Genomic DNA, 288,358 nt, shown 5'->3' on the forward strand with positions numbered 1-288,358 from the left:
AATTATTGTCGGATGTCAGTGCCGTCGTTGTAACGCAACATCCGAAGTTGCTCCTTTGACGACTGTGAGCAGGAAGCTCAATGACGTGGCCTCTAGTTTTTGGCATCAGCCTTCTTCGGAGGCCGTGTTCCAGAGACGTCGATTGGGCGAACGTCATTACTGTTCTGTGAGCTCCAGCGTTTTGGATCCCCGTCATTATGTCTCTGTCCAATTCCGTCATGCGGCCTCTATAGGCGGTGGCTGATTGTTTACCTTTGGTGACGACGGAGCTACATGGTTTTGATGCCACTGGTTCCCGTAGTTTTATTGCCAGTGGCTGCTGGGGTTCCCATTCTGGTTTGGGGCAGTAACCCAGATTATATTATTATTATTATTATTATTATTATTATTATTATCATCATCTTCTTTCCTTTCTCAGACGTTATGTCTGGTTAAAAATGGAAAGTGACGCGGACCTTGATGAAGCGTGACTTGCTTTTAACTGTACGGTATATGTTACATTGCACTTAGGAACTTTCGGGAAACTGAACATGTATCAATAATTACAGATTTCTGTAGTTGTATATATACGTTTGGATGTAGCTGTATTGCGTTGATGTACTGGTGGATATTGTCTGGTATGACTCCTGTAGTTGATACTAAAATTGGTATAATGTCAACTTCATCCTGATGCCACATGTCCTTGACTTCCTCAGCCAGTTGGATGTATTTTTCAATTTTTTCTCCTGTTTTCTTCTGTATATTTGTTGTATTGGGTATGGATGTTTCGATTAGTTGTGTTAATTTCTTCTTTTTATTGGTGAGTATCATGTCAGGTTTGTTATGTGGTGTTGTTTTATCTGTTATAATGGTTCTGTTCCAGTATAATTTGTATTCATCATTCTCCAGTACATTTTTTGGTGCATACTTGTATGTGGGAACATGTTCTTTTATTAGTTTGTTGTATGGAAAGTTGTTGATGTATCATTTTTGCTGCATTGTCATGTCTTCTGGTGTATTCTGTATTTGTTAGTATTGTACATCCGCTTGTGATATGATCTACTGTTTCTATTTGTTGTTTGCAAAGTCTGCATTTATCTGTTGTGGTATTGGGATCTTTAATAATATGCTTGCTGTAATATCTGGTGTTTATTGTTTGATCCTGTATTGTAATCATGAATCCTTCCATCTCACTTTATATATTGCCTTTTCTTAGCCATATGTTGGATGCGTCTTGATCGACGTGTGGCTGTGTTACATGATACAGGTGCTTGCCATGTAGTGTTTTCTTTTTCCAATTTACTTTCTTCGTATCTGTTGATGTTACGTGATCTAAAGGGTTGCAGAAGTGGTTATGAAATTGCAATGGTGTAGCCGATGTATTTATATGAGTGATTGCTTTGTGTATTTTGCTAGTTTCTGCTCGTTCTAGAAAGAACTTTCTTAAATTGTCTACCTGTCCATAATGTAGGTTTTTTATGTCGATAAATCCCCTTCCTCCTTCCTTTCTGCTTAATGTGAATCTTTCTGTTGCTGAATGAATGTGATGTATTCTATATTTGTGGCATTGTGATCGTGTAAGTGTATTGAATGCTTCTAGGTCTGTGTTACTCCATTTCACTACTCCAAATGAGTAGGTCAATATTGATACAGCATAAGTATTTATAGCTTTTGTCTTGTTTCTTGCTGTCAATTCTGTTTTCAGTATTTGTGTCAGTCTTTGTCTATATTTTTCTTTTAGTTCTTCTTTAATATTTGGATGATCTATTCCTATTTTTTGTCTGTATCCTAGATATTTCTAGGCATCTGTTTTTTCCCATCGCTTCTATGCAGTCGCTGTGGTTATCCAATATGTAATCTTCTTGTTTAGTGTGTTTTCCATTGACTATGCTATTTTTCTTACATCTATCTGTTCCAAAACCCATACTTATATCATTGCTGAATACTTCTGTTATCTTTAGTAATTGGTTGAGTTGTTGATTTGTTGCTGCCAGTAGTTTTAGATCATCCATGTATAGCAAATGTGTGATTTTGTGTTGGTATGTTCCAGTAATATTGTATACATAATTTGTATCGTTTAGCATGTTGGATAGTGGGTTCAGAGCAAGGCAGAACCAGAAAGGACTTAATGAGTCTTCTTGGTATATTCCACGCTTAATCTGTATTGGCTGTGATGTGATATTATTTGAATTTGTTTGGATTGTAAGTGTGGTTTTCCAATTTTTCATTACTATGTTTAGGAACTGTATCAATTTAGGATCTAATTTGTATATTTCCAATATTTGTAGTAACCATGAGTGGGGTACACTATCAAAAGCTTTTCGGTAATCAATTTATGCGTAGTGTAGCGAACTTTGTTTAGTTTTAGCTTGATGTGTCACCTCTGCATCTATTATTAGTTGCTCTTTACATCCTCGTGCTCCTTTGCAACAGCCTTTTTTGTTCTTCATTTATAATTTTGTTCTGTGTTGTATGTGTCAATTTCTGTGAAATGACTGAAGTCAGTATTTTGTATATTGTTGATAGGCATGATATGGGGCGATATTTAGCTGGGTTTGCTGTGTCTGCTTGATCCTTGGGTTTCAGATAAGTTATTCCTTGTGTAAGTGTATCTGGGAATGTGTATGGGTCTGCAATGTAACTGTTAAATAATTTAGTTGGATGTAAATGTGTTGAGGTGAACTTCTTTAGCCAGAAATTTACTATTTTATATTTTCCAGAGGCTTTCCAATTGTGCGTAGAATTAATTGCTCGGGTGACTTCATGTTGCAAAATTATCACTTCAGGCATTTGTGGTATCATGTTGTATGTGTCTGTTTCTGCTTGTATCCACCGTGCATGTCTGTTATGTTGTACCGGGTTTGCCATGCTGGTTTTGTGGGTTTTTTCTGAGTGTTGGTTGGTTCTGATCTCTGCCTAGTGTGTATATTTAGTGTAGTGAGTGCTCCTATATAAACCAGTAGTTGTAACTCTTCCATAGTTGTATTTTCATTTATTTTGTTGTGTATGATTGTATTGATAGTTGTTGTTGTTGTTTCGACTTGTGGGTTATTTGGTGGTCTATGCAAGAATGGTCTAATGTCTGTATTTGTGTATTTGTATTGTCCGCAGCTCGTGGTCGTGCGGTAGCGTTCTCGCTTCCCGCGCCCAAGTTCCCGGGTTCGATTCCCGGCGGGGTCAGGGATTTTCTCTGCCTCGTGATGACTGGGTGTTGTGTGCTGTCCTTAGGTTAGTTAGGTTTAAGTAGTTCTAAGTTCTAGGGGACTGATGACCATAGATGTTAAGTCCCATAGTGCTCAGAGCCATTTGAACCATTTGTATTTGTATTCTATATACACTCCTGGAAATTGAAATAAGAACACCGTGAATTCATTGTCCCAGAAAGGGGAAACTTTATTGACACATTCCTGGGGTCAGATACATCACAAGATCACACTGACAGAACCACAGGCACATAGACACAGGCAACAGAGTATGCACAATGTCGGCACTAGTACAGTGTATATCCACCTTTCGCAGCCATGCAGGCTGCTATTCTCCCATGGAGACGATCGTAGAGATGCTGGGTGTAGTCCTGTGGAACGGCTTGCCATGCCATTTCCACCTGGCGCCTCAGTTGGACCAGCGTTCGTGCTGGACGTGCAGACCGCGTGAGACGACGCTTCATCCAGTTCCAAACATGCTCAATGGGGGACAGATCCGGAGATCTTGCTGGCCAGGGTAGTTGACTTACACCTTCTAGAGCACGTTGGGTGGCACGGGATACATGCGGACGTGCATTGTCCTGTTGGAACAGCAAGTTCCCTTGCCGGTCTAGGAATGGTAGAACGATGGGTTCGATGACGGTTTGGATGTACCGTGCACTATTCAGTGTCCCCTCGACGATCACCAGTGGTGTATGGCCAGTGTAGGAGATCGCTCCCCACACCATGATGCCGGGTGTTGGCCCTGTGTGCCTCAGTCGTATGCAGTCCTGATTGTGGCGCTCACGTGCACGGCGCCAAACACGCATACGACCATCATTGGCACCAAGGCAGAAGCGACTCTCATCGCTGAAGACGACACGTCTCCATTCGTCCCTCCATTCACGTCTGTCGCGACACCACTGGAGGCGGGCTGCACGATGTTGGGGCGTGAGCGGAAGACGGCCTAACGGTGTGCGGGACCGTAGCCCAGCTTCATGGAGACGGTTGCGAATGGTCCTCGCCGATACCCCAGGAGCAACAGTGTCCCTAATTTGCTGGGAAGTGGCGGTGCGGTCCCCTACGGCACTGCGTAGGATCCTACGGTCTTGGCGTGCATCCGTGCGTCGCTGCGGTCCGGTCCCAGGTCGACGGGCACGTGCACCTTCCGCCGACCACTGGCGACAACATCGATGTACTGTGGAGACCTCACGCCCCACGTGTTGAGCAATTCGGCGGTACGTCCACCCGGCCTCCCGCATGCCCGCTATACGCCCTCGCTCAAAGTCCGTCAACTGCACATACGGTTCACGTCCACGCTGTCGCAGCATGCTACCAGTGTTAAAGACTGCGATGGAGCTCCGTATGCCACGGCAAACTGGCTGACACTGGCGGCGGCGGTGCACAAATGCTGCGCAGCTAGCGCCATTCGACGGCCAACACCGCGGTTCCTGGTGTGTCCGCTGTGCCGTGCGTGTGATCATTGCTTGTACAGCCCTCTCGCAGTGTCCGGAGCAAGTATGGTGGGTCTGACACACCGGTGTCAATGTGTTCTTTTTTCCATTTCCAGGAGTGTATGTCAGTTGAAATTTTTCTTCTAGATCTAACATGTGTGCCACTTCGTGTTCTATTTGTGCTTGTTCTGGTGGCTGTCTTAAGATTTCGTTTTCCTCTGATTGTTTAATTGATGCCTGTTGTTCTTGGTTTGTTTGCTCTGGGATGTTTGAGTCTATTACTGTATTCTTCTTCTGATTTATTATTATTATTAGTATTTTGCGACGGCCGAAAAGATTGCGGTTCGTCCCGACTGTTAACAATTGCATTTTGATTTGCTTGTCCAGTAGGCCCGTACCGCGTACTGCTGTTATCACGAAGCCCGGCCTTACGCGCATTACCCTTTCTGAAGTGGCAGCCCACCATTGCCGGAACTTCTCTTAGCGCCCTCCTACATCAGATCTATTTCCCTTCCTTCTTCCCACCTCAATTTACATAATAGACTGAAGAGCTAAGCAATCTCGCACACCTGCCTAATATCGTGTAGGGCCTCCGCGGGCATGCACAAGTGCCGCAACACGACGTGGCATGGACTCGACTAATGTCTGAAGTAATGCTGGAATAAACTGACACCATGAATCCTGCAGGGCTGCCCATAAATCTCTAAGAGTACTAGGAGGTAGAGAACAGCACGTTGTAAGGATTCCTAGATACGCTCAATAACGTTCATGTCTGAGGGGTTTGGTGGCCAGCTGAAGTGATTAAAATCAGAAAGGGTGTCCCTGGAGCCACTCTGTAGCAATTCCGGACGTGTGGGGTGTCGTATCGTCCTGCTGGAACTGGCCAAGCCCGTTGGAATGCACAAAGGACAAGAATGGATGCAGGCGCTGAGACAGGAAGGTTACGTACGTGTCACATGTCAAAATCGTGTCTAGGCGTATCAGAGGTCCCATATCACTGCAACTGCACACGCCGCACGCCATTACAGAGCCTCCACCAGCTTGAAGAGTCCCCTGCTGACATGCAGGGTCCATCGATTCGTGTGGTTGCCTCCATACCCTACACGCCCATCCGCTCGATACAATTCTAAACGACTCGTCCGACCAGGCGACATGTTTCCAGTCAACAGTCCAATGTCTACATCTACATCTACATTTATACTCCGCAAGGCACCCAACGGTGCGTGGCGGAGGGCACTTAACGTGCCCTTTGTCATTACCTCCCTTTCCTGCTCCAGTCGCGTATGGTTCGCGGGAAGAACTACTGCCGGAAAGCCTCCGTGCGCGCTCGAATCCCTCTCATTTTACATTCGTGATCTCCTCGGGAGGTGCAAGTAGGGGGAAGCAATATATTCGATACCTCATCCAGAAACGCACCCTCTCGAAACCTGGACAGCAAGCTACACCGCGATGCAGAGCGCCTCTGCCACATGAGTTTGATAAATATCTCCGTTTACCAAATAATGCTGTGACGAAACGCGCCGCTCTTCTACGGATCTTCTCCATCTCCTCTGTCAACCCGACCTGGAACTGATCCCACACTGATGAGCAATACTCAAGTATACGTCGAACGAGTGTTTTGTAAGCCACCTCCTTTGTTGATGGATTACATTTTCTGAGGACACTCCCAATGATTCTCAACCTGGCACCCGCCTTACCAACAATTAATTTTATATGATCATTCTACTTTAAATCGTTCCGCACGCATATTCCCAGATATTTTACAGAAGTAACTGCTACCAGTGTTTGTTCCGCTATCATATAATCATACAATAAAGGATCCTTCTTTCTATGTATTCTCAATACATTACATTTGTCTATGTTAAGGGTCAGTTGCCACTCCCTGCATCAAGTGCCTATCCGCTGCAGATCTTCCTGCATTTCGCTGCAATTTCCTAATGCTGCAACTTCTCTGTATACTACAGCATCATCCGCGAAAAGCCGCATGGAACTTCCGACATTATCTACTAGGTCATTTATATGCATTGTGAAAAGCAATGGTCCCATAACACTCCCCTGTGGCACGCCAGAGGTTACTTTGTCTGTGGACGTCTCTCCATTGAGAACAACACGCTGTGTTCTGTTTGCTAAAAACTCTTCTATCCAGCCACACAGCTGGACAGTGTGGAACTGTATCGAACGCCTTCCGGAAGTCAAGGAAAATGGCATCCACCTGGGAGCCCGTATCTAATATTTTCTGGGTCTCATGAACAAATAAAGCGAGTTGGGTCTCACACGATCGCTGTTTCCGGAATCCATGTTGATTCCTACAGAGTAGATTCTGGGTTTCCGGGAATGACATGATACGCAAGCAAAAAAATGTTCACAACAGATCGATTTCAGAGATATAGGCCTACAGTTTTGCACATCTGCTCGACGACACCTCTTGAAAACTGGAACTACCTGTGCTCTTTTCCAATCATTTGGAACCTTCCGTTCCTCTAGAGACTTGCGGTACACGGCTATAGCAGGGGGACAAGTTCTTTCGCGTACTCTGTGTAGAATCGAATTGGTGTTGACAGGTCAAGGAGAGGCATCAGCCTTCTTGTTGTGCAGTCATCAAGGGTATACGAGTGGCCTTTCGGTACCGAAAGCCAATATCGATGATGTTTCGTTGAATGGTTCGCACCCTGAAACTTGTTTATGGCCCAGCATTGAAATCTGCAGCAATTTCTGGAAGGGTTGCACTATTGTCACGTTCAACGAATCTCTTCAGTTGTCGTTGGTCCCGTCCTTGCAGGATCTTTTTCCTACCACAGCAATGTCGGAGACTTGATGTTTTATCGGATTCATGATATTCACGTTACAGTCCTGAAACGATCGTACGGGGAAATCCCTTCATCGCTACCTCGGAGACGCTGTGTCCCGTCTCTCGTACGCCGACTATAACACTACGTTCAAACTCACTCACATCTTGACAACCTGCCTTTATAGCAGCGGTAACCGATCTAACTGCGCCAGACACTTGTCTTATATAGCAGTTGCCGACGGCAGCGCCGTATTCTGCCTGTTTACATATCTCTCTGTTTAAATACGCATGGTTGTATCAGTTTCTCCGGCGCTTCAGAGACAGAGTGTGTGTGTGTGTGTGTGTGTGTGTGTGTGTGTGTGTGTAGCCGGCCGAGTGGCTGAGCGGTTCTAGGCCCTTCAGTCTGGAAACGCGCGACCGCTACGGTCGCAGGTTAGAATCCTGCCTCGGGCATGGACGTGTGTGATGTCCATAGGTTGGTTAGGTTACAGTAGTTCTAAGTTCTAGGGGACTGATGACCTCAGATGTTAAGTCCCGTTGTGCTCAGAGCCAGTGTGTGTGTGTGTGTGTGTGTGTGTGTGTGTGTGTGTGTGCGCGCGCACGCGCGCACACATATACGTATATGCAGATTATGGTGAAATGGCTAGCCAAATACCGGAAGAAAGTACTATCCGGCGCCGTAAGTTTTTTCTGTTTCACGGTGGTCGTAACGCAACAGCTGCTACCAAAAATATTCGCGTTGTTTATACAAGTGCATTAGACGTTTGTAAATGCCAAAGTTCAAATCTGGTAATTTTGATGCTTCCGACTGGTATCGATCAGGACGACCAAAAAGCCGGCCGCGGTGGTCTCGCGGTTCTAGGCGCGCAGACCGGAACCGTGCGACTGCTACGGTCGCAGGTTCGAATCCTGCCTCGGGCATGGATGTGTGTGATGTCCTTAGGTTAGTTAGGTTTAACTAGTTCTAAGTTCTAGGGGACTAATGACCACAGCAGTTGAGTCCCATAGTGCTCAGAGCCATTTGAACCATTTTTGACGAACAAAAACATTAGACATTGACATACTGATGGCCAAAGTGGAAGCAAATCCGTATCAGATAGGAGAGGAACTGTCAACCGCTCTTAACAATCTCTGGTCGACCATCGAATAATATTTATAGCAGATTGCTGAAGACAAACAAAGCCAATCGATTCACCACACGCAATGCACTACGTCAGCAACACGCTGCGGAAGCGTCAATGAAGATGACAGATGTATCCCTCATGATAATCCAAACGCCATGAGGCACAGCTAAGCCAGCCCGAAAAAAGCGCTTTTGCAGGAAGTGTGGTTTAAGATTCCCCTGTAAGCCATACAGGAACTGTATTTATCCGTGCCGAAACGACTGGAAGCTGTTTAGAATGTCAGCGGGTTTTCTACACCGTATTAGTTATGGCAGTTCAAAAATGGTTCAAATGACTCTGAGCACTATGGGACTTAACTTCTGAGGTCATCAGTCCCCTAGAACTACTTAAACCTAACTAACCTAAGAACATCACACACATCCATGCCCGAGGCAGGATTCGAACCTGCGACCGTAGCGGTCGCGTGGTTTCAGACTGTAGCGCCTAGAACTGCTCGGCCACCACGGCCGGCAGTTATGGTAGTGTTTAGTGCTTCCGTGTTTCCATATTTTTACTACCCCCTATTGCCCAAGACAACAAAACGAGTAATGTGCATGGCTGTGTGCGCCGCCATATTGGCGGGTGACCTTGAACGAGCTTCGCTTGGCAGCCGCAGCGCCGCCGCGGATCGCGCTCTAGTTTTAACAGAGCGCGATCCGCTGGAAAATTCAGCTTCCGGCGCCGTCATGTTGAAAGTAAGTCGAAAATAGTCATATGGCACATACTTTCATAAATTCAGGGCAACGGAAAGAAATGAGGGCCTGCATATCTAAATATTGCGTGTGGTGTTGGTGGTGGTGGTAGTAGTAGTAGTAGTAGTAGTAGTAGTAGTAGTAAGTTCCTATGGGACCAATCTGCTGAGGTCATCAGTCCCTAGGCTCACACGCTACTTTAAGTTACGTTAAGGACAACACACATATCCATGCGCGAGGGAGGACTTAAACCTCCGATGGGGAGAGCTGCGCGAACCGTGCAAGGTGCCTCAAACCACGCGGCTACCCCGCGCTGTTTCAATATTGCATGTACAAATGTATTACTGTGTAAGTGGAATAGAGTACCTTAACCATGTGTTGGACAATGGACTATAGCGTTCAACTGTGGAGAGGGTTAGTCTCACCGTTTGTATGGACATAAAAACAGAAGTTAGAAAATAGTTACTTACCAGAAACAGCATCAAAAGTCCTACTTCCCTTCGCGTATGACATTGCACTGGTTAACTGAGGCGATGTAACACGGCATCTTCTAGCACACTACGACCTACCTTTTGTCAGCACATGAAACCTGCTAAGCAAAACGAGAAATCCTTTTTTATTCTTTTTTATGACTCCCAGCACCAGTTCTGCAATCCAGTGGCCTTTCTTCAGAGTGACTTTAGCTCTCGTAATTAACTTATGTAAGTCAGCAAGATGTCGAACAGACAGCGTGGCTCTTTTAAGTAGATTAAGTGCAAGAAATGATACGGTTTTCGATAAAGGCAGTTTGGCCGGCCGAAGTGGCCGAGCGGTTAAAGGCGCTACAGTCTGGAACCGCACGACCGCGACGGTCGCAGGTTCGAATCCTGCCTCGGGCATGGATGTGTGTGATGTCCTTAGGTTAGTTAGGTTTAAGTAGTTCTAAGTTCTAGGGGACTTATGACCACAGCAGTTGAGTCCCATAGTGCTCAGAGCCATTTGAACCATTTTTGATAAAGGCAGTTTGTACTAAATGAGTTTACTAATCAATATGTTCACTTTAAGTACAAGAGAATACCTTTACAGCCCCATAGGGATAATTTAATTAGAATTTGAAGATGAAACTTTTTGAGCGATACCAACAGCATAAGAAGTATACTATGTGATCAAAAGTATCCGGACTCCGCCAGAAACATACATTTTTCATATTAGGTGCATTGTGCTGCCACCTACTGCCAGGAACTCCATATCAGCGACCTCAGTAGTCATTAGACATCGTGAGAGAGCAGAATGGGGCGCTCCACGCAACTCACGGAATTCGAACGTGGTCAGGTGATTTGGCGTCGCTTGTGTCATACGTCTGTAGGCGACATTTCCACACGCCTAAACGTCCCTAGGTCCACTGTTTCTAATATGATAGTGGAGTGGAAACGTGAAGGGACACGTACAGCACAAAAGCTTACACGCCGACCTCGTCTGTTGACTAACAGAGATCGCCGACGGTTGAAGAGGGTCGTAATGCGTAATAGGCAGACATCTATCCATACCACTACACAGGAATTCCAAAATGCTTCAGGATCCACTGCAAGTACTATGACAGTTAGGCGGGAGGTGAGAAAACTTGGATTTCATGGTCGAGCGGCTGCTCATAAGCCACACATCACGCCGGTAAATGCCAAACGACTGCGTCGCTCGGTGTAAGGAGCGTAAACATTGGCCGAGTGAACAGTGAAAAAACGTTCTGTGGAGTGTCGAATCACGGTACACAATGTGGCGATCCAATGGCAGGCTGTGGGCATGGCGAATGCCCGGTGAACGTCATCTGCCAGCGTGGAGTAGTGGTGTTATGGTGTAGTCGTGTTTTTCATGGGGCGGGCTTACACCCTTTTGTTGCTCTGCGTGGCACTATCACAGCACAGGACTACATTGATTCCCACTGTTGAAGAGCAATTCGGGGATGGCGGTTGCATCTTTCAACGCAATCGAGCACCTGTTGATAATGCACAGCCTGTGGGGGAGTAGTTGCACGACAATAACATCCCTGTAATGTACTGGCCCGCACAGAGACCTGACCTGAACCCTACAGAACACCTTTGGGATGTTTTGGAACGCCGACTTCGTGCCAGGCCTCACCGACCGACATCGATACCTCTCCTCCGTGCAGCACTCCGTGAAGAATGGGCTGCCATTCCCCAAAAAACCTTCCAGCCTGCGAGATTGGAAGCTGTCATCAAGGCTAAGGGTGAGCCAACACCATACTGAATTCCTGCATTACTGATGGAAGGCGCCACGAACTTGTTAAGTCATTTTCAACCAGGTGTCGGGATACTTTTGATCACATAGTGTACGAAGTCCTGATTCCTTGAAAAATTAATGTTACACTTCAGGAGCGGTTAACGCTTTTGAATTTATAACAGCACGGAGTTAGGTAAAGCAATATGGGATGCAATCACCAGCTTCCAAACGGTTCGTGATAGCAACGTACGAGCACCTATTACACTTTGCGGAAACACATGATACCTTCTTGTAGAGTAATAGAAGTAAACATTCCTTAACTGACCTCGCCACGTGAAATTAACACCTATCACAGTAAATAAACTGAGTTCATCTCACCCTCTTCCTGATTCATTGCAATGTCTGCTAAGCAGCGTGGACCTCCGACATACAGAAGCAGCTTCCCTCTCAACATCAGAACGCAGTACGAAATGCCTCTTCGAATTTAACAATCTAAATTGGGGCAAGAATTGACCGAGAATAATGGTTAATCACTTTCAAATGAGTCCCACACCCGCGAACGTATACTGTTGGTCGAGAGCAAACTCGCCAGAGACTTAAGTTTGTCACTGTAATCAGCCAAAGAGTTTGCTAAAGATCCTGCATCACTATGTCGAAACTAGTCTGAGCAAGACCTCACAGATAATAACAAACATAAGTGTCACGATACACAAAAAGCGACCGTATGGTTCTCTTGACTTATCTTATTTTTGAAGAAGCTAGACTCCTAGGTGTCCTACTATTCGTCCTCGTTTTCTTTAAAATTGTTTAAGCCATAGAACTTACGTTAGAAAACCAGACAACAGTTTATATGGACTCTTCTCTGTGTTGAAAGGAATACTACCCTTAGTCTTGTCCTGTATGCCTTATTTGTAGCATATCTGGAAAACGTATTTTGCCGGTGTATTCATGTACTAAGATTTGCAGATGATGACTGCATATGCAGGGTCTTCCAAAAAACCACCGACAAACTTTAGGGACAAGTTCATTAGACAGAACTAAGTGAAAGAGATCTAGTAAATGTTGTTGTTGTTATTGTTGTTGTCTTCAGTCCAGATACTGGTTTGATGCAGCTCTCCATGCTACTCTATCCTGTGCAAGCTTTGTCATCTCCCAGTACTTACTGCAACCTACATCCTCCTGAATCTGTTTAGTGTATTCATCTCTTGTTCTCCCTCTACGATTTTTACCCTCCACGCTGCCCTCCAATGCAAAATTTGTGATCCCTTGATGCCTAAAAACATGTCCTACCAACCGATCCCTTCTTCTAGTCAAGTTGTGCCACAAACTTCTCTTCTCCCCAATCCTATTCAATACCTCCTCATTAGTTACGTGATCTACCCACCTTATCTTCAGCATTCTTCTATAGCACCACATTTCGAAAGCTTCTATTCTCTTCTTGTCCAAACTGGTTATCGTCCATGTTTCACGTCCATACATGGCTACACTCCATACAAATACTTTCAGAAACGACTTCCTGACACTTAAATCTATACTCGATGTTAACAAATTTCTCTTCTTCAGAAACGATTTCCTTGCCATTGCCAGTCTACATTTTATATCCTCTCTACTTCGACCATCCTCAGTTATTTTGCTCCCTAAATAGCAAAACTCCTTTACTATTTTAAGTGTCCCATTTCCTAATCTAATCCCCTCAGCATCACCCGATTTAATTTGAGTACATTCCATTATCTTCGTTTTGCTTTTGTTGATTTTCATCTTATATCCTCCTTTCAAGACACTGTCCATTCCGTTCAACTGCTCTTCCAAGTCCTTTGCTGTCTCTGACAGAATTACAATGTCATCGGCGAACCTCAAAGTTTTTACTTCTTCTCCATGAATTTTAATACGTACTCCGAATTTTTCTTTTGTTTCCTTTACTGCTTGCTCAATATACAGATTGAATAACATCGGGGAGAGGCTACAACCCTGTCTCACTCCCTTCCCAACCACTGCTTCCCTTTCATGCCCCTCGCCTCTTATAACTGCCATCTGGTTTCTGTACAAATTGTAAATAGCCTTTCGCTCCCTGTATTTTACCCCTGCCACCTTCAAAATTTGAAAGAGAGTATTCCAGTTAACGTTGTCAAAAGCTTTCTCTAAGTCTACAAATGCTAGAAACGTAGGTTTGCCTTTTCTTAATCTTTCTTCTAAGATAAGTCGTAAGGTTAGTATTTCCTCACGTGTTCCAACATTTCTACGGAATCCAAACTGATCTTCACTGAGGTGCGCTTCTACCAGTTTTTCCATTCGTCTGTAAAGAATTCGCGTTAGTATTTTGCAGCTGTGACTTATTAAACTGATAGCTCGGTAATTTTCGCATCTGTCAACACCTGCTTTCTTTGGGATTGGAATTATTATATTCTTCTTGAAGTCTGTGGGTATTTCGCCTGTCTCATACATCTTGCTCACCAGATGGTAGAGTTTGGTCATGACTGGCTCTCCCAAGGCCATCAGTAGTTCTAATGGAATGTTGTCTACTCCCGGGGCCTTGTTTCGACTCAGGTCTTTCAGTACTCTGTCAAACTCTTCACGCAGTATCTTATCTCCCATTTCATCTTCATCTACATCCTCTTCCATTTCCATAATATTGTCCTCAAGTACATCGCCCTTGTATAAACCCTCTATATACTCCTTCCACCTTTCTGCCTTCCCTTTTTTGCTTAGAACTGGGTTGCCATCTGAGCTCTTGATATTCATACAAGTGGTTCTCTTCTCTCCAAAGGTCTGTTTAATTTTCCTGTAGGCAGTATCTATCTTACCCCTAGTGAGACAACCCTCTACATCCTTACATTTGTCCTCTAGCCATCCCTGCTTAGCCATTTTGCACTTCCTGTCGATCTCATTTTTGAGACGTTTGTATTCCTTTTTGCATGCTTCACTTACTGCATTCTTATATTTTCTCCTTTCATCAATTAAATTCAATATTTCTTCTGTTACCCAAGGATTTCTATTAGCCGTCGTCTTTTTACCTACTTGATCCTCTGCTGCCTTCACTACTTCATCCCTCAGAGCTACCCATTCTTCTTCTACTGTATTTCTTTCCCCCATTCCTGTCAATTGTTCCCTTATGCTCTCCCTGAAACTCTCTACAACCTCTGGTTCTTTCAGTTTATCTAGGTCCCATCTCCTTAAATTCCCACCTTTTTGCAGTTTCTTCAGTTTCAATCTGCAGTTCATAACCAATAGATTGTGGTCAGAATCCACATCTGCCCCTGGAAATGTCTTACAATTTAAAACCTGGTTCCTAAATCTCTGTCTTACCATTACATAATCTATCTGATACCTTTTAGTATCTCCAGGATTCTTCCAGGTATACAACCTTCTTTCATGATTCTTGAACCAAGTGTTAGCTATGATTAAGTTATGCTCTGTGCAAAATTCTACAAGGCGGCTTCCTCTTTCATTTCTTCCCCCCAATCCATATTCACCTACTATGTTTCCTTCTCTCCCTTTTCCTACTGACGAATTACAGTCACCCATGACTATTAAATTTTCGTCTCCCTTCACTACCTGAATAATTTCTTTTATCTCGTCATACATTTCATCAATTTCTTCATCATCTGCAGAGCTAGTTGGCATATAAACTTGTACTACTGTAGTAGGCATGGGCTTTGTGTCTATCTTGGCCACAATAATGCGTTCACTTTGCTGTTTGTAGTAGGTGACCCGCTCTCCTATTTTTTTATTCATTATTAAACCTACTCCTGCATTACCCCTATTTGATTTTGTATTTATAACCCTGTAATCACCTGACCAAAAGTCTTGTTCCTCCTGCCACCGAACTTCACTAATTCCCACTATATCTAACTTTAACCTATCCATTTCCCTTTTTAAATTTTCTAACCTACCTGCCAGATTAAGGGATCTGACATTCCACGCTCCGATCCGTAGAATGCCAGTTTTCTTTCTCCTGATAACGACGTCCTCTTGAGTAGTCCCCGCCCGGAGATCCGAATGGGGGACTATTTTACCTCCGGAATATTTTACCCAGGAGGACGCCATCATCATTTAATCATAAAGTAAAGCTGCATGTCCTCGGGAAAAATTACGGCTGTAGTTTCCCCTTGCTTTCAGCCGTTCGCAGTACCAGCACAGCAAGGCCGTTTTGGTTAATGTTACAAGGCCAGATCAGTCAATCATCCAGACTGTTGCCCCTGCAACCACTGAAAAGGCTGCTGCCCCTCTTCAGGAACCACATGTTTGTCTGGCCTCTCAACAGATACCCCTCCGTTGTGGTTGCACCTACGGTACGGCCATCTGTATCGCTGAGGCACGCAAGCCTCCCCACCAACGGCAAGGTCCATGGTTCATGGTTCCTGTGCAAGCTTTTTCATCTCCCAGTACCTACTGCAACCTACATCCTCCTGAATCTGCTTAGTGTATTCATCTCTTGTTCTCCCTGTACGATTTTTACCCTCCACGCTGCCCTCCAATGCTAAATTGGTGATCCCTTGATGGCTCAGAATATGTCCTACCAACCGTTCCCTTCTTCTAGTCAAGTTGTGGCACAATTTTCTCTTCTCCCCAATTTTGTTCAGTACCTCCGCATTAGATATCTACCCATGTAATCTACAGCATTCTTCTGTAGCACCAAATTTCGAAAGCTTCTATTCTCTTCTTGTCTAAACTATTTATCGTCCACGTTTCACTTCCATACATGGCTACACTCCATACAAATACTATCAGAAACGACTTCCTAACACTTAAATCTATACTCGATGTGATATATATAATCTGCAAACCACTTCGAGGTGCATGGGTGAGGGTACGTCCCACTGTATCAGTTATTGGGTTTTCTGCCTGTTCCATTCACGTATACAGCACGGGAAGAATGTTTGAATGTCTCTGTGCGTGCAGTAATTATTCTAATCTTGTCTTCACAGTCCCTATGCTACCGCTATGTAGGTGGCTGCAGTATATTGTTAAGGTGATCATTTAATGCTGGTCCTTTATACTTTAATAATAGACTTTCTCGAGATAGTTTACATCTATCGTCAAGAATCTTCCAATTCAGTGCCTTCAGTATCTCTGTGACACAGTCCCACAAACCTGTGACCATTCGTGCTCCCCTTCTCTGTATACATTCAATATCCACTGTTAGTCCTGTTAGGTATGGGTCCCACACACTCTAGCAGTAGTCTAGAGCCGGTCACAAGACTGATTTACATGCAATCTCTTTAGTAAATTGATTGCACTTGCCCAGTATTCTGCCAAAAAACCGAACTCTACCATCTGCTGCACCACGACTGAACCTATGAGATCTGACTGAATATTTGTGCAGCTTCTTTCAGATAGTACTTCATTACAGATAATTGCATCATCTGCAAAAAGCCTGATCTAACTATTAATATTGTAATATTGTCTGCAAGGTCATTACTGTACAATATGAACAGCAAGGGTCCCAACACACTTCCCTGAGGCACAACCAAAGCTGCATCAACATCTGACGATGACTCGCCATCCAAGATAACATCCTGCGTCGTCCCTGCCAAAAAGTCTTCAATCCAGCCACATATTTCACTTGATACCCCATGTGATCGTACTCTTAACAATAAGCGTAGGTGTGATACCGAGTTAAATGCTCTTCAGGAAACAAGAAATACAGCACCTACCTGATTGCCTTGGTCCATAGCTTTCAGTATGTCATGCGAGAATAGTGCGAGTTGGGTTTTTTCAGACGATGGATGTTAACGAAATCCATGCTGGTTGGCATAGAGGAGGTCATTCTGTTCAAGATACCTCAGAATATGTTATAATATTCTACAACAAATGCTATCTGAATTGGCATCTTCCAACACGATAACTGTCTATGACACTATGCCAGAATCGTGTTGATTTGAGGAGCATGACAGCTGACCTATGCGAGACCTTCCCCTGCGATCACGGCTACCCGCATCACCGACCTGCTCTGCAAGTTGCCCGGGCCCTGGCTACGCAGGAGACACGCTCTTGGCAGACCCAGATTACATTATAGGCAACGTCACCATTTTCTCTTTGTCACTTTCCTACAAGCGAACCACTACGACTGCCGGAAAACTAAGATTGTTTAAGGTATATTTACCATAAATAAACCTATGTTGATACTTCCCTTATAACAGTAATTTTCTTTGCCACGTAAAGAAAAAGCTAGATGAAAATTACAACAAAACCAATTCTGTCCTCAGGCGATCTGTTCCTTAACAGACAGAACTCGTATCTTACAGTGTGGGTTCAGAAAGCACGTTGGTCACCCTGGTCTCACTGAATGTTGAGTAGCAAATTAGGTGCAGGTTTAGCAGTCGTACAAATTAGAAACCGGTACACATAGACAACTCACCCGTAGTTGGAGAGGGTGAGAGAGGGGGAGGGGAGGGGCGTTGGGGGGGGGGGGAGGGAGTGAGGAAGAAGAGATAATCAACGAAACCAGACTAGCCAGTGGTTTTCAAACTCACCATGCTCTGAAGCCCCCCAACTTGTACCTGTTTGCTACAATGGAGAACTGAAATTGGCTGTGAAGAAAGGGATTCTACAGGATACACTAGAGTATTATCTTTTTAAAACAGCATTCGAAAGCTGCATTGAGAGATGAAGCAAATGTATCACTTTTAATGAACACTGTGTTAAGTGACAGGTACATGTATGAGGAAATGTTTACATCAATTAATTGGGAAATAATGACAACTTCAGCGCAGCGTTCGTGAACGAAATATTTTATACGACACACTCGTGTTAAACTGGTATACATTCAAAGATGTTGAGTTAACTTCGAATGCAAATCATACTGTACTTCAGAACTTTCTACCTCCTACGACAATTCAGAAGATGAGGCAGTTACAGTAACGTCAAAGGAAAAAATAAACATCTCGTATCATTCGGAGCCTGAACATACAACTTAAAAGTTTGAAATGACGTCTTTGGAGATAGTACAGATACGGTATTACTAACACTTACGAATTTCACGAGAAGAGAAGTAAGTTGAAGAAGAAGAAGAAGAAGAAGAAGAAGAAGAAGAAGGAAAAAAAAGGGGCACCACACGAGAATTATCGGAATGGGGCGGAAATCGTTAAGTGTGGTATACATGTGCAGACAGATAAATGATAACGCTTTCAGAAAAATTGGACGATTTGTTCAAGAGCAAACTGAGCACGTCAAAAACGCGCTGGTCCACCTTTGGCCCTATACAAGCAGTTATTCGGCTTGATATTAATTCGCAGAGTTGTTGGATGTCTCCCGAGCGATGTTGTGATAAATTCTGTCCAATTGGTGCATTATATGGTCAAAATCACGAACTGCTGTGAGGGCCCTGCCCCTAGCGGTGCAAACTTTCTCAACTGGGGAGGAATTCGCCGGCTTTGTTTGCCAAGGTAGCGTTAGGCAAGCAATAAGAAAAGCTGTAGAAACACTCTTTGTTTGCGAGCGGACATTATCGTGCTGAAATGTAAGCCTAGGATGGCTTACCATGAGGGGCTTCAGAACGGGGCCTAGAATATCGTCTACAAATCACCCGTGCTGTAATAGTGCAACGTATGACAGCCAAATAGGTACTACTATGAAAAAAAATGCCACCCAGACCATAACTCCTGCTTATCGGGGCTGATAGGGGGCGACAGTGAGGTTCGTATCCCACCACTGTCTGCGGCGCCTCCAGACACGTTTTCGGCCTGGAATCTCATTGGCTGGAGCAGGACTGTCCTTGGTGATGAGTCCCGCTTCCAACTGAGCCGCGTTCACCAGGGAAGACGTGAATGGAGACAAGTCTTCAGGTCCAGATTGCATACCGATAAGGTTCCTTTCAGATTACGCTGATACTATAGCTCCCTACTTAGCTCGCCGATAAATCTGTACCTATAGATTCGAAAATTGCGCAGGTCGCACCAGTGTTTAAGAATGGTAGTAGGAGTAATCCATCGAATTACAGACCTATATCATTGACGTCGGTTTGTAGTAGGGTTTTAGAGCATATACTGTATTCAAACATTATTAATCACCTCGAAGGAAACGATCTATTGATACGTAATCAGCATGGTTTCAGAATACATCGTTCTTGTGCAACGCAGCTCGCTCTTTATTCGCACGAAGTAATGGCCGCTATCGACAGAGGATCTCAATTTGATTCCGTATTTCTAGATTTCCGGAAAGCTTTTGACACCGTTCCTCACAAGCGACTTCTAATCAAGCTGCGGGCCTACAGGGTATCGTCTCAGTTGTGCGACTGGATTCGTGATTTCCTGTCAGGAAGGTCGCAGTTCGTAGTAATAGACGGCGAATCATCGAGTAAAACTGAAGTGATATCAGGTGTTCCCCAGGGAAGCGTCCTGGGACCTCTGCTGTTCCTGATCTATATAAATGACCTGGGTGACAATCTGAGCAGTTCTCTTAGGTTGTTCGCAGATGATGCTGTAATTTACCGTCTAGTAAGGTCATCCGAAGACCGGTATCAGTTGCAAAGCGATTTAGAAAAGATTGCTGTATGGTGTGGCAGGTGGCAGTTGACGCTAAATAACGAAAAGTGTGAGGTGATCCACACGAGTTCCAAAAGAAATCTGTTGGAATTCGATTACTCGATAAATAGTACAATTCTCAAGGCTGTCAATTCAACTAAGTACCTGGGTGTTAAAATTACGAACAATTTCAGTTGGAAAGACCACATAGATAATATTGTGGGGAAGGCGAGCCAAATGTTGCCTTTCATTGGCAGGACACTTAGAAGATGCAACAAGTTCACTAGACAGCTTACACTACACTCGTTCCTCCTCTGTTAGAATATTGCTGCGCGGTGTGGGATCCTTACCAGGTGGGAGTGACGGAGGACATCGAAAGGGTGCAAAAAAGGGCAGCTCGTTTTGTATTATCACGTAGTAGGGGAGAGAGTGTGGCAGATATGATACGCGAGTTGGAATGGAAGCCATTAAAGCAAAGACGTTTTTCGTCGCGGCGAGATCTATTTACGAAATTTCAGTCACCAACTTACTCTTCCGAATGCGAACATATTTTGTTGAGCCCAACCTACATAGGTAGGTGTGATCATCAAAATAAAATAAGAGAAATCAGAGCTCGAACAGAAAGGTTTAGGTGTTTGTTTTTCCCACGCGCTGTTCGGAAGTGGAATGGTAGGGAGACAGTATGATTGTGGTTCGATGAACCCTCTGCCAAGCACTTATATGTGAATTGCAGAGTAATCATGTAGATTTAGATGTAGATCCCTTGCAGCGGTAGGGTACAAACGTGACTGCCCACTCACGGCGAGAGTTTCCACAGCTTATCTGTGTGCTTGCCCAGAAAAATAGCCGAATCTCTCTCCAAATGAGAACGTTTGGGCCATCAACGACAGGACCCGTCAACTACACCGGAAGTTTGACAATCTAACGCTCCAGTTTGACATAATTTGGCGCGATATCCTTCAGGAGGACATCGAACAGCTCTGCCAATCAGTGCCAACCGGAATAACTGCTTGCATAATGGCCAGAGATTGGACTATTCCGTTGTAGACCTGCTCAATTTGCAAAGCTCTTTGCCTGAAACTGTAACAATGTATTTGTCACTTTATGTGCAGACATCTCCCCATTTCCGGGTAAGTGCTTCATGATGTGTAGGTTTTTGTTGTCTTAGAGCGAATTATAATATGTTCTTAGCTCTCCGCTCGTGAAATTTGAAAGTGTATGTAATCCCATAACTTTACTGTCTCCAAAGATCTAATTTCCAACTTAAAGTTCTACGTTCAAGCTTCGACTGGTCTGTGTTTTTTCCTTTTTTTATAATTTCATTATTTTTCTTAGAGTGTATATAACTGTTGAAGTTGAGTTAAAAGCTACCATATATACTGACGAATAGAAGTCCTCCAAAAAGGTCGCCTTGTTGCAAGAGTGGCAAAATTTAGAACGTATTTAACATGCACCATAAACATCAAAGGACTGACGTTCGTGATCAATTCTGCCACTGCCAAAAAAATCTGTGGCCATACACACATTTCACTCACAATTAGCACATCAGCAGTTTCACACCACAGGTAAGCAAACGTACACTTCAAGCTTCAAAGTGCAAGTTACGAGGAAGCTGCGTGATGTTGCCAACCTGGGGAAAACGTTTTTCCTCTCATCTCATTTCATAGGTAAGCATCTGAAATAAACATGTGATACTTCCTGTAACCATAACGCATTATTTTTCAAATCGTCTATTTGCCGAAGAAAAGTGAATCTGAGTGAAAGTCTTCAAAATGGCCAATTTGCCCTATAGATTGAGCAAAGTGACCAGGGACAGAGAAAATAGAAAAATCAGGCTCAGATGAAGATTTTGGGAAAGTGTGACGAAGAAGAGATTGTAGAACGAATAAGAAACGTAGTTGTAGAATTAAATATATTTAAATTTGAGAAAAATATTTCAATATATTAATAATTCACCACATTACGCAAAATGTTGATATACTTTCAGTTTCCTAGTTACACAGTATTACTTGCCATATATTCAATGTCAAATTAAGTTCTAAAGTATTAATACAATTTTCACACACAAACATGTCATCATGTGCGTCATAACCAGCACATTGTTCATGGGCTCACTGCTTGTAATTAGAGCATCTAATCAAACTTTCACTGCCCTTAGAGAAACTGTCGTTTCAATACGAATATTCTGTGTCCTTGTCTTCTTCACTTTAATCCCCATAACGCTCCTTCTTGCACTCACCGGATCATTTCCTTATTGCGCCTGCGATTTCTTATTATTTATTTCAGCAGGTCTGGATCTTTTAGTCCTTTCTTTCGTCACCATTGACTTCCTTTTTCCCTTGTTGATGTGCTTATCTTTCTTCAGCTTAACTTCCAACAGTTCCGTTCTGTAATGGCTCCTCGTTATCACGTGTCTTTCACTTTCTTTGGGTTTTCTTTACTTTTTGTTGTTCATTCTGTTGCTGACGTAATTTTAATTTTGACGAAGCTATGATGAGTGTTGAACTTATTGCAGAACACGTTGGCTATGTTGTTGTCTCATCTTCGACAGTCACGAATGGGAGTACGGTATTGTCATGCCTCTCGCTTCTCCTTTATGCAGAACTACACTTTAATCAACAATTTTTCTTTTGTTACAGAATTCAGTGACTGCTGCATAGGTTGAGAATCCCACTATTTTTGTAGTGATTTTCCTAAATAATTTGACAGAATCTTAACATACACTGCTTATAAGAGAACAACCAGCACATTCTTCATGAGCCCAGTGCTTGTAATTAGAGCATCTAATCAAATCTTCACCGTCCTTAGAGAAACCCATGTTTCAATAGGAATACGTACACTTATTTTATGAAATAACATTGCCTCATCATCCATTATTCAGTTGCCATGAAAAACGATATATACATTAAGAAATATGTTCAGAACAAGTGCCCAACTAAATGTCATTACGCTAAATGTTTCTGAATATGAAATTAAATTACCATCGCAGTTCATAAATACATGGTTTTGAAGGCTAAAATATAGCGTTTCACCAGAATTAAAGCACTTAACTGCTGCAGTCGGTATATTTTTAAATACACGCAAATGAATTTGTCACTTGCGTTACATCATAGATACAGAAAAAAAACATTTATCTGCAAACGTGTGCTCTGCTTCCGGCACGAAACTCACTGACAACACCCAGGCAGTGCTTCGCAACAGTGCTACGTGTTCGCCGCTAGTCTATAACAGTCTCCAGCATAGTAATGGGAAATTGCGAGCACGCGTTCGCTCGCTTCATTGCAAATCGGAGATATACACTCATAATCGGTTACTTAACGGTGAACACCACTGACTGTTGCCCTCTACGGTTGCGGCCGTCGCTAGTGTAGTGTGGTTTAGTTCAGTGTAGTGTAGTGCAGCCGTGCAGCGGTTCAGTCCTCGCTGTCGACGTTGCTCTCTTCAAGCAGCTGCACTTCGTACTGGTGCCGCCCGTCGCCTCCGAAGGCGGGATTCGTGTAGCTGTCCTCTCCTGCAACACCAGCGTAAGCGGAGTCTTTTGTTATCCACAACACAGACACACAACCAAAAAACACGAACGAGGAGGACACTGAACGACCCGAAATCCAAGAAACCACAAAAACAATTAAAAAAACCACAACACAAAATCAGCGGTATACAGGGTGACCCAAAACTCTGTTAACGTTTGAAAATTCAATACGTCGCAGAATAATGTAGTAAGAGAGGCAAAACCTGACAGTCACGCTTGAAATGACGTGGATGTTATTGAAACCAAAAAGAAAGTGCAAAAAAATAGTTCAAATGGTTCTAAGCACTACGGGACTTAACATCTGAGGTCATCAGTCCCCTAGACTTACAAATACTTAAATCTAACCAACCTAAGGACATCACACACATCAATGCCCGAGGCAAGATTCGAACCTGCGACCGTAGCAACCGCGTGGTTCCGGACTGAAGCGCCTAGAACCGCTCGGCCACAGCGGCCGGCTAAAGAAAGTGCACAAAATGGCCAACAAATGGCATGTTGTATGATGAAAAAGTAATAATTAGCGTAACAATCGATTTCTAGCAAATGTGATGTTGTTTATAACAAATGGCCAACATGTCGCCGTCATTCATCACCACCACCTCTGGTCGAGGGACGATGTTGTGAAGAACACTGCACAGCATATCAGTGGGTATGGTGAGAAAAGTGTGAAGCTGTCTTTCAGCATCCCTAACGAAGGTTGGACAATTACATTAGAGTTGTGACTTTAGGAATCCCACAACCGGTAATCACAGTGATTGAGACCGGGGAACTGGGAGGCCATGAATGACGGAAGTGGCGGCTCAGCACGTGATCCTCACCAAACTGAGTGCGCAAGTGATCTTTCATGCATGTAGAAAGACGGGGTGGGGCGCCATCCTGCATCAAAGTCGTTCTCTCCAGCAAGTGCTTATCAGCCAGGCTAGGCATGATGTGACTCCTCCTGTTTTTTTCTTTATTGTTATTTCATACCTTTACAAAGGTAGGCCAGCAACGGCCTAACCACGCCGCTCTTCGGCCACAGAAAAAACATACAAGAAACTGGAAGCCATAAAAACAGATGTACACGTAGGATAAAAACAGGAGACATACAAATGAAAAAGAAACGAAGTCGTTCACGGAAGGCACTGGTCGCACAGGGAAGGTCAGCTCAGTGTACAAACGTAGACAGACGGTTGAATACAAGAACGTAGGGGCACTGAAGAAGAAAGACTGTTGCACTAAGATGAAGAGAACACTAACACAATGATGGCGATCTTCGGCGCACTATCAACAGACCGTTATACGAAAAAAAAGGTGGGAGTTGCCACAGGGGAATACAGGAGGGTCGGAAGGGTGCCAGGTGGAGAAAAGAAAGGAGGGGGAGGGGAGAGGGTATGGGGGGGGTGGAAGCCTGGGAAGGGGGGAGGAGAGGGAGGGAGGAAGTGAGAAGGGAAGGAGGGTGCCCATAGGAACAAGACACAGGGGGATCAAAGTTGGTAGGAGGGGTAGATGGAGGGGAGGAGGGCATCATCCGGGAGGGGGAGTTGGCGGAAGCCACCTTGGGCAAGGGTATCGAGTGTGGTAAGATGGAGAGTGGGTGGGATGCAGGTGTACAGGTGCGGCAGCAGATGGGGGTGGGAAAGGCTGGCAGAGACAAGCGGGTGAGGGGAATCAAGTTTATGGGAGGCGTAAAGGATCTGTACCCGCTTAAGGAAGAGGAGGTGGTGTGTGAAAGGATCCGCATGGGATATGGGAGGCGGATACGATAGGCGAGGCGGAGTGCATGGCGTTCCAGGATTTGAAGGGATTTGTAGAAGGTAGGAGGGGCGGCGATCCAGGTGGGATGGGCATAACAGAGGATGGGGCGGATGAGGGATTTATAGGTGTGGAGGATGGTGGAGGGGTCCAGACCCCATGTGCAGCCAGAAGACTCCTCCTGTCATTGTAGCTCGTTTTATACACGATTCTCGTGTGACGTCACTGACGTGTTGCTGCCCAGTGCCATCTGTTGACCAGTTTTTGGGCTTGTTCTTTGTTTCAATAAACCCAGCTGCATTATTCCGTGAATTTGTGCATTTCCAAATGTTAACGAACTTTTTAGGTCACCCTGTACAACACAAAAGCAAGAAAGCAATACACAAACTATAAAGCAATAGAACAACAACGAAGCAACACAAAAAAACAACACACAAGCGAAAAACACACCACAAAAGCAACTCAAAAGAAGAAAAAGCGGTGGTCTAGCGGTTCAAGGGGCTCAGTCCGGAACCGCGCGACTGCTACCGTCGCAGGTTCGAATCCTGCCTCGGGCATGGATGTGTGTGATGTCCTTAGGTTAGTTAGGTTTAAGTAGTTCTAAGTTCTAGGGGACTGATGACCACAGCTGTTAAGTCCCATAGTGCTCAGAGCCATTTGAACCACACAAGTAAAAAGAGCACAAACAATACATAAACAAAAAATGAAAAATATAGAAATCAGAAAATCTAAATGAACAACAAAGAAAAACGACAGAAACATACATAACAAAATAACTGCAAGAAACAAAAAATAAATAACAAAAACATAAAAGGACAAATGAACATCTGGAAGAAGTACACAAGGGTGTAACAACAAGAAAAATAAAACGGAGAAGAGACAAAAGATCAATAAAGGAATAAAAATAAAGAAAACTAACAAAATGGAGGAAAATAAACGACAAATATCTTAACCCACCAACAAACCAACCAATTGAATCAGCGACCTCTCAAGATTTAAAGCATGTCACTTCACGCTGATACAACACTGGGTGGCCAATTTGTTTTAATGACTAGCAGTTTCGTCCGCACACAGCGTCGAAACAGTCATAAAATTTCAAGGCAACATACTTAATATCGATAATGTCATGCCAACACTTACAAATTATCTCTTGTTGGGATCCTGTTTGCGTAGTTATAATCGCTGATGAAAAGGCCATATGGTATCGCAGATGTGTGTGGCTGTATTTCTACTAGGCGTGCTTATTAGCGACTTTTGTTAACTGTGCATCCAGTTCCGACACAAAGACAGCACCCGACTGCGAGATCAGTGGTAACACGAAGACGTAACACTAAGAAATGATACAGACACGTGAGTTCAGTAGTAGAGAAGTGTAAAGGAAAAGTTACATTCGACAGAAAAGTTGAATGCTTCTGTTATGATGCAAGCGTCGACTTTACTATGGATTACTGCTAAAGCATTTGGCGTCATCATTAATCAAGCACGGGGACGAACAATGAATGGATTCAGACACGCACAGCTATTTTCGTAACTGATCACTAAACGCCTTACGGAAGTGCAATGGAAATGCTCGGGGTAAAATTAAAGGAAAATGCACAGCTAGACGAAAATAAGGAAACACGACAAACACAGCCCATTACCATGTCTAATACGGTGTAAGAAACCCGTTGGCATTCAAACCAGCTTCCAGTCGTCTCGGAATGGATAAAAACAGGAACTGTATGGTTTTCAGTGGAATCTTCTACCATTCTTCCTCCAAGAAAGTGGCAAGGGTCGGCTAACGAAGATCGAGGTAATAAATAGCGACGGCGCACAGTTCTGTCCAAAATTGGCAACAAAGGCTCAATAACGTTAACATTTGGTGACTGTCGTGACCAGGGGAGATGCTAAAATTCATCCTCGTACTCACAATAAAAGTTCTCGACGGTGAGAGCTGTGGGAACAGAGCACTGTCGTGTATGAGTGCTAAAAGGAATTCGTTAAACTGCGGTTACATGATGAATTGATCAAATCTAAAGGCTGTAAATCCAACTAAATACCTAGGTATTGCAATTACGAACAACTTAAATTGGAAAGAACACACAGAAAATGTTGTGGGGAAGGCTAACCAAAGACTGCGTTTTATTGGCAGGACACTTAGAAAATGTAACAGATCTACTAAGGAGACTGCCTACACTACGCTTGTCCGTCGTCTTTTAGAATACTGCTGCGCGGTGTGGGATCCTTACCAGATAGGACTGACGGAGTACATCGAAAAAGGTCAAAGAAGGGCAGCACGTTTTGTATTATCGCGAAATATGGGAAAGAGTGTCACAGAAAAGATACAGGATTTGGCCTGGACATCATTAAAAGAAAGGCGTTTTTCGTTGCGACGGAATCTTCTCACGAAATTCCAATCACGAACTTTCTCCTCCGAACGCCAAAATATTTTGTTGACACCGACTTACATAGGGAGAAACGATCACCAAGATAAAATAAGGGAAATCAGCGCTCGTACGGAAAGATATAGGTGTTCGTTCTTTCCGTGCGCTATACCGGATTGGAATAACAGAGAAATGTGAAGGTGGTTCGATGAATCCTCTGCCAGGCTCTTAAATGTGATTTGCTGAGTATGTAGATGTAGACGTAAATGTAGAACGCTCCAACACCATTGGAAAACAAACACTGAACAGTGGGATGGACTTGATCAGCCAAAAATGGTCACATAACCCTCTGTAGCAATGCGACGTTGCAGAGTACCCACTGGGCCCATGGGAAACCACGATACGACTACCCAAATCATCACCGAACCGCCGCCATGATTTAGTCTTGGGACATAAACTCGACCAGAAGTTGTGAACAATGTAAAACAAGACTCATCCGAACGTATAAGATTCTTCCATTACTTCACAGTCCACGTTTTATGGATAGCTTCGGTATCACGTTTTCCTGTTATGAGCATTTGCATTACTGAAGTGTGGTTTTGTAATTCCTGCACACCCTGTAATTCCCAGCTTACGGAGTTCCCTCCGTCTTTTGATGCTCACACGATTGGCGAGTGCGACATTCAGTTCCCCAGTGACTTTCAGCTGTCGGCCTCTCGATCACTCAACACACTATTTGGTCCGCGTTGTGACCTAGGGGATGATGTTTCTCCGTTTTTCCTTTATGCAGTATAAATCGAAACGATGCCTCTTGGATCGCCTCAACACTTCGGATACCTTGCCCCACCACCAGTTCCCTTACGTCAGAATTTACTTATCTCCGACGTAACGCACTCACAACCTCACAGAATACTGTTGTGAAACTTGCAGCGTACTGAGGACACCGCACAGCTGACATTCTTGGTCAGCTACAACAGCGCAATCTACAGCCTTGGCTAGCATCTAGCTAGCATTCAAGCAGGTGTTTCTCGCCGTGTTTCCACATGTTTTTTCAACCCTTGTATTCGAGGCAAACTGCTCGGTCATTGTTGCCAGCACCATATTCTTTCCCGTAGGGACCACGAAGATAAGATGAGATTCCAGGGCGTTTACAGAAGTACACAACTGGCCATTAAAATGACTACACCAAGAAGAAATGCAGATGATATAAGGGTATTCATTGGACAAATATATTATACTAGAACTGACATGTGATTACATTTTCACCCAATTTGGGTGAACAACCACCTCTGGCCGTAATAACAGCCTTGATACTCCTGGGCATTGAGTCAAACAGAGCTTGCATGGAGCTTACAGGTACAGCTGCCCATGCAGCTTCAACACGGTACCACAGTTCATCAAGAGTAGTGAATGGCGTATTGTGACGAGCCAGTTGCTCGGCCACCATTGACCAGACGCTTTCAATCGGTGAGAGATCTGGAGAACGTGCTGGCCAGGGCAGCAGTCGAACATTTTTTGTGTCCAGAAAGGCCCGTACAGGACCTGCAACATGCGCTCGTGCATTATCCTGCTGAAATGTAGGGTTTCGCCGGGATCGAATGAAGGGTAGAGCCTCGGGTCATAACACATCTGAAATGTAACGTCCACTGTTCGAAGTGCCGACAATGCGAACATAAGGTGACCGAGATGTGTTAGCAATGGCACCCCAAACCATCATGCTGGGTGATACGCTAGTATGGCGATGACGAATATACACTTCCAATGTGCGTTCACTGTGATGTCGTAAAACACGGATGCGACCATCATGATGCTGTAAACAGAACCTGGGTTCATCCGAGAAAATGACGTTTTGCCATTCGTGCACCCAGGTTCGTCGTTGAGTACACCATCGCAGCCGCTCCTGTCTGTGATGCAGAGTCAAGGGTAACCGCAGCCACGCTCTCCGAGCTGATAGTGCATGCTGCTGCAAACTGTTCGTGCAGATGGTTGTTGTCTTGCGAACGTCCCCATCTGTTGACTCGGCTCGAGACGTGGCTGCACGATCCGTTACAGCCGTGCAGATAAAATGCCTGTCATCTCGACTGCTAGAGATACGAGGCCGTTGGGATCCAGTACGGCGTTCCGTATTACCCTCATGAACCCACCGATTCCATGTTCTGTTAACAGTCATTGGATCTCGACCAACGCGAGCAACAATGTCGCGATACGATAAACTGCAATCGCAATAAGCTACAATCCGACCTTTATCAAAGTTGCAAACGTGATGGTACGCATTTCTCCTCCTTACACGAGGCATCACAACAACGTTTCACCAGGCAACGCCGGTCAACTGCTGTTTGTGTATGAGAAATAGGTTGGAAACTTTCGTAACGTCAGCACGTTGTAGGTGTCGCCACCGGCGCCAACCTTGTGTGAATGCTCTGAAAAGCTAATCATATGCATATCACAGCATCTTCTTCCTGTCGGTTAATTTTTGCATCTGTAGCACGTCATCTTCGTAGCGTAGCAATTTTAATGGCCAGAAGTGAATATAGGCAGTATCTCTCTCAATAAAAATTTAAAAAATATTGTGTATGGCCTGCGTGGCTGGAGTCCCTTAAAAGGGATGGTCTGCCGCCTGGTGAAAGTTTTCCAAAAGGAAAGCACATTGGCGAATTGTGTGTGTCTAACACACGCCAGTTAGCATACAGCTACAAAGGACAGGGGACCTACTGTTTATCGCATAATTCTAAAGACGACTCATTCCTGGCATATCGTGACATTACTGAGAGTTAAAAGCTACGTAAAGGGAGAACAAAAAGTTTAGTTTACAGTTTGACGGGGATTTGAAGCCGTGATCTTTCGTTTTCCAGAAATGAACTGTACCAGCTGGAGGGATCCCGATTCCTGTTGGAGCCCATCCCGTCTCCCTACAAAAATACTTCTACGGTTATCACCTCGCGTTATGTTCCTCGACGTTTCGTTCAGCCGTGAGATGTAATGTACCTCTTCGATGTGCACTATGTGATCAAGTGTACCCGTACACCTGGCTGAAAATGACTTACAAGTTAGTGGCGCCCTCCATCGGTGTTGGCTCACATTTAGCCTTGATGACAGCTTCCACTCTCTCAGGTATACGTTCAATCAGGTGCTGGAAGGTTTCTTCGGGAATGGCAGACCATTCTTCACGGAGTGCTGCACTGAGGAGAGGTATCGACGTCGGTCGGTGAGGCCTGGCACGAAGTTCCATAACATCCCAAAGGTGTTCTGTAGGATTTCAGGGCAGGACTCTGTGCAGGCCAGTCCATTACAGGGATGTTATTATCGTGTAACCACCCCACCACAGGCCGTGCATTATGAACAGGTGCTGGATCGTGACGAAGGATGCAATCGCCATCCCCGAATTGCTCTTCAACAGTGGGAAGCAAGAAGGTGCTTAAAACATCAATGTAGGCCTGTGCTGTGATAGTGGCACGCAAAACAACGTGGAGTGCAAGCCCCCTCCATGAGAAATACGACCACACCATACACCACCGTCTCCAAATTTTACTGTTGGCACTACACACGCTGGCAGATGACGTTCACCGGACGTTCGCCATACCCACACCATGACATCAGATCGTCACATTGTGTACCGTAATTCGTTACTCCACACAACATTTTTCCAATGGCAGCACAATGCACCTAATATCATAAACGTATGTTTCTGGGGGTGTCCGGATACTTTTGATCTGCCGCGCGGTCCAGGGCGTCTTCTAACAGTCCACGCGGCTGCCCCCGTCGGGGGTTAGAGTCCTCCTTCGTACATAGGTGTGTGTGTGTGTGTGTGTGTGTGTGTGTGTGTGTGTGTGTGTGTGTCGTCCTTAGCGTAAGTTAGTTTAAGTTAGATTAATTAGTGTGTAAGCTTAGGGAGCGATGACCTAAGCAGTTTGGTCCCATAAGCCGTTACCACAAATTTCCAATACTTTTGATCACATAGTGTATATGACTCACTGTTATCATCAGTGATCTACAGGACAAAGCACAACATGTATGTTTACTGGGAGGACAATGTGACGAACCTGTAACCTTCATCGCATTAATGCTACTAACTGAGCAAAAGTAAGCCGACCGCTGTGGCCGAGCGGTTCTAGGCGCTTCAGTCTGGAACCGCGCGACCGCTACGGTCACAGGTTCGAATCCTGCCTCGGGCATGGATGTGTGTGTTGTCCTTAGGTTAGTCAGGTTTAATTAGTTCTAAGTTTTAGGCGACTGATGACCTCAGAAGTTAAGTCGCATAGTGCTCACAGCCATTTGAGAAAAAGTAATTATTGATAACTTACGTAATCAATATTTGTCTTACAGAATTCTGGTTATAGTAATGATCTTTTAAAAATAATTTAGTTTCGTGACTGAAACGGAATCGAATTGTTCAGTTTTTACCCCTCAGAAAATGTCATTTTACCCCACAGGGGGTAATTACCCCAGTTTGGCAACCACTGGTCTAAACGTACTTGACAATGGCGGCAAATGCCGAAACAGTCTTTCATAAATAAAGATTTCTTATTATAAGCAGTCATTCTGGAGCATCTGTTCTAGTAATAAGATAGTGGGAGGAAAGGTTGTGGGGTGGGGGTGGTTGTAGGAGGGCGAGGGACGGAGGTAAGTAAGATACTAGCTAATACCTGATTGCACTTAGGGTAACGGTCTCAGAAGGGTTGGGAACCACTGCGATAGAATGCGTCTGAGAAGCGATGGTCAGACATATTCTTCGACGTCGGCTTCCAGCCAGTAGTTGTCATGTACTGACACAGTGTGGTTTTCAGGCATGGCAAGAAATTCCCGAAAATGACATTCCCAGTCCGTGTCGCTTCCTGCTGCAAAGAATGCAGGAGTTTATGCGTGCCCATTGAGGGGGGGTGGGAGTCTAAGCTATAGGGGGGGGGGGGGGGTAGGGTCAGAGTCGGCTGAGCTGTGGAGGGTAATATGTCATACTGACTTCGGTGATGGACGTCAGTTCCGAATGCAATGAAAGATTATCGTGTAATTGCCGGGTAAAGTGATGAAAATCTGCAGGAAGTTTGATCTACATCTACGTAGATACTCCGCAAGCCACCGTACGGTGTGTGGCGGAGGATATCATGTACCACTACTAGTCATTCCCTCCCCTGTTCCACTTGCCAAATAGAGCGAGCGAAAAACGACTGTCTACATGCCTCGGAATGAGCTCAATTTCTCGTATCTTATCTTCTCGCTCCTTAAGCGCAATGTACACTACCGGCCATTAAAATTGCTACACCAAGAAGAAATACAGATGATAAACGGGTATTCATTCGACAAATATATTATACTAGAACTGACTCGTGATTACATTTTCACGCAATTTATGTGTATAGATCCTAAGAAATCAGTACCCAGAACAACCACCTCTGGCCGTAATAACGGCCTTGATACGCCTGGGCATTGAGTCAAACAGCTTGGATGGCGTGTACAGGTACAGCTGCCCGTGCAGGTTGAACACGATACCACAATTTATCAAGAGTAGTGACTGGAGTATTGTGACGAGCCAGGTGCTCGGCCACCATTGACCACACGTTTTCAATTGGAGAGATATCTGGAGAATGTGCTGGCCAGGTCAGCAGTCGAACATTTTCTGTACCCAGGCCCGTGCAGGACCTGCTACATGCGGTCGTGCATTATCCTGCTGAAATGTAGGGTTTCGCAGGGATCGAATGAAGGGTAGAGCCACGGGTCGTAACACATCTGAAATGTATCGTCCACTGTTCAAAGCGGCGTCAATGCGAACAAGAGGTGACCAAGACGTGTAACCAATCGCCCCCCATACCATCACGTCGGGTGATGAGCCAGTATGGCTATGCCGAATACACGCTTCCAATGTGCGTTCACCGCGATGTCGCCAAACACGTATGCGACCATCATGATACCGTAAAGAGAACCTGGATCCATCCGAAAAAATGACGTTTTGCCGTTTGTGCACCCAGGTTCGTCATCGAGTACACCATCGCAGGCGCTGCTGTCTGTGATGCAGCGTCAAGGGTAAACGCAGCCATCGCCTCCGAGCTGATAGTTTGTGCTGCTGCAAACGTCGTCCAACTTCGGGCAGATGGTAGTTGTCTTGAAAACGTCCCCACCTGTTGACTCAGGGATCGAGACGTGGCTGCACGATCCGTTACAGCCGTGCGGATAAGATGCCTGTCATCTCGACTGCTAGTGATACGAGGCCGTTGGGATGCAGCACGGCGTTCCGTATTACCGTCCTGAACCCACCGATTCCATATTCAGTCATTGGATCTCGACCAACGAGAGCAGCAATGTCGCGATACGATAAACCGTAATCGCGATAGACTACAATCCGACCTTTATCAAAGTCGGGAAGGTGATGGTACGCATTTCTCCTCCTTACACGAGGCATCACAACAACGTTTACCAGGCAACGCCGGTCAACTGCTGTTTGTGTATGAGAAATCGGTTGGAAACTTTCCTCGTGTCACCACGTTGTGGGTGTCGCCAGCGGCGCCACCCTTGTGTGAATGCTCTAAAAAGCTAATCATTTGCATATCACAGCACCTTCTTCCTGTCGGTTAAAGTTCGCGTCTGTAGCACGTCATCTTCGTGGTGTAGCAATTTTAATGGCCCGTATATGTTGACGGCAATAGCATGATTGGGCACTCACCTTCAAATGCCGGTTCTCTAAACTTTCTCACATTGCTCTTCGAAAAGAACGTAGCCTTCTTCCAGGGATTCCCATTTGAGTTCGCGGATCATCTCCGTAAGAGCTACGTGTTGCTGCAAACTACTGATAACAAATCCAGCAGCGTGCCCCTGAATTGGTTCAATGCCTTCCTTCAGTCCGACCTGGTACGGATCCCAAAAACTCGAGCAGTACTCAAGAATAGGTTGCACCAGCGACCTATATCCAGTCTCCTTTACAGGTGAACAACTATTTTCTGAAATTCTCCTAATTAATCGAAGTTGACCAATCCGCCTTGCCTACCACAGCTCTCACACGCTCATTCCATTTCACATCTCTTTGCAACGTTAAGCCCAGATAGTTAAGGGGACATTGTATGTCCCATGCTGCTAATGCTAAATTATCGAATTTTGTGACACATTATCTTGGAAACTTTTTAAGACACCAACTTACAATTTTCCATAATTACTTAATGGTTCAAATGGTTCAAATAGCTCTGAGCACTATGAGACTTAACATCTCAGGTCATCAGTCCCCTAGAACTTATAACTACTTAAACGTAACTAACTTAAGGACTTCACACACATCCATGCCCGAGGCAGGATTCGAACCTGCGACCGTAGCGGTCACGCGGTTCCAGACTGAAGCGCCTAGAACCGCTAGACCACACCGGCCGGCATTACTAAATGCACCTATCTATATACACCGAACTAGAATTATTACTAAAATTGTATTGTGCGGCATGTTATCTTTTTTTTTTCAAACACTCAATTTTTGACAGAATTTTGTAAATAAATGAACATAAAAAACAACAACTTAGGATATTTTAATTATTCTAGTTCCATATGTGTCGAATCTCACACTTCGCATGCTGTCAAAATTTCATGTCTCTACCATTAGTACGCTATTCAATACAACTTCAAACGCACGCGAGCTATGTGTCGGACATCCATCATGTTGGAAGTACATCGCCATTCTGTCATGCAGTGAAACATCTTGTAACAACATCGGTAGAACATTACGTAGGAAATCGGCGTACATTGCACCATTTAGATTGCCATCGATAAAATGGGGGCCAATTATCCTTCCTTCCATAATGCCGCACCATACATTAACCCGCCAAGGTCGCTGATGTTCCACTTGTCGCACCCATCGTGGATTATCCGTTGCCCAATAGTGCATATTATGCCGGTTTACGTTACCACTGTTGGTGAATGACGTTTCGTCGCTAAATAGAACGCGTGCAAAAAATCTGTCATAGTCACGTAATTTCTCTTGTACCCAGTTGCAGAATTGTACACAACGTTCAAAGTCGTCGCCATGCAATTCCTGGTGCATAGAGATATGGTACGGATGCTATCGATGTTGACGTAGCATTGCAACACCGACGTTTTTGAGGTTCCCGATTCTCGCGCAATTTGTCTGCTACTGATGTGCGGATTAGCCGCGACAGCCGCTAAAACACCTACTTGGGTATCATCATTTATTGCAGGTCGTGGTTGACGTTTCACATGTGGCTTAACACTTCCTGTTTCCTTAAATAACGTAACTATCCTGAGAACGGTCCGGACACTTGGATGATGTCGTCCAGGATACCGAGCAGCATACCTAGCACACGCCCGTTGGGCATTTTAATCACAATAGCCATACATCAACACGACATCGACCTTTCCGCAATCGGTGAACGGTCCATTTTAGCACGGGTAATGTACCACGTAGCAAATACCGTCCGCACTGGCGGAATGTTACGTGATTGCAAACAATGTAGTTCAGAGATGTTGAGGTTTAAAACATTTTTTTATTACAAATTCTTACACAGACTTACATTTCTGCGTTTTTTATGCACTAGAATTGCCCTGGCGCATAGTCTGTATCTTCTTCAGTGTCGTAACAGCCCAGAGCTTTTCTTTCTTGCTTCTTTTGCCATTTGCTGAGCAGCTAATTCTGCATCACGTACACGAAGCTCATCCAGTTTCCGCAGTCCTTTAGCTATGTTCTGTCCAAATCCTACCCCTAACTTTTCCAGAACATTAAGTCTTTCATAGTTTCCACCATTAAAAGTTATTACAGCATCAGACACTGCTAACTTTAGAGTCGTAAGGCCAACAAATACATTTTTAGCCACACGGCGCCACACAACGTTATTGAAGGACTCAGTCACATTCTGGGTCTTACCATGTAAACACTTCTGCAGCAGCTCAGGATTGGCCAAATCTCTGTAATCAGTTTTCACTGCCTACATTACTGCCAAAGGAAGAGAATGTTTATGTGTAAATTCATGCGGGGTGCCAGAAAATTCAGCTTGCCTATATTTACACCATGTATTTGGTGGAGGTGGACACAAAGCATGACATGACTTTTCATCGGTTGATATTCGGATGAAAGAAAATTCTCTACACAGTTCTTTTAATCTTCTCTAAATTTTCGTTTTCTTGAAGTTACTTTTACGGTTAGTCATTTTATTTGCGTATAAAAACCAACAGACGTTAGCTTATTACAAAAATAGCCGATAATCACACGAGTTTCTTCGAAACCTAACATCAGGAACAAAGGACTGATTTGTTTATTCGTAATGCCAACTTCTGAGACGTAGCAGTAGGCACAAAACAAAGCAATTCACAGCTTTCTAGACTGTGTAGTTCCCAAGATATGGCTGCTCAACTGTGTCAGTATATGCGTAGCCGCGAAATTTGACAGTCACACGTCAACATTCAAAATATTATTTGAAGGGCTCACAACTGTCTGATTTTAATGTATTATATACGAAAATATTCAGGAAAGTCCAAAGTACATTATGGAGTAAAAAACAGAAAATGTCAAATTTCAACGAATTTCACGTACAGTGTCCCCTTAAGCGACTTGACTGTGTCAAGCACGACCTTAGTAATATTGTATCCGAACAAAAATGGTTCAAATGGCTCTGAGCACTATGGGACTTAACATCTATGGTCATCAGTCCCCTAGAACTTAGAACTACTTAAACCTAACTAACCTAAGGACATCATACAACACCCAGTCATCACGAGGCAGAGAAAATCCCTGACCCCGCCGGGAATCGAACCCGGGCGCGGGAAGCTAGAACGCTACCGCACGACCACGAGCTGCGGACGTATCCGAACATTACAGGTTTGTTCTTCCTTCTCATTAGCATTAACTTACATTATTACACATTTAGAGCTAGCTCCCATTCATCACACCAACTAGATGTTCTGTGTAAGCCGTCTTGTATCTTCCTACAGCCATTCAACTCACTGTACACCACAGCATCATCAGCAGACAAACCCAAATTGCTGCCCACCCTGTCCACCAAATCATTTATGTATACAGGGTGGTCCATTGATCGTGACCTGGCTAAATATCTCACTAAATAAGCGTCAAACGAAAAAACTACAAAGAACGAAGATTGTCTAGCTTGAAAGGGAAACCAGATGGCGCTATGGTTGGCCCGCTAGATGGCGCTGCCATAGGTCAAACGGATATCAGCTGCGTTTTTTTTAAATAGGAACCCCCATTTTTATTACATATTCGCTTAGTACGTAAAGAAATATGAATGTTTTAGTTGGACCACTTTTTTCGCTTTGTGATAGAGGCGCTGTAATAGTCACAAACGTGCAAGTACGTGGTATCACGTAACATCCCGCCAGTGCGGACTGCATTTGCTTCGTGACACATTACCCGTGTTAAAATGGACCGTTTACCACTTGCGGAAAAGGTCGATATCGTGTTGATGTATGGCTATTGTGATCAAAATTCCCAACGGGCGTGTGCTATGTATGCTGCTCGGTATCCTGGACGACATCATCCAAGTGTCCGGACCGTTCTCAGGATAGTTACGTTATTTAAGTAAACAGGAAGTGTTCAGCCACATGTGACACGTCAACCACGACCTGCAATAAATGATGATACCCAAGTAGGTGTTTTAGCAGCTGTCGCGGCTAATCCGCACATCAGTAGCAGACAAATTGCGCGAGAATCGGGAACCTCAAAAACGTCGGTGTTGCAATGCTACGTCAACATCGATAGCATCCGTACCATATCTCTATGCACCAGGAATTGCATGGCGACGACTTTGAACGTTGTGTACAATTCTGCAACTGGGCACAAGAGAAATTAGGGGACTACGACAGATTTTTTGCACGCGTTCTATTTTGCGACGAAGCGTCATTCACCAACAGCGATAACGTAAACCGCATAATATGCACTATTGCGCAACGGATAATCCACGATGGCTGCGACAAGTGGAACATCAGCGACCTTGGCGGGTTAATGTATGGTGCGGCATTATGGGAGGAAGGATAATTGCCCCCATTTTATCGATGGCAATCTAAATGGTGCAATGTACGCAGATTTCCTACGTAATGTTCTACCGATGTTGCTACAAGATGTTTCAGTGCATGATAGAATGACGATGTACTTCCAACATGATAGATGTCCGGCACATAGCTCGCGTGCGTATTTCATGACAGGTGGATTGGTCGTCGAAGCACCATACCGTGACCCGCACGTTCACCGGATCTGACGTCCCCGGATTTCTTTTGTGGGGAAAGTTGAAGGATGTTTGCTATCGTGATCCACCGACAACGCCTGACAGCATGCGCCAGCGCATTGTCACTGCATGTGCGAACGTTACGGAAGGCGAACTACTCGCTGTTGAGAGGAATGTCGTTACATGTATTGCCATTGCGCTGAGGTTGACGGACATCATTTTGAGCATTGATTGCATTAATGTGGTATTTACAGGTAATCACGCTGTAACTGCATGCGATCTCAGAAGTGATAAGTTCACAAAGGCCGGCCGAAGTGGCCGTGCGGTTAAAGGCGCTGCAGTCTGGAACCGCAAGACCGCTACGGTCGCAGGTTCGAATCCTGCCTCGGGCATGGATGTATGTGATGTCCTTAGGTTAGTTAGGTTTAACTAGTTCTAAGTTCTAGGGGACTAATGACCTCAGCAGTTGAGTCCCATAGTGCTCAGAGCCATTTTTTTTTAGTTCACAAAGGTACAAGTATCACGCTGGAACAACCGAAATAAAATGTTCAATCGTACCTACGTTCTGTATTTTAATTTAAAAAACCTACCTGTTACCAACTGTTCGTCTAAAATTGTGAGCCATATGTTTGTGACTATCACTGCGCCATCTATCACAAAGCGAAAAAAGTGGTCCAAATGAAACATTCATATTTATTTACTTACTATGCGAATTGTAATAAAAAATGGGGGTTCCTATTTAAAAAACAACGCAGTTGATATCCGTTTGACCTATGGCAGCGCCATCTACCGGGCCAACCATAGCGCCAACCGGTTTCCCCCTTCAAGCTAGATAAGTTTCGTTCTTTGTAGTTTTTTTCGTTTGACGCTTATTTCGTGAGATATTTGACCCGGTCACGATGAATGGACCACCCTGTATACAGTACAACAGCGGTGTAAGACATGTCCCTGGGGCACTCCTGACGATACTCTTGTCTCTTACGAACATTGACCGTCGGGGACAACATACCGGCTTCTGTTACTAAAGAAAATGCTCGTATCTTCGTTAACAGCCTGCGACGGGTCACCGTGTTAAATGCCTTGCGCAAATCTAGAAATCAAATCTAGAAATATCGAATCAGCCTATTCTCTTTGATTGGTTGGGCGGAGGCACACCTGGGCCTGCTCGTCCCCAAGACCTCAATCCCCTAGACTTTTTGTTCTGGGGACACTAGAAACAACTGGTCTACGCTACGCCAATCAACGATGCACAGACCCTATAGGGTCGCGTCTTCAGTGCTTGCCAGAAGGAAAGAGAGCCGCGCAACGTCATGAATGGACGCCACGCTCTACACCTCCTGTAAACACGTGTTTATCGCAGAGTGTATTCATTTATGTACCCATGTTTATTGGACTTATTTTTCTTGTTTCGGTGAGCTACCACCTCTTAAAGTGTTAGACACCTTTTTTGAACACAATCTGGGAAGCAAAGTGGGTGAAGATGATAGGTACGTGCAAGGCATAGAAACGAGAATAAGGCCAAGCCACGAAGCAATAGCAGCTGTTTTCCAAGAATGCAGAAATCCTGCCTACTTTTGAGTACATTAAAGTGAGTCTGAAATCCGCGAAGAAACTCACGAAAGGGACTAAAGCCGGCGCAAAGCATCAAAAAGTACGTGAGAAGAACATGGATATTCTCGTCATCAGTTCTTTTTGAGCTTAAATGCATCAGATCACAATTCATTTCTCGACGATATGATTTTATACGTGGTGTCAGTATTCAGGGATATGACATGGACGATTATTCGATACAAACAGGTTTTTCAGACGTGGACTATAAAATGCATAGCTTAAGATCTGTAAGCACTTGACCATCTTCGCTACTGTGAAAATATATCTCTTCTACTGAACAAATTCCCATAGCTTTTAAACAATGCACTTTGACGTCCACGTTTACTAGACTTTTTTTTCCTTATTGTGGTCCATAATACCTCCTCCGAAAAATGTGGATAGGAAAGACATTGCAGTAGGAGAGATTTGTTACACAACATCCACTATAAGATGCTCATAGGTCTTAAGGTACGGGTCTTAGAGCTCATGTTTACCCGAGTTTCGTGTTTTCAATGACCGTTCCTGTCCTATTCCTCAATATTGACCATTACTGTTGTAACACTCGGTATATTACATTGTACAAAATTTTTATTCTTGTAGGTTGATATTAACAAGAGACAGGATATTACTGTCATTATTCACTGACTGAAAAAAACCCCAACAACAAAAAATAATTTCATAATTTTTAACATTTTTATGCAGCGACAGCAAATGATATTGTTTATATAAGAATATACAGCCTACAGTTGCAGGTTTACTTTATCGTTTACTTATGTTTCAACATTAGTAATAACGTCTTCTTCAGAACCTGCTAAAAGTTAATATTATAATGTGCTAGTAGATTACATTAGATATGGTCATCCTAGGATGACCTAGATTACATTAGATATGGTCATCCTAGGATAACCATACCTAATATAATTTACTAGCACATCATAATATTTACTTTTTGCAGGTTCTGAGGACGACGTTATTGCTAACGTTGAAACATGTTGTTGTTGTGGTCTTCAGTCCTGAGACTGGTTTGATGCAGCTCTCCATGCTACTCTATCCTGTGCAAGCTTCTTCATCTCCCAGTACTTACTGCAACCTACATCCTTCTGAATCTGCTTAGTGTGTTCATCTCTTGGTCTCCCTCTACGATTTTTACCCTCCACGCTGCCCTCCAATGCTAAATTTGTGATCCCTTGATGCCTCAAAACATGTCCTACCAACCGATCCCTTCTTCTAGTCAAGTTGTGCCACAAACTTCTCTTCTCCGCAATCCTATTCAATACCTCCTCATTAGTTACGTGATCTACCCACCTTATCTTCAGCATTCTTCTGTAGCACCACATTTCGAAAGCTTCTATTCTCTTCTTGTCCAAACTAGTTATCGTCCATGTTTCACTTCCATACATGGCTACACTCCATACAAATACTTTCAGATACGACTTCCTGACACTTAAATCTATACTCGATGTTATCAAATTTCTCTTCTTCAGAAACGATTTCCTTGCCATTGCCAGTCTACATTTTATATCCTCTCTACTTCGACCATCATCAGTTATTTTACTCCCTAAATAGCAAAACTCCTTTACTACTTTAAGTGTCTCATTTCCTAATCTAATTCCCTCAGCATCACCCGATTTAATTTGACTACATTCCATTATCCTCGTTTTGCTTTTGTTGATGTTCATCTTATATCCTCCTTTCAAGACACTGTCCAGTCCGTTCAACTGCTCTTGCAAGTCCTTTGCTGTCTCTGACAGAATTACAATGTCATCGGCGAACCTGTAAGTTTTTACTTCTTCTCCATGAATTTTAATACCTACTCCGAATTTTTCTTTTGTTTCCTTTACTGCTTGCTCAATATACAGATTGAATAACATCGGGGATAGGCTACAACCCTGTCTCACTCCCTTCCCAACCACTGCTTCCCTTTCATGCCCCTCGACTCTTATAACTGCCATCTGGTTTCTGTAAAAATTGTAAATAGCCTTTCGCTCCCTGTATTTTACCCCCGCCACCTTCAGAATTTGAAAGAGAGTATTCCAGTTAACATTGTCAAAAGCTTTCTCTAAGTCTACAAATGCTAGAAACGTAAGTTTGCCTTTTCTTAATCTTTCTTCTAAGATAAATCGTAAGGTTAGTATTGCCTCACGTGTTCCAACATTTCTACGGAATCCAAACTGATCTTCCCCGAGGTCGGCTTCTACCAGTTTTTCCATTCGTCTGTAAAGAATTCGCGTTAGTATTTTGCAGCTGTGACTTATTAAACTGATAGTTCGGTAATTTTCACATCTGTCAACACCTGCTTTCTTTGGGATTGGAATTATTATATTCTTCTTGAAGCCTGAGGGTATTTCGCCTGTCTCATGCATCTTGCTCACCAGATGGTAGAGTTTTGTCAGGACTGGCTCTCCCAAGGCTGTTGGTAGTTCTAATGGAATGTTGTCTGCTCCCGGTGCCTTGTTTCGACTCAGGTCTTTCAGTGCCCTGTCAAACTCTTCACGCAGTATCTTATCTCCTATTTCGTCTTCATCCACATCCTCTTCCATTTCCATAATATTGTCCTCAAGTACATCGCCCTTGTATAAACCCTCTATATACTCCTTCCACCTTTCTGCCTTCCCTTCTTTGCTTAGAACTGGGTTGCCATCTGAGCTCTTGATATTCATACAAGTGGCTCTCTTCTCTCCAAAGGTCTTTTTAATTTTCCTGTAGGCAGTATCTATCTTACCCCTAGTGAGATAAGCCTCTACATCCTTATATTTGTCCTCTAGCCATCCCTGCTTAGCCATTTTGCACTTCCTGTCGATCTCATTTTTGTGACGTTTGTATTCCTTTTTGCCTGCTTCATTTACTGCATTTTTATATTTTCTCCTTTCATCAATTAAATTCAATATTTCTTCTGTTACCCAAGGATTTCTATTAGCCGTCGTCTTTTTACCTACTTGATCCTCTGCTGCCTTCACTACTTCATCCCTCAGAGCTACCCATTCTTCTTCTACTGTATTTCCTTCCCTCATTCCTGTCAATTGTTCCCTTATGCTCTCCCTGAAACTCTCTACAACCTCTGGTTCTTTCAGTTTATCCAGGTCCCATCTCCTTAAATTCCCACCTTTTTGCAGTTTCTTCAGTTTCAATGTGCAGTTCATAACCAATGGTTTGTGGTCAGAATCCACATCTGCCCCTGGAAATGTCTTACAATTTAAAACTTGGTTCCTAAATCTCTGTCTTACCATTATATAATCTATCTGATACCTTTTAGTATTTCCAGGATTCTTCCAGGTATACAACCTTCTTTTATGATTCTTGAAGCAAGTGTTAGCTATGATTAAGTTATGCTCTGTGCAAAATTCTACAAGGCGGCTTCCTCTTTCATTTCTTCCCCCCAATCCATATTGACCTACTATGTTTCCTTCTCTCCCTTTTCCTACTGATGAATTCCAGTCACCCATGACTATTAAATTTTCGTCTCCCTTCACTACCTCAATAATTTCTTTTATCTCGTCATACATTTCATCTATTTCTTCATCATCTGCAGAGCTAGTTGGCATATAAACTTGTACTACTGTAGTAGGCATGGGCTTTGTGTCTATCTTGGCCACAATAATGCGTTCACTATGCTGTTTGTAGTAGCTAACCCGCATTTCTATTTTTTTATTCATTATTAAACCTACTCCTGCATTACCCCTATTTGATTTTGTATTTATAACCCTGTAATCACCTGTCAAAAAGTCTTGTTCCTCCTGCCACCGAACTTCACTAATTCCCACTATATCTAAATTTAACCTATCCATTTCCCTTTTTAAGTTTTCTAACCTACCTGCCCGATTAAGGGATCTGACATTCCACGCTCCGATCCGTAGAACGCCAGTTTTCTTTCTCCTGATAACGACGTCCTCTTGAGTAGTCCCCGCCCGGAGATCCGAATGGGGGACTATTTTACCTCCGGAATATTTTACCCAAGAGGACGCCATCATGATTTAATCATACAGTAAAGCTGCATGTCCTCGGGAAAAATTACGGCTGTAGTTTCCCCTTGCTTTCAGCCGTTCGCAGTACCAGCACAGCAAGGCCGTTTTGGTTAATGTTACAAGGCCAGATCAGTCAATCATCCAGACTGTTGCCCCTGCAACTACTGAAAAGGCTGCTGCCCCTCTTCAGGAACCACACGTTTGTCTGGCCTCTCAACAGATACCCCTCCGTTTTGGTTGCACCTACGGTACGGCCATCTGTATCGCTGAGGCACGCAAGCCTCCCCACCAACGGCAAGGTCCATGGTTCATGGGGAAACATAGGTAAACGATAAAGTTAACCTGCAACTGTAGGCTGTATATTCTTATATAAAAAATAATTAATGTTTTGTAATGAAATTTCGGAAATACATTAGTCTAGGTAACATACGAGGTTTGGAACTTAGTGGGAACTACACAAATGAGTTATGTGTTTGCACATGTTACTGTCATTCGAAGTGGTCACCAGCGTTGTGTAGAACCCGTTGCCAGCGATGTGGAAGGCGTAGTATACCGTTAGCAGAGCCTGTTCTGTTGATGGTGCGAATGGAGCGGTCTAAAGTTATGGTGATTCCCGTGTACGACTGTGATGGTGTTATCCTAACGCATTACGTTCCTCCACGGCAGACCGTCAGTGCACAGTATTACTGTTCGTTTTTGGAGCATCACCTGCGACCAGCTTTGTGAAAGAAGCGGCGATACTTTTGCGGAACACACACATCATCTTGCACGACAGAGCGTGGGCGCATACAGAGCAAGCATGGCTAAGCCATGTCTCCGCAATATCCTTTCTTTCAGGAGTGCTAGTTCTGCAAGGTTCGCAGGAGAGCTTCTGTAAAGTTTGGAAGGTAGGAGACGAGGTACTGGCAGAAGTAGAGTTGTGAGGGCGGGGCGTGAGTCGTGCTTCGGTAGCTCAGATGGTAGAGCACTTGCCCGCGTAAGGCAAAGGTCCCGAGTTCGAGTCTCGGTCCGGCACACAGTTTTAATCTGCCAGGAAGTTTCATATCAGCGCACACTCCGCTGCAGAGTGAAAAACTCATTCTGTGGCTGCTCTGTTCGGTCGATGGGACTGGGAAGTACCGTAGCATCCACCATACTCCCCAGACTTTGATTTGATTCCGAAGATGAAGGAACCACTTTATGGCGTTCGCTTCGGAACTGTTCCAGAGATTCGACAGGCAGTAGACCGCTTCATTTGCACCATCAACAGAACAGGTTCTGCTAACGGTATACTACGCCTTCCTCATCGCTGGCAACGGGTTCTACACAACGCTGGTGACCACTTTGAAGGACAGTAAAAGGTGCAAACATGTAACTCTTTTGTATAGGTTGTGAATAAATAGTTGCCACTAAGTACCAACTGTGGTGTCACCGCCAGACACCACACTTGCTAGGTGGTAGCCTTTAAATCGGCCGGGGTCCGTTAGTATACGTCGGACCCGCGTGTCGCCACTGTCAGTAATTGCAGACCGAGCGCCGCCACACGGCAGGTCTAGAGAGACGTCCTGGCACTCGCCCCAGTTGTACAGCCGACGTTGATAGCCATGGTTCACTGGCAATTACGCTCTCATTTGCCGAGACGATAGTTAGCATAGCCTTCAGCTACGTCATTTGCTACGACCTAGCAAGGCGCCATAGCATTTGATAATTAATATTGTGAAGCATGTACCGTAACGAGAGATGTACACCGATTATGAACTAAAGTTAAGTATTACAAGCTTTTCGTACTTTATTGCAATTCTCAAGACATTGTCCTGTTCCAGACCTCACGCCGATCTGCGTGTATTTAAACGCGTGCATTTCGGCCTCCTCTAGCAACACAGTGTTGGCTCTTCTGCCAACACTACACCAACCCTCGTATTTAAGTGATTAACACTGCAAGGTCACAGGTTAACGAAAGCGCGATATAAGCCATTGCAAATGCGAAATGCTGGAACATTAATAATCGCTGTAACCGCCACAATATTGAATGGAACCACGCAAACGTGCATGCATTGTGTGGTACAGGTGGCGTATGTCAGCTTGTGGGATGAAGTCCCATGCTTGTTGCACTTGGTCGGTCAGTGCAGGGACGGCTAATGCCGTTTGTGGATGGCGCTGGAGTTAAGGTCAGGTGATGTCCCATATGTGCTCGACTGGACACAGATCTGTTGATAGAGCAGGTCAAGGCAAGATGTCGACACTCTGCAGAGAATGTTACGTTACAACAGCGGTATGTGGACGAGCGTTATCGTGTTGGAAAACGCCCCCTGGAATGCTGTTCATGAATGGCAGGACAATCGAATCACCAGACGGACGTACAATTTTGCAGTCAGAGGGCATGCGATGACCACGAGGTTGCTCCTCCTGTCATACGAAATCGCAACCCGAGTCCAGAACTCCAGGTTTAGATCCAATGCTTGTTGCACGTGGTCGGTCAATATAGGGACGCTTAATGGTATTTGTGGGTGGCGCTGGGCATGTCGTCCGATGACGTCGCATGCGTGCTCCATTGAAGGCATGACGTCGACACTCCGCAGAGCGTGTTGGGTTACGACTGCGGTATGTGGACGAGCATTATGCTGTTGGAAAACACCTCCCAGAATGTAGCACAACTGGTGCGTGGAATAACGAGGAGAGTGCTCCTCTTGTCATACAAAATCGCACCGCAGACCAGAACTCCATAGCACACTAGACTCGCATTTGGAGGACAACGGTTCAAACCCGCATCTGGCCACCCTGATTTAGGTTTTCCATGATTTCCCTAAACCGCTTCAGGCAAGTGCCAGGATGGTTCCCCATCCTTCCCTATTCCAGTGGGACCGATGACCTCGCTGTTTAGTCACCTCCCACCAACTAACCAACCAACCAAAACTCCAGTTGTAGGTCCAGTGTGTCTAGCACGCAGACATGTTGATTCCAGGCCCTCAACTGGTCTCCTCCTAACGAAAATGAACTCTCGATTGACATCATTGAAGTCGCAAATGGAGGTGGTTTGGGATCAGTGGAATTCACGCTACAGAACGTCTGGCTGCGAGCTGTCCTCCAAGTGACACACAAGTAACAACTGTTGTGTCAGTATGGTGCCAACTGCTGCTCAGACTGCTACTGCAGATGAAGTACGATGCACCACAACCATACGCAGAACACGATGCTCTTCCCTCTCGGTAGTGCCGTGTGATCGTCTGGAACCTTCCTACGAGCGCGCGAACGCGCTGCCACTAATCATGTACAGTAGCTACATTCCTGCCAAGTCTTTCTGCAGTATCACAGGAGAAAGATCCAGCTTCTCATACCCCTATAACACGACCTCGTTAAAATTCAGTGGGGCGTTGATAATGACGTCTTTGTCTCCTTAAAGGCATTCCACACTGACATCGAAACACCTCGTCCAGTATCAAAGGTAACTAACGTTCACGGCCGTTACAGCGTGTAGAGGTGCTACAAGCTCCACTCTTATGTGACTGGTGCGAAATTTGAATAGACATCTTCCAGATATACATTGAAGAGCCAAAGAAACTGGTACACCTGCCTAATATCGTGTAGGGCCCCCGCGAGCACGCAGAAGTGCCGCAACACGACGTGGCATGGACACGACTAGCGTCTGAAGTAGTGCTGGAGGGAACGGACACCATGAATCCTGCAGGGCTGCTCGTAAAGCCGTAAGAGTACGAGGGGGTGGAGATCCCTTCTGAACAGCACGTTGCAAGGCATCCCAGATATGATCAATAATGTTAATGTCTGGGGAGTTTGCGGGCCAGCGGAAGTGTTTAGACTCATAAGAGTCTTCCTGGAGCCACTCTGTAGCAATTCTGGACGTGTGAGGTGTCGCATTGTCCTGCTGGAAATTGCCCAAATCCGTCGGAATGCACAATAGACATGAATGGATGCAGGTGATCAAGCAGGATGCTTACGTACTTGTCGCCTGCCACAGTCTATCTAGACGTATCAGGGGTCGCATAACACTCCAACTGCACACGCCCCAACCATTACAGAGCCTCCACCAGCTTGAACAGTTCCCTGCTGACATGCAGCGTCCATGGATTCATGAGATTGTCTCCATACCCGTACACGTTCATCCACTTGATACAATTTCAAATGACTCGTCCGACCAGGCAACATACACTCCTGGAAATTGAAATAAGAACACCGTGAATTCATTGTCCCAGGAAGGGGAAACTTTATTGACACATTCCTGGGGTCAGATACATCACATGATCACACTGACAGAATCACAGGCACATAGACACAGGCAACAGAGCATGCACAATGTCGGCACTAGTACAGTGTATATCCACCTTTTGCAGCAATGCAGGCTGCTATTCTCCCATGGAGACGATCGTAGAGATGCTGGATGTAATCCTGTGGAACGGCTTGCCATGCCATTTCCACCTGGCGCCTCAGTTGGACCAGCGTTCGTGCTGGACGTGCAGACCGCGTGAGACGACGCTTCATCCAGTCCCAAACATGCTCAATGGGGGACAGATCCGGAGATCTTGCTGGCCAGAGTAGTTGACTTACACCTTCTAGAGCACGTTGGGTGGCATGGGATACATGCGGACGTGCATTGTCCTGTTGGAACAGCAAGTTCCCTTGCCGGTCTAGGAATGGTAGAACGATGGGTTCGATGACGGTTTGGATGTACCGTGCACTATTCAGTGTCCCCTCGACGATCACCAGTGGTGTACGGCCAGTGTAGGAGATCGCTCCCCACACCATGATGCCGGGTGTTGGCCCTGTGTGCCTCGGTCGTATGCAGTCCTGATTGTGGCGCTCACCTGCACGGCGCCAAACACGCATACGACCATCATTGGCACCATGGCAGAAGCGACTCTCATCGCTGAAGACGACACGTCTCCATTCGTCCCTCCATTCACGCCTGTCGCGACACCACTGGAGGCGGGCTGCACGATGTTGGGGCGTGAGCGGAAGACGGCCTAACGGTGTGCGGGACCGTAGCCCAGCTTCACGGAGACGGTTGCGAATGGTCCTCGCCGATACCCCAGGAGCAACAGTGTCCCTAATTTGCTGGGAAGTGGCGGTGCGGTCCCCTACGGCACTGCGTAGGATCCTACGGTCTTGGCGTGCATCCGTGCGTCGCTGCGGTCCGGTCCCAGGTCGACGGGCACGAGCACCTTCCGCCGACCACTGGCGACAACATCGATGTACTGTGGAGACCTCACGCCCCACGTGTTGAGCAATTCGGCGGTACGTCCACCCGGCCTCCCGCATGCCCACTATACGCCCTCGCTCAAAGTCCGTCAACTGCACATACGGTTCACGTCCACGCTGTCGCGGCATGCTACCAGTGTTAAAGACTGCGATGGAGCTCCGTATGCCACGGCAAACTGGCTGACACTGACGACGGCGGTGCACAAATGCTGCGCAGCTAGCGCCATTCGACGGCCAACACCGCGGTTCCTGGTGTGTCCGCTGTGCCGTGCGTGTGATCATTGCTTGTACAGCCCTCTCGCAGTGTCCGGAGCAAGTATGGTGGGTCTGACACACCGGTGTCAATGTGTTCTTTTTTCCATTTCCAGGAGTGTATTTAGTGTCGTCATCAGGCCATTGTCGGTGTTCATCGGCCCACGCGAGGCGTAAAGCTTTGTATCATGCAGTAATCAAGAGTACACGAGTGGTCCTTCGGCTCCAAAAGCTCGTACCAATTATGTTTCGTGGAATGGTTCGCACGCTAACACTTGTCGATGGCCCAGTACTGACATCTGCAGCAATTTGCAGAAGGATTGCACTTGTGTCACGCTGAACGATTCTCTTCAGTCGTCGTTGGTCCCTTTGTTGCAGGATCTTTTTCCGGCCGCAGCGATGTCGGAGATTTGATGTTTTACCAGATTCCTGATATTGGCGGTACACTCGTGAAATGGTCGTACGGGAAAATCTCCACTTCATCGCTACTTTGGTGATGCTGTGTCCCTTCGTTCTTGTTAACACCACGTTAAAACTGCCATTGTAGCAGGCGTAACAGAACCAACAACTGCGCCAGACACTTGTTGTCTTATATACGCGTTGCCGATCGCAGCGCCGTATTCCTCCTGTGTACATCTCTCTGTACTTGAATACGCACGCCTACACCAGTTTCTTTAGCACTTCAGTGTAGAAACACGCCTACCAACTTTCGTTTATGTCGCATCACTTCTTCTCGGCGTTGCGATTTTTTTTTTCGTCCAATACGTATTGGACAAATCACCGCCACGTTTAGTGAGTGAGAAATTTTGAAGTATCAGCATTCAAGCTACCAAGTTGTCAGCTTATATCACACGCTTCTTCTATAACTGCTAGGCCTGCCAGATATCTGGGATTAACCCAGACAGTCCTCATTTTTAGTGCTGTCCCGGGTAATGGCTGGGGTTGCCAAAATGTCTAGGTTTGAGAATTTTATGATTGGTGTGCATTTTTTAAATTTTAAATTTGTATGCTGGACATCGCGTTTTAAACATTGTCTTACAGTCGTGCCTCTGTTAGCTGACCTTTTGAGCAAATACTTGACATGGATTGGGGCCTTCTAGATTCCGCCACAGCTTTTCACTCTACTTTTAGTCATTTGGCAACACATTACGAGTTGTATTCGTGTTCTTTTCATCCGTCAACTAACTCATCTCCACGTTTTAAATCATTTTATATCTGTTCGCATTTTTGTGTGATCGCTTAGCAATGGACAAAAGGAAGCGTGTGTTTAATGTTATGCTGCAATAGGGATACAAATGTTTAGAACTCTCTAATGGCAGTAACGACGAATTTGTTTGTTGCGTACTATGCAATGGAGAACTTCTGTCGCGCATAAAGGAAAGGGTGATACTAGAGACAATATGAAAACATTTAAACATCAGAGTGTTATTAATGTTGCTGGTTCACCAAGCATAGCACTTTTTCTTAAAGCCAAAGATGCATGGAGGCATCATCATGTGAAGATGGGAATAGCCCTGATCTGGAGCGTGCCGCTAAAGTTGTTACATTTTCACACCACAATACTAGACACGAAATGGATGTCAGAACATCAGACTGGACGTCTTAACTGCTAAAACAGTTACATGACCCCAAAAGTTTCGTCTGCTAATCAAAACTGGGGCGATTATTGTTAATGTTATTTCTCCATTTATATTTGATAATAGGTTGCATTCGTTGGAAAACATTAATTACATAACTGCAATGATGAATAGCTCAGGCAGAAGTGAAGCAAAACTTGTTCTGATTGTTGTGAGATATATGTCTGGGGAAGGGAATTAAAGTTAAACTTGAGAAACGGTCTAATTTCGATTTAGTACCTTCTGCAGTGTGTGAAAAAGTACAAACGTGAAGAAAAGTTGGGTTGTTATACTGCTGTTTAGTGAAAAATACAAATGAGTAAATTAAGTTAGTCTGTTACGTATATGAAGCTGAGTGTATGTCTGGAACCTCCATGCAATACACTGGATCAATTTCAGCTGAATTTGGTACAGGAACAGCAGATATTACAAGTATCTGCACTATGGGGTTTAGAAACTCCTAGGTCCAATAGGAATGGAGATGTGGGCAAAAACGCGTTTTTTCAGCCTCTGGGATATAAATTGTCCTGCACAAAAGGCGTTTTGTCTTGGAACAGTATCAGGTTGCCACAGCAACTTGCTTTGCAAGGCAGCCTAATGGTGGGGTAAAAATCATTTTTCCAGCCCCTGGCATGTAGGTTGCCCTGCATGACAGGTGTGTTGTCAGTGTAGCATCAGCCTGCATTACTGAACTGTATTGCAGGGGGTTACACATGCCGATCACCATGGCTGTGGATAGGCTGAGGTGGATATAGGAGAGGACAGACCAAGTGAGGGGGAGGAGGAAATGACCAGCAAGAGGAGGGAGGGAGAGACAGAGATAGACAGAGAGAGGCAGAGACAGAGAGAGATACATTATGCAGGTGGAAGATTTAGAGGAGTAGTGGGCAGGTGGAGAAGGGCAGTTAGAAAGAGAGATTTGGAGGAGCATGTGGTCAGAGAGATGGAGGATGAAGATGTGGCCAGGGAGGGGTGGAGGAAATGGACAAAAAGAGGGGGAAGGAAGATGAGACAGTGAGATTGGGAAGTGGAGACAGACAGACAGATAGAGATGAGAGGCTGAGGTGGACATAAAGAGAGAAAGGAGGAGGTGTGTTCAGTATATGTGTCAAACATATTCGTGGATGAATCTGTGGAGAAAATTCTAGTGTTTCAATAGACTTATAAGACTTTTCAGTAATTTCAGAAACAGATCCGAGGTTGACTCGAGAAACTGTAGTAATGTATCCTGAGTTGTGTCCAAAAAATACTCCTTCATTTGTCAACAAATTGCAATTTTTTTTTGCATAGTGTTTGTCATTGACTGTGAGCCTACCTTGTTCGAGAAGGCCCTTGCCACTCCGCCTCTTCTTCCACCACACGACCACAACCACAGTCGACGTCAGCGCCAGTAGGGCCACTACCCCGAGCCCAGCAGCGGCTGCCACTGGTAGAGATGTCCCTGCTGTCGGCAACAAAAAATTATGTACATTGCTGCCAACTGAAATTGCAACGGTAGGAATGGTAAAAAGTAACGAATTTTACTTTTTATTCGAATACAGTGCAGTAGGACAAATACATTAAAATTTGTAGGTCATCTACAGAGTACAGAGGATGCGAAATTCAATACACAGAATGGCTACCCATGGCAGCAGCAGGGGCTCCAATTATGGATGGCGGTTGTTCCTGAAAGAATTGGTTTTGGTCATATCGTTTTTTTTTCATCTCCAGTTTAAAATTACTGTTATAACCGCTCAAAATAACAGGTTTTTTATTTCTGTTATATCCAGAAACAAACATAGCATCAAATGAAGATTGAAAAATTCTGAGAGTCCCTAGGGCTTTTGCATCATATGTTTCAAGATATATATAATGAAACTATCAATTGAAACAGATGAATAAAAGAAAACTTTGTGCATAACTGTTCGCTGCTTTTTTTGGGAAGTATCCTACAAAAAAATCACAAGTATTATCCTATTTATTCTAGTTTTTTTAAACTCCTCTAAAAAATTATGCTATAATCGGAGATAATACAACTATTTGGACAACACGAACAGTCAGTGTTAAAGGATGAAAACTGAGGTTGGAGAAAACTATTTTTCTTGCTATGTTGCCTGTGTTCAAGGACCACAAACACGTAAAGGCGTACTTTGTAGACCGTCTACTTTCTATTTTCATTACATATAATTAATGAATTTTTAAGTTTTCAGTTTATTATCATTGCCCTAATTTCCTTTTTTACTTCATTATTTCGCAGAAATGTCAGATAAATGATAAGCTTCCGTGTAAAATTTGTAGCGTTCTTCTTTAACTATTTCGAATGAAAACCCGTTTCATAACCAAATAATTTTATTTACCGTTTAACAGGAATGTGAATGTAATTGAGTCTTTGAAGATTAAACTAAAAACACTCTTTAAAAAATACAAATGAACAGTTGACAAAATAGGTTTAACAACAACAAATGCTTGACAATAGTTAAAATGTCAATACTTACTGTCCAATCTGTCCATAAATACTCTATGATGAACTGATCTGTTGGTCGACTCCTTTCATCAGAAACGGTATTATTCAAAGATAATACCAGTAAATCAGAAGCCACCAATGTTCCCGCCAACAATGAATGTTTTGCAGCTGGAAATGACAGGTCTACCATACACCTTCAACTATGCTCCCAAAAACCGAAGGTGTAGTGAATGACAACAGGTGCATTATTGACACAGCAATGCTATGCTTTTGTCACTCATTGTTAATAACTATCAGTGTTGTTATTAAAATAGCTCTGACTGCTTTTTCCATAGTCTATAATAACGCAATATTGATCTGAAAGCAATGGAAATTTTATGAACAAACATGAGTCGCTTAAAAAAAGTTATTTAAAAATCAAAAATGTTAACATCACTGCAATGACAAAATGATACATCAGTTTTACTCATACATCCGGTTATTAGTAAAGAAAATACCGAAAGCTAGCGGTTATTCGGAATGAAAAAAGCAGTTTCTGTTTTAACCGGTTGGTTTTTCCCATCCTTAGTGTTGAGTCGAACTGACCCTGGAAGACAGATATGGGTCCATCAGTTAATGCTTATTCAACTCTGCCAATACCTCGACAAACCATGGGCAATTGAACAAGAGACCCCGTGATCTAGTCAGTAATAAGTATTTGTTTATTTTGCATGGCACAGTATGAAGATTCATTACATCATGACACAAATGGTACGATACTACATTGCTAACACGTGAAAAATCTTACAGTAACAGTAAGCAGTTCTTTGCATGTTATGTACAAATGCTCACGTATTATGTGGGCAGTACTCGTGTGTTTTCAGTTGCAGTAAGCAGATCACTACAGTCACCTCATATCTTTCACATGTGTTCATAATTAGAAGTAAGGTTAAAAAATGAAACATTACCTTCTTTCTGGTGAAATCTATGGCTCTTCCGCCATGTTTTGATGAAATAAACTTCTCATCTTTTTAAGACAAAGATTCTTAATTTCTTTTAATTAGCTTGGAGGAGAAATTGTCACAAATTCTCATATTTCACAAAAGTGCTTCTAAAATATTTCTGTTTGCTGATGACACTAGCTTCGTAGTAATGGATACTGAGTGCAACATTGGCACTCTTTCAAATAACACATTCCATGAGATAAGTTCATGGCTTGTAGAAAATAAATTAACGCTAAATCACAGTAAGACTCAGTTTTTATATTTTATAAACACAGTTCAACAAAATCTGAAGTTTTAATTTCACATAATGGGCATACGATTAGTGAAATTTAACAGTTCAAATTTCTTGGTGTTCAGATTGATAGTAAACTGCCGTGGAAAGCCCACTTTCAGGATCCTGTTCAGAGATTTCATGCTGCCATTTTTACTATTCGACCAGCATCTGAAGTAAGTGATAGTTAGACACGAAAAATAGTTTGCTTAGCTAACCTAAGGACATCACACACAGCCATTCCCGACGCAGGATTCGAACCTGCGACCGTAGCGGTCGTGCGGTTGCAGACTAAAACGCCCAGAACCGCTCGGCCACGCCGGCCGGCAGTGACTATTCCCTGAGACGAAAAATGACAGTTGCTCATCGGTAATTGTACCTACTGCATTCTAACAACAGAATGCCTGTCACTACAAGAATATAACTGTGTTTCAGAATGACATTTTAAAATTTTGGGGACGGGTTCCTTACGCCAAAACAAGGAAGAAGGACTAGTAAATATGGGCTTCAAAATGCATACATTAAGATCTACGAGCACTTTTTCATCGTCTATACTGTGAAGGAAGTCCTTATTTTACACGTCTAGTTCTGCAGGACCAAATTGAGGAGCAAATCTCGAAGGTCATGGAGCGTGTAAGTACATGAAATTACAATATAAAAGTAATAACACACACAATAAAATATTTATGAATCAAAAAAAAAAGAGAAGCTATAAGTTTATGTAAATACAAACAACGATGTAACAAAGGAATCAGCCAAACTCCTCGACAGAACAGAAGGAATGACCCACAAGGAAACTCTACAAATTCGATTTGAAAGCCCGTCGATTACTGCTAAGATTTTTGACTTCTTGTGGTAGGTTATTGAAAATGGATCCAGCAGTGTACCGCAGACCTTGCTGCACAATAGTCAAGGAAGTGCGATCCAAATGCAGGTTGGATATTTGCCTAGTATTAACTGAGTTAAAGCTGCTAATTCTTGGTTGGTTTAAACAGGGGGGGAGGGAAGGGACCAAACTGCGAGGTCATTGGTCCCTTCTTCTCAGTGGAACAATTACCTAAGGGAAAGAAGAAAACAAAGACCTACGGCGCAATAACAGGAGAAAGAAGGAACCAGAAGAACGATAGAAGGACAACAAATCCTACAATGGACAAAACAGTACAAGAAAACGACAGAGAGACCCGAGAAACAGGGAGAAGAGGTTAAAAACAAGAAAGCAGATTATCATGGCTGGCTGACCATGAGAATAAAAAAAGGAGAAGCCAGCCACTCTGGAACACATTAAAACCTCCACGCTAAAAGCCCTAGGGTGGAGTACAGAAAGGGACAAAGACCATGCACTAAAACTCAGATCAAATGATAAAACCAACCCACAGGAGTAAAACGTAAAACTAAAGCTGCTGTTGAGGCATTGTCACCCAACACCGAAGATAGGGTGCTGGGGAAGTTAGATATCCACTGCAAAGTGGCTAAAAGTGGGCAGTCCAGCAAGAGGTGGCTGACTCTCATTTGGGAGTCACAGCGACACTGGAGTGGGTCCTCGTGACAGAGAAGGTAACCATGTGTCAGCCACATGCGGCCACTGCAGAGGTGGCAAGGGACAACTGATTCCCTGCGAGAAGCCCACAGGGAAGACTTCCACACATTCGCAGTCTCCTTAATGATACATAGTTTGTTATGCATACTGTTATGCCACTCCGAATCCCAAAGTCGAAAAACCTTGCGGCGTAAGACGGAACACAGGTCAGTTCCAGAGATGCCCAGGAGCAGTTTCCGCATAGCCTGTTTGCCAAGCCTGTCAGCAAGTTCGTTGCCTGGGATTCCGACGTATCTTGGGGTCCACACAACCACCACTGAAGGACTGGAATGTTCCAGGGCATAAATGGACTCCTGGATGTTCGCTACCAAAGGATGGCGTGGATAGTGTTGGTCGATAACTTTTAAGCTGGTCAGGGAAAAAACGACTCACCAGAACAGGAACGGATGTACTGGAGTGCACGAGATATGGCCACAAGCTCTGCAGTGAATACACTGCAGCTACTGGGCAAGGAATTCTGTTCAATGTGGTCTCTGTGGACATAGGCGAAGCCAACATCGAGCCGTCGGTGTAAACTACTTCAGAGCCCTGGAACACGTCAAGCATCGAGAGGAAGTGACAGTGGAGAGCAGCAGGGTTAGCAGGGTCCTTAGGGCCATGCAAAAGACGAAGCTTCGGCCGACATGTACACCATGGAGCTGTACGTGAATGGACCTCAAGCAGGGGTGGTAAAGTGATAGACTCCAGTTCAAAGAGAAGGGATCACATGCAAACCACAATCATGAACCCTAACCTGGACCACCGATGCAGGTTCAAATGGTTCTGAGCACTCTGGGACTTAACATCTGTCGTCATCAGTCCCCTAGAACCTAGAACTACTTAAACCTAACTAACCTAAGGACATCACACACATCCATGCCCGAGGCAGGGTTCGAACCTGCGACCGTAGCAGTCGCGCGGTTCCGGACTGCGCGCCTAGAACCGCTAGACCACCGCGGCCGGCACCGATGCAGAAGATGAACTGCTGCGGGTGGGAAAAGACTGTAATTGGGATGCTCAGGAGAACTACGAATGTGTACATCATAACTGGCGAGCAGTTGTACACGTCGGATCTGCAATGGAGGGACTCCAGCTTCCACCAGGACACTGGTCACCGGACTCGTTCTAAAAGTTCTGTCACTAGGCGAACGCTACAGTGGTGCACTGGGTCGAGTAAAGGCAACGCTGAGGGTGCCGCCGAACCGTAAACCAGACTCTCATAGTCAAGGTGGGATTGAAAAAGGGCTATGTAGAGCTGCAGCAGCGTAGAGCGATCTGGACCCCAGTTGGTGTTGCTCAGGTAGCGGAGAGCATTGAGGCATTTTCAGCACTCTCGCTTAAGCTCACGAAGGTGACATAGCCAAGTCAAAGGTTCAAAGGCTCTGAGCACTATGGGACTTAACATTGGTGGTCATCAGTCCCCTAGAACTTAGAACTACTTAAACCTAACTAAACTAAGGACTTCACAAACGTCCATGCCCGAAGCAGGATTCGAACCTGCGACCATAGCGGTCACGCGGTTCCAGACTGAAGCGCCTAGAACTGCACGGCCACACTGGCCGGCATAACCAAGTCAATCGGAAGTTGAAAACCAGTCCTAATAATCGATATGTCTGAACTACAGTGAGCGAATCGTCATTAAAGCTCAGGTTCTGGATGAATGGTACAACGCCGACAGAAGTGCATGACATGTGACATTGTGGTTGAGAACTGGAAGCTGTGGGCTAGAGCCCATGACTGCGCCTTGTGAATGGCTCCCTGTAGGCACCGCTAAACAACACCAGTACTGGAGGAGCGATACAGAATGCAGAAATCCACATACAGAGAAGGGAGACCGACGGCCCTACAGCTGCTGCTAGGCCATTAATAGCCACTTAAAATAGAGATACACTCAATACAGAGCCCCACAGAAAGCCATTCTCCTGAATACGGGGGCAACTATGGATAGCTCCAACTCGTACATGGAAAGTATGGAACAGCAGGAAGTTTTGGATAAAAATCGGGAGCAGTCCCCAGAGACCCCACTCCTACAATGTGGCAAGGATATCAGTGGTAGAGCAAACCTGGCCAGAAGCTGTCCAGACATGGAGCCAGTAGGCCACGTGACTCCAGGAGCCAGCCCAACCACTGACACACCATACATTTCAGCAGTTTACAGAGAAAGTTGTTGTGGCTGATGGTCCGATAGCTATCCACATCAAGCGGATTTTTACCATGTTTTAGCACCAGAATGATGGTGCTCTCCTGCCATTGCGATGGAAAGACGCCATCACACCAGATCCAGTTGATGAAGACAAGGACATATCACCTGTAGTCAGACGAGAGATGTTTAATCATCTGAGTGTGGATCGGATCTTGCCTAGAAGCTGTGTTAGGGCAGTGTGCAATTGCACTGAGGGTCTCCCACTCTGTAAATGGGGCGTTATAGAGTTGACTGCGGTGTATAATGAACGAGAGGACATTCCTCTCCATCCGCCATTTGAGGGTGCGAAAGCCTGGGGGGTAGTTCTTCGACACAGAGGCTAGATCATAGTGCTCAGCAAAGTGCTCAGCAATCGCGTTTGCCTCGGTGGAGAGATGCCATTGATGTTAGCGCCAGGGACACCTGTTGGGGTCTGGTACCCAAAAATATGTCTGATCTTCGTCCAGATTTGGGAAGGTGGCGTATGGCACCCAATGGTCGACTCATACCTCTCCCAACACTCCTGCTTCCGTCGTTTTATAAGCAGGCGAACTCAGGCACGGAGCTGCTTAAAGGTTATTAGGTGCTCTAGGGAACGGTGCCTCTTATGTCGCTGTAGAGCTCGCCCACGCTCTTTAATTGCCTCAGCGACTTCCAGCGACCACCAAGGGACTGTCTTTCGCCGGGGCCAGCCTAGAGAACGAGGGATCGCATTTTCCGCCGCAGAAATTATCGTAGTGACCTGCTCAATCACAACATCGAGGCACCACGTGGGGGAGATTCAACGGTGACAGCAGAGGTGAAGGCTACCCAGTCTGCCTTGTTTAAAGCCTATCTGGGTAGGCGTCCGACGTCATGATGCCAAAGGAGTGAAAGGAAGATGGGGAAGTGGTCACTGCCACATAGGTCGTCATGTTCTCTCCAACAAATTGATAAATCGATGGCCGAGTAACTACCATGAGCCACACTAAAATGTGTGGCAGCCCCAGTATTTAAGAGGCAGAGGTGGAGGTGGAATTGGGACAGTAAATTTTCGACATCTCTGCCACGGCTAGTAAGCGTGGTGCTACCCCACAAGGGGTTATGGGCGTTAAAATCTCCCAAAAGTAGGAAAGATTTAGGGAGTTGATCAGTCAGTGCAGCCAATATGTTCAGGGGTACCGTACCATATGGAGAGAGGTATACATCGCAGACAGTCATTTCCTTCGTCGTCCATATCTTGACAGCCACAGTTTCAAGAGGAGTTTGAAGGGGCACAGGTTCAGGACATAAACGCAAACTCCATCTGACACTCTATTATATTCGCTACAGTTCTTATAATATCCCCTATAGCCGCGAAGGGCAGGGGTTCGCATTGCTAGGAACCAGGTTTTCTGGAGGGCACCGCAGAAAGCAGGTGTAAAGCTTAACAGTTGCCGTAGCTCAGACAGGCGGTGGAAAAAAACGTGCAATTCCACTGGAGCATGACTTGATCATGAGACTGGGAAGGCATGAAACATTCAATGAGGCAGTTTACGCCTCTGGACCACCTGCTGCCACCGACTTATTTCCTGAACAGGCTATATCCAATGTGTGCGAGGGTCTGGCGAGATTTAAGTCCTAAGCAGATGCCAGAATCTTCACCTCATCCTCAGACACAGAGCTTGTAGGCAGTGGTGGTGTGGGTGCCACTGCAATTCCCTTGGCCTTGGGGGTCTTCTTTCTGGATTTCTCTCTCTGATCCTTGGGTTTTTCTGGCTGAGAGGGCTTGAGTGATTCAGTCTCTGGGACTGCAGATGATCATGAAGCCCTATGACCATCTGTTTTTGGGCACTTCAGCCACCGGCAGGTGTCATATTTCCCACTAGCAGAGATCTGGGAAGGCAGTGACCCAAGGGACCCCTTCCTAGCGAGAGGAGCTGAAGAAGACTTACGATTCTCTGATTCTCCTGAGGTAGGTGGTGTGAGAGCAACAGGGAGCGAAGTGCCCCCCACCATCAAGGGGGCAGGTGTAGTCTTCTGGCTCTGAGAGCTGGCTGGAATTCATGGAACTGATGGGGTTACAACTGTTCTTGTAGTGCCGGCCGAAGTGGCCGCGCGGTTCTGGCGCTGCCGTCTGGAACCGCGAGACCGCTACGGTCGCAGGTTCGAATCCTGCCTCGGGCATGGATGTGTGTGATGTCCTTAGGTTAGTTAGGTTTAACTAGTTCTAAGTTCTAGGGGACTAATGACCTCAGCAGTTGAGTCCCATAGTGCTCAGAGCCATTTGAACCATTTGTTCTTGTAGTGGTGGCATAAGATGGTTCAAATGGCGCTGAGCACTATGGGACTTGACACCTGGTGTCATCAGTCCCCTAGAACTTAGAACTACTTAAACCTAACTAACCTAAGGACATCACACACATCCATGCCCGAGGCAGGATTCGAACCTGCGACTGTAGCAGTCATGCGGTTCTGGACTGAAGCGCCTAGAACCTCTCGGCCACCACGGCCAGCACGGTGGCGTAAGAGGTGGTAATAGCCACAGGATTTAGGTGCTCAAATTTCCTCTTAGCTTCAGTGTAAGTCAGTCGGTCCAGGGTCTTGTATTCCATGATTTTCCTTTCTCACTGTAAAATCCTGCCATCTGGTGAGGCACCAGTAGCAACCCGATTATCCCTTGGACCCCGATGGACGCACCAGACGAAATGAACTCCTTGTCACTCTGAACAGCTTGTTGTTGTCAGACTGCAAAAGTAAGTCCCTGTGGAATATAATACTGTAGACCATATTCAAACTCTAATGAGGTGTGATGGTAATGGAAACATTCCACAGCTTGTCACAGGCAAGTAATGCCCTTGACTTGGCAGAAGACGCCGTTTTTAACAATACTGACCCTGACCGCATTTTGGACAATCCCTTCACCTCCCAAAACTTGTCCTCTAAATGCTCTACAATAAGCTAAGGCTTCATCAAAGAAGTCCCCATCAGCTCTTGTACATACAAGGTACCAGGGCGAATAAAGTTTGCTGCCATCCTTAGCCTGGCATTCCTCCCATGATGTGGCCGGGGAGGGGAACGATTTAGGATCATACTTCCTTGCATTGCACTGAGACTTGGAACGCTTAAAGACTGTTGGTGTTTGATCACCAGCAATTGATGGCGTGGTACACTTCATTGCGTGTCATCTGCTCTGATGCCACCAACTCCGACTAGGGGCCCTCACCACGGGCGCCACCCAGCCGCAGCATAGGCCACCTGGCAGGATGGCCATTGCCGGGAGGTCTGATGCCCCAGGATGACAGGCATCTACCCCTTGGCTTACGTGGGGAGTTAATGGCGCAGGATCCAGCAAAGCGATCCCTGTGTAGTCACAGGGCGACAACCAACAGAACACATGGCGGCCCCACCACAAAGGACTGGCTACCGTGCTGGATATGAGGCGCAAAGAATTCCATGGTCATCGTTGGCCCAGAAAATGACACTGCATAGTGGATGGAGGAAAACGCAACCACGAAAGTTTTCTCGCTCAACAAAAGAGTGATGCATTTGAAATATTTGTTGTATATAATAGTACACATGGTGTATGACATGAATACATCTCTAATGTTACAACAGAAGCTCTAAGTTTGTACCACAGGACAACTTGTATGCCTGACACCAACGGATAATTGACTACCAGACATGCTCAAACCTTCCAGGAGTTTCTTTGATTGGAGCTGCTGTGCTGATGATTCTTGCATTGAGATATACATGCCGGCTGGAGTGGCTAAGCGGTTCTAGGAGCTACGGTCTGGAACCACACAACCGCTACGATCGCAGATTCGAATCTGGCCTCAGGCATGGATGTGTGTGATGTCCTTAGGTTAGTTAGGTTTAAGTAGTTCTAAGTTCTAGTGGACTGATGACCTCAGAAGTTGAGCCCCATAGTGCTCAGAGCCATTTGAACCATTTTTTGAGATATACATCTCAGTCCCACCAGGTTTGTGATACATACCATTTTGGACTCTCTTTCACAAGCATTTGAACAGGTTATTCCTGTATCGGTGGATTAGTTGTGGTGGACTAGTTCCCTGCCACCCACCCCCACTCACTGGATTTATGCAGCCTCAGCTTCTTTCTGTGAGGAACCATGAAATCTATCATGTATCTTGATCTGGTGGCATGTAAAATGGATTTCTCACAAGAATCGTCTGCCCAGCTGCTACAAGCAAAAAAACTCCCAGTGTGTTTGAGCATGTCCAGCAGTCAGTGCCCTATTGGTGTCAGGTATGCATAGTATCCGATTGTGCAGACATTGAGCATCTGTTGTAACATTTGACCTGTTTTCATGCTGAACACCAAGCATACTCATTATGTCCAATAAAAGTTTCTAACACATCACTATTTTCCTTTTCGATCTTCAACGTCTGCTACCACTTAACTCTGACATTTGTGGCCATGGGTTGCTGTGCAATGCTCAAACTTTGGTGTTCCCCACCTCCCTTAGAAGTTGGCTGCAACATTTCTGGGACACCCTTATAACAGATAACACTCCCTTGCAGTACACCTGAAGTCCTTTCCATGTCTGAAAATTTCTTTCCATTAATAACGACATACTGTGTTCTATCTGCTACTACTAACTCTCCAATCCAGTCACATAAGTGCTCTGCTATTCCCTAAGTATTCATGTCATTTCAGCGAATCTAATTCACTTGTCAAATATAAGAAGCAATAACTGTAGTACTTTACCAGAACTGTGGCATGTTTCCCCTGAACAGAGCGCTAGCGACTGGCTGAGGGGTCTGCAGGTACTGTTGGACGGGTCGTTAGGGTCCATCTGGAACCCCTCCAGGCAGGAGCATGTGTTGGTCGCTGTGCAGTTGGCGTTGACACAAGTGGCCTCGCACATTGGACGACACGTGGAGTTGGTGGCGTCTTCAGGGTCCAGCTCATAGCCATCCAGGCACTCACATGTGTCAGGCAGCACACACGTGGCATTGAGACATTCAGAGTTGCAGATGGGCAGGCAGGTGTTGTTGAAGGCTTCCCCACTGGCTTCTGGGCTGATGGAGGTATTGCTGTAAAGATATCTGAAGTGGTGGGATATGTCGCTCAATGACCTACAGGCTACTAGGTAATTGCCTAGAGTTGTCTAGTGACTTATTTACAGAAACCATACATTTGTTTCAAATAGGAATGAGATATATCCTTTCCTCTCCATCCCTGTGTACACTACCATCACTGAAACATTATAACTGCAACCTGGCAACCAAACAGTGCAAAAAACGATGGATTCCACAGTATCAATATTATTTTAAGGAAACTATGGATTACAGCCAATCAATATTTTTGAAAATCATGATTTTCATAATAGTTGTACCTCAGTATCTTAAAAACAGTCAATCTGTCAAACAGCAGATCACCACCAGGTAAAAAAAAGACATTAATTGCAGGACATGCATCAAGTCATGATAATTTGTGTCAAGATCAACATTATACCTTAACTGCTAGATTGTGGAATATAGAAAAGTACCTAATTCATACACATGGTAAAATGTAAACAGCGTGAAGCACATGACCTAATTCTTACATGCTACTAACTTTGCACAATCCCTCTGCTCTTAACAGTGCTGTAAAACTAATGCATTCCCCACGAGTATTCTTTTCCACATTAGAGATTATGTGTTTAGTTGAATTCTTCGAAACATTATGGAGCCATCATGGAACACTCTCTCTCTCTCTCTCTCTCTCTCTCTCTCTCTCTCTCTCTCTCTATATATATATATATATATATATATATATATATATATATATATATATATATACTCTTATATGTAATCATACAAGTGTTGTTCAGGCATGAATACAGGCATATGATATAAATGTGATTTTGTATGGGTAATTCCGTATGTAGAAGCTAAAACAGAATTGAATCTTGTTTAGATCTTGTATTTAAGGCAGATGGATAAACTGTTGATACTATGCATTTGTTCTGGTAAACATTAAAAGTCAATCCCCCAGCACTATTCGAAAATATCCTTAGTAACAGCTTGAACAGGATTCCTGACAAAAACAAAACTTTAAATATTTTTCTACACTCAAGTCCTAGTCACATGATACACATGTCAGTATCCAGCAGAGGTGCCGATGACCATGTTGTTGCATGCCCTCAAATCCAACATCATCATCATTGGTATCCTCTTTGTTGAAAGATAGGGCTGTTAATTGCCTGGTGTCAAAGGAAAGACAGGTAAATCATATTTGAGGAGAATGGTTATGCCATTGTTTATCCCTGATCTAGGAGATGAGTCAAACTCAGAGCTCATGTTGGCATGCACATTAACTTAGAATTAAATGGTTCAGTTAAAGAATCAAAAAACTATATTATAATGTCATTCCATAATACTTTAAGCAACCAGAAATATCACCAACACGCTTCATTGAAATTAATAGAATTCTGAAGGTTCCAAGAAACAAAAGCTGATGTGCCGGTTGGTGTACTTTCAAACAGAATTCTGAACTTTCCAACCTAATAGGTACTGTCCTGACTGATATATGTAATGCATCACTGGCACAAGGAATTTTCCCAGAAAGCTTAAAATATGCAACTGTTAGACCTATTCATAAGAAAGATGACAATACAAACTTAAGTAATTATTTCCAATTTCCTTATTGATTTGTTTTTCGGAAATATCCGAAAAAGTAATGTATTCAACAGTAGTCTCACTCTTACGTGGAAACAATTTACTTAGCATATCACAGTTTGAATTCCAGATAGGTCGCTCAACTGAGAATACTATTTGTACATTCACTTGTTAAATAGTACAAGCTTTAAATAGTAAAATATTGCCTGTTGCTATTTTTCTGATCCTTCCAAGGTGTTTGATTATGAAGATCAAGTTACTCAGCAAACTCCAGTTTTATGGAACTGACGGTTTTATACACAGTTGTGTCGAATCACATTTAACAAACAGACTACAAAAAAGTTGTTCTGAATAATTCACACAATGCAGAGAATTTTTTGGGTTGTATGGCTGTGGTCCTTGGAACTCTTCAATCCTCGACGTTTCGTCCAAAGCAAGTTGGACATATTTGGAGGTGCTCCTGGATGTGCTGAGTCTTCCCGACTGACAATTCAAACAATGTCGGAAGGGTAGAAAATTTCAATGCCTCGGAAGAAACCACAAAGAGGGTCTCATAAGGTTCAATTTGGGTCCTCTATTTCTTATATATGTGAATGACCTTCATCATAACATTCAACAAGCTTCATCAGAACTTTATGCAGATGATGCTAGTGTTATAATTAATCTCATTGGAGAGAAAGAAACAGAAGATATTGTAAATGCCAAAGAATTATTAAAAGGTTCTCCAACTAGTTAGAAAGAAACTGTTGATTGCACGAAAGTCAGCAGTAAGTAAGAATAATATGTGGTGTTCATCTACAGGGTGTTACAAAAAGGTACAGCCAAACTTTCAGGAAACATTCCTCACACACAAGGAAAGAAAATATGTTATGTGGACATGTGTCCGGAAACGCTCACTTTCCATGTTAGAGCTCATTTTATTGCTTGTCTTCAAATCACATTACTCATGGAATGGAAACACACAGCAACAGAACGTACCAGCGTGACTTCAAGCACTTTGTTACAGGAAATGTTCAAAATGTCCTCCGTTAGCGAGGATACATGCATCCACCCTCCGTCGCATGGAATCCCTGATGCGCTGATGCAACCCTGGAGAATGGCGTATTGTATCACAGCCGTCCACAATACGAGCACGAAGAGTCTCTACATTTGGTACCGGGGTTGCGTAGACAAGAGCTTTCAAATGCGCCCATAAATGAAAGTCAAGAGGGTTGAGGTCAGGAGAGCGTGGAGGCCATGGAATTGGTCCGTCTCTACCAATCCATCGGTCACCGAATCTGTTGTTGAGAAGCGTAAGAACACTTCGACTGAAATGTGCAGGACCTCCATTGTGCATGAACCACATGTTGTGTCGTACTTGTAAAGGCACATGTTCTAGCAGCACAGGTAGAATATCCCGTATGAAATCGTGATAACGTGCTCCATTGAGCGTAGGTGGAAGAACATGGGGCCCAATCAAGACATCACCAACAATGCCTGCCCAAACGTTCACAGAAAATCTGTGTCGATGACGCGATTGCACAATTGCGTGCGGATTCTCGTCAGCCCACACACGTTGATTGTGAAAATTTACAATTTGATCACGTTGGAATGAAGCCTCATCCATAAAGAGAACATTTCCACTGAAATGAGGATTGACACATTGTTGCATGAACCATTCGCAGAAGTGTACCGTGGAGGCCAATCAGCTGCTGATGGTGTCTGCTCACGCTGTACATGGTACGGAAACAACTGGTTCTCCCGTAGCACTCTCCATACAGTGACGTGGTCAACGTTACCTTGTACAGCAGCAACTTCTCTGACGCTGACATTAGGGTTATTGTCAACTGCACGAAGAATTGCCTCGTCCATTGCAGGTCTTCCCCAGTCGCGAGTCATAGGCTGGAATGTTCCGTGCTCCCTAAGACGCCGATCAATTGCTTCAAACATCTTCCTGTCGGGACACCTTCGTTCTGGAAATCTGTCTCGATACAAACCTACCGCTCCACGGCTATTGCCCCGTGCTAATCCATATATCAAATGGGCATCTGCTATCTCCGCATTTGTAAACACGTCCGTGATGAACACTAACCTGTTAATGCTACGTACTGATGTGCTTGATGCTAGTACTGTAGAGCAATGAGTCGCATGTCAACACAAGCACCGAAGTCAACATTAGCTTCCTTCAATTGGGCCAACTGGCGGTGAATCGAGGAAGTACAGTACGTACTGACGAAACTAAAATGAGCTCTAACATGGAAGTTAAGCGTTTCCGGACACATGTCCACATAACATCTTTTCTTTATTAGTGTATGAGGAATGTTTCCTGAAAGTTTGGCCGTACCTTTTTGTAACACCCTGTAAAGACGTCACTTAGGCACCTCTTCAAGGCGCGTGCGTCACAGTACATACAGGTATATTTGCTTATGAAACTCGTCATAAATAATAATAATTTGAGAACAACGGTGATGTCCAGACCAACAACGCTAGAGAGGAAAAGTGAGAATTATTACCCATTACTCAAGCTGTCAGTGGCTCACGAAGGCATTACATACAAAGGAACAAAAATCATTGATCATTTGTCCAATAAAATAAAGTGCCTGACAGGTAACAAAGCAAATTTTAAATCTAACCTAAAATCATTTCTATTCCAGGGACCGATTTCTAAAGAAATTGGTAAACTGTAAAAAAAACTTTGTTTTTAAGTACAGCTAAAAGAGGAGGATTAAAAACTAATGTTCTCATTAAAGTTAACACCAATCATGTGTACATATCCTGTGAAGTGATTCGTTACACATTTCCACAAAAGAATCGTTCAAATGATCTATGGAACAAGTAAATAATTTTCTGAAGTAGGATTATCTTTTACTGGGACTGTCGACCTCCAACCCAACCCAATGAAATATATTTACATATGATGATGTTACCTGCTAGACTCCAGGCTACTGTTGGATGGCATGGGACCCACATAGCCATCAAAGCAGCTGCATGTGTCCGGAGCTGTGCAATGGCCATTGATGCAGGCCAACCGGCACATGGGCACACACGTAGAGTTGGTCGCGTCCTGAAGGTCCAGCTGGTAGCCCGGGTGACAGCGGCACATGTCCGGCGCCACACAGTCGCCATGTGAGCACACGTGCTGGCAGATGGGGCTGCAGGTGGTGCTGGTGGTCAACTCGTAGCCCTCGAGGCAGGCGCACGTGTTGGGTGCCACACACTTCCCATTCTTACACTCGACTTTGCATGTCGGACGGCAGATGTACTCGGTCTCCGTCTGCTTGTCGAACACATACCTGTGCAGGAAAATTGGGATGGTCAAGTGTTTTTAATTCTGGGTCACTAATGCACCAGCGTCTGAACACTGTGCATTTTATCTTTAAATAGCTCAGACAGGTTCTCCCTTTCTGACCTAATAACCCATGTTGATTTTTACCCATATTAGCATTTATAGCCCTAGCCCACTATATTAAAGATGGGTTAAGGGTTCATTATCTCACATCCTTCCTAAATTCAGACGCCAAATTACTTTCAGCACCCAGACATTTCTGTTATATCCTACCCATGCACTTCCCACAATTCTACAGGAAATTGTCCCCACAGTCACTGTCTCTGTATCTTTTCCATTTCACCATCCTTCCATAATAAACTAACATGGAACTGGTTATACCAACTAAATTTATTACATAATTACTACCACCAACTTTCTCACGATATCATAACACCTATGGTATCAACGTCAGAGTCTTTCATATTTACATCAGTTTTAACTTGAAGACCAAACCCGAATTTTTCCCTCAATTCTTTCCAACCTTGGGTCACTGTCATGTTTATCAACATCTCTATTCTCCCACAACCACCAAATCCTATCCCGAGAAGAGTTCCTGTCCCTGAACCAGAACTTTGTGCTACCATTTACATAGTCTTACCAACTACAGTCGTAGACCTCATTCCCTCTTTCTATCTACATACAGGGTTATTACAAATGATTAAAGCGATTTCACAGCTCTACAATAACTTTATTATTTGAGATATTTTCACAATGCTTTGCACACACATACAAAAACTCAAAAGGTTTTTTTAGGCATTCACAAATGTTCGATATGTGCCCCTTTAGTGATTCGGCAGACATCAAGTCGATAATCAAGTTCCTCCCACACTCGGCACAGCATGTCCCCATCAATGAGTTCAAAGGCATTGTTGATGCGAGCTCGCAGTTCTGGCACGTTTCTTGGTAGAGGAGGTTTAAACACTGAATCTTTCACATAACCCCACAGAAAGAAATCGCATGGGGCTAAGTCGGGAGAGCGTTGAGGCCATGACATGAATTGCTGATCATGATCTCCACCACGACCGATCCATCGGTTTTCCAATCTCCTGTTGGTGAATTGCGAATTTGCTGCATGAATGCGTGAGGATTCTCTACCGCCGAAATTCGCACGTTGTGTCTGTTCACTTCACCATCAAGAAAAAATGTTGCTTCATCACTGAAAACAAGTTTCGCACTGAACGCATCCTCTTCCATGAGCTGTTGCAACCGCGACGAAAATTCAAAGCGTTTGACTTTGTCATCGGGTGTCAGGGCTTGTAGCAATTGTAAACGGTAAGGCTTCTGCTTTAGCCTTTTCCGTAAGATTTTCCAAACCGTCGGCTCTGGTACGTTTAGCTCCCTGCTTGCTTTATTCGTCGACTTCCGCGGGCTACGCGTGAAACTTGCCCGCACGCGTTCAACCGTTTCTTCGCTCACTGCAGGCCGACCCGTTGATTTCCCCTTACAGAGGCATCCAGAAGCTTTAAACTGCGCATACCATCGCCGAATGGAGTTAGCAGTTGGTGGATCTTTGTTGAACTTCGCCCTGAAGAGTCGTTGCACTGTTATGACTGACTGATGTGAGTGCATTGCAAGCACGACATACGCTTTCTCGGCTCCTGTCGCCATTTTGTCTCACTGCGCTCTCGAGCGCTCTGGCGGCAGAAACCTGAAGTGCGGCTTCAGCCGAACAAAACTTTACGAGTTTTTCTACGTATCTGTAGTGTGTCGTGACCATATGTCAATGAATGGAGCTACAGTGAATTTATGAAATCGCTTCAATCATTTGTAATAGCCCTGTATAATATTTTTTTTATCATCAGCCTTCTGATTGGTTTGACAAATTTCTCTCTTGTGCAAACTCGTAATCTCACAGTAACACTTACAGAACATATCAGTTGTCTGTTCAATATACATTGATCAGCCAGAACATTGTGACCACCGTACCAATAGCCAGTATGTCCACATCTGGCACAGGTAACAGTGGCGACGCATCATGGCATGGAAGCAATGAGTACTTGGTAGGTCGCTGAAGGGAGTTGGAATCACATCTGCACACGCAAGACACCTAATTCTGGCAAATTCCTGGAAGGCACTGCAATGAGTTCTCACACCACGTTCAATCACATCCCAGATGTGATCGATCAGGTTCAGATCTGGACAGTTGGGGGGGCCAGCACACAAAGTGGAACTTGTCGCTGTGTTCCTCAGACCTGTCCACAACACCCCTGGCCTTGTAATATTGCGCATTATTTTGTTGAAAAATGCCACTGATTGTCATGAAGGGGTGTACATTGTATGCAGACAATGTACAATACTCCTTGGCCATCACGGTGCCTTGTACGGGCTCCACTGGACTCGTGGATGCCCGTGTGAATGTTCGCCAGAGCACTGGAGCCACTGCCAGCTTGTCTCAGCCTTACAGTACAGGTGTCAAGGAGTTGTTCCCCTGGAAGACGACAGATTCGTACCCTCCCATCAGCATGATGAAGAAGGTATTGGGGTTCATCTGACTGTGCAATGATCTGCCACTGCATCACCTTCCAGTGCCAATGGTCATGTGCCCATTTCAGTTGCAGTTGCCGATGTCTTTGTGTTGACATTGGCATATGCATGGGTCATAGGCTGCGCAGGCCCATTGTTTGGAGTGCAATGTGTCTTCAGACACAGTTTCACTCATGCTTAGCATGAAAGTCTGATACTAGTTCTGCCACAATTTGCTGTCTGTCCTGTTTTACCAGTCTGCCCAGCCTATGATGTCAGACATCTGTAATGAGGGATGGCCAGCCAACCCCGTGATGTCTGGATGGGGTTTCAGCATCACTTCACCACATGTCGAAGACACTCATCACAGCACTCCTCAAATACCCGACAAATCTTCCATTCTCCAAAATGCTCATGCCAGGCCATCACAATCTGCCCTCTGTCAGATAAATTGCATGCCTTCCCCAGTCTACACAAGGACAGCACACTCATTGATACTAGATGCACCGTACATGTGTCTGACTAGCAGTCATTCCTCACCAGGTGACGCTGCTATTGCCTGGATAGGTTTATATCGATAGTCATATTGTGGCCTACGAGTGTATACCAACATCTGTCTTCTCATTTACACTGCTTGACACAAGAAGTGCCTGGAAAGGGAGGAGGAAACGACACGAAATTTTACGGGTTGAGAGAGTATGTGATATTGTTTCACTGATTACAAATTCTGAAATTTGCAAAGAACTCGTCAGTATGACATTGCATCCCCACTAGCCTGGTGTATGCGTGCACTCATGTGGTAAAGTAGTGTGTCATAAAGCCACTGTATCCTCTTCTGAAGCAAACTGGTCCATAGGTGTTGTAAATGGTCCTTGATGTTCTGGATATTGGTACTGGGCCCGATGAACATGCAAGACAGCCCAGTACAAGCTCTATCACAGAGAGTTCTGAACATCTCGCTGGTCACAGAAGTACCTCAACATCACATGGACCATTCACAGAAACATGTGCCATCTGTGGGGAAGTATGGCCTTGTTCACAGACAACACCACAATACTGTCATTTCACAGTAATATATGGGGTCAAAGGATGCCTATAGCGTGCCATTACACTATCAGAGTTCCCTCAGTCAGAATCATACCCAGTGGCTCACCAGACCATGACGCATGGAGTAACACCACTGAGTCTCTCCAAAACACTAGAAAAATGAGACCTCCCCAGATCACTGCCATACTTGCCGACGATTGTCACCTGGGATAATTCAGATCCACAATTCATTGCTGAACATGCCGGTCATCAGCACACCATGCTTCCTGGTCATAGCACTGCTCCAGACATAGTCGTATGTGTTATGATGTTGACAGAAGCATACACATGGAACAGTAATTCCCCAGTCCGACTGCTAGTCTCCAACCAATGGTATGGGCTGGTACAGAATGTCACAAGGAATCCATTACTTATCCTTGGATGTGCAGATGCAAAGGTTTTGCAATGTGTTTCGTGCACAATATGACAATCGTCCCTTGTGGTAATCTGGTGTGGTCGTCCAGAACTTTGACGACAAGTATGCCTACCCTAACACTCCCATGCAGTCCAACATTGGGGCACCATCACATAGGAATGACTCACAACTTTGGATATTGCATGATTAGAGCAGCTAGGCAAGTGGAGTCCCACAACTAGGCCTCCTCCATCTGTGTTGGGTGCTGATAACACAATTTCCGAATGTGTACACAGCATATCAGTGTTTATCACAGTGATCACTCAACATTTGACCCTGTTCATATCCCTTGTGTATCCTAACAGGCCTAATTACAGCTCTAAATAACAGAGAATTGCATAACCGCCAATGGTGTGTAAATGGTGTATAAAGGTAAATGGTGTATAAAGGTACAGTAACAACTGACCATGTCTTATGGGTGCTTCAACTATTTTTTGTCAGGCAGTGTAATTTTTGTCCTCTACCACAATTTCTTGTGCCATGAAAGTTATTCCCTGATGCCTCAACAGATATCCTATACTTCTGTCCCCTTTTCAAGTCAATATTTTCTGTGTGTTCCTTTCATCGCCAATTTTGTGGAGAGACTGCTCTTTTCAGTCATATTAACACACCCTATATGCAGAGTGTTTTGGAGCGAATAGAAATAATTTAGGAGGTGATATATAGACTAAATCGAATAAAATATCCCAAATAATGTTTCCACTTATTATTGGTTAGAGAGATATGCTTGGTTAAAGAGGGAAGTTTACATGCCCCATGTGGATGTTACAGTTACCATGGCTTTATCAGTTGTGTATTTGTTTTGGAGTTCAATTTGTGAAGTTGCAGCTGAGTTTGGGTAATGGAATTTTTCAGCTGAGATTGTGACTGTGATTCGCTGGCCAATACTACTGAATCATTTAAGTGTGATGCACGTATTTACAGTTTCTGAGTACAGAAATACTACTGTTGCTTGTAGACCATATGTTAAATGATTTACCAGTACTGCTGTACCAAATTCAAAGAAGTTTATTCATATTTTCACTAAACTGTGTAAGAGTGGTGGAAAGCTCAGCAGTAGTTTCTCATCTGAAGATGCTAGTGAACAGTGTGTGGATGAACTGGAAGACTTCATTCAGTTGGTAGAACATAGTCCTTCATCAAGGCCATGCAGAACTGACACAACATATGTAACAGAATGAAACATGTTCACAGTCCATAGTTGTACCCAGCCTGCAGTCACAGCCAGACACAGATAATGAGCTGTCAAAGCAGCAACTGCAGGCTGCTGGGCCACTTTCATATCGAGCTCTATCCTCGTAAAGACACCCTCACCTAGAACATTGGCATCCGCAGCTCATGATCTAGTGGCTAGCATTGCTCCCTCTGGACCATGGGGTCCCGGTTTCTATTGCCGGCTCAGCTGGGGATTTACTCTGCCCAGGGCTGGGTGTTTGTGCTGTCCTCATCGTTTCATCATCATAATTCATAACTGTGTCCAAAACTGGACTGTGTCCACAATTGGGACTTTGTAAGGGTGCTGATGACTGCATGGTTGGGCAGCCCACAAGCCGATCATCATCATCATAGAACGCTGGTGTCATTAAGGGGCTCCGAAACGCCCTATACTTGCAATGTTAAAATAACGCTTATAAATTACATCTTTCCTCACAAAGTATTTGAGGTAGGAAGTTGAACTTTTTACAGATTATTTATTGGAATATGGGCTACAACTTTACACAGGGATTTTACAAAATTTTAGTTCAGTTATTAAAGATGATTTTTTTTCAATTGTAATGAAAATTCACAACATTTTTTGCAATTTTTTATTTATATATTCAAAAATATACAGTTTTTTGGAAAAAGGCTGTGTTAAATTATGCAGAAGGTACTGTGTAACATTTACTGAAAGTTTGAAACGAATATGTTTGGAAGATCCTTAGAAAACATGTAATTAGTATGAGAAAATAAAAGTTTTGGGAATCGAGCGACAAAGATTGGATTAACTTTTTAGTGCATTCCAGGTCCATAGGATGGATTATCTTCATCCTCTGCAAACTCCTCTCCAGCTTCCTCTTGTTCCTCCTCCTGTTTACCCTTGCTTGTATTTCTAGACTCTTTACAGCCCTGTCTGCAGCCCAAAGGCGTTCCTTGTCTAAAGCAAGCATCGCTCGTTGTTGTGTTCGTAGATTTTGCTACCATTTTCTTCAGTTGCGGTTACTGCAACACTGTTCCAAAAGGTGGTCATGTATGAACACTTATCACATTTCAGTTGTATTTCAATAGCAAGTCCTACGTGCTTTATTATGGAGAGTTCCAGACCAACTTCACTACAATGAATACATCTTACATAGTTTGAAAAAATTCCTTTGAGAACCGACATATCAAATATTTCATTCACATCCGATTCGCCCATAAAACATTCATAGTTTTCACTCATTGAACCAAGCTTCTTCTGTGAAGTATTTTCTTTTCCCACTTTGACTGCTATGGGCAGGTGTACTTGAGAGGTTAGGTTCACTCACTTGGTTATCGTCTTTATTGTTTACAGTAATAACACATACCTTTGGCTTTCCAACATTTCTCCTTTTCTTAAAAGCCTTCAGAGGATATCTAATAACTTTACTTTTACTCATTATTATACTTCAACAAAACAGAGACTCAAGAAACAGAATTAATTACGAATATTTTCGAGATAACGACAGAGTAAATAAACATGAAACAATCGACAATCACACCAGCGATATATATTGAACCATCACAGGTTAGCCACAGCACATACTTTATCTCACATCACTAAAATGTACCTGATGAACACGGACGTTAATAAAAACACCATTTGACAGCAGTTTAACAGCGCCACAGTGGGTCACGCCCATATAGAACACATTTCAAAAAAAATAGTTGTAGTTTTCGGAATTGAATAAATTATATATCTATTAAAAGGTAATAGTCTGCAGATTCAGAAAACGCAAAAAAGTAAAAATTGAACTTATCATGATTTTTGAGCCTTAAAGAGCCTTTGCCCCTTAAAGACATTTCCACACGACGCAGTCAGTATTTAAACCCAACAGGAATGGCCTGTTATAATGAGTACAGTTCACTCATATAATAACCCTAGCCTGCAGAAGTCGACACCATATTCATGACACAGCTTTCAGCTCCACAGCCCTCATCAGGATGTGAATTACCAATGAATGACTGACTGCCCAGGCCCCCGGCAGCCCACAGCTGCTCTCCAGTCAGTGGTTCCCTAGCAATCCCACTGATTCAGCCTGCCCAGTCCAGCTACCGGTCATTGCATTGCTTCCCTGCCATCCCACGTCAGCCAGCAGGCACCACCCACAATGCTGAGGTAGAAAAATCTGTGCACCTCAGTCTATAAGTAACGCCAGTGTCTGCATATCTAGGCCAGCACACTCGGGCCCAATGGTCATCACCCACCGACTGCTGAATACCCAGTGCACATACACTGCTGAACGTTTTTGAGTCGTAGTCTTCTGACTGGTTTGATGCGGCTTGTCACGATTTCCTCCCCCGTGCCAACCTCTTCAATCTAACAGCAGTAATTGGAACATACATCCTCAAGTATTTGCTGGACGTATTCCATTCTCTATTTTCCTCTATAGTTTTCACCCTCTACAGCTCCATCTTGTACTATGGTAGCTATTCCCTGAAATCTTAACAAATGTCCCACCATCCTGTCCCTCCTTGTGAGTGCTTTCCATACATTCCTTTCCTCACCGATTCTCTGGAGAACCTCCCTATTCCTTATCAGTCCACCTAATTTTCAACATTCTTCTGGAACACATCACAAACGTTTCGATTCTCTTCATCTCTGGTTTTCCCACAGTCTATATTTCAGTAGCTTAACACTGTGGTCCAGACATATTTCTTTCTCAAATTAAGGCCTATGTTTGATACTACTAGATTTCTCTTGGTCAGGAATGGCCTTTTCGCTAGGGCTAGTATACTTTTCGCGCCCTTCAAATGGTTCAAATGACTCTAATCACTATGGGACTTAACATCTGAGGTCATCAGTGTTCTAGATTTAGAACTACTTAAACCTAACTGACCTAAGGACAGCACACACATCCTTGCCCAAGGCAGGATTTGAACCTGCGACCGTAGCAGCAGCGCAGTTCCGGACTGAAGCTCCTAGAACCGCTCGGCCACAGCGGCCGGTTCCATGTCCTTCCTGCTCTGTTATTTTGCTTCCTAGGTATCAGAACTCCTTGACTTCATCTACCTGATCATCGCTAATCCCGATGTCAACTTTCTCAGTGTGGTAATTTTTGCCATTTTCCATTAGCTTCATATTGCTTCGATATTTTTATGTTGTCTCATTGTCTGTGTAGAGCTGTACCATGGAAACAAGGACAGGATGTTGTTTGGTGGTCGGTATGCTCATTCTATAGCACAAACTGCAACCATAGGTTAACTGGGTTCTTTATTCATAAGAATGGAAAGTTTACTTAACTGAAGATATTCGTTGTGGTACATGCTCATATGTACAATGCATGTCAGTCTCACTGCTGGTAAAGTACAAAGTCCGCTATGGACACTGTTATGGTTGTTACGTGGTGCCTTTCTCCGAGTTAGTGGCGAAGCTAACTGCTACAGCGATTCCCACTGGGCTGCTGCTGATGACAACTGGAACTTACTCAGTCCGACAGACTCGCCCTTCGTTCCGCAGTGGCGACCTTAAATACTGGCAAGAGGGCATTGGCGGCGCGTTTCCTGTGAGGCTGTTGTTGGCCTCTGTCGATCTTCTTGCAACCTCTTTGCGCATGGTGTTGGCGCCATCTTACGCCAGCACAGATCTACTCTCAATTCATATTCTGTACTCATTAGACTGTACATTCCATTCATCCGATTCATCCGATTCTTCACTTCCATTGAGGGTAGCAATGTCATCAGCAAATCTTGTCACTGATATCCTTTCACTATGAATTTTAATTCCACTCTTGAACCTTCCTTTTATTTCCTTCATTGGTTTTTCGATGTATAGATTGAACAGTAAGGAACGAGACTACATCCCTGTCTTACACCTTTTTTAATCCGAGCACTTTGTTCTTAGTTTTCCACTCTTGTTCCCTCTTGGCTCTTGTACGTATCATCCATCTTTGTCTATAGCTTACCTTTATTTTCCTCAGGGTTTCGAAAATCTTGCACCATTTGACATTGATGAATGCTCTTTCCAGGTCGACAAATATTATGAACGTGTCTTGATGTTTTTAATGTTTTTTTTTTTTTCCATGATCAACCGCAACGTCGACCGGACGGGGTGGCCGAGTGGTTCTAGGCGCTACAGTCTAGAACCGCGCGACCGCTACGGTCGCAGGTTCGAATCCTGCCTCAGGCATGGATGTGTGTGATGTCCTTAGGTGAGTTAGGTTTAAGTAGTTCTAATTTCTAGGGGACTGATGACCTTAGAAGTTAAGTCCCATAGTGCTCAGAGCCATTTGAATTTTTTGAACCGCAACGTCTAAACTGTCTCTCTGGTGCCTTTATCTCTCCTAAAGCCAGACTGATCGTCACCTAACACATCCTCAATTGCCTTTTCCATTCTCCTTTATATGGTCAGCAATGTGGATGCATAAGCTCTTAAGCTGATTGTGCGATGTTATCGCACTTGTCGGCTCTTGTAATATTCGCAATTGTGAGTGTGAGGTTTTTCTGAATGTCAAATGGTAGGCCCTATATCGCGACACTCATACAACAATTTTAGAAATTCTGGTGGAATGTTATTACATCTTCTGCCTTCTTCGATCTTAAGTCTTCGAAAGCTCTTTTAAATTCTGATTCTAACACTGGATCTCCCATCTTGACTATATCGACTCCAGTTTCTTCTTCTATCACTTCATCAGATTAGTCTTCCCCGTAATGGAGGGTTTAGCAACAGACTGGCTGTCCATATCGTCTGCTCGTCTGCACTTCCAAACACCTCCGGCAGCGAGCCACTCACCGACACCTTCCTATCAGTACCAATATATATATACGAGAATATAAAGGACATCAGGCACGAACAGCCTTTATCCTTATTTACAGCGGATTCTACACCCGCGAGAAGGAGACGACAGTGAATGTTTGAAACTTTTTCACTTTCTAATTGCCAACCACCAAGTAATCACGTAAACACTGTTTACTGATGAACCCATTTTCTCTCATGACTGTATCAATAATAGTTGTAACTCACATTGGTGGGCCGACGAAAACCCACACGCCTTTGAGGAGACATTTTCAAGAGCGCCTCTCTGTAAATGTGTGGTGTGATGCAAGAGATAATCAGCTCATTCGGCCTTTCGAGTTACTGCATCATCTTTCACGTCCCCGTTGTGGACACTGTCTTGAACCTCAGCTTCCAGAATTATTGGAAAAGTTTTTTTTTTCTTCTACGAAAATAGATGTTAGAAATTAGGTTCACCGATAAGGTAAATCGCCGAGGAAAGGAATATATAAAAAAACTGACAAGAAGAAGAGACAGGACGGTAGGACATCTGTTAAGATTTCAGGGAATGACTTCGATGCTACTAGAGGGAGCTGCAGAAGTAAGTACTGTACATAACACATCCAGAAAATAATTGAGGACGTAGAGTGATGACTCAAAAACAAAACAAAAGGGTATGACCTTCGAATGTGACAGGGATCCCACACATTCTAGTCATCTGGTGACTCATCACCTGAGCCCTACATTCCCTGGGAGATGGACTAGCAGAAATAGTCACGTTTCTTGACCACCTACGTCCCTGTACTTTACCATTTAGATTTTCGTCTGTGAAGGTGCTTGAGAATCGAAGTCTGCAAATAAAAAAAACTGAAAACGGAACATCAAGAGGACCACATAAGAGCTACATACAGTGTTCTAAAGGGAATTCGGTATTGCGTGAAAGCAAAGGTGTGATTCTGCCTTTTCTTAACGTTTCTGTATGTATTTGCTAGGGGTACCTTCTCTAAGAGCTGAATTCCTGTGAGCAATAATGATTGGCTACATGTTGTATGGAATCTTCTATTCGAATTAGCCTTTAGTTATCACCATCTAAGATATTTGTTGTTACTCCTGAAATACCCTGTGTACTGGGTCAAAATAATAACTCCAGAATGAGATTTTCACTCTGCAGCGTAGTGTGCGCTGATATGAAACTTCCTGGCAGAGTAAAACTGTGTGCCGGACCGAGACTCGAACTCGTGACCTTTGCCTTTCGCGGGCAAGTGCTCTACCTTTCTTTCAGGAGTGCTAGTTCCGCAAGATTCGCAGGAGAGCTTCTGTTAAGTTTGGAAGGCAGGAGACGAGGTACTGGCAGAAGTAAAGCTGTGAGAACGGGGCGAGAGTGGTGCTTGGGTAGCGTAGGTGGTAGAGCACTCGCCCGCGAAAGGCAAAGGTCCCGAGTTCGAGTCTCGGTACGGCACACAGTTTTAATCTGCCAGGAAGTTTCAAAATGATAACTGTTTACAATGTACCACAGTGGTGCAGGCGAAGTAGAAAAGAGCAAATCGGCATGGGACTCTTTGGGGTCTATTAACCCGGAACATAACCTTAAATTCCCCTACAGAAACTGCCTAAGCTACAGTGCATGCACGAAACAAGAGCTTTTGGCTAAAATCGTCCTTGAATGTTTAAAGCCGGCCGCGGTGGTCTAGCGGTTCTAGGCGCGCAGTCCGGAACCGCGCGACTGCTACGGTCGCAGGTTCGAATCCTGCCTCGGGCATGGATGTGTGTGATGTCCTTAGGTTAGTTAGGTTTAAGTAGTTCTAAGCTCTAGGGGACTGATGACCACAGATGTTAAGTCCCATAGTGCTCAGAGCCATTTGAATGTTTAAAAAATCCTATTCATGGACTTAAAAATGTAAAATTGACGTTTGTGGTAATTTGTACTCGCCTGGGTCCGCTGCGTCGTATATGTCATGTAAGGACATTATACTGGGTGCTTATAATTAAGACTTCCCTAGTTAATATGTTATAATACGGAAACTAATTACCGTATGAGGACCAAACTTGGTAGCATTGATTTCAAGGATATTGGACGAGAAATAATGCAGAATCCATTCAACTGAAACACTTTGAATGTGCTGCTACGGTTCATCATACCATTACATACCAGTATCATTACTGCTACAAAAGGGAGTCAAAACGGCGCCCATCAGAGTCGAGAAGAGACTGAAAGCGCAGGGTTGCCTTCTGCACAGCAGAACGAAGCATGCCAGTAGGTATGCTGGCTACCTCTCTTCATATGCTGCTCTTCAGATCAGCACATGTGTGTGTATGTTCCCCTGGTAAACCCTGTCCGAGTAACCCTACAACCAAAAATCACAGGGAGTGAGGTCAGATGATCATGCCGGTCAAGCATTTGGAAACGACCAGCTGATAATTTGATCGTTTCCATATGTGTTTAGGAGAAATAGGTAAACTTTTCGAGCGAAGTGTGGTGGGTCCCCATCTTGCACGAAAACTATAGAGTTCAATGCGTCTCTCTGCTGTAGGGCGGGTATGACATGCTGCCGAAGCATATCGCGGTAACGCTGGCCAGTCACACTGCACGTCTTTGGTCCTTGAGCGCCAACCTGTTCAAAAAAGAATGGGCCAATCATGAACGTAGCCGTGAAGCTATACCATACGGTGACACGTTCACCATACAGAGGAAGTTTATACACAGTGACTGGAGGTGAAGATCCTCAGACTCTGCAATTCTGTGTGTTCACCTCACCTGCCAGAGAAAAGTGAGCTTCGTCTGTCCATAGGATGGTCCAGGGCCAGCCCTCATCAACTTCAATCCTTGCGAGAAAGTGGACAGCCAGCCCCTGTCAACTTCAATCCTTGCGAGAAAGTGGACAGCCAGCCCTCGTCAACTTCAATCCTTGCGAGAAAGTGGACAGCCAGCCCTCGTCAACTTCAATCCTTGCGAGAAAGTGGACAGCCAGCCCTCATCAACTTCAATCCTTGCGAGAAAGTGGACAGCCAGCCCTCATCAACTTCAATCCTTGCGAGAAAGTGGACAGCCAGCCCTCGCCAACTTCAATCCTTGTGAGAAAGTGGACAGCCAGCCCTCGTCAACTTCAATCCTTGTGAGAAAGTGGACAGCCAGCCCTCGTCAACTTCAATCCTTGCGAGAAAGTGGACAGCCAGCCGTTGTCAACTTCAATCCTTGCGAGAAAGTGGTCAGTGAAATCAACAAGTAGTTGTGCGTCCTGTGGTGCAAGCTGCTGTACAATATGGATCTTCTACGGGTACCATTTGAGAATGGTTCGAAGCACCTTCCGTACAGTGGACCACGGGATGTGCAACTGTCGTGACACAGGACGCGCACTGCCTGACGCTCGGGAGTTGCCCACAGCGTTGTCTGCCACAGCAACAGTGATTTCATCAACCACCTGTGGTGCAACCGGTCATCGGCCTCTTCCCGGAGCGACGCCCAGTTCTCCAGTTGATTCGAACTTTTTCACCATGCTTCGCACAGCAGATGGAGAAAGAGGACCCTTCCATAATTCTTTCAGCCGGCGATATTCTCGAAGTGCAGCTGCAGCATTACTGTTGTTTTGATAACAGAGCTTCACCATTGATGCCCTGCTCCTTTTATCCAAGCTCATGTTGACACGTCAAGTGCGCTGTGACTGGTCAGGTGTGTGAGACAGTGAATCACGATGAGTGATCACGACACCTGGTGGCCATAGTTGGAACTGGACAGTGGCGCTGTGATTCATGCACCCCATGCTCCTGACATTAATGTTACCAACTTTGTGTGACGGTACGTCACATAAATGGACATTTAGAGAAAGGGAAAGGAAGTTTTTGTTATGAGACGTGTGAATTACAAATTATTTCAAGACTGTGTACGTGTGCGCGATGTATAACAAATAGTAAAGAACGTAAGTTATTATTATCAAAACACAAATATCGATGTAATTAACGAAACACAGTTTTTTGGTATAATCTCTGTGTAGCATAGGCCATGAAGATCAGAGACAATGCTTTGATTGAACTATCTCTCCTGTTCTTGTTTCGTCTAGCGGTAGGCCGCAATTGTAATGGTTCAAATGGCTCTGAGCACTGTGGGACTTAACATCTGAGGTCATCAGTCCCCTAGAGCTTAGAACTACTTAAACCTAACCAACCTAAGGACATCACACACATCCATGCCCGAGGCAGGATTCGAACCTGCGACCGTAGCGGTCGCGCGGTTTCCCTACTGTCTGATAATTAACGTAAGTTTTATCTGTATTTTTGAAAAATGTAATAGAAATTGTTATTAGAAAGTGTGTATTATTGACTTGTCACCTCTCATGATAGCAACCATTAATTATAATTAACTTCGTAGTGCAGGGAGCTCATCTTCCCTACCAGGATTTAGTCAGCCATTACGCTGACGATTCATGTTATTAAATGTAAATGCGAGAGACTTTTCAGTTTTGATCTTTCATTAATTTAGAAGTTAAAATTAATTTCAGTTACCAAAATTCACAGCACTGAATGAGTTCAGTATGTTTCATTTTGGCCGCCTAACGGCAGACGAGATTCTCTCCAGTTTTGCCTTGCAAATAATGAACAAGAAATATTGAAAATCATTAAATTCCGCAATATCTCAGTTACTCTTTATGTAATTTGGTACATAAATAACCAGTAGCCTCTGAGACTCATATTAATAATTACAGTTTGCGTAAGAATACGCATATTTCCTTTTCTAAAAAGCAGCGGTCACGCAAACTATTTATTAGAAGGCGGAGGGTCGCGCGCTGTGTTTAAAAAATATTATATCGTACGTACTTCGGGGCAGCCGATGACCGTACGAGTTTTATCGCGGTATAAGTTAATTAAAAGTCTCGTGCTAGCCCACAGTATTTAAAGCCACCGCAAACCAAAATTATTATTATTTTCGATTATTCCCATTTAAGAGAGCGTTTGAACTTGAATTCCTTTATGATGATTGTTTATGTTTTTTCTGAGCCCAAATTTTCTTCATGTGTTCACTGTGTTGTTTCTTTCGCTCCGCTGTCCAATTGCATCCTGGTCTCTTCTGTGTTGTGGTGTCAAATTTGTTTTTTGATGATGTTCCTGAATTCAGGAAATTATAAAATTATGAAATATATAACTATAAAAATAAATATATACACTTATGCCGTGATATTTGGTACTCGTGTGGTAATTAGTTTCCGTGTTATAACGTGTTACATAGGGAAAGTTAAATCATAAGCACATGGTATATTAACTAACGTTAGCGACAGCCCTGGACGGTGCACAAGTCCCGCCCAGTCACCCCCTCAGTAGTTAGTACGAAATACAGTTTTTCCAGTACTATTGTGAAAAGAATTAGAAATATGTTCATTGAATATGCGAGTTGAAAAATCATCAATAAGAATGAAAAATAAAAATGGTATCCACACTGTCTTTTTTATTTCATGAGCTTTCATCTGCACTATATCAAAACATCTGATATTTGTTGACTGCAGTGAGCGCAAATTTCCGTCATCTCGCGTAGTGTAGGAAATTCTGTTGGGAAATATTAATTGGTAGTATCGTCAAGGATGCTGTCCATTATGTCGATTGTCTAAACCCAATGTTGTGCATAAACAAGGCAAATTCGATGTCTTGGTTTGTTTCTGATTACCTCATTAAGATTAAAGAATATAAGAGTGGGATAATGTAGAAATGCGTAATGTAAGCAGTCAGATGTTTATACAGTGACATTCTTCATTAATATTTGCCTGTGTAATGGGTGAATTTTTACTTCTGAACTCTTATGACTGCTTGCTTATAGCAAACACGAGATTACTTCTTCAGTATTTGAGAGCTTTAGAGCTGCCTATTGTTAAACATATGTACATAATTTCGTCAGTGTCATTCCAACACATCTTATCGTACTTTAATGTCTGTTAGATATCAGTCTTGACAGCAGTTGGCCACAACAGTCAAGATTAGGTACCTTGTGTATGATAACTTTATTGAGAGTGGATATGTATGTTTCATTTTGACAGTATTAAACAAACTGCTAAGAAGTACTAACAGCACAACACTGCTAGTATGAACAACCGTGGTAAAACAAAAAACGACGAACAAAAACACGACAGCGACGAGGACTGCCAAAGATCATATTGATGCGCTCTTGGTTGGTGTGGCGGGAGTAGGTGTGGAGGGGGGTAAATGGGCGGGGCTTGTGCAAACGTCCAGGGCTGTCGCTAACGTTTCCTGGTATATTATGCTAGGAGACCAAGACGCTACTGTGTTGTTTGTTGTAATAGGCTTACTTTGCCCTGATTGCCACCTTCCGGTTATCTGTGGAAACTAGACAGTTTGGTCAATATTTCTTTGGTGTAGATGATGATGATGATGATGATGATGAGCAGCAGGAGGAGGAGGTCCCACACTCCGAGGAGCGTAGGGAACGATGCGGGAGATCCGCACCGCCGATTAGGCAAGGTCCTAGCGGAGGTGGTTTGGCATTGCCTACCTCCGACCGTAATGGGGATGAATGATGGTGATGAAGACAACAACACCCAGTCATCTCGATGCTGGGAAAATCTCTGACCCCGCCGGGAATCGAACCCGGGACCGCGTGCGCGGGAAGCGAGATCGCTACCGCAAGATCACGAGCTGCGGACAAAACTAAATGATCGTATGGCATTGTTGGCCGGGAGGCCCCATTCGGGGGAGTTCGGCCGCCGTATTACAAGTCCTTTTTAGCTGACGCCACATCGGTGACTTGCGAGTCAAAGATGATGGACACACAACACCGTCCCGTGCCGGAAATCGAACCCGGGCCACCTGCGTTGTGGGCGGTAACGCTACCGCTATGCTACGGAGGCTGGCAAAGGTGTAGATAACTTAACGTATTAGGGAATTACGGTTTGCTACGTACATCAGGTGCTGTTCATATCCGTATGACATCGATGTCTCACTTGCTGTCACACTAAAGTGTAAGTTTCCTCCTTTAGTGTTGGTGTAGCTATAGTGGGTATTAAACTTTTGATGGAGTAGTTATTTGTGAACTTGTGGCATTATGACACTATCTGGCCCAAGGAATTAAAAAAAAAAAAGGAGATTAAATAACATACGAGCGTAGAACCAGATAAACTCGAATCATACAAACAATATGATATAGCTGGTAGGAAAAAAGATATGACCCACACAACCACCATACAACGCCGCTGACTCAACTGTCAATGCTCTTGTTAAGTAACGTCGTTATGAGAAAAAATTTCGTAATTAGACAACTTCACAAATAACTGCTCCAGCAAAAGTTTAATACCTACTATAGCACAACCAACAAAAAAGTCCCTGAATTATACAGTAGTGTGACAGCAACTGAGAAGTCGATGTCATGTGGATATCAAGACCACCTAATGTACGTAGCAAACCATAATTCTATAATGCGTTTAATTAACTACTTCAAAATTTGAAGTATACTACTGTCCATTAATATTGCTACACCAAGAAGAAATGCGGATGATAAACGGGTATTCATTGGAGAAATATATTATACAAGAACTGGCATGTGATTACATTTTCACTCAATTTGGGTGCATAGATCCTGAGAAATCAGTGCCCAGAACAACCACCTCTGGCCGTAATGATATGCCTGGGCATTGAGTCAAACAGAGCTCGGATGGCGTGTACAGGTACAGCTACCCATGCAGTTTCAACACGATACCACAGTTCATCAAGAGTAGTGACTGGCGTATTGTGATGAGCCAGTTGCTTGGCCACCATTGACCACACGTTTTCAATTGGAGAGAGATCTGGAGAATGTGCTGGCCAGGGCAGCAGTCGAACATTTTCTGTATCCAGAAAAGCCCGTACAGGACCTGCAACATGCGGTCATGCATTATCCTGCTGAAATGTAGGGTTTCGCACGGATCGAATGTAGGGTAGAGCCATGGGTCGTAACAGATCTGAAATGTAACGTCCACTGTTCAAAGTGCCGTCAATGCGAACAAGAGGTGACAGAGACGTGTAACCAGTGGCACCCCATACCATCACGCCGGGTGATACGCCACTATGGTGATGACGAATACACGCTTCCAATGTGCGTTCACCGCGATGTCGCCCCACACGGATGCGACCATCATGATGTTGTAAACAGAACCTGGATTCATCCGAAAAAATGACATTTTGCCATTCGCGCACCAAGGTTCGTCGTTGAGTACACCATCGCAGGCGCTCCTGTCTATGATGCAGCGTCAACGGAAACCGCAGCCACGGTCTCCGAGCTGATGGTCCATGCTGCTGCAAACGTCGTCGAACTGGTCGTGCAGATGGTTGTTGTCTTGCAAACGTCCCCATCTGTTGACTCAGGGATCGAGATAAGCGGATGCCACTCGGATAAGATGCCTGTCATCTCGACTGCTAGTGATACGAGGCCGTTGGGATCCGGCACAGAGTTCCGTATTACCCTCCTGAACCCACCGATTCCATATTCTGCTAACTGTCATTGGATCTCCACGAACGCGAGCAGCAATGTCACGATACGATAAACCGCAATCGCGATAGGCTACAATCCGACCTTCATCAAAGTCGGAAACGTGATGGTACGCATTTCTCCTCCATACACGAGGCATGACAACAACGTTTCACAAGGCAACGCCGGTCAACTGCTGTTTGTGTATGAGAAATCGGTTGGAGACTTTCCTCATGTCAGCACGTTGTAGGTGTCGCCACTGGCGCCAACTTTGTGTGAATGCTCTGAAAAGCTAATCATTTGCATATCACAGCATCTTCTTCCTGTCGGTTAAATTTCGCGTCTGTAGCACGTCATCTTCGTGGTGTAGCAATTTTGATGGCCGGTAGTGTATTATACACTCCATCACACCGAAATAACTTTTTGTAATAAACGGTGTAATCGAACAACGCAGCGGCGTAGTCTCATAGCGTAATAAACACTGAAGAGCCAAAGAAACTGGTACATCCTCCCAATATCGTGAAGGATCCCCGCGAGCACGCAAAAGTGCGTAACAGGACGTGCCATGGACTCAACTAATGTCTGAAGTAGTTCTGGAGGTAACTGACACGACGAATCCTGCAGAGCTGTCCATAAATCCGTGAAGTACGAGGGGATGTAGATCTCTTCTGAACAGCACGTTGCAAGGCATCCCACATGTGCTCAGTAGTGTCCATGTTTGGGGAGTCTGGTGGCCAGCGGAAGTGTTTAAAGTCAGAAAAGTTTTCCTGGAGCCACTCTGTAGCAATTCTGGAAGTCTGGGATGTTGCATTGTCCTGCAAGAATTCCCCAAGTTCGTCGTAATGCACATGATTGGATGCAGGTGATAAGACAGAATGCTTACGTACATGTCACCTGTCACAGTCGTATCTGGACGCATCAGGGTTCCCATATCACCCCAAATGCACACGCCCCACAACATTACAGAGCCTCCACCAGCTTAAAAAGTCCCCTGCTGATATGCAGGGTCCGTGGATTCATGAGCTTATCTGCATACCTGTACACCTCCATCCGCACGATACAATTTGAAACGAGTCTCGTCCGACCAGGCAACATGTTTCCAGTAATCAACAGTCCAAGGTCAGTGTTGATAGGCCCAGGTGATGCGTTAAAGCTTTGTGTCGAGGATACATGAGTGGGCCTTCGGCCCCGAAAGCCCATATCGATGACGTCTCGTTGAATGATTCGCACACTGACACTTGTTGATGGCCCAGCATTGAAATCTGCAGCGATTTGCGGAAGGGTTGCACTTCTGTCACGTGGAACGATTCTCTTCAGTCGTCGTCGGTCTCATTCTTGCAGGATCTTTTTCCGGCCGCAACGATGTCGGAGATTTGATGTTTTACCGCATTCCTGATACTCGCGGTACACTCGTGAAATGGTCGTACGGGAAAATCCCCACTTCATCGCTACCTCGGAGATGCTGTGTCCCATCGATCGTGCGCTGACTGTAACACAACATTCAAGCTCATTTAAATCTTGATAACCTGCTATTGTAGCAGCAGTAACCGATCTAACAACTGCGCCAGACACTTGTCTTACAGAGATGTTGCCGACCGCAGCGCCGTATTCTGCCTGCTTATGTATCTATGTATTTGAATACGCGTGCCTGCACTAGTTTTTTGGTGTATAATGTCTGTATCCGTCAGGTTAGCTGAAAGCGCTAACGCGCAGCTTCTTGGACTCTGATAGGCGCTCCAGCCCCGAATCGAATCCGCCTGGCGGACCAACGACGTGGGCTGGCGCTGGGCAGCCTTGGTGTGGTTTTTAGGCGGTTTTCCACATCCCGCTAGGTTAATACCGGGCTGATTCCCCCATACCACCTCGGTTACATTGCAGACATGTGCAACACGTTCACACATTTCCATGGATTACTCTTGATGCAGACAGCTGGGGTACACTACACATTCCGTCCTGGGGTGGGGGGGGGGGGGGGGTACGAGTGGGCGGCAAAAGGGCATTCGGCCTCCCCTTAAAAAAGACGCCAAATCCGGTTAACCATAACAGCAGACCCTGCAAGTCGGAATAAATGCTTGGAAAGGGGGGGGGGGGGGGGGGGGAGAGAGAGAGAGAGAGAGAGAGTAAATTATACCCTACAATATTCAGAATTATAACAGCATAAAATTAACAAATAAATCAATTTCTTTGTCTGCGCTTCTTATTGCAAAACTTTTGTGTGTGTGAGAGATAAAGTTAGCTCGAACTGTAGACGTAATTAGTTTTTGCATAACATTTCCAAAAGTATTTTTTCTCTTATTATCCTCATGGGGGACTTTAAATTAATCATTTTAACGAAATGGTCGACTAAGCTGGTAGCATAAGAGATAATGACAATCTGGCGCGGCATGCGCGAGTTGTAGCATACGTGTCTTTTGTAGGCCAGTCTGAGGCTTTTTTTCCCCTCAGCTTCGTAAATCACAAGTGTGCTTTATCAAATTGTTAGTCTCGCTATCCCCGATACCACTGTGGTATACAGTAAACAGTTATCGTTTGCATCCTTTATACCTAGAACTCAGCACTGCTTAAGCATTGTAAAAAAATCTAGCTAACTTAGTTCGAATTTAGCTGACCAATGTGGGAAGATTGCACAACGTGGACAATGAATAGAAGCATAACTGTACCGAAGTGAGCTATACAGATTTAATAATACTTAATTGAGCTATATAGGTGAAAAATATTTCATACAACAAATTAAATGTATCACTATAGTGAATTAACAAAAAATTGCATAACTCTCCAAAACAATTGGAAATGAATCGAGATCTATGCTTTTTTGTTAGTGGTTACTGTACATCATGTATGATAAAGAACAGATTTTAGTTCATCTTTGTAAATTATTGGTAGTGCATAAATTAGTAACAGAAAATAAAAGAGAAAGAGTTAAAATTAATTGTTAAAAACACATTCATTTCCAAGAAATGTGCTTTTATTTTAATTTTACTTTTCCATTTCCTTACTTTCGGCGAAGCAAGCTCATTAATTATGTCACTGACAAATTTAGTAGTTATATCGTATTCCACTGACAAGCTATCTGAATTTGCTAGTCGCTTCACCTATACTTGACATTAACTGGATTATTCATCATCTTTAACTTTCGGTAACTGCTTTGTCAAGATTCTTCAGTCGCTGAATTACCATAAATATCCTCAAAGCGATTTCTATGTTTGGATAACCATCTGGTAACGCATAGTTTGAAGGAAAAATATTTTAAAATATCGAAATGGGAAGCTGTGTCTGGATTCATCTGTTGTTTACACTGGAATTTGAAAGGCGCTATTTCTTTAACTAGTTTCGTTAACTACCTCAGCTGTGCCGATATTTCTGCTACATTTGGCACAATAAATCTGCTGCGCATTTTCCAAAATGAGATACAGAGCTTTCATTTGACTTATTCCTGACGGCAAATGAAAGTGAGATGAGATGTTGTGTTATATGTGAGATCTATTTTCCATTGCACTTATTATACTATCAAATACTTTCAAGCACTCTAGCTTAAACAGCTACATTGCAGTCCTCAGATGGAAGAAATCGGCAAAAACCAAAGCATTCGTCAAACAGCGTATGTGTTTCAACATCATGTCGCCAAATTTGTGATCCTACAATTCCATAGGGAAGTAGCAACAACATCCCCATTGTTGAACAGGAGTTGGTTGTGCAGGTAGCACGTGTACTGTTGACACACATCCCACATGACACCACTTCAGCATTAGCAATATATTTATGATGTTACTTAGAAGAAATGACACTGTGACAACAGGTAGTGTTTACAGTCATGGGCCAAAAGAAACGCCTCTTCTCACTGGCAGAAGTCAGGTACACGTGGGGCAAGAGAACTCTGGCGCTTCTCCCAGTTCATTCTTACACCGTCTTTCTTTCTCTTCGGTCAGATTTTGCGCCCCCCCCCCCCCCCCCATCCACCTTCCTGTACCTTCGCCATTGGTGTGAACCTATCTCGCCAAGGCCTTGGCACAGCCCTGTATAGGAGAGGTGCCAGAATGGATCCCTGTGGAACACCATTCCTCAGATATCTTGGCTTCCCAATAGCAAATACCTCTAACCGAAGTCGCCTAAAGAAGACCACAGTGGGATGGTTGCAAAACGTGGATACTTGATAGGAGACGTGCCAGAATCGATCCCTACTCAGATAATTTAGTATCCTTGCAACAAATAAACAAGGTTATTCTAAATGATGGACCCACTTTCAAAACTTCGTATTTATTCAAGTATAAATCCAGAATGAACAAGCTTTATACCAATGAAAAGAGGAAGTTTCAAACTTTTTTCAGTGATGATTGATATCAGTTTCATAATTTGTAATTAATTAGGTTTTAATAATTAGAAATGTGATAGGTGTTGTAAATGTTCAATGGTGCCGCCGTTGGCTGCACGGCAAAACATCGACGCAGTAGCCAAACGGCCCAGCTGTTCTAGGCACTTCAGTTCCGAACCGCACTGCTGCAATTGTCACAGACTCGAATCCTGTCTCGAGCATGGATGTGTGTGATGTCCTTCGGTTAGTCAGGTTTAAGCAGTTCTAAGTCTAGGGGACTGATGACCTAAGATGTTAAGTCCCATAGTGCCCAGAGCCATTTGAACCATTTGAACTATGTGGTAGCCAAACACGTCCAACACACACGGAAGTATATGTGCTGATATAGAGTGCACGGCAGCAGTGTTATTGTTCCGCAGATCATTCAGAGTGGTCGGTAGAGGTGGGACGTAAACAGCTTCCTTCGCATAACCCCATAAGAAATAGTCGCAGGATGTGAGATCAGGAGATCTCAGTGGCCAGAAGTGCAGAGCCAGGTCCTCAACTCTCCTACAACCTGTCCAGCACTAAGGAAGGGAGTCATTCAAAAAGCCCCATATGTCACAGTGCCAATGGGGCAGAGATCCATCCTGTTGGAAAATGAAGTTCTGAGAGAACAGCCATTGTTCCAACATATCCAGGTACCTGATTCCCATTACAGCCCTTTCCACAATACAAAATGGTCTCTAAACCCTTGTATGGGATACGGCACAGAATGCGTTGATCTTTGGTGAGTCTCTTTCCTGTTGCAATGGTAAATGTGGATTTTCCAAACCCCATATGCGAACATTGTATCTGACTTTTTCGCAAAGGTGGAACGTCACTTCATAGCTAAAAATTATGCACTGTAGAAATGCGTCATCCTCCATCTCTGCTAGCACATCACCACAAAATGGGAGACGCTTCTCTTTGTCATTTGAGTTGACAGCCTGCACAAGTTGTAATCGGCAGGGCTTGTAGAGCAAACACTGTCTCAGGACTTTCCATGCAGTTGGTTGGGGTATTCAAAGTTCTCGACTGGCTCTTTTGGTAGGCACACTGGGACTGAATACAAAACTTCTCGAGTTCGTCGGACATCATCCTCTGACACACGCGGTCGGCCTGTGCTTTTTTCTTTGCACAAAAAAATGGCTCTGAGCACTATGGGACTTAACTTCTGAGGTCATCAGTCCCCTAGAATCTAGAACTACTTAAACCTAACTAACCTAAGGACATCACACACATCCATGCCCGAGGCAGGATTCGAACCTGCGACCGTAGCGGTCGCGCGGTTTCAGACTGTAGCGCCTGGAACCGCTCGGTCACCCCGGCCGGCTTTCTTTGCACACACTCCTAATCTGTGTAAATTGCCTAAACCGATGACTAATGCTCGGTACTCGAATACCAAATTTGGCACAAAATGCCCACTGCAGTGCAATTTGCGACTCACTATTCGTGAACTCGAGAATGCAGAAAACCTTGTGCTCCACAATCGCCATCTCACTCACAGCTGACAGTGAAACGGAATGACGGCCCTATTGCCGCGCTAACTCCACTGGCCGCTGCTGAAACCATCACTGCCCGCCAAAAGCTTTGAAACTTCCTCTTTTTATTGCTACGAAGCTTGTTCATTTTGGATTTTTGCTTCATAACAAACGAATTTTTGAAAGTGGGTTCATCATTTAGAATAACACTGTACCTAACCTAGATCGCATTTAGCAGACCACATTTTGCAGATTGCAAAAACCCACCAGGTTAGCTGAGAGCGCTACCGCACTGCTTCCTGGACTCGGGTAGGCGCGCCAGCCGCGGATCGAATCTGCCCGGCAGATTAACGGCGAGGGCCAATGTGCCGGCCAGCCTGGGTGTGGTTTTTCGGCGGTTCTCCACATCCTGCTAGGTGAATACCGGGCTGGTCCCAATGTTCCGTCTCAGCTACACGGATCGCAGACATCTGAACACATTCACACTATTCCATGGATTACACTCGATGCAGACAGTTGGGGTACAATAATTCCATCCCGGGGGGTACGGGGTGGCGGCAGGAAGGGCATCCGGCCACCCCTTAACCATTAACATGCCAAATCCGATTAACGATGGCTGACCCTGCGTCACTGCGGTAAAAGGCTCAAGCGATAGATAGAGCGATAGATAGTGTGCGGATTGCGAAAGCTGGACACTCGGTATTAGAGGTACTAGAATGGACCCCTGTGGAATACCATTCCTCCACAGTGGTGCCAGAATGGATCCCTGTGGAACCCTACACAAGTTTCACAGACACTGGAGAGTGGAGCACTACGTGTTGCCAGAGATGCACTCACCCCCGCAGACACTGGTACTGCTCCGTGGCGACGCACTCGGCCCCTCGCGCCTGGAGCCTGCACAGTGGGTGGCATCCGCTGGAGTCCAGCCCTCCGTAACCCTCCAGGCAGCTGCAGCGACCGGGCGCCACGCAGCGAGCGTTCTTGCCGCAGCCCACTGCGCACACCGGCTGGCAGTGGCCACCCTCTGGAAAAGGGAGAAGCGCCCTGAAGAGGCAGCGGCGCTGCTGTCCGAAACGTTCTGTAGTACAGGGTGACACAGAAAAACGCGTACAGTTTACAAACTTAGCCGTTTTGGAACTGTTTCCACCCTTGGTCCGAAAATCGATGATTCTACCCTTTTGAACGTCGCACAAATAACTTCATTTCCAAATGTTCAAATGTGTGTGAAATCTTATGGGACTTAACTGCTAAGGTCATCAGTCCCTAAGCTTACACACTACTTAAACTAAATTATCCTACGGACAAACACACACACCCATGCCCGAGGGAGGACTCGAACCTCCGCTGGGACCAGCCGCACAGTCCATGACTGAAGCGCCTAGACCGCTCGGCTAATCCCGCGCGGCACTTCATTTCCGCATTGCGACAACGTCTGCACTGTTATCAGCATCCTACAACACGCTTTATGTACCCTCAAATGCTAGTGCTGCCACCTGACGTATATGAGTGCTCATTGCTCGTTGACATCGAACATGAGTGGTGTTAACATTAATGGTAATGGATCGTGTACGACTGATGAATGGCTAGAGCTGTAAACTCATCAATTTTCCTTTCTTCATTCTACAAACGTACCAAAATACCCCTCTGGTCGGATGACACACGTCCAAGCTTTGGTCACGTTCGTTCTGTAACTCATGTAGTAGCACCATCTGAATGTTCATCACAGCAGCAGTGATGTCTTCTCAGGACTGTAACAGCGTTCTTGTCATTGGCGATACATAAACAGGGTCCTTAATGTACCTCCTAACGAAAAAGTCACAAGATGTTAAGTCAGGCGACCTGGAGGGGCCAAGGGGACATCTATATACATACTCCGCAATCCATCATACGGTGCGTGGCGCAGGGTACCTCGTGCCACAACTAGCATCTTCTCTCCCTGTTCCACTCCCAAACAGAACGAGGGAAAAATGACTGCCTATATGCCTCTGTACGAGCCCTAATCTCTCTTATCTTATCTTTGTAGTCTTTCCGCGAAATGTGAGTTGGCGGCAGTAAAACTGTACTGCAGTTAGCCTCAAATGCTGGTTCTCTAAATTTCCTCACTAGCGATTCACGAAAAGAACGCCTCCTTTCCTCCAGAGACTCCCACCCGAGTTCCTGAAGCAATTCCGTAACACTCGCGTGATGATCAAACCTACCAGTAACAAATCTAGCAGCCCACCTCTGAATTGCTTCTATGTCCTCCCTCAATCCGACCTGATAGGGATCCCAAACGCTCGAGCAGTACTCAAGAATAGGTCGTATTAGTATTTTATAAGCGGTCTCCTTTATAGATGAACCACATCTTCCCAAAATTCTACCAATGAACCGAAGATGACTATCCGCCTTCCCCAGAAATGCCGTTACATGCTTGTCCCACTTCATATCGCTCTGCAATGTTACGCCCAAATATTTAATCGACGTGACTGTGTCAAGCGCTACACTACTAATGAAGTATTCAAACATTACGGGATTCTTTTTCCTATTCATCTGCATTAATTTACATTTATCAATATTTAGAGTTAGCTGCCATTCTTTACACCAATCACAAATCCTATTCAAATCATCTTGTATCCTCCTACAGTCACTCAACGACGACACCTTCCCGTACACCACAGCATCATCAGCAAACAGCCGCACATTGGTATCCACCCTATCCAAAAGATCATTTATGTAGATAGAAAACAACAGCGGACCTACCACACTTCCCTGGGGCACTTCAGATGATACCCTCACCTCCGATTAACACTCACCATCGAGGACAACGTACGGGGTTCTATTACTTAAGAAGTCTTCGAGCCACTCACATACTTGGGAACTAATCCCATATGCTCGTACCTTAGTTAGGAGTCTGCTGTGGGGCACCGAGTCAAACACTTTCCGGAAGTCAAGGAATATGGCATCCGTCTGATACCCTTCATCCACGGTTCGGAAGATATCACGAGAAAAAAGGGCGAGTTGCGTTTCGCAGGAGCGATGCTTTCTAAAGCCGTGCTGATGCATGGACAGCAACTTCTCTGTCTCAAGGAAATTCATTATATTCGAACTGAGAATATGTTCGAGAATCCTGCAACAAACCGATGTTAAGGATATTGGTCTGTAATTTTGAGGATCCGTCCTTCTACCCTTCTTATATACAGGCGTCACCTGCGCTTTTTTCCAGTCGCTCGGGACTTCACGTTGGGCAAGAGATTCGCGATAAATGCAAGCTAAGTAAGGAGCCAATGCAGTAGAGTACTCTCTGTAAAACCGAATTGGAATCCCATGAGGACCTGGCGATTTATTTATTTTCAACCCATTCAGCTGCTTCACAACCCCAGGGATGTCTATCACTATGTCCTCCATACGGGAATCTGTACGAGAGTCAAACGGCGGTATGTTTGTACGATCCTCCTGCGTGAAAGATTTCTCAAATGCTAAACTTAAAATGTCAGCTTTCGTTTTGCTGTCTTCCGTTGCCAGGCCAGACTGGCCAGTGAGTGACTGTATGGAAGCCTTCGACCGGCTTACCGATTTTACGTAAGACCAGAATTTCCTTGGGTTTTCAGCAAGATCTTTTGCTGAGGTATGACGGTGGTGGCGGTTCAATGCTTCGCGGTTCGCTCTTTTTACAGCAGCACGAATCTCTACTAACTTTTGCCTGTCCTCATTCTCCCGACCTTTCTTGTACCGCGAGTGCAACTGCCTTTGCTTCCTGAGCATTCTCCGAATTGCGCTGTTAAACCACGGTGGGTATTTTCCGTCCGTAACCCACTTTTTCGGCAGATACTTGTCCAATGCGTGATTTACAATGTGTTTAAAATTTGCCCTTAATTCTTCCACGTCCATCGTACTGGAAGTAAATGAAGTCGATTCATTTACTAAGTGGGATGCTAACAACTGCTTATCTGCACCACCATGGCCAACGCGGAAGTTCGTCGTTTACGTAGCGACCAACGTCGATGCTCCAATGACGGGAGTGCCCCGTGTTGTTGCAAGATGAAATTCTCCGAGTCAGCAGTCGGTTCTGGAAACAACCACAAATGTCAAGGTAAGAGGTGCCCGTCACTCTCTTCTCACAGACGAAAAACGGCGATACAGCTTCGTCTGTGACACTCCACAGAAATTAACTTTCAGCGTATCACGGTCATGCGACACAATTTCATGAGGATTCTCATTGCCCCAGACTCCCACACTGTGACGATCAACCTTCCCACAAAAATGGAAGGTTATTTCTTCGGTGCTTGCATTTATCGCGAATCTCTTGCCCAACGTAAAGTCCCGAGCGACTGGAAGAAAGCGCAGGTGACACCTGTATATAAGAAGGGTAGAAGGACGGATCCTCAAAATTACAGACCAATATCCTTAACATCGGTTTGTTGCAGGATTCTCGAACATATTCTCAGTTCGAATACAATGAATTTCCTTGAGACAGAGAAGTTGCTGTCCATGCATCAGCACGGCCTTAGAAAGCATAGCTCCTGCGAAACGCGCCCTTTTTTCACATGGTATCTTGCGAACCATGGATGAAGGGTATCAGACGGATGCCATACTCCTTGACTTCCGGAAAGCGTTTGAGTCGGTGCCTGCAGACTCCTAACTAAGGTACGAGCATATGGGATTGGTACCCAAGTATGTGAGTGGCTCGAAGACTTCTTACGTAATAGAACCCAGTACGTTGTCCTCGATGGTGAGTGTTCATCGGAGGTGAGGGTATCATCTGGAGCGCCCCAGGCAAGTGTGGTAGGTCCGCTGTTGTTTTCTATCTACATAAATGATCTTTTGGATAGGATGGATAGCAATGTGCGGCTGTTTGCTGATGATGCTGTGGTGTACGGGAAGGTGTCGTCGTTGAGTGACTGTACGAGGATACAAGATGACTTGGATAGGATTTGTGATTGGTGTAAAGAATGGCAGCTAACTCTAAATATAGATAAATGTAAATTAATGCAGATGAATAGGAAAAAGAATCCCGTGATGTTTGAATACTCCATTAGTAGTGTAGCGCTTGACACAATCACGTCGATTAAATATTTGGGCGTAACACTGCAGAGCGATATGAAGTGGGACAATCATGTAATGGCAGTTGTGGGTAAGGCGGATAGTCGTTTTCGGTTCATTGGTAGAATTTTGGGAAGATGTGGTTCATCTGTAAAGGAGACCGCTTATAAAACACTAATACGACATATTCTTGAGTACTGCTCGAACGTTTGGGATCCCTATCAGGTTGGATTGAGGGAGGACATAGAAATGAAATGTCGTGTGGCTAGGGCCTCCCGTCGGGTAGACCGTTCGCCTGGTGCAGGTCTTTCGAGTTGACGCCTCTTCGGCGACCTGCGTGTCGATGGGGATGAAATGATGATGATTAGGACAACACAACACCCAGTCCCTGAGCGGAGAAAATCTCCGACCCAGCCGGGAATCGAACCCGGGCCCTTAGGATTGACAGTCTGTCACGCTGACCACTCAGCTACCGGGGGCGGACAGGGAGGACATAGAAGCAATTCAGAGATGGGCTGCTAGATTTGTCACTGGTAGGTTTGATCATCACACGAGTGTTACGGAAATGCTTCAGGAACTCGGGTGGGAGTCTCTGGAGGAAAGGTGGCGTTCTTTTCGTGAATCGCTAGTGAGGAAATTTAGAGAACCAGCATTTGAGGCTGACTGCAGTACAATTTTACTGCCGCCAACTTACATTTCGCGGAAAGACTACAAAGATAAGTTAAGAGAGATTAGGGCTCGTACAGAGGCACATAGGCAGTCATTTTTTCCTTGTTCTGTTTGGGAGTGGAACAGGGAGAGAAGATGCTAGTTGTGCTACGAGGTACCATCCGCCACGCACCGTATGGTGGATTTTGTAGTATGTATGTAGATGTAGAACATCACCTTGGAGGCGAAATGTTCGTCCTTTGCTTCCTACTCTGTCATACAAAATTGATGGCGCCAGCCATAATCCTTCGGTTCTAATAGTGGCACGAGCTGCAAACGAAACGGTTAGAAATGTAGCCGCCGTCGCCGACTGCTCCACACAGTTTGCTGCAGTATTCCATGTTTGTGGTTTGCGCGGACCGAACATTTTTACGTCGTCGACGAAATTTTCCCTCGCCCTCCCCATGCTTAGATGGTGGCACAGTTGGTCGGCTGATACTTTTCAATTTACAGAGACTACCAGTACTGTCAAATCCAACGCACAACGCTCTGTTTACATGGCAGTTCTTTTACACAATGCCTTTTGAATTTACGCTGTGCTCTTATAACAAATAAACATCTCGCATATTACAACACTGAAAAGCTTTTTTCTTGTTCTGTCGCTATTTTGTAAATACACTGCACTCTCGACACCAAGTAGTGTGCAGAATGCGAATGCTGTGAGTTTACAGTTCTAAGAACACTATTTTGACCACGACTCTCACTTGGAACGTTTTGCAGATACTGCGCAGGTGCCATCGCAACTTCCGTTGCAATATCGTTAATCTTACGTTTCTCACAACTATTAAATTTAATTTAAAAAACGACAGACTCGTAGGGCAACCATGAGAGATTGTCATACTAAAAACTGGGTTAAATACAATGGAAACTATATAAATAATTAATAAGATAAGTTGAGCATTTCGGCGCCTAGCACCCGAACGTGCCGACCAATCATAAGCAGGTTTTTTTCAGTACAATTGGCGGACTCCCGCACGGGAATGGTTCGTACTGAACCATCTGCTGCTTGTACCTCACTACACTTTCGTACCATATGCTACTTTGCGTGTATCAAGCTGCATCAAGGCGAGCTTCTAACAAAATAAAATCTGGCGGCCACAGACAGAAATATCACAATCCTTGCATAGTAATCTCTGCAGGTCTACGAGGGTCACTCCAAAAGAAATGCAGACTATTTTTGCAAAAATAGAGTTTTCATTCTGCATGTGTGAAAGTTTTACGGTGTGTAGATACTTCCTTCCCGCTTGTTTCCAAACTTAGTTCAACCTGTTCCTGTGAGTGGCGCTGTCACAGCATGTCTTCAAGATGGCTGCTACACTTGTTCGTCAGAAGCAACGTGCTGTCATAGAATTCCTGTGCTGTGCAAACGAGACAGTGGGAAACATCCACAAGAGGTTGAAAAAGGCGTATGGAGATGCTGCTGTCGATCGCAGTACAGTCAGTCGGTGGGTAAGCAGGTTACGTGATGAAAGCGGGCACGCCAATATTGAGGATTGTCCTCACAGCGGCAGGCCTCGTACTGCACACGCTCCAGACAATGTGCAGAGAGTCAACGAATTGGTGACTGCTGACAGACGCACCACAGTGAACGAATTGTCACTCTACGTTGGGACAGGGAAGGAAGTGTTTGCAGAATATTGAAAGTGTTGGCGTTAAAAAAAGTTTGTGGCAGGTGGGTTCCCACGATGTTGACAGTGGCTCGCAAAGAAACAAGAAAAACGGTATGCAGCGAACTTTTGGAACAGTACGAGAATGGTGCAGATGAATTTCTTGGAAGAATTGTGACAGGTGATGAAACATGGTTCCATCATTTTTCACCAGAGACGAAGAGGCAATCAATGGTGTGGCATCATGCAAATTCACCCAAGAAAAAAGAATCCAGAACGACACTTTCTGCTGGAAAAATTACGGCTACGGTGTTTTTCGATTCCGACAGCCAGAGCGAGAACACCAGCAGCAGCGAGTACTGTTTGTATAAAGCGTTTTTGTACTTATTTGCTGCGCTTAGCTTTTAAATAGTTTTTCTGGGTAAACCTAGAGTAGTTTTCGCGTCTCGTATTTCAGTGAGTGTTTCTTGATTATCAGAGTAGCTCATCAGAAGATTATCTTGGGAATTTGTCAGCGTATAGAGTAGGGTAAACATAGTCATGTGTAGGGACTGTGGTTGTTGTGAGCGGACGCAAGGAGAATTGGCCACTCTTCGGGGGCAGGTGGAGGCTTTGTCTGTTAGGCTCATCGAGCTCGAGGCGCAGGCGTCGGCTCGTAGTGGCGTTGGGGCAACTGTGGTGAGACCTATGCCTACTTCGGTGGCCTTGGAATCACATGGAACCCCTGATGTCGCTGCGTCTTCCGGCAGTGAGCATCTTACCGGTCAGCCATCACTCCAGGGTGAATGGCGGACAGTGGTGGGCTCGCGCGTGCCTGGCCGAAAGGCGAAGGTGGGATCTGGCCGCGTGGCAGCTGCCTTACCCCTTTCCAACAGGTACGGGGTGCTTCCTAGTGGTGATGACATCGTTTCCGAGCCACCACAGGATGCCTCGCCTGTTGGGCCAGTGGCCGATTCTCCGGCAAGGTCCCGACAGTCACAGAGGGCGGGCCTATTAGTTATAGGGAGCTCCAACGTTAGGCGGGTTATGGAGCCCCTCAGGAAAATAGCGGGTAGGTCGGGGAAGAATGCCAGTGTGCACTCGGTGTGCTTGCCGGGGGGTCTCGTCCGTAATGTGGAGGAGGCCCTTCCGGCAGCTATTGAACGCACTGGGTGTGACCGGCTGCAGATAGTAGCACATGTCGGAACGAATGACGCCTGCCGCTTGGGGTCTGAGGCCATCCTTGGTTCCTTCCGGCGGCTGGCTGATTTGGTGAAGACAACCAGCATCGCACGCGGAGTGCAAGCTGAGCTTAATATCTGCAGCATAGTGCCCAGAGTCGATCGCGGTCCTCTGGTTTGGAGCCGTGTGGAGGGTCTAAACCAGAGGCTCAGACGACTCTGCGACTATAATGGTTGCAAATTCATCGACCTCCGTTATTGGGTGGAGAACTGTAGGGCCCCCCTAGACAGGTCAGGCGTGCACTACACACCGGAAGCAGCTACTAGGGTAGCAGAGTACGTGTGGCGTGCACACGGGGGTTTTTTAGGTTAGAGGGACCCCCCTTGGGCGAAACGATAAAATACCTGACGGCTTACCAGAGAGGACATTATCATCGTTGATAAAGAACGTCCGTCCTCAGAGACCAAAAACAGGAAAAGTTAACGTAATATTGGTAAACTGCAGGAGTATCCAGCGCAAGGTTCCTGAATTAGTATCTCTTATTGAAGGAAATAGTGCGCATATAGTATTAGGAACGGAAAGTTGGTTAAAACCGGAAGTGAACAGTAACGAAATCCTAGACACAGAATGGAATATATACCGCAAGGATAGGATAAACGCCAATGGTGGAGGAGTATTTATAGCAGTAAAGAATTCAATAATATCCAGTGAAGTTATTAGCGAATGCGAATGTGAAATAATCTGGGTTAAGTTAAGTATCAAAGGTGGGTCAGATATGATAGTCGGATGCTTCTATAGACCACCTGCATCAGCAACCGTAGTAGTTGAGCGCCTCAGAGAGAACCTGCAGAACGTCGTGAAGAAGTTTCGTGATCATACTATTGTAATAGGGGGAGACTTCAATCTACCAGGTATAGAATGGGATAGTCAAACAATCAGAACTGGAGCCAGGGACAGAGACTCTTGTGACATTATCCTGACTGCCTTGTCCGAGAATTACTTCGAGCAGATAGTTAGAGAACCAACTCGTGAAGCTAACGTTTTAGACCTCATAGCAACAAATAGACCGGAACTTTTCGACTCCGTGAATGTAGAAGAGGGTATCAGTGATCATAAGTCAGTGGTTGCATCAATGACTACAAGTGTAATAAGAAATGCCAAGAAAGGAAGGAAAATATATTTGATTAACAAGAGTGATAGGGCACAAATCGCAGAATATCTGAGTGACCACCATCAAACGTTCATTTCTGAGGAAGAGGATGTGGAACAAAAATGGAAAAAATTCAGAAACATTGTCCAGTACGCCTTAGATAAGTTCGTACCGACTAAGGTCCAAAGCGAGGGGAAAGATCCACCGTGGTATAACAATCATGTACGAAAGGTACTACGGAAACAAAGAAAGCTTCATCATAGGTTTAAGAGTAGTCGAATCATAGCTGATAAGGAAAAGCTGAACGAAGCGAAAAAGAGCGTAAAGAGAGCAATGAGAGAAGCATTCAACGAATTCGAACATAAAACATTGGCAAACAATCTAAACAAGAACCCTAAAAAGTTTTGGTCATATGTAAAATCCGTAAGCGGATCTAAATCCCCTATTCAGTCACTCGTTGACCACGATGGCACCGAAACAGAGGACGACCGAAGAAAGGCAGAAATACTGAATTCAGTGTTCCGAAACTGTTTCACTGCGGAAAATCGTAACACGGTCCCTGACTTCAGCCGTCGCACGGACGCCAAAATGGAAAATATTGAAATAAACGATATCGGAATTGAAAAACAACTGCTATCACTTAGTAGCGGAAAAGCATCCGGACCAGACGAGATACCCTTAAGATTCTACAGTGATTATGCTAAAGAACTTGCCCCCTTTCTATCAGCAATTTATCGTAGATCGCTGGAAGAACGTAAAGTACCTAGCGACTGGAAGAAAGCGCAGGTCGTTCCCATTTTCAAGAAGGGTCATAAATCAGATGCGAATAATTATAGGCCTATTTCGCTTACGTCAATCTGTTGTAGAATAATGGAACATGTTTTGTGTTCTCGTATTATGACGTTCTTAGATAATACAAATCTCCTTCATCATAACCAACATGGATTCCGCAAACAGAGATCATGTGAAACTCAGCTCGCCCTATTTGCCCAAGAAATTCACAGTGCCGTAGACACTGGCGAGCAGATTGATGCCGTATTCCTGGACTTCAGGAAGGCATTTGATACGGTTCCGCACTTACGTTTAGTGAAAAAAATACGAGCTTACGGAATATCGGACCAGGTTTGTGATTGGATTCAGGATTTCCTAGAAGAAAGAACACAACATGTCATTCTTAACGGTTCAAAATCTGCAGATGTAGAGGTAATTTCGGGAGTACCGCAGGGAAGCGTGATAGGACCTTTATTGTTTACAATATACATAAATGACTTAGTTGACAACATCGGTAGCTCCGTGAGGCTATTTGCAGATGACACGGTTGTCTACAAGAAAGTAGCAACATCAGAAGACTCGTACGTACTCCAGGAGGACCTGCAGAGGATTAATGCATGGTGCGACAGCTGGCAGCTTTCCCTAAACGTAGATAAATGTAATATAATGCGCATACATAGGGGCAGAAATCCTTTCCAGTACGATTATGCCATAGGTGGAAAATCATTGGAAGCGGTAACGACCGTAAAATACTTAGGAGTTACTATCCGGAGCGATCTGAAGTGGAATGATCACATAAAACAAATAGTGGGAAAAGCAGGCGCCAGGTTGAGATTCATAGGAAGAATTCTAAGAAAATGTGACTCATCGACGAAAGAAGTAGCTTACAAAACGCTTGTTCGTCCGATTCTTGAGTATTGCTCATCAGTATGGGACCCTTACCAGGTTGGATTAATAGAAGAGATAGACATGATCCAGCGAAAAGCAGCGCGATTCGTCATGGGGACATTTAGTCAGCGCGAGAGCGTTACGGAGATGCTGAAGAAGCTCCAGTGGCGGACACTTCAAGAAAGGCGTTACGCAATACGGAGAGGTTTATTATCGAAATTACGAGAGAGCACATTCCGGGAAGAGATGGGCAACATATTACTACCGCCCACATATATCTCGCGTAATGATCACAACGAAAAGATCCGAGAAATTAGAGCAAATACGGAGACTTACAAGCAGTCGTTCTTCCCACGCACAATTCGTGAATGGAACAGGGAAGGGGGGATTAGATAGTGGTACAATAAGTACCCTCCGCCACACACCGTAAGGTGGCTCGCGGAGTATAGATGTAGACTCTCGCTTGTGGACATCGTGCCAAGTGGAACCACCATAAATTCTGATGCATATGTGACGACACTGAAGAAACTTCAAGCTCGACTGCGTCGTGTTCGACCACATCGGCAAAAGCAGGATGTTTTGCAGTTGCACGACAGTGCATGGCCACATGTCAGTCAAAAAACCGTGGAAACGATCACAAAACTCGGATGGACACTGAAACACCCACCTTACAGTCCTGACCTGGCTCCATGTGACTATCATCTCTTTGGCAAACTGAAAGACTGTCTTTGTGGGACAAGGTTTGAAGATGAAGATTCCCTTGTGCACGCTGCCAAACAGTGGCTCCAACAGGTTGGTCCAGAATTTTACCGTGCGGGTATACAGGCCCTGGTTCCAAGATGGAGTAAGGCAGTTGAGAGGAATGGAAATTATGTGCAGAAATGAAAATATTGTTCCTAAAGGATGTATCTACACACTGTACAACTTTCAAACATGTAGAATAAAAGATGGATTTTTAAAAAAATAGTGTGCCTTTCTTTTGGGGTGACCCTCGTACATCTGTACTCGCGAACCCACCTTGTAGTGCGAGGGGAAGGGTACTTTCGGTACCACCATCTCTCCATCCCCTGCGCATCAGCACTGCCCCTGTGTTAGCAAGGCTGGCCACAGAAGCTATTGGTGACAGACCTTCTGAACACGGCGATGTTGCTGGTGGACACACACATCCGTCGTATCTCGCTGTGGCTAGCTGACATACACTGACCTCCATCTTTCAGATGACTATGTCCTCTCTGCACAGTAGGAGAATTGGTCGTGGATTCGCGTGACTCAGGATCTGGATGGATAGATGTAACAGTGTAGAATGAAATGAAGTCTGACAGGAGGTAGTGGTCGAATCACAGGGTGCACTTTTCTTCAAGGGATGCCATTCTTAATTCTACTAATTTGCTTTGTGGTGGTTTACAAAACATATTTACATGTGGCGTACTCACATTACAATGGTCTTACATTCACTCGCATATCACGCTGAAACGATGACACATTTTCAAAAAGATTTCGGGCTTGTAGCCGGTCGTCGTTAGCTTCCATCCACGATATTTCGACTGGACAACAGCCATCCATCCTCAGACTGACGAAGACGCCCTCCGTTTCATAATATATAGCGTGCAGCGAGTATTCCGCGCATGCGTCAAAATCATATGGAGAGACGAACCACACCGCCCGCCAGCAGCGCCCTCGCTGGTGGAACTGCAGAACTCAGCTGTCTTCGGCGTTGTCAGTTGCCGCGGCCATCGGAGTACTCTGACGTCTTCGTCTGGAGCAGATCTTAGAGGTGACGGAGTTCCACGCATTATCTAGCTGGTAGCCATTGTCACGGCTCATAAAATTGTCTGTCGTGCGAATTTCCACTGATTCTTTTATGAACGGAGTCCCAATAGGACGTTAGTGTGGCCAAAATTGTTGTCTTGCATTACTCAAAAAAATGGCTCTGAGCACTATGGGACTCAACTGCTGAGGTCATTAGTCCCCTCGAACTTAGAACTAGTTAAACCTAACTAACCTAAGGACATCACAAACATCCATGCCCGAGGCAGGATTCGAACCTACGACCGCAGCGGTCTTGCGGTTCCAGACTGCAGCGCCTTTAACCGCACGGCCACTTCGGCCGGCTCTTGCATTACTCCATTGAGTGTCCAGTGGAAATGCAATGCTCAGCAATTGCAGACTTGCTAGGTTGCAAAAGGCGAGTACAGCGTTGATGTTCAGTGCAACGTTCTTCTACTGTTCGCAATGTTTGTCCTGTGTATGACATGCCACACTGACAAGGTATTTTATAAATTCCCGCCTTCCGCATTACCAGATCGCCTTTCACTGGTCCCAGCAGGTCGGAAATCTTCGATGGTGGACGGAAAATTACTTTCACTTCGAAACCGTGGAGGATTCGTGCAATTTTGAAGGAAATGTTGCCAACAAAGGAAAGAAAAGCTAAAGATTTAGTAGACGTGCTCTCTTCTTTCTCCACTCCCTGTTTCCTTGGCTTAATTGCAAGTGCCTTGCTAATTTGCCGCGTAGAATATCCATTCTCTTTGAAAACCCTCTTCAGATGGGCAAGCTCTCCAGGCAGACTATCTGCATCTGACACTACATGAGCTCTGTGTACAAGTGTTTTAAGTACACTCATTGTTTGCGATGGTGATGGCAGCTGGACGAATTTATATACAAATCAGTATGTGTGGGCTTTCGATAAACCGAATGCCCCAGAGAGCCATCACTCTTCCGTCTAACTAGCACATCCAAGAAAGGGAGGCAACCATTTTTCTCTAATTCCATGGTAAACCGAATGTTCTCATGAATGGAGTTGAGGCGATCTAAAAACTCCATTAATTTTTGTTTTCCATGAGGCCACAGTACGGAAGTGTCATCCACGTACCTCCAAAAAACAGTTAGTTTGAGGGCTTCTGATTCATGAGAACATTCGGTTTACCTGAGGATGGTTGACAGTTGTCCAGTCGAAGTATCGTGGATGGAAGCTAACGACGACCGGCTGCAAGCCCGAAATCTTTTTGAATATTCAGTTCGCCGGAAAAATTTTAAATTTCACGGTGGCACGTGACTACGAAGGCTTTCCCGGCGTAATAATTGATAATATTCTTCTCGGGTATGCACCCGGATCATAACGTCTTCATGACACAATATTTCCGCGGTCCAACTGGCCGCCATCTTCAGGTGAGAGTGCTGGTGCACGATCTCGCCGGAACTGACACATTTAGCAAACTCTAAACAGCGCCACAGTTTAGCTGTCAAGATCAACGGGATGTACGTTCGACACTGAACCGATCACCTCTGCCATCGCTTCACAACTGCCGCTCTGTTACCCTGACACAGGGTAGTAACTTTCTTCCTTGTGTTTTGGGCCAGTCAAAGCCCTCCGTTTTCTTGTCTGTATATATGTTGCCTTCTGGGGCCAACTGCTGGCCATCTCCTGCCGTGGAGGATGTAATGCCACGTCACCAGGGACGCTATGTGTCCCCCAGTTTACTTACCATCTCCCTCTGCCTCCCTCGCTCCCCCCCCCCCCCCCCCCACCCCTCTCTCTCTCTCTCTCTCTCTCTCTCTCTCTCTCTCTCTCTCTCACACACACACACACACACACACACACACACACACACACACACAGACACACACACACACACACACACTCCATTGGCAACATGTTGCCCAATATTGCGTAATCTTAGGTATCATTCATTGACTACACGCTATTAACATAAGCATTATAACCCCTTCCTTACATTGCTGTTACAGTCACAAAAAAGGTGCACTATCTGTGTGACATCAGATCTCTTTAATTTTACCTTGATGGTGTTTCCACCAGATAGGCAGAGGCTGGACAAACATATGGAAACAAGATGAAACATGGGTGCCTGAACATACGGCGTGGCGCACGAAATGTGTTACCATTTTGTTTTTGAATATAAACTTTGTGAATACAATCTGAAAGGTAAATATACTACAATGAAGAGCCGTCCATGGAGATTTGTTCTAGCTCAGCACATGCCCAATATGTCCACCATTTCGTTTCGTAACTTCCTTCAAGCGAATAATGAAGTTAGTGATTACCCTACGGCACCTGTCTTCCGTAATTTCACTGGAAGCTTGAAGAATAAGTCTTCTGAACTCCATTGAATCACGTGGACGTTTCGGGAAAAATTTTTCCTTTAGGTACCCGCAAAGACAAAAAGTCGCATGGACTGAGGTCTGGACTATTGGGGGGCCAATTTTATCTGTCATTGAAGCGACCTGGAAACCTGAGTGAAATGATCCACATGTCGAAATGCTCGTGTAAAAACTCCAACACAGTGTTTGCAGTATGTGGCCTTGCTCCATCTTGCATGAACCACTGCGTGTTGGAGGGCAAGGTAGTAGCAAGAAGCTGCAGAATGAAGCTATTGCGAAGCATGCTCAAATAACGCTCGCTGTTCACAGTTTCTTCAAAGAAAAAGCGTCCAATAAGTCCGTGACTGGAAATTGCTGCCCACGCTGTAATCCTCGGAGCATAATGTTGTCGTTCATGAAGCACTTGTGAGTTTTCAGTGGCCCAAAAGCGTACATTTTGTTTTAACCAGACCGTCTAAATGAAAATGCGCCTCGTCTGAAAACCAAACGTTGTTGAGAATTTCTTCTCTATCCTCCGCCCACCGAGCAAACAGTAGTCTCTGCTGCTTGTGTTCTTCAGTGAGCTTCTGTGCACAGGTCATCTCGTATGGGTACATACGGAGGTCACTTTTAACAATGCGTTGAACGGAGCATCTGGGTATTCCCAGTTGCACTGCTGCCTTTCTGAAAGATTTCCCGGGACTTCTCTGTACAGCAACTCGTACCGCTTCAACATTCTCCGGCGAACAAACAGGCTTAGGCTGAGGTCGCTTCGCTTCCAATACTGTTCCTTCCTGTACAAATTTATCGTACAACCTGTGGATGGTCTTCTTGCAAGGGACCCATCGTGTGTTAAACTGTTGTCGAAAACGCCTCTGAGTCACAACAAGGCTTTTCGTTTCACGAAAAAGTAGCACAATTGCCGATCGTTGCTGCGTCGTCAGTCTTCCATTGTCAGCCATTGCTGCTTACTAGTCTCCTAGCGGCAGCATCGTGAGTTACACGTCATTTCGCAACTCGTTTGTTTTTCCAAGCTCTGCTGGTACTGCTGTAGAGATCCCAGCAGGATATCTAAAATGCGTCGTAAATTGTGAAAGAAACATTCGGTAACACATTTCGTGCACCACCCTGTAAATGCAGATGTCTTTTGTGTTTTGTGATGAAAGCTGGTTCTGCCTCGGTGCCAGTGATGGTCGCATGATTGTTAGGAGGGGGCCAGCTGAGGCCCTACAACCAACTTGTCTGCACGATAGACACACTGGACCTACATCTGAAGTGTATCAAGAGTTGTAGCCTTAGTATCCAGAGACCTGTTATGGTCAGACAGCAGCAGCAGCAGGTACTCACCCTGGTGGCTGTAGCCCGGGTCGCAGGTACACGTGTGCAGGTCCGTGCAGGAGCCGTGTTCGCAGCCTCGCAACTCGCACGGACTCAGGCAGCTGTTGTCTGCTGGTGCTGGCAGGTAGCCCTCCTTACAGCTGCACCTGTCGCATATGTCGTTAATATATAGAGCAGCCAAAATAAAACCGTCTCTGAAAATACACTGAAGGGAAACAATCTCAACACCAAGAAATATTTAATGTAGAGTAAAGAATTCTGGAATACATTTGTCCAGGTAATACATTCAAGGGATTAACATTGCAAGATAAAAAAAAATGGTCCAAATGGCTCTGAGCACTGTAGGACCTAACTTCTGAGGTCATCGGTCCCCTAGACGTTAGAACTACTTAAACCTAACTAACCTAAGGACATCACACAAATCCATGCTCGAGGCAGTATTCGAACCTGCGACCATAGCGGTCGTGCGGTTTCAGACTGTAGCGCCTAGAACCGCTCGGCCTCTCCGGCGGGCATTTACAATATCACATGTTAAGGTAAGCGTGAGTTCAGCCACTGAAAATGTAAAATGCTGGTATATTAATAACTGGTGTACCGACCAGAATGTTGCATTCAAGCATGCAAACGTCCATGGACTGTTGCACACGTGCCGCATGTTAGTTTATGGGATGGAGTTACACTAATGGCCATTAAAATAGCTGTACCAAGAAGAAATGCAGACGATAAACGGGTATTCATTGGACAAATATATTATACTAGAACTGACATGTGATTACATTTTCACGCAATTTGGGTGCATAGATCCTGAGAAATCAGTACCCAGAACAACCACCTCTGGCCGTAATAATGGCCTTGATACGCCTGGGCATTGAGTCAAACAGACCTTGGTTAGCGTGTACGGGTACAGCTGCCCATGCAGCTTCAACAAGATACCACAGTTCATCAAGAGTAGTGACTGGTGTATTGTGACGAGTCAGTTGCTTGGCCACCATTGACCAGACGTTTTCAGTTGGTGGGGGATCTGGAGAATGGGCTGCCCAGGGCAGCAGTCGAACATTTTCTGTATCCAGAAAGGCTCGTACGGGACCTGCAACATGCGGTCGTGCATTATCCTGCTGAAATGTAGGGTTTCGCAGGGATCGAATGAAGGGTAGAGGCACAGGTCGTAACACATCTGAAATGTAACGTCCACTCTTCAAAGTGCCGTCAATGCGAACAAGAGGTGACCGAGACATGTAACCAATGGCACCCCATACCATCACGCCAGGTGATACGCCAGTATGGCGATGACGAATACACGCTTCCAATGTGCGTTCACCGCGATGTCGCCAAACACGGATGCGACCATCGTAATGCTGTAAACAGAACCTGGATTCATCCGAAAAAATGACGTTTTGCCATTCGTGCACCCAGCTTCGTCGTTGAGTAAACCATCGCAGGCGCTCCTGTCTGTGATGCAGCGTCAAGGGTAACCGCAGCCACGGTCTCCGAGCCGATAGTCCATGCTGCTGTAAACGTCGTCGAACTGTTGGTGCAGATGGTTGTTGTCTTGCAAACGTCCCCATCTGTTGACTCAGGGATCGAGACGTGGCTGCACGATCCGTTACAGCCATGCGGATAAGATGCCTGTCATCTCGACTGCTAGTGATACGAGGCCGTTGGGATCCAGCACGGCGTTCCGTATTACCCTCCTGAACCCACAGATACCATCTTCTGCTAACAGTCATTGGATCTCGACCAACGCGAGCAGCAATGTCGCGATACGATAAACCGCAATCGCGGTAGGCTACAATTCGACCTTTATCAAAGTCGGAAACGTGATGGTACGCATTTCTCGTCCTTACACGAGGCATCACAACAACGTTTCACCAGGCAACGCCGGTCAACTGCTTTTTGTGTATGAGAGATCGGTTTGAAACTTTCGTCATGTCAGCACGTTGTAGGTGTCGCCACCGGCGCCAACCTTGTTTGAATGCTCTGATAAGCTAATCATTTGCGTATCACAGCATCTTCTTCCTGTCGGTTAAATTTCGCGTCTGTAGCACGTCATATTCGTGGTGTAGCAGTTTTAATGGCCAGTAGTGTATATACCTGTTACACACGGTCGGTCAGTACAGGGACGGTTAATGCTGTTTGTGGATGACGGTAGAGTTGCCGTCCGATGTAGTCCGCTTATGTGCTCAATGGGCGACAGATTTGGTGATTGAGCAGGCCAAGGCTACATGTGGATACTCTGTAGAACATGTTGGGTTAGAATAGCGAACGTTATCCTGTTGAAAAACACCCCCTAGAATGCTGTTCATGGCTGGCAACACAACAGAACGAATCAGCAAAGTTGGAGTCATCATGTTTGGGATAACCACGAGAGAGTGCGGCGGAGCGGATTGGTTTCTCACTATCCCCTAAACGATCAATCCACCTACCTGGATAGGTTTCAGGTTGTCTGTCGCTTCACTCTGCGATGGTAGATACTGGCCAACAAAAGCTGCGTTGACGAAAATTCGACTAAATACCTGCAAAGCCACATAATCCAGTCCATGGGCAGCAGGTAAAAGTTAAAAGCAGTAGCTAATAGTTAGTTTAACTATCGATCGTTCAGGATTCTTGCATGACTCGTTTGATAAAAATGTCTAAAATATCCTTTAAGTTGGTTTATTGTCTTCACAACAAGGCTCTGAGCACCATCTACATCTACATCCATACTCCGCAAGCCACCTAACGGTGTGTGGCGAAGGGTACCTTGATTACCTCTATCGGTTCTCCCTTCTATTCCAGTCTCGTATTATTCGTGGAAAGAAGGATTGTCGGTATGCCTCTGTGTGGGCTCTAATCTCTCTGATTTTATCCTCATGGTCTCTTCGCGAGATATATGTAGGAGGGAGCAATATACTGCTTGACTCCTCGGTGAAGGTATGTTCACGAAACTTCAACAAAAGCCCGTACCGAGCTACTGAGCGTCTCTCCTGCAGAGTCTTCCACTGGAGTTTATCTATCATCTCCGTAACGCTTTCATGATTACTAAATGATCCTGTAACGAAGCGCGCTGCTCTCCGTTGGATCTTCTCTATCTCTTCTATCAACCCTATCTCGTACGGATCCCACACTGGTGAGCAATATTCAAGCAGTGGGCGAACAAGCGTACTGTAACCTACTTCGTTTGTTTTCGGATTGCATTTCCTTAGGATTCTTCCAATGAATCTCAGTCTGGCATCATGGGACTTACCATCTGAGGCCATCAGTCCCGTAACTAATCGAAGGACATGACACACATCCATGCCCGAGGCAGGATTCGATCCTGCGACCGTAGCGGGTGCGCGGTTCCAGATTGAAGCGCCTAGAGCCGATCGGCCACATGGCCGGCTTCACAACAAGGAAAACGGCTATCAAGTTCGTATTTAATATTACATCATTTATGCAATGTTACTGACTGCCTCTGTTACATTTTCATACCCGAAAGCAGCCAGAAGACATTTAGTTCGACCTGATATTTTGAACGTCCTTAAACAGTCACTGATCCACTACGATTCGCGAGTTAATACATTCATTCGTTCAGTAGGCGTCCTGCAAAGATGTGCTCATCATAATGTCTCGTTATCTGCTCGAAACACGCCGCATGGAGTTTATGGACGACATGAAATGTTCACACGAAAATATCTCCTAAAATAAACCACTCACAATGCTAAAACTTCTACCAAATACTCAACACTGTACTCGCCTTTCGTCAGCGACACGAGAACCGATCAAACGCGCGAATTTCTTGATTTTGGTACAAATTTGATCACCGCGATTCAATATAACTGTTCACCCGAAGACGGCTCCTGAGCGATAATGCCGGCTCGTAGATCTGAGGCACAAGGCCCTACTGAAATGTGCGGGAAATGCTGAATCGCTACTGTGTAGCCTGTTACAAAGCCATTCAGATCATCTCGAGCACCCCTATAATCTCGGCATATCTAATGGCAGTCAATCAGATTGTCACGAGTAGTTTAGACTAGAAGTCTCATAATTCAGAAACTAAATTGAATTTAATGAGAACAAAATAAGATTCCTTTCCACAAAATGAATTACTAATTAATTTAATACTCAACGCCCCTTCTGGCTGCCTTTTACAAAATCAAGCTCACTGGGACACACGTCACAAATTCTCCTAATGCACAACAACTCTGTCGCGCATACAATTTTAACAAAGTGTCACCTTCTCACTCTACGAATGTCCTCCATTCACTCTCTGCCTCGCAAAACACTGACACAACCAAAACACGATGAAATAATAGTTTTCCAAGGTACTTTTAATTACGTCAGGTATCTCTGGTAATGAAACTAAAGAAAATTCCAGAAAATTAGATTATGTAAACGTATCCTCTTCGCTTTGGGGAGCAAAATAACTAATGATGGTCGAAGTAGAGAGGATATAAAATGTACACTGGCAATGGCAAGGTAAGCGTTTCTGAAGAAGAGAAATTTGTTAACATCGAGTATAGATTTAAGTGTCAGGAAGTCTTTTCTGAAAGTATTTGTATGGAGTGTAGCCATGTATGGAAGTGAAACGTGGACGATAACTAGTTTGGACAAGAATAGAAGCTTTCGAAATGTGGTGCTACAGAAGAATGCTGAAGATTAGATGGGTAGATCACATAACTAATGAGGAGGTATTGAATAGAATTGGAAAGAAGAGGAGTTTGTGGCACAACTTGACTAGAAGAAGGGATCGGTTGGTAGGACATATTCTGAGGCATCAAGGGATCACCAGTTTAGCATTGGAGGGCATCGTGGAGGGTAAAAATCGTAGAAGGAGACCAAGAGATGAATACACTAAAGAGACTCAGAAGGATGTAGGTTGCAGTAGGTACTGGGAGATGAAGAAACTTGCACACGATAGAGTAGCATGGAGAGCTGCATCAAACCAGTCTCTGGACTGAAGACCATAACAACAATATTTTCTTCGTTGTAGTTTCAATTGATACTATACTCGTACATGAATACATTACAGTTCCTAACTCGGTTTCACAATGCCACCACAGTTATTGCGTGTTTTAGGTAAAAATTTCCGGAAATACTGAAGTTATCGATTTGAAATTTTGAATAGTGCGGTTGTGTTATCCATAGAATTTGCTACAATGAGTATGAAAATGATCGATTAATATTTAAAAGTACTCCTGCAGATCCGTAGTGAGTACGTGTAATGTATTGCACGCAGCATTAGCAGCCGACCATTGTGGCCGAGAGGTTCTATGCGCTTCAGTCCGCAACCGCGCTGCTGCTACGGTCGCAGGTTTGAATCCTGCCTCGGGCATGGCTGTGCGTGATGTCCTTAGGTTAGTTAGGTTTAATTGGTTCTAGGTTTACGGGACTGATGACCTTACATGTTAAGTCCCATAGTGCTTAGCGCCATTTTTTTATTTTGCAGCATTAGTCGAGTACACTGCTCGCCAGGACCAGTAGCCAGCGTCAACTGTGCCACCGAGACAACCAAAATCTGCCCTCCCGACTCCACGGCAAGCTATGCTTTCAAACCAGTAATAATTTGCTACATTATGATCTTACTGTCATACGAAATCCCATCCCAGACCGTAACTTCAGATCCTTGTGTGTCTATCGTGCAGACAGGTTGGTGGCAGGCTCTCAGCTGGCCCCTTCCAATCAAACACACGGGCGTCATTGGCACCAAGGCAGGACCACCTTTCATTAGAAAACAAGACAGACATTTGCCCAACCCTCCAACAAGCTGTCACTTCACACCACTGAACTGCTGTCTCTCAATGTCCTGTGTGTCGTCAGCTGTACTTCCTGATGAGGAGAATGAACCACCCTCCTCCGTTTGTTCTGGTCCCTTGTCCATTCGAGGCTAGAGTACGGGTGTTTCGTTTATGCATCTGCACGTTCGTCCCTCTTGCGCCGTCTCAATACTATCCACCATCGTGGCATCCGTTTGGCCACTGGTGCCTGTTACACTAGCCTGGTTGACTGTCTGTATGCAGAACCTGCCAAAGTACCGCTGTTCTACCACAGTGACTTTCTCCTCAGCAGATATACAGGCCGCTATTCTGCCATGCCGGCCGCTGTGGTCGAGCGGATCTAGGCGCTTCAGAACCGCGCGACTGCTACGGTCGCAGGTTCGAATCCTGCCTCGGGCATGGATGTGTGTGATGTCCTTAGCTTAGTTAGGTTTAAGCAGTTCTAAGCTCTAGGGGACTGATGAAAAAATGGTTCAAATGGCTCTGAGCACTATGAGACTTAACATCTGAGGTCATCAGTCCCCAAAACTTAGAACTACTTAAACCTAACTAACCTAAGGACATCACACACATCCATGTCCGAGGCAGGATTCGAACCTGCGACCTAGCAGTCGCGCGGTTCCAGGCTGTAGCACCTAGATCCGCTCGGCCACCCCGGCCGGCAGGGGACTGATGACCTCAGATGTTTAGTCCCATAGTGCTCAGAGCCATTTGAACCATTTTAACTAGTCTGCCATGCGTGGCCATCAATCCTATGCCTCCTTCTTTGATGACTCCCTTGATAGCCAGTAAGGAGCAAATTCCTCTTCTCTGTTAGCTCCTGGAGTTGGTTTCAGCTTGTGCTCCAGTGGCTTAACTTCACGCTGCCTGGCACTTTCCCGGTTGGTGTAAACCCTTTACCACCTTGGCTTCGTCCAATGGCCCATGTTCACCTTGACCTTCATTCGCTTCCTATCGCCTTCAGTTCCACGACCTCCGCACAGAACTTTGCGATACTACCTTTGTGTACACTAATGACTCTCGCACTGATCGTGTCGGGTGTGCCTTTGTCATTGTCACCAACACATGGTATCAGCTTCCGGAACACTGCTCAGTATTTACAGCAGGGCTCTTTGCCCTGTATCAGGCCACACAGTACATCCGGTGACACAGGCTTCTCAATTGCGTCATCTGCTCACAGTGCCATTCAGAGCGTGTGTGTGCTGTAAACTGTCCATTCTTTAGTGCAACGAGTCCATGAAAGCTCTCACTCACTCACTCTTGATGGAGCCACTGTGGTGTTGACGTAGGTTTCTATCTGACAAAAAACAAGGCTGCTGACGCTGCTGCCAACGCTGCAGTCCTCGTACCTCACCCCGCGAGTTCTTCCATTCCCTCCGATGGCCACTATATAGCCGTCTGTCAGCAGGTTTCAAAAAATGGCTCTGAGCACTATGAGACTTAACTTCTGAAGTCATCAGTCCCCTAGAATTTAGAACTAGTTAAACCTAACTAACCTAAGGACATCACACACATCCATGCCCGAGGAAGGATTCGAAACTGCAACCGTAGCGGTCTCGCGGTTCCAGACTGCAGCGCCTAGAACCGCACGGCCACGGGAGGAGAACATTTAAACTAGGTTGCATATCGGGCACTGTCTTCTTAGCCATCAGCACTTGTTTAGTGGTGATCCACCACCGTGCTCATTGCGTCCATTTGCTGACGAAATGCCTTTTTTTAACCCCTTACGTTCTCGTTAGCATCGAGTATAGATTTAAGTGTCAGGAAGTCGTTTCTGAAAGTATTTGTATGGAGTTTAGCCATGTATGGAAGTGAAACATGGACGATAACCAGTTTGGACAAGAAGAGAATAGAAGCTTTCGAAATGTGGTGCTACAGAAGAATGCTGAAGATAAGGTGGGTAGATCACGTAACTAATGAGGAGGTATTGAATAGGATTGGGGAGAAGAGGAGTTTGTGGCACAACTTCACAAGAAGAGGGGACCGGTTGGTAGGACATGTTTTGAGGCATCAAGGGATCACAAATTTAGCATTGGAGGGCAGCGTGGAGGGTAAAAATCGTAGAGGGAGACCAAGAGATCAATACACTAAGCAGATTCAGAAGGATGTAGGATGCAGTGAGTACTGGGAGATGAAGAAGCTTGCACAGGATAGAGTAGCATGGAGAGCTGCATCAAACCAGTCTCTGGACTGAAGACCACAACAACAACAACGTTCTCGTTTGTGTTTGCCGTGCGAGTTATCGGCCGTTTTAACGAACGACGCGCGGGGTATCGACCGCGTTTTATTTTTTATCCGTCGTAGCAATATAGCGAATGACATTTAATTTTTAGTTCAGGATATCCGTTTCTCTACGGGCAGGGGCGGCAGCAACGGGGGGGGGGGGGGGGGGGGGGGCGAGCTATGGTGTCTATATCTCCCCCCCCCAATAGAGTATCATATTATACCGGATAAAATGACTTCAGAAATCAGCGCATCCCACTTCAACAAATTCAATCATTTTTGTATAATTATCTAAGAATATAGGTTGCAATGTATTTCAAACACATTTTAACAAAAGAATAAGAGTGGAAAATTGCTTACTATCTAAACTAATAAATATCATTCAACTTAAAATGGGCGTCTTATTATTTATTAATATACACTGGATGTATAGTAATGTACAAGTGCCAGTTACAATAATCAAGAAAGCTAAATATGCCGGGTATGCCTACCAACACTTAAATTGCTGACCCCAGACCAAAACTTCGAAATCGCCGGACATGTGGGTCAAATCGTATTATTTTTCCGGCCACACACATTCTGTAGACACGTTTTTACACGGAACTCCAAAACAGTTACCAAAAACTGCTTTAAGCAACACCAAATTTTACCAATTTGTCGGTGAAGGACCCCAACTCTGCTCTCCTTTTGTTAAGCGATATTCCATTGCCCCAAAACCATTCCACCCCCCCTTGACCGATTTCTAGGATCGCCCCAGACTGCGGGGTATTTTATAGAACTTTCTCCACGTCGACTGGGTTTAGCGTGTAATCGTTTTTAACTTGAAACTTCCTGGCAGATTAAAACTGTGTGCCCGACCGAGACTCGAACTCGGGACCTTTGCCTTTCGCGGGCAAGTGCTCTACCATCTGAGCTACCGAAGCACAACTCACGCCCGGTACTCACAGCTTTACTGCTGCGAGTACCTCGTCTCCTATCTTCCAAACTTTACAGAAGCTCTCCTGCGAACCTTGCAGAACTAGCACTCCTGAAAGAAAGGATATTGCGGAGACATGGCTTAGCCACAGCCTGGGGGATATTTCCGGAATGAGATTTTCACTCTGCAGCGGAGTGTGCGCTGATATGAAACTTCCTGGCCGATTAAAACTGTGTGCCCGACCGAGACTCGAACTCGTGACCTTTGCCTTTCGCGGGCAAGTGCTCTAGCATCTGAGCTACCGAAGCACGACTCACGCCCGGTACTTGCTTCGGTAGCTCAGATGGTAGAGCGAAAGGCAAAGGTCCCGAGTTCGAGTCTCGGTCGGGCACAGAGTTTTAATCGGCCAGGAAGTTTCATATCAGCGCACACTCCGCTGCAGAGTGAAAATCTCATTCCGTTTTTAACTTCTTTCTTTGTCTCTGTGTTCTACAGTTCTGACGTGGAACCGTATGACCCTAGATATTATTGCGCCCTTAAACAAAACAAACGACACCACTGAAGTTGCAGTTGGTGCTGGTCTGGCGTCAGTGAAATACATGCTGCGGTGCCAGTTGCTGTTCAACTTGCTCTGCAGATGCAGTACGATGCGCTACAGCCACCCCCCAAACACTGTGGTCTTAACTCTCAGTAATGCATGTGGTCGACTGGTGCCTGGCCTATTTGCGACTGTACATTCTCGGGACCAGCACTGCCTGCATTCATGCACAGTGCCTACATTCCTCCTAGTCTTCCTGCAACATCACGGAGGGAACATCCACCTTCTCATAGCCCCCTTAAACGACCTAGCTCAAAATCGGTAAGGTGTTGGCGTCTTTGCCGCCTGAAAGGCATTCTTGACTAACACCACCCCACCATGTCCAGTCTCAAAGGTAACTAACGCTCACAACCGTTACAGCCTGTATTTAAAGCAAACCCCCTTTGTATCCTCATAGTGGCGCCACTAGCGACACCCTTACCCAACTGTCACAAAATCTGAATAGACATTGTAACAACACGAGTCAAGATAGATGTAACGGAACTTGAATAGCGTATTTGCCTCTATTGGTTACGGTAGAGAGGTCGATCTTCCGGTCCTGTATGTATTTTTTTATATAATATTGCATGAATAAAGGCTGGGCGAGTGTAAAGCTATCGTTATAAACGCACGCCGCGCGATTTGTTACGATTTGGTCGGTCATACTAATACGGGGTTATTACAAATGATTGAAGCGATTTCACAGCTCTACAATAACTTTATTATTTGAGATATTTTCACAATGCTTTGCACACACATACAAAAACCCAAAAAGTTTTTTTAGGCATTCACAAATGTTCGATATGTGCCCCTTTAGTGATTCGGCAGACGTCAAGCCGATAATCAAGTTCCTCCCACACGCGGCGCAGCATGTCCCCATCAATGAGTTCGAAAGCATCGTTGATGCGAGCTCGCAGTTCTGGCACGTTTCTTGGTAGAGGAGGTTTAAACACTGAATCTTTCACATCACTATGCGTGAAACTTACCCGCACGCGTTCAACCGTTTCTTCGCTCACTGCAGGCCGACCCGTTGATTTCCCCTTACAGAGGCATCCAGAAGCTTTAAACTGCGCATACCATCGCCGAATGGAGTTAGCAGTTGGTGGATCTTTGTTGAACTTCGTCCTGAAGTGTCGTTGCACTGTTATGACTGACTGATGTGAGTGCATTTCAAGCACGACATACGCTTTCTCGGCTCCTGTCGCCATTTTGTCTCACTCCGCTCTCGAGCGCTTTGACGGCAGAAACCTGAAGTGCGGCTTCAGCCGAACAAAACTTTGAGTTTTTCTACGTATCTGTAGTGTGTCGTGACCATATGTCAATGAATGGAGCTACAGTGAATTTATGAAATCGCTTCAATCATTTGTAATAGCCCTGTAATAATAATAATGTTATTGTTGTTGTGGTCTTCAGTCCTGAGACTGGTTTGATGCAGCTCTCCATGCTACTCTATCCTGTGCAAGCTTCTTCATCTCCCAGTACCTACTGCAACCTACATCCTTCTGAATCTGCTTAGTGTATTCATCTCTTGGTCTCCCTCTACGATTTTTACCCTCCACGCTGCCCTTCAATGCTAAATTTGTGATCCCTTGATGCCTCAAAACATGTCCTACCAACCGATCCCTTCTTCTAGTCAAGTTGTGCCACAAACTGCTCTTCTACCCAATTCTATTCAATACCTCCTCATTAGTTACGTGATCTACCCACCTTATCTTCAGCATTCTGCTGTAGCACCATATTTCGAAAGCTTCTATTCTCTTCTTGTCCAAACTGGTTATCGTCCATGTTTCACTTCCATATATGGCTACACTCCATACAAATACTTTCAGAAACGACTTCCTGACACTTAAATCTATACTCGATGTTAACAAATTCCTCTTCTTCAGAAACGCTTTCCTTGCCATTGCCAGTCTACATTTTATATCCTCTCTACTTCGACCATCATCAGTTATTTAACTCCCTAAATAGCAAAACTCCTGTACTACTTTAAGTGTCTCATTTCCTAATCTAATACCCTCAGCATCACCCTATTTAATTTGACTACATTCCATTATCCTCGTTTTGCTTTTGTTGATGTTCATCTTATATCCTCCTTTCAAGACACTGTCCATTCCGTTCAACTGCTCTTCCAAGTCCTTTGCTGTCTCTGACAGCCGGCCGAAGTGGCCGTGCGGTTAAAGGCGCTGCAGTCTGGAACCGCAAGACCGCTACGGTCGCAGGTTCGAATCCTGCCTCGGACATGGATGTTTGTGATGTCCTTAGGTTAGTTAGGTTTAACTAGTTCTAAGTTCTAGGGGACTAATGACCTCAGCAGTTGAGTCCCATAGTGCTCAGAGCCATTTGAACCATTTGTCTCTGACAGAATTACAATGTAATCGGCGAACCTCAAAGGTGTTACTTCTTCTCCATGGATTTTAATACCTACTCTGAACTTTTCTTTTGTTTCCTTTACTGCTTGCTCAATATACAGATTGAATAACATCGGGGAGAGGCTACAACCCTGTCTCACTCCTTTCCCAACCACTGCTTCGCTTTCATGCCCCTCGACTCTTATAACTGCCATCTGGTTTCTGTAAAAATTGTAAATAGCCTTTCGCTCCCTGTATTTTACCCCTGCCACCTTCAGAATTTGAAAGCTTTCTCTAAGTCTACAAATGCTGGAAACGTAGGTTTGCCTTTTCTTAATCTTTCTTCTAAGATAAGTCGTAAGGTTAGTATTGCCTCACGTGTTCCAACATTTCTACGGAATCCAAACTGATCTTCCCCGAGGTCCACTTCTAACAGTTTTTCCATTCGTCTCTAAAGAATTCGCGTTAGTATTTTGCAGCTGTGACTTATTAAACTGATAGTTCGGTAATTTTCACATCTGTCAACACCTGCTTTCTTTGGGATTGGAATTATTATATTCTTCTTGAAGTCTGAGGGTATTTCGCCTGTCTCATACATCTTGCTCACCAGATGGTAGAGTTTTGTCATGACTGGCTCTCCCAAGGCCATCAGTAGTTCTAATGGAATGTTGTCTAGTCCCGGGGCCTTGTTTCGACTCAGGTCTTTCAGTGCTCTGTCAAACTCTTCACGCAGTATCTTATCTCCCATTTCATCTTCATCTACATCCTCTTCCATTTCCATAATATTGTCCTCAAGTACAACGCCCTTGTATAAACCCTCTATATATATAATATATATATATATATATATATAATATAATATATATAATATATAAAATATATTATATATATAATATATAATATAATAATATATATAATAATATACAGGGTGATTCAAAAAGAATACCACAACTTTAGAAATTTAAAACTCTGCAACGACAAAAGGCAGAGCTAAGCACTATGTGTCGGCGAATTAAGGGAGCTATAAAGTTTCATTTAGTTGTACATTTGTTCGCCATTTCAGCCAATAAAGTTTTTGGTCCCTTTTTCTTCGAAGGTGCTACTGTAACTGGACTACAGTATCTGGAGATGTTAGAGAATTGGCTGTTCCCTCAGCTCGAACAAGAAGCACAACAATTCATATTTCAGCAGGATGGAGCGCCACCACATTGGCACTTATCTGTCCGTAACTACCTGAACGTCAACTACCCGAGGCGATGGATCGGCCGCCAGGCAGCCCGTGACAGAGCACTTCATCACTGGCCTCCAAGAAGCCCTGATCTTACCCCCTGCTATTTGTCATATGGGGGTATGTTAAGGATATGGTGTTTCGGCCACCTCTCCCAGCCACCATTGATGATTTGAAACGAGAAATAACAGCAGCTATCCAAACTGTTACGCCTGATATGCTACAGAGAGTGTGGAACGAGTTGGAGTATCGGGTTGATATTGCTCGTGTGTCTGGAGGGGGCCATATTGAACATCTCTGAACTTGTTTTTGAGTGAAAAAAAGCTTTTTAAATACTCTTTGTAATGATGTATAACAAAAGGTTATATTATGTTTCTTTTATTAAATACACATTTTTAAAGTTGTGGTATTCTTTTTGAATCACCCTGTATATGTAATAATAATATGCTTTTGAATACAATTAAAATATAACGGCGATACCTGTTTAGTGTTATTGGAAATAATATGTAGTGAATTAATGAGTAAGGTAGTCGATCCTATAAGAAGAGATAAAATTGGGCATATTGAGATGTTTTGCTTTATATCGACGAAGCCGATGATACGGCGTCATTTTTTCGTTTACTCTTAGAAATAAACAAGTAAAGAAGTGCTAATTGTGCGTTATGAAAAAATATAAGGGCGAGTCTTAGATAATTACGGTATACGATCAGAGTAACAAAAGGATAATTAGTTACACGAAATCGCGGATAGCGAAGTGTGGTCATTAAATTGAGTACACCTACAGGGCGGTAAATTCCGGGATAAATCTATACGCATCTCACGAGGGACGCGGTATTGAGACCGGTTTTTTAAAAATTATATCGCAGAGAGGGGGCTCCAATTTATGAAAAGGAGAAAAACGTTAACTTTTACGCGAATTCTTAATAATAGCGGCCTAAAAATATTCGTGGAGGGCGATGGCTAAACTGGAAGAGTCAAGAACAAAATATTGTATCATTATCATTGACTGTTGGTGTCGAGCAACCAAAATTGTTCATCAAAGGGTTTCGATGGAACTTGGGAGTTAGGGTTCAGGCACTCGCATATACTCCACATCAGGGTGTGAATGAGTGGTGAATGCGAAATAAAACTGTCAACAAAGTTACGTTAAATAAAACAGAAGAAACAAGACAGTTTGGTCGTATCTGTTTTTATTCCATAAACTGTAACATTTCTTATCGTTGTACGAAGCCTTTATAGACGATCTTTGCTGCGAAGGGATCTCGTTAAGAGTTAAGTTTTGGGGACCTGGTCAAGAAGGGGTAGTTCGTAGATCCTAACTACTGCAGCTATTCCGGAATCAGGTGCTACCGTGACCGTTGTGTGTTGTCAATGACTTAAGGTTACCATATCTCGTGCTCTAAGATCGACGCGCCTTTCCACTTGGTATAACGGTGCCTCACGGCAACAACGACAACGCCGACGACGAAGGAAGGTACGGTAGAACATCATCTTTCAGAAGTAGAAATATTTGTTTAAAAAGTTTTTGATAGTCTTCAGCTACAGTCAAGCAAAACTTTTTAAAATAGTAAACTGCCATTTGACTGTGTACTATTTTATTCTGATCTACCTAGATTTCTGTTTTTATATCATTATCATGCACAATGCTGAAAGTTGTAAGAACATTATAATATTACTTCTGTTAAAACTTCCGTATGTGTCACACAACTCCTCCTTGGTAATGCAATCTTTTCTTATGTCAGTGTAAAACAAGGGTAAGAAAAATTCCACACCTCACAGGATGGTAGCAGATCTACAGCTGCAACCTGAGCATTTACTGTGAACATTGACCCAGCTGAACACCCACCTGCCTGGAGCAGAACACTCCTGCCTCGGAGCACAGCCTCCTTCACAGACGGGTTCACAGTCGTGGGATTGTGACGCCCTGCTGTAGCCTGGGCAGCACTCCACCTCAGTCCTGTATGACTGAATCACCTGCAAAACGTGGAAGGTGTAAATTGACTGGGACAGTTCTCAGCTATATTAAGAGACAAGACTATGAGCCACATGTGCCTATGGTGGGTTGGCAGTTGTGGGATTATGATGCCCTGCTGTAGCCCGGGCAACACTCCACCTCAGTCCTGTATGACTGAACCACCTGTAAAACATGGAGGGTGCAAATTGACGTAGTGCAGTTCTCAGCAATATTATGAGACAAGACTATGACCCACATATGCCTACGGTGAGTTGGCAGTTGTCGGATCATGATGCCCCACTGTAGCCTGGCCGGTACTCCACCTCGATCCTGTATGACAGAACCACCTACAAAACGTGGAAGGTGCAAATTAGCATAGGGTAGCTCATATTACGAGACAGGACTATGAGCCACTTGTGCCTATGGTGAGTTGGCAGTTGTTGGATTATGATGCCCCACTGTAGCCTGGGCAGCACTCCATCTCGGTCATGTATGACTGAACCACCTGCAAAACATTGAAGGTGCAATTTGACAGAGGGCAGTTCTCAGCTATATTACGAGACAAGACTATTAGCCACATGTGGCTATGGTAGATTGGCAGCACTCCACCTCTGTCCTGTATGACTGAACCACCTGCAAAACATGGAAGGTGCAAATTGATGTAGGGCAGTTCTCAGCTGTATTACATGACAAGACTATGAGCCACTTGTGCCTACAGTGGGTTGGAAGTTGTCGGATCATGATGCCCCACTGTAGACTGGCCAGCACTCCACCTGTATCCTATATGACTGAAACACCTGCAAAAAAAGGAAGCTGCAAATTGACATAGGGTAGTTCTCAGCTATATTATGAGACAAGACTATGAATCACTTGTGCGTATGGTGGGTTGGCAGTTGTCAGATTATGATGTCCCGCTGTAGCCTGGCCAGTGCTCCACCTCGGTCCTGTATCACTGAAGCACCTGCAAAACATGGAGGGTGCAAATTGATGTAGTGCAGTTCTCAGCATATAATGAGACAAGACTATGACCCACATATGAATACGGTGAGTTGGCAGTTGTCGGATCATGATGCCCCACTGTAGCCTGGCTGGTACTCCACCTCGATCCTGTATGACTGAACCACCTACAAAACGTGGAAGGTGCAAATTGGCATAGGGTAGCTCATATTACGAGACAGGACTATGAGCCACTTGTGCCTGTGGTGAGTTGGCAGTTGTTGGATTATGATGCCCCACTGTAGCCTGGGCAGCACTCCATCTCGGTCATGTATGACTGAACCACCTGCAAAACATGGAAGGTGCAATTTGACAGAGGGCAGTTCTCAGCTATATTACGAGACAAGACTATTAGCCACATGTGGCTATGGTAGATTGGCAGCACTCCACCTCTGTCCTGTATGACTGAACCACCTGCAAAACATGGAAGGTGCAAATTGATGTAGGGCAGTTCTCAGCTGTATTACATGACAAGACTATGAGCCACTTGTGCCTACAGTGGGTTGGAAGTTGTCGGATCATGATGCCCCACTGTAGACTGGCCAGCACTCCACCTGTATCCTATATGACTGAAATACCTGCAAAAAAAGGAAGGTGCAAATTGACATAGGGTAGTTCTCAGCTATATTATGAGACAAGACTATGAATCACTTGTGCGTATGGTGGGTTGGCAGTTGTCAGATTATGATGTCCCGCTGTAGCCTGGCCAGTGCTCCACCTCGGTCCTGTATCACTGAAGCACCTGCAAAACATGGAGGGTGCAAATTGATGTAGTGCAGTTCTCAGCAATATTATGAGACAAGACTATGACCCACATATGCCTACGGTGAGTTGGCAGTTGTTGGATCATGATGCCCCACTATAGCCTGGCCGGTACTCCACCTCGATCCTGTATGACTGAACCACCTACAAAACGTGGAAGGTGCAAATTAGCATAGGGTAGCTCATATTACGAGACAGGACTATGAGCCACTTGTGCCTATGGTGAGTTGGCAGTTGTTGGATTATGATGCCCCACTGTAGCCTGGGCTGCACTCCATCTCGGTCATGTATGACTGAACCACCTGCAAAACATGGAAGGTGCAATTTGACAAAGGGCATTTCTCAGCTATATTATGAGACAAGACTATTAGTCACATGTGGCTATGGTAGACTGGCAGCTGTCGGATTATTATGGCCCACCGTAGCCTGGACAGCACTCCACCTCTGTCCTGTATGACTGAACCACCTGCAAAACATGGAGGGTGCAATTTGACAGAGGGCAGTTCTCAGCTATATTATGAGACAAGACTATTAGTCACATGTGGCTATGGTAGACTGGCAGCTGTCGGATTATTATGGCCCACCGTAGCCTGGACAGCACTCCACCTCTGTCCTATATGACTGAACCACCTGCAAAACATGGAAGGTGCAAATTGATGTAGGGCAGTTCTCAGCTGTATTACATGACAAGACTATGAGCCACTTGTGCCTACAGTGGGTTGGAAGTTGTCGGATCATGATGCCCCACTGTAGACTGGCCAGCACTCCACCTGTATCCTATATGACTGAAACACCTGCAAAAAAAGGAAGGTGCAAATTGACATAGGGTAGTTCTCAGCTATATTATGATATAAGACTATGAATCACTTGTGCGTATGGTGGGTTGGCAGTTGTCGGATCACGATGCCCCACTGCAGCCTGGCCGGTACTCCACCTCGATCCTGTATGACTGAACCACCTACAAAACGTGGAAGGTGCAAATTGGCATAGGGTAGCTCATATTACGAGACAGGACTATGAGCCACTTGTGCCTATGGTGAGTTGGCAGTTGTTGGATTATGATGCCCCACTGTAGCCTGGGCTGCACTCCATCTCGGTCATGTATGACTGAACCACCTGCAAAACATGGAAGGTGCAATTTGACAAAGGGCAGTTCTCAGCTATATTACGAGACAAGACTATTAGCCACATGTGGCTGTGGTAGATTGGCAGCACTCCACCTCTGTCCTGTATGACTGAACCACCTGCAAAAAAACATGGAAGGTGCAAATTGGCGAGGGCAGTTCACAGCTATATTACATGACAAGACTAAGAGCCACTTGTGCCTACAGTGGGTTGGAAGTTGTCGGATCATGGTGTCCCACTGCAGACTGGCCAGCACTCCACCTGTATCCTATATGACTGAACCACCTGCAAAAAAAGGAAGGTGCAAATTGTCATAGGGTAGTTCTCAGCTATATTATGAGACAAGACTATGAGTCACTTGTGCCTATGGTGGGTTGGCATTTGTCGGATTATGATGCCCCACTGTAGCCTGGCCAGTACTCCACCTCGGCCCTGTACGACTGAACCACCTGCAAAAGAAGGAGATGCAAAATTGATGGGGGGCGTTCTCAGCTACGTTACGAGACAGGACTATGAATCAAAAGGGCCTGCACTGGATCGGCAGTCATCGGGCTGTAATGCTCTGCTGTAACCCGGGCAGCACTCCACCTTGGTCCTGTACGACTGCTTCATCTGCGAAGCACATGGGTGGAAAATTCACAAGGCTACTTCTCGACTGCATTATGGAAGAGGACTATGAATCAGTCACGCTTACACGAGTCAAAACATTAGGATCACTACCCTCCAGGAAAGTTAATGCTCATGTTGGCATAGTGGGCCGGTAAAGAGGTAGGGCGACATTTAAGTGGAACAGAGTCAAATGCGGAATCGTTCTGGTGACGATATGGGTCACAAATGGGGAACATTTGTGGTCTGGAGAATTATTTGCCTAGTAGATTGATCAAGGACGGAAAAGGCTCACCATGGTTTAATAACGAAATTCGGAAACTGCTGAGGAAGCAGTGGCTGTTGCACTCAGTTCAGAAGAGAACGCACAAATGACGGCAAGTAAAGGTTTGCAGAGATTCGTGCACTTGTGAAGAGATCTGTGCGTGAAGCATATGACAGCTACCACCATCCTACCTTACCTGGCAGAGAACGCGACAAAATTCTGGTCCTACCTCAAGTCGCTAAGCGGGTCCAAGGCTTCCATTCAGTCCTTTGTTGGCCAACCTGGTGTGGCATTTGAAGATAGCGAAACGAAACCCGAAATTTTAAAATTTGCGTTCAAGAAAGCTTTCAAGCAGGAGAATTGTACAAACATACAGTCATTTGACCATCGGACCATATGGACGCCATAGCAATAAGGATGCCTGGCATAGAGAAACAACTGAAAGTCTTAAAAACAAATAAGTTGCCAGGTTCAGATGTAATCCCATTTCAGTTTCACAAAGATTAATCTACAGCATTGGACCATTACCTAGATAGGACTTATTGCGCATCTCTAGCCCAGCCTGAGGTTCGAAACGATTGGTAAAAAGCATAGGTGCCTCCAGTATATGAGAAGGGCAAAACAACAGGCCCGCAAAATTACAGACCAATGTCCCTAACGTTTAGTTTATGCACAATCCTTGTCCGCCCCAGTAGCTGAGTGGTCAGCGTGACGGATTGCCGTCCTCTGGGCCCGGGTTCGATTCCCGGCTGGGTCGGAGATTTTCTCCGCTCAGGGACTGGGTGTTGTGTTGTGTTCATCATCATTTCATCCCCATCCGGCGTGCAGGTCGCCCAATGTGGCGCCGAATGTAATAAGACCTGCGATATGGCGGCTGGACCTGCCCCGCGAGGGGCCTCCCGGCCAATGACGCCAAACGCTCATTTCCATTTCCATTTGCACAATCCTTGAAAGTATTCTCAGCTCGAATGTAATAAACTTTCTTGAGACCGAGAAGCTTACGTCCACGAATCATCATGGTTAGAGAAAGCATTACTGGTGTGAAACTGAGCTTGCCCTTTTCTCACAATACAGGACTCATGTGGGGGTAGATCGTCATTTTTCCCTTGGTCTGTGAGCAGACCACTAAGATTTGAGAAGCTAGGACTCGTGTGGAGGTAGATCGTCATTTTTCCCTCGGTCTGTGAGCAGACCACGAAGATTTGAGAAACTAGGAATCGTGTGGAGGTAGATCGTCATTTTTCCCTCGGTCTGTGAGCAGACCGCGAAGATTTGGGACACTAGGACTCATGTGGAGGTAGATCGTCATTTTTTCCCCTCGGTCTATTTGTGAGCAGACCACGAAGATTTGAGAAGCTAGGACTCGTGTGGAGGTAGATCATCATTTTTCCCTCGGTCTGTGAGCAGACCACGAAGATTTGAGAAGCTAGGACTCGTGTGGAGGTAGATCGTCATTTTTCCCTCGGTCTGTGAGCAGACCACGAAGATTTGAGAAACTAGGAATTGTGTGGAGGTAGATCGTCATTTTTCCCTCGGTCTGTGAGCAGACCACGAAGATTTGAGAAACTAGGAATCGTGTGGAGGTAGATCGTCATTTTTCCCTCGGTCTGTGAGTGGACCACGAAGATTTGAGAAACTAGGACTCGTGTGGAGGTAGATCGTCATTTTTCCCTCGGTCTGTGAGTGGGCCACAAGGATTTGGGAAACTAGGTCTCGTGTGGAGGTAGATCGTCATTTTTCCCTCGGTCTGTGAGTGGACCACGAAGATTTGAGAAACTAGGAATCGTGTGGAGGTAGATCGTCATTTTTCCCTCGGTCTGTGAGCAGACCACGAAGATTTGAGAAACTAGGACTCGTGTGGAGGTAGATCGTCATTTTTCCCTCAGTCTGTGAGCAGACCACGAAGATTTGAGAAGCTAGGACTCGTGTGGAGGTAGATCGTCATTTTTCCCTCGGTCTGTGAGCAGACCACGAAGATTTGAGAAGCTAGGACTCGTGTGGAGGTAGATCGTCATTTTTCCCTCGGTCTGTGAGCAGACCACGAAGATTTGAGAAGCTAGGACTCGTGTGGAGGTAGATCGTCATTTTTCCCTCGGTCTGTGAGCAGACCACGAAGATTTGAGAAACTAGGACTCGTGTGGAGGTAGATCGTCATTTTTCCCTCGGTCTGTGAGTGGACCACGAAGATTTGAGAAACTAGGAATCGTGTGGAGGTAGATCATCATTTTTCCCTCGGTCTGTGAGCAGACCACGAAGATTTGAGAAACTAGGACTCGTGTGGAGGTAGATCGTCATTTTTCCCTCGGTCTGTGAGCAGACCACGAAGATTTGAGAAGCTAGGACTCGTGTGGAGGTAGATCGTCATTTATCCCTCGGTCTGTGAGCAGACCACGAAGATTTGAGAAGCTAGGACTCGTGTGGAGGTAGATCGTCATTTTTCCCTCGGTCTATTTGTGAGCGGATCACGAAGATTTGAGAAACTAGGACTCATGTGGAGGTAGATCGTCATTTTTCCCTTGGTCTGTGAGTGGACCACGAAGATTTGAGAAACTAGGAATCGTGTGGAGGTAGATCGTCATTTTTCCCTCGGTCTGTGAGTGGACCACGAAGATTTGAGAAACTAGGACTCGTGTGGAGGTAGATCGTCATTTTTCCCCTCGGTCTGTGAGTGGACCACGAAGTTTTGAGAAACTAGGACTCGTGTGGAGGTAGATCGTCATTTTTCCCTCGGTCTGTGAGTGGACCACAAAGATTTGGGAAATTAGGACTCATGTGGAGGTAGATCGTCATTTCTCCCTCGGTCTATTTGTGAGCGGATCACGAAGATTTGAGAAACTGGGACTCGTGTGGAGGTAGATCGTCATTTTTCCCTCAGTCTATTTGTGACCGGAATAGGAAAGGAAATGATAGGAGCGGTATGGGGTAGCGTCCGCCACGCGCCGTAAGGTGGATTGCAGAGAATCGATGTAGATGTAGACACAGATTTAGAAATTCACCAACTTAAGCCACTTCGGCTCGGCCAGCTAGCCGCGCGATCTAACGCGCTAGTTCCCAAGTGGGAAGGCGTGCCGGTCCCCGTCACGAATCCACCCGGCGGATTAGTGTCGAGGTCCGGTGTGCCGGCCAGCCTGTGAATAGTTCTTAAGGCGGTTTTCCATCTGCCTCGGGGAATGCGGACTGGTTTCCCTTATTCCGCCTCAGTTACACTATGTCGACATTGCTACGCAAACATTGTCTCCATGTATGCCTACGCCGTAATTACTCTACCACGCAAACATTTGGGTTTACACTGATCAGGTATGAGACCTTCCCGCGGGGGCGATCCACGGGGGGCCGAACCGCACACTAACTATGGGTTCAGTGTGGGGCAGCTATGGAGTGGGTGGACTGCTGTGGCCTGTTGTGGGGTTGTGAACCACTGAGGACTATGGCAGGACGAAGCCTCTGTATCTTTTCTGGGTCCTTGGTTCAATCAATACACACACAAGCCACTTTGACAGAGAAGAGATTGTTATGGACCATGACCTGGGAACTAGGATCTCTGAAATGGTGAAGCTGGTTGGTTGCTGATATGCTGCTCCCATGAGAATCTCTGGAAAGTAGTTCAAAGACAGTGAAATCACGTTTATGCCTCACCTCAAAACGTGGAGGTCAGAGGCTTGACTGTAATGCGTTATGGATGGCGATTGTGCCACATCTGAAATTCAGGCACAAGTGTTTCAGAGCACACAGGTCAGCACTCATTGTTGAACACGGATTCTAGAACAGGCGACCCCTACGTGCTCCCGTGCTGACACAATGACATTGTCAATTACGATTGCTGTGAGCTTGGCATCATTGCGGTTAGACCGTGAGTCAACGATAATGTGTCGCCTGGACATTTGAATTACACTACTGGCCATTAAAATTGCTACACCAAGAAGAAATGCAGATCATAAACGGGTATTCATTGGACAAATATATTATACTAGAACTGACATGTGATTACATTTTCACACAATTTGGGTGCATACATCCTGAGAAATCAGGCCCTAATAACGGCCTTCATACGCCTGGGCTTTGAGTCAAACAGAGCTTGGTTGGCGTCTACAGGTACAACTGCCCATGCAGCTTCAACACGATACCATAGTTCATCAAGAGTAGTGAGTGGCGTATTGTGACGAGCCAGTTGCTCGGCCACCATTGACCAGACGTATTCAATTGGTGAGAGATCTGGAGAATGTGCTGGCCAGGGCAGCAGTCGAACATTTTCTGTATCCAGAAAGGCCCGTACAGGACGTGCAACATGCGGTCGTGCATTATCCTGCTGAAATGTTAGGTTTCACAGGGAAATGTAACGTCCACTGTTCAAAGTGCCGTCAATGCGAACAAGAGGTGACCGAGACGTGTAACCAATGGCACCCCATACCATCACGCCGGGTGATACGCCAGTATGACGATGACGAATACACGCTTCCAATGCGCATTCACGGCGATGTCACCAAAGAAGGATGCGACCATCATGATGCTGTAAACAGAACCTGAATTCATCCGAAAAAATGACAGGGTAACCGCAGCCACGGTCTCCGAGCTGATAGTCGATGCTGCTGCAAACGTCGTAGAACTGTTCGTGCAGATGGTTGTTATCTTGCAAACGTCCCCATGTGTTGACTCAGGGATCGAGTCGTGGCTGCACGATCCGTTACAGCCATGCGGGTAAGATGCCTGTACTCTGGGCTGCTAGTGAAACGAGGTCGTTCCGTATTACCCTCCTGAACCCACCGATTCCATTTTCTGCTAACAGTCATTGGATCTCGACCAACGCGAGCAGCAATTTCGCGATACGATAAACCGCAATCGCGATAGGCTACAATCCGACCTTTATCAAAGTCGGAATCGTGATGGTACGCATTTCTTGTCCTTACACGAGGCATCACAACATCGTATCACCAGGCAACGCCGGTCAACTGCTGTTTGTATATGAGAAATTGAGTTGGAAACTTTCCTCATGTCAGCACGTTGTAGGTGTCGCCACCGGCGCCAACCTTGCGTGAATGCTCTGAAATGCTAATGATTTGCATATCACAGCATCTTCTTCCTGTCGGTTAAATTTTGCGTGTGTAGCACGTCATCTTCGTGGTGTTGCAATTTTAATGGCCAGTAGTGTAGGAAACCTGAGCACCGTCAGCTCTGTCTCGAAGCTCCCGGTCGGAGCACACATTTTCAGCTGTCGCCATCGAGGTATAACAACAACACCTGTAGGCAGCTGAGTGTTTCAATTAATTATCATTTGTTCTAGAGAAGCTGCATGGTCATCAATGGTATCTGTTCTTTCGAGAACAGTTACTATCTTTATATACAAACTAAGAGCCCTGTTAATACAAGTGTGCAATTGTGTTGTAGAAAGAGGATACTGGCCACCAAACAACACCCTCTTCCTTGATTCCTATCGTAGAATTCAATAGTGGTGACGAGGACAAAACAGAATGAATGATGGTTCAAATGGCTCTGAGCACTATGGGACTTAACATTTATGGTCATCAGTCTCCTAGAACTTAGAACTACTTAAACCTAACTAACCTAAGGACATCACACAACACCCAGTCATCACGAGGCAGAGAAAATCCCTGACCCCGCCGGGAATCGAACCCGGGAACCCGGGCGCGGGAAGCGATAACGCTACCGCACGACCAAATGAATGATGTATTTGCGTAAATTCATGGGCTGTTCCTCAGAAAACCCCCAAAAAAGCATTTTTCACCTTTTCTTTTTTTTCGGCTTCGGACGAAACCTGTAGCCGCGGATACCAAGACGGCTATGCGCCGCAAATTGGCTTAATTTTTTTCCGATATATACCTAATATCCCTATCTGGAACTACCTTGAAAATTTTCTTTACATCTTTATCAATTTCCAAGGTACAGAAGTTCAATAATGGTTCAAATGGCTCTGAGCACTATGCGACTTAACTTCTAAGGTCATCAGTCGCCTAGAACTTAGAACTAATTAAACCTAACCAACCTAAGGACATCACACACATCCGAGGCAGGATTCGAACCTGCGACCGTAGTGGTCGCTCGGCTCCAGACTGTAGTGCCTACAACCGCACGGCCACCGCGGCCGGCTACAGAAGTTCCAGCTTACTCATGTGGTGACTGGACCTACCGTTAGTAGACCTAGCAGCCTTTCTACATCTACATGCATACTCTGCAAATCACATTTAAGTGCCTGGCAGAGGGTTCATCTGAATTGCTTCGACGTCATCCTGTAATCCGACCTAGTCGGGACTAAGAATATTGCAGTGGCTCTCATTAGTGCTGTGTATGTGACCTTCTCCAGAGATGAGTTACACTTGTGTGAAATTCTCCCAAAGAACTGCGTTCGACCAGTCGCTTTCTCTACTACCAAACTTAAGTGCTTATTCCAAATACAGCGCGTGAGTAACACGAACTCCGAAGCAGCGGCATCTGAATCACGCGAAACGAGGCAGATGGATGGTCTTGAAAGGAGGTCACCGTGCTGTGTGATCGGTGGACCGACTCACCTTCGAGGTCTTGACAGTCTCCCAGAAGACGCGGTTCTTGCTGCATCTCCCGCTCCAGCAGAGTGTATAGGAGGTGCGGATGATTGGCCTGTACTCCACATCGAAAGCAGTCTCTGTGAACCTGCAACATCACAGTTTTTCTCAAAAAATGGTTCTTGATTTAAGAAAGGCTTTTGACTGTGTTGACGACAAAATATTGCTGCAGAAGTTGGACCATTATGGAGTAAGGGGAGTAGCTTACAATTGGTTCGCCTCTTACTTTAAGAACGGAAAGCAGAAGGTAATTCTCCGAAATATTGAGAGTGGTACTGATGTTCAGTCCCAATGGGGCACTATTAAGTGGGGCGTTCCCCAAGGGTCGGTGCTGGGGCCTCTGCTGTTTCTTATTTATAGAAATGATATGCCTTCTAGTTTACACGTGAGTCAAAAATATTTCTGTTTGCTGATGACACCAGCTTGGTAGTGAAGGATCTTGTGTGTAATATTCAAACAGTATTAAATAATGTAGTTCATGAAATAAATTTGTGGCTTGTGGAAAATAATTTGATGCTAAATCACAGTAACACTCAGTTTTTACAGTTTCTAACTCACAATTCAACAAGAACCGATATTTTGATCCGACAGAATGGGCATATTATAAGCGAGACGGAACAGTTCAAGTTCCTAGGCGTTCGGATAGATAGTAAGCTGTTGTGGAAAGCCCATGTTCAGGATCTTGTTCAGAAACTAAATGCAGCTTTATTTACCATTAGAACAGTATCTAAAATAACTGATATTCAACACGAAAATTAGTCTACTACGCATATTTTCACACGCTTATGTCATATGGTATTATTTTTTGGGGTAATTCTTCTGATTCAAAAAGGATATTTTTGGCTCAAAAACGGGCTGTTCGAGCTGTGTGGTGTAAATTCGAGAACCTCTTGGGGACCCCTACTTAATAGTCTGGGAATTTTGACATTGCCCTCACAGTATATATTTTCTTTAATGGCGTTTGTTGTTAGCGATATTAGCTTATTCCCAAGAGTTAGCAGCTTTCACTCAATTAATACTAGGCAGAAATCAAATCTGCATGTGGAATGCACTTCCTTGACTCTTGTGCAGAAAGGAGTGCACTATTCTGCTGCATCCATTTTCGATAAGCTGCCACAAGAACTCAAAAATCTTAGCAGTAGCCCAAACACTTTTAAGTGTAAACTGAAGAGTTTCCTCACGGCTCACATCTTCTATTCTGTCGAGGATCTCCTGGAAGAGCTGAAAATTAAGCAATTTCCAATGTTACATTGTTGATTTTCTTTATTTAAACCACGAATTGTCGCCTAAATATGTTACTTATATTTCATTTTATCTGTTTCTACTATCGTGTTATAATTTCATGTATTGACTCGTTCCATGACGATGGAGACTTCTCCTTAATTAGGTCCCACGGAACAATAAATAAACAAAAATAAAAAAATGGCTCTAAGCACTACGGGACTTAACATCTGAGGTCATCAGTCCCCTAGACTTAGAACTACTTAAACCTAACTAACCTAAGGGCATCACACACATCCATGCCCGAGGTAGGATTCGAACCTGCGACCGTAGCAGCAGCGCGGTTCCGGACTGAAGCGCCTAGAACCGCTCGCCCACAGCGGCCTGCAGTTTTTCTAAAGGTGCGTCAACACGAAACACGTCGTGCTCGCACAGTGCATTTCAGAACTGCGCTGTTGGCGTGGAACCACGCGGCAGAGAGATGAACGAAGAGAGGCGAAGAAATGCGCAGAGAGCTGAAGGGAGCTCTCGTACAGTCAGCTGGACAGCTCTGAATGAAGCACAGATGAAAGAGTTGAGGATCTGTTAGATCTTGGCTTTTGCATAGGTAAGGACACGAGAGAGGCAGTTCCGACACTACGCTTGATACTGGAAGCCAGACTTCAAAAAAATGAATACAATGTTATGCGTATTACCAAGTAACTGTCCTGGAACCCTGAACGCAAGATTACCCATATAAAGGCTTCCAATTCTCATTTATTTATTTAACCTGGTTTGGTTAGTGCCATCAGACCCTGTCTTACATCGGGCAGGGTTTCACACACACACACACACACACACACACACACACACACACACACACACACACACATTACTTGTTTTATGTCATACTTACCTAAGAAATAACAATTTTAATATGACAGCAGGCATTAAAACTATTCGAGTGTCGGAAGTGTCAGTATGAGTAGATGATACTATGAACTAACAAAGTTAACACTGGCATCGGTTGTAATGCTGCAGCTGCAGCCGCTAATAGTGGCAATAATAATGCTAACAATATACTAATAATATTAACAATAATAACATAATAATAATAATGGACATATTATTAACAGTTACCATGGTGACAGATACAATAATTTGTATGGTCTATAACATAGAACCAGAATGAGATTTTCACTTTGCAGCGGAGTGTGTGCTGATATGAAACTTCCTAGCCGATTAAAACTGTGTGCCGTACCGAGACTCGAACTCGGGACCTTCGCCTTTCGCAGGCAAGTGTTCTACCATCTGAGCTACCCAAGCACGACTCACGCCCTGTCCTCACAGCTTTACTTCTGCCAGTATCTCGTCTCCTACTTTCCAAACTTTTCAGAAGTTCCCCTACGAACCTTGCAGAACTAGCACTGCTGAAAGGATATTGCGGAGACGTGGCTTAGCCACAGCCCGGGGAGAGGAGCTTCTGTAAAGTTTGGAAGGTAGGAGACGAGGTACTGGCAGAAGTAAAGCTGTGAGGACTGGGCGTGAGTCGTGCTTCGGTAGCTCAGATGATAGCCGGCACGATAGCTCAGCGTGTACGGTCAGAGGGTTAGCTGTTCTCTGTAATAAAAAAAATTGAGTCAACGGCTCAACAGTGAACTTGAACGGGTGTCCTGGGACACCCGCACCGAACAAATACAACGAAAACAATAAACAAAAAACAAAACAAAAATGATGGTAGAGCACTTGCCCGCCAAAGGCAAAGATCCCGAGTTCGAGTCTCGGTCAAGCACACAGTTTTAATCTGCCAGGAAGTTTTATAAAATAGATGTTTTTTGATACAGCGAGTTGTGCGGAAAATTAATGTAAGGGGAGCTGGAATGCCCTATCCCGACAATGTTAAATTAGTGACTTGGCTTCCCTGCATTTCAGCAACCGCTGTAGCCATTGATGTGAAACTTTTACAGGACATTAAACTGTACGTTCTGAGTCTAATGAACTACAATAATTGCATTTCAGCCGCTGCTCTCAGAAACACAATTTTTTAATTTAAAATTTTGTGTACATTTTTGTACGTTATCCTAAATAATTTTAATTATGCATAACATCATATTCTTCTTTTAGTTCAGTAGAATCAGGATATATATGTTATTACTCCCTGAAAATTTTAATGCTCTACTCGAAGTAGTTTCTGAGATTTAGGGGAAAATGCAACAGAAAACGTAAATTTTCAGGAACGGCTTCTGAAGTTTCAAAAGACTGTAACTCAATATATGCTTATATTTTTTATTTTTTCTTCTTTCTGGAGTCCTTAGTTGACAACTGTGCTGTATACTCTGCTTTATCAATGCGAACCTTGTCCATCCGTTCAAGTTCTCTGGTGCTGTCTGCTCCGGGATTAATTCCCGTATGCATTAGCACTTTCACCCTACCAGTGTTGCCATCATTAAAACCTATAACAGCATCACTAACCCTCACTTTAGTATCTTCATTCCAACAAAAACATTTTTTGGTCATCTAGTCCAAATAAGACTATTGAACGACTTATTGTAATTTTGAGTGTGACCATGCAGACACTTCTTCAGTAACTCAGGATTTGCCAAGTCTCTGTAAATAGGTTTTATGACATCCATGACTGCTGCTGGGATGGAATGTTTATGGCTGTATGAACTGTTTGAGTACTGGGCATTGCGGTAGTTGTACCATGAACCATGTACAGGACGGTAAAGGTGGTGTGCTGGTTTTCCATCAGTCGACAGTCAGTGGAAGAAGGTAGCCCATAATGCTTCCTTCATTTTCAATGTGTCCTCAGTATTATTTCTAACTGTCAGCCTGCCTCTTACGGTTTTATCATCAAAGTTTCTTGTATCTCAAACTTTGTTTCAACTTCCTCAACCTGGTGCCCATCTTCTTCTGGGCATGGCCTTTATAACACACAAATCCGCAGCCTTCTATATAAAAAAGTTACCGATTTCTTAGATCCTGACATAATGTATGTAAAAATTGTAACATTTTCAACTGGTTGTTGTTGTTGTTATTGTTGTTGTCTTCACTCCTGAGACTGGTTTGATGCAGCTCTCCATGCTACTCTATCCTGTGCAAGCTTCTTCATCTCCCAGTACCTACTGCAGCCTACATCCTTCTGAATCTGCATAGTGTATTCATCTCTTGGTCTCCCTCTACGATTTTTACCCTCCACGCTGCCCTCCAATACTAAATTGGTGATCCCTCGATGTCTCAGAACATGTCCTACCAACCGATACCTTCTTCTAGTCAAGTTGTGCCACAAACTCCTCTTCTCCCCAATTCTGTTCAATACCTCCTCATTAGTTGTGTGATCAACCCATCTAATCTTCAGCATTCTTCTGTAGCACCACATTTCGAAAGCTTCTATTCTCTTCTTGTCTAAACTATTTATCGTCCACGTTTCACTTCCATACATGGCTACACTCCATACAAATACTTTCAGAAACGACTTCCTGACACTTAAATCTATACTCGATGTTAACAAATTTCTCTTCTTCAGAAACGCTTTCCTTGCCATTGCCAGTCTACATTTTATATCCTCTCTACTTCGACCATCATCAGTTATTTTGCTCCCCAAATAGCAAAACTCTTTTACTACTTTAAGTGTCTCATTTCCCAATCTAATTCCCTCAGCATCACCCGACTTAATGCGACTGCATTCCATTATCCTTGTTTTGCTTTTGTTGATGTTCATCTTATATCCTCCTTTCAAGACACTGTCCATTCCGTTCAACTGCTCTTACAAGTCCATTGCTGTCTCTGACAGAATTACAGTGTCATAGGCGAACCTCAAAGTTTTTATTTCTTCTCCGTGGATTTTAATACCTACTCCGAATTTTTCTTTTGTTTCCTTTACTGCTTGCTCAATATACAGATTGAATAACATCGGGAAGAGGCTACAACCCTGTCTCACTCCCTTCCCAACCACTGCTTCCCTTTCATACCCCTCGACTCTTACAACTGCCATCTCGTTTCTGTACAAATTGTAAATAGCCTTTCGCTCGCTTTATTTTACCCCTGCCACCTTGAGAACTTGAAAGAGAGTATTCCGGTCAACATTGTCAAACCCTTTCTCTAAGTCTACAAATGTTAGAAACGTAAGTTTGCCTCTCCTTGATCTATTTTCTGAGATAAGTCGTAAGGTCAGTTTTGGCTCAAGTGTTCCAACTTTTCTATGGTGTCCAAACTGATCTTCCCTAAGGTTGGCTTCTACCAATTTTTCCATTAGTCTGTAAAGAAGTCGTGTTAGTGTTTTGCAGCAGTGGCTTATTAAACCTGGTGTAGATTATATTTTAAAAAATAAAATAAAATACTTCTCATGTGAGTTTATAAAAAATTGAAAATTTTAAAATGAGATAATAATCCGAAAATGTGAAAAAAAATTCCGTTCTAACTCCCCTTAAGGTGACTAAAGCGGCTAAGAGCACCGAGAAATGAGGATGATCAGATTGGAAAGAGGGATGTACAAGGGTAACGTGAGCTTTCGAGGACAATTCTCAGTGCATCGCATAATTAGTTACTGAATTTAAAAGTTTAAAATGCTGTCATTATCTGCACACTAAGTGGTACACTGTCCAGTTACGTTAAGGTGGCCACCTGTTGCACAGCGCAGGCCGCAGTGAGAGGTGCAGGAATAGTGTCAGTCAGGTTCTGGCAGGTACGATACTTATGTGGAGCCATGGCGCCATGGTCAGCTGTGGTAGGTTCCTCTGTTAAGGGTCCATGGCGCTAACAGCCTGATTAAGGTGTTCGCACTAATTCTGGGTCAGGTTTAAATCCAGCTCTGCGAGCTGCATGACACATTGCATTGGCCTACTGGTAGATGCCACTATGTCAAGGAGAAATAAATTGCATGTAGGCGTGGACATTGTCCCACGAGGATAGATTCATACTTGTTTGGATCCATTGCGCGTTCTAGAGTGACAAGATCATCCACAGAATACCACAAGAACATTCTGCAGACCACAACACCCACTCCTCTGCCCTGGACCCTCCTGAAGATTGTTGTAGGGTGTTTGCTTCCAGACATTTTACGTTGCACACGCCAACGGCCATGTTCTCTAATAGAGCATGAAACGTGAGTCATGTGAAAAGGCCACCTGTCGCCACTCAGTGGATGTCCAGCTGCATGCAAATTCCATCATTAGTAGTCGAGGGGACTCTGTTGAGGGGACTGTTGAGGGGACTCTGCTGAGGGGACTCTGTTGGTAGCCCCATCGTTCACCTGGCTGGTCACATGTTCGACAAATGCATGTGTGTTCTCCTGTATACATCTCTGCAGCCATCATTCACCCCTGACATCTCTGGTTTGTCATGCTTCACAGTTCTCTTGCTCCCATGGCCCATACACAGCAACATTTGCTGACCAGAAGACACTGTTGAGGGGGGGACTCTGTTGAGGGGGGGGACTCTGTTGAGGGGGGACTCTGTTGAGGGGGGGACACTGTTGAGGGGGGGACTCTGTTGAGGGGGGGACTCTGTTAAGGAGGGGGGGACAGTTGAGGGGGGGGGGGGGGGACTCTGTTCGTAGCCCCATCATTCACCTGGCTGGTCAGATGTTTGACAAATGCATGTGTATTCTCCTGTACATATCTCTGCAGCGATCGTTCACCCCTGACCTCTATGGTTCGTCATGCTCCACAGTTATCTGGGCGCCGGGTTTGGATGTCGCCAATTTTCCGTGCACCGTATCCTTTAACCATAGTTGTATGCGAACAGTTTACAAACTTAAGCGTTTCGGAAATGCTTCCATCCTTAGCCCCAAAACCAATGATCATACCCATTTTAACACCAGATAAATCGCTCTTTTCCCGCATTACGGCAATTACTCCACAGTTTTCCGCGTCCCCTCCAGCCCCTGACACACTTTATACAGGGTGAATCATTCACTATTTCCACCTAGAATAACTCCGAAAGTATGACAGTAGCTGAAAAGTTTGTTGCAAAAATGTTGCATGGGACAAAGGGGGCCATAATATTACGTTGGTTTTTTGTTGCTAGGTGGGGTCGCATCAGAGAGATGGTCAACTTCGTTTTTTTAAATGAGATGCTATAGATTGATACTTATTTTCTGATAGCCGCTATCGAGACGAATCCAACTATGCGTAATAGTAAGGTCTTCGAAGGTCAATGAAGGTCACAAAGGTGGCATGAACGTCCATTTGCAGAAGGTGTTCGAAGTCATGACCATTAGTATGAATGCAGTTCTGCAATCTTCTTACCATGCAGGTTTACAGGGTGCATGGAAAATTGGCTCAGATGGATAGAGCGTCTGACATGTAAACAGGAGATCCCGGGTTCGAGTCCCCGTCGGGGCACACATTTTCAACATGTCCCCAGTGTTGTGTATGAACGCCCGTTTGCACCTAGGGTGTCGATTTAATTATCATTTCATTCGTAAACAGATACTACCTTCATGTACTGCTTGTAGATCATTTACAGCCATTCATGGACTTCATGTACCCGATGGAGTTTTTGTGGATGACAATGCATCACATCACAGGTCCACAATTGTTCGCGATTGGTTTGAAGAGCATTCTGGACAGTTTGAGTGAATAGTTTGGTGACCTGTATCGCCCAACATGAATCCTATCGAACATTTATGGGACATAATGTCCTGCACCGGCAACACTTTCACAATTACAGACGACTTTAGAGGCAGCATTGCTCAATATTTCTGCAGGGGACTACCAATGACTTGGTGAGTCCATACCACGTCGAATAATGCGCTACACGTGGCAACATCAATTCCGATACTGGAAGACATCGAAGCAATTCAGAGACGGGCTGCTAGATTTGTTAACGGTAGGTTTGAGCAACACATACACCATGTGCTCAAAAGTATCCGGACACCCGCCACCTACTGCCAGGTACTCCATATCAGCGACTTCAGTAGTCATTAGACATCATGAGAGAGAAAAATGGGGCGCTCCGCGGAACTCACGGACTTCGAACGTGGTCAGGTGATTGGGTGTCACTTGTATCATACATCTGCACGTGAGATTTCCACAATCCTAAACATCCCTAGGCTCACTGTTTCCGATGTGATACTGGAGTGGAAACGTGAAGGGACACGTACAGCACAAAAGCGTACAGGCCGACCTCGACCGCCGACAGTGAGTAACAGGCAGACATCTACCCAGGCCGTCACACTGGAGTTCCAAAGTGCACCAGGATCCAATGCAAGCACTATGACGGGTAGGTGGGAGGTGAGAAAACTTGGATTTCATGGTCGAGCGGCTGCTTACAAGGCACACATCACGCTGGTAAATGTCAAATGGTGCCTCGCTTGCTGTAAACATTGGACGATTGAACAGTGGAAAAACGTTGTTTGGAGTGACAAATCACGGTACTCAATGTGGTGATCCGATGGCAGGATGTGGGTATGGCGAATGCCCGGTGTACGTCATCTACCAGCGTGTGTTGTGCCAACAGTGAAATTTGGAGGCCGTAGTGTTATGGTGTGGTCGTATTTTTCATGGAGGGGGCTGCACCCCTTGTTGTTTTGCGTGGCTCTATCACTGCACAGCCCTACATTGCTGTTTTAAGCACCTTCTTGCTTCCCACTGTTGAAGAGCAATTCGAGGGTGGCGATTGCATCTTTCAACATTATCGAGCAGCTGCTCGTAATGCACGACCCGTGGCGGAGTGGTTACACGACAATAACATCCCTGTAATGGACTGGCCTGCACGGAGTCCTGACCTGAATGCTATAGAAGATCTTTGGGATGTTTTGGAACGCCGTGCCAGGCCTCACCGACCGACATACCTCTCCTCAGTGTAGAACTTCGTGAAGAATGGGCTGCCATTCCCCACGAAACCTTCCAGCACCTGATTGAACTGAGTGGAAGCTGTCATCAAGGCTAATGGTGAGCCAACATTATATTGAATTCCAGCATTACCGATGGAGGGCGCTACGTGCTTGTACTTCGTTTTCAGCCAGGTGTCCGGATACTTTCGATCACATAGTGTAGGTCATCTTTTGTGATATCACAAAAAAATGGCTCTGAGCACTATGAGACTTAACATCTGAGATCATCAGTCCCCTATAACTTAGAACTACTTACACCTAACATCACGCATATCCATGCCCGAGGCAGGATTCGAACCTGCGACCGCAGCGGACGCGCGCTTCCCGACTGAAGCGCCTAGAACCGCTCGGCCACACTGGCCGGCGTGATATCACAGGCCGATATCACGCACATCAGCGTCTCAAAGTTCGCAACAGAAACGCACGTTTCCGACATACGCTGACATACGCAGGGTCTCGGCGGAGCCCATAATGCGCACCTGCTGAGCCACGGTTTCAAGCGGCATCGACTACGAGCGCTCTCTGGCGCCGCAATATAAGATGGCCGGCGCCACCTACACAGTCCCCACTTTCAATTTTTGACAGTCTTTAGCCGTGGTCAGCCTTTGGCATTAGGAGCGGATCACACTGCATAATGCCCATTAGTTTGCTTCTTGTAGTAGCCAGACTTTATTGCTGTTTGTTCTCTTGTAAAGTTACTTCACAGTACTTGTGTTTACGTGTTCCGTAATCGTTTCTGCTCCTGTCCAGCTTCCCTGTGGTGACAGCTGCACCACTACTCTGCAGCCCACCTCTCCTCACCGTTGTGTACAAAGCAGTACAAAACTCTTTGAATATTACAAAGAATACTTTGTATCTTAATTGAAGGAAGCAAAATACACTCTATACCATATTTCTGTAGGAGCATACCGATCTTTCCCGGATACTGAGCCACCGTAAGATGAATAAGAGATTTTTGGCTTCTCTTCCTCGGACTCAGTTCCAGCCTCTTTCTCAAGCGTTCTTGATTCTGACTGCACCAGCCCTTCAGTTTGATGATGTGAGTACAGATTCCTCACTGTTCGTGAGTGTTGAAATGTTCGGTGAGGCACTCCTTGTCTGAAAGTGTTCGTGCTCTATGGACTAGAGTCTTTAGCACTGAAATTCTTTGTTACGGACGGTGACGACTCGAGGCATGGAGACACAGGTCAGTGTTCTTGGGTATCCTGTATAGGCCCTACACTGTGATCCAGGAACCTGTCCGTTCTTCTCTTAAGTAACACGCCGAGGAAAGCTAGTTCACCCTCTTTTACAGTTTCCAGTCAGAATTTCATATGGATGTTAAATTTCCGGGAACATGGCCACCACATCCACCTGAGTTGGAAACTGCTGAGAGAACTTAAGTTGCGTGGAATATTGGTGCGAGCTCTGAAAAACAAAAGAGCATCAAAGAGTGCAATACACGCCGTCCACTTCTCTGCCTCCATTTGGCGAATCTGCAGGAACATGCCAGACAGCAATGGTGTATGGAACGATGCCACTGGCGACAGAAATGGCAACAGATACTGTTTTCGGAAGAATAAAGGCTCTGTTTGATTGAAAATAACGACCGCATTTTGGTTCGCCACAGAAGGGAGAGTGGCATCGCAGTTGCTGCATTCGAACAAGACATACAGCGCCATCTCAAAGCCTTATGGTGTGAGGTGCTATTGGGTACAACCACAAATCACAATTGCTGCGTGTCCAGGGCATTGTGATAAGTGTGATCTACGTGAATGACATCCCGCGACCTGTAGCCATGCCCCTTCTGCACAACATCCCAGACGCCATTTTTCAGCAAGACAATGCACGACAACATGTTGCTGCACAAACACGTGCCTTCTTGGTGTCACAGGATGTCAGCCTTTTGCCCTGGCCTGCCCACTCCCCAGACTTGTCGCCAGTCGAAAATGTGGTGAAACGACGGTTGAAGCACTGTGGTCCAATGACAACAACCACAGGTGAAATTTGGAACCAGGTGAATGCAGCATGGGTGGCTGTAACACACTACGCCATTCTCTCCTTACACGCATCGATACCATCACGCATGGAACATGTTATCAGGGCCGGTGTGCAATAGGCAACAGGACACATGCTGAACCGAGGTGACTGAAATTCTAATCATTTCTGCAGAACATAATAATGTACATATCCTGTTTTTTCTGAACGTGAGTGTATCTAGTGTCGTCATTTCCGTGGTTATTGTGGTGTGTGGCCTGCCCTAAAATCACATGTAGATACTAGGAATGTTAAACGTATCTGTAGCCGTTGGCAAGGTTGTGTATGGGGCGGTTTGTAATTTCCCGTGTCCGTGGTTTGCGCTCTGGAAACGGACACCATATGTTCGGTTTGGCAGATGGCAATGCGTTGGCGGCACGTCACCTGTACCAGGAACGGTACCCATTGTGCAGATTACCAGACTGACAGACATTTGAAGAAATTCGTCGCCATATCAGTGAATATGGTAATTCTACACGTACACCAGGCAGCGGGAGTCGGACAACATCTGATCAACGTTGTGGAGGAATGTCCTGGACTCAGCACAAGGCGGTCAGGCTTGCAGAGGAATACCCGCGCGTGACGATCTGCCGAGTGTACAAGCCTTGTCTCCTGCGGATTATCTTCGAAAAGTAAGGTTCTGCTAGTAGTTCCTACAGCAGTATGTTATGATCGCAATTTCCCAGTCGTCGTTTTATTCTCAGACGAAGCGACATTCTACACAACCGTCTCACCAACACCTGGGCAGCATTTGTTGGCGATTAAAAAATGCCTGGCGGATTAAAACTGTGTACCGGACCGAGACTCGAACTCGGGACCTTTGCCTTTCGCGGACAAGTGCTCTGCCAACTGAGCTACTCAAGCACGACTCACGACCCGTCCTCACAGCTTCAGTTCTGCCAGTACCTCGTCTCTTACCCTCCAAACTTCACAGAAGCTCTTCTGCGAGTCATGCTCATTTGGTAGAGCACTTGCCCGCGAAAGGCAAAGGTCCCGAGTTCGAGTCTCGGTCCGGCACACAGTTATAATGTGCCATGAAATTTCATGTCAGCGCACACTCCGCTGCAGAATGAAAATCTCATTCTGGATTTGTTGGTGATTGCTTGTCGGGACCCTACGTTCTCCAGGGAGACTTACTGGACAGAGCTACACACACTTCTTGCGTGCTGCGTTGCCCGAGTGTTTAGAAGACTGTAGAAAACAGTATTTCATACAGGATTATGACCAGCACATTTTAGTCTGTCTGCCTGAAGGCACCTGAATGAATATTTTCCTGAGGACTGCATAGGCAGAGATGGACTGGTTGCTTGGCCACCCATTCGCTTCACTTAAGCCCCCTGAACGTACACGTGTGGGGATCCATGTAAAGTCCATACAGTATTCAACTGCTGTTGCGGATGAACTTACTATCCATGCACGCATTGTGGCAGCCTTTCAGACAGTACAAACTACACCAGGCATTTTTGATGATGTGAAGAGTTCAGTGAAGCGACGAACGGAGGCCTAAAATTTGGCAGAGGGAGGTCACCTTCAACATTTCCTGTGATACGTAACCAGAGTGTACCAGCTGGCGTTAGACGTACTGCGCACTTCCTACGAACTGAAGGTCGAATAAATCTGTAACTATGTATTTCCAGATCCATTTTGACATAAACTTTTTGTCTTCTTGTTAAATGAGGATTCCATTCGAGATGTATTGCTACCGAATTTTGAGACGCTCTGTATTTATCTGTACCACTGGTAATCCACTGTGTTGAGCGCAGTGCGACAACTTTATCCATAAGTAAACAACTGTTCCCAATTTCTGGTAGCAATATAGACGGTCCACTCACATTAATGTGACCACTGCCATGTACGATGTGAGTGTGCAAGAAGCACTCACTAACGACGGGTGATAGCACTAGCGATGGTGCAGTCGTCGTAATGCGGAAATGGAGCGGTTTATCTGACGTCCAAAAGGACACGATCATTGGCTTTCTGCCCAAGGTCGGAGGCATTACTAAAACGTTAAAGCTAGTAAGCTATTCGCATGCCACTGTCGTTGAAGTTTTTCATGCATGAAAAAATGGCGCTATCCAAAACTGACTCTGAGGCAACTGTGATCCACCACGATCCAATTATGGCAGGGATGAAAGATGGCTGTGGACATGTGCACGGGCGAAAAGTGCAACTGTTGACCACCCAGATGAAGCAAGGGGCTGCCAAGAATGCCTTTCCAACAAGTGTTCGGCGAACATAGCTGTGTATGGGCCTCTACAGCAGGCGCCTGTTTCATGTGCGTGTGCTGAATGCTTTTCATCAGCAACGAAGATGGGAATTTGCATGCCCGTACCACAACTGGGCGTCCATTGCAGCGTGAGACGTCTGAAAGCAAACACTCTGTTACAATCGTCGTAAGGATCCAGCTGGAAGAGGGTCTGGGGAATGTTCTCATAGTATTTGTTGAATGCCCTCGTCATTGTAGTAGGCGCAGTGGATCAACAAAACTAGGCACCTATCCTTGGGGGCCACGTCCACCTCTACATGGGGTTTGTTTTGCCTCGGCACGATGGTACATATCAGCAGGACGATGCAACATGTGGTTTGAAGCACAACAATTGAGCTTACTGCACTCCCCTGGCCACGCATTTAATCCCAATCGACATTCTTGGAACCACCTCAATCGGCCTGTGCGCGCCATGGATTCTCAACTGAGAAACCTAGAGCATGGCAGTGGAGTCGGCATGACCCCCACATCCCTGTCGGGACCTTCCAGAATCACTGACTCTCTTCCTGCACGTTACGCAGTGGTCTGTGCTGCAAAATGTGGTTATTCAGGATTTTGACAGGTGATCACTTTAATGTGACTGTTCACTGTATAAATAGCAGTTTAAATAAACAGGAAGTACAGACTAGTTTAATTACTGCTCAATACACATGGTGTCTAATCTGAAAGGGAAAAGTAAGATTAACATATAGGACTTCTCCTTACTCTTTTACTGATATTGCATTTGCAGGACTAATTCGATTTTGACAAACTGCCTATTTGCTTCTGTCTCGGGTTCTTCGGCTGACGTTCGTGTGATGGTTTTTCTGACTTTTCGCCAGCACGAGTGGCTGGCATTGTCAAAGCTTCACCCTCCATTGCCGGTGGTGAACTGGAGCCCAGCTCGCGGCCGCAGACTATATGTACCTGGCGCGCCAACGTCCGAGGGCTTCTTCGCGGTCATTTCCGGTGCGGTTCTCCTCTTGTTACCTGCTACGGTCGTTCGCTGCAGTACGGGAAGCCAGGATCCGTTTACCTTAAGGCTTTCCTCTTTCTTGTTGAAGCTGTTCGCGTGTTTGTGTATTTGTGCTGCTTCTCTAAACAAGCGGGTGTGATAGTGCTTCTCCACAGCCAGAACTTCCGTGTCGGAGAATTTTATTATATGGTCGGTCTCAATCAGCGCGTACTCTGCCACGGCCGATTTCTCCACCTGCCCCAACCTGCAATGTCGCTTATGTTCTTTGATCGTGGTGTTGAATGATCGTCCAGTCATTCCGACGTAAACTTTTTCGCATGTGCATTGTAAGCGGTATATTCCCGACATTGCAAGTGCACCCCTTTTATCCTTTGCCGATCTAAGACATTCTTTGATCTTCCTTGCCGGTTTGAAAACTGTCTTTACGCCGTATTTGTGCAATATACGGCCGATTCTGTCCGTCACTCTGGGAATGTATGGCAGAAAGGCCGTACCCGACATTTCTTTTCCTGACTTCTTACTTCGCCGAGTGGTTGGCTCTGTTACACTTCTAATATAATTTGTGGAGTGCCCACTGCTCATCAGAACACTTTCCAGATGTTGCATTTCGCGTTTGAGGTGTTGCGGCTCACATATTCGCGTTACGAGCGTACTAATCATGCCTCTTTTCTGGCTCGGGTGATGGTTTGACAGTTTGTGCAGGTATCGGTCCGTGTGTGTCGGTTTTCGATACACGCTGTGTCCCAGGTTTTCGCCATCCCTTGTGACCAGCACATCTAGAAATGGCAGTTTCTTGTCCTTTTCTACTTCCATGGTAAATGTTATGTTGGCATGGAGGCTGTTCAAGTGTCTCAGGAATTCACCGAGCTGTTCTTCACCGTGGCTCCACACCACGAAAGTATCATCGACGTACCTGTACCACACCTTAGAGTCCAGTGCCTGTGCTTCGAAATGTTCCATGAAGAGGTTGGCCACCACTGGACTAAGAGGACTACCCATGGCAACGCCTTCCAGCTGTTCGTAGAAATCACCATTCCACGTGAAACAGCTCGTAGTGAGACATGCATGGAAGAGCTTTCTGACGTCTAGCGGGAACATGGAACCGATGTGCTCCAGAGCGTCACTGAGTGGCACTTTCGTAAACAAAGAAACAACATCAAAGCTGACCAGGATGTTGTTTGGTGCAAGTTTTAGTTTCTTTAGCTTCTCAATGAAATCATCAGACAAACGTCGGCCGAAGAACCCAAGACAGAAGCAAATAGGCAGTTTGTCAACAACTGGCCACGAAAGCCTTAACAATTTTGTAATTCGATTTTGATAGCACTTTATCTTTGTGAGATGTTATGGCCTCAGATCAGAAACAATATGGCATAATACAAGTCTTTCCGTCGTTCTTTCTTCATTCCCTAATACTGTTAATATACAGTCTGACAAAAACAAACTGAAACACCCATAAGGGAAACTTCACGAGTTGAGAGGGTATATGATGCAACTTCCGTGATTAAGATACAGTGTCACATTTACAAGGCAGTATGAACCCTCTCTGGCCAGGATGCATGGACCGATTCAGTTGAGAATGATGTGGCAAAGCCTTTGTGTCCTCTTCTGAGGCAAGCTAGTCCACAACTGCTGGATTGGATTGTATGTGAAATCTTATGGGACTTAACTGCTAAGGTCATCAGTCCCTAAGCTTACACACTACTTAATGTAAATTATCCTAAGGACAAACACACACACACCCATGCCCGAGGGAGGACTCGAACCTCCGCCGGGACCAGCCGCACAGTCCATGACTGAAGCGCCTAGACCGCTCGGCTAATCCCGCGCGGCACTTCATTTCCGCATTGCGACAACGACTGCATTGTTATCAGCATCCTACAACGCGCTTTATATACCCTCAACATGCACCAACACACCTCTGCGTATGTGGACTGCTGCCAGCGCCACCGTGCGACGACCGCAGGTCAAATGCACCGCATGGTCATACCCCGAGGTGATTTAAACGCGCAAACCGCCCACCAGAGGGTTGTTTCACCATGTATCAGCATTATCGTTCATTTATGAGCATGAATGTAATGAAACTTGTCCCAGACGTGTATCTGAAGTAGTTTCCCAGAATATCAAGAGAAACAAAGATTACTATACAAGTAAATCTGTTTACTTTCCATTAAGAATGTACGAACGTTTTGGTCATTGTTTGCAACTGTTAGTTGTTTCAGTCGCTTCCTAACTTTTGAACGAGTTAGTTTTCTGCATTGTTCAGTGAATGAACATAATAACAGTGCATTTAAGTGAAACCACATAGTAAGTGTTGTAGTTTGTAGATTATTTATGAAATAGGGATGCCTTTCAAATTTACGACAGAAGAATACGCGGATATGAGGTTTATTCATGGAAAATGTGATGGTAATGCTATGGCTGCAGTTAACGAATATCGTGTACGTTATCCAGCTCGGAGGATCCCGAATGCACGAAGTGTTAGCGTATTTCGAATGTTACGGCAGACAGGTTCTCTAGCTAGGCTCCATAATAACTCGATGGAAACAAGTTTTGATCAGTTACTGTGCTGTATTGTGAAATTGTATGTACACTGTGCAACTTCCTTAACACTGAGGTTCGTTTGTTCTGGTTTAACATGAATTCACGTGTGCTATGGTATTAATAAAGGCAGATTATCTGACACATTCAGACAGTTTCAGTTAACATTATTACCATCATTTTTCCAAAATTTATTCTCTGCAACTTCTGTTGAAAACTTTGTGCAATCGTCTGCAATTTAAAGAACAAATTAAAAAATTTACCAAATTCTCTGGATGTTCTGTAACTACTGCAGATACACGTCTGGGACATATTTTATAGATTCACCAGACCAATAACAACAAAATAAATGGAAATCGTGCTTTACTTTAACCTTGCGCAGTTGCTAAATTTCAGGCAAAGTCTTTTATTAGCCGTAAGTCCGTAACTAAACATTTGCGGACGCATGTTTATCTGAACTTTTTTCTTTAGTTTTACTTTTAGAATAACATATTAAAATATTTGCATATCTTCGCTGTACATTAGGTTCAAAAATTGTTCAAATGGCTCTGAGCACTATGGGACTTAACATCTGAGATCATCAGTACCCTAGACTTAGAACTACTTAAACCTAACTAATCTAAGCACATTACACACATCCATGCCCGAGGCAGGATTCGAACCTGCGAACGTAACAGCAGCGCGGTTCCGGACTGAAGCGCCTAGAACCGCTCGGTCACAACGGCCGGCTACATTGGGAAGACTGACTCATATGCTAAAAAGATTCATGTTATAGAGAAAAACTGAAGGTTAATCCACGATCATGAAGATATACTTATCAGTTTCGACATAGTTTCTTTATTCACTATGATCCCAGTTAGCGAAGTTATGATATTTATAACGGATATTTTTCCTGGACTTTTCTACTCTTTTCAGACTTTGCCCTACTTCCACTTAGTTCCAGCGTGACGATGAATCTTATGAACAACTTGATGGCGGCCAAATGGGTAACCCATTAGGTCCTGCTATAGTTAATTTCTCTGTGGCGGAATTCGGAGTCAACTTTAGAAAAAGCAAACAAAAAAACCATCTCTCGCTGGTGTCGGTTTGTGGATGACACATTCGTAGTCTGGCCACATGGTAGGAAGGCTTTGGATGAATTCTTTGGTTTTCTAAATAATATCAATCAAAAAATCCAGTCCACCACGGAAATAGAAAATGACAACAAAACACCCTTCTTGCATGTCCTAGACTGCTACGGTCGCAGGTTCGAATCCTGCCTCGGGGATGGATGTGTGTGATGTCCTTAGGTTAGTTAGGTTTAAGTAGTTCTAAGTTCTAGGGGACTGATGACCACAGCTGGTAAGTCCCATAGTGCTCAGAGCCATTTTTTTTTGCATCTCCTAGTTATGAAACGGACAGATGGAAGTTTGGAACATAAGGTTTTTCCAAAAGTAACGCACACGGATAGATATTTACATAAGAACTCTAATCATCATCCACAACAAAATAGAGGTGTCATTAAAAGAGGATTTGCACGCCGAAACACCTGGGCGCCGAATCAAAACATACAAAGCAGGCTTTCGTGAAAAATAGGTACTCCGGAAAGGGAGCACACAGAATTCTACCACCAAATAACGAAAAACCGAAGGACAAGTATGAAAAACGACGACGAAAGAATACAGTTTCTCTCCCTTTTATTAAAAAAGTAACAGATTTGGTCGGAAAGATTTTATAGACACACGACATTAGGCCGGATTTCAGAAAATAGGTCAAGCACTCCCATCTCTAAAGGATAAAGGCTCTGTCAGCATGCTGCATATATAAAATTCAGCGTACGTGTGGCAAATTTTGTATTGAAACAACCAAGAGAAGCGTGAACATACGGCTAAAGGTACACAAACGTCTCTGTCGACTAGGGAAAATAGACAAATTGAGGAAGTTACGAAGGGCACTTTTCTGTAACAAAAATTTTATGTTCGACGACGAACTATGATCCTCGAAGATGTAGACAAGCCTTTGAAATATATAAGCAAAGGGATAATTTTAACAGGAAAGAAGAGACCACGAAACTAGCAACATGTGGACAGTGCTCTGCAGAATCGCTAAACAATTTTTTATCTTTGACAAGACGACAATCGATAGCTACATTATATGTTATTGGGCTAATGCTCAAACATTTTTGTTGCTGCACAATGAAGTCCTTTCTGAGCCACAGACAATTTTAATAATGGGTAGTGAAGATAATTTTCTCCTCCCTGAGGTGTAGCTATGGACATCACTGTTCCTTTAGAATTGTGACGCATTATTTATCTCAAATTTCACTAGCCAATATAAGTACTGCGACGGTGCAGTTAAAATGGCTAACTCTCTGAAGATGTGCCCACATGAAGACCGCGTGTGAACACGCATCATTCTTATTATTCGGTTTTGTGCAATCACTAGTTTCTTCTTACGTTATGTGCTACCCTGAAATTTATTTCGTAAGACATTAGCGAGTGCAAGTCGTTTATTTCAAATACTAGCCATTATAAACGAGCAAAAGCAGCTGAACTAAATTTTTTGAGAATCTCACTAATGTACTTCTTCCAGTTCAAGTTTTTATCAATAGGTACGCCGAAAATTTTGTAGCATTTCACCCTATTTACTGACTCTTAGTCAGGTACTACTTCAACTGTTGGTATGACTATTTGTTGCGCAGAATTGACTACAGCATGCTTCCTCAAAATTTAGGAAAAGTCCATTTTCGGAGAACAGCCTACTAATTCTTTTAAAAATTCGGTTAACCATCTCATCTCTGGCCTTTCCTCTAATGGGATTTATTATAGGCCTAACACTAGTATCGTCTGCAAAAAGTGCCAGTTCTGCCTCCTGAATATTAAATGGAAGGACATTCATGTATACACTGATGAGCCAAAGAAACTGGTACACCTGCCTAATATCGTGTAGAGTCTTCGCGAGCACGCAGAAGTGCCACAACACGACGTGGCATGGACTCGACTAATATCTCAAGTAATGCTGGAGGGAACTGACACCACGAATCCTGCAGGGCTGTCCATACATCCGTAAGAGTACGAGGGGGTGGAGATCTCTTCTGAACAGCACGTTGCAAGGCATCCCAGATATGATCAGTAATGTTCATATCTGGGGAGTCTGGTGGAGAGCGGAAGTGTTTAAACTCAGAAGTGTCCCTGGAGCCGCTCTATGACAATTCTGGACGTGTGGGCCGTCGCATTGTCCTGCTGGAAAGGCCCAAGTCTAAAAAATGGTTCAAATGACTCTGAGCACTATGGGACTTAACATCTATGGTCATCAGTCCCCTAGAACTTAGAACTACTTAAACCTAACTAACCTAGGACATCACACAACACCCAGTCATCACGAGGCAGAGAAAATCCCTGACACCGCCGGGAATCGAACCCGGGAACCCGGGCGCGGGAAGCGAGAACGCTACCACACGACCACGAGCTGCGGACGGCCCAAGTCTGTTGGAATGCATAATAGACATGAATGGATGCAGGTGATCAGACAGACTACGTGTCACCTGTCAGAGTCGTATCTACACGTATCTGGGTTCCCATATCAGTCCAACTGCACACGCTCCACACCATTACAGAGCCTCCACCAACTTCAACAGACCCCCGCGCTCTTGCAGGGTCCGTGGATTCATGAGGTTGTCTCCATAGCCGTACACGCCCATCCGCTCGAAACAAATTGAAGCGCTACTCGTCAGACCAATGAACATGTTTCCAGTCATCAACAGTCCAATGTCGGAGTTGACTGGCCCAGGCTAGATGTAAAGCCTTGTGTCGTGGAGTCAGCAAGGATACACGAGTGGGTCTTCGGCTCCGAAAGCCCATATCGATGCTGTTTCGGTGAATGGTCCGCACGTTGACACTTGTTGATGGCCCAGCATTGAAATCTGCAGAAATTTGCGGAAGGTTTGCACGTCTGTCACATTGAAAGATTATCTTCAGTCGTCGTTGATACCTTTCTTGCAGGATCTTCTTCCGGCCGCAGCGACGTCGGAGATTTGATGCTTTACCAGATTCCTGTAATCACGGTACACTCGTGAAATGGTCGTACGGGAAAATCCCCACTTCAACCCTACCTCAGAGATGCTGCATCCCATCGCTCGTAGGTCGACTGTAATACCACATTCAAACTCACTTAAATCTCGATGATCTGCCATTGTAGCAGCAGTAACCTATCTAACAACTACGCCAGACACTTGTCTTATATAAGCGTTGACAGCCACAGCGACGTTTTCTGCCTGTTTACATATCTCTGTATTTGCATACTCATGCCTACAGCAGTTTGTTTGGCGCTTCAGTGTATGAGGGACAGATTTAATCCCGTGCGGCTCCCTTTGTGGCATCTCCCCAGTCAATAAAATTCTCTACCCTTACAGCATTGTTTGAATTATTCAGCACAACGTTTTGTATTCTCGTCGTTAAGTATGATTCGATTTGGTTACGTGCAAAGCCAAACTTGAGTTCTTCTGCGAGTGTGACATGACATACACCATCAAACGCATTAGAAAAATCAAAAAATTCCAGTTTGTGATATTTTATTATTTAATGTTTGTAATTTATGATGAGAGAATTCTCAATCGCCCACTTCTTCTGGAATCCATAGGGTCATGTGTTATCTGAATTCTTTCTACTTAAATGTGAAGCTACTGTTGTGTACATCACTTTTTCGTTTCCTTCGAAAAATATGTCAGTAAGATGATTATACGGCAACCGTAGAGTAAATATCTCTGTAGTGAGCATTGCGTTCTGTGCATGTTGTCAACATTAAACCAGGATAGCCACGTGTTTCCGGGACTTCGCTGTGCGTGTGTGCTTTCTGCAGAGTTTGAAGTTTATAATATCAAGAGTTTTTGTTGTATTTTCACCGTTCGTTGATAGTGTAATAGCGATGGTGAATTACTGTAGTTGCTACGGATGCAAAGAAAAATATGTGAAAGGAGGGACAGTAACTTTTCACGGGTACTATGTTTAAAAATTTCGAGATGCATTATAATTAAGGCTTGATTCTGTAGACCTAATTTTTCTACGATTTTATGACTATATAATAAATATTACGGCTCGTACAAAAGGTTACAAACAATTGCTTCCACTCGTAAATTTGCCAGTGGAACGGGAAAGGGAATGATTAGTTATTTCAGCAAATACTATCCTCCATGCATTTAGCAGTGACTTGTCGATTATGTATATAGATTTGAAAGAGGGGAGATAGGTAAATTCAATAGAGTGGGAGTCTGTAATTGTCTTCGTATAATATGTGTGTCAAAACCATTTTGTTTACTATAAAGTTACAGTAGGAGACCATGTTAAGTGTGTCTAGGACATGGAGAATGATTGTGTGATTTATATTTTAGTTAATGATGAACAACGAGAAAAGATGTGGCTCCAGAAAATAAGGAGGAGTAATTTTGTCCCCACAAAATACTCCAAAGTATGTTCAAAACACTTTGAAGAGGAATGTTTAGACAGAGAAAAATTTGGACGTGTGCGGCTGAAGGTAGATGCTATACCAACTATTTTTAATTTTGCACAGCACCTACTACCAATTTCTGCATTCAGCTTAAATACATTTTCTGCACAAATCAAATAAAAAACACAATAGTGTAGCTAATCAAAGTACACATTCATCTTCTTTGGTGTATTTTGCCTTCAATTTATTTTCTTCACCATTTTATTAAGAAGAGCAAAATATTAGTAAACATGTCCCCAAACACTTTCATTTGTGTCACTTTCCACTTCCCTTAATGGTGATAGGGGTTGACTGTTACATGACCAACTGTATTTGCTTTACAGTACATTTATTCTCCGATCGCCTTTTTTCCCCCTTCTTACTCAGTCTACTATTTATTTAATAAACTGGGAGCAAGTATGTAAAATGCGTTAAATAAACACTTCAAAGTGTCACCAGTAAGAAAAATTGTGCTTTACGTCGCAAAAACGAGAAAATAAATACGCAGAAATAGCAGAAAAAAGGACGAATTAGCAGGGATATAATCGCTAATGTGTGGCAAATTTTGAGTTTTTCGGACACTTGCTAAAGTACTAGCGCACTGTCAAGTCGTTTTGCAAGACTATCACTGCAAAAAGTACGTCAGGCTCTGTAATGCTATAAAGTGGCGTATCATACCGAGAACTACCAAAAATCGAGTGCATCTGAACTGTGACACCTATAGCAAGGTATCAAATGGATACTGTTAAAATGTCTGCGTAACGTATGTAAATAATCCACGACACGCACGAAAAGAATCCGTCTGTACTAGGGATGTAGTGACATTCGAAATATACAGGGCGCTATACGGACACACGCACGACGTCCCGAGATCACGTGATCAGGACGGCAATGTATGTTGACAACACAAAATTTGTTCTGCGCATGTGAATGCTCACTCCAGAGATATTTACTCTATGACGGCAACGGATGAAAACATTGCATAACGTACGTGCGTATATGTTTTTATCCCTGACAGACGTAGAGATGTTTAAAGGTCTTTGAGTGGAACAGCTGTATGGCTAGTTGGCAACGACGCATACGTAACGGGATGTTACAATCGAAAGTAAGCGAGTGATAGTTTACTTTCGTTAGATAGTGAACAGAGGCGTGTGTGTGTGTGGCTAGCCAGCAGTCATTACGATTGGTGTAGCATTACCGATGCCACGGTGAGTCCTATATGTGTGACAATGCATTTTTTCTGCTTTCGTGTTTTCAACTTTGCCTAATGCCACAATACTTTTATGGGAAGTAGTTATACATGGACAACACTGACGGATGGCTATTACAAGATTGTTAGTATACGAAATAAAGATTCGTGTTCTTCTTTACAAAACTTGATGATAGGATATTGTGTGCAGGGAGGATAGTGTTTTTAATTTAAATGAATGGCACATTTGGACAACTCGTGCGTTTTAATCTCCGTACTAATTTCGTGATGTTCTTGCACTATGGCTTCACAACATATGTTTATTACTATTGTGTTCATGGTACATGGTCGCTGTGGCAGGCTGCCTATTTAACGACTTGTAGTGGCAAAGAAAAATTTGGTTTTCAATGTTTCATGTAATACTGACCAAATTTAAAAAGTTAAAACTCAAATTATATTCATCAAATATCGGACAATGAGAGCGACTCCCAATAAACTTGGCACACAATTTGAAAGAGCATGTCAGAACTGTGATCGACCTCAGTTTATTGGAAGGATTTTAGAAAAGAGTGGTTCACCTGTAAAGGAGACCGCATATAGGTCGCTGACACGACCGACTCTTGAGTACTGCTCGAGTGTTTGGGATCCGTACCAGGTCGGATTGGAGAAAAACATCGAAGCAATTCGGAGGCGAGCTGCTAGATTTGTTACTGATAGGTTCGAACAACAGGTGAGTGTTACAGAGGTGCTTCGGGAACTCAAATGGGAATGCCCGCAGGGAAGACGACATTCTTTTCTAGAAACACTGTTGAGAAAATTAAGAGAATCGGCATTTCAAGATGACTGCAGAGTGATTCTACTCAAGCCAACATGCTTGTCGCTTAAGGATACAGGGTACTGCCCTAGCTCAGTATTATGTAAAAATCAACACCTATTTCTTTCAGGCTCTGTTTATAATGTATATGTTTTACAGACTTTCTGTTGATGTCAGGTAATTCAGCACTCTTTCTAAACAGATCAGAAGTATTTTGAATATTTTTGAGCTTGCTTAGGGTTATTAAAAAATTTCAAAGGAATTAATACAACTTTTTTTCCAAAATTCTTCCTCAAATTGAGCTACCATTTAATTCAATGTTATAAATTTGAAGGAGGCCAAATTTTTACCAGATATGCATGACATGATGGCTGAGGTACTAGACTTATTTAATTCCACCTATTACAAGAATAAAAAATATCACATCTTACATTTTAATTTTTATAATTGTTCCTAATAAAAATGTTATTTTCTGTAATTTAGTTGATTCTGCAAAAAGGTTAGGTCTACTACATAATTATGGACTACTGCAAGTTACAGAAAAAAATTAGAGCAATGCTTTGTAAACTGTAGGAAGTATTTGTACCTGAATCCTGAAAAATACAGCTTGTGGGAAATTGCAAATGAAGATATGAGTCCAATTAAACTGTGCCTCAGAATACTCATGACGCATAGTGTCCATCCTGCAGCATTTCTTCATCTTCAAGATTTCTCTTGGTATTCCTTCTGGCACTCTCGCTTCTTTGGTAACTGGAAGAGCGAATCTCTCAGCTTCTTGCACCCGTTGTCTGTCACACGCAAGAAATTGATCTTCCATATTAGAGCCACATGTCATGCCTAAATTTCTCAGGAAATCCAACCTTCCTATCACTCCATCATTGAAACATATCACTGCGTCTACTACACCAACTTTTAATGTATTTAGGTCCTACAAAAACCTTCTCGGGTAATCTTTCCCATATGCAATGGTTGAAACTTCCTTTTGTATTCTGAGTGCCCACATGAAGACCTTTACTAAGCAAAACAGGGTCGCTCAGGTCTCTAAAAATTGGTTTTATTTTATTCATAACAGGCTCAGGAAGAGAATGCTTATTATGGTATATTTGACCACTTTACTTTGCTTTTTGGTAACCACACCAAGAATCTGCTCCTTTAGGGCAAACACCGTGAACAGGGTGGTCACCTGTGGACAACTTGTGAAAGTAGGTGGCCCATACAGCTTTTCTCATTGCTGTAACATCATTCAGAAGTGCATTTCGTCTAATGGCCAGTCCATACTAACTCTCATAAAAAAGTTTCAATTTTTCCACCATTTATAAGTACCCTGTATACTTAAGGACTACGAAGATAAGATTCGAGAAACTAGGACTCATCGGAGGTGTATAGACAGTCGTTTTTCCCTCGCTCTATTTGTGAGTGCAGCAGAAAAGGAAATGGCGGTGGCTTGCGAAGTACCTATGTACACTCCTGGAAATTGAAATAAGAACACCGTGAATTCATTGTCCCAGGAAGGGGAAACTTTATTGACACATTCCTGGGGTCAGATACATCACATGATCACACTGACAGAACCACAGGCACATAGACACAGGCAACAGAGCATGCACAATGTCGGCACTAGTACAGTGTATATCCACCTTTCGCAGCAATGCAGGCTGCTATTCTCCCATGGAGACGATCGTAGAGATGCTTGATGTAGTCCTGTGGAACAGCTTGCCATGCCATTTCCACCTGGCGCCTCAGTTGGACCAGCGTTCGTGCTGGACGTGCAGACCGCGTGAGACGACGCTTCATCCAGTCCCAAACATGCTCAATGGGGGACAGATCCGGAGATCTTGCTGGCCAGGCTAGTTGACTTACACCTTCTAGAGCACGTTGGGTGGCACGGGATACATGCGGACGTGCATTGTCCTGTTGGAACAGCAAGTTCCCTTGCCGGTCTAGGAATGGTAGAACGATGGGTTCGATGACGGTTTGGATGTACCGTGCACTATTCAGTGTCCCCTCGACGATCACCAGTGGTGTACGGCCAGTGTAGGAGATCGCTCCCCACACCATGATGCCGGGTGTTGGCCCTGTGTGCCTCGGTCGTATGCAGTCCTGATTGTGGCGCTCACCTGCACGGCGCCAAACACGCATACGACCATCATTGGCACCAAGGCAGAAGCGACTCTCATCGCTGAAGACGACACGTCTCCATTCGTCCCTCCATTCACGCCTGTCGCGACACCACTGGAGGCGGGCTGCACGATGTTGGGGCGTGAGCGGAAGACGGCCTAACGGTGTGCGGGACCGTAGCCCAGCTTCATGGAGACTGTTGCGAATGGTCCTCGCCGATACCCCAGGAGCAACAGTGTTCCTAATTTGCTGGGAAGTGGCGGTGCGGTCCCCTACGGCACTGCGTAGGATCCTACGGTCTTGGCGTGCATCCGTGCGTCGCTGCGGTCCGGTCCCAGGTCGACGGGCACGTGCACCTTCCGCCGACCACTGGCGACAACATCGATGTACTGTGGAGACCTCACGCCCCACGTATTGAGCAATTCGGCGGTACGTCCACCCGGCCTCCCGCATGCCCACTATACGCCCTCGCTCAAAGTCCGTCAACTGAACATACGGTTCACGTCCACGCTGTCGCGACATGCTACCAGTGTTAAAGACTGCGATGGAGCTCCGTATGCCACGGCAAACTGGCTGACACTGACGGCGGCGGTGCACAAATGCTGCGCAGCTAGCGCCATTCGACGGCCAACACCGCGGTTCCTGGTGTGTCAACTGTGCCGTGCGTGTGATCATTGCTTGTACGGCCCTCTCGCAGTGTCCGGAGCAAGTATGGTGGGTCTGACACACCGGTGTCAATGTGTTCTTTTTTCCATTTCCAGGAGTATATTACGTTCGAGGGTAAACAGAGTAAGACCGGTAATAAAGTTAGAAATGGCTCATGACGCGCAAATTACCCAAATTATATTGATCCATTATCTGACCATGAGCGACGTCCAATAAACTTGGCACACAATTTAAAACGAAACTTTTTTCTGGCTGACACTCCCACAAAATAATGAAAGAAAAAGGGTTTATGGCTTATTACGTTATGCTGTTGGTTGCAGCAAAACTTGAGCATACGGCACGACGTTTTCATTTATTACTTCTACTACAAATTTTATAGGTAGAACGTTTTGCAGCCAGTATCCACATATGCCACTGAACGTACCTCCAAAATTATATGATTGTAAGATACACCGTTCAGGAGGTATTGTGTTATAAAGACTGAGATGCGTGACTTTTTCTTAGAACGGATCGCAAATTATCGAGACTATAGGGTGGTTGTAAATAAAGTCTCGCTACTTGAGAGGGTCCCCATGAAAAACGAGTAACCGCAGGAGAATAAAACTTTGTGGAAATACCGGGCGATCAAAAAGTCAGTATAAATTTGAAAACTGAATAAACCACGGAATAATGTAGATAAAGAGGTAAAAATTGACACATATGTTTGGAATGACATGGGGTTTTATTAGAACAAAAAAAAAACAAAGTTCACAAAATGTCCGACAGATGGCGCTGGACAGCAAAACGTCAGTGACTGCGCATGACAATCGTGTATAAAAGGAGCTCTGATGAGAGAGAGAATCAGGTGCGCCAGCAGTCGCAGCATGGTGACGTTACCTGAAAAGGCGCTTTTAGTGAAGCTGTATTGTCAGAATGGGGAATGTGCTAGTTCAGCGTTACGATCCTATCGCCATAGGAAGGGGGTTCGAACGGGTAAAGGTCCGTTGACAAATGCAGCTGTGGCGAGAATGATTCCGAAGTTCGAAGCCACGGGTTGTTTAGCCGATAGACCCCGTAGTGGTCGACCGAGCACAAGGCGTAATGCTGCTGAGACAGTTCAGGAAGAAATGGAGACTGTAGCGGGTTGGTCTGTGCACGGGGAAGTCAGCGCTCGTGCAGTCACACGTCGCACCGGCATTCCATACACTACTGTTTGGTTGGCACTTAGGCGTACCGTCCGGTGCTATCCGTACAAAATCCATCGGCATCATGAACTGTTACCTGGCGATTTAGTGAAACGGAGGGCATTTGCGGTGTGGGCGTTTCGAAAGATGGCGGAAGATGACGATTGGTTGAGTAACGTGTTGTTGACCGGCGAAGCTCATTTCACGCTCCGAGGGTCTGTCAGCACCCACAACTGCAGAATTTGGGCTACCGAAAATTCTAGAACTGTCGTGGAAACTCCATTGCACGACGAGAAAGTCACGGTATGGGTTGGATTTACCACATTTACCGTTATCGGGCCTTTTTTCTTCGAGGAAATGCGTGATTCTGGTTTTGTAACTGCTACCGTGACGAGTGAGAGGTACGCCGATATGTTACAGAATCGCATCATCCCCAGCCTGGCTGATAAACACCTCCTGTAACGTACGATGTTTATGCAGGATGGCGCTCCACCCCATATTGCTAGATGCGTGAAAGATCTCTTGCGCGCGCGTCGTTTAGTGATGATCGTGTGCTCAGCCGCCACTTTCGTCATGCTTGGCCTCCCAGGTCCCCAGACCTCAGTCTGTGCGATTATTGGCTTTGGGGTTACCTGAAGTCGCAAGTGTATCGTGATCGATCGACATCTCTAGGGATGCTGAAAGACAACATCCGACGCCAATGCCTCACCATAACTCCGGACATGCTTTACAGTGCTGTTCACAACATTATTCCTCGACTACAGCTACTGTTGAGGAATGATGGTGGACATATTGAGCATTTCCCTTCTTCTAGTCAAGTTGTGCCACAAACTCCTCTTCTCCCCAATCCTATTCAATACTCCTCATTACTTATATGATCTACCCATCTAATCTTCAGCATTCTTCTGTAGCACCACATTTCGAAAGCTTCTATTCTCTTCTTGTCCAAACTATTTAACGTCCATGTTTCACTTCCATACATGGCTACACTCCATACATACTTTCAGAAACGACTTTCTGACACCTAAATCTATACTCGATGTTAACAAATATCTCTTCTTCAGAAACGCTTTCCTTGCCATTGCCAGTCTACATTTTATATCCTCTCTACTTCGATCACCATCAGTTATTTTGCTCCCCAAATAGCAAAACTGCTTTACTAGTTTAAGTGTCTCATTTCCTAATCTAATTCCCCCAGCATCACCCGACTTAATTCGACTACATTCCATTACCCTCCTTTTGCTTTTGTTGATGTTCGTCTTATATCTTCCTTTCCAGACAATGCCCATTCCGTTCAACTGCTCTTCCAAGTCCTTTGCTGTCTCTGACAGAATTACAGTGTCATCGGCCAATCTCAAAGTTTTTATTTCTTCTTCATGGATTTTAATACTTACTCCGAATTTTTCTTTTTTTTCCTTCACTGCTTGCTCAATATACAGATTGAATAACATCGGGGAGAGGCTACAACCCTGTCTCTCTCTCTTCCAAACCACTGCTTCTTTCATGTCCCTCGACTCTTATAATTGCCATCTGGTTTCTGTACATATTGCAAATAGCCTTTCGCTCCCTGTATTTTACCCCTGCCACTTTTAGAATTTGAAAGAGAGTATTCCAGTCAACATTGTCAAAAGCTTTCTCTAAGTCTACAAATGCTAGATGTGTAGGTTTGCCTTTCCTTAATATATTTCCTAAGATTAGTCGTAGGGTCAGTATTGCCTCACTTGTTCCAACATTTCTGCGGAATCCAAACTGATCGTCCCCGAGGTCGGCTTCTACCAATTTTTCCATTCGTCTGTAAAGAATTCGCGTTAGTATTTTGCAGCCGTGACTTATTAAACTGATAGTTCGGTAATTTTCACATCTGTCAACACCTGCTTTCTTTGGGATTGGAATTATTATATTCTTCTTGAAGTCTGAGGTTATTTCGCCTGTCTCATACATCTTGCTCACCAGACGGTAGAGTTTTGTTAGGACTGGCTCGCCCAAGACCGTCAGTAGTTCTAAGGGAATGTTGTCTACTCCCGGGGCCTTATTTCGACTTAGGTCTTTCAGTGCTCTGTCAAACTCTTCACGCAGTATCATATCTCCCATTTCATCTTCATCTACATCCTCTTCCATTTCCGTAATATTGTCCTCAAGTACATCGCCCTTGTATAGACGCTCTATATACTCCTTCCACCTTTCTGCTTTCCATTCTTAACTTAGAACTGGGTTTCCATCTGAGCTCTTGATGTTCATACAAGTGGCTCTCTTATCTCCAAAGGTCTCTTTAATTTTCCTGTAGGCGGTATCTATCTTGCCCCAAGTGAGATAAGCCTCTTCATCCTTACATTTGTCCTCTAGCCATCCCTGCTTAGCCATTTTGCGCTTCCTGTCCATCTCATTTTTGAGACGTTTGTATTCCTTTTTGCCTGCTTCATTTACTGCATTTTTGTATTTTCTGCTTCCACCCTGTGTAGTCATCTAGTATTTGATAGTGAGAGCCCGTGGCGATTGCCAACGAATTTCATAACATAATTGCAAACCTTTCCCACATTTTTTTCCTCGCATATATGATTAACGTCAAATATATAATGCATTTCATCAGTGATTCCCAACTTTTCCCAGCAAGGGGGCTCACAACTCTTTTTGTGAACATGCGCTTGGCTACCACGGGGTCCCAGGCTTTGTAGCATTAATTCCTTTCCGTGCTGCGTGCTTATACTTCCTCCATTTTTTTGCCCCTCTGCCTCTCCATCAGATGATTTTCTTGGTGCCGACCTGTTTGGCCTAGTTTATGACTGGGCCCCGAGTTTCCACTTTGGCGTGTTCTACAACTTTTCATTATATAAACAGGTGGTCCCCACTGTTGGGTTCGACCTGCCATCAATTTTCAAAATTCTCCAGAAGTGCGAACTGTGCAGAGAAGGTTGCCAAATGTGGTGTGTCCAGCACCTTTGTGCCTTTCCATCTGTGCGCCCTTCCCTTTAATACAGTAATAAACCCAAAACCCAGCATGATAGCCATCCTGTTCAGGGGTGGTCGTCAATTGCCTGCACGGTGATAGTCCCCTGACCACACAGGGATCACAGTGTTGGTGCCTGAGCTGAAAACTCCCCATGTATGCCAAGGAGCACGTGCCCATCGTGACTGGGGCATGAGAACTGAGCAACGGATTACTGGCTGGGTAGCCGTTGCTGAGGCTGGATGGCGCCCATGGGCAGAGCCCTGATTTGGTGGCAGCATGGCAGATCCCACAAATCAAGTGGATGAAGTTATCTCCTGCTGGTGGCCATATGGCCCCAGCGCTCTCTATGAAAGGACAGTCCTCTTTCAATGCGGATGTTCAGTTCCCTCAATACACTGTGGGAGGAATGTAGGGCTAAGTGGCAAGGACACACAGTGCTTGTGTGTACAGGGACTGATGGTGGTTACTTCTTGGTCACAAAGCCCTTGTTCTTTGTGAAGAACTTAGTAGACAAATTTTGGGATGTGGCTCCCATCTCTAAAATAAAAAATGGTGTCAGTTTGGATCAAAACGGCATCCTGAGCCCAGTCACAGTCACTGCTCGCTTGTAACAAGCTGGGCGACGAGCCAGTGACTGTCACTCTCTGTAACACTCTAAATTTATTTCAGGCATTATTTTCCACGGAGACCTGTTCTTACAATATGATGATGATCTAAGCACCAACTGGGAATGATGGGGTGTACACTTCATCTGTTGTGTATATAAGTGGCCAAAAGACATTAGGGCTGCCACCAGTAGCTTCATCTCAGCCTCTGAGCACGATTAATTGCCTTAAAAGGTGAAGGTGAAACAGTATGTGTACTCCCTCCACACAGTGGCGCTTCAAGTGCTTGAAATTTGCACACATCTTCACGTTGCAATGCTAGCCCCATCTGTAGAGGTTGTGGATGTGCACTGCGTGCAGATGCTCCCTGTACACCTCCCACCATCTGTTGAAAGCATCAATCTCCCTGCTCACTAGAATAGCACTGTTTTCCAGAGAGAAAAGAAAATACAAGAATATAAGACCCTGAACACACTCGGGTACCAAGAAGCAGTATGAGCAGTTGCCCCCAGCATGTCAAACGATATGTTACAGCTACGACTACGTCATCCCCTTTGGCGACGATACTGCCGCCTGTTACACCTCCTATACTGGACCTTCAGCATCGCTCAACCATGCCTACTCCCCTGGTGGTTGGGGGCTCCCCTCTTGCTGATTCCCCCACACCTTCCTTGGGATCAATAGTTTCCCACTCACAAGGGACATTGGTCCCCACCTCCTGGCTGAAGACAAATCACCTTCCTCCAGATTCTCTCGCCAGGAAGGGGTCCCTTGGAACACATTCTTCCAAGGTTTCTGCCAGTCTATAATCAGACACCAGCCATTGGCTCAAGCTGCTGGTTGCAGTGCTTTGCGATCATCATCTTTACCAGAAACTGATTCAGAGGAGCCTTTGCAGTCACCTGCACCCTAAGGAGAGGAAAGACAAGAAAAAGTCCTCCAAGGAGGAGGGAATTCCAGTGGCTCTCATGCCACGAGATCCCACCTGTTCCACTGCTGGGAGCAAGGCAGAGATCCCGGCAGTCACTGAGGTCTTGGAATGCACGACACAATGTAACCCGGAACTTACGTATATTGATGCCATAATCCCTCAGCCAGTTACAGCAGGTGACCCTAAGGCATAACCTGTCCTCTTGGTCCCTTCATGGCCTCACTGTACATCGACAACATTATCCTCCAGTGTAATCGTAGTGGTTTCTCCACTGAGCTTTTAAGCACTTCACCTGTCTTCTGCATTGGGAACTTCCGGATGCGAAACTTCAATGAAACTCGGCACACTGCGCGAGTTGTAATTTGTGCTAATTCACCTGCGGTACGTTTTCAGATCTAGATCTTAATCGTTTCATAACCTGCTGCAGAGTGACTACAATGACTCGCAGGAACTTCTCTTTTATAAGATTGTTGTTTGCTGCCTTTTTACAAGTTACAAATAAAGATTTATGCATCTGGACAATTGAATAGTAAGGTAAGATCCTTCTAAATGTGGACTTTCAGATAAAAACAGTAACTGATATTAAATTCTTCAGTCTTATTTGCCTAAATACGGGATTCTATTTCAGTAACAATGTTTTAAATGCTGCAGTTATTTATGTGTGTCTTTCCTCTATTCTGCCCAAAACTTAGTAACTTGATAGAAGCTTACATGTGAACAATGATAACGAAGCTTAATATTACAGGTATCTTGCAATCAGCACAGTTTTTAGGTAAACTAATTACACAAATGGCTTCTAATTAACAACAGTCTGACAATATTATAAAAGCCAATTCTTGTCATCCAATGGCCCATAAACTAGCACTTTTCCATTCAGTGATTAATAGCTTAAATAACCTACCATTAGAAAAGCCAACATTTCAAAAATAATTTAACACATTTCGTTATATAGCCTATACAAATGATTTTGATTCCTACATAATCACAAAATTATACTACAAATGTGAACCACCAAACCAGAACATAATACATAAAACTCGAGAAACATCACTAACACAGAAAATAAAAAATCTCCATCAGAATTAACGCATTGTTTAAAGCCACAAATATTCAACTACCCTTTCGAACCATTAACAATCTTCCAATAAAATTAGGTTCCGCTACCACAACAACATCGAAATATTATGACACAGGCATATATAAAATCACTTGAGGCAGCTGTAATAGCTTTTACATTAGCGAAACAAGAAGAAATTTTAACGTGAGATCTGAAGAGCACATTAGAGAGAGCGAATATAATCAGTCTCTCTTCTTTCTGCACTGGAAAAATCAAAATCACTCTGCTGGCACTATCGAAAATGGACTACAGATTCTGCACAGAGAAACGAAAGGTTTTTCAATGAACATTCTTGGATAATTAGAAATCTGTATACACAAGAGAAAATATCCACAAGAAATATTAAACGAACATACAGAATTTAGACACAACTACTACTTCAAGAACTTCATTGAACTTTTAGAACACGAAAAGGGGTAAATCGGAAGTATAATATGCAACCGAAGACAATCGTAACAAATTTTAGTTAATAAAATAATGTCGCTGTCCACTTGCATGATCTTTGTACACATATAGCGTCATAAGAGTGGAACTGTCAAACTGCTGTAACGTCGTAATTAAAATTTTATTTTCAACATCTTGACATCATTTACCATCTTATTAAAGCAGTGACAGTTATAAAACAGCCCACTAGCTACGTAATATGGGCGTCACATCAATCTACACGTGAGTGCAACACAGTTCTTTAATATAAATGACATTGTCATCGATACGTGTTCTCACCTAAATTGTAATTGCAAGTACTTAAAAATAGCAATGAAGCCGAAATAGTCTGTGGTAAATAATGATTACTTATTAAAAGCAGCCATCCGGTGCATCCACGCTAATAATCATTCCGTTATCAGTCTGATTAAAATTATTTGGTAGCTGACACTTCACGTGTTTGAGGCGTCTTCCTCCAATCAGAGCGATCAGTGTCACGCCTGAACTGTTCACCATTCCCAAACTTCAACAACAAACAGTCAATTCCTTGCCTGGCTTTTTTTCAAGTTGCGTTTGGATCCCGAATTCTGGGTTCGGCATTTGCATTTCGCATTTCGTAAATACACACACACACACACACACAAACGAAACGAAATATGAACATTTCTCGTACACACCTCTAACCAATGACGGCTGGATTCTTTCGCACAAGAAACGATTCGGCTTCACATACTCACACACAGACAAACACAAAAACGAAACGAAATATGAACATTTCTCGTACACACCTCTAACCAATGACGGCTGGATTCTTTCGCACAAGAAACGATTCGGCTTCACATACTCAACTATCTTCAGAGATCGGCCTACAGTAGGTAAGCTTTATACGACTTGGTGTAAAACGGATCTTATTGAAGGCAGAAAAATGATCGTTGCAACAGCATATAAACATTACTGGCCCTTAAAATTGCTACACCAAGAAGAAATGCAGATGATAAACGGGCATTCATTGGACAAATATATTATACTAGAACTGACATGTGATTACATTTTCACGCAGTTTGGGTGCATAGATCTTGAGAAATCAGTACCCAGAATCACCACCTCTGGCCGTAATAACGGCCTTGATACGCCTGGGCATTCAGTCAAACAGAGCTTGGATGCCGTGTACAGGTACAGCTGCCCATGCAGCTTCAACACGATACCACAGTTCGTCAAGAGTAGTGACTGGCGTATTGTGACGAGCCAGTTGCTCACACACACACACACACACACACACACACACACACACACACACACACACACACACACACCCTTGCCCGAGGGAGGACTCGAACCTCCGCCGGGACCAGCCGCACAGTCCATGACTGCAGCACCTTAGACCGCTCGGCTATCGGCCACCATTGACCAGACGTTTTAAATTCGTAAGAGATCTGGAGAATTTGCTGGCCAAGGCAGCAGTCGAACATATTCTGTATCCACAAGGGCCCGTACGGGACCTGCAACATGCGGTCGTGCATTATCCTGCTGAAATGTAGGGTTTCGCAGGGATCGAGTGAAGGGTAGAGCCACTGGTCGTAACACATCTGAAATGTAACGTCGACTGTTCAAAGTGGCGTCAGTGCGAACAAGAGGTGACCGAGACGTGTAACCAATGGCACCCCATACCATCACGTCGGGTGATACGTCAGTATGGCGATGACGAATACACGCTTCCAATGTGCGTTCACCGCGATGTTGCCAAACACGGATGCAACCATCACGATGCTGTAAACAGAACCTGGATTCATCCGAAAAAATGACGTTCTGCCATTGGTGCACCCTGCTTCGTCGTCGAGTACACCATCGCAGGCGCTCCTGTCTGTGTTGCAGTGTCAAGGGTAACTGCAGACGTGGTATCCGAGCTGATAGTCCATGCTACTGCAAACGTCGTCGAACTGTTCGTGCAGATGGTTGTTGTGGTGTCACCGCCAGACACCACACTTGCTAGGTGGTAGCTTAAATCGGCCGCGGTCCATTTAGTACATGTCGGACCCGCGTGTCGCCACTGTGTGATCGCAGACCGAGCGCCACCACAAGGCAGGTCTCGAGATACGGACGAGCACACGCCCCAGTTGTACGGACGACATTGCTAGCGACAATACGGACGAAGCCTTCCTCTCATTTGCCGAGAGACAGTTAGAATAGCCTTCTGCTAAGTCCATGGCTACGACCTAGCAAGGCGCCATTAGCCTTACCTAGTTTGAGAGTTATCGTATAAATGTCTCAAGAAGAACGTTGTAAACCAACAAAGATTAAAAGTTAAGTATAAAGCAGGTACGTACTTTTCTTGCTACCATTCAATAGTTATCCTGTTCCAGACTTGACGCCAGTCGGCGTGTGTGTACGCGTGCCTTTCGGCTCCCTTCTCAATGTGGCGTAGCTAGCTTGTTACGCTATAACAGTTGTTGTCTTGCAAACGTCCCCATCTGTTGACTCAGGGATCGAGATGTGGCTGCACGATCCGTTACAGCCCTCCTGAACCCACCGATCCCGTATTCTGCTAACAGTCATTGGATCTCGATCAACGCGAGCAGCAATGTCGCGATACGATAAACCGCAATCGCGATAGGCTAGAATCCGACCTTTATCAAAGTCGAAAACGTGATGGTACGCATTTCTCCTCCTTACACAAGGCATCACAACATCGTTTCACCAGGCAACGCCGGTCAACTGCTGTTTGTGTATGAGAAATCGGTTGGAAACTTTCCTCACGTCAGCACGTTGTAGGTGTCGCCAACCTTTTGTGAATGCTCTGAAAAGCTAATCATTTGCATATCACAGGATCTTCTTCCTGTCGGTTAAATTTTGCGTCTATAACACGTCATCTTCGTGGTGTAGCAATTGTATTGGCCAGTAGTGTATATAAGTACGTAGTGTCGTGGTGTTCGGTGGTGCGGTGGAAAAATCATAGACAACAGTGTAAAAGAATGCGGGTTCAAGTACCGGCAGGTGATAACGTATTTTCTTTTCTTTTTTTATATCTTTACCTAAATAACTCTTACTATTATTTTCAATTATTGGTATCAATATAATTTTTTATTTTTATCTTTTGTTGCATCTTATTTCTCTTCCTATCATTCTTCTCTCTTTTGGAATCTGCTTGTGTCACCTGTAAATGAGTTCCAACTTTTCGGTTGGTATAGCGTTAGCTCGCGTAGCAAAGTCGGGAAATTACAACTTGCTTTTAGTGCTGAAACTGATATTTTTTTCGTGCCTTGAGTTAGTTCGTATAGATCAGCTTTAGAAGCCGTGAAGGCAGCGAGCGTGATTAATAGTTCTGCCGCAAATTCCTGACAGCCGGTTTCTCTGATACACTGCAGATACAGGCGCTGTGGTTAGGTTAGGATACGAGTGTACATTCAGGACTACAAAAGGGTTTGTCTGCGCATTTCAGACACTGGTCATTTAAAATCAGCTGTGGGCAGAGTATATCGCGTTTCCGCCGTACCTGACGTCAGCGGCGCTTGTGAAGTGAGACGTTGTTTGCTTGTCGAATTTAACCGAGCGGTAGCGGATGTGTGATAGACGTCAACTAGCAAGTAATTTTAAACGGACTATAAATGAATGTACTCGATGATACGGACATATCCTGAATTAATATTCAAGATTCCTGGTACAATACGTTTTGTCGTATAGGTGTGTAACAAAAACGCACAGCAAAAATTGCAGGATATATTCCTAACATGTAGATGAAGAAATTACGTTGTATGAGCAGGAGTCTGGAAACGCTTAGTTTTAATGTTACGACTCATTTCCTCCAACTCATTAATCATGGCAAAGACGCATAAACAGAACGCACCAGCATATCACATGTAACTCTCTCACAGGATATTTTCAATATGCCCTCCGTGGGCATTGATACATGCATCAGCCCCTCGTCCTAGTGAATCTCGAGTGTGCAGATGTGTACCTACAGTATCGTGTATGTTTTCACAGACTTCCATAATATGGGCACGGAGACTGTGCAAAATGTCTATTTGGGTTCCACACACAAAAGCTTTCAAATGGGCCCACAAATGAAAATCCAGTGGGTTTCGGTCCAGAGAGGGCAGAGGCCATGGAATTGGTCCATCTCGACATATCCGCCCGTCACCAGATCTGTTATTCAGAAGCCAATGGACATTTAAATGAGAAGGTGCTCCATCGTGCATAAATTACATGTTTTGTTGCACAGCTGAAGGCACGTCTGCAAACAAATCAACTAGAACATTCTCTACGAAATTATGATAACTCTGTCTACCGAGCCTGGTTGGAAGAGAGTCACCAACAATGCCGGCCCAAACATTAACAGAAAATCTCTGTTGATGACTTGCTTCAACAGCTGCGTGAGGACTGATGTCTGCCCATACAAGCAGAGGGTCAATTCAGGTGTCGGATTCCACCCATCGGCTTTGTGCAGTGATGTAATGTATGACGTCACATTGTTTGCCGCAGATTGCAGTAGTGAGTGTTAAAGCTGTTCCTCTGGACTTCTTCGTTACGAATGGTTCAAATGGCTCTGAGCACTATGCGACTAACTTCTGAGGTCATCAGTCGCCTAGAACTTAGAACTAATTAAACCTAACTAACCTAAGGACATCACACACATCCATGCCCGAGGCAGGATTCGAACCTGCGACCGTAGCCGTCACGCGGTTCGAGACTGAAGCACCTTTAACCCCACGGTCACGCCGGCCGGCTCTTCGTTACTCTATGCAGGTTATTCTGCTTACCGATTCCAGTAGGTTCACAGATTTGTGGACGGGATTTTCACATTTGGTATTACTCTCTTAAATACTATGAAAAAGCAAAATGGTTAGATTCGGTATCTGTGACATTCGTTACTTCTTCATAGTAATTAAGAGATCAATAAGGACTCCAAAATCCCTACAATAACCTAGTCCACACATTTGCTGCAGAAACGTCCAAAATTATCACCCAACGGATGCTTAGTATCGGTAACTAGAACTGAACTCTTGCATAGGTCAATTCAAGTTACCGATTCCAGTATTTGTTACTGTTTGTGAATTTTCGACGTGTGTACTTGCTTTTCTTTCAGGATTTTGTGAGTCGGCTTCTTCACACTTCATGCTGCTGCTTCATGTATGTTATCATTTATTACATTTTCCCGTTGTTCTGTTACATATAGTTTTTTCCCGCCCCAAGTCCCCACTTTCCTGCCCTTCCCCCGTTGGATTCAATAATTTATATTAAAAATTAACGACATTTCATAGCATTACGATTTCATCATGCGCTATTCTGAAATGCGCCGGCCGATGTGGCCGAGCGGTTCTAGGCCCTTCAGTCCGGAACCAAACGACCGCTACTGTCGCGGGTTCGAATCCTGCCTGGGGCATGGATGTGTGTGATGTTCTTAGGTTAGTTAGGTTGAAGTAGTTTTAAGTTCTAGGCGACTGATGACCTCAGATGTTAAGTCTCATAGTGCTAAGAGACATTTGAACCATTTTATTCTTAAATGCAATTTCAAGATTCTCTGTGCTTTTCTGCTCGCATAAATTACGATCATAATTTACATTAGACATTAATATTGGTTTTTCGTACTTATTATTATTATTTTCGTTATCTTCCACTCGTTTCAATGTAATGCATGAATAAGTCAGCAATCGCGTAAAATGTGATTGTAGTTTTATGGTGCGTTATATTCGTTTGTTTGCGGTATGATCTGTTGCTTCATAGATTACCTCGACGTAGCATCTTTGCCTCAGGTGTGACGTCTTTGCTCAAAGCCAACGAGTCGAATCGGGCACTTCGACCATAGATACTAGTAGACTGGCCTTGCTGTGCAGAAGCTATGGGGCTAGTGTGGCTCCAACATAAACCACGTGACTGTTGGCAAAACGTGGCGGGATTTCAAATCAGCGGTCTGCCATCCTATGTTTGTATCGGATTTTCCCCACATTTCTCAATTGACTGCCAAACGCATCCAACAAAAACTACTTTTTTATTTGTGAAAAATCATGCCAGAACTACATTTGACCTGGATTTGTTCAAAGTACCATTTATAAAATCTGACAAATACATCGAACGCCACTCTGGTGGGCAGCGGGACAAAATTACTATAAACTATCAATTATAGTAAAATGTCGTTAAAATTCTTTTAAACAGTAAGAGTGGGCTCGTGTCAAAACTTTAAACATTGTATTCGCCACGTTTCGAGCTCTAGTCACTTATAAAAGAAAATGGGCTACGGGAATTATGTCAACTATAGGTGTCAAAATTGTCGATTTTAGGAGCAGGTCTATTTTAGAGTATCAATTTTAGGTGCACTTCAAAGGTTCAGTTCCCACTATTTTTACAAAAGTTTAAACAACCAGTTTAAAAAAAATATTTTAGATGAAAGGTGAGACTTTGCAGTTTCAGAAAATAATTTTGGAGGCTAGGTTTAAAAATGACAGACACTGTAAATACAAATTATTGTAAATAATAACTAACCTATCAAAACACTTCTCCGCGAAGTGCTTCGAGCAAAGACGCGTATGTGCAAATGGCTTAAAGTTTTTCCGTTTCAGGGCCTGTATCCAAAGCTGCCTTCGGTTTTCGTCCTTAGGGAACCTAAGAGGAGGAACCAGAAACGATTATACTTACTTCTGTAACCGAATTATCACAGATACTTTCCAAAATGTAACATGAGTCTGACTTTAAAGGCATCACTTTCAACACTTTAATTTACGTGATACTCTACTTCAAGTGTAAAAAAACATATAAAAGTCACTTCAGCGGATTTCAATAAACGCATCTGCACTGTCATAGAAACACTTAAACGTGAAATGTAATGCCATTTCCCCGACAAAACGCTGAGTACAACCATAAGCGCAACACCAAACAACCATGTTTTGCCAACATTCACGTGACTTCAGCCCAGAGATGTTGGAGCCACGAAAATGACGTCAGGGCCAGTCTATTATATTTATGGTCGAAGATCGGGCACTAGAATTTATCCCATGCCGATTGTGGTAATTCATAATCTGATCTCGTTGAAACGACGCCTCTGGGAGCAGCACTGTTGCACTAAAATTAGAGTTGACACTTTGTTGAATTAACCATTTGCAGAAGAGTACACGTGCAGGAAAATCAGCTGCTAATAGTGCCTGCACACGCTGTAAATGGTATGGATACAGCTGGATCTTGTGTAACAGCCGCCAGACAATCACGTGGCCAGCGTTCAGTGTTGCAGCTACATGTCTTGTGCTGACACAAGGCTCGTCGACAGTTGCGTGAAGAATTGTATAATGTAATAAAAAATAATAAATGTTTAGATACATGGAAATAATGAGATACTTCCACATAAACGAAATAGTCTTTCTCTTGTTGTAGATGTATGCTTAGCAATTAATAATACTATGCCCGATCGCAGTATCCACCTACAAAATCTTGATATGTCCATCATTCACTTTGTAGTCGGATCTTCGTAATAACACAGGTGGCTTCTTGGATTTTTATACGGGCTGTTCAAAATTTCTCTCCGCCGTGCCGTACGGTGCCGTATGATAGTTAGCCGCGTGTGCCGTATGCCGCAGTGAATATACCGAAATGAAACTCAGTGAAATACAAGTTATTAATTTATTGAATATTCATCTTTACTTACAGATTTTCACGTTAAGTGTTGAAAGCCCGCCCCCCCTCCCCCCCCCCCCTCCCCCTGTGGCTGAATACACAATTCAATTCGTCTAATCACGTTTACAAACACAAGCTGTAACATTTCTTCTGTAACAGAAACAGTGAAAGTGGATATTGCAGTTTTCAATTCATCGATGGATTTTGGACGGTTTTTATAGACAGTTGCTTTCGCTGCACCCCAGAAGGAAAAGTCGGGTGGTGTTAGGTCAGGCGATCGTGGAGGCCAAAGTCCCTGTGAAATTCTGAGAAACATCAGCAAGCAGTGACATTGAAACGCGAGCCGTATGTTCGGTTGCACCATCTTGTTGAAAATAACCGTTCAGTATTTCACTCCTGTGAATGGGTAGAGAATATCATATCAGAATCGTTGTGCGTCTATTGTTTCGTTGAAAAATATGCGACCCACAATCCGACGTCTAGAAATTGCAATCCAAACTCCTATTTTCACAGAATGAAGTGATTCCTCATGAATACACAACGGATTTGCAGTACTCCACATTCGAGAATTTTGCGAGTTCACGTACCCGGATAAATGAAACCACACCTCATCAGTGAAAAACGTTTCATTAAGAATATCCCTTTCATTTTATTGAACGAAATTTTTGAACCACTGACAATAATGCAGTCTCTTGCCATGACCAGTATTTTTCAGTTCTTGCACGACTGTCACTTTGTACGGGAAAAAGTTCTGATTTATTCCTTACAGCTGAGTGTGCCGTTCCGACACTAACATCGATTTCGTGGGCGACTTTTCTTACTGACTTGGTCGGACTCGTGGACATTTTATCGGAATTATCGGGTACTTTATCCTCATACAAAATGTTAGGACGACCACTTCTCGGTGCATCTGTCACTGAACCCGTACTTCGAACTTTATTAGTCAAATCTCGCATAGTATCGCGATGTTGGAGTGTTGTCTCCGGGAAAACTGAATTAAATGTTAGACGAACTGAAACTGTATTTTCCGCTGGCTTTGAACACTTGTTCGACTAAAAACACACGTTCTAATGGTTAGCATTTTAACAGTGACAAAAACGAAACAAAGGGATAAACATAAACGTTGACGTCAACAGGAACGACACACACCAACGATACTACTGACGCTGGCTGAGATAAACGAAACAGTGGAATGTTGGGAGAGGTGAAGAATAATACGGCACTGCGGACAGACTTTTTGGACACCCCGTATATTACAGTACTACTTGTAATAATAACTCAATTTTTCACTGGTGAAATACTGCTATATTCTTTCTTCTACGTACATGAAAAATACAGACTTTTTACTTATTCTCACAACCAAAATGGCTACCGCGGATTTCACTCTAAAATAACGTGCGTCTACCTTCGTTCATTAACAGTGAGTGAGTTGTTCTTACCGAGGAACAGAAAAAATCTTATGTTTTTTAACACTTGAAAATCAAAAATACATGATGGTAGGTGCAGGCTCTACGCTGGGCTACCGCTTCATCTCTTCTCTTGGCTTTGAAGAAAACGAAAACACAAAAGCAAGAAATGCAAAAGTTACATAATTGCTGCCTCCCGTTGCGGTGTCTTCGTCTTCCTAGGTCTCTCCCGGTAGCGATAATCAGGCTTCAATGCCCCCTGTTCCCTAAGTCGAAGATCAATGCCTTCAAATGTTTTTCTGTCGGGGCACCTTCGTCCTGGAAATCTGCCAGTACAAACGTTTAGCGCGAGCACCATTGCCGTCAGCTAATCCATATATCAAACGGGCTACTGCCATCTCTACATTTATGTACACTGCCTCTTCACGAGCGGACTCTGTGATTAATACTACGTAGTTAACCTGCGTGCTTGCAACGGACTTACTGATAGCTGGAACAGCTGATGTTACATGTAAACAAACAATCACGTACGTCGCATGGCAACAGGGACATGTAAAACAAAACACTGGCGGTGCACAATATAGGCAGACGTCACCAAGAGCGCAAGTTCCCCATGATTGTAACATTCTGCTCTTGAGCGTTTCCCATGATTAATGAGTTTGGGGAAGATGAGTTGTAACATGCAAACAAAGCGTTTGATATGACATAATTTCTTGATCTACGTGTGAGAAACGTGAAATTTGTACCGCACATTTTTGTTACACTGTATAAGTGTTATAATCTCAAAGATATTTGGAAGAAAATAAATCTTCTGCTACCAGTCACAATTTTTCTTTATTTAGTTTTGCACGACGCGTTTCGGGAAATGATTCCCATTTTCAAGAACGTTTTTTGTGTGTATTAAGCCATTTCTAATGATGTCTATGTGTGAGTGTCTGCTTCATTTCGTTGACTTTTACAGCAATATATAAGAAAGACGCGATTTTTTAGTTGGTTATCGATTCTTTTTGGTCAAGTTAGTGCCGAAATTTAGAAGAATTTGTACTAACAGTTTTCTAATCGTCCATTTGTTTAGTGAGTGACACTCTGCACAAATGGACAATTAGGAAACTGTAAGTACAAATTCTTCTAAATTTCGCCACTAACTTCACCAAAAATAATCGATAAACAACTAAAAAATCGCTTGTTTCTTTATATTGCAGTAAAAGTCAACGAAATTAAGCAGACTGAAAACCCAGAATCTACTCTGTAGGAATCAAATGAATTCCGGAAACAGCGATCGTGTGAGACCCAACTCGCGTTATTTGTTCATGAGACCCAGAAAATATTAGATACAGGCTCCCAGGTAGATGCCGTTTTCCTTGACTTCCGGAAGGCGTTCGATACAGTTCCGCACTGTCGCCTGATAAACAAAGTAAGAGCCTACGGAATATCAGACCAACTGTGTGGCTGGATTGAAGAATTTTTAGCAAACGGAACACAGCATGTTGTTATCAATGGAGAGACGTCTACAGACGTTAAAGTAACCTCTGGCATGCCACAGGGGAGTGTTACGGGACTATTGATTTTCACAATATATATAAATGACCTAGTAGATAGTGTCAGATGTTCCATGCGGCTCTTCGCGGATGATGCTGTAGTATACAGAGAAGTTGCAGCATTAGAAAATTGTTGCGAAATGCAGGAAGATATGCAGAGGATAGGCACTTGGTGCAGGGAGTGGCAACTGACCCTTAACATAGACAAATGTAATGTATTGCGAATACATAGAAAGAAGGATCCTTTATTGTATGATTATATAATAGCGGAACAAACGCTGGTAGCAGTTACTTCTGTAAAATATCTGGGAGTATGCATACGGAACGATTTGAAGTGGAATGATCATACAAAATTAATTGTTGGTAAGGCGGATGCCACGTTGACATTCATTGGGAGAGTCCTTAGAAAATATAGCCCATCAACAAAGGAGGTGGCTTACAAAACACTCGTTCGACCTGTACTTGAGTATTGCTCATCAGTGTGGGATCCGTACCGGGTCGGGTTGACGGAAGAGATAGAGAAGATCCAAAGAAGAGCGGCGCGATTCGTCACAGGGTTATTTGGTAACCGTGATAGCGTTGCGGAGATGTTTAGCAGACTCGAGTGGCAGACTCTGCAAGAGAGGCGCTCTGAATCGCGGTGTAGCTTGCTGTCCACGTTTCGAGAGGGTGCGTATATGGATGAGGTATCGAATATATTGCTTCCCCCTACTTATACCTCCCGAGGAGATCACGAATGTAAAAATAGAGAGATTAGAGCGCGCACGGAGGCTTTCAGACAGTCGTTCTTCCCGCGAACCACACGCGACTGGAACAGGAAAGGGAGGTAATGACAGTGGCACGTAAAGTGCTCTCGGGCACACACCGTTGGGTGGCTTGCGGAGTATAAATGTAGATGTAGATGCAGATTGACAACATCAATAGGAATGGCTTAATACACACACAAAACTCACTTGAAAATGAGTATCATTTTCCGAAACGCGTGGTGCAAAAAGTAAATAAAGAAAAATCGTGACTGGTAGCAGAAGATTTACTTATGTTTTCACAGCCGCAGGCTTTCAAAAACCATTTATAATGGATCAAATCAAATTGCAAGAAAATAAACATTTTTAATAGGGAGGGGAGGGGGAGAAAAAATGACGGGGGGGGGGGGGGGGAGGAAGGATCCACCAGCTTTGTTACAGGACGAAGGAGATAGTTGTATCAGGGGTGTTGGTAGCTCGCAGCAGGTACGTACGCGACTTTCCTGGTGCAGGTGTGGTTTGCCGCGGTGCCAGTCGTCGCCAGTAGGAAAGTGAAGACGGCTGTCAGCGCGGCAGATGTTTCCAGGACGACAGCCATGGCGCACTGCTGTTTGCCCGCTTAGACTACTGGCGGTCAGATGGGGATGCGGCAGGCGCGTGAGTCAACTTCCTACGGACCGCGCTATCTCTACGCGCAGCGCCAGCGCCGCGACAACTTCCCTCTCCCACAGCGTCTCGCCTCGCGGCTTTGCTCTCTCTCACGCGCTGTCTCTTTAATTTTAACTGAGGTTGTTGTTGTGGTCTTCAGTCCTGAGACTGGTTTGATGCACCTCTCCATGCTACTCTATCCTCTGCAAGCTTCTTCACCTCCCAGTACCTACTGCAACCTACATCCTTCTGAATCTACTTAGTGTATTCATCTCTTGGTCTCCCTCTACGATTTTTACCCTCCACGCTGCCCTCCACTACTAAATTTACGATCCCTTGATGCCTCAGAACATGTCCTACCAACCGGTCCCTTCTAGTCAAGTTGTGCCACAAACTCCTCCCCAATCCTATTCAGTACCTCCTCATTAGTTACGTGATCTACCCACCTAATCTTCAGCATTCTTCTGTAGCACCACATTTCGAAAGCTTCTATTCTCTTCTTGTCCAAACTATTTATCGTCCACGTTTCACTTCCATACATGGCTACACTCCATACAAATACTTTCAGAAACGACTTTCTGACACTTAAATCTATACTCGATGTTAACAAATTTCTCTTCTTCAGAAACGCATTCCTTGCCATTGCCAGTCTACATTTTATATCCTCTCTACTTCGACCATCATCAGTTATTTTACTCCCCAAATAGCAAAACTCCTTTACTACTTTAAGTGTCTCTTTTCCTAATCTAATTCCCTCAGCATCACCCGACTTAATTTGACTGCATTCCATTATCCTCGTTTTGCTTTTGTTGATGTTCATCTTATATCCTCCTCTCAAGGCACTGTCCATTCCGTTCAGCTCCTATTCCAGGTTCTTTGTTGTCTCTGACAGAATTACAATGTCATCGACGAACCTCAAAGTTTTTATTTCTCCTCCATGGATTTTAATACCTACTCGAAATTTTCGTTTTGTTTCCTTTACTGCTTGCTCAATATACAGATTGAATAACATCAGTGAGAGACTATAACCCTGTCTCACTCCCTTCCCAACCGCTGCTTCCCTTTCATGTCCCTCGACTCTTATAACTGCCGTCTGGTTTCTGTACAAATTGTAAATAGCCTTTCGCTCCCTGTATTTTATCCCTCCCAACTTTAGAATTTGAAAGAGAGTATTCCAGTCAACACTGTCAAAAGCTTTCTCTAAGTCTACAAATGCTAGAAACGTAGGTTTGCCTTTCCTTAATCTATTTTCTAAGATACGTCGTAAGGTCAGTATTGCCTCACGTCTTCCAACATTTCTACGGAATCCAAACTGATCTTTGCCGAGGTCGGCTTCTACCAGTTTTTCCATTCGTCTGTAAAAAAATTCGTGTTAGTATTTTGCAGAACACGTAGATAGGAACATCTGCGTCCTGGAGAACAACCGCCTGGGAGGCGGATAGGGAGTTAAGTTTAATTAGTTCTAAGTTCTAGGCGACTGATGACCTCAGAAGTTAAGTCGCATAGTGCTCAGAGCCATTTGACCCATTTTTTCCATGCCGCATCGTGCTGTGGCACTTCTACGTGCTCGCGGGAGCCCTACACGATATTAGGCAGGTGAACCACTTTCTTTGGCTCTTCAGTGTAGGAATGTCCCTACACAATTATCTTCCGCAATAGTCATAGGACTGATGTACCTACTTAGCTTCCCATGGGTTAAATTACACTAAAGAGGACAATCAAGGCCAAAGGCGAGTTAACAGTATAAATGATGGAGTAGTCACCAATCTAAATAAATACTTGTAGCCGTGACGAGGCGAAATAAACAAGACAATGAAATGACCGTTTGGCGTCATTGACCGGGAGGCCCCTTGTGGGGGCAGGTCCGGCCGCCTTGGTGCAGGTCTTATTACACTCGACGCCACATTGGGCGACCTGCGCGCCGGATGGGGATGAAATGATGATGAAGACAGCACAACACCCAGTCCCTGAGCGGCACAGTTCTTCGACCCAGCCGGAAATCGAACCCGGGCCCGTAGGGCGGCAATCCGTCACGCTGACCACTCAACTATGGGGGAGGGCAACAAGACAATGAATCGAAGTAACCATTGAGGACGCTACCAGACGGAACCCCTTACTTCCATAGAATAACCGATAGATGGCACATTCTGACCCAGTTTGACGGTACTAAATTTATGAAGCTTATTCACAATCGCGGAATCTTATTGACACTAGCTTCGTTAGGTATCAAGATATTACCCACTGGTCACAGTATGCCATATGGAAGTTTGGGTCGGTCCAGGAAGCCGAAGTTGTTATGGCGACCTCTCGCGATAAGTGGGAAATCCGATCCGGCACAAATTTTCATGTGTCACCAATGGGTAATATCTTCATACCTAATGCAGCTAATCTCACAAACTTTTTGAATGACATGTAATGTAAGCTAACACAGTTGTATGTCGTCAATCTTGTCGACTTACATTACGTCGACATGGCTTAAAGCCGTAATATCAGCACTTGATAATGGCCTAAAGGCCGAAATTACCATAGTGTGTAGTAAAACCTTATAAGTCACTGGCAAAAAGAAGATGTCCTTCAAAGAGCTACAGCAAGTGTAATCTCAGAAAGATAGGCAGTTGCAAATGTTTTGACCATTAGCTGCTTTTTCATTTAAAACAAAATATCGGCTGATTTCGGTTATAGACAATCTTCACGGATAAGGGTTCAAACAGTTCAAGCCACAACATCATATCTGTCGTTAGTATGTTTGTCTTCATGTCTTCAAAAGTCCTGTGTGGTGTACTGCAGTTCATGACACGCTCCAAGTATTTATGTAACGACAGAGGTGATGGCGTTTTAAATAAATAAACAGCTGATGGTCTAACATATACACTCCTGGAAATGGAAAAAAGAACACATTGACACCGGTGTGTCAGACCCACCATACTTGCTCCGGACACTGCGAGAGGGCTGTACAAGCAATGATCACACGCACGGCACAGCGGACACACCAGGAACCGCGGTGTTGGCCGTCGAATGGCGCTAGCTGCGCAGCATTTGTGCACCGCCGCCGTCAGTGTCAGCCAGTTTGTCGTGGCATAAGGAGCTCCATCGCAGTCTTTAACACTGGTAGCATGCCGCGACAGCGTGGACGTGAACCGTATGTGCAGTTGACGGACTTTGAGCGAGGGCGTATAGTGGGCATGCGGGAGGCCGGGTGGACGTACCGCCGAATTGCTCAACACGTGGGGCGTGAGGTCTCCACAGTACATCGATGTTGTCGCCAGTGGTCGGCGGAAGGTGCACGTGCCCGTCGACCTGGGACCGGACCGCAGCGACGCACGGATGCACGCCAAGACCGTAGGATCCTACGCAGTGCCGTAGGGGACCTCACCGCCACTTCCCAGCAAATTAGGGACACTGTTGCTCCTGGGGTATCGGCGAGGACCATTCGCAACCGTCTCCATGAAGCTGGGCTACGGTCCCGCACACCGTTAGGCCGTCTTCCGCTCACGCCCCAACATCGTGCAGCCCGCCTCCAGTGGTGTCGCGACAGGCGTGAATGGAGAGACGAATGGAGACGTGTCGTCTTCAGCGATGAGAGTCGCTTCTGCCTTGGTGCCAATGATGGTCGTATGCGTGTTTGGCGCCGTGCAGGTGAGCGCCACAATCAGGACTGCATACGACCGAGGCACACAGGGCCAACACCCGGCATCATGGTGTGGGGAGCGATCTCCTACACTGGCCGTACACCACTGGTGATCGTCGATGGGATATTGAATAGTGCACGGTACATCCAAACCGTCATCGAACCCATCGTTCTACCATTCCTAGACCGGCAAGGGAACTTGCTGTTCCAACAGGACAATGCACGTCCGCATGTATCCCGTGCCACCCAATGTGCCCTAGAAGGTGTAAGTCAACTACCCTGGCCAGCAAGATCTCCGGATCTGTCCCCCATTGAGCATGTTTGGGACGGGATGAAGCGTCGTCTCACGCGGTCTGCACGTCCAGCACGAACGCTGGTCCAACTGAGGCGCCAGGTGGAAATGGCATGGCAAACCGTTCCACAGGACTACATCCAGCATCTGTACGATCGTCTCCATGGGAGAATAGCAGCCTGCATTGCTGCGAAAGGTGGATATACACTGTACTAGTGCCGACATTGTGCATGCTCTGTTGCCTGTGTCTATGTGCCTGTGGTTCTGTCAGTGTGATCATGTGATGTATCTGACCCCAGGAATGTGTCAATAAAGTTTCCCCTTCCTGGGACAATGAATTCACGGTGTTCTTATTTCAATTTCCAGGAGTGTATTTTATTGTTAGAAGATAGCTTTGCGCAGTACTGCAGCGATTCTCTATTCTGGGCCAGCCCGGTGCATGGGGCACGCCCACGGGGATTAGCTCGGTGGTCACGGCCATGAAACAGTAGGTTTGTCTATGCTGGCGCACCTTTAATGCTGCAGGTAGAATAGACAAGCATAAGTAGTAGACATAGCAAAATACTGTTAACTGTAGGACACAGTAGTAGTGCCCATAGTGGAAGTAGTAATAGCACTAACATTCATAGAACCAGAAAAGCTGCACTAGTTCAAATGGCTCTGAGCACTATGGGACTTAACATCTATGGTCATCAGTCCCCTAGTACTTGGAAATACTTAAACCTAACTAACCTAAGGACATCACACAACACCCAGTCATCACGAGGCAGAGAAAATCCCTGACCCCGCCGGGAATCGAGCCCGGGAACCCGGGCGCGGGAAGCGAGAACGCTACCGCACGACCACGAGCTGCGGACAGCTGCACTAGTATTAGTATCAATTAGGACCCACTAATGTATTAGGTGGTGCGTTATTTATGTATCACGCACTTGCAGAATAAAGTTGTTTTTTTTTTTTTTTTTTTTTTTTTTTTTTTTTTTTTAAATATAGCTTTGTTCTCCGTCTGCCTGACTATTAAGAAACTTTTTTCTCAGAAATGCGTAGACGCATCAAGTTTACATTTTGAAGGTCTATTGCTCCATTGGCAGTGCAAAAATTTTAAGCTTCTAAGTCAATTCAGTCAAATAATTCACCGATTTACACTGAAGCGCCAAAGAAACTGGTATAGGAATGCGTATTCAAATACAAATATATGCGAAAGGACGGAATACGGCGCTCCGGTCCGCAGCGCCTATATAAGACAAGTGTCTGGCGCAGTTGTTAGGTCGGTTAGTGCTGTTACACTGGCAGGTTATCAAGATTTATCTGACTTCGAACGTGGTGTTATAGTCGGCGCAATACCGATGGGGCACAACCTCTCCGAGGTAGCGATGAAGTGGGGATTTCCCCGTACGACCATTACAGGAGTGTAGCGTGAAAATCAGGAACCCGATAAAACATCAAATCTCCGACATCGCTGCGGCCGGAAAAAGATTCTGCAAGAACGGGACCAACGACGACTAACGAGAACCGTTCAGCGTGACAGGAGTGGAGCCCTTCCGCAAATTACTGCAGATTTCAGTGCTGGGTCATCAGCAAGTGTCAGCGTGCGAACCATTCGACGAAACATCATCGATATGGGCTTTCGGAGCCACGTTCGTGCATCCTTGATGACTGCCCGACACAAAGCTTTACGCCTTGCCTGGGCCCTTCAACACCGACAGTGGACTGTTGATGGCTGGAAACATGTTGCCTGGTCGGACGAGTCTCGTTTCAAATTGTATCGAGCGGATGGACATGTAGTGTATGCAACCTCAGTGATAATGAGACAAATTATATGACGACGACGGCGGAGAGAGAGAGAGAGAGAGTGGCAATGAGAAGAAATAGCAGTAGTGGGAAGGAATAAATGACGTACTATCAGTAAGAGGGAGACAGTGACAGAGCACAGGGTGAAAAAGACTCTGGCTGTGACGACATTGCAGCTCGCGTTGGTCGAGATCCAATGACTGTTAGCAGAATATGGAATCGGTGGGTTCAGGAGGGTAATACGAAACGCCGTGCTGGATACCAACTGCCTCGTATCACTAGCAGTCGAGATGGCAGGCATCTTATCCGCACGGCTGTAACGGATCGTGCAGCTACGTCTCGATCCCTGAGTCAACAGATGGGGACGTATGTAAGACGACAACCATCTGCACGAACAGTTCGACGACGTTTGCAGCAGCATGGACTATCGGCTCGGAGACGATGGCTGCGGTTACCCTTGACGCTGCATCACAGACAGGAGCGCCTGCGATGGTGTACTTAACGACGAACCTCGGTACACGAATGGCAAAACGTCATTTTTTCGGCTGAATCCAGGTTGTGTTTACAGTATCATGATGGTCGCATCCGTGTTTGGCGACATCGCGGTGAACGCACGTTGGAAGCGTGTATTCGTCATCGCCATACTGGCGTATCACCCGGCGTGATGGTATGGGGTGCCATTGGTTACACGTCTCGGTCACCTCTCGTTTGCGTTGACGCCACTTTGAACAGTGGGCGTTACATTTCAGATGGGTTACGATCCCTGGCTCTACCCTTCATTCGATCCCTGCGAAGACCTACATTTCAGCAGGATAATGCACGACCGCATGTTGCAGGTCCTGTACAGGCCTTTCTGGATACAGAAAATGTTCGACTGCTGCACTGGCCAGCACATTCTCCAGATCTGTCACCAATTGAAAACGTGTGGTCAATGGTGGCCGAGCAACTGGCTCGTCACAATACGCGAGTCACTACTCTTGATGAACTGTGGTATCGTGTTGAAGCTGCATGGGCAGCTGTACCTGTACACGCCATCCAAGCTCTGTTGACTCGATGCCCAGGCGTATCAAGGCCGTTGTTAGGGCCAGAGGTGGTTGTTCTGGGTACTGATTTCTCAGGATCTACGCACCCAAATTGCGTAAAAATGTAATCACATGTCAGTTCTAGTATAATATATTTGTCCAATAAATACCCGTTTACCATCTGCATTTCTTCTTGGTGTAGCAGTTTTATTGGCCAGTAGTGTAGTTCTAAGTATAGGGCACTGAGGACCTCAGATGTTAAGTCCCATAGTGCTTAGAGCAATTTTTTTGCTAATGACAGTGCGTTGTTCTGAATGAGTGAGTGGGAAAGGGAGCTGGGTGTGGATGGGTTTGAGCGAGTTGCAGCGATGTAATGGTGTGTGTGTGTGTGTGTGTGTGTGTGTGTGTGTGTGTGTGTGTGTGTGTGAGAGAGAGAGAGAGAGAGAGAGAGAGAGAGAGAGAGAGAGAGAGAGAGAGAGAGAGAGAGAGAGAGAGAGAGAGAGAGAGAGAGTTACAGTTAGGGGAACTTGTGGAAGTTGGTTCAAAAATAGTTCAAATGGCTCTGAGCACTATGTGACTTAACTTCTGAGGTGATCAGTCGCCTAGAACTTAGAACTAATTAAACCTAACTAACCTAAGGACATCACACACATCCATGCCCGAGGCAGGATTCGAACCTGCGACCGTAGCGGTCGCTCGGTTCCAGACTGTAGCGCTTAGAACCGCACGGCCACTACGGCCGGCTGTGGAAGTTGGAGATGAGGTTTTAAAAAAAAGCACGATTATGCTCGCATGCTAAAATTCTTAAAGATGCTGAGGAGAGTAGAGCGGGCAGCTGAACCTCAGTTTTCGGAGTCTTTTAAAGATGACCCTGTTCGCTTTTCTTGTGCTCCGACAGAGCGTTTTTTCCGCTGGTATTAATTACAGTGACATTGATACCAAGTTAGCTTTTTGAAAGGGAACTCTAGGAAAATTCTGCTGTTAGTATTCCACGTGCCTCGAGGGACGGCCTTAGAACGTAACGGTACGTATCACACGCCTTACGCCTCCCGCAGCAGTGATTAGGTCGACTGCTTTCCCAACATTTCCGTTCCACTGCAGCACTGATAGCTGGGGACAGCAGCGCTTGTAACATGTGCGACATCCCGTTGCGACTCCTTCACATCTACCGTCATACGCTGTTCGAGTCATCAGCGTTCTAGATCTGCAACGTGGATGGAAAGTTCCTAGCTTGTTTATTAACAGGGTCTGATGCTGTGTGGAGATAGTACCACTTTACATAGGCAGATAGGCTGGCTGTATGAACTTTATGATAGTGCGTATTTCTTGATGAATCATAGCATACACAGTTCAGTAGCCGTTTGGCTGCTACCGACAAGTGTTGTTACATTGACACATTCCTTCTAACAAGGGACCCTCTCCGTCGCACCTCCCTCAGGTTTGGTTATAAGTTGGCACAGTGGATAGGCCTTGAAAAACGGAACACAGATCAATCGAGAAAACAGGAAGAAGTTGAGTGGAACTATGAAAAAAAAAACAAGCAAAATATACAAACTGAGTAGTCCATCTGCAAGATAGGCAACATCAAGGATAGTGTGAGCTAAGGAGCGCCGTGGTCCCGTGGTTAGCGTGTGCAGCTGCGGAACGAGAGGTCCTTGGTTCGAGTCTTCCCTCGTGTAAAAAGTTTAATTTTTTTATTTTCAGACAATTATTATCTGTCCGTCCGACCGATGCGAGGTAACTGTTAAAAGATTCTATGATTTTGCGAAGCTGCACAGGTACACAGAGCAGTATTATTTAAGTGATCGTGTGTCAATTAGCAAAGTTCAGGCACTCATACATAATCAACTTCGCTCTCCAAAATTCCAGGACATGTTCAGATTTGCTTGGACATATGCAGGATTTGATGGTCTACACACTGAAAAATTTGAAAACGTTAAAAACATATGTTTTGACAGAGCACAGGGAAAGCTGTGCGACTGTGAAACTGTTGCATTCATTTGTTGCAGTTTATGTCACAAACTCTTTTCATCACTTCCTTGGGAGTGATTATCACATCCACAAGAAAATCTAAATCGGGCAAGGTAGAAGAATCTTTCTACCCATTCGCCAAGTGTACAAGTTAGTGGGTCGACAACATATTCCTGCCATGTGACGCACATGCCGTCACCAGTGTCATATAGAATATATTAGACGTGTTTTCCTGTGGTGGAATCGGTTGACCTATGACCTCGCGATCAAATGTTTTCGGTTCCCATTGGAGAGGCACGTCCTTTCGTGTACTAATGGCACGGTTTTGCGGTGTGGTCGCAAAACACAGACACTAAACTTATTACAGTGAACAGAGACGTCAATGAACGAACGGACAGATCATAACTTTGCGAAAACAAAGACAGCAAACTTTTCTCTTGAGGGTAGACTTGAACCAAGGACCTCTCGTTTCGCAGCTGCTCACGCTAACCACGAGACCACGGCGCTCCTGAGCCCAGATTATCCTTGCGCATGGACTACCCAGTTTGTATACTTTGCTCATTTTTTTTCATAGTTCTACACAACTTCTTCCCGTTTTCTCGATTGATCTGTGTTCAGTTTTTCAAGGCCTGTCCACTGTGCCAACTTATAACTAAATCTGAGGGGGGTGCGATGGGGAGGTTCCCTTGTAAGTAGATCACTTTCGTAAATTTGACACACCTCTACCTGGTTTGTCATTCGATATTGTCCTTGCGTATTCTTAGGATTTCACCTAATTAACGTTGTCTGTAGCTTTTGTTTAAACAGATAAAAACAAACAGTGTCGTAAATCCTTGACTTTCTTCAGTTTAATGGATTTACACATTGAAACATCCTGCCAGATTAAAACAGTATGCCAGATGGAGACTCGAACTCGGGATGTTTGCGTTTTGCAGACAAGTGCTCTACCGACTTTTTTTCCGTGATTGTTCGTTGTTTTTGGTGATAGTGGGCGTCATGTGACATCCATTGAAGTTCGTTGCTGATCCCTTCACTCAGTTTTTTTTATTACAGAGAAGAGCCAGCTCTCTGACCGAACACGTTGAACTACCGTGCCGGCACCGAATGAGCTATTCGCCCTCAAAGCTCTCCTTCTGCCAGTACTTCATCTCCTACTATCCAAACTCAGCTCATTTGGTAGAGCACTTCACAGCGAAAGGCAACGATCCAAAGTTCGAGTCTCGATCCGCGACGCAGTTTTAATTTGCCAGGAAGTTTCAATTTTTACACTACTGGCCATTAAAATTGCTACACCACGAAGAAATGCATAAGATAAACGGATATTCATTGGACCAATATATTATACTAGAACTGACATGTGATTACATTTGGGTGCATAGGTCCTGAAAAATCAGTACCCAGAACAACCACCTCTGGCCATAATAACGGCCTTCATACGCCTGAGCATTGAGTCAAACAGAGCTTGGATGGCGTGCACAGGTACAGCTGCCCATGCAGCTTCAACACGATACCACAGTTCATCAAGAGTAGTTACTGGCGTATTTTGACGAGCCAGTTGCTCGGCCACCAATGACCAGACGTTTTCAATTGGTGAGAGATCTGGAGAATGTGCTGGCCAGGGCAGCAGTCGAACATTTTCTGTATCCTGAAAGGCCCGTACAGGACCTGCAACATGTAGTCGTGCATTATCCTGCTGAAATGTAGGGTTTCGCAGGGATCGAATGAAGGGTACAGCCACGGGTCGTAACACATCTGAAATGTAACGTCCACTGTTCAAAGTGCCGTCAATGCGAACAAGAGGTGACAGACACGTGTAACCAATGACACACCATACCATCACGCCGGGTGATACGCCAGTATGGCGATGACGAATACACGCTTCCAATGTGCGTTCACCGTGATGTCGCCAAACACGGACGCGATCATCATGATGCTGTAAACAGAACCTGGATTCATCCGAAAATATGACGTTTTGCCATCCGTGCAACCAGGTTCGTCGTTGACTACACCATCGCAGACGCTCCTGTCTGTGATGCAGCGTCAAGGGTAACCGCAGCCACGGTCTCCGAGCTGATAGTCCATGCTGCTGCTAACGTCGTCGAACCGTTCGTGCAGGTGGTTGTTGCCTTGCAACCGTCCCCATCTGTTGACTCAGGGATCGAGACGTGGCTGCACGATCCATTATAGCCATGCGGATAAGATGCCAGTCATCTCGACTGCTAGTGATACGAGGCAGTTGGTATCCAGAACGGCGTTCCGTATTACCCTCCTGAACCCACCGATTCCATATTCTGCTAACAGTCATTGGATCTCGACCAACGAGAGCAGCAATGTCGCGATACGATAAACCGCAATCGCGATAGCCTACAATCCGACCTTTATCAAAGTCGGAAACGTGATGGTACGCATTTCTCCTCCTTACACAAGGCATCACAACAACGTTTCACCAGGCAACGCCGGTCAACTGATGTTTGTGTATGAGAAATCGGTTTGAAACTTTCCTCATGTCAGCACGTTGTAGGTGTCGCCACCGGCACCAACCTTCTGTGAATGCTCTGAAAAGCTAATCATTTGCATATCACAGCATCTTCTTCCTGTCGGTTAAATTTCGCGTCTATAGCACGTCATATTCGTGGTGTAGCAATTTTAATGGCCAGTAGTGTAATTTTGTCTTTGTACTGCTGTTGTTTTTTGTGTTTATCGTTTTTTAAGGGTCATTAAAAAATAGAACCAAAACGTGAAGATGTTCATTCCCAGATACAATGTCTCCATACCTATGGATTGTCTAACACAACAGGTGCTCAAAGATTGGGTGACGATCCACAACTCATTAGGCTTTGGGTTGATAAAGGTGATGGTAATATTAGTAATGGTAACAGCGATGGACGACCAACCAAAGTCACACAAAACATTGAAGTTTCTCATACTGACAAAATGGAAAGAGCGATCTATGTTTAATTGGAAAAAGTTTTTATAGCCAAGATCGCATTAATTAATATTTACTATTGACACCTGGTTTCGGCTGTTGAAACTGTCATCTTCTGATCCTTAAAACATTTTTCGTTATAAATCGTATTTCATTACGGTTTTATCACTCATGCCATGTCGACATTATGGAATACGATTTATAATCAAACATTTGTTCAAGATTAGAAGACTTCAATTTCAGCTGTCGAAAGCGGTCGTCAATAATAAATATTAATTAATGCGATTTTGGCTACAATTTTTTTTTTCGCATCAGAATCAAAAACGAAAGGAAATGGTAAAGAATAAACCTGGTGTCGGTACTCGGGCAGTTCCCAAACGTCTGATTTTTCTCATATGACTACCAGGAAAGACGGAAGACCACTGGTAGAACAACTGTAAAAGACTTCGTGGACAATCCTGGGGGGAAAAAAGTTTATGTCCTGCCAGCAAAGCCCACGGTGTGAGAAAAAAATATTATTGATTATCAGGAATTTTATGAAACAATGATGTCTCATGATTTCTACAATGCCAACCCTGAAAGAAACAGGAAAATGGTGCACATTTTGTTTACAGACGAGCTTTGGCCAAAGCATAAGAATCACTAACGTCGATTTGCAACATGATTTTGGAACGTATACTGTGTTCGATCATTATGAATTACCGCGAAGAAAACTATTTATTGACAAATAGCTGTGACGGAACTGAGACGGTACTCCGTAGGCACGCTATCAGATTAGCAGTAGCTTGTGGGGAAGAGTGTCAAAAGCGGATCCGTACAAATGAACCAAACAAAATTTCCTCAGGCCACAGATAAAATCAAGGATTAAAGACAATGGTCGCTGGTGTCATCCACATCTACATCTACGTGAGTAATCTGCAATTCACAATTAAGTGCCTGGCAGAGGGTTCATCGGACCACCTTCAATCTGTTTCGCCGGCCGCAGTGGCCGTGCGGTTCTAGGCGCTGCAGTGTGGAACCGCGAGACCGCTACGGTCGCAGGTTCGAATCCTGCCTCGGGCATGGATGTGTGTGATGTCCTTAGCTTAGTTAGATTTAACTAGTTCTAAGTTCTAGGGGACTAATAACCTCAGAAGTTGAGTCCCATAGTGCTCAGAGCCATTTGAACCATTTTTTTTTTCGATCTGTTTCTCTACTGTTCCACTCTCGAACAGCGGGCGGGAAAAACGAACTCTTAAATCTTTTCTTTCAGTGCAAGCTCTGATGTTTCTTGTTTAATTATCATGATCATTTCTCCCTATGTAAGTGGGCGATAACAAAATGTTTCGTCTTGGGACAAATTATGTGATGGAAATTTCATAAGATCTTGCCACAACGAAAATCGCCTTTATTTTAATGATTGCCACCGCAATTTGCGTATCTCTCCCCTATTCCACGATAGTGTAAAGCGAGCTGCCCTTCTTTGAACTTTTTCGATGTCCTCCGTCAATTCTATCTGATACGGGTCGCACAATACACAGCAGTACTCCAGAATAGGGCGTACAAGCATAGTGTGAACAGTCTCTTAGTAGACCTGTAACACATTCTAAGTGTTCTGCCAATAAGAGGCCACCTTTAGTTTGCTTTCCCCACAGCGTTATCTGCGTGATCAAAAATGTTCAAATGTGTGTGAAATCTTATGGGACTTAACTGATAAGGTCATCAGTCCCTAAGCTTACACACTACTCAACCTAAATCATCCTAAGGACAGACACACACACACCCATGTCCGAGGGAGGACTCGAACCTCCGCCGCGACCAGCCGCACAGTCCATGACTGCTGGGCTCTGCGTGATCATTCCAGTGTAAGTTATTCATAATTTTAATCCTTAAGTATTTAGCTGAATTTACAGCCTTTAGATTTGCGTGATTAATCATGTAACTGAAATTTAGCGTATATCTTTTAGTACTCACATGGATGACCTCACATTTTTCATTATTTACAGTCAATTGCCACTCTTCGCACCAGATACCTAGTTCAATAATTTTGGAAATAGTTTTGGTCATCTGATGACTTCGTAAGTCAAATGACAGCATCATCTGCAAACAATCTAAGACTACTGCCCACATTGTCTTCTATGCCTATGTACATCAGGATCAGTACAGAGCCTATAACACTTCCTTGGGGAACGCCGGAAACTGCTTCCGTTTCACTCGATGACCTTCCGTCAATTACTACGAACTGTGACATTTCTGACAGGAACACGCCAGTCCAGTCTGTAGGTAGGGAAAAACTGAACGGCATTCGGTTGACGCAAAACGGACGGTCAGTGGTAATAATTATCAGGAAATGATTGTTCCTGTCTATGCTGCAGCAGTCCAGAATGGTCTTTTCCCAAACCCAGACAGCGCTGTTTGTATCCAAGATGGAGCTACAGCCCACACAGCCAAGCAAACAACAGCGCTTCTGAAGAGAACATTCGCTTTTGTTTGGGATGAGTATTCTGGAAACAGTCCCTCTCCCGCGCCAGTGGACCAAACTACAAGGTGCAGACTTAAAAGGACCTCACGCAGGCAAAACAGACCAGCTTATTGCACGTGTTCAGGAGAAATGGAGCTCTCTCATCCCAAAGAGACAACAATGCTTCCAGAGAGTTTTGACAGATGAGTTGAAGAATTGCTTCATAATCAGGGACGGCATACAAAATACTGAAAAACTGAACAGATGATTATCTAAATAATTCATTCAAATGTTGTAATGAGTTTTGTAAAAAAAATCCTTTGTAATAAAAACATTCTGAAAATTGTACTTTCATAGTACGCAAGCCGCTGTGCAATGCATGGTGGAGGACATAGCGTACAAATTGATTGACTCTCCTACCTCCTCGGCTTTTGTAACACTGTGCTAAGGACCGAGTTTCATTCCCTTGCCATAATTTTTCATTGGTAGGAGGACAGGAAAGGATGCGCTCGGCCTCATGATGTCAATTGAGCAACTACTCGAGAGAGAACTCAAGGACGCCAACAACGGTCATATGATCGATGTGGCGACCCCACGTCTCTGCATACTACTCGTACATTCAGTGGCGCCGTTGATATAGAATGTCTCGGCGGTCGGTCGATTCCGATTGATCCATTATGGACGGAATTCAGTCCTCTGCTTTGCTCTCTAACCTCTTTTATCTTATTCTCATGATCCTTACACCAGGTATATGTTAGTTGCTGCACAATGACCGCACACTTATCTCCGAATATGGGCTCTCTAAATACACCCAACAGGATTTCGCGAGGCTGTCTTTCTTCCAAAGATTTCTATTTGTGCTCGCGAAGTATTTCTGATATAGGTCCGCAACTGCCATTCGTCCTAACCTAGCGTCCCTAATTCGTTCGTTGTCTTTTGTGACATCTGCTGCAGAAAGATCCAAACCCTGGCACAGTACTCCAGAACTTGTACACACACACCGTGATGGGGTTGGGCAAAAATATACAAATAACAAAAACGCAGAACATTACCACCGCTAATACGGTGTAGGAAATCTGAGTGCACTCAAAACAGCTCAACTCGTCACGGAATAAATACTGTTCTTTTCAAGGGAATTTTATACCATTCTTCCTGCAAAATAATGGCGAGTACAGCTAACTAACGATGATGGAGATGGGTACCGATCACACACCCTACTCTCAAAAGTAGATCTCAGTGGCTTAATAAAATTGATGATGATGCTGGTTCGTGGGCATCATGGTTATCAGTGCCAATACAAGTGCCCGATCTTTCCAGTTTTAGTATCGCCACTTCCCGAATGATTACCAGACGATGAGGACAGCAAAAACACCCAGTCCTTGGTCTGAAAAAAAACCGTCCCTGCCGGGAATCGAACCCGGGACCCCGTGATCCAGAGGTAAATAAAATAATCCAACAATTTTGTTAATCAATGTTATGAAATGTCCCCTTAGAAAACTTAATGAATTACTATGCTGATAAAACTCTTACGCTATTTGATTTTCAAACAGCTGAGCAGAACTGAACGTCCTCAGACATTTCTCTCTTTACTTATTCTGATCAACACTAAACTGACACACAATATTTTTAGCGCAACGCAATCTGACTTTCAATAATCTCGACAAAAGGATGTCCCTGACTAACAATAACCTATACCTTTCATGAATCACTTACCTCACAACGTTACTCGAACTACTGCAATACAGCGAGCGCCACTACTGCCAGCTAAGTAAAAGATTCTAACTACTGAAGTCACTAACTACTGATAGGCATAGTTAGCAAATGAAAGATTTTGATAGAGAACAACCAATGTATTTACCTTAATATTGTTCAAAAGTCATTATATATATATACTCCTGGAAATTGAAATAAGAACACCGTGAATTCATTGTCCCAGGAAGGGGAAATTTTATTGACACATTCCTGGGGTCAGATACATCACATGATCACACTGACAGAACCACAGGCACATAGACACAGGCAACAGAGCATGCACAATGTCGGCACTAGTACAGTGTATATCCACCTTTCACAGCAATGCAGGCTGCTATTCTCCCATGGAGACGATCGTAGAGATGCTGGATGTAGTCCTGTGGAACGGCTTGCCATGCCATTTCCACCTGGCGCCTCAGTTGGACCAGCGTTCGTGCTGGACGTGCAGACCGCGTGAGACGACGCTTCATCCAGTCCCAAACATGCTCAATGGGGGACAGATCCGGAGATCTTGCTGGCCAGGGTAGTTGACTTACACCTTCTAGAGCACATTGGGTGGCACGGGATACATGCGGACGTGCATTGTCCTGTTGGAACAGCAAGTTCCCTTGCCGGTCTAGGAATGGTAGAACGATGGGTTCGATGACGGTTTGGATGTACCGTGCACTATTCAGTGTCCCCTCGACGATCACCAGTGGTGTACGGCCAGTGTAGGAGATCGCTCCCCACACCATGATGCCGGGTGTTGGCCCTGTGTGCCTCGGTCGTATGCAGTCCTGATTGTGGCGCTCACCTGCACGGCGCCAAACACGCATACGACCATCATTGGCACCAAGGCAGAAGCGACTCTCATCGCTGAAGACGACACGTCTCCATTCGTCCCTCCATTCACTCCTGTCGCGACACCACTGGAGGCGGGCTGCACGATGTTGGGGCGTGAGCGGAAGACGGCCTAACGGTGTGCGGGACCGTAGCCCAGCTTCATGGAGACGGTTGCGAATGGTCCTCGCCGATACCCCAGGAGCAACAGTGTCCCTAATTTGCTGGGAAGTGGCGGTGCGGTCCCCTACGGCACTGCGTAGGATCCTACGGTCTTGGCGTGCATCCGTGCGTCGCTGCGGTCCGGTCCCAGGTCGACGGGCACGTGCACCTTCCGCCGACCACTGGCGACAACATCGATGTACTGTGGAGACCTCACGCCCCACGTGTTGAGCAATTCGGCGGTACGTCCACCCGGCCTCCCGCATGCCCACTATACGCCCTCGCTCAAAGTCCGTCAACTGCACATACGGTTCACGTCCACGCTGTCGCGGCATGCTACCAGTGTTAAAGACTGCGATGGAGCTCCGTATGCCACGGCAAACTGGCTGACACTGACGGCGGCGGTGCACAAATGCTGCGCAGCTAGCGCCATTCGACGGCCAACACCGCGGTTCCTGGTGTCCGCTGTGCCGTGCGTGTGATCATTGCTTGTACAGCCCTCTCGCAGTGTCCGGAGCAAGTATGGTGGGTCTGACACACCGGTGTCAATGTGTTCTTTTTTCCATTTCCAGGAGTATATATATATATATATATATATATATATATATAATCAGTTCATGACATCCAGTCTTACAAATTTACTGTCTCTGTCCAGGTCATCCGCTCTCAAAACTCCGCCATCTCTCTCCCCACGTCCACCACTGCTGGCGGCTCACCTCCAACTGCGCAACGCTACGCGCTGTTCACATCCAACTGCCCAACACTACAATAGCAAACAACAATGCAAACCAACCACAGACTGCACACAGCACAGCCAGTGATTTTCATGCAGAGCGCTACGTGGCAGTTACCAACATAAAAACATAAACAGCCTACTTACAATGTTAAACCGAATAACTGCTCGCATAAGGGCCAGACGTAGAACAACGAGTTATTCACTTGCTCAGCCTGTGAAGTTCTTTCTCTTGAATAAATCCTCCAATTTTTCAAAAATTTTAATAACAGCTACATCACATCTATGGATTTTCATCCCCAGAGCTATCGTGCGAAATTCTGTCCAACTGGCGTGTTAGATCGTCAAAATCCCGAGATGTCTGGAGAGCTCTGTCCATAATGTTTCGCACACTCTCATCCGAGGAGATATACGGCGACCTTGCTTACCAATGTATGGTTTGGCAAGCAAGAAGACAGTAGTACACACTCTCGCCGTGTGCGGGCAGGCTTTATTTTCCTGACACTGTAAATCCAGGATCGCCTGCCATTAAGGGCCACAAAACGGGTCGTAGAATATCGTCAACCTGCCGCTGTGCTGTGAAGCTGGCAGCCAAAGGGCTCCTGCTATGAAATGCCACCCCAGACCTTCACCTCTGGTTGTTAGTCCATCCGGTGGACGCCTCTAGACATGTCTTCTCTCGGGAGCACATCCAACAACTCTATTCATCAACGCAAAACCGAATAACTGCTCGGGGCCGCGTGTAGACCAACGAGTTATTCACTTGCTCAGTTTGGGAAGCTCTTTCTCTTCAATAAATCATATAATTTTCCTGAAATTGTAATTATTTGGCTGGTCCCGGCGGAGGTTTGAGCCTTACCTCAGGCATGGGTGTGTGTGTGTGTGTGTGTGTGTGTGTGTGTGTGTGTGTGTTTGTCCTTAGGATAATTTAGGTTAAGTAATGTGTAAGCTTAGGGACTGATGACCTTAGCAGTTAAGTCCCATTTGAACTCTTTTTTGTAATTATTTGTTTGTCTGTACATGTACATCCCATCTACCGATTTCAACGAAAAACATGCCAAATTTAAGCAGACCTAAAATCTCCAAATTTGGCGATCTTTTACAGAAGCTAAAAATTTAGAGCGGACTTCAACGCGAGATGCTTACAATAGTTCCAACAACGAAACTTTGTCCCGAAACCTGGCAGAAAATCCATAGATTCTGGTTGTATGTAAAGTATGCTAGCGGCAAGATACAATCAATGCCTTCTCGGCGCGATGGCACTGGAGGTACTGTCGAAGACAGTGCTGCCAAAGCAGAGTTACTAAACACAGCCTTCCTAAATTCCTGCACCAAAGAAGGCGAAGTAAATATTCCAGAATTCGAATCCAGAACAGCTGCCTACACGTAGAAGTAAATATCCTCGGAGTAGTGAAGCAACATAAATCACTTAATAAAAGCAAGTCTTCTGGTCCAGACTGTATACCAACTAGATTTCTTTAAGAGTATGCTGATGCATTAGCTCTATACTTAAAAATCATATACAACCGTTCGCTCGACGAAACATCCGTACCCAAAGACTGGAAAGTTGCACAGGTCACACCAATATTCAAGAAAGGTAGTAGGAGCAATCGACTAAATTACAGGCCAATATCGTTAACGTCGATATGCAGCAGGTGTTTGGAACATATATTGTGTTCGAACATTATGAATTACCTCGAAGAAAACGGTTTATTGACACACATTCAACATGGGTGTAGAAAACATCGTTCTGATAAAACACAACTAGCTCATTACTGGAACAAAGTGCTGAGTGCTATTGACAAGGGATTTAAAATGGATTCCGTCCATATTTCTAGATTTCCAGAAGGATTTTGACACTGCACCACACAAGCGACTTGTAATGAAATTGTTTGGTTATGGAATATCGTCTCAGTTATGTGAGTGGAGTCGTGATTTCCTGTCAGAGAGGTCACAGTTTGTAGTAACTGACGGAAAGTCATCGAGTAAAACAAAAGTGATTTGTGGAGGTCCCAAAGGTAGTCTTTGCTGTTCCTTGCCTACACAAAAGATGTGGGAGACAATCTGAGCAGCCGTCTTAGTTTGTTTGCAGGTGACACTGCCGTTTATCGACTAATAAAGTCATCAGAAGATCAAAAGAAATTGCAAAACGGTTTAGAATAGATGTCTGTATGGTGCGAAATTTGGCAATTGACCTTAAAAAGTGTGAGATCATCCACATGAGTGCTAAAAGGAATCCGTTAAACTTCAGTTACACGATAAATCAGCCAAATCTAAATGCCGTAAATTCAACTAAATCCCTAGGAATTACAATGGCAAACAATTTAAATTGGAAGGAACACATAGAAAATGTTGAGAGGAAGGATAACCAAGGACTGTGTTTTATAGGCAGGACACTTCGAAAATGTAACGGACCTACTAAGGAGACTGCCTACCCTACACTTGTCCGTCCTCTTTTAGAATACTGCTGCGCGGTGTGGGATCCTTACCAGATAGGATCGACGGAGTACATCGAAAAAGTTCAAAGAAGGGCACAGTGTTTTTGTATTACCGCGAAATAGAGGAGAGAGTGTCACTAAAATGATACAGTATTTGAGATGGACATCATTAAAACAAAGGCTTTTCTCGTTTCGGATGAATCTTCTCACGAAATTCTAATTATCAGCTTTCTCCTTCGAATGCGAAAATATTTTGTTGACGCCAAACTGTCATACATAGGGGGAAACGATCACCATGATACAAAAAAATGGTTCAAATGGCTCTGAGCACTATGGGACTTAACATCTGTGGTCATCAGTCCCCTAGAACTTACAACTAGTTAAACCTAACTAACCTAACGACAGCACACACATCCATGCCCGAGGCAGGATTCGAACCTGCGACCGTAGCAGTCGCGCGGTGCCGGACTGAGCGCCTAGCACCATGATACAGTAAGTGAAATCAGAGCTCATACGGAAAGACATAGATGTCCGTTCTTTCCGCTGCGCTATACGATACTGAAATAATAGATAATTGTGAAGGTGGCTCGATGAATCCTCTGCCAGACACTTAAATGTGGTAAGCAGAATATCCATGTAGATGTAGATTTCCGTCCCATTCCAATAATTCCTTCGTGGTGCGTCGTTTTCTTTCTTTTCTTTTTGTTCGTTTTAGTTTGTTTGTTGGCATTATGTCCTTTACACGCAGTTCAATAAAATCCTTGAAGTGCTTAGCATATACTGCTGCGGATATCGCAAACTACCTGAGATAGAGCACTTATTGATAAATGAAACAATCACTAACGTGAATGTCAACGGTCGGTGATAACCAGAGTATTTTTCATGTTATTTTAGTCCGCGGTAATTAATGTTCCGCATTTAAATTTTTTCCTCACTTATAATGAGAATCCAGCGAAAAACGACAACCGACATAGCTGCGTTCAAAGTTTTGGAGCTGCAATGCCTCCACACTTTTCAACCTTGTGTACAAATTCAGACATCTTTATTCTTACTAGTTATGTAGGTTAATTCCGTCTTTTGCTACTGTATTATAAAAGCACTCCGTCGTTAGGCCACAAGCGGCCCATCGGGACCATCCGACCGCCATGTCATCCTTAGGTGAGAATGCAGATAGGAGGTGCGTGTGGTCAGCACACCGCTGTCCCGGTCGTTACGATGGTTTTCTTTGGCCGGAGCCGCTACTATTCGGTCGAGTAGCTCCTCAATTGGCATCACGAGGCTGAGTGCACCCCGAAAAATGGCAACAGCGCATGGCGGCCTGGATGGTCACCCATCCAAGTGCTGGACACGCCCGACAACGCTTAACTTCGGTGATCTCACGGGAACCGGTGTATCCACTGCGGCAAAGCACTGTGTTATAAAGGGCGATCAAAACGTTTCCGTTCGAAGGACGTATCCTCCAGAGTCGGTAAGACAATCAGGTAAAACTGTTGAGACCTTTGAGGCAGTCGTGTCACTGACGCACCGGGTGGAAAGTACCAGTTTTTGGTTCAGCGGCCTGCCATGCTGCCTACCGCACCCCCTCTTCCGACAAGAACCTTCGACCCTTCAAGGCCTTTGCTAAGGAGCTGAATGCGTGATAATCACATTGGAAGAAATCAGGACTATAGGGCGGCAAATTATTTACAGACGAATAGAAAAACTGGTTGAAGCCGACTTCGGGGAAGATCAGTTTGGATTTCGTAGAAATGTTGGAACACCTGAGGCAATACTGACCTTACGATTTATCTTAAAAGAAAGATTAAGGAAAGGCAAACCTACGTTTCTAGCATTTGTAGACTTAGAGAAAGCTTTTGACAATGTTGACTGGAATACTCTCTTCCAAATTCTAAAGGTGGCAGGGGTAAAACACAGCACGCGAAAGGCTATTTACAATTTGTACAGGAACCAGACGGCAGTTATAAGAGTCGAGGGGCATGAAAGCGAAGCAGCGGTTGGGAAGGGAGTGAGACAGGGTTGTAGTCTCTCCCCGATGTTATTCAATCTGTATATTGAGCAAGCAGTAAAGGAAACAAAAGAAAAATTCGGAGTAGGTATTAAAATTCATGGAGAAGAAGTAAAAACTTTGAGGTTCGCCGATGATATTGTAATTCTGTCAGAGACAGCAAAGGACTTGGAAGAGCAGTTGAACGGAATGGACAGTGTCTTGAAAGGAGGATATAAGATGAACATCAACAAAAGCAAAACGAGGATAATGGAATGTAGTCGAATTAAGTCGGGTGATGCTGAAGGAATTAGATTAGGAAATGAGACACTTAAAGTAGTAAAGGAGTTTTGCTATTTAGGGAGCAAAATAACTGATGATGGTCGAAGTAAAGAGGATATAAAATGTAGACTGGCAATGGCAAGGAAAGCGTTTCTGAAGAAGAGAAATTTGTTAACATCGAGTATAGATTTAAGTGTCAGGAAGTCGTTTCTGAAAGTATTTGCATGGAGTGTAGCCATGTATGGAAGTGAAACATGGACGATAACCAGTTTGGACAAGAAGAGAATAGAAGCTTTCGAAATGTGGTGCTACAGAAGAATGTTGAAGATTAGGTGGGTAGATCACGTAACTAGTGAGGAGGTATTGAATAGGATTGGGGAGAAGAAGAGTTTGTGGCACAACTTGACTAGAAGAAGGGATCGGTTGGTAGGACATGTTCTGAGGCATCAAGGGATCACAAATTTAACATTGGAGGGCAGCGTGGAGGGTAAAAATCGTAGAGGGAGCCCAAGAGATGAATACACTAAACAGATTCAGAAGGATGTAGGCTGCCGTACGTACTGGGAGATGAAGAAGCTTGCAGAGGATAGAGTAGCATGGAGAGCTGCATCAAACCAGTCTCAGGACTGAAGATCACAACAACAACAGGGCGGTTGTTGGAGTGTGTGTCGCTCCAGTTGGCGTAACGTTTGCGATACGACACAGGGATGTGCGTCATGATGACGCAGCAGCACAGCTTGTCGCAGTTTTCCCGGACGTCTCGCCTCCGTTGCATCGCAGCAGCAATCGTCGGCTTGTTGTCAGTGAGGCCTGGGGCTGGCCTCGCATATCGACCAGCTTCTTCTACATCTACATCCATACTCCTCAAGCCACCCGACGGTGTGTGGCGGAGGGTTCCTTGAGTACCTCTATCGGTTCTCCCTTCTATTCCGTCTCGTATTGTTCCTGGAAAGAAGGATTGTCGGTATGCTTCTGTGTGGGCTCTAATCTCTCTGATTTTATCTTCATGGTCTCTTCGCGAGATATACGTAGGAGGGACCAATATACTGCTTGACTGCTCGGTGAAGGTATGTTCTCGAAATTTCAACAGAAGCCCGTACCGAGCTACTGAGGGTCTCTCCTGCAGAGTCTTCCACTGGAGTTTATCTGTCATCTCCGTAACGCTTTCGCGATTACTAAATGATCCTGTAACGAAGCGCGCTGCTCTCCGTTGGATCTACTCTCTCTGTTCTATCAACCCTATCTGGTACGGATCCCACACTGCTGGGCAGTATTCAAGCAGTGGGCGAACAAGTGTGTTGTAACCTACTTCCTTTTTTTTCGGATTGCATTTCCTTAGGATTTTTCCAATGAATCTCAGTCTGGCATCTGCTTTACCGACGATCAACTTTATAAGATCATTCCATTTTAAATCACTCCTAATGCGTACTCCCAGATAATTTATGGAATTAACTGCTTCCAGTTGCTGACCTACTATATTGTAGCTAAATGATAAGGGATCTTTCTTTCTATGTATTCGCAGCACATTACACTTCTCTACACCCGGGTTCCCGGGATCGATTCCCGGCAGGGTCAGGGATTTTCTCTGCCTCGTGATGACTGGGTGTTGTGTGCTGTCCTTAGGTTAGTTAGGTTTAAGTAGTTCTAAGTTCTAGGGGACTGATGACCATAGATGTTAAGTCCCGTAGTCGTCGTTCTGCAGCAAAGAAAATGATAACAGCATGTTCGTCCTCTTTGCACGCATTTGGTAATAACGACGCCATAGTTCACGTTTCCGCATTTACCGCACTCACATCGGGAAGGCACCATCGCACACTAATCCTTTATCTACATGACGGTACTTATACATTGAAGAGCCAAAGAAACTGGTACACCTGCCTAATATCGTGAGGGGTCCCCGCGAGCACGCAGAAGTGCCGCAACACGACGTGGCATGGACTCAGACTAGTGTCTGAAGTAGTGCTAGAGGGAACTGACACCAGGAATTTGCAGCGCTGTCTACAAATTCGTAACACTTTGACGGGGTGGAGATCTCTCCTGAACAGCACGCTGCAAGGCATCCCAGATATGCTCAATAATGTTGCTGTCTGGGAAGTTTGATGACCACCGAAAGTGTTTAAACCCAGAAGAGTGTTCCTGGAGTCACTCTGTAGCAGTTATTAACGTGTGGGGTGTCGCATTGTCCTGCTGGAATTGTAGTCCCTCGAAATGCACAATGGATATGAATGGATGTAGTCCATCAACAAAGGAGGTGGCTTACAAAACACTCGTTCGACCTATACTTGAGTACTGCTCATCAGTGTGGGATCCGTGCCAGGTCAGGTTAACGGAGTAGTTAGAGAAGATCCAAAGAAGAGCGGCGCGTTTCGTCACAGGGTTATTTGGTAAGCGTGATGGCGTTACGGAGATGTTTAGCAAACTCAAGTGGCAGACTCTGCAAGAGAGGCGCTCTGCATCGCGGTGTAGCTTGCTGTCCAGGTTTCGAGAGGGTTCGTTTCTTAATGAGGTATCGAATATATTGCTTCCCCCTACTTATACCTCCCGAGGAGATCACGAATGTAAAATTAGAGAGACTCGAGCGCGCACGGAGGCTTTCCGGCAGTCGTTCTTCCCGCGAACCATACGCGACTGGAACAGGAAGGGAGGTAATGACAGTGGCACGTAAACTGCCCTCCGCCACACACCGTTTGGTGGCTTGCGGAGTATAGATGTAGATGTAGAATTGATGGAAGTGATCACAGGGTGCTTATGTACACCTCACATGTCAGAGTCGCATCTAGACGTATCACGGATCCCATATCACTCCAACTGCACACGCCTCACACCATTGAAGAGCTTCCATCAGCTTGAACAGTCCCCTGCTGACATGCAGGATCCATGGATTCATGAGGTTGTCTCCAGAACTGTTAACATATCTCGAGTCCGTGAACAGCACAATATCAGGTGACATGTTAGCCAATGATGTCTCAGTTCCCAACATTCTATACTAGCAATTATCTCGTTTCAACAAATTTTTAATGTGGTCTACTACTTTATTGGTGCCGGCCACTCTGGTCGAGCGGTTCTAGGCGCTTCAATCTGGAACCGCGCGACTGCTACTGTTGCAGTTCGAATCCTGCCTCGGGAATGGATGCGTGTGATATCCTTAGGTTAGTTAGGTTTAAGTAGTTCTAAGTTCTAGGGGACTGATGACCTCAGATGTTAAGTCCCATAGTGCTCAGAGCCACTTTATTGGCATATTTTCATAATACCCAGATATAAATACGAAAACCACCAAGTGTGGCACGTTAGCTTTGCAACTACTTAAACCATCATGTCGGTTTGCTTCTGTCAGCCAGTCTCAGCACAAGACTCGTAAGTTCTCGGAAACATCATTGTTTCGTTGTGAGAAACAAAAACGCCGTTGTTTGAACACATACTCAAAACATTAACAACACAGGCACCGCAAAATCGTAATCGACACTTGCCATATTGGGAAGCGCACCTAGGCAAAAATGAGAATGCAGCCCACTGAGACAGGAATCTTTAATACCTTCCTCAATTGTACAGTGATTGCTAACGCTTATGACCCGGTCGAGTTTGGACTGGTAGAAAATTGTTGACGAGCAGCTTCAACAATCTTCAAATATAAAATGTCTTAAAAAGGCATTAGCCAAAGCGCATAGCAAAATGGTGAGGGGCAGACAAATGAAAAGCGAAGACCAACCACAACGGGCACATGGAATGCTTCCATTCAAGAGTAATCGCCACGCGCGTTAAGATACGGGATGTTCAAAAAGTCTCTACGCAGTGCCGTATGATTGTTCGCCTGCCTGGGTTACTTCCCTTCAAGTGGACTCTCCCAACATTCCACTGTTTCGTTTATCTCAGCCAGCGTCAGTAGTATCGTTGGTGTGTGTCGTTAAACCCGGTTCACACGAAGACATTGGCGCAGATGTCTGTACATGCAAAAGATCGCTGCAAATGTGGTGTGTTCACACGGCACAAACCCCAATCTATCTGCTCGTCCGCCATCTGTCGGTGTAGAAAAGAAATATCCGTGGCAAGCGACTACGCTCCCCGTAAACGTCAAAACTTTAATTCAGTTATTTTGAAATATAGAAATGGAGGAAGTTCTGTTGTGGTCTGTGTTCGCAATTTGTGTTGCAAGAAACATTCAGACCAACCGTAGGAAACAGAGAAAGCGGTCAAAATGGTGTAGACAGTGGCTGCTAAAGCGAAAGCAGTTTTCTCACGTAAATTTACTGCCAGAGTTGCAGGGCGAACCTAAAACATGGACAAGTATATTCATGTTTCTTTTTAGAACAGCAGTGCATTTTCTATAATGTTTTCACACAAATATATTCTTTTGAATAAACTTTTGATAAACGTATGTGAAATATATTGTTTTACGTTACGTTGTGTTCCATTTCCTCGCACATTGACATTCCAATTTCATCTTCAATTGTACTCCTGCTTGGTCTTGGCGTTTCTTGATCACTAAGAAAGCCAAGCAGATCAAAATACCATAACGTTGGCTGGTGTACTTGATCTACTCTTACACCAGATCTTCTAGATTTCTGAACTTTGGATAACTCTTTTCGGCAAACAGTTCGCTGACATACTTAATTTACTTAGCTTGCCTTCATGAACTCATCCTTCAGGACATCGTAAATAGCTTCGCATGTGTTGGGTATTATTTTACTCAACGCTTGTTTCGATATTGCAGTTGAAAATTCAAAATCCTTGTAGCTCCTTCCTGTTGCTAGGAATCTTAATGTTACCGCTAGCCGTTCATGAGGAGAAATTGCTCTTCTCATACAAGTATTTTTTCTCACAATATGAAGGGTTACAAGCTTTAAGAGATAATTATAAGTTTCGACATCTATCCGCAAATAATTTCGCCAGTTCGCAACGACTTTTTTTTACTACCGTTTATCTGTCTGCCGAGGTGTCAACTGCCCGCAATTTTTCAATTAGAGCATTGTATGCCGCTGTATTTTTGTCTCGGTCACTATATTTTTTACTTTTAATCTTCGACAAACGAGGGTGGTTTCTACATATTTCAATGAATTCACTTACAAACTCTCGAGAACGCGGACGAGTATCAGCCATTTTAATGCCCCTTGCGCACAAATACAAACACTAGACTGAACAAACAGCTGTTTCGCGCCGGATTTGCGGCGATCTCCTGTCCACACGCTCCAACTTGTCTGCACAGATGTGGTTTGAACCCACAGATTTGAGAGGTTTCGCTCAAACCTCCAACTCCAACTTCCAGGTTTGCACACACCTCAGGTTGGTGCAAATCTTCTGTCCACACGCAACCATCTGTCTGCGCACATGTGATGTGCGCAGACAGATCGTTGCGTGTGGACATGTCTTTACGTGTTGACTTGAACGTTTAAGTTTAGTTCCTTTGTTTCATTTTTGTCACTGTTAAAGTGCTAACCATCGAAGAACGCGTGCTTTTAGTCGAACAAGTGTTCAAAGCTAGCGGTAAATACACTGTTTCAGTCCGTCAAACATTTAATTCAGTATTCCCGGAGACAACACATTGCAATACTGTGCGAGATTTGATTAACAAATTTCGAAGTACGGGTTCAGTGACAGATGCACCGAGAAGTGGTCGTTCGAGCGTTTTGTCTGAGGATAAACTACTCGATATTTCCGATAAAATATCTACGAGTCCGAACAAGTCAGTAAGAAAACTCGCCCAGGGAATCGATGTTAGTGTTGGAACGGCCCAACAGCTGTAAGGAAAAAATTAGGACTTCTCTCATGCAAAGTGACAGTCGTGCAAGAACTGAAAAATACTGATCATGGCAAAAGACTGCATTATTGTCAATGGTTCAAAAATTTCGTTGAAGAAAATGGAAGGGATATTCTTAATGAAACGTTTTTCACTGATGAGGCGTGGTTTCATTTATCCGGGTACATAACTCGCAAAATTCTCGTATGTGGAGTATTGCAAATCCATTGTGTATTCATGAGGAACTTCATTATGTGAAAATAGGAGTTTGGATTGCAATTTCTAGATGTCGAATTGTGGGTCCCATATTTTTCAACGAAACAATAAACGCACAACGATACTGCAGTGATATTCTGTACCCATTCATAGGAGAATTTGTGTTAAGTGAAATATTGAGCGGTTATTTTAACAAGATGGTGGAACCCCGCATACAGCTCGCGTTTCAATGTCACTGCTTGCTGATGTTTTTGGTGATCGCATAATTTCACAGGGACTTTGGCCTCCACGGTCGCCTGACCTAACACCACCGGACTTTGTCTTCTGGGGTCTATAAAAACCGTCCAAAATCCATCGATGAATTGAAAACTGCAATATCCACTTTCACTGCATCTGTTACAGAAGAAATGTTACAACTTGTGTTTGGAAACTTGATTAGACGAATTGAATTGTGTCTTCAACAACAGGGGGGACACTTTCAACATTTAATGTGAAAAATTGTAAGTGAAAATGAATATTCAATAAATTAATAGCTTGTATTTCAGTGAGTTTCATTTCGGTATATTCACTGCGGCATACGGCACGCGCGGCTAACAATCATACGGCACTGCGCAGAGACTTGTTGAGCAACCCGTATTTATCCCACTCGGAGGCATGTTTCGTAGAATGCGGTCGGCCACTGACAGATCCACAACTGCACCCGCTCTTGCGCTTCCTCGTCCGACTGAAACCGACATCCGCGGGTGTCATTCATAGAGTAAAAATCTCTGGAGTGAGCATTCACATGCGCAGAACAGATTTAGTGTTGTCAACATACATTGCCGGCCTGGTCACGTGTTCTCGGGACGTCGTGTGTTTGTCTGTATATTCAGAATGTCACTACATTCATAGTACAGACGGATTCTTTTCGTGCGTGTCGTGGATTATTTATATATGTTGCGCAGACATTTTAACAGTATCCATTTGATACCGGGAATAAACCAGCCACGTAAATTTTAAGGGCAAGTGATATTGTATTCTGCTTCTTTGCGATAGGTGTCACAGTTCAGATGCACTCGATTTTTGGTAGTTTTCGGTATGATACGGCACTTTATAGTATTACAGAGCCTGACGTACATTTTTGCAGTGATAGTCTTGCAAAACGACTTGACAGTACGCTAGTACTTTTGCAAGTGTCCGAAAAACACCAAATTTGCCACACATTATCTATTAGATCCCTGCTAATTCGTCCTTTCTTCTGCTATTTCTGCGTATTTATTTTCTCGTTTTTGCGACCTAAAGCACAATTTTTCTTACTGGTGACACTCTGAAGTACTTATTTAACGCATTTTACGTACTTGCTCCCAGTTTATTAAATCAATAGTAGACTGAGTAAGAAGGGGAGGGGGGGGGGGGGGGGGAAGGCGATCGGAGAATAAACGTACTGTAAAGCAAATACAGTTGGTCATGTAACAGTCAAACCATATAACACGATTAAGGGAAGTGGAAAGTGACACAAATAAAAGAGTTTGGACACACATATTATACGAAGACAATTACAGACTCCCACTCTATTGAATTTATCTGTCTCCCGTCTTTCAAATCTATGTACATGATCGACAAGTCACTGATAAATGCATGGAGGACAATATTTGCTGAAACAACTAATCATTCCCTTTCCTGTTCCACCAGCAAATTTACGAGAGGAAGCGATTGTTTGTAAGCTGTTGTACGAGCCCTAATATCTATTATATAGTCATAAAATCGTATAAAAATAGGTCTACAGAACCAAGCCTTCATTATAATGCATCTCGAAATTTTTAAACATAGTACCCGTGAAAAGTTACTATCCCTCCTTTCACATATTTTTCTTTGCATCCGTAGCAACAACAGTAATTCACCATCGCTATTACACTATCAACAAACGGTGAAAACACAACAAGAACTCTTGACATTATAAACTTCAAACGCTGCAGAAAGCACACATGCACAGCGAAGTCCCGAAAACACGTAACAGTCCTAGTTTAATGTTGACAACATGCGCAGAACGCAATGCTCACTCCAGAGATATTTACTCTATGGTGTCTTTCTTCACGTTGCTAAAGATGTGAAAGTCATATTGATGCTGCATTGTTTCCCAACCAAATCGCCGAAGTGTAGTCTTCGTTCGATTGGCAGTGCGGGGCGGACGTTATCGTGTAACGGGATGATTCGAGGAGCATCCTCGCAGCTTATTTCTCCTATATAGCGAAAAACATTGGAAATTTTAGAGGGTTCCAGGAGGAAATGTGTAGATGAAAATCCGGGTCCAAAACCGCCGTCCATTGAAGCAATAGAGCATCGCATTCATAGGAGACAGGGCCCTTCTACGCAGCAGCTAGCTGCATCTTCTCCGCTGGCGATTGTGACAATCAGTGGCTATCACTGAATGACATACGATATTGTGAGACGTTCTGCCTACGGCCCTTACTTTTTCTTGTGTCTATCAATGACCTTTCATCAGTAACGTTACCAGATGCCAAGTTCGTTTTGTTTGCCGATGATACAAACATTGCAATAAATAGCAAATCAAGTGTGGTCTTAAAAAGATCAGCTAATAAAATATTTGTGGATATTAATCACTGGTTCCTAGCCAATTATTTGTCACTAAACTTTGAAAAAACACACTACATGCAGTTCAGAACTTGTAAGGGGTGTCCCACGAGTATATGCCTACCATACGATGACAAGCAATAGAAGAAGTGGAGGGTGTTAAATTCTTGGGATTACAGCTTGATAATAAATTCAACTGGGAGGAGCACACCACAGAACTGCTGAAGCGTCTTAACAAATCTCTATTTGCAATGCGAATTGTGTCAGACATACGGGATATAAAAATGAAAAAGCTGGCGTACTATGCTTACTTTCATTCCATAATGTCATATGGGATTATGTTTTGGGGTAATTCATCAAGCCAAGCTAAAGTTTTCCGGGCACAAAAACATTCAATGTATATGTGGTGTGAACTCAACAACATCCTGCAGAAGCCCGTTTAGGGAACTAGGGATACTGACTACTGCTTCCCAATATATTTATTCCTTAGTGAAATTTGTCATTAGAAATACATCACTTTTTAAAACCAACAGCTCAATGCGTGGAATCAATACCAGAAATAAGAATAATCTTCACAAGGATTTAAAGTCACTTACTCTTGGGGGTTGGGTTGGGTTGTTTGGGGAAGGAGACCAGACAACGAGGTCATCGGTCTCGTCGGTTTAGGGAAGGATGGGGAAGGAAGTCGGCCGTGCCCTTTCAAAGGAACCATCCTGGCATTTGCCTGGAGCGATTTAGTGTAATCACGGAAAACCTAAATCAGGATGGCCGGACGCGGGATTGAAACTTACTCTTGTACAAGATGATGTGCATTACTCAGGAACATACATTTTCAATAACTTGCCAGCAGCCATAAAAAGCTTAACAACCAATGAAATTCAGTGTAAGAGCAGCCTAAAGGATTTATTGGTGGCCAACTCCTTCTACTCCATTGATGAATTTCTCAGTAAAACCAACTGATATATATCAATTTGAGTGCAGTAATGTGTTCATTGTAAATAAATATTGTAGTAGTTGTATTACACGTTTATTACATTATAAATAAATAAGCTTTTTTATTTTAAATTCAGTGCATTAGTATTTGTAAAATGACTCTTTCATATAGTGTTCATTAACAAAAAATGATGATCATTCCACTTGAAACCTGTGGAATGGTACATTAGCTTATTTGTTTTAGTTGTAAATATTTGTCATGTCTTGTTGTTTTTCTGACATGTTCTACACCCTGGAGGACCTCCTCACTACGGATGAACTGGAATGAAAGTAAATCTAATCTAATCTAATGAGAGAGCAGTCACATATTGGCTGCTGAACGGGTGGCCTAGTTGCAGGCGCCGGCGCTATAACTTCGAAGACCCGTAGCGTCGTTGGACGATTTTTCCAGAAATGGGTTTCTATCTTCGATCTGTTACTCAAGATATCGTCTACAATACTTCGAAGTTTGTCGCAACCTTTGTTGGACAGCCTGTATACAGAGTCCACCAGAAAAATGTATACAGTCTTTTGTCAGGCTCTATCGATATATCGATATTGTCGTTCGATTTGAGTTACGAGTGTGTTGCAGTATGGTCTTTGGCTCAACAGATGTTAGTACTTTCATCTCAGTATTGAGAAAGCAAGATGGCTGGAGCACGCTTGACATTCGAGCGACGAAAATGTATTGTGAAGTGGTTTTGCAAGTTTGATAACGCTGTTGAAGTGCAACATCAGTGGAGGCAGGAGTCTGAAACACAATCACCAACTCGCCTAGCAATTAAATGCATCATTGACAAGTTTGAATTCTATGGAACGATTTGTGATATTCACAACCGAAGATCAGGGAGACAGTGATTCACAAATGAAGATCAGGGAGACAGTGTACAGCTACAAGTCCTGGATCGTCGGCTCTCGTGTTGGAAACGTTTGTTAATTCTCCACAAAAGTCTGCTATGCAATGTGCACGTGAAATCGGGGTTAGTAGTAAAAGTGTATGAACAATTTTGAAAGCTTCAAAGTGGGGACTTTACATTCCACGATTACTGCACGTGATTAAATACGACGATCCTGATCGCCAAATGCAATTTTGCGAATGGTAGCAGCAAATGGTAACTGATGAACAACTTGCGACGAAGGTAGGGTGCAGTGACGAGCCACAATTTAAACTTAATGAAACCGTGAACTGGCATTACAGTGTGTACTGGACACCGGAAAATCCGCATGTTTATATGAATAAATCAATCAATCTACCAGGGGTTCATGTGTGGTGTGGACTATCATCTAGGACCTTAGCAGGACCCTTTTTCTTTTATGCTCCTATCACTGTAGAAATTTACCCGGAAATGATATGAACATCAGTTTTGCCAGATGTGAGTGCACTTTATGGAGTTGATGCCCTCCCCACCAGAGGTTTGAGTCCTCCCTCGGACATGGTGTGTGTGTGTGTGTGTGTGTGTGTGTGTGTGTGTCTTATTCTTAGCATAAGTTAGTTTAAATAGTGTAAACTAAGCAGTTTGGTGCCTTAGGATTTCACACACCTTTGAACATTTGGAGTTGATGAGGAGGTCTTTTACCAACAGGACGGGGTGCCACCACACTACCACCTAGCTTACGAGCTTTCCTGGATGACAATTTCCCGGGGCATTGGATTGGACGAAGAGGGCCCATTGACATCCCTCCATGGTCGCCAGATCTAACACCGACAGACTTTTACTCGTGGGGAACTGTGAAAGACTACATCTATCGACATAAGCCACGTGCGCTGGAGGAATTTCGCCAGGAGATTACAGTGTCACGTGCAGCGATCTCCGCTATAACATCGACTGACGTAGTTGCGTCGATCGCTCGTCGCTCTGCTAAGTGTATGGCTGCCAACGGTGAACATTTTGAACATTTAAAGTACCCGTGTGATAAAATGAAGTTCGACCACATGGGCGATCAATTACTAAATGTAAAATAAACATATAAGTAATAATTTTCGTTCCTCAAAGTGAGCATACATTTTTCTGGTGGACTCTGTATGTTGTTGTTGTTGTTGTTGTTGTTGTTGTGATGGTCTTCAGTCCTGAGACTGGTTTGATGCAGCTCTCCATGCTACTCTACCTGTGCAAGCTTCTTCATCTCCCAGTACCTACTGCAATCTACATCCTTCTGAATCTGTTTAGTGTATTCATCTCTCGGTCTCCCTCTACGATTTTTACCCTCCGCACTGCCCTCCAATACTTAATTGGTGATCCCTTGATGCCTCAGAATATGTCCTACCAACCGATCTCTTCTTCTAGTCAAGTTGTGGCACAAATTTCTCTTCTCCCCAATTCTATTCAATACCTCCTCATTGGGTATATGATCTGCCCATCTAATCTTCAGAATTCTTCTGTAACACCACATTTCGAAAGCTTGTATTCTCTTTTTGTCTAAACTATTTATCATCCAACTTTCACTTCCATACATGACTACACTCCATACAAATATTTTTAGAAAAGACTTCCTGACACATCTATACTCGATGTTAACAAATTTCTCTTCTTCAGAAACGATTTCCTTGCCATTGCCAGTCTACATTTTATATCCTCTCTACTTCGACCATCATCAGTTATTTTGCTCCCCAAATAGCAAAACTCCTTTACTACTTTAAGTGTCTCATTTCCTAATCTAATTCCCTCAGCATCACCCGACTTAATTCGACTACATTCCATTATCCTCGTTTTGCTGTTGTTGATGTTCATCTTATATCCTCCTTTCAAGACACTGTCCATTCCATTCAACTGCTCTTCCAAGTCCTTCGCTGTCTCTGACAGAATTACAATGTCATCGGCGAACCTCAAAGTTTTTATTTCTTCTCCATGGATTTTAATACCTACTCCGAACTTTTCTTTTGTTTCCTTCACTGCTTGCTCAATATAAAGATCGAATAACATCGGCGATAGGCTACAACCTTGTCTCACTCCCTTCCCAACCACTGCTTCCCTTTCGTGCCCCTCGACTCTAATAACTGCCATCTAGTTTCTGTACAAATTGTAAATAGCCTCTCGCTCCCTGTATTTTATCCCTACCACCTTTATAATTTAAAAGAGAGTACTCCAGTCAACATTGTCCAAAGTCTACAAATTGTCTAAGTCTACAAATGGTAGAAACGTAGGTTTGCCTTTCCTTAATCTTTCTTCTAAGGTAAGTCGTAGGGTCCGTATTGCCTCACGTGTTCCAACATTTCTACGGAATCCAAACTGATCTTCCCCGAGGTCGGCTTCTACCAGTTTTTCCATTCGTCTGTAAAGAATTTGTGTTAGTATTTTGCAGCTGTGGCTTATTAAACTGATAGTTCGGTAATTTTCACATCTGTCTACACTTGCTTTCTTTGGGATTGGAATTATAATATTCTTCTTGAAGTCTCAGATCTTGCTCACTAGATGGTAGACTTTTGTCAGGGCTGGCTCCCCCAAGGCTGTCAGTATTTCTAATGGAATGTTGTCTGCTCCCAGGGGTCTTGTTTCGACTTAGGTCTTTCAGTGCTCTGTAAAAACTCTTCACGCAGTATCATATCTCCCATTTCATCTTCATCTACATCCTCTTCCATTTCCTTTATATTGTCCTCAAGAACATCGCCCTTCTATAGCCCCTCTATATACTCCTTCCACCTTTCTGCTTTCCCTCCTTTGCTTAGAACTGGGTTTCCATCTCAGCTCTTGATATTCATACAAGTGGTTCTCTTTTCTCCAAAGGTCTCTTTAATATCCCTGTAGGCAGTATCTATCTTAACCCTAGTGACATATGCCTCTACATCCTTACCATTATCCTCTAGCTATCCCTGCTGAGCCATTTTGCACTTCCTGTCGATCTCATTTTTGAGACGTTTCTATTCCTTTTCGCCTGCTTCATTTACTGCATTTTTGTATTTTCTCCTTTCATCAGTTAAATTCAGTATCCCTTGTTACTCAAGGATTTCTATTAGCCCTCGTCTTTTTACCTACTTGATCCACTGCTGCCTTCACTATTTCATCTCTCAAAGCTACCCATTCTTCTTCTACTGTATTTCTTTCCCCCATTCCTGTCAATTGTTCCCTTATGCTCTCCCTGAAACTCTGTACAACCTCTGGTTTAGTCAGTTTATCCAGGTCCCATCTCCTTAAATTCCCACCTTTTTGCAGTTTCTTCAGTTTTAATCTACAGTTCATAACCAATAGATTGTGGTCAGAATCCACATCTGCCCCTGGAAATGTATTACAATTTAAAACCTGGTTCCTAAATCTCTGTCTTACCATTACATAATCTATCTGGAACCTGTCAGTATCTCCAGGCTTCTTCCATGTATACAGCCTTCTTTTATGATTCTTGAACCAAGTGTTAGCTATGATTAAGTTATGCTCTGTGCAAAATTCTACCAGGCGGCTTCCTCTTTCATTCCTTAATCCCATTCCATATTCACCTACAACGTTTCCTTCTGTTCCTTTTCCTACTATCGAATTCCAGTCACCCATGACTATTAAATTTTCGTCTCCATTCAGTATCTGAATAATTTCTTTTATCTCATCATACATTTCATCAATCTCTTCGTCATCTGCGGAGCTAGTTGGCATATAAACTTGTAATACTGTGATAGGTGTGGGCTTCGTATCTATCTTGGCCACAATAATTCGTTCAGTATGCTGTTTATTGTAGCTTACACGCATTCCTATTTTTTTATTCATTATTAAACCTACTCCTGCATTACCCCTATTTGATTTTGTATTTATAACCCTGTATTCACCTGACCAAAAAGTCTTCTTCCTTCTGCCACCGAACTTCGCTAATTCCCACTATATCTAACTTTAACCTATCCATTTCCCTTTTTAAATTTTCTAACCTACCTGCCCGATTTATGGATCTCACATTTCACGCCCCAATCCGTAGAACGCCAGTTTTCTTTCTCCCGATAACGACTTCCTCCTGAGTAGTCCCCGCCCGGAGATCCGAATGGGTGACTATTTTACCTCTGGAATATTTTACCCAAGAGGACGCCATCATCATTTAACCATACAGTAAAGCTTCATACCTTCGGGAAAAATTATGGCTGGAATTTCCCCTTGCTTTCAGCCATTCGCAGAACCAGCACAGCAAAGCCGTTTTTGTTAGTGTTACAAGGCCAAATCAGTCAATCATTCAGACTGTTGCCCCTGCAACTACTGAAAAGGCTGCTGCCCCTCTTCAGGAACCACACGTTTGTCTGGCCTCTCAACAGATACACCTCCGTTGTGGTTGCACCTACGGTACGGCTATCTGTATCACTGAGGCACGCAAGCCTCCCCACCAACGGCATGGTTCATGGGGGGGGGGGGGGGGATAATAGAAATAAAATACATAATATATCATAATAACAAAAGGTATAAGTTCTTGATTGTTATACATATGTTTCGGTAATCTGTTGTATATATCAGATTCCGAGTGTAGCTGTTTTTACAATGTTTTCATTTTAACAGTATAGATTTATAGGTGGAGTTGTGTCTCTTCCTTGGGTATTTTCCAGTTTGGTTGATGTTTTTGATTGTTAATTTATCCTGAGAGGGGGTTACGGTGTTTAGTGTTGTTTAGATTGCTTGTTTGTTTCTTATGTTGGTCTGTGGTGTGTGTGTGTGTGTGTGTGTGTGTGTGTGTGTGTGTGTGTGTTTGATCCGTTATTCTTTCATCAAGGTGAGTTGGTGGTGTTGTATTTGCAATTTTTTGTTGCAGGATTGGGATGATGTCAGGGAATGTTTTGGCTGTGTTATGGGCTATTATGTGTGAGGGTGGTATGTATTAGGTTTCCTGTTTTCTCTTCCATTTATCGTGAGAATAACCTCCATGTCCGACCTGCTGTGGAGTTTGTGTTTTCCGTCTCTCGCCCTGAGTTTGGCCATTCTGGTTTGTAGTGGTTCTATGCCTGAGATTGTGTATAGTATGTTGCTCGGGGTTGTGGGAGGTAGCTAGGTAATGCTGTGTATAAGTCTTCTTTCTGTTTTGTAGAGTTTTTCCGCTATGTGGGCCTGTATTCCCCACGAGTGGGGCGACTCATATTCCAGTGTTGGTCTTATGAACGTTTTAAAAGTATGTAGGGCTGTTTCATCGCTCCAGCCATGGAAGCGCCCTTGCACCTGTCTTATTAAGTTTTGTCTTAGTCGTGTTTTGTTTAGTGGGTGAATCAGGTGTGTTTTCCAGTTAAGGTGTCGGTCTAGATGTATCCAAGGTATCTGGCTAAGATGTTCAGTGAAAGTGGCGTGTTCCATAGAGATAGACGGATGTCATTATCGTCTTGCTGTCTTTGTTTTGTCAGATGTCTGTGTTTGAAGGGAACTGTTTGTGTTTTGTTGGGGTTGGGGCGAATTCGCTATTTGGTCATCCATTGCTCTAGTCGTGTGAGGTAGTCGTTAGTCTTTCGTTGTACGGTGTTTGTTTTCAGTTCTGTGCACCAGTAGGCTGTTTCGTCTGCATACAGACCTACGGTTTCGGTTCGTGTCCTAGCTGTGGGGATGTCAGCGGTATGTATTGTGTATAGTAAGGGCGATAGTATTCCTCTTTGGGGTACCCCTGCTTGTGGGGTGAAATTTTCTTTTCCTACATGTATGATGCAGGTTCGGTCAGTTAGGTAAGCTTTTATTATTCTTGTCATTTTTGTTGGGATTCGTGTTTCAGATAATTTATATAGCAGGCCGTTGTGCCACAGTTTGTGAAAGGCACGCTCGATGTCCAGAAGGACATCCTGTCCGACAATATGCGTTCGTATGTCTTTCATATTACGTTAAGTAATGATGTTGGTCTATATGAGCGAGGGTCAGTCCTGGGTTTGTCGGGTTTGGGGATCATGATTGTCCTTTTGGTTTTGCAATTGTCGGTAGTATTTCGTGAGTCATGCAGAAGTAGTAGATGAGGGATAGTATAGGGATGAGAATATGTAATAAGGCTTTTTGGAGGTGAAGTCGTTGGATACCGTCTTCGCTGGTGGCAGAGTTTCGTCCCGTGTAGATTGGGTCTACTATTTTGGTCTCTGTTGTGTCTCTAGTGAGGGCTAGTTATTCTTATGTTTCGGTTGCGGGGGTTGCTAGTATTTGAGGCAGCTGGGATTCTACATGTTTTCTGAATTGCTCGTCAAATTTGTCGTCAGTTGGGAATGAGTAAACTTCTTGTAACACTTGTTTAAATGCTTCTGCCTGTTCTTTGTGATCAGTCGTTGGTTCGTTGTGTACCAGTAGGGTGGATTGAGTCGTCTTTCATTGTCCTGTTAAGGTTTTGAATCTGTTCCAGAATTTTCTGCCCTCCTTGTCATTTAGCTGAGCACATGTGTCATCCCATTGTTGTTGTCTGTGTGTTGAAATAATTCTCTTGACCCTGGCATTAAGACTGTTCCACTATCGTTTTCGGTCTGGGTTTTCTCCGAATCTCATTTGTCTTTGTAGTTGTTTTTTCTTTCAGATGAGTTTTAATGCCTCTGGGCGGGATGGAGGGTTTCCAGTTGTCTGTTGTTTTTGTGGGTATCGCTTCTGTTATGGGTGTTTGGAGGGCTGATTCTAGTCTGTTGGCGACAAGTTGTAGGTTGTTTGGGTCTTTCTGTATAGTTTTATGGTTCAGCAGGTCGGGTAAGGGGGAGGGGGTTTGTTGCTGTTGTTGAGAGTATGGTCGCTCGTGATGGAGTCGCCTACTTTGGGTTTGGTTAAAGTGTCGTCGAGGTCTGGCCTGTAGAGGATGTGGTCTGGGGTTGATGTGCCTTGGAAGCCTATGAAGGTGGATTTGTTAATTGGTAATCTGAGTATGGGTTCGGTAGTTAGGAGCTCGAATAGTAGTCGGCCGTTTCCATTGTCTAATCTGTCTCCCAGTTGTGATGTCTGGCGTTTAGATCTGCCAGTATAATTGAGCGGTTTTGTGTCATGATGTGTTGTATGAATTGTGTCGGTGGTGCCGTGCCTAACGGGCTGTAAATACACACTATTTGGAGGGTCCTCCTGTTCCTGTCTTTGATTTTAATTATTACGGCCTCTATATTATTGTATGCCTGTGAGAGTGCAATTTCGTGCTGTTGAGTTGTTTACGTAAATTGCAACGCCTCTTCTTTCGTCTTGCCTGTCTTTGCGGAAGGTGGTGTATCTCGTAAAGTCGCATTTGTCGCGGTCGTGGAGCCAAGTCTCTGCAATCGCAGCAATATGGATGTTCTCATGATGGAGTGTGTGTATGAGGACGGTCTGTTAACTTTTTATCCCTTGTACATTTGCAGAGAGGAGTTTTAGATGGTTTCCGTCGTTCGTGTGATCCGTAGTGGCGCGCATGTGTGTGTGTGTGTGTGTGTGTGTGTGTGTGTGTGTGTGTGTGTGTGTGTGTTTTTAGTGCTTACTCCTGTGCTTGTCTTTTGGTGCTGCTTTCTTGCTGTCGGTGGTGCGAAGTGCAGTGGAGAATGGGGGAAGTGTGGGGAGAGGTGGAGTGGTGGGGCGTGTTTGTACTTAAGTGTTCTGTATCTATATAGCTTTCTGGCTCCCTTTCCTCTGTGACGGTGACATGCAGTGTGTTTCTTATTTGTGTTGCAATCATTCCCCTCTCAAGGATCTTTTTGGATGCACGTTTGACGGATTTCTTAACGTCCTCGCGTCGGTCTTGAAAGAGATCGATCAGAATGGTGGTCATCAGACGTATTAGATCGTTTTTGAAGACGATGTGGTTAGCTGAGACAGACTCGCCGTTCTCGTCCTTTTTAGTGGGTGGGTGATCTGGCCCGTCCATTGTCTTGATCGGGGCGTGGACCTCGGTGTTAGATGGTTCCTTGGGTCTGCGGGGGCACTTGTATGACAAGGCGGAGTGCGTTCCTGAGCAGTTTGCGCATTTTTCGTCCCTGAGGTTGCATTGTGAGAGGCTGTGCTGCCCTCCACACCTAGCGCATTTGGCTTGTTGTGCGCACTTTCTGGTGCAGTGTTCTAAGGATAAGCATCGGCCACATTGTGCTGGTTGGGGAGGGAGGTCATGTGGTGGTTCCGCCATTCTTCGTTTGAAGTATATGCCGGCGCCTTCTGTCAGCACTTGGTCGACTGTCTACTGGTCGTGTGTTATGACCTGGAACTTTTTGGTAGGCTGTCGGTTTTTGCTGAAGATGATGCTTCATGCTTTCTCCACGTGCAGCCCTTCTTCTAGCACTTTTTTTTTTACTTCCTCCTTGGGTGTGGTGACTGGAACCTTTCTGAGAATTACTGAGAAGGATGGTGTGATTGGGCCTCGGTCCCTTTGGTTTTTGCCATTGGACTTTAGGTGTGGGGTAGCCTTCCATCCCTTTCACCCTGCGCTACAGGAACACCTTCTGTAATCTTGTAAATGTGAGGCTTTTGATATTAGTTTTGATTGTGCTTTTGCAGAATCAACGAATGGTTGAAGCGAGTTGGTGTTGCGTGATATCACTGGTCAAGCCCGTTATCACGTATGTGTGGCAGACGAGGTCGCACATGGAGTGTGTGTGCGCACTCGGACTGCAGTTCCCTGTTGATGTACGTGGGCTGGTGATGGAGATGTTCCAGCTTCTGCTGTCTGGTGTTGGTGCTGAGGGGGTGTCTGTGTTCTGGACTCTTTCTTCTTGCCTGGCTGGGGATGGAGGGGTATGGGTCCTGGTGCAGTCCATGTTAATGCGATGCCCGTGTGTGTGTGTGTGTGTGTGTGTGTGTGTGTGGTCGTACAAGGGGTGTGCCGCACGCACGCGTAGTTGGCACCTTGCTCGGCAGATGCCTCGCCTGAAGGTTTCCACGGGTTGTGCAGCCAAGCCCTGTCTTTACACGTGCGCGGGAAACGGGGCTGCACCTCCGGCCATGGAACGGAGAAGTCCCTAAGCTCGGAGGTGGCAGAACTGTTCTGCTGTGGCCCACGCACATACCAAAATATACGCGATCGGCGCGCGCCTAGCGGCGTCAGACGAAAACGTTCCCTACTTTCTGAATAGCCGTCGCATTTTTCTCTGAGTATTTGCACATCTGATCTGTAGCATTGATTGATCACCGCAGTCTCATTTCATCATCGCGGTGTCTGTCACACATGACTAGCTGGCCACGCGAGTGGACTTCCACGATGGGCCAAAACCGCAGGCCATTTCTGCACGTATTTGTAACGGATCTATCGAGCCTGGCAAGAAAATGAAGTCAACAGCACAGAACCCAGTAGTCGATTCCGGCCACAATTTACAGCACAAGCAACGCCCTCACCCTCTTGCTTGCTCGACGAAGCCAGCCGCCACAGATTCCGGTGCCAGGAGACCCATAGCAAGCAAATTACAGTAACGGCTTCCCAGTAACGTGACTGCTTCCACCCGGCGATATTTCCTACGGCGCCGTCACCCAGGTAAACAGACGCTTTTAGATATGCTCTTCCTGCTGCCTCATACGGCACCTGTACTGTCCGCCAGACTTGGCAAACGACGTTGCTGCTTGGTGACCCGAAGCAAAATTCCTCGCTACTTGCTACAGCTTACCGCTCGCTCCCTGATCGGCCAGGTAGGCGCACACTAACGGAAAGATGACCCATACGGCGACAGGAATATCGCTGATCGAGCTGCACTGGTCAGTCGGTCGGTGAGGCCTGGCACGAAGTCGGCATTCCAAAACATCCAAAAGGTGTTCCGTAGGATTCAGACCAGCACTCTGTGCAGGCCAGTCCATTACAGGGATGTTATTGTCGTGTAATCAATCCGCCAGAGGCCGTGCATTACGAACAGGTGCTCGATCGTGTTGAAAGGTGCAATCGCCATCCCCGAATTGCTCTTCAACAGTGGGAAGCAAGAAGGTGCTTAAAACTACAATGTAGGCCTCTGCTGTGATAGTGCTACGCAAAACAACAAGAGATGCGAGCCCCCTCCATGAAAAACACGACCACACCATAACACCACCGCCTCCGAATTTTACTGTTGGCACTACACACGCTGGCAGATGACGTTCACCGGGAATTCGCCATACCCACACCCTGCCATCGGATCGCTACATTGTGTACTGTGATTCGTCATTCCACACAACATTTTTCCACAGTTCAATCGTCCAATGTTTACGCTTCTTGCACCAGGCTAGGCGTCGTTTGACGTTTACCGGTGTGATGTGTGGCTTATGAGCAGCCGCTCGACCATGAAATCCAAGTTTTCTCGCCTCCCGCCTAACTGTCATAGTACTTGCAGTGGATCCTGGTGCAGTTTGGAATTCCTGTGTGCTGATCTGGATAGATGTCTGCCTATTACACATTACGACCCTCTTCAACTGTTGGCGGTCTGTGTCAGTCAACAGACGAGGTCGGCCTGTACGCTTTTGTGTTGTACGTATCCCTTCACGTTTCCACTTCACTATCACATCGGAAACAGTCGACCTAGGAACGTTTAGGAGTGTGGAAATCTGCCGTACAGACGTATGACACAAGTGTCACCCAATCACCTGACCACATTCGAAGTCCGTGAGTTCCGCTTAGTTCCCCATTCTGCTCTCTCACGATGTCTAATGACTTCTGAGGTCGCTGATATGGAGCACCTGGCAGTAGGTGGCGGTACAATGCACCTAATATGAAAAACGTATGTTTTTGGGGTGTCCAGAACTTTTGATTGGTGTTCCCTTCTGCGGCGTAATTACTCTGCATAGGTAACACAAGTCAGAAATTATTTTAGTTGCCATCATTTAGGACGCTTTGAAGAAGCATTTTCAGTAGTATCTTTAATCTTAAATGCTGACTTCTTTGAAATTAATCGGTGTGACTGGTGGCTGTGGTACTCTGCTTCCAGTAAAAGAATCTTCAGAAAGACACAGACAGCTGGCCGTTATGGCCGAGCGATTCTAGTCGCTGCAGTCCGTAGCCACGCGGCTGCTACAGTCACAGGTTCGAATCCTACTTCGGGCATGAATGTGTGTGATGTCCTTAGGTTAATTTGGTTTAAGTAGAGGACTGATGACCTCAGATGTTAAGTCCCACACTGCTTAGAGCCATTTGAAGAGACAAACATGTGGATCAACTTGCGGTATTACTGTATTTATTCTACAGTTACATCCATCAGAGACGTTGTTAGTGCAGTGGCAGCGTCCACTGTAATCGGTTGGAATATGCTCGTTATCAATACTCTGGTCTAGAAACAGTTGAAGAAGTCCTGAAGCTTTTGGCTTTCAGCCACCAATGATGCAACTGTCCAAGAGGGAGATATGCTACAGCTGAATGCATGCTTATGTAACAGTGTATTTTGTCATTTTCCTTATAGGTAGGAACAGGGTACAGGAAGTTTTCTTTTTTCAAAATGCACCCGAGCCTTTGGATTGCCATTTGTACCCTGAACAGTCTTGTATGATTGAGCAAGAGCGGACATTTCGAACTACGTTCAGCCAAAATACACTGAGACGCCAAAGAAACTGGTATAGGCATGCGTATTAAAATACAGAGATACTGTATGTAAACAGGCAGAATACTGCGCTGCAATTGGTAACACATATACAGAGGGGTCCAAAAACATGTATCCACTGTTTAAAAGTCCATACTTGCAAAATCATTGACGGACTTGTCTCACTTTTGGTGAAAGTGTAGCGTAAAGTCCAACTTAAAGATATCACTGTAGGTGTTCGAAATGGTCACCATTAACATCCACACACAAACGATGCCGCCGAATTGCACGAACTACTGACTGCAACGTGTTCAGTTGGATATTTGCACATGAATGTACGATGGATTCTCGAAGTTCGTCCAATGTGCGTGGCTTTTGTCGATAAACGACGTCCTTTAGTGTTCCCCACAGGTAAAAGTCCAGAGGAGTAAGGTCTGAGGAACGTGGTGAATTCTCCACAGCACCTCTATGGCCTGTCCATCTTCCACCAGCACAGTTACTGGTGAGGCGTACCTTCAGGAACTTCAGACATCCATTTTACCTGCCATCCGAGACTTTTATGGATACGGAAGAGTTTACATTCAACAAGATGGTGTCCCAGCCCACTAACAAAATCGTGTTAGGGCGTATCTCGACGAAAATCTACCAGAAAGATGGATAGGCCACATAGGTGCTGTGGAGTATCCACCACGTTCCCCAGACCTAACTCCTCTGGACTTGTACCTGTGGGGAACACTAAAGGACGTCGTTTATCGACAAAAGCCACGCACATTGGATGACCTTCGAGAATCCATTGTACGGTCATGTGCAAATATCCAACTGAACACGTTGCAGTCAGTAGTTCGTGCTGCAGTTCGACTGCATCGTTTGTGTGTGGATGTTAATTGTGACCATTTCGAACACCTACACTGATATCTTTAAGTTGGACTTTACGCTACACTTTCACCAAAAATGAGACAAGTCCGTCAATTAGTTCGCCAGTTATTGACTTTTACACAGTGGATACATTTTTTTAGACCCCTCTGTATACTTCAAAAAGTGTCTGGCGCAGTTGTTAGATCTGTTACTGCAGCTACAATGGCAGGTTATCAAGATTTAAATGAGTTTCAACGTGGACAAGCTGTGGGACACAGCATCTCCGAGGTAGCGATGAAGTGGGGATCTTCTAGTATGGCCATTTCACGAGACTACTCTATTAGGAATACAGTAAAACATCAAATCTCCAACATCGCTGTGGCCGAAAAAAGATCCTGCAAGAACAGGACCAACGACGACTGAAGAGAATCGTTCAACGTGACAGAAGTGCAACCCTTCTGCAAATTGTTGCAGATTTCAATGCTGTACATCAACAAGTATCCGCCTGATCACCTGCATCCATTCATGCCCATGTGCATTTTGACAGACTTGGTCAATTCCAGCAGGAAAGTGCGACATCCCACATGTCCAAAATTGCTACAGAATGGCTCCAGGAACACTGCTCTGAGTTTAAGCACTTCTGCTGGCCAACAAACTCCCCAGACATGAAAATTATTGAGCATATTTGGGATGCCTTGCAACGTGCTGTTCAGAAGAGTTTTCCACCCCCTCATACTCTTACCAATTTATGGACACTGCAGGATTCATGGTATTAATTCCCTCCAGTACTACTTGAGACGTTGGTCAATTCCACGCCACATTGTATTGCCGCACTTCTGCCTGCTAGCAGGAGCTTTCCCCTCCACACAAGAATTTAAAATATTACATCATCATGGCAAAAACCAGCCACCAGAATTGTTTATAACCTATAGGTACATTGCCCAAAATGTAAACTAAATAGTAAAAATATGTACATATTCCAGGACACTGAAGATGCCTTGCAGAGAATAAAGGCAAAACGCATATGGCACAAAAATTATTTTTCATACAGTTGTTGTCAGATGGTCCAAAAAGTAAAAATTATCTATATATTGTATACCCAAGTGATTTATTATGTCTATGCTGGAGTTTGTGGCAAAGTATGCAAATGTTGTTCTGTCTAGTTAGGACCAATCCTGAATTAGCTTTGTAGTTATTCAGCAAGTAAAGGGGTATTTCTGAACATATTTAAATACATACATATCTTTAGAATCTGTGTGTAAGAACAGAGTGTAAATTGCTGACTGATTCTTAGTTGTACTTAGCAGATCAATAGTGAGAAAGCCATACATCATTCCAAAAATTAAGTCCTGGCAGAAATAAACAGAAAACAGTGTACATGTCTGCATGTATATAGATTGAGAGCATCAACATTATTAGGACACTTGCTAAATTAATTTGAGACAAATGTGATTAACACAGGCAAAACTTAAAAAGATATAAGGCAAACCTCCATTAATATCAATCTGCCCACTCCATTTCCAAACACAACTTAACTTTTGATATGGTCTTTGCTTCTTTGTGCCATTTTCATTGACTCCTTACTATAACAATGAAAATAATAAATTTCTGACAATATAATACACAGTTTCATTATATTGTCACTAAAATTCTATGTATGATTACAGGATATCTTGTTCTAAAACTTTGGTGATAAACAGAAGCAAACTAACAAATGTTTCTTAGCCGGATGTGATGGAGAAAAGGGGAAGAAATAAGTAAGTATATTACCTGACAGTTGTTGTGAATAAGATGTTTATCATCATTGGTGATAGGATTATGTGGGCACATGACATAAAGATCTTCAATGCCTGTGCTAAAATATGGTGAGACAAATCAATCAGATACCCAAGTGTTTCAGTGCCATTCTTTGTAGATAAGGGCAGATGGGTTGGCCCTAGATCAGAACTGCCTGGCAGATGAAGGATGAGAGCCAGTGTGTTGGGCAACATAGATGTTGTTTCCCATATCTGCCTAGGTGAAAACCAAGCTGCTACCCACACCCCCACCTCAGTTACATGACACACAAACATATAGAAAATGTTTGCACACTTTCATCTCGTAAGAAACTTTATAGGCAGTTGGCATAGATAAATTCTATTCGTGCAGTAAAGGGATGGTGACCTTAACAATACTAAATCAGATAATTATTGTGCAGACTGGGCTTGTCAAATACTTGACAGTGTATGGCACTGTTTGACGTTTGCAAACATATACTGTGTTTGAGATAAATTTTGACTGATAAGAGATTTGACAAGATGGTGGATGTTGTTTTTGTTGAAGTTTTGCTGTTAACAGAAAAAGAATTTCATTACAATTTATTGCACTTTGTAATTAGTTTGCAGAACTATGGAAGCTATGATCAAGGATAAAAACAAAACAACACTGGCAGTACCAAAACAGTAGAGGTGTTGCATCACAGCCAGGAAGAGGTTAAGAAGAAAATCAATATTCTACACACAATATATTTCTTTAAGAACAATAAAAGAATCAAAGCTCTCTGTTTCTTTGGTGGACAGTGTGCAGGTTCCCACATGGTGGTATTTTAATGAACTATCATTAGAGGACCAAGGAGAGGACAATGAATTTTCATTCGTGTCTTCTTTTTCAGTGTGAGGGCAATGCATTGACTGTCCACTCAGAAATAGCTGATGAAATCATGAGGTTCTGAGTGTACTATTTCCTTTAGCAGATTTTCATGGGTATACTTATTTCTCAGTTTCAACCTTTCTCTGGACTGGTGCCTTGTTCTCTTTTGCTTCTCTATACACAGTGCTAAAGTCAATGCAAGAAATGTTTTGTCTGCTCTGGTAGCCATTCCCACAAGTGTCAAAATACTGCTCAACACAAACAGTGTCTGCTTAAAAAGTGAGACTAAATTGACAAACTTGATTGGTACATGTACAGGCATGTTTGACAAACCTGTGTACGGAAAAAGCAAATTTGCCCTTGTACAGGAGCCTTAAGACATTAGGCTGGAGTCTGAACAATGCACAAAGTTCTAAAAGTAGACTTTAATACTGACATGGGAAAGTGGTCAAAAACAACAAAAATTATGAGGAATTCTTAACACAGCATAACATAGAGGCAACAACTTCTGCCTTACTAGTGTCTGATAGCTTTTCTCTTCATATTCAATGGTAATAACGTGGCAGTGCCCCCCTCCCCCCCCCCCCCCCACACACACACACAACAAGACAGTAATCTTGCCACCTGGTCATCTGTATCCACAAAACACTCGTAAGTAAACTGCCAGAACACCACCAATTTCAATGATTTTCTTGAGCGTGGATAGCCTCGTGCGTTTACTGTCTTTAGGAGTTCTCCCATTTCAATATGCCTTTACATTTAAATCAACAGGGTAAGATAGAAAAGACTTCATTTTCAGGTTAACTACCTGACTTTCAGTTAAGCCATCTTCACTGGCACACAATAAGTGGGATTGCATTTCACTTAGGAGTACTTTTAGTTTCCTGCTACCAGTATATTGGATGTTCCAATCTAGTATCTTAATTTAATTTTCCCTTTGTGACTTACACAGTACAAACTTATTCTGAGAGCCTATTCTGTATTTCCTCCTTTTTGGGGATGTGCTTACATTTGGCTTTAACGCCTGAGTTTTTTCACCCCCATCAGCCATATTATTTTTCCTTCTAATGATTTTCTACACACAAATAAACATCCAACTGAGCATTATGGGTGACATTCTGTTTAAATGCAGACCATCCTTCCCTATGTATTTTTCAGATAAAAACTGGTTTGCATCAAGAAAACTGCCTCATACGATCTCGCAGATACACTATGTGATTGAAAGTATCTGGACACCTGGCTGAAAATGACTTATAAGTGCGTTGCGCCCTCCATCGGCAATGCTGGAGTTCAATATGGTGTTGGGCCACCCTTAGCCTTGATGACAGCTCAACTCTCGCAGGCATATGTTCAATCAAGTGCTGGAAGGTTTCTTGGGGAATGGCAGCAGCCCATTCAACGCGGTGTGCTGCACTGATGAGAGGTATCGATGCCGGTCAGTGAGGCCTGCCACAAAATCGGCGTTCTGAAACCTCACAATGGTGTTCTATAGGTTTCAGGTCAGGACACTGTGCAGGCCAGTCCATTACAGGGATGTTATTGCCATGCAACCACTCCGCCACAGGACGTGCATTACGAACAAGTGCTCGATTGTGTTGAAAGATGCAATCGCCATCCCTGAATTGCTCTTCAACAGCGGGAAGCAAGGAGGTGCTTAAAACATCAATGTAGGCCTGTGCTGTGATAGTGCAAGCCCCATCCATGAAAAACGTGACCACATCATAACACCACCACTTCTGAATTTTACCGTTGGCACTACACATGCTGGCAGATGACGTTCACAGGGCATTAGCCATACCCACACCCTGCCATCGGATCGCCACATTGTGTACCGTGATTCGTCACTCCACAGAACATTTTTCCACTGTTTAGTCATCCAATGTTTACACTCCTTACACCAAGAGAGCCGTCGTTTGGCATTTACTGGTGTGATGTGTGGCTTATGAGCAGCTGTTCGACCATAAAATCCGTTTTCTCACCTCCAGCCTAACTGCCATAGTACTTGCAGTGGTTCCTGATGCAGTTTGGAATTCCTGTGTGATGGTCTGGATAGACGTCTGCCTATTACACATTACAACCCTCTTCAACTATAGGCAGTCTCTGTCAGCCAACAGACTAGGTCGGCCTGTACACTTTTGTACTGTACATGTCCCTTCATATTTCCACTTCACTATCACATCGGAAACAGTGGACCTATGGATGTTTAGGAGTGTGGAAATCTTGTGTACAGATGTATGACACAAGTGACACCCAATCATCTGACCACATTCGAAGTCCGTGAGTTCCACTCTCTCACAATGTGTCACAACAGCTGAGGTCGCTGATACGGAGTAACTGGCAGCAGTCTGCAGCACAATGCAACTAATATGAAAAACATCTGGTTTTTTTTTTTGGGGGGGGGGGGGGGGGTGATACTTTTGATCACATAGAGTATACTAGGTAAGTGCAGTTACTCATTGTGGTCCAGTGTGGAGACTGTAAGTGTCATACAGCATCAAAAATTGTTAAATCTGCTAATGCAGATGGTATGACACCCACATTGTCATTTGAGAGTCTGTAATGTGAGTGAACAGTATGAGTCTCAAGAAGAGAGACAGGGCACTGTTACTGAAATTGTTTTATGTGAACAGCAGAAATTTAAAACTGCATTGAGAGAGTATTGCTAAGTGAAAGGTCTGTGGAGAGGTCTGATGTCATTAAATGGTTTAAAGAACGTGATGATGCAATTTGAAAACATGGGTGAGCCTGGTGCAGCACCTGGAAGAGGAAGGTGCCTTATCCTGGGGGAAGTTGTTCACGAGATTACTGTCGCTGCAACTCACCGCGGAGTGTGCGCCCCAGCAATTGCTAGTGCTCACACAGTGTCACAAGATCTGTTTTACACTATTTTGTTCAGATTGACAATAGATATAGAGTTCAAGTTTAAAGAAAAACTGAATATATTGGCGCTGTTTCCTAAGAGGAAATATGTGATTTAACATCTGCCAAATGCAAACTTGTAGCAATCCCAGTTTTCATTGCAAACTATTTGAATTTCTCGCGGTATCTTAGTCAATATAGAAACATTACAGTAACTATGGCTGTCAATGAAATGAGAGGCAGTTCATCATGAAACTGATGAATGAGACTCTAAGGTGCATAAGAATCAGTTCTTTTTACTGAATAGTTGCTTTAAAATCAATTGAGATACGAGGGTGGTTTGAAAAGTTCTCGGAACAGAATGGAAAAAAAGTACTTACATCACTGAAACTTTTTTATTTTTCAATGTAGTCTCTTTGCAGATTAATGCACTTGGTCTAATGATGTTCCAGTACTTTGATCCCATCTTGAAAATGTTTCCTACAGGCCTGCACAATAGTTGTCAACTCCGGCTATCAATTCTTCGTTTGAAGTGAATCTTCATTTACCAAGAAAAATTTTCAGTTTTGGAAAGAGCAGTCTTACAGAGCCATATCAGGTGAGTAAGGCAGATGTAGCAACAATTAATACCTTAGTTCGTGTAATTTTGTCATGGTGACGGCACGTGTGTGGGTGTGCATCAACAGTCGCAGCACCCATCGTACAGATAATTTTTTCATTTTTTCATTTTTAATCCTTCAGTTAAAATGTGATATACCCAATCAGATGACATCTGGCAAGCGTGTGCAATTTCATGCACATTTCAATCGGTGATCCTCCATGACCATTTTGTGCACTTTTGCATTGGTTTGCAATGAATAGTGACATATCTGGCCGACACTGCGCAGATTATCATCTAACCTCTCCTGACCAAATTTAAATTCATTTGTCCATTTGGTAAACAGATGAATATGAAGGAGCAGAGTCCCCCAGCGTATTCTGGAAATCGGCATGAATGTCCTTTGCTTTCATACCTTTCTTTACAAAGTACTTAATCATTGCTCGAATCTTGATTTTTTTTCCATCTTCGCAAATCACTATGAGGGAACAACAACAACAACAACAGAGCCACATCACTGCCACAGCTCCCTTCAAAGAGCATTGACATGGCACATGTTTCCAGGCAACAGTCCAATGAATATCACGTGAACAACTCACTGCGCTAGTGCTGACCTCTCATGGTGATTCCGAGAACTTTTCAAACCACTCTCGTTGGTTGCAGTGCAGCTAGTGTGCCCCACTGTATACCTGAGGTGAGCAGAGAATGTTTCATTCATAGCTAAGAAAGCTCACAGCCCAGTAAGTGACAGCAAATCGAGGTGTCCCCCGTTTTGGAACAGAGGAGTGGACTTGACAGCACTGAGAATGAGAATTCGTTTCTGTGTGCAGGCCAAGTGATCTTGCAAGAGCTCCAGTGATGGAATTATTCCCATTACTTTATTTTTGTTACCTTTGGGATTTAAAGAGCTTATTCAAATCAACTTTGCCAAACCTTTCTCCAACCGTACAAATGCTGTAAACACGGCTTCGCCTTTCCTTAACCTATCTTCTGAGACAAGTCGTAGGGTCAGTATTGCCTCGCCTGTTCCCGCATTTCTCCCGAACGTGAACTGATCTTCCTCAAGGCTGCCTTCTATCAGTTTTTTCATTCTTCTGTAAATGTCTCATTAAACTGACGATTCAGTAGTATTCATGCTTTTAATATTACATTTGCCTGTTGATCTGAGAGTATTTTGTACCTCAAGTGGAATTGGTTTCTCAATGCTGGCTCTCCCAATACTCTTAACAACTCTGAGAGAATGCTGAGTACTTCAGGGGTCATGTTTCAACTTATATCTTACATAATGAGGCCAAATCCTCACATTATCATATCTCCCTTCTTGAATTCATCTACATTCTCTTTCCTTTTTATAATCATTTCTGCAAGTTCATTTCCCTTGAATTCATGCTCTATATACTCCTTCCATCTTTCCCTTCTTTGCTTAGGACTAGTTTTCCATCTGAGCTCTTGATATTCATACAGCTGCTCCTTGACTCTTTAATCTGCCTATATTTAGCATCTATATCTCCTCAAGTTATATATGCTTCTGTAGCCATGCTTTGGTCCTCTAGCAATTCCCTTCTTCTTTTTAGGATAAAGTCTAATGTGAGGTCGCTCCAACATTTTCTCAGATTACCAATATTTCTTTCACCAACTAGTAATTTATTTCTTACTATTCTCACAATCTTTAGTTCATCCATTGAGTCTATTGTTTGTTCCCATTCATGCTTTCTCTTATGGAGTCCATTTACACCCTTTCCTAATGCTTTCACTTCTCACTGAATCTTGCAGTGGCTTCCCTGTAATCCTTAACAGAATTTTCATTTCCATGATTTCCAAAACTCTTTTTGTATTTTATGTTTCCAGTCTTGTTCCAGCTGTGTGTGTCATACCTGGTCTCATTATTATTTTGTACATTCTTGCCTTTGTGTATTTTCCTATATACTTACTTTTCTTTTTTTAGAATAGAATATTTATTTGCTGAAACAATGGAAAAAGCATGGGAGCAAATCCTTGAACTACAGAAACAAGTAGCTACAATAGGTCTTCACATCTCCTTTGAAAAAACTAAGATATTGACTAACATCAAGCACTCATGTAAATACCTCAAAGTTCAAGAACAGAAGATTCAAATAGTAAAAGATTCAAATATCTCGGAGAATGGATTATTTGGAATGCTAGGGAAAGCAAAGCAATGGAATGCAGAAAAAAATAAACTTGAATTGGCCTTCCAACTAACAGAAAATATATACAACAAAATCCCTTTCATGGGGGTCCAAAATTACACATTACAAGACAGTGATTAAGCCAGAAGCATTGTATGCAGCAGAAACACTTAACATGAATTTCAAAGGCCAAATGGAGAAACTTGAGCTAAAGGGAAGAAAAATTTTAAGAAAAATCATTGGACCAAAATTTCAAGACAATAAGACTATATACATCAAAAATGAAACTCTCTAGAAAAAAATTGAAAAACTTTCAGATTCTATGCAAAAAAGGAGAATAAATTTTTATGGTCATCTTCTCAGAATGAATTCCAACAGAATAACTAAACAAATCTTTGACTTCTTCCGTAACGGCAAAATGAAACCCAGCTAGTTTAAAGACACTGAGAAAGACCTAGTAGAATTAAAGATTTCAGAAAATTCACTTATTGATCGAACAGCTAAATTAATTACTAAAGATGAAAACATAAGGTTCCAAGACAAATACACAAAAGTCCAAACCATTCATCTCGGAAACCCTAAGGAAAGAACAACACACAAAGAAATGATTGATCCAGCGTACCTCAAAGAAGGTGAAATGAAAGAAGAAGAAGAATATCTATTCACCTTTGAACAGGTTTACATGTAATTGGTGTCATCATATGTTTCATAGTTACAGTGTTACACATTACAGTTATTTTGCAATTAACCTTGCCTAATTATGTTGCAAGGAAGCTTTTACGTAAGTTACATCTTAAGAAAAGTACATTGTAACAAAAACTGACCAGTTTTTGCAAACCAAATACAGTATGCCCCAATGAATCAACATATCATGTTAGTCTCTTTGTATCTAAATAAACTGTATACAATTATAGTAATCATAAAATTTATCTCTATATTGCCTTATACAATATCGCACAGTAAATCAACATACCACACTGGTAGCTTCATAAAATATTACAATTTATAATGTAGTATCATCTCGAAACTCCAAATCATCTATTACATGTTCTTCAAATTCCTTCACTGTATAAAAGGCTTTGCTTTTTACCCACTTTGTTATTATACCTTTGAATTTATTTAGGGGCACTGAGTGGGCATTTTTAGGTAGTTTGTTAAAATATGTGACACCAAGATATTTATAGCTACTGTGGATCTTTGCTAGTCTGGCATGGGGCTTGTCAATTGCATGTCTTTGTCGAGTGTTATGGTGGTGTACTGACATCTTAAGGTTAAAATTATCCAAGTTTTTCTCGTGTATACTAGGCAACTATAAATATATAGACTAGGTACTGTCATAATATTCATTTCTTTGAAGTAGTGTCTACAAGATTATCGTGGTGTGAGTCCCGCAATGCATTTGATGGCCTTTTTTTGCCATTTAAATACGGTGTTAGATCCAGGTGAGTTTCCCCATAGCAAAATTCCATATGTCGGAAGGGAATTGAAGAAAGCAAAGTATGCATAGAGCAGCCAAGTTTCACTGACACGACCTCTCAACTTATACAGCAGATAAATCACATGTGCGAGTCTGGAGCATAACTTATCTGTATGTGTATCCCAGCTTAAACGTGACTCTTCAAGTCAAACAAAACTTTTCCTATGAACTTGTATGTATCCCTATCTCCTTTACTGTGTTGTGATCTATCATAATACAGGAGCATCAATATTCTTAAACTATTTAACTGTGCTGTATAACAATGTTTTAAACTTCTTGGCTTGGAATTGGGGTTATGCATGTGTGCTTGTGATCGTTCTTATAATATATAGAGCATACTTCTTCAAAGATCTCTGTTACCACTTCTAAAAATCTATTGGCTGACTCATTACATTCTTATCATGAGTAAGTATTTCATTCTAGTCTACTAATGTTAATCTAGATTTTATATTGTTTAGCTTCTGTTCATTAAAAGATCTGATTATTCTTTCCTGGCGGCTATCTTTTACATGATCTAGGGGAATTCTTAGCCACACTCCTTTGTGGTCAGAAATACCTAATTTGATTGTACTGAATTGCCATCCGCTTGTGTGAAAATTACAGATAATGTTATTGAAACATGCATTCAGTCTGGTGGGCATGTCATTTATACGTACAGTAAAAATTTAGTGACCTTAGTGTATTGAGTAAACTGCTTGCAGTTCTACTCCTAAACCTAATGCCTGTATGAATGTCACCAAATGTTAAAACTCAGCAATTTTTCAAAGTAGTATCATTTAAACACTCTGAAACTTCGTTTGTTTTTGCTTCTTGCTCTCTAACGTGGAACCATTTTCTTCTCGATGTATTTGTTGGAATAAACATCTTCAATTGTTTTGATTGAATTGGAAGAAATACCTTGTTCACAGAACATGTTTAAAACATCTATTGATGGAATCCTATTGAAAGCCTTCTATAAAGCAATAAAACAAATATAAGTTGGTCTGTTGTATTCAGTGGGCTTCTGTACGATCTGTCTAAGAATGAATACTGTGTCTGTGTGTGGCCTACTGGATATGAAGCCATCCTGCTCCTCTGAAAGTGCTGTAATGCTTTTTATTTTATTTCCTATTAAGACCTGAACTCAGCAGTTATCCATTCATAGTTGAATGGGTCTTTCTTATCTTCTTTTTTGTACATAAATGTAATACTACTACTGAGCCGTGCGTGAATCGTGTTACCACCATAATGTATTTTACACCCTGTTTTTAACGTACTTCCATCTCACTATGTTAATTTAAATTACTACTGTCGCTGAGTTGCTCTTTTATCTGACCGAGAGCGGAGCTAGCTGCGTATGTCGGTATATCCCCTCTCGTAGTCGTTGTCTGTCATAAACCAGTTCGGGTCCTGAGTTTGGGCTGCCACTTAGTTAGAATTTGGCTGGAGCATGGTCTGGACCTGCCATTCTTGGAGTTGTAATGCAGCACTGGTGCAGTCAGGTTGGAGCAGCAGTGAGGTGTGTGTCGACATGGCTCGCCCGACCATTGCCGCCACGAATCACTTGTGCTGGGCCACAGTCTTGGTGGATCATCAGTTGGTCGTCCCACCGGAAGATGCGTTTTCACTCGCTGATTGTTCGTGAGTCGGCTGTGTGTGTGTGTGTGTGTGTGTGTGCGCGCGCATCGACTCCCGATTAGTCTTCGTGCATGCTTAGTTACTTTTGGGTATAATTCAGGTCTTTCTGCAAGTGTTTGTCAGGTTGTGTGTGTAGTTGGCGTGATTTTCTTTGACAAGTTATTTTAAATGTTGTCGGCATACTGGCTCTGAGAGCTCGATCGTCTCATTGGGTGACGTGCAACTGGTTCTCTGAGCGCTTCTTGGCCGCTTCAGTTACCATCTTGTGGAACTTCAGCCAGTCCTTTTCTGGTGCAGGGATGTCGCTTAGCCAGTGGGCATGTTTCCTCTGCATGGTTGGGTCCGCGCCAGTGTTTCTGCAGTCGTGTGCCTGTAAGTGAGTGGGAGACGCACCAGCAGTGCAGTCGTGCCGGAGCAGCAGTTGCGGATGGACCAGTAGGCAGTCGGTTGGTTGCTGCAGACTAGGGAAGTTATCTCTGCAGAGTGCAGTCTGCTGGGTCTGCTGGTGCTCCCTGCGCAGTGTCAAAGCGTGTGTGGAGCTGTCCGATCGCTACGAGCTTCGTGGTTCACTGACCCAGGACGTCAAAGTTGAGTAATGGTTCAACTACCCAAGCCATGTCTATTCATGTTGTGTGGTCCATTTCAGTGGTTCGCTGTTGGGGAGGCTTTCCTGTGAGCAACACTCAGTGTTTCTATTGCTGAAATTTAGCTGCCATGCAGTGCAATTAACTATATTGGTTGATTACAATTAAAGTGCATCAGTGGAATTTTCTGCCTTGTGGCCGTTAGTGTTCTGGTTACTTGCCCTGGCCACAACATAATTTCAGGCAACGTTCTTTCCTCACCTGTTGTCGCTGTCCAACATGGTGTGTAGTTTTGACAGCTAATACATATTTCATTGTGGATAATCACATTGGGAACTTTGGTGTTTGAGATCTCATGTACCGATTGGTGGCAAGCAAGTCATTTTGCCAGTCGGTCCGTGGCTACCCCCTGGTTGGGTTCCAATGGATCAAGTGTAGTTGGGCTCACCACCTGTCTCACCTAAGTGTATGAGGGCAGACCGACTACCTGGAGGCTTCTGAGTGCCGTTTTCTTTGTTGTCCTTTTCACTGGTGTTTAATTGTCTGTTTATAATCTATCACAGCCAGTGATTTAAAAAATTCGTGCTTTTACTGGATTTTATGAATTTTTGAATTTTGAAAAATCAATTGTGGGCCTTCAGCCACTTAAATCCTTATTCTAAAAAACATTGTGGCCTTCTGCCTTTGAAAGTTTATGACAATTTATTTTAAAATCTTGAAAATTTTATTGTGGGTCTTCATCCATTTGCATTGCATCTTGTTTATGTTTGTCTATTCACCCTTGCCTTGAGGCTTTCAGCCTAACTGACCATATATATATATATATATATATATATATATATATATATATATATTATTTTCAATTTTAACTGCATGTTTTTACCACTTGAGATTTATCTTGTTGCTTTAAGATTTCTGGTTTGGAGGCCTTCAGCCGTGAAATAATAGTCTTTTTGAAACTCCTAGTTCTAAAGGTTTAGCTATGTGCTGTTTTGGTTTAAAGGTGTTACTAAATTACAATCAATTCCAATTTTGAGTGAACCTGACGGACACCTTATGTTGCTACACACTAGTGAAATCAAGGACACAGTAAAACTTCTGCTCACACACACCTTTATTCTCACACGTCCATTTTACAGTTATCGTAGAAATATATCCGCTGCAGAGGGCAGCACAATGTACAGACTTTACAGAACACCAACAGATGGCGTAGGAGTCTTCATTCCCCGACATCCTCCCCACCCTGGTCCATCTCGAGGGGGATGACCAGCTGGACCGGTCGACAGATCTTCATACCATCTGGCTGGCGGAGGATGATGCACCGTATTTTACTGTCTCTGCCATGCCGCACTTCTTCTACCACAGCCCTCTTCCACAAGTGCCGTGGTTTGCTGTCTTCTTGGAGCAGAACAACCTCTCCAATTCTCGGTTTCCTTTGCGAAGGGTATCCCTTCACCTCATGATATTGTCTTAGCAGCAGGAGGTATTCTGTCTTCCACCTGCGCCAGATGTCGTCATTGACCTTTTGTCTGAGTCGGAACTCCTTGGCAAGATCCTTTCTAGTTGCTGGCTCTGGCCCACATGGAATTGTTACTAATTTCCCACCATTCAGAAAGTGAGCTGGCGTCAATGCAGTGTCGCTTTCTCCTTGACTGATGAGTCGTGAGTTTATTGCGGCTTCTATGCTGATCAAGGTGGTGTTTAAGCTCTCTTCATCCACCTGGGAGCGACCAAGGACTTTCCTCAGGCAGCGCTTGACTGAGCCTATCATGCGTTCCCACCAGCCTCCCCACCAAGCCGCACGTGGTGGTATGAATTTCCAAGTGATTCCATGGTGGGCACAGTAGAGCTGTACGTCAGTATGCTGCATGGTTTTGAAAAGCTCTGCCAGTTCTGAGTTGGCTGCATGGAATGTTGTAGCATTGTCTGAGTAGACAGTGACTGGTAGGCTCCTACGTCCTGCAAAGCGTTGCATGGCCATCAAAAATCTGTCAGTGGACATGTCAGTTGCAAGTTCAATATGAATGGCCCGTGTTGTTGCACATGTGAATAGGACCATGTAGGACCCCTTTGTTTGATGTCCAGATTTGACATATAATGGTCCGGCAAAATCGATGCCTGTTACTGCAAATGGTCTTGAAGGCTGAACTCTGTCCAGTGGTAGTGGGGCCTCCATCTCTTCATACCGGCGACTGTGTATTATCTTGCATGGTAGGCAAGAGTGAAGAACTCTCCGAACAGCTTGTCGTCCTCGCAGAATCCAAAATTCTTCCCGCAGTTCCCCTAACACAATCCGCACACCGAGATGATGCAGTCTTACATGTGTGTGTCTGATGAGAAGCTCAGTGAAATGGTGGCGTCCATCCAATATAACTGGATGCTTCTCTGAGTGTGACAGTGCAGCACATTGCAGCCTACCACCAAGACGAAGGATGCCATCCGATATAAAGGGATTGTATCGAGCAATCTTTGATTCCATGGGCAATTGTTCTCCCTTACGCAATGCAGACAGTTCACTAGTGAATAGTTCCTCTTGAACTCTTCTGATCCAGTAGGTCTGGGCATTTTGTAATTCCAAAGCACTAAAACTGCCGGAGATTCTATTTTTGTTTTTTGTCGTGCTGATAAATCGAAATACAAAGGCAGTTATATGCAGTACTCGCCAATATGAACTAAACCTTGCAATGTCCAGTAGTGGTTCAGTGATGGTGATCAGAGTGACATTTGCTCTCGTTTTGGCTTCTGGCATTGATGGAGGTGGGGCTGAGATTTCCAGTGGCCAGAACTGCTTGTCTTCTGAAAGCCATGGTGGGCCACCCCACCAGATATCAAGAGTGGCTAGCAGATTTGCTTCTAGTCCCCGCGTCAGATGATCTGCAGGATTTTGGCTTCCCGGACAATGCCTCCATTGGCTGGGTGTGGTGTGTGTCAACATCTCTGTCACACGATTACAGATAAATGTTTTCCATTTGTTTGGATCACTCCGTACCCATTCCAAAGTGACTGTTGAGTCGCTCCACAAGGTAGCTCTGTTGGCATCAAACCCTGTTTCCTGGCAAAAGTAATGAAGGAGTCGTGATCCGACCAATGCAGCAAGTAACTCCAACCTGGGTAGAGTTACCTTCTTGATAGGAGCCAGTCTGTTCTTGCTACAGACAAGGTGCACAGTGTATCCAGTTTCAGTAGATGTCCTTATATACAAAACAGCACCGTAGGCTCTTTCAGATGCATCACAGAATACATGCACCTCTGCAGAGCCACCTGTGCCCAGCGCCCCTATCCATCTAGGAATATGTAGTGATGACAAGTGATGAAGCTTTGAGACCCATGAGTGCCAACGACATGCAAGATCTGTGGGCAAAACTTCCTCCCATGTGAGACCCCTCAGCCATGTGTCTTGGAAAATTATCTTTGAAATGATCCCAACAGGAGTGAACACACCCAGGGGGTCATAAAACTGAGCAGCTGCTCGAAGAACATTTCTCTTAGTAGCCAGTTTGTCCATTAGATTTTCAGCTATCTTCTCGTAGTCACTACAGATAGAGTCATCTTCTGTGTTCCAATTAATTCCTAAAACTTGGGTTGTGGTCTTTGTTTCAAGGCCTTTGACATCCCATATTGCCTTCAGGTCATTCGAATTAGTCGCCCATTTGGACAATGGAAGACTTATCTGCTGGAAAAGTTCTGTCAGTTCATGGTAAACAGTTGCAGCGGTGTCGCTGTCTCTAACACTGGCTACGAAATCGTCCATGAACACTGACTTGTTTACAAGTCTGAGGATAGTGGATATTTTTCACTATTTAGTACTGCTAGCTCCCTTATGGCAGCTGACAACAGGAATGGGCTTGGTGCAAGTCCAAATGGCAAACGTTTGAAGCGATATGTAATCACGTCATTTGTGGTCATGTAGGCACCACTTCCAGCTTGCTCAACACGATACCAAAGGAACCTCGTGAGGTCTCTGTCTTCTTCTTTCAACGTTAACTGCAGGAAAGCTTGGTCCACATCACACACTAATCCCACTGGAAGTGTGCGGAATCGTAGTAAGATTGCTAGAATATCCGGAAGTAAATTTGGTCCCTTTTCGAGGGCATCATTCAGCGATAGAGACTCTGGCTCATGTGAGGATGCATCGAAGACTATTCTATACTTCACACTTCCACTGATGCATTTCTTCACAATGTGGTGTGGCAGGTAGAATGTGTTTCCAGCAGTACAGTCCTCAGGTGCTACCTCTACCTGGTTCTTCTCAATATATTTCGACATGGTCTCGTGGTAAATGACCTTCAGCTCTTCATTCCCTCGCAGCTTGTTTTGTAAGGAGCGAAGACGCGCTTCAGCAGTTATTCGGTTGCAGGAGAGCGGCATATCCTTCTTTCGAGGCAGAGATACAACTCTGCGGCCATATTCCACACAGTATGATTCTCGGAATTCCTGATAAATGGGGTGGTCCATGGGTTTTAATGCTCGCTCTTGATGTTCTGTTATCCCGATTGTCTCCAGGTCCCAAAATCGGCGCACTGACTCATCAGATATATCACTGCAGCTGCCCTGAATAAAGTTGACAGTTGCTCTGTTGACGGTGGTGCTAGATCTGTTTCCACTGAGAACATATCCAAAGATTGTTGGGAGAAGAACCAATGATGGTGATACCTTGATTGGTTGTTCCAAAGTCACGATTCTCCAGTAATAATCAGCTCCAATCAGGATCTTAATAGGTAGATCTTCAGTGTCTCCTTTAGGATCTGCGAGTGGTGTACCACCCCTCAAGGCCATACCTCCTACATCTTGTGGCACTGTTGGTTGCTGTGAAAAATTATTTGTGCTTTCAAAAGCTGTTACTGATATGTGGGAATTAGTGGAGCACCCCATCATATTAAACTGCACCTTCTTCCTTGAGAGTGATGAACTGTAACTGGATTCGAAAGTAGTTATCTCGAGAGTAGTGCTTCCAATGACACTTAGTTGGAGAGATTCGATCAGTGAATGGTGAATGAAACTCGATTGACTCCCTGTGTCCAGGATGGCACGTGTCTGTTTGCTCTTACCAGTGGGTCCTGTGATACTCACACGAGCAGTCTGCAGGTATGTGAAGTTAGAAGTCATAGTTTCAATTTTATTTACTGTTGTGGTATGGCTACTGCAGATAGAAATGTGATGCTCCCCCTTACATTTCGCACAGGACGCCTTTCCCCGTTTGAAACACTGATTTCTGTTGTGGCCACGTCTCAGGCATAGAAAGCAACGGTTCATTGTCTTGAGGGCGTCGATTCTTGCCTGCAAGCTTGCAATCTTTTGGCAGTCTTGGCCCCAGTGCCCTCTTTCGCCACAATACACACAGAATGGCTCTGAATTCTGTTGTTTCTTCTTGTCCCTCTTCGTTTTAACCTTTACGTGGAAGGCAGATGCTGTTGGTACGTAATTTTCGTGTGGTACAGTATCTCCACGAATTTTGCGTGTGTTGATAGCTCCTTCCACCTCTTCATTTAAGAACTCCATAAGATGGGTGAGGTTCCCTTCTTCAATCTTTTGCCTTCGGGCATGAACAAGCCAATTTTTGCAAATTTCTTCAGGAAAGGCTCGAAGAAGTTTGGGTGCAAGCACTCTCCCATAAGAATCGACATTTTCTCCTAGTGCTCGTAGTGCTTGGATGCGCTTATGGCACTCAATGTAGGTGGAATTGAGAGCCTCTGGATTGCCTGAAGTCGAAGTGTCAAGATTCTCCAAGAAATCCAGGTGACTTTGGATAATTCTGTTCCTATCCCCATATTTGGATTTCAAAATTTGCTTAGTCTGCTCATATGTATCAGCTGTAACAGCAATGCCATCGACCAAGTCCTTAGGTTCCCCATCAAGGTAACCACGGAGGAATACATGCTTGTTCATTGTTGACACCATCGGATTCTCGTCTATGGAAGCTGTGAATTGCTCCCAAAATCGAGGCCAAGCTTCTATATCCCCTGAGAATGCGTGCAGTTTGATAGTAGGCAATTTTATGTCCATACAGGCGTGTTGTTGAGCCGCTGACGTCACGTTTCTGTCTCCTGAGCGCGCTCCTCCTAGAAGGCTTTTCGCCTTTCGGAGGGCGCGTTTGCATTTATCAGTATATTCCTCACAAGCTTCCGTGTCGGCTTCGTATTCAGAGTCATCCAGCAAGTCCTGTATTGTATCGTTGAGTCGGGTCAACTCTTCTAATGTTTCTTGTAGGCGTTCCTGGAAGTGTTCTACTTCTTCTACAGCTGTAGAACCATCGAAGGCGTTTATTTGGCTGACGAAACGCGTCGCATTCGATCGCAAGGTCGTCCGCTTCCGGCGCAGCCTCCCCAAGTTCGTAGCTACTGCTTCTGCCATGGTGAGTTGGTGGTTTTGCTTTCTGTCGCGAGAGTGCGTTCAAGGTCAAGACACCCCGTCAGTTGGATGCTATCGCTAAGGGATGGCGCTGTCCTGGAGTGTGAACCGTTAGCAGCCCCTAGTGATGTTTGTAGTTCTCAAGAGATGGCGCGGCCGTGCAGTTTTCAACTTCCGCGACCTTTAGTAGTGGTCGCTGTTGCTAACAGATGGCGCTGCAGTCTACCAATACTTCAGCAAGTCCCCTTTGTGCTTTGCAAATAATACGCCAACTGCCCTCTATTGCTCTGCCACCAACAAACATGCACCAAGTAACATCACATACAAATCATTCGCCCCGCAGTGTCCTTTGCTACAGTTTCAGAGCAATGCCGCAACTTATCTGTGTGAGCTGAACGTGGCGTGACGTGACCGGATTTTGAGATTGAAGTCGCTCAAAACCTTCTCCGCCGGCGTCGAGTCCTCTTTAATGTGTAGTAGCACTCTATCTCTTCGTGTTCTCCCGGGTTTCGGCACCAAAATGTTGCTACACACTAGTGAAATCAAGGACACAGTAAAACTTCTGCTCACACACACCTTTATTCACACACGTCCATTTTACAGTTATCGTAGAAATATATCCGCTGCAGAGGGCAGCACAATGTACAGACTTTACAGAACACCAACAGATGGCGTAGGAGTCTTCATTCCCCGACACCTTATTTGGCTCTTTCCACAGTCCTAATCACCTGTTCTGCCCTACGGGTTTAGTGGGCGTCTCAACTACACCGTTCATTTGTAATTTTACTACCAGTTATAACATTGTTCACCAACATGCTTAATTGTTCGGTTAATGGTTATCCTCCGTGCTTCAGTAATTCATTGGGGATCCTATCTTTCCCTGGAGACTTCCTGTCTTTTAACGGATTTACAGCTTCTTCTACCTCTGCATGTGAAACAGTTACATTATCAGTTATTTGTATACTGATCTCTGACCCCTCTTCATTTTCTGGTGTTGCTTTACATTTATAAACTCTATTAAATATTTATTCCATGATTGCTCATTTATATCTTTCAATTTCAGAATTTCATTTAATGTTTTCATCTGCTTTCATATCATTCTCCAAATCTGAGCGGGAGCTGGGAGAGGGGCACCCCAGCAGCCCCTCAGGTGGTTTATAAGACCACAAAGCCCTGTCTTACAGGGATGAATAGAAACCACCTTTGTGGAGCAAAACGTAACACCATGTTACCTGAGTTGGCATCGTCTTCGCAGATGAAGTAGTTTGTCAGGAGGATTGAGATATTGCCTCAGAGCAGCCAAATTAGGGCAGTGTATGAGTAAGTGGGCTTCTGTCAGCAGTCTGCATTAACAGCTTTCTCTTTCATTTTCTCTATTCATAGTTTCTGATATAAAAGTTTTGTACATTTGTTCCATAATGAGTGTATATTAAAATTTTCTTCTTTTGAGGTTGGTTATTTTGCAATCTTGTTCCTTCCTTCCGGCATGCAGTCTGATTTTTGCCACGAGTGGGCTGTGATCACTCACTTCGTTGCCAGAGTTTAAAGTCCTTACCTCTACTACTGACTGAGGATAGTTGTTCCCAGTGCTGTTTTTCTGGGGGAATGCTGGGGGATGCGTGCCCCCTAAACTTTTTTGTCGACAAAGTAATTTTTTTGCGCTGTTGAGAACTTAGACGAGTGCCAAAGATTCATTTCATGGACGTTAATTTTTTTATTTCATTTTTTTTGTGTTATTAATTGCAATATGAATGATACCACTGCAGTTTTTGGTGGGAAAAGTTATGTCATTGCCCGTTTCAAGCATTTCAAAGCTGCGGCAACCGTTCTCGACAACTGAATCGCTGGCAGCCAGTTCGACAAGCATGTAGTGCCCTCACCCGCTAATAGTGGGTGATCGTAGTGCTAAACGGATACGCGTACGCTCAAACGCCGAGCTGCCGATATATGTCTCTATGGTCCTGCTACCATCATCCTTCGCAATTCAATGGCATCTTTGTTTCGTTGTTGTTTATTCATTTGCATTTGCTGTTCCATTCTTGTCGGTTGTGCAAAGTTTTACAATGTGTCCTGTCTTTCGTTGCAACTTGTAAGTTAAGTTGGAGGTGAGAGATGAGCAGAAAACTAACAAACTATTTTACTAGTTCTCCTGCATCTAAAAAACCAAAAACTGTCAATAATTCATGTGCGAGTGAAAAGCCAGGAAGTTCATTAGTGGATGATGAAAGTGAAACTGTAAACCTGAGCACTTATTTATTGGACTCAACTGTTTCATTTGAGTTGTATTATCGGTCAATTGAAGTATACGATACCATTTTCATGATTGGAATAGCATGCTTCATTTGAGGTGATGTAAACTGAAGTGTTCGATACCACATTCTCTTGTATGTTTGGGCATTTCTCAGTATCGCCTGCTTCATTTGAGCTGTAGTAAAGTTAACTGAAGAGTCCAATGTCATTTTTTTTTGTAGTTAGACATGTTGATGATGTCATGGCTAAAAGCAGGTGGGTGGTATCCCATGCTTCAGTTATAAGTAATTTTCGCTGCATTATATCCAATGTCGGAGTACCCTCAAACTTTTTTTTTTTTAGAGAAAAAGCACTGGTTGTTCCTGTCTGTAACACTGCAGCCTGTCATAGATTAATGACCTCTTGTGTTCTGGAAATTGTATTTATACAGCGCTTTGAGGTCATAGACATTATTATTTATCCTCAAATCGTTGCTTGAGCACCTCAGCAAAATCCTTTACGTCTTCATTAAATTGTTTAACTGCAGGGATGACAGTATTTCCTGCCTAGGAATTAAAAATCCCTCATTATGACTGAAAGTTCGACTGATAGCTTATTGTAACTGCTCACAGTAATTCTCACTTAGCCATTTTGGACCTTTTGACACACTGATTTTTTAGCATCTGTATCCCCTTTTGTCTGCTTCACCTCACAGATCACAGGATAAACACTTCTTAGTGACCTGATGAATTTTGTGATCGGCTTACAGGTTGTATTTTTGAAATTAGTCTCTTGGTGCTGCATATATCATATGCACAAATGAATCCAATGTTGAAGGTGAATTTCCCGTAAAGTAATGTAAATCTGTCATCATCCCAAAGACTGGTTTGAACATCACATTGCTGACCACACGTGACCTTCTGGAGGTAGTGTGCCATTGCCTTGTAAGAAATCCAGGTTTGAGCCATTTGATCTAAACTGAATCTTTCAGTGTCAATTTTTCCAGTTGATGCATCCAATGTGCGATTCTCAGGTTTTATACAGGAGATCGGTGTTTTGAGCTACTTTTCCAATTGTTGAAGTTTTTCTTTTCAGAGTTTATGGAAACATTTTGTATGGTTATAATGCAGAAATATAAAAATTTGAGATCCTGATACTTTACATCTAAATTTTATGAAAGAAAATAAAATCATAAATTTTGGGATATACAATAATAATGTATGCCTCACTGATACGTGTTTTATTTTTATTGTGTACAGTGACACACAGTTTATACTTCTTTGTTTGCAGACAGTTCACAATTCCTGTAGTGCCCTTTAATATCTTTGGTGATGTGGTCATGCCAAAATGGCATGCATACTGTGCAGTGTGCACAGTTAGCTGAAAGTTGATTATTGTATCTTATGAAAACAGCAGTTTGTGGTTGTCCGAAGTTAGATTATATTAGATTAGTTTTTCGTTCCATAGATCTGTGCTGAGGAGATCCTTGTGGATGAGGAAAAAAAAACAGCTGAAATAATGATACTAATAGTATGAGTATATACGATACATCTTTTTCAAAGATGAAATATAACAATACTAATAGTATGAGTATATACTATATATCATTTGTTTCTATTAAAAAATTCATCAATGGAGTAGGAGGAGTCGGCCACTAGTAAGTCTTTCAGGCTCCTTTTAAACTGATCTTTATTTGTAAATAAATTTTTTTATGTTTGCTGGCAAATTATTGAAGACGCGTGTTCCTGAGTAGTGGACCCCTTTTTGAACTAAAGTAAGTGCTTTTAAGTCCTTGTGCAGATCATTTTTGTTCCTGGTATTGTATGTATAAACTGAGCTGTTTGTTAGAAAAGAGATATATTATTTAGGACAAATTTCATTACGGAGTAAATATACTGAGAGGCAGTAGTTAGTATACCCAGTTCTTTGAAGAGGCTTCTACAGGACGTCCGTGAATTTACTCCACAAATAATACGTATTAACCGCTTTTGGACTCTGAAAACTTTTGTTTGACTTGAAGAGTTACCCCAAAATATTATACCATATGACATTATGGAATGAAAGTAGACAAAATATGCAAGCTTTTTCATTTTTATGTCACCTATGTCTGCTAACACTCGAATTGCAAATACAGATTTGTTAAGACGTTTCTGCAGTTCTGTGGTGTGCTCCTACCAGCTGAATTTATTATCAAGTTGTAATCCCAGGAATTTAAGACTGTCAACCTCTTCTATCTGCTGTTTTTCATACTTTATGCATATGCTGGGTGGAAACCTCTTACAGGTTCTGAATTGCATATAGTAGGTGTTTTCGAAGTTTAATGTCAGTGATTTGGCTTTAAACCATTTATTAATATCCATGAAAACATCATTAGCAGATCTTTCTAGAACTATACTCGACATACTATTTATTGCAATACTTGTGTCATCTGCAAACAAAACGAACTCTGCTTCTGGCAGTGTTACTGATGAGAGATAATTATTGTACACAAGAAAAAGCAATGGCCCTAAGATGGATCCTTGTGGGACACCACATGTAATTTCTTCCCATTCTGATGATGACTAGAACACACACACATATCCATCCACACATATATATGTGCGGACAGGTATACACTAGAACACACACACACATATCCATCCGCACATATACGCTTTCTCGTTTGGTAAGTCACGGCATCTTTGTTTTTTATTTGTATTTTTCCCACAGGGAATGTTTCCCTCTATTATATTCCTTTTGAGGTAATTTTTCTTACTGAACTAGTGTGACAAACTGGTTCAGATGAAGTACATAGTTAATTTTCAATGTTAAAATATCAATAAACAAGATCACTTGCAAAATACTTTAAACTGATAAATCAAGAAGCAAAATTTTATTGCCCACAAAAATTGCATGAACTTCAGGAAGACACCAGACTTTACACTTACCTTTTTTTATGCTGCGTGCTCAAAATTTTAACCCAAGCCTTTACCTGGGAGCTAGGGTACTGGAAGCAACTATACATTTATTTATTTATTTTATTTATTTATTGTATTTTTTTGCATGGAGACACCAACTGGCGTCTTTTACAAACGTCATAGCATTTTTTACAAGTTTAGTACAGTCATATATACATATGTGATTACATATACATGATACAAATGTACCATTGTACCAAATAAGGCACAATATTGGGTGTTATATTGTACCTATTACAAATATTCAGATTTTACACAACTGATATATATATACACAATAATTTATTTTAGTTTAATATTAATATTCACTTAAAGAATATAAACACTTGTCAATCAAGAAATATTTCAGTTTCACTTTGAATAAGTTCCCTTTGTGGCACCTTACAGAGCTCGGTAATCTGTTGTACCATATTTGACCACTAATGCATGGACTATGGTCTGTTGTTTTTAATTTTGTTCTATGTCTATAGTAGCAGTCTTTATTTCTTGTATTATAGGCATGCATATCAGAGCACTTTGTTGATTTGTTTTGATGTGTCACAAAAAATATAATTAATTTGTAAAGATACAGTGAGTAGGCTGTGAGGTATTTATGATGAACAAAGATTTCCCTGCATGAATCTCTATACCCTAATCTATGGATAATTCTGATTGCTCTTTTCTGTAGGGTTAATATTCTGTTCATATGTATGTCGGCAGCACAACCCCATATCTCTATCCCGTAATTAATCTGTGCAAAAATGGTTCCATAATAAATTGTTTTTAATGTCTGATGTGGGACTACTTTTGATAACTGGCTGATTAGATGTAATGAACTGCTGATTTTATTGCATAAAAATCTGATATGGTTTACCCATCTTAGATTTTCATCTAGGTGAATACCTAGAAATCTGCAGCCTTCTGTGTCCACTACTTCAATTCCACCTATGTTACTGATAGAGGTTTGGTGTGAGTTTGTAAGTTTAAATGGCAATAACTGAGATTTACTGATATTAACTTTCAAACCTTGATCTTGGAAATAAGTAGTTATTTGACGTAGGATCTTTAATTGTGTTTCCTTCATGTCTTATATTTACAATTTCAGTTTCTGGCTTCGGTGTGGCTTTGCGAAATTGATTTACAATTCTCCATGAGGTCTTGGCTATATTGTCTGACTGAGCTATTTCACTGCTGTATATCTGTTTTCTGAGATTTGAAAGCTCTTTCTTAAAGATTTTCTTGGTTTCATTGTGCTTGGCCTTAAAAACCTGCAGGTTTGTTGACTTGTGTAACACATCCAGGTCCTGGATGTTTTGCCTGAGTTTTATCATATTTGCTGGAAGTGTCAGTCTGTTGGTTTTTGCACTTTGGTTATGGGTGAACACTCTTTGTATTTTTTTAACAGGGCAGCATCTGTCAAAGTGTCTTAGCATAGTATCATAGAATTTGGCCCATTTGTTTTCAGATCCTTCAGTCTGGTAAACCAGATCCCAGTCCTCTATAGCTAATTTATTTCTTAGGGCAAGGATGTTACCCTCTTTCAGGATTCTTTTATTTTCGGTAACTTTTGTCATTTTTGGGATGCTTGTGTTTACATACTCTACAAGCTGGCATTTGTGGCCAGAGTAGTGAAAATCCATATTCCAGCACCTAACACTGTCTTTAATATGTTTACATAGTATAACATAATCAATTCTGCTAGATGTGGACTTCGTTACCCTGGTACCACTATTTACTACATTTACGAGATTATATGGGTTAAGAGTATCTATTAACCTCATATTACACAAGCTGGAAGATTTTGCCTCAATATTCAGATCACCAAGTGCAGTTAGGTCACTGGGACCACAACGTCCCACTACTCTACTAAATATGTCTATGAAGCTAACTACATCAGCCTTTGGTGCGTGATAAATCCCAATAACTTTGTTTTCTCATAACCTCTGTACACTCTTTGGTGCGGACTTCAATGCCTGTCACTTCAATCAAGCCTTCTTTGTTGTACTGGTCTAGATAGTTTATTTTCTTGTACTCGAGATTCTCACTAATGTAAACTGCCACACCACCACCCTTATGTTGCTGTCTACAATAACTATTTGCTAAGGAGTAGCCCTCTAGTTTACAGTAAATAATTTCATCAGATTTTAATCCATGCTCAGTTAACACTACTATATGAGGTGACTGTTCATTTACAAAAACCTGTAATATATTAAGGGGCTCCGGAAAGGCTCAAAAATCATGAAAAGTTCAATTTTTACTTTTTTGCGTTTTCTGAATCTGCAGACTACTACCTTTTAATAGATATATAATTTATTCAATTCCGAACACTACAACTATTTTTAAATTTTTTTTGAAATGTGTTCTACATGGGCGTGACCCACTGTGGCGCTGTTAAACTGCTGTCAAATGGTGTTATTATTAACGTCCGTGTTCATCAGGTACATTTTAGTGATGTGAGATAAAGTATGTGTTGTGGCTAACCTGTGATGTTCAATATATATCGCTGGTGTGATTGTCGATTGTTTCATGTTTATTTACTCTGTCGTTATCTCGAAAATATTCGTAATTAATTCTGTTTTTTGAGTCTCTGTTTTGTTGAAGTATAATAATGAGTAAAAGTAAAGTTATTAGAAATCCTCTGAAGGCTTTTAAGAAAAGGAGAAATGTTGGAAAGCCAAAGGTATGTGTTATTACTGTAAACAATAAAGACGATAACCAAGTGAGTGAACCTAACCTCTCAAGTACACCTGCCCATAGCAGTCAAAGTGGGAAAGAAAATACTTCACAGAAGAAGCTTGGTTCAATGAGTGAAAACTATGAATGTTTTATGGGCGAATCGGATGTGAATGAAATATTTGATATGTCGGTTCTCAAAGGAATTTTTTCAAACTGTGTAAGATGTATTCATTGTAGTGAAGTTGGTCTGGAACTCTCCATAATAAAGCACGTAGGACTTGCCAGTGAAATACAACTGAAATGTGATAAGTGTTCATACATGATCACCTTTTGGAACAGTGTTGCAGTAACTGCAACTGAAGAAAATGGTAGCAAAATCTACGAACACAACATTAGATTTGTTTATTCCTTGCGTTCAGTTGGTAACGGTGCTACTGCAGGTGCAATTTCTTGTGGCATCATGAATCTTCCAAATCCCCCAACCAAGTTTACGACCTATAATAAATTAATAGGGTCTAAAGTATAAGATGTCTGTATAGAATCTATGAAGGACGCTGTGGAAGAGGCAGTAATGGAAAATAATGGTAACAGAGATTTGACTGCAGCGTTCGATGGTACCTGGCATAAACGGGGACACACATCTCTTCATGGTGTAGTATCTGCCACCAGTATGTATACAGGGAAAGTTTTAGATGTAGCAGTAATATCAAAGTATTGTGGATGTCCACAAAAATATAAAGGTACACATGAAAATAATTGCAAAGCTAACTATAGTGGCAGTAGTGGAGGAATGGAAGTGGCTGGTGTTGCCAGTATATTCCAGCGTTCTGAGGCGTGTGATAAAGTGCGATATGTTAATTACCTTGGTGATGGTGATTCTAAAAGTTTCAAACATGTTCAAGGACTGAAGCCCTATGGTGATGATGTTGTAGTGCAGAAATTTGAGTGTATTGGACATGTACAGAAGCGAATGGGAACAAGACTTCGGCGACTGAAAGCTTCGTACAAAAAACAAAAACTCAGTGATGGTAAAGGGTTGGATGGGAAGGGAAGGTTAACTGACAGTGTAATTGACAAAATACAGAACTATTATGGAATGGCTATTAGGCAAAATACACAAAGTGTCGACGAAATGAAGAAGGCTGTTTGGGCTCTCTTTTTTTTCATACTTCTTCAACCGATGAAAATCCCCAACATAGCTTGTGTCCCAAAGAAGAAGACAGTTGGTGTAAATATAACAAAGGATTGCTAACTGTTGAAGTGTACACTCATAAGCATAGTCTGCCTCATGCAATAATGGAGGTGATAAAACCTATTTTCAGAAACTTAGCAGCACCTGAACTGTTGCAAAAGTGTATTCACGGAAAAACTCAAAACCCCAATGAAAGTGTAAATAGTGTTATATGGTCGAGAATCCCCAAGACTGTATTTGTTGGAATAGAAACACTTCACTTTTGTGTGTATGATGCTGTTGCGACTTTCAATGATGGCAACATTTAAGGTGCAAGGTATTTAGAAATATGGGAATGAAGATAGGTTCTAACATGGTACGAGCGATGCTTGCTTTAGACAAGGAACGCCTTCGGGCTGCAGACAGGGCTGTAAAGAGTTTAGAAATACAAGCAAGAGTAAACAGGAGGAGGAACAAGAGGAAGCTGGAGGAGGAGTTTGCAGAGGATGAAGATAATCCATCCTATGGACCTGGAATGCACTAAAAAGTTAATCCAATCTTTGTCACTCGATTCCCAAAACTTTTATTTTCTCATACCAATTACATGTTTTCTAAGGATCTTCCAAACATATTTGTTTCAAACTTTCAGTAAATGTTACACAGTACCTTCTGCATAATTTAACACAGCCTTTTTCCAAAAAACTGTATATTTTTGAATATATAAATAAAAAATTGCAAAAAATGTTGTGAATTTTCATTACAATTGAAAAAAAATCATCTTTAATAACTGAACTAAAATTTTGTAAAATCCCTGTGTTAAGTTGTAGCCCATATTCCAATAAATAATCTGTAAAAAGTTCAACTTCCTACCTCAAATACTTTGTGAGGAAAGATGTAATTTATAAGCGTTATTTTAACATTGCAAGTATAGGGCGTTCCGGAGCCCCTTAAGCTTATTTCTAAGGTACTGTATGTTTATATATAAAAACAAAGATGAGGTGACTTACCGAACAAAAGCGCTGGCAGGTCGATAGACACACAAACAAACACAAACACACACACAAAATTCAAGCTTTCGCAACAAACTGTTGCCTCATCAGGAAAGAGGGAAGGAGAGGGGAAGACGAAAGGAAGTGGGTTTTAAGGGAGAGGGTAAGGAGTCATTCCAATCCCGGGAGCGGAAAGACTTACCTTAGGGGGAAAAAAGGACAGGTATACACTCGCACACACGCACATATCCATCCACACATACAGACACAAGCAGACATATTTAATGTTTAGGTGCATGAGCCTTAGTGGTATTTTTAACTGGTCATTCTGATTATCTTCCTTTAAAATTCACTGAGTTGGTTCACTTACATAAGTTCTGGATCCAGGCATTAAAAGTGTTCCTGTTCTTTGGCGATCTTGCATTTCTCGATCTACTACTGAACCTGGCTTCTGTCTGTCTAGTTGTCAAGGTAGCTGTTGAGGTGCCTTCTTGCTCCGTACAGTCCGAGGAGTTGCCGAACTGCCTGGTGTTGCAGTAACTGGAGTTGTATACTCCATCACATTTGATTGAGTAAGTGATGCTGAGGAGTCTGCAGTTGATGCCACAGCTTCTGTTGTTTTGACTAGCTGGCTTGGCAAGTTGTTTTTACCCAGAAGAGTGTATATCTCCTCGCCAATTCTCTTCCATACCTGACCCAGCCAGGAAAAAGTTAAAAACCCATTCTTATTTAATAGTTTACAACAGTTAATTCTGAATATGAGAGAGAAATATTTTTTAGGTATGGGATAAATAAGATGTAAAACTTGCTCATGTCTGAAAGGACACACACTGTTGATGATCCACAGCTGTACCAGATATTTCGAAATTAATTTGCGGACTGCAAATTCCTTGGCATCAGCTGTATTAGGCGTAGATCTACTACTGAGTAGTGTCATGATAACAACATTGAACTCAATTTCTCATTATCTCAGTTTCTCTGTTGCAGGTATCCAAGGAATGTTGCATTAGGTGGAATTTGGTATTTTGTAGGAAGTATAGAGTGTTAGTTTTTTTTTTTTTTTTTTTTTTTTTTTTTTTTTTTTTTTTTTTTTTTTTTTTTTTTTTTTTAGGGCGCAAAACTTCTATGGTCATTAGCGCCCAAAGTATAGAGTGTGAAATAAGGAACTCATTGTGTATGTTGGCTCAAAGAGCAACACTTTATCGACTTGTCATCCCTCTATCGTAAATATGCAAAAATTAAGATTTTTGACAAATGTGCCTCACTCAGTTTCACTTTTCATATTCTTTGCTATAGCAAGATATGTTTCTGTTAGAGTGTAGAAGGACATGCAAGGTCCCTTTGAAAAAAAGGTTTAAAAAAAAAAGTCACAAGAACAAATGTAGCACATTGCTGCCCCCCCCCCCCCTTTCCCTGCAGTGTGTTATGCCCAACAGCAAATACATTACATTTTTGCTTTTGGCACTCCATGAATGCCCTAAGGTTGTCATATAACTATATAAGTGGGAATGGGTTACATTTATTATATCTCCTGATTATTTTGTTTAAATTGCGAGGTAGAACTATTGGCCTGTACTTAGCTTCAAGAGAAGAAAAATCAATACTGTCAATTGTCACACAGAAAAATGTGTAAAATTACTCTAGCTTCTAGACTACATTTCTTCAGGGAGGAAACAGGAATCGGTTGGAGAAGGATGACAAGGGACTTGCTTGTAAAAAGGCACATTAGCTGGAAATTGTGACATAAATGCGTGTAACTCACATCATGAAATAGGAGCACTCAGGCCACAGGATGAGAGGGAACAGCTTGTTGTGAGAACATAGGGAACGACCAAATTAAAACCACGCATCCATCACTACGTACTTGAACTGTTCAGATATGTGTACAGATGATAAGACACACAACTACTGTTGGACACCAATAAAGCTCAGAAGTATAGTAAGAAACAAGTAAACCACAAGTCCTTTAAGGAATTGAACTCCCATTATAAAACAGCTCCTAACTTCTTATTACTTTACTAATGAGGTAATGTGTTAAATACATGATGGTAGAGAAAATACCATTTATACTGACATTTTGGTTCGTGAATGTCTGAATAAGGAACCAATTGTCAGTTATTTTTGCTATGAAAGGATATGTATTAGTTCTGACACACAAAATCAAATTAAATTTCGTGTTAACATTTGGCATTTCACATTTTTCTAAAACTAATTATGTTACATTGTTTACACCAGGAAATCTCTGCCCAAAACATGTCATTTATTACAAATGCACAAAAAAAAAATTAGTACCCGTTTGTTTCTAAAATCCAGTCAATTCACACATTTGATTTCAACATACTACAAAACACTCAACTGCCTCTGCTCCTTAACCAGTAAAACGCGCATTCATTGTTTTTGCATAAGCCATGTGATAAAATACAAATGTAGGTATCTCATGCAGCCATATTCCATTCTGTTTACCAACATTAAGTCCTCATAGTCAACCGACGCAATCCATTAGGTGGATCATAGGTGCCTCTTGCTCTGTTTCTAATAGCTACATGGTTCCAGACTAAATGAAGTTACGTGTCCTAAAAACTTCAGAAAGAGAATGCTGCATTTATCTGGCAAAGGACAACATTCCACACAAATGTCGCAACTAGGGCACTCTCAACATGAGCGTCCTTTTACTTGCCACACCACAGCTTTTATATTGTGTTTGTCCAGATCCAACTGCTAAGCCACAAAATCTAATTAACTGCTCCTAAGTAAGAACTAATCATATGAAAATGTAAAGGAAATTCATAGAGAATCGTATTAAGATTACTTCTCTCTTCAGCTTTCAGAGAGAAATCTTGCTGTCAAATTCTTTTCATCACCAGGAGCTGCCTCCTGTAATGATACTGAAGTGGTCTTTTATATTTAACTGTTACTAAAATACTGCCACAGGATTAATTAAGACAGTCACCTCCATGCAATTACTACTAAGGAAGTCACCAAAATCTGAAGGTGTCTCTGTATCCTAACATGACAAAAAGACTGAGAAAATCTTATCTAAGAATGGTGCTGCAAAAGAATGGTTTACTTAATGTGAAATTCTGTTTTAACAGGGCGTGTAATTCTGTAAATAGAAGTGTTTCAGAATGCTGTATTTGATGACAGTGAGTACTGTAGACATTTATCTCCTACATATTATGAGGGGAAAAACATTCTTGAGTTCATTCATTGGTACCTGACAGCCATGAAACAGTTTCAGTTCAAGAGAGGGGAGGGGACAGAGAGGGAGAGAGAGGGAGGGGGAGAGAGAGGGAGGGGGAGGGGGAGACAGAGAGAGGGAGGGGGAGAGGGGGGAGGGGGAGAGAGAGGGAGGGGGAGAGGGGGAGAGAGGGGGGGGGAGAGCACTGAATCTTGAGCATAAAAAAATTGTGTCAATAATGAAATTCTGCAATAATAGTCCAATGGTGCCCAGAGGAATCAATGTGTATGTGCTGGAGTAAGTGTTATTCACACAGAGGTATGTATGTGTTTGCTGAATCAAATGAGAACACAGTATGTACTGTTACCTGTTGTATACAGCCCTCAAATATTTACATTAAGGAATTCCAGGAGATGGGACCTGGATAAACTGACAGAACAGAGGTTTTAGAGAGTTTCAGAGAGAGTATTAGGGAATGATTGACAGGCATGAGGGAAAGAAATACAGTAGAGGAAGAATGGGTAGCTTTGAGAGATGAAATAGTAAGGCAGCAGAGGATCAAGTAGATAAAAAGACAGGGGGTAGTAGGACTCCTTGGGTAACAGAAGAAATATTGAATTTAATTGATGAAAGGAGAAAATATAAAAATGCAGTAAATGAAGCAGGCAAAAAGGAATACAAACGTCTCAAAAATGATATCGACAGGAAGTGCAAAATGGCTCAGCAGGGATGGCTAAGCAGGGATGGCTCACGTGTTCCTACATTTCCACGGAATCCAAATTGATCTTCCCCGATGTCGGCTTCTACAAGTTTTTCCATTTGTCTGTAAAGAATTTGCGTTAGTATTTTGCAGCTGTGACTTATTAAACTGATAGTTCGGTAATTTTCACATCTGTCAACACCTGCTTTCTTTGGGATTGGAATTACTATATTCTTCTTGAAGCCTGAGTGAATTTCGCCAGTCTCATACATCTTGCTCACCAGATGGTAGAGTTTTGTCAGGACTGGCTCTCCCAAGGCCGTCAGTAGTTCTAATGGAATGTTGTCTACTCCCAGGGCCTTGTTTTGGCTTAGGTCTTTCAGTGCTCTGTCAAACTCTTCACGCAGTATCATATCTCCCATTTCATCTTCTTCTACCTCCTCTACCATTTCCATAATATTGTCGTCAAGAACATCACCCTTGTTTAGACTCACTGTATACTCCTTCCACCTTTCTGCTTTCCCTTCTTTGCTTAGAACTGGGTTTCCATCTGAGCTCTTGATATTCATGCAAGTGGTTCTTTTTTCTCCAAAGGTCTCTTTAATTTTCCTGTAGGCAGTATCTACCTTACTCCTAGTGATACATGCTTCTACATCCTTACATTTGTCCTCTAGCCAACCCCGCTTAGCCATTTTGCACTTCCTGTCAATCTCATTTTTGAGACGTTTGTATTCCTTTTTGTCTGCTTCATTTACTGATTTTTGTATTTTGTCCTTTCATCAATTAAATTCAATATATCTTCTGTTACCCAAGGATTTCTATTAGCCCTCGTCTTTTTACCTACTTGATCCTCTGCTGCCTTCGCTATTTCATCTCTCAAAGCTACCCATTCTTCTTCTACCGTATTTCTTTCCCCCATTGTTGTTAATCGTTCCCTAATGCTATACCTGAAACTCTCTACAACCTCTGGTTCTTTCAATTTATCCAGGTCCCATCTCCTTAAATTCCCAGCTTTTTGCAGTTTCTTCAGTTTTAATCTATAGTTTATAACCTATGGATTGTGGTCAGATTCCACATCTGCTCCTGCAAATGTCTTAGAATTTAAAACCTGGTTCTATATCTCTGTCTTACCATTAAATAATCTATCTGATACCTTCTAGTATCTCCAGGATTGTTCCATGTATACAACCTTCTTTTATGATTCTTGAACCAAGTGTTAGCTATGATTAAGTTATGCTCAGTGCAAAATTCTACCAGGCGGCTTCCTCTTTCACTTAATAGCCCCAATCCATATTCACCTACTATGTTTCCTTCTCTCTCTTTTTCCTACTTCGAATTCCAGTCACCCATTACTCTTAAATTTTCGTCTCCCTTCACTATCTGAATAATTTCTTTTATTTCATCATACATTTCTTCATCATCTGCAGAGCTAGTTGGCATATAAACTTGTACTACTGTGGTAGGTGTGGGCTTCGTGTCTATCTTGACCGCAATAATGCGTTCACTATGCTGTTTGTAATAGCTTACCCGCACTCCTATTTTCCTATTCATTATTAAACCTACTCCAGCATTACCCCTATTTGATCTTGTATTTATAACCCTGTATTCATGTGACCAAAAGTCTTGTTCCTCCTGCCACTGAACTTCACTAATTCCCACTATATCTAACTTTAACCTATGCATTTCCCTTTTTAAATTTTCTAACCTACCTGCCCAGTTAAGGGAATCTGACATTCCACGCTCCGATCTGTAGAATGCCAGTTTTCTTCCACTTGATGACAACGTCCTCTTGAGTAGTCCCCACCCGGAGATCCGAGTGGGGGACTATTTTATCTCCGGAATATTTTACCCAAGAGGACGCCATCATTACTTAATCATACAGTAAAGCTGCATCATGCCCTCGGGAAAAATTATGGCTGAAAAGGCTGCTGCCCTTCTTCAGGAACCACACATTTGTCTGGCCTCTCAACAGATACCCCTCTGTTGTGGTTGTACCTACGGTACGGCTATCTGTATCGCTGAGGCACGCAAGCCTCCGCACCAACGGCAAGGTCCATGGTTCATGGGGGGTCAAAATCCTTACATTCATAAAACCAATATAGGTTTTCCTTTTCAGGACAAAGGTCATATCCTTAAGATCCATCCAGCTGTTTCTCCTTTTAGTTTCTGTGATATGTGTTTCCTGGTGGTGTGGGTTATCAGCCTACAGCCCCTGAGTGTTATGGTGGTGTGGCCACCTCATGGCCTGGACACCCTCCAAGGTTTTATTTCAGGGCCTTACTCCTTAGATAGCTTGTTTTCACCACTACTGCAGAACGCTATCCATTCCTTCACAGTAAGGCCTATGTGCATCAACATTGTCCTGGTTTTCAAGGATCTTCCGTTGTCCACATTTGGGGACTGTACCTGCTTCCACACAATCACAGAGAGGAAATGGAAAGGAAGAGAGAAGGGTGATAGGATAAAATAGGACAGGACAGGATACTAGATGGGACGTTGTGAGACCCATCGTCTGGATCCTCTATGGAGACCTGTCTGGCTTGGGAGGCCCTGCTGGTAGTTACACTACTGCCGGTATAGCTCTCCACTTTATTGGATCACACAAACCCCCTCAACCACACGGACAGTTTGTTAAGGTGGTGTCTCCTGATGGGTATATGTCCCAGTGGTTATTGGAGTATCAAAGACACTTGAATAAACAATTAACCGTAATTTTGTCTGGTTGTTAAGAGACCAGGCAACTCCTTAGCCATTCTCAGTGAGGATTCCAGACATTTTAGTCCACTGTCAACAACCTGACCGTGTTAGAGGCAGCTTTTCAGCACACTTTTCTATGTACACATCAGTGTATTGGCACATTTTTTAATATCGGTAAGATGTATAATACTACTGGGGGACACTGTATTCTCACACAACTGCATCAATGGGGCTTCTGTGCCCAACTCTCCATCTTTATATAGTCTTTCCTGTCTTGGTGGTTTTATAAGAACCAAGTTGGTGACATGCTGTTAGATCATTTTGAGCAGAACAGTGTCCCTCAGCTATTGTCAAACACCTGCAGATAGGTGTGTGTGTGTGTGTGTGTGTGTGTGTGTGTGTGTGTGTGTGTGTGTGTGTGTGTGCGCGCGCGCGCGCGTGTACGCATGTGCATGTGCATGTGCATGCATGCGTGCGTGCGTGTGCGTGTGTGTATGTCCACGCACATGTATTTTAATAGAGTTTGTATTTTTCAGTTACCTCACTTGCATATAAGGGACATCAATCTACATTTTAGAAACTCAGTGAGGTTTCTGAGCCTCATTTTTGACTCGCTGTTGTGGTTGCCACACGTGATAGACCTGAAAGCCAGAACTCTCAAGCACTGAACATTGTAAAGTGCCTTAGCCACTGGTCTTGGGGAGCTAACAGGACACATCTGCTCCCTTTTTATAGGGCTTTCGTGCATTTGTGGCTGTAATATGAGTTATGGTGTATAGGTCAGTGAGGCCCTCTTATTTGAAGATCATTGATGCTGTACACCATAAGAAAATTAGGCTGGCCATGGTTGCCTCTAGGACAAGCCACATGCTCAATCTCTGACCTGACCTGAGGCTGGTGAACCGCCACTTAAAATTCGATGGCAACTCCTCTAGATGTCTCAGGCAGGCAAGTTCCTCACAGCTCTAAATTCGTCTACATACCACACACTTGCTCGTTGTCCTTTGGAACACCTCTTCTCCCATTGTCCACAAGCTACAGAAGCATTTGGTATTCACATTCAGCATGTGCTGGAGTCACTTGGAGTGGAGTGAGTACAAATTCAGGGTTTTAACCATCTGCTATCCTGGTTACTGAAGAGACCCGGAGTAATTTTAGATTTAGTGCAGTACAGGAAATTGCATTCCTGCATCTGGTTCCCATACAGTATTTTCTAATATTGTATCTGAGCACCACAACTATGTAGCTGTCCTTATGGGTGGGTCTAAACAGGGGAACTCTGTATGCTGTTCTCCTGGATCATGTCCTCAAGGTCTGACTGCCTAATGTCTTCAACACAGAATTATATCCAATCTTGCGGGCACTGGAGCAGATGAGACGTTCCTCCAGTTTTTAATTTCTAGTCTGCTTTGATTCTCTGAGGACTCTGTATGTTTGCACCCAGCAAATAAAGTATTCCAGAATATCCAGGATGCCCTCTTCCACCTACTATGACTGGCGAAAGTGGGGCTTTTCTGCTGGGTACCAGCAGTGAACATTCTTTGAGTCATGGCGTAGAATGTCAGAACTTGAACGTGGCAGAGAATCTAAAAAATCTGAAAAGGGAAATGTAAAGGCTAGTAAGAGTCAGAGAAGTGAAATGGAAAGAATACAAGGATTTCTGGTTAGATGAGCTTAGGGCAGTACCAATAGCAGCGGAATACAGCATAACGGGAGTAAGATTCATTGTGAATAGGAAGGTAGGGCAGATTGTGTGTTACTATGAACTGTTCAGTTATAGGGTTGTTCATAATAGAATTGACAGCAAACCAGCACCGACAACAATAGTTCAGGTATACATGCTGATGTCACAAGCTGAATATGAAAAGATAGAAAAAGTACAGTATATAAAGGAGATGAAAACTTAATGGTCACAGGGGACTGGAATGCAGTTGTGGGGAAGGAGTGGAAGAAATGGTCACAGGAGAATATGACCTTGTGACAAGAAATGAGAGAGGAAACAAACTAATTGAGTTCTGTAATAAATTTCAGTTACTAATAAAGAATACTCTGTTCAAGAATCACAAGAGGAGGAAATATACTTGGAAAAGACCAGGAGATATGGGAAGATTTCAGTTAGATTAGGTCATGGTCAGGCAGAGATTCCGAAATCACATACTGGATTGTTAGGCATACCTAGGGACAGATATAGACTCGGATCACAATGCAGTAATGATGAAGAGTAGGCTCAAGTTGAAGAGATTAGTCAGGAAAAATCAATATGCAAAGAAGTGGGATACAGAAGTATTAAGGAATGATGAGACACACTTTAAGTTCCCTAAGGCTGTAGGTTCAGCAATAAGAAATAGCTCAGGAGGCTGTACAGCTGAATAGGAATAAACAAAAAGGGCAATCAAAGAAGTTGGGAAGAAAAGTATAGGTACAAAGATGGTAATTGTGAAGCAGCTATGGGTAACAGAAGAAACAAGGAAGTACAAAAATGTTCACAGAAATTCAGAAACACAAGTCACTGAGGAATGAAATAAATAGGAAGCAATGGCTGCATGAAAAATGTGAAGAAATCGTAAAAGAAATGATTGTTGGGAGGACTGACTCAGCATATAGGAAAGTCAAAACAACCTTCAGTGAGATAAAAACCAAGGCTAGTAACATTAAGAGAGCAACTGGAGTTCCACTGCTAAATGCAGAGGAGAGAGTAGTAAGTTGGAAAGAGTGCATTGGAGGCCTCTAAGAGAGAGTGGGGGGAAGGGGGGGGGGGAGTTGTCTGATGTGATAGAAGAAGAAACAGGAGTCGATTTAGAAGAGGTATGAGGTCCAGTATTAGAATCAGAACTCAAGAGAGCTTTGGACTTCGGATCAAATAAGGCAGAAGAGATCGATAACATTCCACCAACTTTCGGAAAAATATTATCCACACAATTTCGAAGACTGCAAGAGCTGACAAGTGGAAGAGTTTTCACACAATCAGTTTAACAGCTCATGCATCCAGGATGCTGACAAGAATTATATACAGAAGAATGTAAAAGAGAAATGAGGATGTGTTAGATGACGATCAGTTTGGCTTTCATAAAGGTAAAGCCACCAGAGAGGCAATTCTGACGTTGCGGTTGGTAATGGAAACAAGACTAAGGAAAAATCAAGAAATATGCATCGATTAGAGATTAGATTAGATTTACTTTCATTCCAATTGATCCATAGTGAGGAGGTCTTCCAGGATGAAGAACATGTCAGAAAAACAATAATACATGACAAAATTTACAACTGAAACAAATAAACTAATGTACCTTACACAGGCTCCAAGTGGAATGATCGTCATTTTTTTTTTTAATGAACACTATATGAAAGAAGTATTTTACAAACACTCATTTACTAAGACTGCATTAATGCACTGAATTTAAAAAAAAAAAGTTTTTTTATTTATAAGGTAATAAACATGTAATAGAACTACTACAATACTTATTTACAAAGAACACACTACTGCTCCGAAATGGTGCAGGAGAGAGAGTGTGTGTGTGTGTGTGTGTGTGTGTGTGTGTGTGTGTGTGTGTGTGTGTGTGTGTGTGTGTGTTCCTGAATAATGCACACCTTTTTGGACAAGAGTAAGTGACTTTAAATCCTTGTGAAGATTATTCTTATTTCTAGTATTGAATCCATGAATTGAACTGTTGGTTTGAAAAAGTGATGTATTTTTAATGACAAATTTCATTAAGGAATAAATATATTGGGAAGCAGTAGTTAGTATCCCTAGTTCCCTAAACATACTTCTGCAGGATGCCCTTGAATTCACACCACATACAACTCTTATTGCATGTTTTTGTGCCTGAGAAACTTTAGCTTGGCTCGATGAATTACCCCAAAAAATAATCCCATATGACATTATGGAATGAAAAGCAAGCATACGATGCCAGATTTTTCATGTTTATATCCCCTATGTCTGACACAATTCGCATTGCAAATAGAGATTTGTTAAGATGCTTCAGCAGTTATGTGGTGTGCTCCTCCCAACTAAATTTATTATCAAGATGTAATCCCAAGAATTTAACACTGTCCACTTCTTTTATCTGCTTGTCCTCGTATGTTAGGCATATACTTGTGGGACACCCCTTACAAGTTCTGAACTGCATGTAGTGTGTTTTTTCAAAGTTTACTGACAAAGAATTGGCTAGTCACCAGTGATTAATGTCCACAAATATTTTACTAGCCGATCTTTCTAAGACTATACTTGATATGCTATTTATTGCAATGTTTGTATCATTGGCAAACAAAACAAACTTGGCATCTGGTAATGTTACTGATGAAAGGTCATTGATATACACAAGAAAAATTGAGGGTCATAAGATGTAACCTTGTGGGACCCCACCTGTAAATAGTTCCCAGATGGATGCTGCCTGATAGCTTAATACACATGTCTTTCCTAATAACACCCTTTGCTTCCTGGCAGAGATATAAGATTTGAATCATTTAGCAGCATTTCCTGTTACACCATAATAATCTAATTTACTTAAAAGGATATTGTGATTTACACAGTCAAAAGCCTTTGACAGGTCACAAAATATACCAGTCGCCTGCAATTTTTTTGTCTAATGAATTAAGTACATTTTCACTGCAAATGTAGATAGCCTTCTCAGTATCAGAACTCTTTCGAAATCTGAACTGTGAGTTTGACAGTATGTTATTTGTGACAAGATGATTATAAAGCTGATTGTACATTAGCTTTTCTAAAATTTTTGAGAATGCTGGCAAAAGTGAAATTGGATAGAAATTTGATGCTATATCTTTATCTCCCTTCTTAAACTTCAGTATATTTCAACCATTCAGGAAATATTCCACTGATAAACAACTGGTTACACAGATAGCTTAATATGTTAGTTAACTCAGAATCACATTCTTTAATTAACTTTGTTGATATTTCATCATACCAACTAGATGTTTTTGATTTTAAAGATTTTATGATGGGCATTACTTCTGCTGGGGTAGTGAGTCAAATTCATATAATGGAGGTTACTTGAAATGTCTGGTCTGAGGTATTCCACAGCAGCATCTACAGAACCTAATAACCCCATCTTTTCAGTAACAGTTATAAATTGTTTGTTAAAATTTTCTGCAACACTATACACATGGCACCAATGTATCATTTACTCTTAATGCTATTTGACCCTCTCCATGTCTGGTTCTACTGGTCTCCTCCTTCACTATATCCCATATTGTCTTTAATTTGTTATCTGATATGACTATCTTTTCCTTGTAATATATTTGCTTTGATGTCTGTATAACAGTGTTTAACATTTTGCAGTATTTCTTGTAATGTGCTATAGCATCAACATCAGAAGTATTTTGGATTTACAGATACGGTTTTCATTATATTTTACAAGATACCTCTATTCCCTGGGTAGTCCATGGCTTCTTTGCAGACTTTGCTCTAACCTTGGTTAGTTTTGGGGGAAAACAGTGTTCAGATAAGGTAACCACTTTCTTAGCAAAAGTGTTATATATTTCATTCTGCCATGAGCACTGTAAACATACTCCAGTGAATGTCTCTGAGGAGTGTCCTATAATAATCAATTTTTGGCTCATTGATTACCCTCTTAAGCTCAGATTTAACAGATTTTATATCCAGTTCAGTATTAACATTTAACAGAAGGAACTGCATGTCACGTTCTGAGAGGCCATTGACTATTAGTTTTGTAATATAATTTTGTTCATTGGACTTTTCTATAAAGATATTATCAATGACTGTCTGTGAGCAATTGGCTACCCTAGTGGGGAACTATACAGTGGGAATTAAGTGGAATGATAGTGTTACGAACTCAAGTAAGTTCTTATTGGGAGAGTCTTTAAGGAAATCTACATCGAAGTCACCAGCAACCACTATTTCTTTGTTTTTGGTTGTTAAATGGGCCAGTAGAGCTTCAAGGTGGTTTGTTGTTGTTGCGGTCTTCAGTCCTGAGACTGGTTTGAAGCACCTCTCCATGCTACTCTATCCTGTGCAAGCTGCTTCGTCTCCCAGTACCTACTGCAGCCTACATCCTTCTGAATCTGCTTAGTGTATTCATCCCTTGGTCTCCCTCTACGATTTTTACCCTCCACGCTGCCCTCCAATACTAAATTCGTGATCCCTCGATGTCCTACCAACCGGTCCCTTCTTCTTGTCAAGTTGTGCCACAAACTCCTCTTCTCCCCAATCCTATTCAATACTTCCTCATTAGTTATGTGATCTACCCATCTAATCTTCAGCATTCTTCTGTAGCACCACATTTCGAAAGCTTCTATTCTCTTCTTGTCCAAACTACTTATCGTCCATGTTTCACTTCCATACATGGCTACCCTCCATACAAATACTTTCAGAAACGACTTCCTGACATTTAAATCTATACTCGATGTTAACAAATTTCTCTTCTTCAGAAACAATTTCCTTGCCATTGCCAGTCTACATTTTATATCCTCTCTACTTCGACCATCATCAGTTATTTTGCTCCCCAAATAGCAAAAATATAGACATGCCAAATCGGATGATTCTTTTTGATACACCCATTTCTGTTTTTTTTTTTAATTAAATATACTGGCTTTTTTCGGCAAATGATACAGCCATTACAATCGCTTCTGTTAGTGACTACTATTAAATTCTAAATACACAGCTATTTCGTACATATATAAAATTACAAATTCACTCTTTGTTATGTCAGAGCTTTGTATCTGCTTCTTGCAGTTGTCGTACTAATGAACTGTGGAAGAAATATGACAACAGATCATTATTATACATCCATAGACATAGCCGAGGAGCTTTACAATGATAAGTTAATTTTGGTGGGAACATTGAGGAGTAACAGAAAAAACAGATCAGAACAGCTAAAGACACAGGGTCGAGAGCTATATTCCTCTATGTTCTTATTCACAGATCTGAAAACAGGCAACGCACCAGTTACCTTGGTTTCATATACCCCCAAACTCCTACTTCTTTCCACACAATACAATGATAACAAGGTGGACAAGACGACAGTGAAAAAAAAGACAAACATCAATTTCCACTACAATGAAACAAAAAGGGGGCATAGACAGCATTGATCAAATGACACGACATCATTCAGAGGTGGTGGCCATTATATCTTTTTCACCTTGATGGATATTGCCTGTTTCAATGGTGGAACAATTTTCATGATAAACAACCCAAACTGGAATAAGCAGCAGCATAATTTAAGAAGGTTGTATCTGCTAGAATTAGGCCAACAGCTCATCAGGTCAGTTGTGGAAGAGAGACCAAAGAATATCATGGGTTTACAAGTCTATCATCTCTGCAATGGAAAGTGTACTAGGGAAAATGCTGCCCAACATTACTGCAACTGATCAATCTGTTGAATTTTATTAAAGAGGAAGACGTCACATCTGTTTGAAGAGTAAAAACTCTTCAAAGGAAAAAGACAAGACGACACAAAAGTGTCTATAGATTATTGTGGGTATACCAAGTACGTGTGTTCTACTCATTCTGCAAAAACAGTCATACGCAAATGTTGTGAAACTGAAAGTGAGTAGGAAGGAAAATCTCAATTGTAATTTCTGACTTTGATTTTTCTGATTTGTGGTTTGCTATTGTACGTACTTTTATGATTTCTTAATATAAGTCTGAGATGTATATGAAAGTGTTAGTTTCATGATAAAAATATAATAATATTTCTCAGATTCATTACTTTATTTATTGCATTTGTATATGTTATAATGTTCCTGATAACTATGGAAAGTGTGTTGCAACCTAGTAAAGAAATTTCTAGTTCATTAAAAAACCAAAACCAAACAAACAAGAAAATGTTGAAAAATGAAATGAATGTGAGGGCAATTTCGCCGCCGCCCCCCCCCCCCCATCCCGACAACCATGTCATAGATCCGAGCTTACTCTACAAGGAGACTACATTGAAAAATAAAAAGTTTCGGAGACGAAGTACTTTTTTTTCTATTTCATTCTGACAACTTTTCAAACCACCCTACTTCAGTCCTTAACATTCTCCTGTTGGAAGAAGGGATACAAATATGTGTGGAATGTGACTGAAATTCAGTATTCTACTTCTCGCCACAAAACTACTCTTCGTCAGGCTGTCTCTGAACACATTTCTGCACGCCAACAGATGCACGAATGGCTTGGGTCTGTGATAAATGAAACTAGGTCTGAGGAGATCTGAAATTGAGTTCATGAATCTACATTTTGGCATAGTCTGCTTTAATATCATCTGATAGGGTGAGGCAACTGGGTTATAACAATGTCTACATCACTGGTGCCTTAGAAGCATGTAAATTTCGGATGGTTCTGTACTTCACTGAAACGTCTAAAACATTTCATAAAATTAACACCACCAGAAAGCTGACTCACACACAGCCTTGCCCACTATAAAATTACCAAATATTCCACCTCACAGAGTAGCACAATGCATCTGAGGTGAAGTGCAACCAATAAAAAACTACACACCGCATCAAAGTACCTGAAACTTGGAAACAGATGTTTTTGTTAGGGGAAATAAGTAGAGATAGAGATAGAGAGAGAGAGAGAGAGAGAGAGAGAGAGAGAGAGAGAGAGAGAGAGAGAGAGAGTGTGTGTGTGTGTGTGTGTGTGTGTGTGTGTGTGTGTGTGTGTGTGTGTGTGTTTTATACATTATGTTACGTTGAGGATGCAAAGTACTCATGTCTGCACACAAACAATGGAATGAGTGGTGCTTTTATTAAATTCAAACTGGCTGTGAGGTAAGTTAAATTCACTATTTTATTATGCAGTTCAGCTTCCAGTAGACGGATACAAGTCATTTCTACATAACGAACATGGGTTTGTCATGTGGAACAAACATATGAATCTTGTGTTTTTATTTACAGATTATCTAAATCACTTCACACAAATGCTCGGAAGGTTGTTTTGGCAATGCAGTGATCAATTCTGTATTCCAGCTCTACTTGACAACATGGTCTAGCCTTCCTTCCAGCTGCTGAGTGCTGTAAACAGAAAACCCTGGCATAGTTCAATAGTTCTTACATGTGTGTAAAACGTAGAGGTTTTTTTTAAAGTGTTTTATTCTCAACAATATATCCTTATTTCTATAGTGGAGTGGCATGGAAGGAGGCTCTCACTAATAAAATTTACAAGGGTGTGCTGAAAAGTAATGCCTCCAATTTTTTGATTCTGTTTTTGAGATCAATTGAGGTATTACATGTCATGCATATTAGTCAGCTTTCCCACTTCACTGATGCAAGTTACAAGCCCCCTCCCACAAGAGAGCTCCAAATTTTAGGATGTAACATGTTGTTGTTGTTGTTGTTGTTGTCTTCAGTCCTGAGACTGGTTTGATGCAGCTCTCCATGCTCCTCTATCCTGTGCAAGCTTCTTCATCTCCCAGTACCTACTGCAACCTACATCCTTCTGAATCTGCTTAGTGTATTCATCTCTTGGTCTCCCTCTACGATTTTTACCCTCCACGCTGCCCTCCAATACTAAATTGGTGATCCCAAGATGTCTCAGAACATGTCGTACCAAATGATCCCTTCTTCTAGTCAAGTTGTACCACAAACTCCTCATCTCCCCAATCCTATTCAATACCTCCTCATTAGTTATTTGATCTACCCATCTAATCTTCAACATTCCTCTGTAGCACCACATTTCAAAAGCTTCTATTCTCTTCTTGCCCAAACTATTTATCGTCCATGATTCACTTCCATACATGGCTACACTCCATACAAATACTTTCAGAAACGACTTCCTGACACTTAAATCTATACTCGATGTTAACACATTTCTCTTCTTCAGAAACGCTTTCCTTGCCATTGCCAGTCTACATTTTATATCCTCTCTACTTCGACCACCATCAGTTATTTTGCTCCCCAAACAGCAGATCTCCTTTACTACTTTAAGCGTCTCATTTCCTAATCTAATTCCTTCAGCATCACCCGACTTAGTTCGACTACATTCCATTATCCTCGTTTTGCTTTTGTTGATGTTCATCTTATATCCTCCTTTCAAGACACTATCCATTCCATTCAACTGCTCTTCCAAGTCATTTGCTGTCTCTGACAGAATTACAATGTCATCGGCGAACCTCAACATTTTTATTTCTTCTCCATGGATTTTAATACCTACTCCGAAATTTTCTTTTGTTTCCTTCACTGCTTGCTCAATATACAGATTGAATAACATCGGAGAGAGGCTACAACCCTGTCTCACTCCCTTCCCAACCACTGCTTCCCTTTCATGCCCTTCGACTCTGTACAAATTGTAAATAGCCTTTCGCTCCCTGTATTTTACCGGTGCCACCTTCAGAATTTGAAAGAGAGTATTCCAGTCAACATTGTCAAAAGCTTTCTCTAAGTCTACAAATACTAGAAGCGTCGGTTTGCCTTCCCTTAATCTTTCTTCTAAGATAAGTCGTAGGGACAGTATTGCCTCACGTGTTCTAACATTACTACGGAATCCAAACTGATCTTCCGCGAGGTCGGCTTCTACTAGTTTTTCCATTCGTCTGTAAAAAATTCGCGTTAGTATTTTGCAGCTGTAACTTATTAAACTGATAGTTTGGTAATTTTCACATCTGTCAACACCTGCTTTCTTTGGGATTGGAATTATATTCTTCTTGAAGTCTGAGGATATTTCGCCTGTCTCATACATCTTGCTCACCAGATGGTAGAGTTTTGTCAGGATTGGCTCTCCCAAGGCCGTCAGTAGTTCTAATGGAATGTTATCTACTCCGGGGGCCTTGTTTCGACTCGGGTCTTTAAGTGCTCTGTCAAACTCTTCACGCAGTATCGTATCTCCCATTTCATCTTCATCTACATCCTCTTCCATTTCCATAATATTGTCCTCAAGTACATTGCCCTTGTATAGACCCTCTATATACTCCTTCCACCTTTCTGCTTTCCCTTCTTTGCTTAGAAGTGGGTTTCCATCTGAGCTCTTGATATTCATACAAGTGGCTCTCTTATCTCCAAAGGTCTCTTTAATTTTCCTGTAGGCAGTATCTATCTTACCCCTAGTGAGATAAGCCTCTACATCCTTACATTTGTCCTCTAGCCTCCTTGCTTAACCATTTTGCACTTCCTGTCAATCTCATTTTTGAGATGTTTGTATTCCTTTTTGCCTGGTTCATTTACTGCATTTTTATATCATCTCTTTTCATCAATTAAATTCATTATCTCTTCTGTTACCCAAGGACTTCTATTAGCCCTCGTCTTTTTACCTACTTGATCCTCTGCTACCTTCACTATTTCGCCTCTCAAGGCTACCCATTCTTCTTCTACTGTATTTCTTTCCCCCCATTCCTGTCGATTGTTCCCTTATGCTCTCCCTGAAACTCTGTACAACCTCTGGTTTAGTCTGCCTTACCATTATATAATCTATCTGATACATTTTAGTATCTCCAGGATTCTTCCATGTATACAGCCTTCTTTCATGATTCTTGAACCAAGTGTTAGCTATGATTAACTTTTGATCTGTGCAAAATTCTACCAGGCGGCTTCCTCTTTCATTTCTTAGCCCCAATCCATATTCACCTACTACGTTTCCTTCTCTCCCTTTTCCTACTCTTGAATTCCAGTCACCCATGACTATTAAATTTTCATCTCCCTTCACTACCAGAATAATTTCTTTTATTTCATCATACTTCTCCAATTTCTTCGTCATCTGCAGAGCTAATTGGCATATAAACTTGTACTACTGTGGTGGGTGTGGGCTTTGTGTCTATCTTGGCCACAATAATGCGTTCACTATGCTGTTTGTAGTAGTTTACCCACATTCCTATTTTCCTATTCATTATTAAACCTACTCCTGGATTACCCCTATTTGATTTTGTATTTATAGCCCTTTATTCACCTGACCAGAAGTCTTGTTCCTCCTGCCACCGAACTTCACTAATTCCCACTATATCTAATTTTAACCTATCCATTTCCCTTTTTAAATTTTCTAACCTACCTTCCCGATTAAGGGATCTGATATTCCACGCTCCGATCCGTAGAACGCCAGTTTTCTTTCTCCTGATAACAACGTCCTCCTGAGTAGTCCCCGCCCGGAGATCCGAATGAGGGACTATTTTACCTCCGGAATATTTTACCCAAGAGGACGCCATCATCATTTAACCATACAGTAAAGCTGCATGCTCTCGGGAAAAATGACGGCTCTAGTTTCCCCCTTGCTTTCAGCCGTTTGCAGTACCAGCACAGCAAGGCCGTTTTCGTTAGTGTTACAAGGCCAGATCAGTCAATCATCCAGACTGTTGCCCCTGCAACTACTGAAAAGGCTGCTGCCCCTCTTCAGGAACCATACGTTTGTCTGGCCTCTCAAGAGATACCCCTACGTTGTGGTTGCACCTACAGTACGGCCATCGGTATCGCTGAGGCACGCAAGCCTCCCCACCAACGGCATGGTTCATGGAAAGGGGGGGATAATAGAAATAAAATACATAATATATATCATAATGAGACCCTCAGAAAACTGAAAGCATAAATTCAAAGAGTTTCTCCTTACATGGGGAACCCTCTCTTACAACACAGCAATGCTAGATCACTTGATTGCTGTGACATCTGCAACAACGCGACACATTGGGTTCATTGTTTTTCATTATCCTCCATACACTCCCAACTTCACCCTATCCAGTTTTCATCTGCTTCCAAAACTTAAAGAACACATTAGAGGATCTCACTTCGATAGTGATTATGCGGTGCAAGCAGATGTGAGGTTATTACTCCGTTGACAAAGTCAAACATTTTACAGTGACGGTGTCGACAAAGTCAAACATTTTACAGTGACGGTGTCGACAAACTTGTCTCACGCTGGAAAAAATGTGATTTCGTTCTGGGTCATTATGTCAAGAAAAAAAAATATAGGCATGAAGAACAAGTGTTATTTAAAGGTTTGAGTTTTCACATTAAAAAACCAGAGGCATTACTTTTCAGCACACCCTTATATATGCATGGAAAACTGCCACTCTACTTCTTAACATTATACTTCTTGTATTTGCTCTATGCCACCTATTATGAAGACTATATTGGGTAAGGCGCAAAACGCAGGCCAAAGTGAGACAAGACTGAATGAAGCTGTTGGCTGGTGCATCAAGTGGTACACTGCTCCTTGCCACTGCTACTTGCTCCATCACGTGCATTCTTATGTGCACAGCACTACAGCATTAACATAAAAACTTGCCACTGTACCTGGGCATACATGTATACAAAAGCATGGGCACTGCAGATACCGAGTTATTAGTGTAACACTGTCATGATTGTTAACTGTTAATACAGTGTAACTTGAACAATTAGTTGCTTAAATGTTTTTCTCTGTTTATGAATATAACTAGTCAGGGGCATGAATTAAAACAGCCATGTTTGTCAAACTGTATTTATTTTCATTCTCAACAATAGTACAGTTAACTACACCACAATTGGTTCACACTGTGGGCATCCATTAGGATGCTTATTTCTATCCTGAGTAGACAATACATATATAAAAATACAGTAATAACTACATACAATCAATGACTTGTTTGGTAAGAAATCAAAAAATAATGTACAAGAGGGGCATAGAACTGTAAGTCAGCCAATACAGACATATTACATACACAAGCAAAATACTGAAAGCCAGCATAGAGCATAACTTTTTAAAAGTGAGTAACTCTAATGAAAATCCAACATAATTAATGCACAAGAAATACTGACATTTGAATAACATACTACACACAACAAATCTGCGACAGATGTCACAACTGAAGTATTAAGAAGGGTTGACAATACGAATGGGTGAATGCACATAGGAGATACAAATTGTTGAAATGAGAATTATTTAAACTAGATGTTAAAGATTTGATAGACTGTTCTACTAAATATATAAATGAAGAAACAGTTGTCAAATAGGTAATTAGGATACGTAGTTTTACTTAATTTGCTGAAATAAAGAAATACTATTGCAGCAACATGTGTTTGCACAAAAAATTAACTGTTTAATACAATGTTCTCATTCATTCAAGACTACCTCAAATGATAAGCAGGAAACTGTTTCCAATACACAGATTAACAATTAACTTGTATGATGAAATAAAGAAATAATTGCAAATTACTACTGATTACCCTATAACCATTGCAAAAAATAAATAAAAATAACTGTTCATTGCACTTCATCATTACTCACAAAATGTACACATGTTCCATCATTAGGTGACAGTATTACATTGGTCCTAAGAAATAAGAGGTTAAATAAAGAGGGGCAACTAAGCAACCACACACTTAATAATATTTTCTGTAATTTTTTATCTCAATTACTTTAAAAATGACAAAAATACTTACATTTTACAAGCACACCAAAGTGTACAATGAAATAATGCGGAGGCATATCAAACGCATGCAAAGAGAACTAAATTCTTGTGCCCACATAGCTTACTCCACAGTCTCGCAGAATTACAATATAATGAATCAAAGGCACAGGATGATGATTCCCCCTAAATGAAAGAAGGGTTAATGACACGTTTCTTGGTGTGCAGTTACATACTCTGCAAGCCCTGATGGACGTTCTCTAGTCGAAGATCAGTGCACGTGTCAAATACCAACTACCTTGCAATGGGAAGTACAGGCCATAGGGTGTGACGAACATCAATACGAAAAGGATTAGTCCAAAAATATGAAATGTCCAGTACAACTATAAACAGCAGCTGCATATCAAACAAAATAAATACTTATGAAACACTCAAAGATACATCGTGCCACAGAAGACTACTTTCATCACTGCACAAGTCCAAGTCCCTGCGCTGCAACGTGCACAAGTCCCTTCGCTGCAACGTGCACAAGTCCCTTCGCTGCAACGTCCACAAGTCTCATTGGTGCATCCTGCAGCAGTAGTATGGAAACCAGAAGAAATAATGTCTTTCATTTGTAAAGACTATCACTGGTCTTGGTTCCTGAAGGCTCTTGAAGTTGTGAAGTCAAGCTGGACTACCAAATTTGTCCATTTTCTTCCCACAGCAACCACTGTTCATCCATCCTTGGCTAGTTCTTTGGTACCTAGCACTCCATGATGGCCTTCCATTAATGACACTGTCAAGTGTTTTCCACTAGCCTGACCACATCTTTTGGTGATGAAATCCAAATGGCAGTGTGGCAACAGAACTCCTGTGTGACGTATTCCAGGCCCTGACCATCACACCCTCCCCCTGAATTGTTAGGCTTGCTGACATCTTCCATTGCCCACTTGAGAATATATGCACACAGTTCCTGCTGCCAACTGTAGGCGACACTTTGGTAACTGACTCCAGTGTTACCTGCCCAACACACACTCACTCTTCAAGTCTTGGAATACATACTAGTTTCAGCAGGAGAAGTAATATGACAGATTGCAGGCACTCAAGAAGTGCAGATCATTGCTCACATCGGTCAATGTGAGTACTCACTGGTTTTACTCCCCAGGTATGTATGGGGCATTGCTAGGCCAGTAACTGCACACCATTATTAACAGCCGCAACAATTATGGTTTGAAAAAAATTAGCCTAAATGAAAAAACACATTACAAGAAATAGACATTAATGAAATAAAACGTCAATTTTCACACAGAAATTTCTTAAGGAGACCCACTGTCTTCAATTTCCCTTCACTACATGTACATAAAGACAATATGATCACTAACACACTGTATCAAATTGTAAACAAGAAAAAAAGCACACACTTACTAAATACTTAATAATGTTTCTTGATTTATGTAACACAAACTGAACAGAAATTAAATAAGAGTTCAAGAGCCATGAATGATTACAAAGCAGATTCACCAATTGTGAATACCTTTGACATCAACTGTATAATTTATTAGACACACATGAAAATTTGCACTGGACTGGGACTTGTAACCGGATTTCCTGCTTATCACAACCGGTTGCAAGCTATCCATGCATGCCTCTTGAACCGACCTGAGCTTCCATATGTCGCATTGTCCATATCCACTCTCATCATCGTTTTAGCCCATCAAGGTGTGTATAACAATGATTTTCACAATGTCTACATTTATACAGTGTTTGTATGTTACATTGCAATTTTCTTCAGGCATCCATACAGATACTGTATAAACAAAGACATGGTGTAAATCATTATTCAAGAATGAGGTTACAACAAAGTCTAGCACTGAATCAACAAGATACAATTTCAAAAATTCCAAAGAGCTACTGGATGTAAAATGAACAGGACATTATTAAGGGTTATGTAACAAACGAAAACTGCACATTTACACTGACAAATAATGGTACTTATCGAAATGTTTTGTCTGAAATTTGTAAACTCATCCAGTGTTGATACCATTGTTAACCTGTGTATACAGATCTCATTCTTTTTACACAAACATGTATTGTTTTTTATTTGATTTCACCCATATTATACATTTGCATAAATCTCATCCAAGCACAGATGACAGTAATAGTATCAAGTATCAGTAAGATGGCTGTAAGAGAAATATCACACTGCAGAAGTGCATATACATTGAGAAAGGTTAGCCTGTATTTAGACATTAATTGGTAAATAGTGCACAAGGTATTTTAAACACTATGGTATATTCGATTGAGGAATTGATCCCCAACATCATTTCTTCTTAAACAATAAGCATTTACATATCAAAATATATAAACAATTAACTATGTCACATGATCAAACTACTTATGTTGTTAGAAGTTTCACATGAACGTTACTTCTTTTACAAGCACTGTAACTGTAAATTTGGATAATGAAGTCTACTATGTATCAAACACAAACCAATGCAGGTAACTTTACTTTAAATTAATTATTAAGTTTTTTTTTAAATAACATGTCATGTCTTTTTTACCTGCTTTGGGCTGCTTTTTAACAGATGTAACAAAATAATGATCTTGCAACTTTTAGTATTGTACCTGGTAATGGGGTAACAGCCAAAATCTAGACAGTACAGAAGATGAACATGGTAATACATCGTCAAATAGCGGTTTACTTTTTTAAAAAATACTCCACAACTCTGGCTCAACATCACTGAGAACTTTTAGGTTATTTTAAGTTTAACGTAAACTATTATTTTTTCAGTACCTGGTAACTACATGTACAAAATTTCAATTAACAATTTCACTTTACATCGGTTGAGCAGTGTACAATATCTTTTGAATTTTATTGTTCAAAAGAAGTGGTCTTTCACAAAAAGACACGCAAAACAACTTTAGCTCATCAGCCTATTGTACAGTGGGAATTCTCATGATCTGAAGCTCATTTATAGTTGAGCACTCTAAATAAATCCACAGGTGATGTTGCCTTCATATCATCTCCTGCAAGACATTCATCTTCAACAATTGTTTGACAGAAAAGGGAACTGCTAAACATTAACACACTGTTGCCTGGACTACAAAGTTCAAGATGTAATCTGATACAACTTAATTGCCAAAATTTTTGACAGAATATATAGAACATCACCAATTATTACACAAACAGCAGAATTCATGGCCATGGCACAAGAGCCAGACTATTTACCAACAGTAAACAAACAAAAATCACTAAAAATGTAAGAATTTTGTCTTGAAAATTTATGAATATTTAAGATTGATTGATTATCTTGGTCATACTGGCAGAAACTTTTGTACAACTTCTGTAACACAAATGCATTTAGGCTACAAAATTTATGTAAATCTGATACTGCCACTCACATGGATCAAAAAGGACACACCATTCCAAACATTCAAGATAACCTACGAATATAATATACAACAAACATACGCAAGAAAATGAATCTTCTAGAATAACTAGAAATATACACATACAGCCTAACTTCGTCTCCATACATTCTAAATGAGCAACTGGAGCTATCTAATGAATGATTACTGCAGATGTCCCTGTGCTTTTCACACAAATTAAACACAACATGGACCAGCAATAGTCAGCTCTTTGAACAAGGAATTCTTATTCCAACAGAAAACACATGCACTGTTTAGCCCTCCTAATACCACAATTTTTCTCTCTTCTTTCCGAGTACTACTGGTGTCATATAGACCTATAGTTAATTTATGCTGGGTGCATTGGAAGTAGGTTAATGCACTAATGTAAAGACAAGCATTACACTTGATCAATATAACAGTAATCATACTATTTTCATACACATTACATTCAAGAAATAAATTTAGATTGGAGTAAATAGTACACAATTCACTCCGAGACAGAACGCCATACATTTTGAGAAACAGAGCTTTGAAAATAAGGGAGATATTATTTTCCAATGTGCTTATGGCATCATGTTGCTACAGCAATGGTTGACACAAGGAACCCAAACAAAGGGTACAAAAATAAATGGGAAATAATATTTTCATAGTTGCAAATGTTTTGTGTAATAGCTGTTCAACACAATAGTCATTCTATTTTCATAATAGATACATTCAAGCAACAAACAAAAAATTTAAATTTGAAACTGCCACTCACATGGATCGAAAAGGACACACCATTACAAACATTCAAGATAATTAAAAATATACTGACCCTCGTGGTACTAGAAGGGTTAACATCCTAACAATACTATTGAATAAAATGGACAGAGACCAAAATCAAAACACCTTTCACTGGCTCTTAATGTAGCTTAATAACAAATATGTTTGATTTTTCCTATAAAATGCTGTAATTGCCCTTACATAAATTTACACTGGAAGTAACCTGTTTGTGGTACGAGTCTCACAGTGTCAGTAAAAATGGGAAGAATGACCAGTACTCCAGTAGTAACTGAGTACTGCAGTTGCAAACAGTAGAAGCAAGGGGCCAGAGCAGCAAACGAGTTGCTGCTGGAATACTGGTTATTCTTCCTGTTTCCATGACACTATTAACAAATGCAGGTCAAACAAATATTGCGCTACATCAATTTGCGAATGCTTCATTGAATGTGCAATAAAAATTCTACTTTAAAAATAATTTTATTTGGCTCTGTGCATCACATGAAAGATGTGATGAGCAATACTTGTTTGGGCTGCCACCTGCTACACACTGCAAAACTGAAATTGAAAATATACACTGAAACACGAGAGGGAATGTGGCTGATGACTCTTAAAAACATTTGTTTCTGTTATTAAGATTTGTATCTTCCACACACATTATTTGCTCAATTTAAGGTAGTTGAGACCTTTGCTTGTAGAGAAATGAGTGATACTGTTGTTTAGTAGATAGTCTTTTCGCAGTAAATAAGAACACTACATGTGAAGTACATGTCCGAGCCTGCAACTGATTGTGATGTGTTTGTGGGACACAGTCGTTTGTTTAGGATGCGCACACTGTTTATGTTTTTAACACTTCGTCCATAGTCCTGTAACGGAGTAAGGACCAAAGCATAATTAAAAGACTTCTACTAAAAAGAACTCTTACATTTTATATTTTATCAAATGCAGGCACATTAGCATGTTTTTGCTACCCATACCACATATAAAGTGGCATTAAATGCTCAAGTACTCTTACAAGTGCAGGGGTGGATGACATCCTGCTGAAAAATATACCACTGCAATAAAAAAAAAATTAAGCCACCTGAAGATGGGAATCGGCTGCAAAGCAGTAATGACAAGCTTTTGAAAATTACTTTTGGTAGGTCGAGTTCTTCACCTACAATACTTAATGGTTGCTCAGTTCAACAATTGCCAGCATGGATAAAGTAATAGTGTATATGTTTAAATGACAGTAGCTTATTGACATTCAATTTTCATATAAAATTGAATCTATAGAGACACTTAAGTGTTTTGTGTACAAAACATGACAAAGTGAATATGGTGGAACTGAGTATTATGGAGAGCCAAACTGTGTACACAGTAATACAAAATTAACAAGGCAATGCACATAGGTCAGTGGACCACATGTTACCAGTTCTCTCCACAATTAACATTTAACAAATAAAATTCACAGTAAATACACTTCACACTCATACTTCACAATGACACCATAAAATACCAGTTTAACTAAAACTGATCATTACTTGGCGACGAGTGCCTGTCCATTACAAAGTGCAGTGAACAAAGAAATTTACTCTACTTTCAGCTTAAAGCAAACCACCGAGCAGAAATTTTGTGTACTGATGTTTGCTCACGCAAATGGTCATAGGCGTCTTTCACAAAAGACAGGTAATACTTTCAAATTGAGGATGCCTGCCAAGGGTTTGCAGAAAGCAAGTATCATGCACTACAAATAATAATACTGCAATGTAGTTAGCACGTATATAGGGAAACATTTCATGCGGGAAAAATATATTTAAAAACAAAGATGATGTGACTTACCATACGAAAGCACTGGCAGGTCGATAGAAACACAAACAAACACATACATACACACAAAATTCAAGCTTTCGCAACAAACAGATGCTTCATCAGGAAAGAGGGAAGGAGAGGGAAAGACGAAAGGATGTGGGTTTTAAGGGAGAGGGTAAGGAGTCATTCCAATCCTGGGAGCAGAAAGACCTACCTTAGGGGGAAAAAAGGACACACACACACACACACACACACACACACACACACACACACACACACACACACATCCATCCACACATATACAGACACAAGCAGACATATTTAAAGACCACGAGGAATGTTTCCCTAAAACATGAAAAGGCAAGTCTAGATAATCTGTATTAGAAAATGATGTAGGTAGAAAATATAATTAATGGTCAAAATAGTGAGAGATGAAAGCACAGCTATACTTTCTTTAGTGTCTGATGATAATGGATTAATGACAAAAACATAGGAAAACTTTATCTAAGAAGGTGATTTCCTTCACTGGTATTTTATGTGTTGGGTTATGGACAACTGCCACACCAAATATATTTGTGAGATGGGGGCTTCATTCTTCACTTCCATATTTGTTTGCAAGTAGCTATACGATGACATCACTGTAAGTTAGCATCCATTTCTAGGTGACTGCTCAAGATAGTTTATTTGGCGAGTACTTACTTACTTACTTACTTACTTACTTACTTACTTATGTGATCAGGCCCAAAGAATCACAAACAGCTAAAAGGCTCCTCTTCCTGCTTTCTACCTCATATCACCTTCACGTCAGTCTGCAGAGAGTCCTCATTGACCTGTCTCTACAAGCTCTTTTGTTTCCACGAGTCCGACAATATTTGTGATGTTACAGATCTCACCGAGCTAAAAATTATGTTGGATCCTCCATTTTCCAATGATCTCATCTTGTACAGGACCATAGATTCCTGTAACACTTTCTGCTTGAAAACAAAGAATAGATTTAATTTTATGAATAGTGAAGTATTCTCACTTAGTTACTTATGTTCTACGCTCTGTTTACCATCAGTTGAGTTTGTACACACTTACCCATTTGCTAAATGTAATACATAAATACACTGATGAGCCAAAACATTATGACGACTGCCCACCCTGAAGTTGGATGCCACCTGATGGCACTGCAGGAACATGACAGGGCAAGGAAATTATGTAAGCAGAGCAAATGCGGCTAGGGTATCATACTAGTGACAAAATGGACCACAAATGGGAAATCCACCAAGATCAGATAGTTTGACACTGGACAGATTATTATTACCTGGATCCTGTGAACGAGTATCTCAGAAACAGCAAAGGTGGCCAAATGTTCACATGACAGTCATGACCATCTATGGAAAGTAATAGAAGAACAGTAAAATTACCACTAGACACTAAAAGGCTGTATGTCCATGACTTTTCAAAGATTATCAGGTTCAGAGGGTTGCCTGATAATGTGTAGCATCTCTGGGGGAAGACCACAATGCTGGTGCACGCACAAGTGCTTCAGAGTCCACATGTCGAACATGGGGCTTCGCAGCAGGCAACCCCTACACATCCACACGCTAACCCAACAACATTGTTACTTACGCTTGCAATGGGCACAAGGTTAATTGAGATTAAGCCACAGGTTAATGGAAACTTGTCAGAACGTCAGATGAATCATGTTTTTGTTACAACAGGTCAATGGACTTCTCCACAAACACGATCATCTAGGCAAACGGTGGTTCGAAACATGCAGTTCCTCACGGTTGCAAGCTGGTCGGACCATTATTATGCTACAAGAGACATTCCCCTGTGCTTGAACAGGATCTGTTGTAGTGATTAAACACACACTGACAGCATCGAACCATCTGCATCCCTTCATGCTTGATGTCTTCCCTAACAATGCTGATATATTTCAGCAGGATAACTGTTCATGTCTCAGAGCCAAAACCATACTGCAGTGGTTTGATCTGCACAATTGTGAATTCACACTGATGTCTTCGTCACCAAATCTGCCTGCTGTGAATCTGATGGAATCCATCTGGATTGTTATCGGGTGCCATCACAGCATGTACAAATCAGCGGCCCTATTTACAGGAATAACACGATTTGTGCATAGACATCTAGTGCCTCATACCTTCACAAATCTACCAAGGACCTGTAGAATCGACGATATGGAGGAACGGTGCTGTACTGTTTTCAGAGATGGCCCAACAGATTATTAAGCAGGCGGTCATATTGTTTTGACTCATTAATGTATACATTACGTGCAATGCAAGCTTATATATAACAATGAAAGAAAATATATATATATATATAAAATTATTCACGTTTGGGCCCTACTGGACCACGCGAAGTACAATCACGGGGCATTCAGTTATTTTCTTTTAGACTTTCTCTCTGCCCAAATTGTTTTCATTCTCTCGGAATGAGCTCTTTTCCTTTCATCAGACCATGTGGTTCCAGTTTTCTTTGGTTTTTCAGCTTGACCAACTACCCAGTCATGAATTTTTTGCCTAAATAATTTTCTGTCTTGAATTTCATCTTGTTTTATATCTGCCTCTTTCATGTCCTCTTTTATAGCAGCAATCCATTTTATTGTCTCAAATTTAGCTTTACTTCGATTTTCGTAGAATTCCACTACTTGTTTAGTTAGTCTGGTAGCATCCATTCTTTTAATATGCCCATAAAATTTTAATCTGCGTTTTTTCATATCCGAATATATGCTGGTGTATTGTTGAATTTCACTATTTGCTCTTAGCCTGTATGTTCCTTCTTCAGTATATTTTGGACCTAGAATTTTTCTGATTACTTTTCTTTCTCTTTTTTGGATTTCTTGAATGTCCTTTTTTCTGTTTAAAATTAGCGTTTCAGCCCCATAAAGGCACTCTGGTTTTATGACCGTGTTGTAATGTCTCAATTTAGAGTACCTCGAGAGACATTTTTTGTTGTAGATGTCTTTTGTAAGTCTAAAAGCTGTCTCCATCTTTTGACAACGAATTTCATTTCCAATTTTTTCTAGACCAGTCTCTGAGATTGTTTCACCTAAATATTTGAATTGCGTATATATATATATATATATATATATATATAGACACACACACACACACACACACACACACACACACACACACACACACACACAGGGCGGGTCGCAGGTGGCGGATAGCGAACGATCGATCAGATATGGTGGACAGCTGCGAATAAGGGGAAACCAAAATAAGCAGTCCCGGACCGAGGTGGCAGCATCACGAGGGTGTGGGAGGGTGACTTTTGGCAAGGGTCACACTCATTCAAAAACCACAGAACCCGAAGACGTTGCTGTGTCATGGCGAGTAAGTGCCGCCATTACAATAAGCACTGTCAACACCCAAATCCAGAACGCGTCTGAAGTGGGAACCATCGGCATCCTGGTCAGCGTCTGTTCACACAATGTGCGGCTGGTCATAATGCGCCAGGAACTAACAATCCCTGGTTCTAAACACCCAGTGGAAACACTGGACCAACTTGATTACAAGCAAGTATGACTCGTGCAAGTAATAACAACATTACCCCAGGTGGTAACCAATCCACCCATCAACAGATGGCAACCAGGAATTCGGATTCTGGGGAACCTGGACTTACACGATTACATCAGAGAAAGTCGGAGCTCTCTGGCAAACTTCCACTTAAAACACCTACATACATTGGAACCTTTAACATAAATACATTAATCCAACCAGGAAAACTTCTAAACCTTACAACAGAACTTGAAAAGCAAAAGATAGTAATACTAGCTTTACAGGAGACACGTTTTACAGATGAAGAAACATCAGATTATGGCAACTATCGCATCTTTAAGAGCAAGACGGATAAACGAATCTGAAGAGGAGCCCCCCCCATCTCGGGATGGCGTTTATCATACACAAGAGCGTGCTCAGCTCCATCAAGGAAGTTACTCCCGTAAATAATAGGATAACGACGATGCGCTTACAATGTGCCAACAAAACATACACAATGGTTAATGTTCATGCTCCCACAAACGGAGACAACAAGAAAAACCCCATAGAAACAGAAAAGTTTGGGAAAATTTGGAGAATATAATGGCCAAGATTCCAAAAGATGATACAAAAGTTCTACTCGGCGATTTTAATGGCCAAATTGGTAGAGAGAAAATCCACCAAAAAACCGTAGGCAAATATCCTGCACATAAATTTACCAATAAAAATGGTACAAGGCTCGTCGAACCATGTAAGCAGAATAACCTGAAGATAATGTCAACATCTCTAAGAAAATGTCCAAGAAAACAAAAGACATGGAGATCTCCTATACAACAAATTGGCGAGTTTCAAATAGATCATGTGGCGATTTCATACCCAGTACAAAAAGAAATTTACGACGTCCAAGTACGCAGAGGAGCAAACATTGATTCAGACCATTACCTAACTAGAATTAAAATCAAGTTTACAGCACGAAGAAGTCATCAGAAGAAAACAGAAATACAGAAATATGACACCAAGAAGATTAAAGAATCTAAAGTAAAAGAAGAATGGGGGAAGGAAAAGGCAAACACATGGGAAGAATTTCATTCTAAAATCACGTGAATAGCTAAGGAAATTATTCCCTTGAAAAAGATATTCAAACACCCTTGGTGGGATTCAGACTGTGAAAAATGCATTGGAAAGGAGAAAAAAGGCATTTCAAGAATATAACAGTGAAAAATCACAAGAAAGTCTACATTTATTTAACGAGGTTAGAAAACAGGTTTCAAAATCTATTAGGCAAGCAAAAAGGAAGTACACAAAGGCACAACTGGATGCCATAGAAGAAAATTTCCAAAACTATAATACAAGAGACTTCTACAGAACTTTCGCAGATAAAATACGAGGATATATCCCTCAAAATTTATGTTTCAGAAAACCAGATGGTAAATTAGCCCTAACAAACCAGGAAAACTGTCAAGTATTGGCTCAATATTTTTCTAACCTACTAAATTGCCCAGAACCTAGTTTACGGTTTCCCAAAGAAATCAGTGCCAACGCTCAACCGGATTCATTACCACCAACACAGGAAGAAATCAAATGTCACATTAAAAACTTAAAAAATAATAGAACATCTGGCGAAGATGGCATTGTTGCAGAGCTATTAAAAAACCTAGGACCAAAGACGTTGCAAGAGCTCACAAAAATAATAACAAAAATGTGGGAAACAGAAAAATTACCAGAGGATTGGAAATGTGCCCTTATTCACCCGTTACATAAAAAAGGAGACAGAACAAATGTCAATAACTACAGGGGAATCTCACTTTTACAAGTCACCTACAAAATTCTCTCAACATGCCTGCTGAAAAGAACACAAGAGCAGCTGGAACGCCAAATTGGTGATTATCAAGCAGGCTTCCGCCCCGGTCGCTCATGCATAGAACAAATATTTAATTTAAAGACAATATTAAAACACAAAGCAATTAGAAATGCCCCCATAATTTGTACATTTGTAGATTTTAAGAAAGCCTATGACTCAATTGACCGGCAATCTTTGTTTAACATTTTAGAGGAACTTGGACTTGACTCCAAAACACTAAGGCTTATCAAAGAATCACTGACAGACACTGTATCTAAAGTTAAATTCAGGGGAGAAATCTCTGAACCTTTTCTCATAAAAACTGGAGTACATCAAGGTGACGGGCTATCTCCACTTCTGTTTAATATAGTCCTGGATAAAGTCATTAAGGAATGGGAAAAAGAATTAAAAAATCAATCCTACTGGAAACCAATCCATCTTGGTAGAACCAAAGACAACGTGGAGATATCTTGTTTAGCATTCGCGGACGACTTGGCCATACTTGCAGATGATGAAGAAATCGCCACCAAACAAAGAGAGATCCTTAAGGAATGCGAGGATAAAGTAGGTTTACAAATTTCGTTTCAAAAGACAGAATTTTTCTGTACGAAATTCCATATACACAGTTTGAACACAAAGTATGGAAAAATAAATAGAGTAAAACATTTTAAATACCTAGGTGAAATTTTGGAGCCAACCGGAGGAGAGAAAGTTGCACAGAAGATCAGACAACAGAAAATGAAGAGAGCATATGGTATGACACATGAAATATACAATAAAAAATGCATCTCCTCGAACACAAAAATCAGACACTACTGCGCAGTAATTAAGCCAGCAGCACTATATGCTAGTGAAACGCTCACACTCCACACAAAATGTGATTTAGAAAAAATACTAAAAGAAGAACGCAAAATTATGAGAAAGATTTTAGGTCCAAAATTAACAGAAGAAGGATACCGGATACAATCAAGAAGAACCACAGAAACTATATCAAACCTGGCAGCAGACATAAGAAGGCGAAGATTAAAATTTTATGGACATGTCACTAGACTTCCCCCCCACACGACTCACCAACAGAATTCTCACTTACATAGAAAAAGTCAAATCAACAACACCATGGATTAGCCAAGTAAAATTAGATTTACAAAAAGCAAATATTGAACTTAAAGATGTCAAAGACAGAAAAACTTTTAGAAATAAGGTGGAAAAGTGGATTGTATTGTCGGAGAAGGAAGCACTAAAGAGACCAGGAACAAAATGGACAGAAGAAAGAAAAAGAAAACATGGAGAACGAATGAAAGAAGTATGGAAGAAACGATGTCAGAAAGCTTTGCGTGATCCTTCTGGGTCCATTCGCGATAAGTAAGTGTGTGTGTGTATATATATATATATATATATATATATATATATATATATATATGTGTGTGTGTGTGTGTGTGTTTTTAAATGTTTATCCATTTTTTATGACACTAAAACAAGCAAGAGAAAAACTGGTGACATCACAGAATATAAAATATCTTGGCCAAGTTGGCCTGACTTACCACACTGTCAAGGGACTACTACACAAATGCCCCACCAATCGAATCACTTTACAAGATTGGCCACTGTGGAAGAATGCTATACATCAAACACATTGCACTGTTCTACAAAGGAAAATTTTCTAATGTACAAGTAAATGTTTCTAAAGAATTCTTGAATGGGGAATTCAAAACTGAAATCCGAAATTCCCCATCAGGCACAGTTTTTTCAGTTATATGACAACATACATAATTTAACTGCCAAAAATAATATTGATTCTAAACAAGGGTAAATTTACTAAAAATAGTTTGTGATATCAATTTCTGCATTTAACTGGCTTTAACATCCAAATATTGGTACCTATCTCTGTACAGTATTGCCTCATTAGGCTATTACAACTCTTTCTTGAGTGTTAATTTCACCACAAGAAATTATGCATTTAACATTGCTGATAGCGATTTAGCAACTGTAATTCAATTGCAAACATACGATTCAGTCGCTTTCAGGTTACGTATGTGCCATTATCACGAGCCCACATTTGGCATCACTGTTTATTAACCTCTGCTACAT

The 288,358-nt window shown here is 43.4% G+C and overlaps 1 protein-coding gene across 1 annotated transcript; it reads right to left on the reverse strand.

Moving 5' to 3' along the window:
- Positions 1-21,829: 21,829 nt before the first annotated feature.
- Positions 21,830-180,982, reverse strand: LOC124552513 (multiple epidermal growth factor-like domains protein 11). Its single transcript, XM_047126802.1, has 9 exons — positions 180,865-180,982; positions 134,810-134,930; positions 124,427-124,554; positions 109,563-109,699; positions 93,651-93,837; positions 68,272-68,637; positions 63,471-63,799; positions 52,642-52,770; positions 21,830-23,445 (listed from the first exon to the last, which is right to left on the reverse strand). The coding sequence occupies exons 1-9, from the start codon at positions 180,966-180,968 to the stop codon at positions 23,348-23,350; spliced, it is 1,599 nt and encodes a 532-aa protein (XP_046982758.1). The 5' UTR covers positions 180,969-180,982; the 3' UTR covers positions 21,830-23,347.
- Between the last annotated feature and the right edge of the window lie 107,376 nt (positions 180,983-288,358).

This window comes from Schistocerca americana, chromosome 10 (assembly GCF_021461395.2).
Source record: "Schistocerca americana isolate TAMUIC-IGC-003095 chromosome 10, iqSchAmer2.1, whole genome shotgun sequence".
NCBI lineage: Eukaryota > Metazoa > Arthropoda > Insecta > Orthoptera > Acrididae > Schistocerca > Schistocerca americana.

Excerpts from the sequence above, each read along its gene's own strand:
- LOC124552513 (XM_047126802.1), bottom strand. The coding sequence starts at position 180,968 with ATGGCTGTCGTCCTGGAAACATCTGCCGCGCTGACAGCCGTCTTCACT. Across the intron at positions 68,638-93,650 it reads CAGTACCAGTGTCTGCGGGG|GTATGTGTTCGACAAGCAGA; the intron begins GTGAGTGCATCT and ends TTTCCTGCACAG. Across the intron at positions 23,446-52,641 it reads CAAGGGCCTTCTCGAACAAG|GAGAGGACAGCTACACGAAT; the intron begins GTAGGCTCACAG and ends CTGGTGTTGCAG.